Here is a 236,134-nt window from a genome sequence, read left to right on the forward strand (position 1 = left end):
GAGGCCACGCCGAATCTCAAGAGATACAAGAGCAGGAACATCTGTGTTTCTGGGGCTCGAGAAAAGAAAGGGAGCAGGGAGACCACCTGCAGGTGTGTTTGAGCATATGTACATGCAGGTGTGTATGTTTTGGAGGAGTTCCTCTCTCACCTTTCCCCAGGGAGCTAGGCTCTCATGCAGGGAAGACAGGATCTTTTATCTTGGCTGATGTCCCAATCAATCAGAGTGACAGTGATGGAGACCCCAATGGCCAGACCCTCATATAGACCCAACTCTCCCATCTGTCATTATTAACCCCTACTGAGGGAGAGTTTTGAGATTTAACCACAACTATTCAAACAACATGAGAGAAAAATAAAACCATTTCATAAAGATTATCGTATCTGCAAAGCACTTCAACAGAGAAAGATACAGCAAGGAAAATGATTTTCTATCCAGAAAGTTCACCTAAAGTTGACAAACTCTATAACTCAAAAGTTTTTTCTTTTTTCTTTCAATAATTGATTCTTATTGGTCAATCGTGGAATTCATGCTGTCAAACATGACTTCAAACACGGCGCTGAGTGCAAAAGTGCGGTCATATTTACAAAATCAAAGCGATCTGGAATTTCGAATGAGTCGAAAATTTTCTCACACGGATTTGCACGTTATGATTTATATATTTTGAATATTAGGCTGCTTAGTTTGAAGTGAGCTCTTCTTTCCCGCGAAATTTCCGCGCCTTAACTGACCATTCGGCTCAGGCCTGAGATTTCCTACACACATGTTCTAGTTTCATGTCTTGTATCTTTTGGTGAATTCTTTATTATAACATAATAAAACAATTTAGCTAACTAAAATCAGTATTTCAAGACTATTTCTTTATTTATATTAAAGTGAAAATACGAAAACAAAAAATCTGAATCATAGACTGAATCATAAGTGTGTGAATGAGTTCTCTCTGCGCGCACTCTACTTAACAACGCAGTGCCAAGCGTAAAACACATACCGCTTCTCCAGACGACTTTGGTTTTGTGGTTTTCCATTTGAAACCTCAGGAATATGTCACCCAGTGTTTCTCAACCTCTACACAATTTCCTTATCGATCCATATTTGATAATAAACAAAATGTGCGGTAATTCCCTCTAATGAAATTCCAATGTGGGTGGAGTTACCTTGCTTGACGCGATGAAAAAACAAAAGACCAACCACACACACCGCCGTGTATCATCTGAATATAACCTGATTTTCCTTAAATATATATATAATTATAGCTAATTAATAACATAGTGTTTTGTAAATGACTTGCTATCATCTCCAATCTACATTGAATTCACATGTGAATTCTGAGACAGAATTTCACAGTTCTGTCAATTGATATTTAAAGTCAGTCAAGTCAAGTCACCTTTATTTATATAGCGCTTTTACAATACAGATTGTGTCAAAGCACTTAACAGTATAAAATTGTAGGACAGAGTGTCAGTAATTTATAATGATAAGATTAAACACTCAATTTTCAATTTTAAATCAATTAGTATCATATAAAATTCTATTAAAATTAACTATCGAATCATTCATGTTCACAATCTGCAATATACTCGGTTTCTGTCAGGTTCAGGCCTTCCTAATGACCCACCAGCCACAGTTTACTCACAGCTTCTTTACTGCTATCAAAATCCACAGGCTTTCAGACCCTTTCTTTCGCCATTTCCTTGGCATGCAGTATTAGGTGAGCTGAAATCCCAATACCCCACTCTATTTCTCTTCTCCACGGGCTAATTTATTGCTCTCAGCAACTGAACTTTCACACTATTTGTCTGGCAGGCAACATCAAGTCTGCACACTGTACAGGTTATGGGTGTGTGTGGACATTCATCACACAGAATAAGGCTCATTAAACGTGGCGCGTGGTACCACAGAGAGCAATTAGCCTATAATGTAGCTTCCACCTGCCATTCTTCTATGCCATACTATAAGCAGGTAAAAATAATTGTTAACATCTAATATCAGATCAAACTGATGAAAGCATTTATTATGTATCCTATTATCTAGTGCACTTGAGTCAGTTTGGAAGGTTAACGTTCAACATGTGGCTCATGCTCGTAAATAAGATACAATGATTCATGTACCTGCATGCAGACTTGTCACATTTAAATTGAATCAATAGGCAGTGAAACCTTTCCTTCCTTTCCATTTCTTCGAGAAAACTTGGAAGTGAAAAAAAAAGTGAGAGGATTGGGGAAAATAAATTCTGAAATAGGGGAGAATTATTGCCCCCCAGAGGCCCTGCCCCCCTTCGCTTTTCTTCTGAAATCCATTTGGCCTGGTCCCCCCATTAGGCTGGCTGTCAGGCAGTGGATGCTGGGATGGGCGGCTGTGTAGAGAGAGGCAGGAATGGAATGAATTTACCCGGTCATGTAGAGCGGGTGTCAGAGACTTGGCCAGCAATCCATCAGTGGCACCAGCTTCCTGTCAGAGGGGGGAGGGCCGAGAGGAAGAGACACATTGGGTCATCGGAGCATCTTCATTCTCTAGCGGTTCCCGTGCCGTGGGGAGATGGTAAGCGAGGGGGTCTGTAGAGCAGGTTTAAGTGTGCACATTTTCACAATGTATACTTTTTTAATAGGCCTGCTGATGAGAAACTAGTGAATGAAGGTAAGACAAGAGTCCAATTAATCCCCTATGGTGGGCGCCTTTTAAGCAAGCAAGCTAACCTTCGACCCCTTTGTCTTTGCCCTCAGGGCATAACAGCTCTCGAACATACGCTCAGCCCATCTGAGGCCCGGGAAAACACACTCACCAGAATCTAATGGACTTCATTACTTTGTCTTGTTAATGCCTAGCGTTGGCATGCTATGCCTATTAACATGGTGTTTACGTCTTGTGCCGACTGTCTTCTGCATTCATTAAGGCAATGAATTCCCTGAAACAAGCTCATGACAGGTGGGTGAGCAAATACCTAAATAACTGTCCATTAGGGATCCATTTAACATGCCTAAAGTAAGGGGAAATGAGCTGAGAGTGAATTTTTCAATGCTCTTCTTTATTTAAAACTCGCTTCCTATGCAACATTGAGCAGATTTAACTGCATCATGCAAAATGTCACTCATTTTTAATGTTTTTTTTTTTTTTTTTATACTTAAGAACATCCAAATGAAGTGTTTAATAGAGCTTTAGAGAGACCAACTACTTTTACATCTGTACTTAAGTACGAGAAGATATATACTTTTTATTTTTTCTATTTTTCTTGCTTTACAGTTTCACTTCTGTAGATAAGTATTATACTTTTGATATTCAGTGCTGTAGTACTGTTTGTCCAAGCAATGGCAGACAGGCATGATTTAAACTTGCTTGAAAAGTCGTTTTTGCAATTCCATTCCAGATGAAAAGCATTCTGTTGAATGCAACACTTATTCATTTGCTGTTAGCAACATCTGTTTGGTAGATCCAACTTAATGTCTCACATGAATAAATACAAGCCACATACTGAGTTACTTAAAAAAATCTTTATTATTCATAAGGTAGGATTAACAACAAACATGCGTCTTACCACAATAGAAAATTGTAAGATATTGCACTGGTTTAACTCTAGCAGATTTTTTTCTTTGCCCATTTCTATTCACTTGTGTCTGTACAACCACATCGTCTCCTTTAGTCTTGGACAAAGCATGACACAGTACAGTGCCCTAAATCCATAACACCACTGTATCACCATTGACTCCCTTGTTACTGAGTGTCAGATCTTAAAATACACACAATATCTAGTCATTGTCCCATCTATGCATCATGTCTAAGGCAGTGGCCATTGCACACCAAATAACTTCAATTATTTTCATATTATAGACACTCAGAACACCAGACTTAAAAATATTTACACAAAAGTAAACCATCCCATCTGTGCTGCCATTTGGGTCAAACACAAACACACACAGACATTAGGAGAGGGCAGTGGTTGGACATCGAGTCTATAAGCGTGTTTATGGTAGGCAGATATAAGTAGTGCGTGTATGTGTGCTCCAAAGGTGTTTTCGTTCATAAAGAGCCAAGCTATACCACAGGTGAGAGGTGGCGGCTAAATTTGCTCTAGACGGTATGTGAGATTACATTTCACTAGTGCGTGCATGGTGGCATGTGGCTGCGGGACATTGATGGATGACCACCGCAGGCTTTCTGACACCAGACTTCACATCAACAAATAGCCCAACCATCATCATCATCCCCATCACGTACATGAGAAGGCAGTTAGCATTCACTTTTACAGCCCAAGGCAGCGCACGACTTTAGAAAAGGGAGCAGAGATTAATTTAACATTTACACACTGTTTTCCTTTTTTGTTAAGAGCACAACAGGTAGAATGTGAAGCAGGTCTTCAGAGACTACATGTAAAAAATTAGTGAAAAACTAAATACTAGGCTTATCGATTGAATGCAAGAGTTTCTTAATGTCTTTACACCCTGTAAAATCTCAAATGCAATGCAGCCAGAAAGGAAATCACTAGTGGTCTGCCATCATCTAAGCTACAATATGTGCCTGAGCACTCGCACTACACATATGACACATTATTTAGACATAATGCACTAGTGTGCCGTTTACAAATGATCTCTCAAAACACATGTAAACATTTAAGGGCAGTTTCTACAAGCCCTCCCAATTTAGTTTAAATGGAGATTCAAGTTTGGGTTTGAGAATGATAACTTTGGAGTGGGATTCAGTTGTAGGTCATCACTTGTGGACATAATGGTTAAGCGTTGTTCTTAACTATGTATTTACACCTTGACCACTGGCGTATAGGATCGATCAATGTTCTCTAGACCCAACAGGTCAAACACTCTAATAATCCTGACTGCCCACAGATGCATTTCCAACTTCATCCAAATGGCATTCTCACCACAAGTGCATTTTTCACTGATCATGGTGCCCAGGTTAATTAGGTTCGTCAGGAATTAAGCTTCAGGCTGCAATGCGATCAACAGCTCCATTCCTTAAAGAAGTGTGCAAGACATCCATTCACATTTTATATGGACAAAACATGAATAAGGTTATAGCGGAACTGTACATACCATCATCATGTGACTCGATCACAATCAGTTATAAAGACCAACTAAAAACACTTTAATTTTCTATGTGGGCAAGGTCAAAAGGAGGGCAGGAGTGTGTTGGAAAGAGCCTTTACTTTAAGGATTGACTTGCTCTTAGCAACTAGACCTTTTATACAAGTGGCAAGTGTTGGAACATTGAGAAAAAAATGGATTGGTAAACTGAGTGGAAACATAATAAAGACAACTGATTTTGATTATAAATGTAAAATGTGGTTAAAACATAAAAGTTCCACAGGTTAACCTTTAAATACATTAAGAGTGTTAACACATTATGTCAAGATAATATGACAACGTACCACAGTCTCACTTACTGGTCAAACCCCTCAAGACCCCATCTGGGATCTAACCAGATACTGTATTTATTGGTTTTCATATTATTGACACACAAAATAAAAAAGGGTTTGTGCAAATACATCTTTGCCTGGTATATGACGAAGGGCTGAATCAGACAGAGCTGATATGGCAAAGATAGGACACCAGTCAAAAACACACTCCCACTGTTTAGGGCATAAAACTAACAAATAACAGACTTTTTTAAATATGCATTATATAAGAACCCACACAAACAAACACTCAAACATGCTTCTGTACACAGGCGTACACAGGCGTACACAGGCGCACACACACGCACGCACGCACACACACACACACACACGCCACACACACACACACACACACACACCAGAAACAAGTCTGCTGAAATAAGAAAACAAAAAAGCAAACAAATATACAGAGACAACAGCTAATTGGTCCAGATATTAAAATGAGAGAAAATAAAACAGGCAAGCTGAAGAGCAAGAAATAAAATGGTCCGCTTGAAATTCTGAACAAAGACAAAACCAAACAAAATCTAGACATAATGATGTGCAAGTTACAAGTAATGTCTTTAACTAAAATGTAGCTTGACATAACTTAACTGGGATCTGAATGATGGCCAAAGATCACGTGATTTATTATACAGAGTAATTCCAAATAATTTCTAAAAACATGTTTATTTCTTATTAGAAACATTAAGTAACATGTAAAGAGGTAATTCATGCAATTAGTGGCCATCATTCTTCCCCATTATACATCCAAATTTCAGTTACCATATACAACATTAGTGATGGCTGTGCCAAAGGAAAAATCTCAGGTTGTATTTTCATAGACATACATCTCACAGCTGTCCGACACAACTGAAAGCTGACACAAGTGAAAAGTAAGAAAAAGATGGAAAATGCAGTGTGGTTTTTCTTTATATACTACAGGTGTGACGAAATCAACTTTGTATGTTTGTGAAAATTGCTCGGGATACGCTACTCTTATTGCTGCAATATGTCTTCCTCCAAAGATGAACAGGCAGAAAGAAATACAAATGAAATGCTGAGGTGTTGCTTTAAGGCACAACTATACCTACTACAAGAGAAGATTATTAAAGTAATATAAAGATAATATGAAGAGGTAATATACTGTAAGTGGACATGGTTTCTGTCTCTCAGGCCCAGACCCAAGAAATTTTCCAGGTTTTCTAGATGCTGAGAAAAATACTCAAAAAGTAGGAACAAGAAAAACAAACAATTATGAAGCCTCAGTTATTTAGTAAATAGCAGAGCATAAAACATTCTGAAATTAAGCTGTTGAGATCATCTGTAAACACCTCCATCTCTTCCTCTGTCTTATCTTTCCACAGTCTTTTCACAGGGATATTGACATTAAACAGGACAACTGCTTTGTGTTACGATGTGTATTTGTCTGTCATAGCCAAGTTAAATTAAAGCTGGAGAAAATGGGTCTTTCTGCAAGGCTGCTACGTTGTCTTGTTGGATTTGTCTCGTGAAGTAGTGGAACTAGGCTTTGCTTGGGCCTGAGATTGTGCTTCAGACCTAGGCCTTGGTGTGGTGCCACTTCTCGGAGTCCCTGGTCTATCCTGATGTTCTTCCTCAGCTTGGGAGTTTGGAGGAGTTGGCCTTTTGGAAGTCCCTGGGACCTCTAAAGATCTCTGAGAAGTTGAGGCTGGCTCAGATTTGGATGATGTTTGTTTAGAGGGAGATTCAGTCAGCCGTGGAGGCTGGGAGCCGGAAGCAGCAGATGGACTCAAGCGGTCAGGAGAATCAGGACGCTCCAGACGACATTCTTTTATCTTTGGGTGGGTGGGATCTGTCTGGGGACGCTGGTCCTTTGTCCGCTCCGAGGCCTCTTTAGTACCTGGGATGTTGAGTTTGACAGGGCCAAGCACACTCTTAGCCACAGTGGCCAGTTGAGACACAACTTTGTCCATTCCACTCTCAGAGGGAGTTGATGGAGAGGCTGCAGCAGCTGCAGTAGCAGCAGCGGCAGCTGCAGCCTGTCTGCGATTGTCAGCCTCCTTCATCTCCTTGGTGATGCCTCCAGTTGGTGTGGTAGCAACAGGGATATCCCTGGTCACTCCAGAAGCAGTGCTAGGATCCATTTTACCACTGGTTTTGGACCCGGGCTCAGAAGTTTTGGGGGTCCTCCGGGGATCCAGTGGAGGTGTGGTGGGTTTGACAAATGGGTCTTTGCTGACAGAGGTAAAGGCGCTACCATGGGTGGAAAAGGTGCTGGATAGAGGGCTGGGTTGAGGTGGAGAAGGCCTAACATTGAATTGAGAGTCCTGTGCCTTTGACTCTTTCTTGCATGACTCTTCAGCTAGTGTTGAACTGGAGCCTTGGGCCACAATAGAGGTTGTAGGATACTGTTCTGGGGGCTTGGCCGTAACTTGCATTGACAGTGAGGCTGAAGTTTGAGTCTGAGATTGAGTGGTACTTTGGCTTTGTATCTGCAGTCCTCTGCTGGGCTGAGGTAAGCCTGGGGGTGCAACCGTTGAGGGCAACAGTCCCAGTGTTGGTGGAGCTGCTGGTCCCATCCTGATTGTATGGGGAGAGGCCATTACAGTAGTAGGCCTCAAGACATGGCTTGGAGGAACATAGCTTGTCCTACGTCCATCTTGGCTATCTTCTGACCCTTCATCTGTCTCATCCTCTGAGGAGTCCACCTCATGGATGGCATCCTGCTTTTGAAGAGACTCGCGACGCTCAGCACGATCCTGGCGTATGGCAGACAGCTTGTCTTTCAGTTTACTCTTCCCAGGAACAAGTCCCAGAGTTCCAGTTCCAGACTCGGGACCTTCTTGCCTGCCCAGTTTACGAACTGAACTTTTCTGCAGGCTGCCCTTTTCTGCAGGAGACACTCTTCCTCCCATTAGAGTCTCACCGGCTGACTCCTGCAGGCTCTGTAGACTGGGGTCACGCTGCAGCATCTCTTTTTTAAAATCTGAATGTGAGGTATCAAGACTGTGTTTGCGGCTGGCACCAACTGGCAGCTTTTTATCAGCAGCAGAGGATGGAGAAGGAGAGGAGGATGAAGAAGAAAGAGAGGCTGCAAGCTTCTCAGCTGATTGGACACGTTTGAGCAGAGGAGATCGAGGAGGGTCTGCACTCTTTGGGCGGGATATCTGTCTTACTAATGGAGGTGAAGAGTGGAGTTTGACAGGGAAAGACTGGCCTATTGAAGAAGTGATGAGTGAGTGGCTTGGCAGGGGTGAAGGAGAACGCTGTGGGGAGGTGCTCTGAGGGGTGGGCGATGGTGTACGAGCCAGAGGGGATAATGGGATATTGCCTGCTGACTTCCGGCGGGGGGAGCGGTACTGGCGCTGTAGTTTGGGAGCCAGACCATGCAAGGAGCTGGGTCTGATCTGACCAGAACTGGCAGGAGAGTTTGGCACACTCGAGCTAGGTGAGCTACTTTGAGAAGAGTTTCCACCAACTGCATTAGAGAAAGAGAAAGTTTAAGGTTAAAGATTAAACCTTTAAATCAAAATATGAAGATGAATGAAATTACTTAAGACAGGATATTGATTTCATAATGGGGAACTAATTACAATATTGTATGTATGACAACATTAAAGGAAATGAGAACATGATTTGACATGAAATTACGTGCATCAGAATCATATTGGCATTAGTATGGAGCTTTACCTGAGTGGGCAGAGTCGGGTGTGGAACGACAGCCCTGTGTGGGTGAACGAGGGGACATGTGCGTGGGAGACCCTGGGACACTTTCACCTGATGAGACTGAGCGGTTCAGAGAGGACAGGCTACGACTGGTGTGGAGAAGGGTCGCCTGTTTGGTGATCTTACGAAACAGGGAGTTTCTCTTCTTACTGCAGTGGATATACAAGTATATACAAACCATAAATGGGACAGAAAATGTAAGTCTGAGGAACTGAAATGGGAAGAACTGTGTGACTTAAGTATTTGGATTTGATGGTAAACGTTAGACTTCACCTGTCTTGTCCTTCTCTGGTTTTGGTTTTTTTGTTGCGCCGGGCCATTTTGGACTTGTGGCTGGTTTTGCGTGCAGGGCCAACTTTAATAGATGTATTCTCAAAGGGCGTAGCAGAAATGGACACCTTACTGCCACTCTGCAACATAAAAATAAATTAATCTGAAAATCAATCATTTCTAAAGCAACAATGTTCATCACATTAGGGCTGCCAATGTACCTTGAGAATGAGCTCTACAACTTCTGTATGCACAAGTCCATGGACAGGCTCTCCATTAACGTGTGTGATGAGATCTCCCTCTTTCAGTCCAGCCTCATGAGCAGGTCCCCCATCCTCTACGTGCTGCAAAGCAAATGTTAGAGCACTCAAAACCACAAATTGGTGCATTCAACTACATCATGAAGAATAACAGAATCTGCCATACTTACCCAAACCATGTGGTGCACAGTATAAATGTCTGTGTCTCCCATGTAAACCCTGATGGCACGCAGGGTGAAACCGTATTTCTTGCCGGCTCGGTGGATGACTATGGCAGGTTTGACACTGGAGACAGCTGGGGACAGGTCTCGGCTGGGTGAGGAGTCACGTGATGATGGGTTAGACGAGAGAGAGTGAGGGGACATGGGACTGGCCAGAGGAGAGGCACCGTGGTGATCTGACAAGAAAAAAAGAAATTGTGCTACAGTTAAAGTGTGACAGTCCACCACATACATTTTTTCTAAAAGATAGAGACAGCCAATCCAATCAAATGACTAGCAAGACATGGTCCATGTTGGTCCTGGTACAATATTTCTATCAACAAATCATAAGGATAGCAGAAGAATTAGGATTTTTAACCTTTCGTTGTATGTCATCCTGTTGTTTAAGGACCAACAAAAGAAAAATTTTTGCATGGCAAAATCACAATGATCATTGTGACTGTTGACTTACCAGCAGGGATCATAAGTGAGAGGGTAGTCGCTGAAGCTGACTTGATAACCTTGTTAAGTGGGCGTGATGTGTGTTTCTCTGTATCTCCTGACAGCAGTCTGTGGCGAGCTCTACGAGCTGCCAAATCACTGATGGCTTTAGGAGTAGAGTTTTCAGATCCTTCAGCACTGTAGCGAGAAGCTCGATCCAACACGTCACCAGAACTACCAGCTGTAATCACACAAACGAAAAATTAGCAGAGATATGACAACAGAAAATATCAACCTATCAGAATGGCCTAATATGGTGTTATTTGAAATAATAAATCCCATTAATCTTTTCTTTTTTTTTTTTTTTCTTTTTTTTTTAAAAACACATCTCAAGTCTAGAGCCGGTCTTAAAAATATTTTGAACAATTTTCGACTAAAGCTAGAACAGATACTAGTTCCCAGAATAATTCAAGACTGACGTGTGACTGTGGATTGGCTGATCTGGCTGGAAGTGGAGCCTGGTGTGGTTGGCGATTCATCCAGCCTGAGCTCTCTCTCCACAGGGAGCTCTGGTATGGCCTGAGGCAGATCTTCCCCACGAGGGCCCCTCACTGGGGTCTTCCTGCTCCCCACACCACTATCCTCTTCGCTGGAAATGGCGAATCGAGGCATTTCGATGATGGCCGAGCAGCAGCGCCGACGTACAGTCAGAGGCGGGCTGGAGTCGCTCTCGGTGTGAGATGACTCGGAAACAGAAAGTCTCTTCCTTAGGCTACAAAAGACCAAATGTCCAGTTCATTACACCATGTTAAACAAACGGCGAATGTATTTTTTAAAAATACATGACTATGAAATCTATGATTTGTTTATCAGTATCAGGGCTTGAAAACCAAAAAAAAAAAGTCAATCGGTTCACTCAGAGCAGAATTGATATTTTAACGTTTCTGTTCCTGCGTTCCTCTGTATTATTACCGTTCCGAAACCGGTTCAAGTAGAAAAAAATAACAGCTAATAACGTTATTTTTTAAAAATGGTCTTTGCCTATAATAATAATAGCTTAATAATAATAATAATAATAAAGTATAGTGTTTTCTTTACACAAAAAGAAAAAGAAAGAAAAAAAAAAAACAGGAAGAGATGGTATCTTGGCATCTGCGCTTAGTCACAGCCAGCATCATCTTTTCTAGATTTGCCAAAATGTAGGCTACTAAACAAAAGAAAAAAATCTATTAATGCTTTAAAGACATTTAAAGCATTTTAAATGTCTTTAAATTTTTTACAGATAATTAAAAATGTTTGCTGCATTGTTAAAAAAAACGCTACTTGTATAAAATTGCGTCGCATTTTATTAGGCTATTACATTCAGAAATTGCGTAGGCTAAAATGCTGGTAAATCAAAATGTTTACAAATATTATAAACACAGTTAATAGTTTCTCTCCACAACAAATCCTCTAAACTTAAGGATATAGCCTATAGGCTATAAAAACGTCAATCCAAAAACAAATTACAAGGTGAAACTGATGCCTACCTCTCTCATTCGGCACGAATCCAAATGTTTCCATATTCGCGACGTATCTGGATGCTAAAATATTATTTATTATAGGCTTTGTACTTTCATTGACATAAAACATCATCCTTCACATCGGCTAGCCTATATCAGCACAGTGAGGCGGTGGTCACGCCGAACGCAACAGATTGGACAACGGAGCACTTTAACTTTTTATAGGTTTCTTTAACTGTATTTTATTTTGATAATGAACTGACTGCAATGTCGCAAAAATATGTTGCGCGTGAGGCGCCAGCGCGAACGCTGGTTGGTTATACAGATGCAAGATATCATTCAAAACTGTCAAGTTTTGCAAAAACAAATAAAGCTGTAAAATAAATAAAACTGTAAAGCTTTTGCAAAATAAATAAAACCAATTTCTGCCATCTCCTTTTCCTTTCCGAGAACTTTGGAACGCGTAACCGTAGGCCTAACTCAGCATTTAAGATAAACATATTTAGTGTATAGGCATATATATTCCTTTTTATGTAAGCCTATAGTTTTATTCTGTTTTCTCCGTTCACAGAAGCACTGCAGGTGCATAAGATCTGTAGAATCCATCTATCCTCGGATAAACTACGCCGGTGCATTTCCATTGTGACGAGCTCACAGCTGAGCGCGCGGGCATTTCACTTGCTGGACGCATCAGAGTCACATTTGCATAGGCCGTACTATTTGAATTCCTGATTGGTTGACAGCAAATTTCAAATATTATATGAAACTATAAAAATAACGTTATTAACTGGTTAATGGTCATTTCAAATTTTCGATTCTGTTCGGAACTATAAAATTTTATTTCATTTCTGTTTCCGGTTCTGTTCCAGTCAAAGTTTCGTTTGTTTCCGTTCCTAGAACCGGTTCAGAGCCCTGATCAGAATCATTTCAGGTTATTCACTCACATCTCAGGTGAGCCCACCAGCCAGCTCCGGTCTCGAGACTTTAGGCCACTGAGACTATCGATACGCTCTCCTCCCTCTTCACTAAGACTGCGCTTCGTGGGAGGAGGGGTGCGCTTCTCCTCATGCAAGGAAAGACGCTCCATACTACTATATACCTGAAAAAGGCAGACCGACAGGTAGAGATGGAGAGGGGAAGACAGATTAAGTTAAAAAGGCAAACAGAAGAAAAAGCAATACTGAAAAGCAGTACTTTTGCTGTTGTTAAGAGTGTTAGCATGTGTTACTACACACCTTGCTGAATCGTGGTGAACAGGAGGAGAACTGACGGATCTCCAGATGGTCATCATCATTTGTGTCGTCCTCTTCCTCCGAGTCCACGTGATGATACCGATCTGAGCGTGCTAGAGGGTTGAAGAAAGAAATTTCAAATAGTGCTTTAGAGAACCCATGTGGTGTGCATCTGTATTGCAGGTAGAGAATAAAGTGTCTTGTTATAAATTTCTCTACAATCCCTGTAGCCTGAATACGTACTGTCAAAGTAGCTAGTGTCATCTTCTGACTCCAGCTGAGGAATGAACTCTGCCTTTTGCCTCAGGAGACTGTTCCAGTCCAGATCAGTAAAGAAACGGTGCTGTTTCACCTCAAACGCACTCCCTGTGAGACAGGGAGAGAGAACATCTCTTCAAATATTTCTCAAAAGCAGAGATATAGGATAGCATTTAAAAAAAAAAAAGTCTTCTTTCTGTTCAGGTTTATTCATAAACTATTAATCTCAGCAGATCAGTCAAGTTACTCTTCTAAGATTTAACCAGGGAGGAGATCAAGAAGAAGTCAGAGTCTGTGTAAGTAAGTGCGAGTCTGCTAGAGGACCTGTTCCCAGACGCTCCAGAGGGTTTTGCCGCAGTAGTTTGGAGATGAGATCTTGAGCATCTGAAGGCAAAGCTTCATCACCTTCTGGCCAGATTATCTCATCTATTGAACCACACATACAGAATCATATTTGTGAAAGTACTCTCAACAACAACAGAATTAGGTTCACAGAGTATTTTGATTTGAGAGTTTTTTTGATATCTTAGATTACGCAAGAACAGCCTGAATTTAGGAGTGTATTAAGTTTTCAAAATTAATTACAGACCGGTAAAGCAGATTACACTGATTAGGAAAGTAAGACTAATAATGATAATTGACTTCACATACCATACAAGTCAAAAGTTTGGGCACTCATGTTTGTATAGTGTTATGCATCATGTTTCTCATGATGAAATTTTTAAGAAAATAATATTTTTTGCATTTTCTTTCCCAGATATGACACTAACCACTGATGACTTGTCCAAACAGTTCCTCAGGTGTATCCCCAAAGAAAGGAGCACATCCCACAAGAAACTCATACAAGATGACTCCCATGGCCCACCAGTCCACTGGCTTTCCATAGCCCTGCCTCAGAATGACTTCAGGTGCTATGTATTCAGGAGTACCACACACCTGATAGAGAAGAGAAAAAAAAAGCGTTTTTGAGACCCCACAATTTCCTTTTAATAAATCAATAAATAATGCAAGAGACAAAATGCTAAATCTCTGTACCTGTTTGTCCAGAAATTCTCGGGCATCTTTTTCAATGTGGCCCTCATATAGATTGGTTGTTAAGCTCATTAAACCAATCTTGGACAGGCCGAAATCTGTCAGTTTGATGTGTCCCATTGAAGTAATCAGGAGACTGTTGAAATACAGCCCATTCTTTATTCTGACATCAGTGAATATGAAAAGGCCATCCATTTATCTAAAAAGCTGTCTAAATCAAAAACAACTGATCTGTTGCAGCCTAAGAAGCATGTTTTTATATTCTTAGAAAGTGAGATGGAATTTAAAGGATAAACGAAAACCCCTTAAATCAATGACAGAATATCAAGTACAAACACTGTGGTTTGGTGTTACATGTGCTTACTTGTCAGGTTTGAGATCTCTGTGCACGATGCCGTAATTGTGAAGGTATTCCAGTGCTAGAACAGTCTCAGCAAAGTACATGCGTGCCATGTCCACAGGCAGAGCCCCAATGTGCTTCAGCAAAGTGGCACAGTCCCCACCTTCAGACACACACAAACACTTTAAACTACAGCATTACTCAGTGGTGTATCCTATAGTGAAGTCCTCCATAAACATAGTCATCCTCCACAAAGTGTGTTTCTTACCCTCCACATACTCCATAACCATGCAAAGATGTCTCCTTGTCTCGAAAGAGCAGAACATGCTGACAACAAAAGGGTTCTCTGCAAATGTCAGGATGTCTCTTTCCACAAAGGCCTGCTGGATCTGGTTTCGCAGGATCAGGTTCTGCTTGTTGATCTTCTTCATGGCAAATCGCTGACGGGTCTCCTTATGCCTCACCAAAAACACAGCCCTGAGTGGAGAGAGGCATGTATTACTACTGAGCTTTTAACGACCTTCTAACTCTATGATTATTAAAAAGTGGTAGAGAACCATTTAGATTATTACACATTTCAAAGGTCTTATGCATTTTTAGTCATTGCTGCAGTAATGAAATCCTACTGTCTTACCCATAGGCTCCATTACTGATGAGTTTAATGGTCTCGAAGTCTTCCTCACGTGGAGTTTTAGTTTTTGGTTGAGGCTGAGGCTGAAGTGGTTGTACGGTGGCTCCTCGACTCTGCATATGAACACAAGCACTTGGTCTTAGTGGAATGTTATTACACACAATCAACAGAGCCATTGAAGACTTCAATTCTTTTAAAGACTCAATTCTATTACTCACGTCTGTGGAATCTGTCTCTGTCTCTGGCGTTTCAGGGTTACCGCTGTCATAGCTGCTCAGCTGGGCCATTTCTAGAGAGCAAGAGTGATAAAATGGAAAGAAAGCGAACAGATGTCATTGGAAAAACAACATAAATGTCATTGTAGTTCCTGATTTAACACAACAAACCTAATAACAGAGTTGCTTCATACAATCCCCAAAAGCTTTTGGACACTTATGCCACATTTAAAAATGTGTCAATGTATTAGATAACAAAACATTAAACCAAGTAGCATTTATTTCTGCAGATGCCACAGTTTTTTTTTTTTGTATCTCATACAATTTTTAAGTGTAGCCTACTGTTCAAATGCTTTTGAGGCCATTGTAAGTAGCATTCTTACCCTCAAGAGGGTCCCTGGTGAGGCCCAGCTGGCTGATGATGTATCGAGGGATGTCAGACTTGATGCCCTGACCTTCTTTAGCATGACCTTCAGCAGCCTCTAACAGGTGGTAGAACTCTTCTGGATCAAACTCCTACAACACACATAGGGAGAATTAGGTTCACATGATATGAATATTAAAATCTGACATCAACTCAGTCCCACTCAATCCCCAATCATTTAATTTATTCTAGAGATGTTACTCTATAATTACATTAAGGTATTGGAAACATTAATTTATTCTAGAGATGTTACTCTATAATTACATTAAGGTATTTTTGTACATTTCTGATGCTGTCTGGAACATAGATCAAACATCCAATATTTCTGAACAAAATTTTCAAATTATGATAAACTTATTACTTGTTTCTTAAATCCTGATTTCAGACAAATATTTATAATCATTATATTCATAGGACTTCAATATTTTGTAACAGGCTAAAAGGGTCTTCACACAAAAAGTTGAAATAATTCTACAGTATTTCAACAAAATATCATTTAAAAATTAAAAACTGGAAAGAAAATAAGAGCTAGCCAACAAAAGGCCCAGCAAGGGCCAATATTACTGTCATTAATTTAATGAATAGTTTAGAATATTTTCCGTGTGCTTATTGAGGCAGGTTTGTGTCCAGGTGCCACACTGAGGTTTTTGGGATGCATTGTGCCCACATGAAGCAGAATAGTTTAACAGCTCATTGCTCTCTCAGCTGCTGGTCCTCCATCAGTGCTGAGCTGTACTGTATGTTGTCATACTACTGAATGCATCATATTACTCAAAATACACATGTGGCCACAGACATGGAGCCCTGCTGCTTTGTGTGGTAGTCAGCTTTTGTATTTACATGCGTGTCTATGTCTGGCGTGATTTATTTTTTTTAAAATACAGCAAATCTGACAAATCACTGTGCATTTTGAAGCTTTACAATGTGGCTTTGGTTCAACATGCACATTTCCTAAAGGTAAATCTAGCATTTTAATTATACGGTACTAAGCATGTGCTTCATTAAATATGGAAAAGCAGTTTGCTCTGAAGCCTCAATACAAATGATGTCCAGATTAGAGTCCTTTAAATTATCAGTGCTTACCAAACACTCCAGCAGACGGGCGGGTCGGGCGATGATTATCATCAGCTTTTTAACCAGCTGGGTGACAAATGTCACCTCCCCACTTTCTGAACGCTCATGAGCCTAGCACCAAACAGAAAAAACAATAGATTTGAAATAGCATACTAACATACTAATCACATTATTCAGTGTGTACTTTTATGAATTGAACACCTTAATGATCTACATTTGTCAAAATGAGGAATACATATTAGATACAAATTAGAGCAGACTAGGTGGAATATTATATCCTACAATGTAATGCTTATGTAATGTAATAACTTGACCTTCTGCTTTCACAGTGACAAATGAGTCGGAAGCAATACCACTGAAGATTTTTGACACTCAAAGCACTACAATAAGACATAGTTGAATGAGGTGTACAAAGAGAGTACATAAAAAGGAAGAGTGTAAAGCAGCAGAAAGGAGAGAGTTCATCAATAGGATAGAGAAGACCTGTTCAGAGTAGATTGTTAAACAGGCGGCTGACAGTAATAGAGCCATCTCTGACAGACAACACTGCCACCTCAGGGGATGTCTAATCAGCCTCTGAATAATTTATACAGGTAATGAAACCGCCAGTGAATCACACACACTCAGTATAATAAAAGGTCTCTGCACTATGAGTAAATACACTATAGACAGACAGAAGTACTAGCAGTGAGAGATATAGTATAAGGGAGGGAACTGGTTTAGCATACCTTAAACTAGATGAAATGAGATACTCTATATTAAGTTATACATAAGGTCAATAAGGTCAAGTGTAGATAAGGTCAATAGAGGATTCTCAGGATTCCTCTAGGGCCAGACGTCATGGTGACAGCCAGGTCACAGCCAGTGACCCAACCTTGAGATTGGCTCCTGTGGTTTTTAATGATGCAACCATGGGAGACTGAATGATACAGACTGGTCATTTAAAAGGTAAAACTAGCCTGACCTTAAGACAAATGTACAGTTTAATAAATAAAGCCTTTAAATGAAGATTAAGACCTTATTTGAAAGAGAACCAAGAGAAGATGAATGGAACTGTTACTAAAACATCATACAGTATGAATTAGGGGTGCATGATATACCTGTACCATATCAGTTATGAGCCAATACTAATGATTTTGTGTTTATTTATTACTATTGGTCAATATTAAATATATATATATATATATATATATATATATATATATATATATATATATATATATATATTAAATATTGGCAGTCATTTAATTGTGCACATTTTTTTCCAATATAGTGTAGAATTATAAGCACCCAGAACGTTAATAACTAAATTCTGTGTTTTAAGTATAGTCATTAACTATAACTCCGACACTTTCTACAATTTGATAAAACTAAACAATAGCTGGTATCAGGCATACAAATATTCTAGTCACAGTCCATGTTTTGAGTGGTAAATTTCACTTGTGTGTCCACAATTCTACAACATAAAACAGCAGCTATCAGACTATGACCTTGACTCAATGCAACTGTGCAAAGTAAAAACAATCAGGAACTCAACTGTTAGATCCACATGGTTTCTGACCGCGCTCTGCTCCCAGCGCTCTAAAATCTTCTGAAGAACCTCCTCTTCCTCCAGCCGCCTCTGCCACGAAACACGGGACATCCTCTCAGCGAGCGAGGAAGCGTTAAATGGAGAAGTCGGGAATGCTTTTCTGAGCGCACCTGCTGAAGATGCGGTTTATACCGCGATCCCCGTCTGGCCCACCTGTCACCATCGGCTCCCAAACTAAATCAGCCAATTAGGACGGGCTGGATGATGTCATCCCTACTCGCCTGAATGCAAAGTATGGCTGCGGTGATGGCGCGACGACTGCATGAGATCACGTTGTGCACATTTTCGATTCTGGCAGGCAACAGCTATGGGATGGTTATGGACAACCAACCAAAATAGGGGAAAACCCGACCTGATCCCTCCCTTCCATTCTCACTCCCTCCCTCCCTTTCTCTCTCTCCCGCCCCGCACCCTCCTCTTGGGTGCCTGGGATACTCATCTGTCACCAGTGGTGGTTACTGGAGTGTGAAATTAAAATCAGGAAGATGCTGCACCCCCCCTTCTAACCCTACACAACAAACACACTCTGGTACATTCCTACACACACATGATTTGTGGAATCGGAATGGGACCTCTGGGAGTCATAACGCTGCCCCTGTGGCACTGTGACTGAGCTAATCAAGACATCAGCGACCTGTATCCTGACTAATGCAGATGTGACAGGTGACCACAGACCCAACAGAAGAAAGAACGATCGTCAGGGAACTAAATTCACATGAGATAGAGCTGTTTATGACAGCCCAGCTGTCTAGAGATGACCTCTGCCCTGATGTGATGACATCACCACTTTGGCAGACATAGATTTATGTTTAGGGATCCACAAGAAAGACCTTGCTTGACAAGGAGTCAATACCCTTGCTGACAACTCCTTGCATACTTTCCACATCTTTGCATACTCACATCTTGGTGTAGCTTCTCAAGGTTCTCCTGTAGTTCGTAGAAATAGCGGGAGGTGATGAGACCCTCACGGGATTTGTCCAGGCAGTCCCGAGCCAATTCTATGACCTGGTGGTGGATGAAGCTCAGGACACCGTCAGCTAAAGGCATGACTTTGTCAGGAGCTGAGGTGGATATGAAATCAGCCAGCCGTTCCTCCATCTGAGCAGTAGCCTGTGGGACAGAAGGGTCCTGGTAAGGGCTAGGTTGAAACAAAGGCCAAGCCATGGAGAAACAGAGACATCCAGCCACCCACAATTTGTTACTGTACATTTTTTCAAAAACACTTTATTGTTAGTTTCATTTATTTATTTATTTATGTTGTTCTTGCACCAAAACAGCATACTTCTGTGTTTATAAATACCCTTTTTCTCACCCACTTTTGTTACAAATTCTTTTATTTAAAAATGAAAGAAAATAAGTCTATTTTTTAATATTATGCGTATAGGCAATGAGAAAAAAGTCTGCATTATTTATTTATTTTTTTACAGATATCAAGCAACAGACAGTGATTTATTTATTATTTCTATTATTTACTTATTGTCTATATGCATTAATGCTAATTAGTCTTGCTGTATTTATTTTATATGAATATTAATTAATATTTTTTTCTCTTTCTCTTCTGTCGCTATGTGTATCAATGCTCTGGCAATGCAACGTGAAAAAAGAGGCACTGTCTCATTGTGTGAAAATGAGACTATCCAGTATCCTAGAAAGTTCATCAGTTTTAGACCTCACCTTAGGGAAACGCTCCTTGTAGACATGGTTCATCATGACGATCTCATGGTCAAATGAAATAGGTGAGCGTCCTGGGCTGAAGAAGAGAATAAAGAAACAAAAATAAGTGGAGAAAGAAATAAAAAAAAAATGGCACTTGGCTGTTTTTCTTTTTTTAAACTAATCATATATTTTCAACACTAATGTCCCTCTGCCTTCTTGCAGATGTTGTTTGGTGGCCTATACCTGTAATCTAACATGGGTGATAAACTGGAGCACCTGTATTTTCTGACATACCCAACCTCATTCATGTCAAAGTAGCATCTTCAATCAGAGACGCTTCACAGGGAATACTGAGACGCACAGCTTGTGTAGATAAGCGAGTATGTGTGCGTTTCAGTCAGGGAACGATTACAGATGCAGCTGGGACCGCATGAGTCACTCCTGTTAGTAAAGGTAAGCTGGTCATGTGACCTTGAGGATGAGGTAATGCTATAAGTCATCAATCGAAGGCTTGTGCTCCATATTAGACCTCCTGATTGAATGAAAACATACTAACCATAACACATCTGATCAACCTCCAGGGTGCTGTTGAGAAATGTGCCAACACACACTTATTATACAAAACCATGATCCGCACTCATATGAAACAGTCTTTTCTTTTCGTTTTATTCTACATTCATCACCAGTAGGACAAAGACACAAACGTTTTGGCTCAAAGACCTTCCTCAGTGTGCTAAACAATACAAATCCTCCACCTACTTTTTAAATCACCAATTTGACGTCATCATTCATCTACCAATTTTCATTAATTAAAAGCTTACGTACTCCACTCAATATACAGCAACTTGCATTTAAATACTACACCCATTATCATAACCACCATTGCATTACAATATACCTCTTATTCGAACATAAATTACCTCAGAATTAATTTATCACTCTTGTATACTAACAGTTAAAATAAACCATCAGCAGTCTTTACTTTTAACAATGGAAAATTCAATGATTAAAATCATCAGACATGCATCGTTATTAATAATCACTTATTTTCACACTGAATGTTTGAGATCTACTCCACAAAATATTACATATTGATTTGACCAATTATAATTCATTAAAGGAAAACAGAAAGATCCAAGTTCATGCCATTTGGAGGAAGTGATTTAAGTTTATGGATCCAAAATGCTTCTCGTTTCAATAATTCTTTATTTATATTACCTCCTCTGCGTGATCCAATAACTTCCTCTGTACCTATACATTACAATTATTTGATGTCATGTCCCAGTTCATTAAAAAGTCTGGCTACTGAAGAAGTTATGTCTTGTTGTCATATACTTGACTTGTGTTCATTGAATCGTAGTTTCAACTGACGCAATGATTTTCCTATATATATTTTTTGACAGGGACATTTTAACATATATATCACATTATGAGTTAAACATGTAATACAAGAAGTAATTTTGAAGCATTTTCGTGTTATTGGACATATAAACTCTCTACACTTTATCTAATTTCTGCACAGGAAACAACCTTGTATAAAAGCAGACTTTTTCTGCCTTACTACATCCGAGATGATCAGCATATCTGATAGGTTATGTGATCTTTTAAAGGTAAACAATGGGTGATACTGAAATTTGTAGTTCAAAGATGTATCAGATGATAATATGTGCCAATGTTTATAAATGACTGATTTTATCATATTACTGTGCTCATTGTGTGTCAATGAACAATTTACTGAAAATTTTTGTTGTTTTTAATGGGTTTATCCACACACTTACACACTAAATTGGCTCATCTACAGGCATGTCAGTAACAATAAGCGACGGGGAGAAATATTCTAGTCAAATCTTCAACTTACTTGAGAGCCATTTCAATCAAAAATTACGATCTGACCACGGCTGCGGTAAAGGTTAACTCTGACAGAGATTGATTCGCAGCCGAAGGGAGCTGCATTAACAATCACACTGAGAATATTTCTTCTGCTGAGTGAGGTAGAGAGAAAAGACAAGGGAAAATTAGAAAAAAAGAAAATGCCTTAGAGCGATCCTCTACTTTTATTAAATAAGGAATTTAGTGTGTGCAAAGAATCAATGTGGACCTCCTGCGGCGCAATAACATTCTGCATTTAGACAGATGATAATTAGTGAATGTAATTATTTTTCTCCGATGGATACAGAAATGTCCTTGCAGCCCCAAAAATCATCATGTTTTTGAGAAATGACCTTGTAAAAAGATTCTCATTATAGTTTTAAGCCAAATGGATTTAATTGAAGTAGATGTTCTGTTCAGGATCATACTGGAAATAACAGAGGAAAGAACAGCTATTCATATGTGATTGCTTATGGGACAAAACAATAAAGACTGTTCACTTATTTTAGAAAGCATAAAAAGAGAAACAAAGGAATAAAAGGAGAGGAATATATTTGAACACATTCCCAACTCTAAAGTATGAAACTTTGACATACCTACATAATCTGATAATTGTGACTTTGTATTCACAATTCTGACTTTTTCTCTCGCAATTGCAAGCTTACATCTCGCAATTCTGTCTTTTTTTTCTCAGAATTACATGATACAAACTTGCAATTCTGACATTTTTTTCTCAGAATTGAGAGGTATAAACTAGCAGTTGCAAGTTATAAAGTCAGTATTGCATGATATAAACTCAAAGATAACTCACAATTCTGAGAACATAAAGAGTCTTTTTCCCCCCTCAGACTTGGACTTTATAACTGAATTACGTGGGAAAAAAAAGTTAGAACTGTGAGATATTAACTCGGAATTGCGAGAAACAAACTCGCATTTGCGAGAAAAAGGTTCATAACTCACAATTGCGAGTTTATATCATGTATTTCTGAGAAATAAGTCAGAATTGCGAGATAAAAATTTGGACTTTTTGTGTCCAAATATGCCCATGTCCTAATATACTGTAAACAAAAAGCAGTCTATAAAATGTCAAATGTAGTATGTTTGAACATTCAGCATTCCTAAAACCTGAAGCAGATAACATCCAATTTTTCATTTCAATTTTTGAAAGGTGTATGTTACATCCACCAAGGCTGCATGTCTTTGATCAAAAATAGTAAAACAAAAAAAAAGTGAAATTTTACAACAATTTATTTAAAAGCATTTATAATAGAAATCTTCTGTAGCACAGTAGTGCATTATGGCCAAAAATATTGCAGCCGTTGCAATTCTGTCAGAAAACGCAATCCTTCTCTCAGAAAATTGTTGCAGTTGCAAATGTTTTGGTACTCACATGTTTATTTTTTTGTTTGCATTGGAACAACACAAAAAAAAAAAGCAAAGAAGAAAAGTCAAATCTGATACAATTCCACACAGAACCCCGAAAATGCACTGGACAAAATTATTGGCACCCTTAACTTAATATTTGGTAGCACCCCCTTTGGAAAAAATAACTGAAATCAATTGCTTACTGTAACCATGAATGAGTTTCTTACACCTCTCTACTGGAATTTTGGACCAGTGTTCTTTTGCAAACTTCTCCAGGTCATTCAGATTTGAATTGCCTTCTCCCAACTGCTGTTTTGAGATCTCTCCACAGGTGTTCTATGGGATTCGGATCTGGACTCACTGCTGGCCATTTCAGAACTCTCCAGCGCTTTGTTTGTAACCATTTCTGAGTGCTTTTTGAAGTGTGTTTCAGGTCATTGTCCTGCTGGAAGACCCATGACCTCTGGTGGAGACGCAGCTTTCTGACACTGGTTACTACGTTGCGCCCCAAAATTCTTTGGTAATCATCAGATTTCATGATACCGTTCACACAGTATCAATAAGCACCCAGTGCCAGAAGCAGCAAAGCAACCCCAAAACATCTTTGAACCTCCACCATGTTTGACTTTAGGGACTCTTCTTTTCTTTGAAGGCCTTATTTTTATTTACTGTAAACAGTGCCATGATGTCCTTTACCAAAAAGCTCTACTTTTGTCTCGTCTGTCCACAGTACGTTCTCCCAGAAGGATTGTGTTTTTGTCACATAAGTTTTGGCAAACTCCAGTCTTGCTTTTTTATGCCTTTGTGTCAGCAGTTGTGTCCTCCTGGGTCTCCTACCATAGCGTCCCTTCCCATTCAGATGGCGATGGATAGTGCAAGCTGACACTGTTGTACCCTGTGTCTACAGATCAGCTTGAATTTGTTTAGAAGTTAATCAGGGTTCTTTACCCACCATTCGAACAATCCTTCGTTGTAATTTTTCATGAATTTTGCTCTTCCATCCACGTCCAGGGAGGTTAGCTACAGTGCCATGGGCTGTAAACCTCTTGATGATATTGCGCACAGTGAACACAGGAACATTAAGATCTCTGGAGATGGACTTGTAGCCTTGAGATTGTCCATCTCCACAGACAACTCTTTACACTTCTTTCTTTTCTCCATGCTCGGTGTGACACATAACACAAAGGTTGAGTCAACTTTTCTCCATTTTAACTGGTTGCAAGTGTGATTACTGTATTGCCCACACCTGTTACCTGCCACAGGTGTGTCTAAATATAAATTACAGGAGCATCACATGCTTGAAAAGCAATTATTTCTTACAATTTTGACAAGGTGCCAATAATTTTGTCCAGTCCATTTTTGAGTTCTGTGTGAAATTTTATCAAGTTTGTCTTTTCTTCTGTTTTTTTGTGTTGTTGCAGTGCAAACAAAAACAATAAGCACGTGAATACCAAAACATTTGCAATTGGAACAATTTTCTGAGAGAAGTGTTGCATTTTCTGACAGAATTGCAAGGGTGCTGATATTTTTGGCCATGACTGTACATACAACATACTTTATTTATTAAAGTATTTGTAAAGTATTTTGTCACAGGAAACGGCCTTACATCATCATGTTTAGGATATAATAAGGGAATAAGACTGTAACCTCCAAAAGCACCCACAACATCATAGTGTTGAAAGTGTCGAGTGTTGAGATACTATCACATGAAACAATAGGCAAACAAAGGAAGGGACTGCCAGAGAGAGAGAGAGAGGAGGGGAAGAGAGTGTGTAAATGTGTCACTGTTGACCTCTAAATCCCTCCGAGGAGCTGGAAACCAGGGAAATCAGCTAGTTAATTGGGCGTGACAGAGTGGTCTGCACTAACACAAGCACACACACAATTGGATGACATCACCAACAAAGCCACATACACCATCATAGTCATTTTATATTATGTGAAAGTGTAATCAAAATTAACGTTAATTTCAAGAAATAAAAAGCCAGCAGTAATCAAGAAAGTGTCCGATGTATTCTGTCACTGAGGTATTTATTAAAATAATATTCTAATCTCCAGCTACTGCTACAAAATCACTTGACATATGGATGATGGATGGTGACCACTGTACGTTGAGCTCATTACTCCTTGAGTGTGTGTCTTAAGAGTGAGTTAAAGATGTAGAGAGAAAGAATGATGGAGAACCATATGACCACGGCATGAAGAAGCTTCCCTGTCAATTCTCTCTGCATGTCTGCTGTCCAGGGCATGAAATTAGCATAATGCTGCTCCATTTCCTCATCTCTAATTAACCAGCTCTAGCTTTGACTGCAAATCCCCTCTACCCCCCCTCCGTCCAGTCGTTTCATCCTTCTCTCCCTTCTTTCAACAGTAGAAATGGATAATCCTGGGAAGCTGTAATCTGTAAGATGTGGCAACAGCAAACCTCTCTACCTCATCCAATATTTATGGATATAATTCTGGAGTTCTGAACCCCCTGCTGAGTATGTCTAGATACTAAAAGAGGCAAGACCAGTGTTTCCTGAATAAGTCATCTTAACTGAAAAAGAGAAAGAGCCAGAGGGGAAAGAAAGCGGGGAAGAGAGATGTGTTTACAGATAAGAAGCTCATGAAGGAGGTCTCTTTTAGAGCACTGAGGAAGAAATGATTCAGCCTGTCAGCACTGTTAGACATTTCTGTAATTTCTGCAATTATTTACTGTATATCACCCAATATAATACTGCAAATTCCCTTTACAGTTAATAACTGTTATACCCTTTGCATCATGGGAATTTTCTGTGACGTCAGACCCCACATACAGAGACTTACTGTATTTTTAAAAATTGCTGTATACTACTGTATTTGCTGTAACGGCCTCTTTGGCGCCATTCTATTGAGTTTGTTTTATTTTCCTCATTTCTTACATTTGGATTGACACGATTTGCCCTACACCGTGTCTACAACGCCACAACAGCTTGGGACTGACTGCACCGGACTTGTTACATCGCTTGTAACGATTGGAAAATCCGTTTGAACTTCGTGTCAGAAACACCGCGAGCGCTTGGAGTAAATCTGTACGTCAGAAATATACTGGGGCATCACTTTACTGTCCGCATCCACTGTAGATAGTATATATAATGGGTTCTATGTTGTTTTTTTATCGAGTTGCGCTGCGCTGTGCCACTCGCGTCCGAGGAAGACACAAGGAAGTGTGTGTGTCAGATTTTTGCACACCAGTTTAACCTAGTAACATTTACCCGTCAACATGGCGGTAACAAACTTTACCATGGTAAACTGCGTTGTCATTTTAACCCTTATGCATTCCTTATTTGGGAGTCACACTCATGGTCTTCACGGTCAAAAGTGACCGGACACTTGAAATTTAATTTTTTTTTTCTTCAGTAAAATCAATCTAATATATTTTTGTTCAATAATATTTTGTTCAATAATATTTTTTATTTTGTATTTTGAGAGAATTTTATGGTACTAAAGAATATTTATGCAATAATTATGATACATTTTCCCCATTGAAAATAGTACAAAAATAATTTTTTCAAATTTTTAAAAATTATTTTTCAATTTATGCAGTATTTCAGATGAAAATAGACACTAGGCCTTTAAAATCCAATTTTTAAATGCAGATTAGCACCTCCTGGTGTGAGCAAAGAAAGAAAAAACATGTAATTTCATGGTGTAACCACTTAATTTATAGGACTAGCCTGTATAGGACTCTATAGAGAGTCTTGTGAATTCCCTAGTTGTTTTTAGACATAATTGTTTACTTTTATTAGGTTGTGGATATAAATGTATATTTAGGCATTCTCAAAGACTACTTTTTGTCAAGGTTTATATATATATATATTTTTTGCATTATTATTATTATATAGGTTATTATATAGGTTTTTGCATTATCATTACTACAGTCAACCCTGAACACAGAAAGCATTTTGTTACACAAAACATTAAAAAAACTATAAAAATGTAACAAAAATGAAGAGGAATGCTTTATCAGAGCCTAATCCTTCAGGGTCTGATCTGATTTCAACCTCTTATTTCACTCAACTCATTTTGGCTATATGGTTACAGCCATACCAATTCATTTGAGTGTGTATAATTATGTATGTGTGTGTGTGTCTGTGAGTGTGTGTCTGTGAGTGTGTGTGAGTGGATGTATCTGTTTTTTTTCCCCGTTTCCCATTCATTTCCTATGGTCGGTCATTTTTGACCAAAGACCATGAGTGGGACTATTTTTTTTTACGACCACTTAACTTTTTCGAATCATGCCCTCAATTTATTTGTGTGTTCACATACCAAGTGCCATAAAAGTCACAGAGTTTCGTACCATTCTGGTGAAGCTACGATTTTAAAAATTCAAAATGTAAAATTCTCCAGTCAGAAATGACCGAAGGCTGCATTACGACTTGTCATCTTATTGAATTAAGTTACCGAATTAAAATTATTTGTAACGAGCAACGCGTATCTTATATTAACATTAGGTTAACTAATGTGAAATTTTGTTGAGGTGTTTGTAGTTAATGTTGGCCAGTAGCCTGAGAAAATAAAATCCTATGTTAGCTAAGTTAAACAAGTTTTATGGCTAGCTGCCTTTTCTAGTTTTAGAATTAGTTTGTTATAGGTTTTAATGGAATTTAAGATTTACTGCATTTTTTTTGTATTTGTGTTTTAAAGGCAACTGCAATGAAGCATCAAGAAAGACATGAGCAGGCCAGCCACCCTGAGACTGATAATTCATGGTAAGAGAACAACTATGGTTTTGAGAGGTTTGTGTATTCTATATGGGGTTTTCCTTTTAAAAGTGTGTCTCTTCTACTTCTTGTTTTTCAGAGAAGACATTTCTGTCACTAACAAAGTGGAGAGTGAGCAAAGGTGGTGGCCACGTTTTGGAGCAGCACCTGGGTTTTGCAGATGGCTATGTATTCTTTGGCGGTTTGTCTTTTTCCCCATTATATTTCTATTGCCTAAAGATTCTTTGTGAGGATGAATCCAGAGGACACAACATAATGCACTGCAAAACATCCTAAGACAAGAGAAATGGTGAAGATGCACTGTTCCAGCATTGGAAGACTGTATTTTTAAGTGTTATACATGCAATGCAAAGCATTTTATATTTTGTAATTATTGTGTCTGTTTTAATTGAATGCCAGTAGTACCTATGTAGAGTAAAAATAAAATTAATTCTATACAAAAAATTAATCAAATCTAATGAAACCTATATTTAAATGAATGAATTACAGTAGTATACTGATGAATTGGATTTTTTTTCTTCAGTAATGTACTGTAAAACAGTACAGTTTGCAACTGTAAATCAAATACAGTTTGCTACTCTAAAAACCCTTTGAAATTTCTAACAGTGAGGTCCTGGGCAGAAGTGTGAGTGACTCCTATACAACTCTTCTGCAGAGAAAGTTGATAGGAATAATCAAAAGAAAAAAAAAATTATTAAAAGACTTTGAAGCCTATTTTAGGACCATGCAGTTTTTATTTATGTTTTTTAATTTATTTATTTATTTTTTTTGATAGCCTGATATATTTCTTTGATATTATTTTCAAATATGCACATTTCCCCTCTACCATTTACACTAACCAAGATGAATTCAGACATTTAACTTATAAGTTTGTTTTTTAGTGGTGGTGATTCTCATTCTCTCATTATTGTAGTACAGTTTTTTGTTTTGTTTTTAAATCACAGCATTAAAGTAAGCAGAATTTAATTAAATCAGAATAAGGGCTGTGACATTTTTGCGATATTATTTTCGCAACAACTATGCACATGTTCCATCGTTATCATCAATCATGATGAATTTAACTTTTTTTTTTTTTTGGTAATTTTCATTATTCTCTGTGCCTTTTCTTATTATTGTAATGTTTTCTTTTCTTTTTTTTAATCAAAGCATTAAAGTAGTGGAAATTCTTCAGAAGTTTAGGGCCAGATGTACTAAACAAGGCAAATTAACGTGAGAGCGCAATTCCAAAACAGCGCCGGTGGGCGTGGAAATTTCTGCGGGTGATTTACTAACAAAACGCAAATAAAAGAACACAGACACATCTCATTTACATATTGACCAAAGCAATATACTAAGCGCAGCGTAAATTAGCGCAGTCAAAAATAAGCAGAGCTGATGCTCATCAGGTGCGGGTGATCTACTTATGACACAGGTGCAGATTGTTACATGTAATAATGACCAAAATGTAATGTAAAATGGCCAAAAAAATGAAGGGTTGCAAGAAGTTTTAATAGACCTGGTATTGTGTGACTCCTCCTAATTCAGGGTTCCAAGTCGTCCTTTATTTTCTGAAGCAAATTAAAAATAACGTGTTCTTCTGGCATTCCAAATAAATTAATATGTGTGGAAAAAATCCTCTCCCTTGCTTCTACCACACGTTTTCTGCTCTCTGCGGTGCCTCCTCCAAGCAACAATTGCAGCCATTTCAAGGGCAAAATAGTTTAAGACATGCTTTTTTGGAGCGTTAAATAACGGTCCAAATACCAGTAATTTGATGAGCACAAACGTTAGTAAATCGTGTTGCGTGACTCATTTTAATACTCTCCTCCCATTTTGCGTCTGAAAGGGAAATTCTTACAAATGCATATTCAATAAGGTCAGGTGCAAAAATAACTGTCCATGCCTTTTCAGCGCTAATTCACTGCACGTCTTTAGTAAACCCTGACAGTACTACTTTAACGCCAAAAGACAGTTTGCGCTGGTGCAAGCTGTTAGTAAATCTGGCCCTTAGTATTAAATCAGAGTATAGGCAGTACAATAAATACTTTCTTTTAAAAATATTTAGCAAAATTATCATTTTATAACTTGTATATAAGTATACTTGTATGTAAGTTTCTTTTAAGTTCAATAATTACAGATGCTTTGCTTTAAAGTAATGAGAACTGGTGGACTTAATTCATTAAATTCATTTCACAATTGAAAAAGAATAGATTTCTCCTGCAAACAAAAAGTTTTTTTCTTTTCTTTTTTATTTTGGGGTGAAATATGACTTGGACACATTGACAGGCAGAGAGAAGTATAAAGAAAGTGTGAAGACAGAGGAGTGAAGAGGCATCAATGTGAAGGGCACAAAGGCTGAATAACATGTCTGCTGCCTTGGAGGAATCAGGAGTCTAGAGAATGAGGTGTGGCAGTTTCCTGTCAGAGCTCAAGATTTGGCCTTTAAAAGTGAATGAGTGAGAGCCTGAGGGCCCAGCTGACATCACAAACTCACAACATCATGTTCACTTGAAGGGCAACGTTTGATTGCTACGAAATGGGAATCTGTAAGTGTTTGTACCTGAGACTGCGGGAGCGCGGCCGCATGGCTGGAGATCTTCTCCCATCCTCATCCGTGATGCTCTCCGAGCTGAAGTGTTTGGTGAGGAAATGCAGCTCATCTGCAGTGGGCTGGAAGGGCAACTGGTGCAGCTTCTCCTGAGATGAACATGATGACTGTGAGAAGCAGAGAGGGAGGGATTACAAGGATAGAAGGCATTGCATAGGCTGCCCTGACTGTCAATCAACTGCCTTTGTTGGCATAATGTTGTTGATTGTTCATTTGACTCTTGGCAGGACATTTTTCCTCAAAACATTCAGGCCAGATGGAAAAAAATACTGAGAATACAACTTAAAAATTTGCAGTAATATAGCTTTTTTAAATAAGCAAGTAAGAAAATGTTAGGTTATATTCCAACTAAGTTACTAATTATATTTTAAATAAAGGAAATGAAGCCTAATTTTAGGACCATTAAGCCTTTCTGCATTGTGACATTATTTAACTTCTTATTACTTTAACACCAAAAGAAAAAAAAAAGAATTCTCATTACTATAAAACATAATGATAATTGCCATTAAAATAATGTCACACTGTAAAAAAATCTCAATGACCCTAACAATAGGCTCTATTTCCATTATGATATAATTTCTTATTTCTGGACATTTCCTAAGAGTTTTTGTGAGAATCACCCAATTAAAAAAAATGACATTTGTTTTTAATCAGTAGATTTTTCCCCTTGTGTTTAGAGTTGAATAAAAGCTCTGCAGCCTTTAGAATAAAATTTGGCCTAAACAAGATAATGTCTTTTTATCTTTCTGCAGAGACTTTAATGGGGCTTGTGCGGTTTGAACTGATTCCCCAATGAAAGAAACAGCCAGACTGAGTTACAGTCAATTTTCGGGGACAGAACTCTTTTGAAGTGAATGCACTTGATATGAAGCCACTGGCTAAAGGGAGCTGCTTTGTACCTAGAGTTTATCCCACTGTAGAGTCAATAGGATAAACCTTCTGGGAATGTTAAGGCTTGGGATCAAATGCAATACCAAACAGACATGCATATATCTGAGGGTTGATACAACACAGAGGGACTACAGAAAGAACATGAGCATAAACACACACAGACACTCACCGAGACTGTTGAGCTGGGGGTGTTGGTTCCATAGCCAGAGGAGGGTAGAGAGGCGAGAGACCAACGACGACCATCCGTCCTAAAAGGGTGGATATCGGAAAAATGAAAATCAGTTTTTTTTTAAATTACTGCTGATATACAAAGTAATAAGGACCAGCAGAAATAAGCAGCACTAAAGAGCTTTCAGACAAGCAATGGTAAAATATCACACAATCAGAGCAAAATAAAGTACCACAGATTAAAATGTCCATATTAAGTGACATTTGAACAATAAACAATAACGATGATTATTACATTCAACTGTGCAGTCCAATAAGGCTGGCATACAAGAGCCTTAAGCATCTGCGATAATGGCTAAGCTGCCCGTACAGAAACTTACATGTACTTTATTGCAGATACACATATGAAGTCTTTTCATGCAAATAGCACAATGTGAATTCAATGGCTTTATGACTTTAATCACACAAAAGCAATACGTTCACTTATCACTCAAACACATGAACCAATGATTACTGACATTAGGAATTTAACAGACTGTCAGTCCCCCTTTACTTTGACAAAATAAAGAACTTTAATCTGTTTGACCCCTGATTGCAATGTGCATTGTGCAAAACACACACAAGACTGCAATGATTTTAATACAAAATTACAAATAAGCAAACAAGCAAATAAACACACTAGTGTTCAAAAGTTTGGTGTCAGGAAGATTTCTTGAAAGAAATTAATACTTTTATTCAGCAAGGGTGCATCAAATTGATTACAAGTGAATGTAAAGACATTTTTAATGTTACAAAAGTTTTCTATATCACATAAATGCTGTTATTTTGGAATTTTTTAACCATTAAAGAATTTAAAAAATATCTGTTTCCACATAACTACTAAGCAGCACAACTTTTCACAACACTGATAAAAATAACAAATGCTTAGTGACCAGTAAATGAGCATATCAATGAATTCTGAAGGATTATGTGACTCTAGAGACTGGAGTAAGGACTGCTGAAGACTCAGCTTTCAAAGGAATAAATTATATTTTGAAATATACTGAAATAGTAAACAGTTATTTTAAAGTCTATAATGTTACAATTAAAATAAATTTTAAAATATTACTAGTTGTACTCTATTTTTGATTAAATAAATGCAGCCTTGGTGAGCATAAGTGAGTTCTTTCAAAAACATTTAAAAATGTACCAAAACCAAACTTTCGATTAGTAATGTACATAATCATAAATCGTTCTGATGAAAAAAATATTCCACAAGAAAACCTGTATCCAAAATGTTGCCATATTTTTATAAGTATGAAGTATTTACTTTGGTGAAAAATGAAATGATTTATGCAAAGCACAGAAGTCTGTGGAATATTTTTGAAGATTAAATATCAGTTCTAAGCACACAGTCAAGCTGTTTGTATCCAGCCAGCTGAACGAGGAGGGATGATTAATAATTTATCATTCCGATACATAAATTAAGTTGTCTGAGATGTTTTTAAACAGATCTGACTGTCAGCTCTAATGAAATGGAAACATGATGGTTGGTGTAAACAGGCAAGCTGGAAGCACACACAGGAAATTATGTTGTAAAGGAAGTGGGCGAATATTACCTGTCAGCCCTGTGTCCATGGCTGTATGGAAGAGAGTAAAGCATTAAAAAGTGATGCGGTGAGGGCATCTATGTATGTGTGTGTGTGTGGGTGTGTATGCACTGTTCTAATGTATCTCTCACTATGACCTTCACAAACTAGAAGTTTCAGCTCTTACTCATGTTAATTGCAGAATTTATACACACCCGAACTGGATTCTTATTTCTAAAACCACTTGCATTATCAGAGTGCTGTACTGTGTCCATTAGGTGGCACTGTTGGTCCATGAGCATTTTGGACTGGATGACTCAATGGTCTTGCTCTATGGCTGACATTCAAAGGAATCCTTTTAATTAAGCCTGGGGTCATCAGCTCTGTGTGTTCTCTCCCAGTTGTTAAAGCATTACCATCTTTTGCTGCTCAATTACCAATTCAGATTCACTCATTAACATTCTTGGTGTCATTATTCAGAGCCACAGTGAAGGATTATGGAATATTACAAATTAATTGAAAGTAGGGTGCTTAATAACCAGCAGATGAGAAGCAAACTATGACAACAATATTTGCAAGAGGAGCGAAGAGATATTACTTGCTCAAACTTTAATTTGGAAACATTTTAAAACTAGAAAGCGCAGTATTTTATGATTAAATGTTTTGAACTATAAGATTCTGATAAAGTGTGAGAGATTGACCTTTGACCTGTGATGTCACTCACCTGCGAGCTGGCACAAAAGAGAAGTGGGCCGCAGTGTTTGGAGAGAAATTACGTGGGCTGTCCAATGGGCTGCTTCCTGAAAGAGACCAAAAATGTGACATTTAGTGAATTATTCACAACAATTCAGTTCAACTATCAACTATCAGGCCAGGCTGGTACAAATAACTGTCGATATAAGCACAGACTTCATACTTCAGGCCACCAGGAGACACATTATGCCCGTCATAAGTAAACGCAACTGCCCTAAGGTTCTTACCTCTTCTATCCTGCTGATCTTTCCCATTTATTTTATTCATCAAAGCCCCTTTAAGATAACAAAACCCTTAGAAGAGTGGGCTTCTTATGTAGGCCGCATTGAGACCAGAGGTACAGGGATAAAACACACTTTGATCACAGTCTTTTTTTATTCTCCTGCACAGCTCTCTGAGAATAGATTAGTGCTTCGAGAGAGAAGCACTTACAGTGTTTAAGTGCTTTAGACAACAGGCCTCTCCATCAAAAATGCCTCAAGTGGAGTGATATTGCATAATGAGTGTTATTTAATGATTTGCAGACCATGAGCAAAGAATCCTTTTTTGATTAACTTGAGCTCAAATTCATATTCAAGGGATTTTGCCTAGAACAGACCCTTTATCTCTATTCCACTGGTATTTAAATGGAAAGAAGATTTCATATCCTTGATCACTGTGTGGTACATTTTTACATCGTAACTTAATATGAAATGCATAAAGAGCTTAAAGATTAAAACGTACATGACTGCTATGACTAATGTTGCTAGATAAAAAAAGAAGAAAATTTGATCTAAAAAACCACTATTGCTAGTCATGTGTGAATTAAGAAGCACAGATACAGGTATCATCAATCAATCCAGTCAATCCGAGCAACGGGGCGCTCCTATCTGGACTGTGTGGTACGGCTCGGGTCACAATCCCCCATGCATTAATCATGCATTAATGCATTCGTCAAGCGGCCTATGCCAAATCTTAAATATTAATGAGAGCATAACTCTTTGTCAGGAAGTGACTGTAGGAACAGCTGCGCACAGCTGGACTGGGACACGAAGCAGTGTGGATCTGTCATGGAGATGCATTCATTTAAAGGAGAATCCCGTCACGGAGAGTGTAGGAGAAGGCACAATGGTGTGCTACACAGTGAAGCACCTGCTTATTTTTCATCACAAAGACTGTAGTGGATGAAGGGTACGCTGAAGAGATGCAGACACCCTCTCATACGATACACAGCCGAGAGAAGAAAACCAATCAGCACCCTGTTGAATTACACATGCTATGTTCACACCACAGCTGAATGTGGTACGCATGAGGTTTTTGGATGATAGTGTGAAAAATCACACAGAATGTGACATTTTCAACTTTCCTATGTGGAAATAAACTGCATACTGATTTTATTTTTTTTAAATGCGACTTCAATAAGAACACAGAGGAATTCATGCAATGTTTAGTCGTTGTAACTCACCATTCTTTATTACTACATGTTTAATTTATCCTTCCTTCACTCATAATATCAATGTATATATTGCACAATATTAAGTAATATATAGTATAGACAGTCCAATGTTCTTTGAATTTATATTAATAATAATATAATAACAGTCATATAAAATAATAACCATATCATATTAAATAATAATACGAAATGTATTAATTAAAAAAATAATAATAATTTAAAATAATAAATACCATGACCAGGCTTTGCTTTTAACCAGGTAGCAGGATATAAAAACAGTGCTGCTAACACATATATAGATATCCGGTTATGTACAGGTGCTGGTCATATAATTAGAATATCATCAGAAAGTTGATTTATTTCACTAATTCCATTCAAAAAGTGAAACTTGTATATTATATTCATTCATTACACACAGACTGATATATTTCAAATGTTTATTTCTTTTAATTTTGATGATTAGAGCTTACAGCTCATGAAAGTCAAAAATCAGTATCTCAAAATATTAGAATATTACTTAAGACCAATACAAAGAAAGGATTTTTAGAAATCTTGGCCAACTGAAAAGTATGAAAATGAAAAGTATGAGCATGTACAGCACTCAATACTTAGTTGGGGCTCCTTTTGCCTGAATTACTGCAGCAATGCAGCGTGACATGGAGTCGATCAGTCTGTGGCACTGCTCAGGTGTTATGAGAGCCCAGGTTGCTCTGATAGTGGCCTTCGGCTCATCTGCATTGTTGGGTCGGTGTCTCTCATCTTCCTCTTGACAATACCCCATAGATTCTCTATGGGGTTCAGGTCAGGTGAGTTTGCTGGCCAATCAAGCACAGTAACACTATGGTCATTGAACCAGCTTTTGGTACCTTTGGCAGTGTGGGCAGGTGCCAAGTCCTGCTGGAAAATGAAATCAGCATCTCCATAAAGCTTGTCAACAGAAGGAAGCATGAAGTGCTCTAAAATTTCCTGGTAGATGGCTGCATTGACTGTGGACATCAGAAAACACAGTGGACCAACACCAGCAGATGACATGGCAGCCCAAATCATCACAGACTGTGGAAACTTCACACTGGACTTCAAGCAACATGGATTCTGTGCCTCTCCACTCAAACTTTATTCAAACTCAAATGTAAATATTCTAATATTTTGAGATACTGATTTTTGACTTTCATGAGCTGTAAGCTCTAATCATCAAAATTAAAAGAAATAAACATTTGAAATATATCAGTCTGTGTGTAATGAATGAATATAATACACAAGTTTCACGTTTTGAATGGAATTAGTGAAATAAATCAACTTTTTGATGATATTCTAATTATATGACCAGCACCTGTATATCATAAATCAGATGTTTTCCCCCACACAGTGATTAATTTTTTTTTTTTTACACAGATGAATCTAATATGCTTACTGAAACAGCAGCATCACATCAGTAGTGAGTTCTTTTCTTGTCTTAAGTGTAATGACACCTCACAAAGCACTGCAGTATTAAATTCTTGTGCTGCTGGTGTCATAACCTGGCAAACAGCTTCCTGAAACAGACTGTAATGAGTGCAGTGTGGCAGTGCAAGCCCCCTGTTGACTGTGCTCAGTTGAGTTTGAAATAATTTAGCCTCCGCTGCTTCTGTTGGCAGCCGCATTAGAATGCTGCTAATGGCTTTGAAGTGCTTAAAATGAAGCTGCATTTGGGTTAATGTTCCATTTTAGATTTGTTCATTTATATATTGCAAGCACACAACTTCAAGTGCCCAACCTGCTTGATGCAGCATGGACAAAACAAACAGTTTTTCCAACAAATCTCATGTGGGTTATATCAGGACTGAGCACTGCAAAGTACAATTTCATTATAAAAACCCTGAATCTTTATTCTACAGTGTTAGTGTGCTAACCTACGCTCTTGGTGTCTCTTTTCACACTACATGTACTGTTTGTACTGGTGGTTTAATCCAGTAAATTCAGTGAGTAGATGGACTTGACAAGCAGACGTCAATGATCAGTACTGCAGCACATTATTTATCATTTTTAAAGCCCTGCTGAACAGTGTAAGCATGATGTGTGTGCTTTGTGTGCTCGTGACCTGAGATCAGTTCTAAACGCACATCTAGTCATCTCCTTAATCTCTCTCCACACACACACACACAGGGAGAGAGAGAGAGAGAGAGAGAGAGAGAGAGAGAAAGAGAGTATGCCTGCTGGTTTTGACAGCTGATCTCTTCATTTCTCTTTCCTGCTCAGATTTTCCACAATGTGGAAGTGACACAAGGGATACACCCACAGGAGCAGCAGCACTTTTATTAAGTGTTTTATCAACAGCTTCAGCTTTATTAAAGCATTACTGTGACAACTGAAGTGTTACATAGTGCTTTGCAAAGTATGAACCACTTTTCTTGTTTTTCTGAATGACAAATCTCTGATTTATTGTACAGTATTACTATTCTTGACATAATGAAACGGTTTTATTGTCATTAGTTTTATAATTGTAAAACATTTAAAACATATTTATAATCATAAAAGCTTAAATTATAAAATATTAAACATTAAAATAAATTTTACATTATACAACATTCCAAACAAAATACTGAAAATAGTCATTTGCTGCCTTTTTTTTTAAGTAAAGTTTTAAGTTGTAACATTTACAAAAAGGATAATTTTGCTAACAGCAGTTAATGCATCTTACAATGAACCATTTTAAAGCGTTTATAATTCTAAGCTAAATGATAATGTGAATTATCAAGAATACATTTATAAACTCACACTAATAAATTCATTGTTGTATTGTTCATTGTTAGTTAACAATAACATAATAACCAATTTATGAACTAATCTTAGCAAACTGAACTTAAGCAATGACGTCAGAATATCTGGTTTGGTGTTTGCGGTCACTGCCATGTTGAAATACTTCAAGCTCAAGTTTATTAGTAGACTGAGAGGTTCTACTGTAGCATTCCCCATATTTTGCACCATCCATTCTTCCTTCTGTTTTAATAAAATGGCTAGTGCCCAAAGCATGAAACTACCATCATCATAATTCACTGTAGATGTAGTGTTTTGTGGCCAGTGTTAGATATTAGATTTAAAGTAAATCGCATTGAATTTCAGTTAAAAAGCTATATCTTGGTTTCATTTGACCACAGAATATCTTTCCCACATCACAAGTGGGTCAATATTATAGTTTTTGGCAAAACCCTGATGTGTTTTCACATCGTTTTTCTTGACTAATGGCTTCTTTTGGCCACCCATAGATTCTTTCCTTATGAAACATTTCGTAATTTAGGCCTACTCTTCTTAGGAATGCTCTTTAAGCTATTTTCACAGCAGTTCTTTGGATATACAATCTAAATAATGATCCTTTAACTGTGGGGTTATTAATCCACATAGGCTATTGGCTATTTTAATGATCATTCAATGTTATTTTAAAGGACATGTAGAGGACAATTTACAGCAAATATGTCCCCATTAGAGCAACTGTCATTTTGTTTTCTTGCTCTCATTGACAATGCACTCACCACACATACACAACTACGAATCACTCATCTCATCTCTATGATGACTTAAAAGTATCTTCTCCTTACATAAACACTAGTCTGGTCAGTGTGTATGTATAACACATGGATTTGATTATGCCTCGTGTTTTACAGGGAAAGGTTAATAAGAAGATTTTCAAACTCAGAATGACGTATTTCAGACAAGATGGAAAGTATAAATCTGCCAATCCCTAAGGAGGCATACAGAAAAATTGTATTAGAAAATGTCAACTGTCAATCCATTCATAATGCCCATGAATTAGATGAGAAATCCCTACACCACATTAGAATTACTCTATGGCAAGCTGAGATTTGATGGTTGCTATGGAGATATAAATGTAATATTTTGTGAACAGCTGCCACACAGCTTTCCATTTTTTTGTGCGACAAGACAAACAGCATGTGTGTGTCTTACTTGTGAAGTGTTTGCAGTTTGTATGGCTCTGGTCCAGACTCTAGTAAAAAGTCTACAGTCTACATAGCCTACTAAGACAGTATCCTAAGAGAAAAGACACCTTGAAAGTGACTGAAATAACCTAAATAGGCATCAACACTTAAAGGACAACTCTGTCGATTTTCAACAAGCTTTGTATTGTTACAATATCAGTAGTATATGTAATAGATCAATCTGTACAATGTTACCTACACCCAGATATCTCAGTTTGTTTTTAGCACTTCTGCAAACAAATAAATGGAGAAAACGCAGAAAGAGTAGACACTGTTTAAAATCAAGTTTGAAGTAGCATATGTTGCTAAGCTAACAACATGATACAAGCACAAACAAACTAAACAACTAAATAAAATGTGTTTCTAATCAATATTTACTCAACTCTGACCTTCATCTTAAGTGATTTCCCCTAAGCCCATTGCAAAGAAATTTGCAATCAAAGTATCTTGTAAAGTAGCATAATGTTTCTGTCTATTCTTTGAAAGAGGTATATCTTTTACCTGGGTGTCCATGCAGAGGTGAATGGGGCCGAGGCAGAGTGGGAGAAGTGCTGGATGTCACAATCAAGCTCTTCCTGTTGCTGGTCCGACAGCTGTAGAAAAGAACCAAAAACTAAATTCAGAATGCAGATTGCATTTATGCATATTATTGACAAAATACAGAAGATGTATTGCACTATGGTGCCAAAGCTGTTATTGAAGATGGTCTTTACATTGAGCCAAATGTAAAAACAGGTCAGAGTCAAGACATTGTAATATACTGAATCTGAGAGTATGCCCATTCAGAAAGATTATAGACAGCAAAGTAGAAAGAGCTTCACCTCTCAATGGCAGTGGAGTCACATGGTCACTGCCTAATTCAGGTCACACAAACCTGTCTCATTTTATGAGGCTGAAAGTGCACAGTAATATCTGCTCTCTTTTCTTGTGGCGTAAATGCTAAAAGCCTCCAGCTCAAGCTGACAGGGAGAAAAACGGCCACCTACAGCTCAGAACTCAGCTCAAATGAACCTTGAGACCTCCAGCTAGGACAATACAGCCTCACGCTTCATTGCAGAGAGGAGAGATGACCAGCTGAGCTTTCAGAACTGCAAGACGGAGAGCAGTGTAGTGAAAAGTAAGGGATGAGTGGTTATTGAATGTGAGCAAAATATTGACATACACGCACACACAGCAGAGCAATCAGAAAGGCAAGCTGTGGCCTTTAGAAGACATCACGCCACTGCTGAATCTACAGTCTATGTCATGACAAAAGAAGTTATATTTCACCAGAGTTTTGAGTTTGCATATGAATTGACATAAAAAGCCTGTGCTCCCTGACATGATGCTAAGACAAGACATCAAAACACAAGACAATGTCTTTATTAGGCAATATTTAAAATAACTACACTCAAAAACAAACATGACCTCAACAACAAAAAAAATCTCACAAAAACTGATTTGAATCAACAGTAATAATCTTTCACTGAATAAACTCAGAATAGTCAGAATTCGTCAGAATAGTTACTGAATGCCAAATTCGGTCATGTCCAACTTGAAACAAAGCAAGAACTGTTTTGTGTAGTTAGGGTTTTGAAACTTAAATCATTATTACTAATAATGATTTTAATACTATAACAATTTTAATCAAAAATATCAAATAAAAATAAACAAAACTAATGAAAAGAACCTAAATGAAATCTTTAAAACATTACAGCATGTTACCAAAACAGTATATAGTATCCTTAAGTATTTTCATATATTTCTGGAGTTCCGGAAAAAAAAAGTCTTTAAAAATAAATGTACCGATATTCGAAGACAATAAATTTTCAAGTATATGACATAAGTGTCCAAAAACTTTTTCGGTAATGGGTATGGTGTGTATAAAAACTGAAATCTGCATCTCACACTGAAAGAAATTGAGCATTTCACGCATTTTACAGTATGTCACCACTATTCTGTGCCTTTTCCGACCATGACAATGACATTAAGTGTTTGGTAATTTTCTGGATAATTGCATGGATGCTTCTTGGTCCAAACAGTGTCGCAAAAGGAGTAACTATCACAGCAGAGACCTGCTCCACTTTCACAGTGGCAGCCATCACTCAGTGTGTAATGGAGGTTCAGAAGTGAGTAGAGTCACAGCGGGAGACATGGAGAAAAAGGGAAAGCAAGGGGTGGGAGGAAGAAAAAAAGCGAGAAACCAGGAGAAAATCGATGACTCATAAGCTAACGCTGGCACATTAATTCTTAAAAAAAAGGCCTTTCTTCTAAAGTGGCTGATAAGAAAAGATTTATTTTGTTGCTGGCTTAAAGGTGAGATTTTTGGAGAAGAATGTTAGAAGTACGAGACATCAGAAAAGCACTGTGATGTTGTCTCTGCCATGTGCATGCTGACCGCAAAATGCTTAAAAACGGTAACGGTTAAGAAATCTCACATCTCCTACTCACAGGAGAATCTATAATGCATCCATTTATTCTACAAAAAAACATCTGACGGCAGTGTGCTCTCATTCAGTCTGTTAGTGTCAAACCAATGCCAAGCAACCTGCAATATTAATAAAACTTCAATGGATTTATGCAGATATTAAAGAAGACCTGTACCATTTAATGCCCTAATAAAACAGGGCTTCTATAAAGTAGTCTTATCTAAAAGAGCGCTTACACTGACAGCGATCTGCTGTGACATCAAGTCATACATTTTCAATGAGAACCGGTGATTTCCAGAGACATCAGTGATAGCACCCACTGGCGACAAGATGAGAGTCTCAGGCAGAGAAAAAAATGTATCTCTATGCAAATGTATGTATAAATACGTTTTGTGTGTGTGTGTGTGTGTGTGTGTGTGTGTGTGTGTATATATATATATATATATATATATATATACACACACACACATACAAAGTGGGTAATGATTCAGACCCCTTAAATTTTTCAGTCTTTGTTATATTGCAGCCATTTGCTAAAATCATTTAAGTTCATTTTTTTTCCTCAATGTACACACAGCACCCCATATTGACAGAAAAACACAGAATTGTTGACATTTTTGCAGATTTATTAAAAAAGAAAAACTGAAATATCACATGGTCCTAAGTATTCAGACCCTTTGCTCAGTATTTAGTAGAAGCACCCTTTTGATCTAATACAGCCATGAGTCTTTTTGGGAAAGATGCAACAAGTTTTTCACACCTGGATTTGGGGATCCTCTGCCATTCCTCCTTGCAGATCCTCTCCAGTTCTGTCAGGTTGAATGGTAAACGTTGGTGGACAGCCATTTTTAGGTCTCTCCAGAGATGCTCAATTGGGTTTAAGTCAGGACTCTGGCTGGGCCATTCAAGAACAATCACGGAGTTGTTGTGAAGCCACTCCTTCGTTATTTTAGCTGTGTGCTTAGGGTCATTGTCTTGTTGGAAGGTAAACCTTCGGCCCAGTCTGAGGTCCTGAGCACTCTGGAGAAGGTTTTCGTCTAGGATATCCCTGTACTTGGGATGTCGCATTCATCTTTCCCTCGATTGCAACCAGTCGTCCTGTCCCTGCAGCTGAAAAACACCCCCACAGCATGATGCTGCCACCACCATGCTTCACTGTTGGGACTGTATTGGACAGGTGATGAGGAAGGGTTCTGGTCGTTCCAAACGTCTTCCATTTAAGGATTATGGAGGCCACTGTGCTCTTAGGAACCTTAAGTGCAGCAGAAATGTTTTTGTAACCTTGGCCAGATCTGTGCCTTGCCACAATTCTGTCTCTGAGCTCTTCAGGCAGTTCCTTTGACCTCACGATTCTCATTTGCTCTGACATGCACTGTGAGCTGTAAGGTCTTATATAGACAGGTGTGTGGCTTTCCTAATCAAGTCCAATCAGTATAATCAAACACAGCTGGACTCAAATGAAGGTGTAGAACCATCTCAAGGATGATCAGAAGAAATGGACAGCACCTGAGTTAAATATGAGTGTCACAGCAAAGGGTCTGAATACTTAGGACCATGTGATATTTCAGTTTTTCTTTTTTAATAAATCTGCAAAAATTCTGTCAACAATTCTGTGTTTTTCTGTCAATATGGGGTGCTGTGTGTACATTAATGAGGAAAAAAAATGAACAAATGATTTTAGCAAATGGCTGCAATATAACAAAGAGTGAAAAATTTAAGGGGGTCTGAATACTTTCCGTACCCACTGTATATATGTATATATATATATATATATATATATATGTATATATATATATATATATATATATATATATATATATATATACACACACACACACACACACACACACACAGGTGCATCTCAAATTAGAATGTTATGAAAAATTAATTTTTTCTTGTAAGTTATTTCAAAAAGTGAAACTTTCATATATTTTAGATTCATTGCATGTAAAGTAAAACATTTCAAAAGTTTTTTTTTTAATTTTGATGATTAGAGCTTACAGCTCATTAAAGTCAAAAATCAGTATTTCAAAATATTAGAATATTTACATTTGAGTTTTAATAAATTACCATCCCTACAGTATAAATTTCAGGTATCTCTTGTTCTTTGAAACCACAATAATGGAGAAGACTGCTGACTTGGCAATGATCCAGAAGACGAACATTGACGCCCTCCACAAAGAGGGTAAGTCACAGAGGGTCATTACTGAAAGGTGTGGCTGTTTACAGAGTGCTGTATCAAAGCATATTAAATGCAAAGTTGACTGGAAGGAATAATTTGGGTAGGAAAAGGTGCACAAGCAACAGGGATGACTGCAAGCTTGAGAATACAGTCAAGCAAAGCCGATTCAAACACTTGGGAGAGCTTCACAAGGAGTGAACTGAAGCTGGAGTCAGTGCATCAAGAGTCACCGTGCTCGGACGTCTTCAGGAAAAGGGCTACCAAGCCACTTCTGAAGTAGAGACAACGTCAGAAGCGTCTTACCTGGGCTGTGGAGAAAAAGAACTGGACTGTTGCTTAGTGGTCCAAAGTCCTCTTTTCAGATGAAAGTAAATTTTGCATTTCATTTGGAAATCAAGGTCCCAGAGTCTGGAGGAAGAGTGGAGAGGCACAGAATCCATGTTGCTTGAAGTCCAGTGTGAAGTTTCCACAGTCTGTGATGATTTGGGCTGCCATGTCATCTGCTGGTGTTGGTCCACTGTGTTTTCTGAAGTCCACAGTCAACACAGCCATCTACCAGGAAATGTTAGAGCACTTCATGCTTCCTTCTGCTGACAAGCTTTATGGAGATGCTAATTTCATTTTCCAGCAGGACTTGGCACCTGCCCACACTGCCAAAGGTACCAAAAGCTGGTTCAATGACCATGGTTTTGGTGTGCTTGATTGGCCAGCAAACTCACCAGACCTGACCCCCATAGAGAATCTATGGGGTATTGTCAAGTGGAAGATGAGAGACACCAGACCCAACAATGCAGATGAGCTGAAGGCCACTGTCAAGAAACCTGGGCTTCCATACCACCTCAGCAGTGCCACAGACTGATCACCTGCATGCCACGCCGGATTGAGGCAGTAATTAAAGCAAAAGGAGCCCCTACCAAGTATTGAGTACATATACAGTAAATGAACATACTTTCCAGAAGGCCAACAATTCACTAAAAATGATTTTTTTTTTTTATTGGTCTTATGAAGTATTCTAATTTGTTGAGATAGTGAATTGGTGGGTTTTTGTTAAATGTGAGCCAAAATCATCACAATTAAAAGAACCAAAGACTTAAACTACTTCAGTCTGTGTGCATTGAATTTATTTAATACACGAGTTTCACAATTTGAGTTGTGACATTCTAATTTATTGAGATGCACCTGTATATTATATATATATATATATATATATATATATATATATATATATATATATATATATATATATATATATATATATATATATATGCAGTTTCTTACAGGTACATTTTTCCATAAAAACACTTTCAATAAAGATATTTACTCAAGAATTTATTATAAACAAACAGCCACAACCTGTCAGTGCTGTCATGAAAGCTTAACACAGCTGAACACAATGTGACAATGGCCAAGAAGCTGTTCACATTGTTTAGGTGAGTGTGTGGGTGGATATTGACATGAATTAGCAATAATGAACAAAATGAAAGTGCATTTTGGAATAAATTGAGCTTGGATATGAAACTCTGGGAGGTATGGTGCTGAAAAGAGCTGCACACTCTCATTAAAACATCATTCAATCATCAGAAAATAAAAAGCAGGAAAACATGGCAGCAAAAAAGCCCCAGTACAATTTACATGCTAATAACATGAGCAGCTGTGCAGGGTTTACGCATGCGAAAAGAAAGTTTTCCCTTAATTACAGTAATTGCAGAGAGAATTGCTTCCCAGTGACTTCTAAACACCAAGAAATGTCAATTTTATTCACAAGCAAACCTGCTTGTTTTCATTTTCGTCTGTGCTCATTTTAGTTTGTTTGAGCTGATTAAGCTTCATTTAAACTAATTTAAGTGTGACTGGATTTGTTGTGGGCTGTTTTGAATGACACATTAGGTTTGATAGGATGTGTTTATGTTTGGATACAATTAACAACATGAACATGAAGTATATTTATGAATCTGGTGTCTCTAAGCTTTAGTCAACAGGTTATGTGTGTTTAACTACAAATTATGCACCTTGTTAAATAGAGACTATATGCTTGTTTTAGATTTTCATTTAGTTCACATCAGTTCACGCACATTGCGGCTATCTGAAAGTGGGCCACCTGAACTAAACAAAAGATAATCCACTCACACACTCACTTATCCTGGATTAGATTGTACACAACAGCACAAATACAAATAAAGCCTACATTTGAGAATAAACACACTTGCAGGCATACTGCATAGCCTTGAGTACAAATCCTGTGGATAAAAGATGCCATAGTGAGGTTTTTGTGAGAAACTGTCAGAGCTCTTCTACTCTATCCCTCTAAACTTGATTTTAGATAAGCCAGATAAGATGCTATAAAGGAGGATCTTCATTCATGAGAAATGAAGCAGTCTCAGCAGATAACAGAAGGAAATTGCAGTTCTCCACACTGCTGGGCAGGATAATTTGAACTGAACTGCCTTTACTTTGCTTTGTGTACTGAGCTGCAGAATAACACCGTGTCCAGATGCAACCTGACAGGTTTCCGGCAACAACAAGCAATTTTTCTATTCTTGCTGAAAGAGAAGACAGAGCGTGACGCCACACGATCACAGCCAATCAGAACTTATCTGAGGTTTAAGTTATGGGAAGCGTGATTCTGGACCAATGGAATTTCAATGTGGGTAGAACAGAAATCAAGCTGAAAAAATGTCTTGCTGGACAGATATAGGGGACAAACTTGGATTTTACACGGAATTGCACGCATTGCATTGTCGCATTGCACCTAGAGTTTCTTCACATCTGCACTTCAAAGCATTGATGATTGTGACTGAAATTCCCTGTGATATGACAGGTGTTTAAAGCCATATGTGCCTTCTAACAAAATCTAAACACACCAATGTATGTGCACAGACTGATATCCCTCAACAGATGTTAAGTAATACACGTAGAAATGCACAAACAAACATGCATAAACAGAAAAGGTATAGTTAAAATGTTATGGAAATATCATTTCTGCTGTTTAGCATATCAAATAATTATCCACCTCATGGACTGAGGAAACAGAGCGGTTTTAGGACTCACACTGCCAAATGCCATGAGCTGAATGGTGTAATTGCCATGAGCAGATGCAAGGAGCCAATTAATACTGAACACTGCAATTATGAGCAAACACCTGCTAGCCTAGCACTCCACCCCACTCAACACTGTGGACAGGTTGAAAGGGGGAAAATGAGAAAATAAACAAATGCATTGCCTCTTTTATAACAAGCTTGACCCGATTTGAGGTTTGGCAAGCATAATATAACTGAAACAATGGGAATAGGGGTTTCAAGAGATGCAAAGCAGCCTGACAGGTTCAATGCTGGCCAGAAAGCCAATTACAGCACTGATGGTTTCTGCCTCGAGCTTCCTTCCTGCAATCAAGGTACTATCAATATTGTGTCATTTTTGTTTCAAATTAGACTCATTTTCTTCTGGAAAGTCTGGAATATGGTGGTCCAAAGCTGCTACACTTATAGTTATTTTGCTGCCTGTGGCATTCCTATGTGGGTAATTAAAATGCAAACAACCATCAACCACTGTCTGAAATACAATGAATCAATGACTGAGACCTGCTCAGATGTACTTAAGAAGGCTTTCCACAGGCTGCGTGGCTATATTGAGTGCAGGGAAAGATGAAAGAGAAAAAGAGAGAAATCAATCGCACATTCCATATCATCAAGGAAGAGGACAATTTAACAGTCTGAACGATATGAAATTGGTTCTGCTGAATGTTTCATGAGAGACTCAAAGACTTTTTGCACGCGCACACAGACTGAAGTGTCATGGGGAGTGACTATAATGAGAATGCTGAAGGGAGGCTGAACGATAGAGGCAGACGTGGAGGCCACAGATGAAGAGATAGAATGAGGGAAAGAAAAGAAGAAAGCATAAAGGGAGATAAATGGTCTTTAGTTATTATTATACCCAGCAGTGGCTGTAACAGCTTCACATGGGCTTAAAAAGCTACTGTTGAGAGGCTGAGAGTCCATTCTGCTCAGCTTTACATTTACTGTACATTTTGTAACATGTTACACAGACCATATCAAGACATGATACCGCTGGGAAATTCTATAGTGGAGTCATGTGAGTTGATGAAAGTTGACAAATGAGGCGTTAGACTGCAGCTAGTCCGGCAACACCCAGGGGACAGAGGAAGAGGAGTCTAGCGAGTTATAACAGCTTCACACACACAAACACAAACACACACACAACAAACACTTTGTGCTTGTACTCTGTGAAGAACGCTTGCGTGAGAGGTCAAATACTTGTCTTAGCGGAAATATTTGTGTAAACAGTTTTTTTTTCTTAAGTGGTTGTAAATACAGGACAAAAAGGGTGTGATGTCAAAATAAAATATATTTTAAATAACAAAGAAGTTAGTTGAAAACAGTGCTGTTATTGTTAACTTAAATTAGAACTATTAAAAATATATTTAATTGAAAAAATAAAAAACAATGGCCAGTCCTATAAAAAATAAATGTTATATGAAAAACTTATGAAATGTCACTTTGGTGACTGAAATAAAATAAATTTAAGGTGAAGGGCTAATCTCACTAAAACTCAAATAAATTAAAGCAAATTAGAAATAAACAAAACAAACAAACAAAAAACTAATAAAATGACAAAAACAAACAAAATTACTAAAACTAAATTTAAAATCCATCAATCCATTTTCCAAACTTCTCTATAGGATCATTACAATTAAAATTAAATTAGAAAAAATACAAATAAAAGACAATGCAAGATATTAATAAATACTATAAACATATAAATAAGACTAAAACAATACTGATTTAAAATGTTTTAAGTTATTTGTTTACAATTATTACAATTGTATGACTAATTTATAATTATTCGCATACATTTTTGAACTATTAAAATATTTCAAATAAATATGAAATAAAGAAGCAATCAACAGCAAATTTATTTTTGTTGCAATATCTAAATTGGTATCAAGAATCATGAAATTTCATTGATATCGGTACCAGAATACTGAAATTACACCCAGGTGTGTGTCTGTGTCTGTCTGTGTCTAGGTCCAGCTCAGTCTGATGGTGTCTGCTACAAGCGATGTGTTTACAGGAGGCACAAACCCTCACTGTAAAAAACGCAACTGTACATTTTCCAGTTTACGAAACCTTTTGAGTCTCAAATACTAAAAAATGCTATTTTCTTGAAACTACATAAAAATCCTTGTCAGACCAACAAAATTACCCCAAATGTTGTCCCAACTAGTCAGTTGTCTGAACAAAGAATTTCATATTGTTGAAATATTAAGGCTTTGTGAGTTCCCAGCATGAATAAATTATGTAGTTGTTATAGGATTATTGTTTTGCTGTTCGCTGATTACATTTAAACTGTTTTGTTGTTGTTTTATCATTATTGTTAGTTATTTGTTGTACTGTGATGTAAAGGGCTCATCTTTTTAACATTTGTTGATTGCCACCGTTCTTGAGGTTAGTGTGTCCAGTTTTGAGGCCTAGAGTATGTTCAACCACTTTTGTCCATTTTCTGGATATATTAGTCTTGTAAGTTGTCTTACAAACAAAGACAATGTTGTCTACTTATTAGACTAACTTATCCATAATATTTGTCATTTGTATACAAACATACGTATACAAACAAGTTTGATAATGTGATGACTTTTTTAACATTCTTTTTTTCTTCCAAGAAACAGAAAAAAATCAATTACATCAATATTCAAGATAATAAGCAAAACTTGAAGCCTGCAGTTATAGTTTTATTTTATAACATTATATACAGTGAGGAAAATAAGTATTTGAACACCCTGCTATTTTGCAAGTTCTCCCACTTAGAAATCATGGAGGGGTCTGAAATTGTCATCGTGGGTGCATGTCCACTGTGAGAGACATAATCTATAAAAATCCAGAAATCACAATGTATGATTTTTAACTATTTATTTGTATGATACAGCTGCAAAGAAGTATTTGAACACCTGTCTATCAGCTAGAATTCTGACCCTCAAAGACCTGTTAGTCTGCCTTTAAAATGTCCACCTCCACTCCATTTATTATCTTAAATTAGATGCACCTGTTTGAGGTCGTTAGCTGCATAAAGACACCTGTCCACCCCATACAATCAGTAAGAATCCAACTACTAACATGGCCAAGACCAAAGAGCTGTCCAAAGACACTAGAGACAAAATTGTACACCTCCACAAGGCTGGAAAGGGCTACGGGAAATTGCCAAGCAGCTTGGTGAAAAAGGTCCACTGTTGGAGCAATCATTAGAAAATGGAAGAAGCTAAACATGACTGTCAATCTCCCTCGGACTGGGGCTCCATGCAAGATCTCACCTCGTGGGGTCTCAATGATCCTAAGAAAGGTGAGAAATCAGCCCAGAACTACACGGGAGGAGCTGGTCAATGACCTGAAAAGAGCTGGGACCACCGTTTCCAAGGTTACTGTTGGTAATACACTAAGGCGTCATGGTTTGAAATCATACATGGCACGGAAGGTTCCCCTGCTTAAACCAGCACATGTCCAGGCCGACTTAAGTTTGCCAATGACCATTTGGATGATCCAGAGGAGTCATGGGAGAAAGTCATGTGGTCAGATGAGACCAAAATAGAACTTTTGGTCATAATTCCACTAAACGTGTTTGGAGGAAGAAGAATGATGAGTACCATCCCAAGAACACCATCCCTACTGTGAAGCATGGGGTGGTAGCATCATGCTTTGGGGTGTTTTTCTGCACATGGGACAGGGCGACTGCACTGTATTAAGGAGAGGATGACCGGGGCCATGTATTGCGAGATTTTGGGGAACAACCTCCTTCCCTCAGTTAGAGCATTGAAGATGGGTCGAGGCTGGGTCTTCCAACATGACAATGACCGAAGCACACAGCCAGGATAACCAAGGAGTGGCTCTGTAAGAAGCATATCAAGGTTCTGGCGTGGCCTAGCCAGTCTCAGACCTAAACCCAATAGAGAATCTTTGGAGGAGCTCAAACTCCGTGTTTCTCAGCGACAGGCCAGAAACCTGACTGATCTAGAGAAGATCTGTGTGGAGGAGTGGGCCAAAATCCCTCCTGCAGTGTGTGCAAACCTGGTGAAAAACTACAGGAAAGCGTTTGACCTCTGTAATTGCAAACAAAGGCTACTGTACCAAATATTAACATTGATTTTCTCAGGTGTTCAACTACTTATTTGCAGCTGTATCATACAAATAAATAGTTAAAAAATCATACATTGTGATTTCTGGATTTTTTTTTTTAGATTATGTCTCTCACAGTGGACATGCACCTACGATGACAATTTCAGACCCCTCCATGATTTCTAAGTGGGAGAACTTGCAAAATAGCAGGGTGTTCAAATACTTATTTTCCTCACTGTAAATGCTAGCTAGAACAAAACATCTTTGTCCATAAAACTCACAGAAAAAAGTTCACAGAAGATAATTTGAGACACATTGGAAAAGCAGTCTTTTTAACTAACAAAACTGTGTTAGTTGAACAAAAAAGAGACATGTGACTTTACTCAGTGACTTGGGTTGAGTGAACAACTTGGTCCAAAGTTGAGTAAACACAAAAAAAGCTGTGCAGCAAGTTGCATTGAAATTTTAAGTTAAGTCAACTTGTCATTTTCTACAGTGCTCTCAACACAGCGTTATCTTCTCAGAAAGGGCAGCAGGTTATCATAGGGACGGGGGTCAGGGTACATGGATGCAGAAAATGAATGTACGCCACAAGATGCCAAACACTGCTATAATGACAACTGAAACAGGCCTGTTGACAGAACCTAAACTGAATTAGGAACTTGTGAATTATAATCAAATCTGGAAAAGATCACCAATACCCAGCCACAATACACTACCATTCAAAAATATGTAGCCTTTTAATGTTTTTAAAAGAAGTCTCTTACGTTCATCAATGTTGCATTTACTTGATAACTAAATAAAACTGGAACACTGTGAAATATTATTGCAAACTTAAGTCATTACTCCAGTCTTCAGTGACTCATGATCCTTCAGAAATAATTTTTTAATATTCTGATTTGGTGCTCAAGAACATTTCTTATTATTCAGTGTTGAAAACAGTTGTGCTGCTTAATATTTATTTGAAATAGAAATCAAATGCAGCGTCTTTACAGTCACTTCTGATCAAATGAATATGTCCTTTCTGAAGTATAATAAGTGTACACAGAAAGCATGTGTGTTTTTTTTTAAATAATTGATTCTCCATTAAACAAAATTTGATCATTTAGAAAAGTATCAGTGGACCTTTCCTTTACAAAACACGCAATTCAAAGTCTCATTCATACTTTCATGCATGATTCACACAAGGCTATTTCTAAATTATGACTTAAACAACATACTGTGCACTGCACCAACGTCACAGCCACGGAATGATTCAGACATTTAACATCACTGTGAGAATGACACTACAGAGATAGACATGGAGTGAAAAGAAACAGATCACTCTACAACAGTCTCAGCTCTGTTGCTATGCAAGCACTGTGCCCTCCCCTCATCTGTCTCTCCAGGCTACAGGAAGACAGGAAGAACACAAGCAGGGAAGGATGGAAAGCAATTATAGATGATCTCTGTCTAACTCAACTGCACATTTGAGCACATCTGCGTGCAAGTTTACTTCAGCATTGAAGGTCAGAGCAGAACCGTCCGCTCTCAAACATCATGTTGCTCTCCTGCATGTCTGGCCACGTCATAATTTGCGCCCCAGGCTGAAGGGCAGTCATTATTTTTACGCACACTGACTGAGAGGAAGGAACATAGTCCGATGTGCATGTGAAGGGTCTGAAATGAGCATGACCACCGAAATCCAGCAAAAAAAGAGGGAGAAAAAAAAAAAAAAAAAATAAATCACAGAGCATACCAACGTAAGTAAAACCTCAAGACAGCCTGCAGCATGCCATCAATTACAGCTCATACGACTGGGAAAAAAAACCAAGTTACCTGACTATCAAGAAAAGACAGAAAAGAAAACAGATGAAAATGGATAGCTGTACCTCTTGGATCGGCGGAGCATGCTTCTCTCCGGCAGGGAGAAATTGGAGAGAACAGTCCAGAAGGAATCAGACATGATATCGGTGCACTAACATGGCTGTCATCCAGAGATCAATTGTGATAAAGTGCCAGAGAAGGAAGAACAGCTGGCTAAATGAGCGTGTTTCCTCTCTGATAGCAAGCACTAGATGATGTTCCTACAGCTGCTGCGGTTGCCGGCAACCTGTGACACTACCAGAGCTATCGTGAGATGCTGGCATGTGCTTTTTCTCTCTCTCTTTCTCTCTCCTCTACACCCTCCCTCCTCTCTTTCTCTCTCTCTAACTCAAACACACAGCAGTGCATGTATAAAGATACAGTAATACAACCTCTAAAATAAGCATATTACTGCTAGACTGCAAGTGTCAGAGGCTGTTAGTAACACTAAAAATTTAGTGAGAAATAGTGATATGTTTTAATGCTAAATGATCTGTCAACCAGAAATGGCTGGATTTGTCAGTATTCGATATATCATCCCTGGAGAAAGTGACAGAATGACAGGAGATTAAAGTGTGTGTGCGCACACACATACATATATGCAGGATTATTTGGTCAAATGGTACAAGAGAGATTTTTCTGTGTAGTCCAAACTGTTTCATCATTAGTCCATCAGGTCAAAGGACTCAACTGAAGAAGGAGAAGAAAAAAAAAGTGAAAAATGAGGAATCGTAAGATAAGCACGGCTGGTTGAAATCATATGTGTGTCTGTGTGCATGTGTGTGAGCAGTTTTGCAGCAGGGTAGATGCAGGCAGGCATGGCAGCACTGTCACCTTGAGCTAACCGACAACATGGGCTCAGTCGCTTCAGACACACATCAAAGAACAAACAGCTAGAGAGAAAACACCTCCACATAACACCATGCACATCCACACACCAAACAAACATAACAGCAGGCAACAGTGCTGACACTGTATATATGACGGTGATTTCTCTGTGGAAGCAAGGGATTTTTTTTGCTTCTGCAAAAAAATTTTAAATGTAAAAAAATAAAAAATAAATAAAATACAACTACATTTTACAAAACAGAAGTATGAAACACTCATTTTGCTAAAACAACAGTCCAACAGTGACACCAACTGATTAAAGGTGGGGTAAGCAATTCCTGGTAGCCAATGTTGATATTTGAAATCACCAAAACAAACACGCCCCTACCCAAAAAAGGGTCTCGCCCCTATTATGATAGCGCCGCCCCACACATACGCAACTCAGGTAATGATTAGTTCTGTGAAACAAAGCAAAACCAATGTTACACCGCGTCTACACCGGACACAAGCGGCGCGACAAAATACTATAGAAGTCATTATAATCAGTGAAGCTGTCTACACTGGATGCTGTGCGGCGTGACAAATCCCCGACAGAAAACTGCTGCCGCGTTCTATTTATGACGTGCTGACACAAATTTCAAATGATTTTCAACAGTCGCTTTATTGCGTCCAGTGTAGGCAGATTTTAGCTGTTGTGGCGCGGTGCGGTGTAGACACGGTGTTACTCACCTATCGAGAATAAACAAAGCAACCTCGACTTCCGATCGCAGGCCTTCCGCTTCTTGAGTTCTCTCCAGCACTGGAAAGCTGATCCGAGATTTACACGGGTCCTACTTCTTGCCTTATCGTTCCGCAGATGTTTTCCTCTTTTGTTTTTTATCCGCCATCTCTATCTTTCTGTCGCTTGGCTCGGCTAATGTCCGACCTGTGTACTGAACGCTCTTTCCTCCACATAACGAGTAGACACGCCCCTTACTGCTGATTGGCTACAAGTTTGTTTAGGTACTCGGCCCTGACTCAGTTTCTAAAGCGTTTTTTAAAAATGACATACCCCACCTTTTATGGTTCAGAGGAAGGCAGCACCTCTTTGGCCTCCCTTGAGCTCACTGGCCAAAAATGCAGGTAACGAGAAGTGGTAATAGCTAAATATAGGTGGAGTCAAGTAAGAAGCATTCCTATAATGTTTCCATAGCGGATGGATGGATGGATAGAATGTTTATGCATTTCAAATTGGATAAAAGCTCTTTATGCTATTGGTGCCCAATATTTTACCTGATCAGAGCAATGGCAATAACTCTTTAAATAAATAAATAAATAAATACATTTTAGAATGTCTAGTTTTATTATACAACAAATCTATGCCTACGTAACAGAAATGAATAATTCAATAAAACAAATAATGGCTAATATCAGTACGAAATATCTACCAATATGTAGTTAATTCGTAAATGTAACATTTGCATTTTCAGTACTGGTGCAAAACCAGTAAACAAAAGCAGATTAATGCTCAATGAGCAGGTAATTACCAGGTTTATTGTTGTTATGTGCTTTAAAAAAAAATTAAATAAAAAATGCTTAAAGTCAGCATGATGGAAATTCTGTCTGAAAGCACCTTAATAATTTGTTTCGTTTTTATTTATTTATTTTTAAAGGGGTAGTTTACTGTTTTTTTTCTAGGCTTGATTGTGTTTATGGGGTGCAGTCTAACATGTGTTCATGCTTCGTTTTTTTTAAAACGCATTATTTTTCATATAATTTACCTTTATTCCACACCACTCTGTCCCTTCTCTGACAAATGCCTCGATTATTTCCTGTTTTTATGAAGCCCCTCCCTCAGAAAATGTAATGGGCTCTGATTGGTTAGCTGGCTCAGTGTGTTGTGATTCGCTAAACCGCCGAGCGTGTGTCTAAATGTCCCGCCCCTCAGCTCAGCGGCATGTGCTCCGGTTGTATTGTAAACAATGGCGTTGTCTAATATTGCTTATCAATTTGAGCCCGATTGAGACGCAGAGGATATTAGTGAAGAGGATCGTGCAGAACCTGTGCAAGCACGGCTCTTAATGGTATGTTTGTTTGTTTGTTTGTTGTCTCATACTTTTAGATACACTGTTATTATGCTACTGCTTATGTTAGCTTTTAATATAAGGTTTTATTCTGATTAAAGCTTTAATACAGTGCGGCAACTGCATACGCGTCCATGTATAACGCTTCTCATTGCTATGTGAAAATGTATAATTGGAACAGTTTGTTGGAGCTGATCTGACGATCTGAATGAGAGAGAGAGAGAGATAGAGAGAGAGATGCAGAGCAGGGCGACTCGAGGAACAGTATTAAGAACGGCTGTTTTAGAACATTAATTTTGAAACTTGTGAATCCATTAGAATCATTAGAAGACAGAATTGCGATTCATATATGAATAGATTTTTACGTGCACCCCTAGTGCTCTCTTCCTCTTCTCTAAAGCAGCACAGCATGGCCTCACCCCCTTCCTTTTACATGTTCCAGAGGGCGGGGTTTATCTGGGTCCGTGATGTAACAGACCCGGGAAGTAGTTCGTTGTAGTCCCTTACCAGCCGTTTTTGTAGGCATTAAACTTCCAGAATTTTAAAAGACGATATCTCTGTTTGCATTGAACTTTCAGCGCTGCAACTTTGCAGATATTGTTTATGCTCAAACAGCAACATTACACAGTTTTAATACATATTTTCTTTTTTCTCACTGTCTGACTATAAAGCAAAGTATCTGTAATGACCCATAATGAATTTACTTCCAAGATATTTTATTAATGAAACTAATGGAAGTGATTTGGCAAGCCAACAAGGTTAAAGAACCAACAGGAAATGAAACGTGCCTGTAGCAGCATACTTGTAGCAAATTAATACAGACTTAAGCATATTCTAAACCACTGACAAAATAATAGATAAATGACATGATATCTTGTTACACCCTTGATAATATTATTATTATTGTTCAAATAGCTTTATTGATCATCGTTATTAATTAAGAGACTACATGGAATATTGGTAAAATATTTCTGTTTTAAAAAATATTTTTTATACAACAGAACCATTTAAAATGCTTCCATACGCTAGATTTTAACACAGACAGTGCCGGTCTGATGTCACGCGCCACCATCATGCATATGTTATGTGCACACCACAGTCTGTCCGGGCGCTACAGTTCTGCCTTTAGCGTTCCATCAACATCACGTTATCAATTAACATTCAGAAATAAAAAAAATTTTTTTTTGACATTTGTGAATCGATTAAGAATCATCCACATCCGCATCGCAATGCATCTAAGAATCAAATTTTTCCCCCACCCCTATTTCTTGCAAGTAACTTTAAGCTTGCAATCACAATAAAAGGAAGAAAAGATCTGTCGCTACTTCCATTAAATCACAACAAAAGACTCAGAAAAGGTCATTGAAATAAAATTACTAAACCTTCAGGAACTCTTAATTATTAACCTTAGAATCTCAAATTAAGTACAGACTATATCTTTATTTTTGTTTTATTTAACGTTTTAGCTTTTTTTTTTTTTTTTTTTTTTTTTAAGGTTTTGCAACCCTAGTCTTAAATATATTTTCTAGCAATCAACATTGAATTAACCAAAATAAAAGTGAATAAGTAAAATACCTGGCTACTGTTCACCCAGAAATACTTTTTCTGTAATTATTTATTTACTTATCTGATTTGTACTCATCCATTGTGAGTTCTACACAGCGCTTTGCTTCGTACCAAGAGCTTTCTGACAAAAGAAGAGTCAAAATGACCACGTCCTGCAGTTCAGGTGAGGTTAACGGTCAACAAAGAGACCAGTCGGGCCCTTTGTTTGTGGGTAATCTGTGCTCACGTGACTGACCGAACAGGTGTTGCTTTCAACCTCCCTCCCCAGGGCTTTCAAAATCCCTGGTAGTCTTTCAGGCAGGTACTCCTCAGGTGTTTTGGTAGCCCGAAAATTAATTTAACTAGCCCAAATTAAAAAATTACTTTTTTTTTTTTTTTTTTAAATATAGAAAATCAGATAGGATTTTAAATGTCAATCAATAATATTTTCAATATACAAATCAACAAATATGAAGGAAGGAATTTTATTTCACTATTTACAGGGTATCTGCAGAATTTTTAAAAATAAATTTAAGGAAATTTATGACCCATTTTAAGAGCTGCACAAGTAAAATGAACACAGAATGAGCAGGGTTGGACAATGTCTATGGTAACATACAGTATTGAGCCATAAAATTACATGATTTACTGTTCAGATACAGGTTTTCACAAAAACAAAAATCTTATACAACAGTGTTTCAGATTTTTTGAAGGCACATTAGCTTCTTTTACAACTCTATGTGTTTGCTGCGTAAAAACATGAGTTGATATTTGCATTGATCTGACCATAAACAGCAAGAAAGGCTTATTGGAAATGCAAATTCATTCTCTGCCACGAAGTGGGGCTTTAGCAGCGCTGAAATATTGAGGTTTCCCCTTTTGAAGTTTAATCCAGTCGTATCGCGACTCTTGTCTTTCTGTCCCCAACTGTAAGACCTCTTGAAATTATAATTAAGACATTTCTTATACCATTTAACGTATTTAAAACTTTTTATGGCCTTAAGTTTGATACAACTCACTTTCAGAGTTTTTAAGGACCCGCGGGAAATCTGTATTTAAGGAGCCCGTCGGGCAGGCAGTGATACATTTTGGTAGCCCGACTGGAAAACACAATATCCCGGGACGTCGGGCTAGCGATTTTGCAAGCCTTGCTCCCATTTAGACCTGATCTGTTTTGTGCAAGTGTGTTTTGTACACCATCACAATGTCGAAAATGCCCTATACTTAGATTTTTTTCTAAGCTCTTGGGCAAATCCATGCGGTATCATGTGGGCTCAACACAATTCCTTTTTGAAAAAAAAAAGTGGAATTGGTAACAATTGTTAAGTGCTTCACAAGGGACATTGACAACCTTGCCCTATACGACACTCTCTTGTGCTTTGGGGAAGTTCTTTCGAGCCGAGTGGTGTGCGACAGTAATGGTGAACCAAAAGGCTATGATTTTGTCCATTATGCCACACTAGAGGCTGCTGAATTGGCAATTAAGAAGCTAGATGGTATGACTATCTAGTTTCTATATGCCATTACATGCCTAACAAGGAACAGAGGAGAACTGACCCCCTGACTTTTTTCCCTCCGTTTCTGTCACTGATGGAGTGTGGGTTCCTTGCCACTGTCGCCTTTTGGCTTGCTTAGTTGGGGACACTTAATATTTGGCAATATTATTTGACTGCACGGACACTATTGGATGAGATCTGAACTGAGCTGATGATATCATTGTTTCTCCAGAGCTGCTTTATAGATGAATAAAACTCATTCCATAATTGATGAACTTTACACAGTTACTAAACCAAACTGAATCAACAATAACTTGTTTCAATACTCCAACCCCCATAAAAAATTAAATAAAATCACAAAAACCAACCACAGCAGCAAGTTCACTGTAGTATGTAACCCTGTAAACACACAAATTAAAGTTTTATTTATATGTATTTAATAAGATTTTAACCTCTGACTCTTGCATTTTATAGAAACTTTCTGTGAAACTTACTGCCACATTCTTCAACAGATAGAATCAGATAAGAGATGATTATAAAAAGATGTGGTGTTTAGAGCAGTTCTTGAACTCTTTACACCATATCTACTATATGCTTGATCAGTGGATGACTATCCAGATATAATCCAGATATAGTGATCAGAACAGAGTCATTGAACCTCATAAGTCAATTGGGGTTAATTGAATTTGCTAATCTTGGGTACTCTTGGTCAGAACAAGAGTATCACAAGAGAGAAAGGGAAAGTCTAGATATAACAAAAAGAAGCTTTCATTCACATTTAGAGAGAAAAAAAAAAAATGGGGAAAAAAGAAAATTGAGTGTGTGTATGTAGAGACAGGAAAGACCCAGCGATGGAGAAAGGAAATAAGAAGGAGCCTTTGGAACAGTTCCCTGCCTCTCTCTTGGATGTCCTGTTGAGTTGAGCTCTGAAAGGTTTTAAGACTTGATTTCCTGCAGCTTCTCTGTAGGTCTAAACCTGTGGGGAACTGCAAAACACAGCCTTTCTACTCATACGATAACATCTTTTAGAAATGGGAAATGATGTCTGGTGCATCAAGTCAATACACAGGGGAAATGAGGCTTCAAGGGAAAGGAAAATCATTTTGAGCACATTTTCTATTATTGTGATCACGATCAATAGAGGATGGACAGGGCAAAGGAAGGCAAGAAAACAGTTGTGCATGAAAAAAAACAAAAAGCAGACTAATGATTTCCTCAAGCTTTACTGAATGTGAATGGAAGGTCAGAGTTTCCACAGTGATCTTGATGATCACTGTGCTCTCTAAATATCCTAAAATGTGACCTTGCAATGCAAAAAACATGCACACATTGTGTTCCTACATTGTGAACGAAGATATTCTTAACCCACAAGTTAAAAACGACAGAGAGCAGACTGTGCTCAGCAATTTGTGTCATCAAACAAGAGATCAGTGAGGGATCAAGGTGCACACACACACACACACACACACACACAGAGAGTCAATTGGGACAGAACATGGTGTTCTGACATTCCAGAGCAGCTCATTAGTGCAGAATCACTCTCATTCTGCTCCACAGGCATTAGACACACACACACACACAGGTACACACACTCATGTTAATGAGCAGGGCTTTCACAAACCATATCAAAGCTTATTGGCAAGTATATTTGCTCAATAAGGCTAGGCAATAATGCTAAAAAATACATTACTATTCAAAAGTTTAGGGTCAATAAAGGAATTCATACTTTTATTGAGCAAGGATTGTAAGTAGCTTTTACATTGTTCATTTATATTTCAATGATATTTCACAAAAAAATAAAATAAAATCCTACCCATGCTTTACTGCCAAGTAAAATAAAAACAAGCATAAGCAACAGGCCACTGAGGCAGCAGCTTCATCAATACAAGAAATGCATATGATTAATTAGTTAAATCATACTTTATTCTAGGGCTGAACCAGAATATTCGATTATTCAAATATTCGTTCGGTGGGTTGGCATTCGATTTTCAATTTTGAGATTCGAATATTCTTTTTTTTATTTAAATTTTTTTCTCGAACACCTGGCATCCCCTGAGAAACGTTCTCATTCGTGCTTGAAAATGAATCGCCCATGAGTGAACATCATGATTCAGTTCATCTGGAAGAGAAGACAAAAATGCAGAAGACCTCATCTGTGTAGGAGCACTTTAAATTGAATGAGGAGAACACAAAGGCAGTGTGCCAAATATGCGATTTGAAACTGGCCTACCACAACAGCACATCAAGTTTGAAAAATCACCTGAGTTCGGTAAGTAGTACGCCTATAGTTATATATTGTTATATATTATTAATATTGCTGGTGTAAAAAACGAGCTGCTTTTATCCGCCATGTTAATCAGTAATTTAAACAGGACTCCCTTGGGTCCGCAGCAACACACCCGCCACACATGAAGTCGACTGGATGAACCGTTCTTGACATAATAAAAATGCAAACAGGCACACAGAGATTCCTGCCTTTATTAGAGAGAAGAACATGTTCAGCCCCTCCCTCCGAAGCTTCAAATATTCGGTGTAATGTTGCAACTTTATTATTTCGGTAGCCTAATAGATTCAAAACTTTCACAAAAAATTAACTAGACAAATCCATAAAAATCTAGGTAAAAACCATAAAGTTATGTTTTCCACTCACTTATTCACTAAATTAACACAAGGAAGCTTTGAGGGTGTTTTTGGGCCCTGAAGAAGTTTTGACATGTCCTGACATTTGTGCATTTTTCGGTTTCTTATAAACATATTAATGGCCAAACGAAAAGGACGTTGAAATCAGTGCAATGTTGCTTACTTGAATATTGTCAACAAAATAATTTCAATATATCATAAATAATAAATATATCACCTGATTGTACTGCACTATATTTAAAAAAGCCAAAAACACCCAAAACCTTAAACAATTTAACAAGCAAATATCCATCCATCCATAGTAGAAGAAACTGGCCCTGACATAATAATCAGCCTACAGTTATTAAGTAAGTAGCCAATAAACATTTATCATTTTTCTGGGTTGCTCAGCAGTGGAAGTCATCATAGTTGGGTAAACTTCGAGAGCAGTGAATGAGAGAGTACCACAAATATATATTTTTTGCATTCCCATTTGCTCAAATAGCAAAGAAAAACTCCACGATAGTGTTTTCATGACTTTCAAAAAAAAAAGGAAAAAAATTGAGAGAGACAGATAACGGCAGTCAGAAAAGAGAACAATGTCAAATTTCCCGTCACCCCCATAGACGCTGCATTAGAAACACCCTCGCATTTGCATTAACTAGTTTTTTTGTTTGTTGTTTTGTTTTTTGTAATTTGATGCAGATGGGATATAATATGAAGTAAAGTGTTATAAATGTACTTACAATTAAAAAATATATATATAAATATAAAAAACCTTGAGCATTTACGATGCTGATGACCGTTGAAATGCGTCATCAGTCTTGAGAAAAGTGTCCACACAGGAAAAACTTATGCTTTAATCAAAAGAGACATAAATAGTATTCATAACATGAACAATCCCCTTGAGTAACCTGGGATTAAGTGCATTGATCAAGGGCACAGTGCTGAAGGCACAACGCAGGTACATGCATGATGCAGCATTCAGTAACCCGCCATGAGCATTTAGCCACTAAACCATATCACCCCATTAGGAAAACCGATTAGACGAAACAGGAACCGCACAATGCCTAGTTATCCAGCATGCTGTTGAAAAGGAGGTTGGATCAGGAGCAAGTGCAAGAGCACTCTAACATCATAACCTTACCTCCACAAGAAGGGGTTGGCACTGGGGGCAAGGACAGGGGCGGACGCAGGCCCCTCGGGTCCACCCGGGGACGGGAGGATGAGAGCAGAGGGGGAGGTGGTAGGGGAGAGGAGATGCTGCAGGAGGCTGCTGTTGCCATGACAACGGTACTGAGCAGTTGGCCAGATTCTTTTAAGTGAATACGGCAAGAGAGGAGAGCAAGGAGTAATGTGAGTAGTTAAAAAAAAAAAAGAAAAGCTTTGAGTGTTTGTCCTTGTGAAGGGCAAGGAAAGGTAGGACAACCTATGGCAGTTCATAAACATGACCAAGGCAAAGGCTTGATATCACACTGTCAAAGATTCTGTCTCAGTGTATGTCCAGACCTCAAACACAGTGTGAATTAAACTCTTCCTACCTCTCAGTTCCATGTCTACAGACTCCAAGAAAGCATGTGGTAAAACAAGATCCTGTTTTGAGCTGTTTGTATGACAGTCAGTTGCCCTGGTATTCCTGAGAGATGCTGCTGACAGGCTGTTTCAGCAGTTCAGTACACGCACACTCAAGCTAAAGCTGGTTGGCACTAGGATAGGATGACAGTTCTGTCAAGCAGAGAGAAAGGAGAGACACCATTCTCCTACATCAAAACTTCCACAAAATGGGACATACATAGTTGGGGGACAGGATCTTGTTTTCCATCACTGCACCCGGTAGCTGTTAGTCTGGGGTAGAAATAACACTCAACACACAGGATGTGTTCTTCCTTTTAAACAGCTAGACAGAGCAAGACTTGGGAATAACAAGGGAAAAGAAAGGGAACGGGACAAGGACATGGCCTGGCCCTGACTCGAATCTTGGTCCCCCCAAGCACAACAGGTCTTTATACATCCATACCACAGTTCTGACTGTAACTGGCAATTTGTATGGTTAATTTAAAACTTCTTCACACTATTTAGGCTTATTCACACAAGAGTGACATTACAACACAATGCAAATAACAAAAAGATTTTCCCACAACAAATCTATTTACTGTCCAAGCCATAAATCTTTGTTTGTTGGCCTAAGGAACTGTTGAATATATGAATGAAGCTAGAATACGATAAATTGGAAAACAGATTTCAGGCAAAATGCAACCCATCACTAAAATATGAACAATATGTTGTCAGTCTACTAAAATGAAATTGTTATAGTGTTATAGTGTGTTAGAGTTATAGTGGCATGACAGAGCAATACAGGAATACATCAAAATGTAAAACAATTATACAGCTAATGATACAGCTGTAAAATAATCATTCCAATTTGTTAGCAATTTTTTTTTTTTTTTTAGTTAACACATTGCTTCCTTTTGCTCTGCTTGCTGATAAGGCATTTATCATATCAATTGTAGTTTCAAACACACAAAATTTTTTGATTTTTCTGTGGAAAATGTTATATCTTGTTATATAGTTTTTATTTTTATTTTTTATTATATAACACATCTGCACCTATGCAACATACATACATAAATGTTTCAGGAATCCATATAGATGCATTGTTTTGTTTGACATCTTAGTGTGAACAGCCCTGGTTTCACAGACAGAGTTTAGCTTAAACCAGGACTAGGCATTAGTTAAATTAGGATATTTACGCAGCTTTTATAAAACTTATGTAGCATTTGGACCAATCAGACACACAATTTTTCATTAGATTTAACAAATCAATTAGTCATTAGATTAACAAATAACCACAGACCCCTCATCCAATACACATACTGGGTGCCAATATGTCTGTGAATGACTCCAGGCCCCTGGTTACCATAGTAACCAGAATACCTCAGCCAGACCAGATAAACTTTATGACCTAATGGCATTTATTTTTTTGTAGCTGAGAGTTGATCAACTGTTCAGCTCCGGTTTAGCTTTGGGTAGAACGCAGCACTTGTCATTGTCACTTTTTAGCCAGCCAATGGAGGTGGGATGGGACAATTACTACACCGACCAATCATCCTACTTGTACAACAACTGAACAACAAAAGAGAAGTTAATATTACTGGTTACTGATTTTTTATATTCAGTAACATTCTTCAAAATGATATACTAGTAATACGTTACTATTTTTTTTTTTTTTTTTTACAGTCTATGGGAAAAACGCTGTGCCACCAAAGCGTTTTCAAGCGCCACCAGCTGGCCGTTTTCAGAAGAGCTCCTGTCATTTTTCAGGTGGCTAAAAACACTTTGGTGGACACACGTTATTGAATATTTATTGTTAGCTATATGGCCTATTAGCCTTTTTTGCATTTATGCAATATACTGGAGCCAAACTTGAGAAAGTGAACCAGAATATTCTGCGTTCCTGGACACAAAATTAGCGTAGCTGTAGTCATAGGCGGGGATTATGCTAATTGCGAATGAGCGTGCATGAGCGCCCTATTTACGAATGATTGGAATTCATTAACATAACATGTTTTACTATCAAATCGTAAGTTTGTGAAGCGTTTATGAATCCAGAGGAGAGTTTTCGGGAAGGTCAGTTTTACAGGCGAATTACTCATAATTTACTCCTATATTTACGAATGTTTCATGAATGAGGCCCATTGTGTATATTATTACTGTTCTTGTATATGTTCTTTTGTGCTATATACTGTTTTATGCATGCTTATGATAGATCACTAGTTAATATCACTCACTTATACCATGTTTGGTCTCTATCAATTCGTCTTTGGATGATCTGATCTAGAGTGAATATTACATGTTGATACCCATGCAACATATTAGTGTCCTAAGAATCTTTAGTAGTTTTTGCATTAACCCCAGGCAAAATACATATGCAAATTATCATGTTCAGAGACAAAGAGTTGTGAACTTTCCCTCCAAAAGTTAAAGTCACCTTTGGCTCTTTGACTCCCCAGAGGTGTGACCTCTATATCAGATAAAGCTCTCACATCAGTGACCCGCCTGCCAGTTTTGCGGTTCTTTTAGATCCTAAGAGGATGAGGAGGATGTGAGCTCCTCAGCAACCCTTAAGTTTTGCGCCAGGCCTTGTGGCCTTGACTTTCCATTCAACCAAAGATCCTCGGATCTCTCTCTTAGCTCTTTTTCACTTTCTACCTGAGAAGAAACTCCCAATCACTATCAAGTGATGACATCTTTGGAAATCATCACTCTTCAACCCGGAAGAACGTGATCGCGAGTCCAAAACCTTCAAACCATCAAGACTTTCATCTGAGACTGCATCCGGACATTCGTCAAAGACAAAGGCAATGCAAGTATCGCACATTTAACTAAACGAAACAGTGGTTTAGTATATGCTATAGACCACGTTATAAATGGCACTGATGGTTTTTACTCAAGTGGTTAACTGACTCTTTCCATAACTGCATTCTCTGGTTTCTCTATTGGCTTCATTCATCCACTTTAGCTCCCCTTTGTATGTACGCGTGAGTGTATGTATGCATGTATGTTTGTTTGTTAGACTAGTTTGTGTTGTTAAGTGTTTAGTTAATAAAACTCTTGTGCACAAATTACATGAGTTTCTGATTCTGCCTTGCAAATTAATGTCCCTTTACGATTTTTGATCCTTACTTCATGCTCTAATGCATTAATACTTAGGAAAGTATTTTCTGTGGCCACGAGAATATCCTTTCTTAGAGTTGATATGAACTTACACTGAATGTTCGCTGGACCAACAGACTAGATTATGGCAATTTAATTCCGCTACAGTTACTACTGGCGGCTGATATAAATAATTGTAATTAATCATAATTAATTGTAATTATTTATGTACATTTCCCTTTTGAGCTAATTTGCTACAATGCCTAAGAAAAAACAAACAAACAAACAAATCTTGAGACAAAGCAATGGCACTGACATATTTTAAGATATGTCAGTGCAAGTTATTTTCAGTTGAGAAAATATGCATTTTAGTCTGAGGCTGATGATACACTGGGCAACTTTCTGAGCAATGTTGCCGAGCAACGGGCAACCATAGGGCCCATGACCGATCTAAAGTATACAGATAGAATTTGTTACCCATTCTCAACGGGAAAGTGGCCAAGCAACATTGTTCGAAAAAAAGTTGTCTGGCAAAATTGCTAAAAAAAATTGCCTCGTGTATCATCAGCCTGAGACTAACCTTAAGCCTTGTTTTTGAAACCAAGGGTTAATGTTATAAAAAACTAAATGGATAAAAACTAACCAAGTTCTAAATCCTAAGAGAAACTCAGTCTGGAATTGAAATTATACCACCATGCTAGACTAAAACTTGGTTTTCAGGCAACAGGGAGCTGTTTCAGCCAGCCAAGACACAGATGTGCTCCCAGAGTGGAGTGGGGTAAAAGAAGGGGTAAAAGAAGCTGACCTGGCAAAAGCTGGCCTTTGACATGACTGAATCATGCACAAACACACACAAACTCTGCTGAGTAAAGACTTCCCTTTGCTTGAGTCTTTCTGCTGTTCTGATGGGTTGTGTTTGGAGGCTGTAAACTGAGCTACACACTGTGGCTGTCAATCAACCAGATTAGAGCTAGAAATTCAGCCACCACTCAGAGCAAGAGGGGAAAGCAGGTATCGTGTTCCCAGACAGACTGAGAGAGGGAGAAAGAGGAAACCCAGTGCTTAACCGTCAAGGAGGTCTGTTTGTATAAAGCTAATGCTGTGGTCATGTTTAGAAACCTCAATGGATAAAGTTCATGCATTAAAAAAATGAGTGACAGTTAGCTGGACTCAAGTAAAGAATAAGGAAAGAATTAAGCTTCTGTAAACAAACACAAGCAAAATTTGTGGGCTTATACCAGGGCTGCATGATTAATCAAAATAAAATTGAAATTGGGATATGGCTTAGTGTGCATATCAAATAGCAGATGCTGCGATTTAAATAAATGAATATACTGTATGTGCTGCATGTTTTAAAGTGATGCAAGGCAATGTTTTCTTTTACATGTGAGTAGCTCATGATCCAGGGATTTCAGTGTCTCAGAGTGGCTTGGTTTGCAGTAAATTATGCTCAACATCAACTCATCTGCTCTGAGTCGCTTATTAAATGCTTTCCTTACACGTAATGAGAAGTGTTTATAAACCAGCTACTGTCAACAAAAGAAAAGCTTTAAGAGCTCCCTGCAGCTTTTTGCCAAAATTAAAAATGATGGTTTAACATTTGAAATCAGAGAAATTAAGACAGTTATAAATATTAGTACTGTATTTTCACAGATGAACTTTAAAATTAAATTATTATTATTTTATTTTAGTACTAACAAAACAATAAAAAAAAATGTAATGTTCATATTTATAAATATACATTTTGCGTACAATTCTGCCAAATTGTGCAGCCCTACAAACAAGCTTAGCAAACCTCGAGGTTGTTATTTTTTTCTTATTTTGTTATCAGAAAAAAAAAAAGAAATCGCAATTAAATTTTTTCCCTCAAATCGTGCAGCCCTACCACAAGATCTAAATCAACTCTTACTGTAAGTGCAGGTTGGGGGCTCCAAGTCTTTCCTTTCTTTTCTTCATATTCACGAGTAAAACAGCTGGATATGCAACAAAGTCTTTTACTCAGAAGTGAAACTGGAAAGCGTCTCCAGTGACAGGTTTATCACGGTTGCAAAAGCACAACATTGCATACTGTAAAAGCCTGCTACCAAACTATCAGCTCTGATTATGAAAGTTTCAGCAATTCCAGCCATATTTCCTTTATCTTCATCAGAACCATCAACTGTCAGATCACGATATGCATTCAAGTCTCAGCTTGTCCACGGCCAGAGTAAATATCCACTTCTGTGTGAACTGAGGCCATGACAGAATTTGTTGTTAAACGACAATCCTCTAAAGCTGTGTCCAGGAGCGTTCTGTCTATCTGAGGGCTGTGAAGTACCATGACACGAAAAGAGAATGTGAAGAGCGTGACAATCTAAATTAAAGACAAATTAGAAGAAGCTTCACCCTCCTCCGAACTCGACTGATAGTGTGTGTGTGTGTGTGTGTGTATATATGTTGGCAAGACAGTCAGAGACACACAAAAACACCGAGTAATGAGGGAGAGGGCATTCTCATGATATCACAAGACCCTGGGGGAGGTGCAGCTGTTACCCCTGCCTCACACCGGCCCATCTCTGTACACACAGTTCTGGGAACCAAGAGAATATCAGTGTCCTATCCACTGTTCCCAGGCGAATGCTTCTGGCTAAATGTAGCCCCAAGGAGACAATAGGCAGGATCAAAGTGCAGAGAAACACCAACAAAAGCTTTAAGCCTGACCAATTCAACATTGACACACACTGCTGCAAGAAAGCCTAATACAATTACACTGAGACAAGAGCTACAGCTCTTTGCATATATGCATAAAAGGATAGTTCAGTTATAAAAAAATAAAAAAAAAAAAATTCTGTCATGATTTACTTTTACACTAATTTCACTCCATCACAACATTATAATATACAATATGAATAACTGATATTCAATTTTACATTTACTTAAGATTACATTTCATAGTGTTGATTTTTTCATTTTTTAATTATTAATGTTAATAATAATAGTTGTTGTTTTTATTATTAATAATTTTAATATAAATAATTAATGTTTTTTTTATAGATTACTGGGCATTAGATGACATAAAACATAACCTTATGGTGCTCTTTCATGCTTTGTTGAGCTTGACAAAGTTTTCATAAACACTAACTGTGTGGACAAACGCAGTGTGAACGTTCTGTTAAACATCTCCTTTTGTGTTCCAGAGAATAAAGTCAGTCATACAAGTTTTGACTGACATAAGTGAGAGTAAATAATTACAGAATAAATCATTTAATTTCCTCTTTACAGGGTTCCCACACCAAGTGAAAAGGTGAGATGGAAAAGAAGGAGATATGAGAGGGTGAGTCACAAAGTACCAAAACCCTAAATGAATGAGGGCATGAATGAGTGTAAAATGAGATTTCTCCGACAAACAGTTTGGCTGAATAGAAGATTTGATTTTATTAAGTCCTGTAATCCCGTGGCGGGTGGAACAAACTCTGTGAATCCTCACAACAGCCTGCATTCTGCACACCCCTGCCAGTCACTCTGAGCTATACAAAGGTGACAAAACCCTAAACGTGTATAAGAAAGAACACAACAACGGTTTGCTCATACACTGCCTTTACAGTACTCAATACTACACCAAAATATTGTCTGCCATTCACTAATCACATGATGCTGATAATGTGCTTTCTTGTGATTGGCTGTTAAGAGCACATTCTTTGCTGGCACTGGGTTAAAAATAAATAGAAAGGAAGAAATAGATAGGTGTGTCAGAACAGGAACCGAAATACTCAGCTGTCGGAAAAGGCCTTCAGTAATCTGCCTGTCACTACCAGTCACCTACGACCCCTGTGACTATGGTTGGGTACCGTTCACATTTGAACCGGTACGGTACAGGTACCTGAAATTCGGTACCAGTACCCAACGGTACCTTTTTTTCCCCCGGTACTTTACTCTCTGTGTAATAACAAAAACATTTATTTCAGTTAAAAAAATAAGACCAAAACTCTCAATTTCAACATTTTGAAATTAGTAGGGCCCTACAAATTTTTTTCTTTTTTATCTTCCAGAAATTCTTGTTTTATTTTTTCTGATAATCAAATGAAGGCATGAGACATTTATTTATTTTTAATCAAATGAAAATGAAACCCTTTTATTTTTTGGCAAACAAACAGAGGTTTACTGTTAAAATTAATACATGGTAGAAAAATCGTGTGAATATTCCTTTAAAAAAAGTTTTAATAATTGTATTTTTTCTATAATTAAGTTGTTAATGTGGTTGTAATAATTATTTTTATCATTTAAAATTGTTTTATTTAAATTTGTCAGTAAATGGAATATATAAAGAGGTTCATTATACTGTACAAAAGTAATACAAGAGTAATATATTTCTGTTACATGTTAAACCACACTTTTATTTTGACAGGTTGCCGTGAAGTTTCTGTGTGTATACAGTATGATATGATGCTAGTTTTCTCAAATGAAACGGTAAAATTCTCATGAAGTGACTCTCACAGCCTGTAAGTTCATGTGTTCATGTAGTGAGATGCAGAGTCCAAAAATCACTGCGAGTTCACGTGTGCTTCAGTATTTGTGTAAACAAAACCGCATCTCTGCCATTCATACATACAGAGACTAATGGAACAAGTAGGATTCATATTTAAACCGTCTTTTTGCGTTGTAATATTCACATACACTAGTTCATATCGCGATTCAAAAGTGACAGAGCTTCTTTTATTCATCCAAAAATTTACGAATTCTGTGGCATTCTGCGCTATAGAGTAAATTCCGTTTTTATGAATGGACTCCGCCATCCTGTCCGCGTCTTCGCAGAAACCATACGGCCCTAGAAATGTAAGCACACGTCAGAACATTTCAGTTTGCACTGTGTGTTGTGTTTTACAGAGTTGCAGGGGTGACATCATGTAACAGGGTCTCTCGCTCTCTCTCGTATGCGCCCAAATGCATTCTCAGGTACTGAAATTTGGTACCAAATGATTTAATGTGAATCGATACTCGGTAATACTGATGCAATTCGGTCGGTATCCTTAAAAGTACCGAGTTCGGTACCCAACCCTACCTGTGACCCTGTCCATGTGCAGTAAACAGTGTTGACACTGTGATCTAGTAGGAATGCTAACCCTACTGATACAGCAGTGTGTGAAATATTAAACATGCGGCATTATCAGGCAATATACAGATGTAGGAAGGCTTTAAAGCTAGTCTGAAATGTATGACTGAAAATATATTGGTTTTCTCTAAAGGTTAGTTGAATTTGCTCTAGATAATCAATCATGATTCTGTAATGCTAATCTCACAATTTCAGCAGTGTTGTGTTGAACTGTACATACTTAATATTTCCTTAATATTTACCAATCAAATGGTAAATTAAAGGTAACTGCAACACAATTAATACATAACTGAATTACTCAGTCCTTTAATTCCTTTGTTACTGTATTTAGCTTTCTAGTGTTTAATTAGTGTGCGCATGCAACAATAAAAAATTTCACACAAATGTTTCCTGTATTTCCCCAACCGTACTCTTTTAAAACAGAATTATAACACACATAGTATGTCCCAAAGTGTAATTAATATAGGTGACCTTAACTAAACACCTCTTTGCTGAATGGGCATAGCATCCTCTTCACAACATTTGTAATATGATTTCCCACGGTCTAATTATTCACAATAGACCGTGCATTTCTCTATCCACAAGAAAAATAAGAAATTTGAGCACTTACAAACTGCCTCTTCTGGGAAGACTCAGCTCCTTCTGAAATAAAGAAAGAGAAGAATAAAACATGAATTGTGAATCAAATTCTAAGATGTCTGAGTCACAATTATTACACAAATAGCAGAACTTGTACACTATATCACAGAAACCTAAATTTGATGCAGACTCTAAACCATCCACCAGGTGGCACAATTCAACCACCACAATTCAACTCTGGTCACATTGCATGAGCCATATTTACATAGTTTAACTTGACTAACCTTGATTGAACAGGCTTTTCTCTTTATTACCCAGTGTTATATTCAATATGATTCAACTAATGATTAAGTGAAACAATGGCCTGTATAAAACATCACCCATACTGAAGGCAAAAAAACCCCACTAGATGGCAAAATTGAAGCAATGTTACACACAGCTAGATTTACCTTCGAGCAGTGCATGCCTACTGTTAGCTGGACTGAGAAAAGACAACTGATATCAGGTCCGGAAGACCCACGGGACAGAAAGGACAGACAGAATAAGGCCATTCCATCTGTCGTCCATAGTCAATCTCCTTTCTAGTGTAAATATCCAATGCGCAAACACTTAAATTAAAACACTATGTTTGAGAAACAGAGTGATCTATGAAGATAAAATGTTTAAATAATAATAGTGCTGTTATAGTGACTGTACTGAAGTCAATCAAATATTCACTTTTTCTCCCCATTACAACACTGATGTTAGATGCACATCCCTAAATAGAAATATGTCTGATTAAATTTAAATTGATAAATTTACAATTAGTATTGCTCCAGAGCAATTTTTTCACTCAAATTTTCTATGGAGCCCTTTTAAAATCTCATTTGATGTGTAGAGAGTTAAATCTTTCAATCAAAACAAAATCTGAGCAGCACATTAGCATTCTTGACAGATAAATAGCCAACTCAAACAATGGCTTTTAGACAAGTCATTAAATTCAATTATGGCATGTGTTTACAGGGCCCACCATCCATTAACAGTGTGGGTGTATGGGCAGAGGCCACATGCCGTACTGATCCTTACAGATTCAACTCATTCAGTTACACAAAGCAAGCGTTTGGTAGTGAGCACATTCTGTTGACACCATGTTTTCTTTCATCTGGATTGGCTGTCACTTTCAAATAGCTCAGCATTGAAATCAGAAGTGTACTGTAACAGTGAAATAGAAAAACAATCAATTGCAATTAAATTTATCATATCATCACAGCAGCACCTTAGAAGTGATTTCCATTTTGCTAATCACCATACAGAAAAAAAAAAACTGATGAATAAAACAGGGGTAGGGATATACTGGTTGTAAAAACAAACTAGTAGAAATTAGGTAGCTGGTAGAGCTTTTCAAGTGCACAGTAAGAAAAAAAAATATATGGAAAAATGGATAATGAACTGGCAAAAAAATTACAGTACCTTTCCATGAAATTTATGACCACTTCCTTCATTCCTCAAATAACAATGAGTACAATAAGTAACTCAAAACCAGTACAGAAGATTCCTTCATATTAACAAGATAGATTAGGGCTAAGCTGTATTTTTGTATTGTTTCCTTTGTGGTTATGCAAAACATGGCTAATTTATAATTTGTCTTTATAATATAACTACCTATTAAGTTAAGTTATCTATAACAGCTGTTACACATACACAATACAATACATCTTCCCAAATGTGACCCTGGACCACAAAACCAGTCATAAGTAGCACGGGTGTATTTGTAGCAATAGCCAAAAATACATTGTATGGGTCAAAATTATTGATTTTTCTTTTATGCCAAAAATCATTAGGATATTAAGTAATCAAGTAAATATCTTATGTTCCATGAAGATACTTTGTAAATTTCCTACCATAAATATCTCAAAACTTAATTTTGGATTAGTAATATGCATTGCTGAGGACTTCATTTGGACAGCTTTGAAGGCAATTTTCTCAGCATTTAGATTTTTTCCCATACATCAATGTAAAGCATATTTATTCAGCTTTCAGGTGATGTATAAATCTCAATTTCGAAAAAAATTACCTTTATGACAGGTTTTGTGGTCCAGGGTCACAAATGTGATAACTATGATTTTAATTGTGGCTGTCAATGGATTGTTAAAGACATGTTGGTTCAGAATGATTCTTGTTTCAGTCCAATCTCTGGCTGAGAGTACAACTCATTTCAAGTGCACTTAAAAAAAAAAAAAAAAAAATCCTTCAGCCTCCCACTGAAATCAGCTCTTATTACTGCAGGGATACTGGACAAAAGTGGAGAAAGAACATATTAGACAACAGAACAAATTCAACAGTGTACTGAGCAGGAGAGAAAACAGCAGGTAAAATTATGAGGACAGAGTGAGAGAGTGAGCTGTAGCTGTATTCAGAGCATGTCTGTGAGACATCTGTCTCCCCACATTGGTGGAAGACTGAGCCAGAGAACCTTCACGTCCTCCTGACCCATCTGCAGAATATTAACACAGCAACTTCTCAAAGTGCAGCCTTAGCAAAACACGAGCCTACTTTTTAATTAGCAACTCCACCGAAACCAGCCTGATGCGCCTGGAGGCTTCATATATGGCAGTTTTCCTGCTTTTCATGTCAACTTGAGATCACTTTCCCCTGTGCTGTCAGAAAAAGTGCATCTCTCCTTCTCTCTTGACCTCTGTAGCCATCTCCTCTCTCTCTCTCCATAACAAGCCTGAAGTGCTCATCAGTGCATTCCCACTGCTCTGACTGAACTCAGGTATGGATACATCAGCCTTCAAGCGCTGTAGATGGACTAAATCTTGTTAGCTTGTGTGTGTAAGATGAAGTGAGTATCTACACTCCTTGCTAAATCTGATTAGTTGTGGAGTAAAGCAGCGCTGCCTGATATCTGGATGGTATGTATGTGTGATGGTGTTCAGGGGAACTGAACCCAGCTGCGTTATGAGTGGCAGGAGGGAGAGCGTGCCATAGAAATCTTCATGCCTATTATCTGCAGCTCTGCTCTGAAGACAGAAAAAAAATAAGGCAAAGCCATACTGAGGATGTTTAAAAAAAAAAAAAAACCCAATGTAGACTTTTGAGACAGTACTTTGGAGGCTTCAGAGCACAGCCTAGGTTTTGTTCATCTCGACACTAGCGAGAAGTGCACTGTGATTGTGCAACACAACTAGATACTCTGATTATTATCATTAGAGCTGTCCTTAGATGCCTTTAGCTGTCCGATGCCCCATTCATATTTCAGTAGTTCTACTCCAGACACTTTTCCCTTATTTATCTCTAATAGCATCATTTTAAATTATTTTGAATCATTTTATTGTAAGATTGATTTACTTTTTTCTAATAAATTAATTACATGCACAACTGCAAACGTTTATATCAAAGCAAGTTTGTGATGCTTCTATAAAATTGTCATCCAATAAACAGCAACATCCATTTGGATGAACAAGGAACCGGTATAGAACACAAAGAGCTAGATAAAGCCGTTTGGACAGGACTAGTTTTCTAAATAATATCTAAGTTATAATACCTGAGGTCTGTGATTTCTTGTACCAATTCAGATGGGACTAACAATTCCATGTTTTTTACAGACAGATGTACAGATGTATTTATGTGCATCATGTATGATTTATATGTACGTTTTAATGAAATATGTATTGATATGATTGTAATTTATTATAAATAAACTTATGAAAAACTACCTTACCGAACGCTGATGCTAAAATGGCCAGTGTTAGAAGTTTCCATGATTTGGCTCTCTTTGTTAATTTACTTTTTTTTTTTTCTTTTCTTTTCAGAGACCGTTCAGAAAGAAACGTGCAGTATGTGAAAGAATGGTGCACAAACAGCAGCTCAGGTCCCAAGTGTTGGGACAGTACAGTATCAGCAGTCACAGACATTCAGATGGGATCAGATTTCCCTTCCCTAACCTGAACAACCAACAAAACAAAAACTAAAAAAAATTAAATAAAATAAAAATTTTGGAACAAAGTCATATATAAAGCAGGATAATGTATAGTGAACTGGCCATCATCATCAAAATAAAACCCTTAAATACAGACATTTGTCACAGCAAGACAACCAACCAATTCCACCCTGAAACAATGACTGAGTAACTACACTGTATCTTCTACTTTTCCCTCTGTACTTTGGGAAAAAGTAGATTATGTGTTTCAGTCTCATACAAGTATTTAATATTGAAAAAATAAATGCAATCTGAAGCGCTGAACTCTGTTCTGGCAGGCTGATTACATTAAGGCATATGGAGGGTGGGGTCTGAGGGAGACCAGGGAGCAGTTGCACAAAGCCACACATACACACAACAGCATGCTGGCCAAGGCTCTGTCATTGCCATGGGCTAAAAGGCTAGGCAATGAAATTAGCCAGAGTGACAGTTTGGAGCAGACCCCCTGCTCTCCCACAAAGGCAATCTCCCCAATGGAGCCCATTAATATTTCTTAAGTTCGTCCAGCATGACAGGAAGCCGTAGTGCAGGGAAATGTAATCAGGGAGATGGGCCGAAAGCAGCATCATGCTGTTCAAATGGACTCCTGGAGACAGTTAAAGCCATCAGGAGCTGCAGCAAGATAAGCAGTGTTTACACTGCTTTAAGAGCTTACCGGAGGTGGCAGGTTTCAGGTTTGAGGGAGTTAAACAGTATGTCGCATCAAGATGCTGTGCAATTTCGTTGTAACCTTGGGTAGAGTTGAATCTGATGGGACCGGGTTATCCTGAGCAACAGTTTTATGTTTGACTGACAGCTCTAAATCTCTCCCCGATTAGTGCTGACTTGTGGTGTCGTGCCCTCCAGCATAGATTTCAAGCTAGCAGAGCTAATTACAAAAGCCTCAGAGCTCTTGAGGCTAAGCAGCCATACATTAAGACAAAACACACACTGAACATTGGTTTAGCGTCATTAAGATTCATTACAGGCAGAGTCAGGCTCCACTCACATCAACCTGACCCAGCAAGAGCACAGTGCTCAATAATAAAGCAACAGCAGTGCTAGAAAAGTGAAACAAACCAGAGCTGCTCTGACTGCAGGTCAAAATGCAAATTGGCCCTTGTGACTCCAAACACCAGCCAAGAACAACACCACCCTCTCCTCACATTTCTGTGGATACACTTTATACATATATTAATATACAAATGTTTTAAAAGGTCCAAAAAGTGCATAAATTCTTTAATAATTTAATAAAAACATCTTGCTACATTATTTGAATAATTAGATAATAACATGAGGCAAACAATATTGCTTTGGTCTAATAAGCTAAATTAAATCTATGGTTTTCTATTTCTATTTTTAAGTTTTAAAACATAATTGTTTAAATATATACACTTTTTTAAATGTATATGTGTGAAGTTGAACTAAATTAATTGTTCACACTATCATTCAAAAGTTTGGGTTTTTTTTAATGTCTCTTATTCTCACAAGTCTGCATTTATTTGATTGAGAAAATACAGTAAAAACTGAAATACTGTGCAATAACAACAAAAATATTTTATTTTCTTTAAAAAAAATCTATTGAACAGAAGTATATAAACATTTGTTTTCTTTACAATGAAATTGTGGTAAAAAAAAGCTGGAGACTATACAGCTGTAATTTAACTCCAAGACAAATAAACCCTGGAAACAGACAAACAGAGTGGGATGAGTTATAAGCTGAAGTTTAGTAGAATAAAATGATATATGGTACAGCAGTAGTAACAGGGATGTTTGCCTTAGCGAGCCCTATTTAAAAAAAAAAACGCAGCCACGTGAACTTGATGCATAAAGAACTGATGACAGCTGTCAAAGTGCTGACTTGTCCCAAGCCATGTATAGTGTCCAAAGGCTTCCCGGATGGAAACAGACAGCTCTGGCCAAAAAGTCAGAACTCGCTGGTTCCCTCAAGACCTCACCAGGGACACTGGACAGCCTCTGACAGTGACAGGCTGTGTGCAGGACAGCACTGCAATCACGGCAGCTCTTTCGTTCTTTGAGTGAATTGCTGGCACATTTCCTCAACAAAACATTACAGATGCCGATGGATAAACTTGATGGATACCAATAATGCCCGCTTCTAAAATAGAAAATATGACATCTGTACTGTACATTAAACTGCTGCAACTTCAAACAATTAGGAGATATTTTATATTTAATGCACTGTTGTATGGAGCAGGCCAAAGAAATTTCACAGTGGGCGGTAGTAGAATGAAGCAGAACAAAATGCCCCGCTGCTGTTTGCTTGTTCAAATTAACAAGGAAGAGATAGCTTTTATGGCTTGTAGCTTTATCCAGTCACACCTGGTTAGGACATGGTGTGAGAGAGCAAGATACGAGCACACTGCCACCCCTGGACACGTTGACGCAGTCTTGGCCGATTTCATTACACAGGACTAATGAACTAATTACAGTGGGCCCAGGGGAGGCCTTGCTCCCGGTCTGAGTTTCTGGGGAAAGGACAGAGTTATGGAGCAACAGAAGCGCTGCAGAGAGGAAAACATGCCACTAAAAGCTCAGCAAATATAACCAACAGCTTTGCAGCTGTATAGTAGAGAAATTAAATGTGGAGTGCAAAATTTCTCCATTGCCAGCTATCAAATAATAGGTGTTCAAAAGCAAAACCTGCATTGCAAAATTTTCACCAGCAAATTTTTTTTTGGAGGCTTTTTGTCAGTGTCGGTGTCAGTCATACAATTTAATGCATCCTTGTTGATTAAATACATACAATATAAAGGCAATATGCATGCACAGTAGTAAACCTACATTAGTGTCCCATTGTGAACTCTTAGACAGCGACAAGCTTCCTGCCACTATACTTAAACAATAAAAGGTCAAGAGGGTGTAGTCTAGTGATTGCATGAAGCAGGTCTAAGGCTGTTTAATCATTTCATGGAGCAAATGGGGCGTAGCACTAAGCCTGTCGAGACTAATTGCTTGCAATGAACAAGTAAACGAAAGTGATGGGGTGAGAAAGAGAAAGAGAGGGAAAGGCAAATCAAAGAGTTATATGTACCAGGAGGATATTAATTAACTGGGTCATTGTAACACAGATAGAACAATATACATAAGAAGGAGAATGTGGCGCCTGTGGCAGAGCAGACATCATTATAATGAGTGATTGAAAACTGTTGGGCTGGAACAGAGGATGACGGACTATTGGAAACTGCGCCAAACAACAAAAAACCCAATGATTTTAATATGTTTAGGTTTGCATCGTACAAGTGCAGGATCATTAAGATCTCCATAAGAACATAAAAAAATATTTTTTTCAGAATATGAATGATCTTTGTCCGTGTATTACTCACCATCATAAAATATTGCAGATGGTAACCAAGGTGTTGCTATGCAGTTTCTAACATCTCAGCATTCCCATAGTCATCATTTACAACAGAATGCATGGAATAGACTGATCGCAGTTGCGTATGAGAGAACAGTGTGTTTCATTTGGGTTGTAGCTCATTCATATTAATTGAAGTTGGTGCTGGGAGTATGTAGGACAGGAAGATGGCTGAGGCGGGGCCACAGGGAAGAGGTTTAGGAGAGGGAAAGAGTGAATAAAAGAACAGGGGGAGGGCAAGCGGAAGGATGCAGAGAGAAATGCTGCGAAACACTTCTGATAGATGCAGCTGCAGATTTTAAGAGATGCCTCCATCATCATCATCATCACATACAAAGACAACTTGGCTGCCGCCAGCCGCCTGTCATACTGCGTGAGGAGGGCTAAAGCGGCACAATTAGCAGTCGTGATATATGAGGATCTCCTCGTGTTGTTGGAAAAGAGCACCAAGTAATTATCCCTACTATTGTGGTACGCTTTTGGCAGAAGAGGACGTCTAGCCCTTAATTCACTCTTTCTGTCTTCTCCTGCGCTCCCTCACTCAGATGCTAATCTAGTGATCAGTCTAGCTATTCACACTGACTATCAAACTGTGGAAATTAAAAAAAAGAACATGAAAAACCCCACTAATCCTAATTAGAATTTGCATATTCAAATTAAATCTACATTCCTCGATGAAATGTCTAAGTGGAGATAATGGAGGGTGAAGAGAAACACAATGCTGTAGTGAAGATTGGCAGGTGTGGTTTTTTTGTTTTTTTTACCTTTGAAGAATTCAAATGCAGTAATGATGTACCAGCATGTCAAGTGGGAAGCGTATTTGGCACTTCTGTTTGACATTTTTGCTTTTACCTTTATTTGAACTTTAGCGCTTTATGCTATCGGCAGCACTGTTTTCTCTACAGATCATTTTGCATTAGCGTCGAGCTAACAGTACGATGCTCGAGCTACGTTCTGTCAGATCTCTGAAAAGCTCTTCACGTGTAGCAGCAGGCTGTCTTATTGGTATATCTCGCCAGCTGCGATATTCAAAGAGAGCCCATCCATATCCTACATATAGGGTGACAGTCGTCATCCCCCCATTGCAAACGGAGGAGCTTCAAAACAACAATGTCGGCAGTATTGTTCGTTACTGTGTATTGCCTCACCACAATGGGGTTTGAACAATACAGTGCAGCACTTGGTTTGATCGTAATGATATTCAATACTGTTTTGCTCTAAGTGACAGTTACAGGAATAGAACGTCGCATTCGTGAGTTGGAAAGTATTAAAAAAATAAATAAACTTGGCCGTTTGAGGTTAACAAATGTATCAATGAAACCATAAGGCAGCAGGAAGGAATCATAAAGTGAAAAACTTTAAATGCTGACCCATTTTTGAATGACTGAAAAGTCAGTGCTGCACTCACAAACTACATTATGCATTATAGATGTAATATTTCCAGCTTCCTGCAAATTTTGCTTTGCAAAAAAAGGAATTAGTGATCAACACAAAAAATAAAAAATGTAATTACTTCTAGCAATTATAAAAAAATATTAAATGCACAAATATAAATTATATTTTTAGTAAATATGACAATTTGGGTTCAGTAAGATTTTTTTTTTTTTTGAAAGAATCAATACTTTTGTTCTGCAAGGATGCATTACATGGTTAATTGACCCAGTAATGAAAATTAGCCCTTGTTTTACTCACCCTCAAAGCATCCTGTGTGTATATGACTTTCTTCTTTGAGACGAATCCAATTGGAGTTACATTAAAACATTTGACATAAAATATAATTATTATTTACCAAAAGGTTTGGAGAACACACTGTGTAAAGGAAAAGTGTAAAGTGTACTTTAAATTATATAATGCTGCTAAACAGATCCCATGTTCCTCTAGGAGAGTAATGAAGTCATATTTGTCCCATCTTTGCTTCTGACATTCTCCCACTCTTCCTCCTGTCCCCCATGACTGCGAGTGAGTCTGACTTCATTACCAGTAGGCGAACAGACACTTCTACGGTCGTCAGTATTCGACTCCCAGGTGCCATCAAACTCCCTGACACACAAACATCTTCAGTTTACACTTCTGGCATATCCGCCACCCCCCATAAACCCTGAACACAATCTCCCCCACCCCCCACACACACAGACTCGGCACAAATGTCTGCATGCTAGAGAAAGAAGCTCATTTGTCTTGGTCAAAGAAAACAGCTACAGAATTTTTCAGAATAATAAAACAACCACTAAAACGCACCTCTCAGGAAGATAACAATGAATGCGCTCTTGTAGCAGAAAATGAACACAAAACAAGAAAATGAAATCACAGAAGGTTAAGAACATGAAAATATAATGGGAAGAGAAAACAGACTAAGAAAACAGTAGAAGATGGCAACACGCCACACCCAGATGAATAAAAGAGCCAATGTAGAGAAAGAGCCATCAAGGCATGAAGCCCATGAACATGCAGAAGAGACGCCAGATACACAGAGAGACAAAAGGAGCAATGGTGCTCATTACTAGGAGCTGAAGGAGAAACGGCTGTGTGAGGGTAGACGAAGGTCTGGCTCCCCAGGGAAGACACCACACGAGAGGCAGACGATCAAAAACCGCCCCCAACTGCGCGAACAGACAGACACGCTACCAACATACTGCTATTTTGCTGTGCATTTGATTAATGCCTACTGAGAGAGGTGCTACAGCAGAGACCACTGACTTCAAGTGCCAGACAAAAGGCAAAACGAGAAAGAAGAGAACGGAAGGAAAAAACATAAAAGTACACTGTCCTTGTTTGTCCAAATGTGTTGTTTTTGTGAAACTGTGTTTGGAAACAGTATTTAGCCTACGGCCAAGTGTGGGCAGGGGGGTGTCTAGACACTATTCTGGCATCCTACTCTATTCTTCACCCACAAACTAGTAAAAACAATCTTAATGGGCAAATTTTACTGACACTAGAAAATCAAGATCAGTGTAGAACTGATTTAGTTTCTCTAACTATATATCTGTGGCAGGCTTTTTATAAACAAGTTTTTTATTGCTGCTTGTCTGGGTCCTTGATGAAGTGTCTGAAAGAGAACAGCTTCAGTACAGCATTTTATTTAAAACCTCTCATTTAACTCTAAAGCCAACATGAAATCAGAACTGACCCCATTTACTGTACTTTCTTAACACATGCTCCTGGTCTTATTGTAAATGATTTATTAGGGCATGTCATTCCAAATTAATTTTGGGAAAAAATAAATAAATCTTTCATCAAAATGCAATGACTAGTTCTGGCTCTGAAATTACCTTCCTTTTCAGTTGATGTTGTCTCGTTCATGCAGATACAGAAAATGGTAATCAACAGCCAAATAGATAATGCATTTTGAGGCTACTATTGTACTTGATGCAAAACATGATGATAACGTAACGCTGTTAACAGTGCAATAAACATCATGGCAATAACAGCAAACAATAATATATTTGACAAAGAATAGGACATATTGAGACGCATCCTCCACAATTGACTGGAAACTTGATCAGGCTCAGGCTTGATCTGATATGGACCACGCACTTTTCACAATGCAATCAATTCCTGATTGATAAAATCAAGTCCCCCACCCCTACATTTTCTTCTTAGCGAATATCTTGTTTCACCGTAAAATGTCACATTACATAAGCACAATTGGTTACAGTTTCATGCTGACTTTGAATCTTTTCCACAGTTTGTGATCTGCGATTACGATAAAACTGGATTTTTAACCTATTTGTCATTGATTGAATGTCTTTTACTGTCTATCTTAATGGCTTATCTCAAAGACAAGGGGGACAACACTGATTAAGGCCGCTCGAAGAGCAGAATTCATTACCACTAAGTAATACTGTCTCTGCTGTGAAGCCACCAATCCAAGTCTGGGTTTGTGTATGTGTGTATTTCAATCTCTGGCAGCTGAGTCCACTCTCTTTCTGGCATTTTCCCCTTCACCCCTCCTTCTCTATTCAGTCTAAAACGATGATCTCATGCTCTCACATTGGTCTCAAAGTGAGCTTATTGCTGTGCTCTTAATGCATTTATCCAAGTCTTTGACAGGGGGCTGGCAGCATTGCCTCACTACCCCAAGTAGGAGCATGGTGAAATGTGTAATGTAGACAACAGTGCCTTCATTCACACCCCTTGCGCTTTAAAGTCCACGTTTGTTAAGCAGTCTCAACTATCTTAGGAAAAGACAAGGCTTTACTGTGCTGACAGAGCAACCAAAAGTATATAGCACAACAAATGGATAAGATGCAAACAGTATATGTTGGAAAAATGTTTATGGTCTTTTATATTTGTTCTTTTTCTTCCTTCTCTCATTTGTCTTGCCACAAGTGCACAAACATAAACACTTTCATTTCTTTTTTTTCCCTGGACGATGATAATCAGATAATCATGAAACAGTGCTATCATATTACAAAAACATGCAAAACAAGTTCCAGTGAGGAACTTATTTTCAGAGAAACAGGTACTATGAAAAAAGGTACAGTGAAAAAGATCTTACCACCTCTGTGTTTAGAGTGCACTGTACTGTTATGAGGACAGACAAAACTAGGACACAGGCATCTCTGCAGTCTGAACGACCTTACAGAGTGAGCTTACTTCAATCAATGTACAGTGTACTAGAGGAATATGACTTCCACAGTGGTGGTGTTCATTCGAGCATGTCTAATGCAAGGGCTGAAGAGGGGGTTAGGACAACGCATTGGGAAACATGGTACATCCATTCTAAACAGCTATTCTTAGAGTACACTAAGTGACTGCTGAAACTAATGGTGCCTTTATCCTTTAATTATGATATCAAGCTATTCTTTATACTAATGCTGCATTAAAAGTGAGATATTAATGAGAATGTAAATCTCAGGGGAAACTAGACTAATGCCGGTTCTAATACATTGCTGAGTCATCAGAAACTATCCCTTTAGCTTCTTAGTAAGCGGCTGTTCTGGTCAGAGTGCGGTCACGAGTTATTTAGCAGCTCAATAGCCATGAATGTTGTTTTCACAGTGACAAAATACAATGCTGCGTCAGTAATCACAAATTGTCAGTCATGCCTCCAGCTAGGAATTGACTAAGAGACATAAAGAAACAAAATGACAAGATGTTGAAATTCATGTTATGATTTTCTGAGCTGAAGGTTACAAGAGCACATCAATAAAAAGAGAGCAGTAATAATTGGGTCCAAGCAGGTTGTGAAACTGAAAAACATGACCAAATTTCAATGTGGATGCTGATGCTGTTGGGTTGGTAGTAAGCTTCAAAATTATGAATGACAAATATCCTGTGATTTAGACTTCAATGGCTTCAGAAAGCGTTCTATTACTCTAGTATGGAGATCATTCCTAGAAATTAAGGCCCCGTTTAAACTAGTACGTTTTCGTTTTAAAACGGCGTTTTAGAATGAAAACGATCAGCGTTTACACTGGCGTTTCAGAAACGATCTCCGTTTACACTACACAACCGAAAACGCATGTCACGTGACCATTCATGCAGGTACAACCATAGAGATAGGTAGATCCCTATTATTTAGATCGCGGACGCGTCTGCGTGCTTGGAGCGGTCGAATGGGGCATCTACCCATACGTCTCTATGAGTACAATACAGAGCGTTCTGTTATTGTTTACACTGTCGTCAAGGATACGCAGAGAGAATGTGAGCAGCCACGCCATCGTTTTTAAAAGTCTCCATTTTGGTCAGTTTACACTGAAACGCTACGGCAGAGTAGTGTAAATGATAGGCGTATCCGTAGCAAAAGTTATGCGTTTTAAAATGAAAACGCACTAGTATAAACGGGGCCTGAATATCACCAAGCACACAGCACAACAAAAGTGAAGATCCCTTTGTCATAGTTCTGTTGTTGTTTGTTTGTTTGTTTTTTTATACCAAAGTACAGATATAAATGTTGAGAAGTTTGAGAACTTCATAAATTATAGTAAAATGTAACATACATATTGAAATATACTAACAAATCCAGTGACAAAAATTATACTTTTAGATGGCTCTCAAAAATTCTTCTCACTACACAGCTTTGAATGAAAGCACTGCTTAAAAAGCCTAAATTTCTCTTACCTGCCCAGCCTGAGATGCAGCCTGTATCGATTCCTTGAGAATGCACAGTCTGACTCCGTACCAGCTCACTGAGCACCTGCAGGCCAATGGCCTTCTGTTCTCATCACTATCTGTTGGTTGGATCCTGGAGCAGGCCATAACCATCAGTGTCCAGCATGCACTCCAAACACCAGCCTTACACCATTGCTTTTAGAACAACTGTGCCTGACTGAGACACCTTGAAACCTTTTTGACTACTTTTAATCTGCTAAAGTAAAAGCAGATTACTTGTTTTGCTTACACTGCCCCAAAATGATAATTCCTTGCTGAATTAGAACCTTTTGCTTCAGTATTGGTAGTCTGCCAGAAAACAGATTTAAAAAAAAAAAAAACCTGAAATAAGGTGTTAAAGAGAGTGGGAACCAGGGGGCTGAGATTTAAAACAACAAAGGATTTCTGCACATGTACGCCCTTCTCTTGAAGATCAGGAAGATCTACGTTTGCTTTTTTTTTTGACACTTTTGTACTCTAATGCAATTAAAATATAAAAGTATATATATATATATATATATATATATATATATATATATATATATATATATATATATATATATGTGTGTGTGTGTGTGTGTGTGTGTGTGTGTGTGTGTGTGTGTGTGTATATATGTGTGTGTGTGTGTGTGTGTGTGTGCGCGTTTTGTGAAAAGTCAGGACATAGATTTGTATAATAACAAAGGTATGACACAGGTATTACAAGGTGAAGGTGATATCTCAGGACATTACACACACAGTATATTAGTGCTGTCAATCGATTAAACAATTTAATCGCGTTAATCAGTTAATCATGATTAATCATGATTAACTGCAAATTTAAAATACTAGGATTTACATGTAAATGTGTTGAAAAAGAAATGCATGACAAACTAGTTTAAGGAAACAGAACCTTTCACACCTCCGCCAGGTATGAGACATAATCCTTATTATTCTTTTGTTTTTATTCAGCCATTATCAGCCTTTAAACTGGCAATAAAATGTTTACCAAGCCACATCGCTTCAATCCCAGTATACATTTACCCAACTATTATCAAAAGTATTTCTAAATAAATACAACAAAACATTTCTTGCGACCTTACATGAAGTATTATGACAAAATGCATTATAAAGAAGAATTGGACCTGTTCTGCAGGTGCATTAGAGCTAATATTAGCATCATGCTTCATAAGACAATTTATGAGATTAATAGTACACTTTTACTCGGAACTCACTTCAAACCACCGTCGAGTGTAGTGTTGTCACGGTACCAAAATTTCAGTATTCGGTACAGATACCAGTCAAAATCCACGGTTCTCGGTACCAATTTCGGTACCACATGCTAATTAAAAAACACACTATTTTTAATAATGAAGTCAAACAAAAATAAAAATTTGCAAAAATCAATGCCATTCTTTATACTTTATTTAAATTGTGTTTCAAGTTTTTCCGCAAGTAATAAAAGTATGAAAAACAGTAAACAAGTTTCACCCAAATTTAATTTGTCTTTTAATTAATTAAATTTAAACACATTGTATTGTTTTGGTAAATAAATGGGAATTTACTATTAAAATTAAAATATGAAAGAAATATTGTGTGACTTCTTTAAAAAATAAAAAAAATTTAAAAATTAAAAATTAAAATTATATATAAAATTATATTTCTGGCACAATGTCTTTAAGATAAACTTTTATTTTGACGGGTTGCCGTGAATACCATTACATTTCTGTGTGTAGCTATATGATACGACGCTGGTTTTACTCAATGAAACGGTAAAATGCTCGCGAGGGGACTCACAGAGCAGTTCTGTAGATGTTGTTTATGTATATGTCCTCATTGAGACGGCAGATGATGAATCACCGCGAGCGTCAGGCGTGCTTCAGTGTATGTAGTAAAAAAAAGAAAAAACCGCACGTCTCTGCCATTCATTCAATCACACAGAGACTCGCAGAACATGCGGGATTCATATTTGAATCGACTTTTGCGGCTTAATATTTACAGATACTAGTCCACGTCGCGATTTGATTTAAGTGCAATGACCTACTTTTGATTAATTCATCCAAACTTTGACAAATTCCGTGACATTCCGTGCTAAACTGTAAATTCCGTTTTTATAACTGGATTCCAAGATTCTGTCTGCGTTTTCTGCATCGCGGAAATCATAGGGCCGTACGCGTCAAGAATCGGGTTGACCGGGTACTCGGTACCACCGGTACTTAAAAAAAACCTGGTACCGTGACGTTTTCACTTTTTTAGTACCGACTTGGTACCAAAGTACCGGGTCTTTTGACAACACTAGTCGAGTGTTTGTAATAACTTCCTTTTGCGATCACATATGGAATTTGGACGTTTACTGTTGTTAAAATATGCTATTTATGACCTTTTATATCGCTGCACAAATTAGCATTTCAGATGTACACATTCAACTCAAGAAAATCACATACAGACCATATCTATCGTAATCGACAGCGGCTGTTGTCATGTTTATTTCTGCTGTGTTAACATGTATGCTCTGGCTGAAACTCACGTTGTTTGTGATGTTACAACCGCCTCTCCGTTCTTAAGTTGCCAGGTATACATTCCAAGTATAATACACATTAGTAAAAGGATCTATTTTAATATTTATTTGTCTATATACACTTTGGGTGGCCGCGGTACATTATAAAAGTAGCCCAAAAAACCACAACCCATCGCTCTGTACTTTTTCCCGCAACTGTATTTTCAAAATAGCCCAATTGTGCCACAAACCTGGCAACACTGGTTCGCTGTACCCTCCTCACACAATGATAGATAACCTTCTGCGCTGCAATGATGGGAAGAAGTTGGGGTCAAACCATATCAAGCGATTAATTATATATATATATATATATATATATATATATATATATATATATATATATATATATATATATATATATATATATATATATATATATATATATATATATATATATATATATATATATTAGTTGAAAGTTGATCCAGTTGAAAGAAGGAGAGACAAGCTGTTTATCGGGTCCAGCAGTTGAAAATGAATAAGCATAAAGTGGGTCACTGCACCAGACTGTTGCGGTTAATAAAAAGCAATAGGAGTCCAAATATGTGCCATTACAACCTCAACTACCTCCTAAAGATCTCATCCCCCCCAAAGCTGCACCCTCTCCATCACCTCCTCCCTTTCTTTTCCGATTCAATATAGCCTGCAGGTACAATCTCCTGATGTCTGAAATCCTCGCCTACAAACGCACCAGAGCATAAGAACAATTTAACACTCTAACCTGTCAGGAAATAAGAGAAACACAAAGATGAAGCAGCACCTCTACGCTCCACTCCTCCACAGCTCATCTGCACCTGAAGACCAAAAGCCCCAACACCAACACCTCTATCTGTAGCTCATCAACACAAACAATAGAGCTGGAGAACCGAGAACTGCATTCCCAGTGCTAACGTCTCAATAAAAGGTACAGTTTAGGGTTGCTGCGATAGACGGTGTCGATGGTTTTACCGGTGTGAAGCCACAACACCGGTTATGTCACTTGCCAACCGCAGCACCGTCCCCCACCGTCATTTAGATTTTTTTTTATAGTAATAATAATAATTTAGTTCAGTTAGAGAACAGACACTACAATTAAAAACTGAACGCGGCTGCTCAATGCAGCAAGCCGAACGACAGCAGCATCGCAGAACAGATTTCATTTGTCACGTGAGGAGAATGAGTCGAGCTGACTAATTTTCTGAAAAAGTTGCTAAAGGAAGGTCGATTTGTTGCTAAAAGTTGCTAAAATTACATTATGATGTCATTGCACGATGACATCATTGCGTAATCACGATGCAAAATTTTGTCACAACATCAAATCTCAGCAAAAAACTATATTTTATATTATATTTTATAATTATATAATTATATTATATTTGATAATTATATTTAAAATTGTATATTATATTTTATTTACATTCATTTAGATTTGTTTGTAAAATAATATGCATAATATTATGTGAGACAGACAAGGCGATGACAGAAAACGACCATCGAACAGTTTCAAAACGATATGTAAAAGTGCCTGTTTTAAAAATATTTTGGATTTTGAAAATGTCTTCTGTCTAAGGTGATATAGGAAGTTTTTTTTTTTTAGACATTTGTTTCTTATTTGTCAGGTTGCACAGTGTTTGCTGATTTTTATTTATTTAAACAATGCAGTGTCTCCAAGCTTTCTTATTAATTTTGCTAATAAACATACGCTTCCTACTTGGTTCCACAGTGTTTACTGATCTTCAGTTTTGTATACCTAAACTTTGTGCAAGTTATTTGTTATATTATATTAGGCATACTGTATAGCATGGTGTATTTTTATTCGTTTTGTTAATAAAAGTTCAATGTTCTACGTTTTTTATTTGTACTTGTTGCTTTAATTCAATTGCCGCTAATTTATAAGTGAAAGTACAATGCACACAGTGCTTTTAAGCTATTTAAAAGCGAAGTAAAGTGAAGAAAAGCCAGGAAAAGAGGGAAAACTCAAACAAACTAAAAACAAACAACTGGTTAACACCGAATTGCTGCTAATTTGAAAGTTAAAATAAAAGCGCACAGTGCTTTTACAAGCTATTTAAAACGGAAGGAAAGTGAGGAAAATAGGGAAAACTACACACACACCCCCCCCACCCCACGGTGATACCGGTATTACCGGTGTTGTCACACGTTGATTAGCCGGTGGGAAAATTTCCTCACCGTCACACCTTTAGTACAGTTCACTGATTAACTGCCTGATATTGCAGGGTGTGAATTAGATAATAGACCTATCTTAACAACACATTTCAAGCAATATAGGGGCATCTATTAGTGTGTTATGTCACATCAGAGCATGTACCATGCAAACTGAAGTCCTATGAATACTTTCACCTGTGTAATCATGAGGAAAAATCAATCCTAACATCACCACAGATAAGAGCGAGGAGCAAAAACAGCTTAATCAGCTTCCACCTCTCACAAAAAAAAAAAAAAAAAAGATTATTTATTTCACTTTGACTTCAAATGAAATTCCACTTCTAATCCTTGGAACTGTGAGATGAGCTGGATGGACATGTTCATATTTTCTAAAAAAGTATTTCCAAAGAAGGAATAAAAGAGCACAAAACCTGAAATGATGTAACAGAACAAACCACTTAACCTTTGAAAATTACTGAAGTATTAAGCTTTCATGTTTTTAAATAAGGATTTAAGGCTGCAAAGTTTTTAAAGCTTATATCATGTTTTTATTTATTTATTTACTTTCAGGTTAACTTTAATGCTATTTCTTGCTAGTCAAGGTTTCTGGCAACAAAAAACATCATTTAGTTTTACATTTCCATTTTAGAATGTAAAATTGAATAAACTTTTACCCAACAGAGTTTATACATTTTAGGGCTGGATCATCAACTACCTCAAGATACACTACACATTGTGATACGCATTTATCAAATACATTGTGTGTAGAGAGCTTAAAATCCATGCCAATGCACTACAAAGCCAATGTTTATCAAACATGAATTGTGTTTGAAGCACTAAAATTATAATAACTGAACACCCGTGACTCCATATTCAAAATTAAAGTGCCAAGTTGCTACATTGTTAAGCAAACAGCCTACACCTAAGCTACATTACTTGTCAGAAACAGTTTATTCTGATTCATTAACAAATTAAAAACTTTGATTAGGGCCATCGCGCCATGCCTTAGTGCCTAACGAACAATTTAAAGCTGTGACGAAAGAGCGTTTGATTGTCAGGGGCATGTGGATGACCACTGACATTGAGAAAAAAGCATTAAACAGGCCTGGGCCTCAGGAGACCACTCAGCAGCATTACAGAGATTTAGTCTCCCCCTCAGCCTTTAACCTCTTCACATAAACACTGCCAAATGTGGCTTTCCAGGGCGCTGCGTCTCGCACTGGCCAGCAATATTGGGCTTGGTCCCCATGTGACTAACTGCCCAGACCACTTTAGAGCATTAAGGGGATGCATGGCTTAAAGCCATAATGACCTATTCATCAGCAATCAGTCAATATGTTCATAAAAAATATGGATCTCAAAAGACCCCAAGTGAATATGTGCATAAGCTACCATTCAAAAGTTTGGGGTAAGAAAATTTATTTTTTTAATGAAAATTAATACTTCTATTTAGCATGGATGCATTAAATTGATCAAAACTGACAGTAAAGACCTTTACACTGTTACAAAAAAATATCTAAAAATATATTTTACTGTATATATAATTATAAAAATATATTTAGATCTTATTTGAAATTGTAATAAAATTTCATAATATTACTGTTTTTATTGTAATTTTTAAATAAATGAGCAGAGCCTTGGTGAGCATAAGAGACTTCTTTCAAAAACATCTTATTGATTCCAAAATTTTTGTACAGAAGTATATGTGTTTATAGTGGTTTTGTTCAGATTCTGCTGACAGACTCGGAGTGATTGTAGAAACAGGATATGAAGTTAAATGAGATGTTACAGTAGATAGCAGACTAAGGCCGCTGCTTCATCTCACTGTCCGGTTCTGGCAGACAGAAAGCCCTACGGTGGATTTACAGAGACAAAACCTCCCCACTGCACAGCTGAGTGAACAGACACAACACAGAGTTCAGCTCAACCACATCCATCCCCACAGCCAACAGGCAAAAACACAGACACCCTAGCACAAAAGACAGCACTGAGAACCACAAAGTGCCTTAAAACCCCCACTATTACCCAGAATGGAAACTAACTGCGCCCGTGCTGCTCTTCATGCTTGTAACACAAAAGTACGCACACCATCAGGAACAACACACCTCCTGGATACAATATCATCTCAACAGCAAAATGCCTTTCCAGTGAATGACACTTCAGTGCAATCCTGCACCGCTCCATTTCACATGAGCCTTTTAAATATTATCTGAATTACAGCAGGACATTGTCAATTTTCTTTTCATCTTGTTTACCAACATCTTATCTTCCCACTAAAAACCCAGCAGACAAGGAGCTAAATTACACAATCCAATAGCTTCTGAATTCTGCACTGCATTGTGTAGATAACACTGCAGTTCAATTAGAGTTGATACTGAATATATGAAAAACAACCTTATATGTCTCTTGACAGTGTACTTGACATCAAGGGGCGATGTTCTCAAATTTAACAGAGCAGTCGTCATCTACTCAGGTTAACTAGTGAATTGACAGTGAATGCAGTTACACAACACACTCTCGGACTGTTATAATATTACAGAAAAAAACAAGACTGAAGAGTGGAAAGAGGTGGGCGTGCAAAAAGCCAAGAATATATTTGTTGATGTGTGCGATTACACTCCCTAGTTTAGCATCTGTGTCAGGTGATTAAGTGTTCATTTGTGTCTATATATATACACTCAAGCATGTTTGTGTTGTGTCAGGCAAGTCAAAGCCAGAATGCCTCACACTGTTCTTGTCACACAGGGTGGGGGGAGGTATGTACTGTACATGATAACTGCCCCGACAAAGAACTGAATTTGGCCCCATGAAGAGGGGGATTTGAGGTTTACTACAGTAGTTATGGTTTCTGCTCCTCATTTCTAGCAGTCTAAATCACTTTATCTGTTCACATTCTAACTTAGTCTGATTCAATCTTTGTACAGCTGTCCAAACAAAAAGTTTGTACCGATTTAAAACACTGAGTCATGATGATGACTATTGACACAGTTCCTGTAATTCAAATAGGAAAGCTAGTAAGCAAATCATTCAAAGAATGAGAGACAGACAAGCAGATACGAGAAGGAAAAAAGGCTGAATTTAGCCCTGAATTCATTTGAAATCCCCCTCCCACCACCACCACTACAGCAATCTGTTATCACTGAGACACATTAGAAAGGTTCACAGTGCTTGACAAAACTGGATAATTTGATCCCAAGGCAGAGTTTTCTTGCTTTCTGCAGTGCTTAAAATTTATGAATGTGCTGACACATCACAGCAACAGTGAAGACTAAGAAAGGATGCAAATTGAAAGGATGAAATGTGACTAGTCGGACAGTTTAAACTGAAGCAAAACCTTTTGATTATGTTAGATGTATCATTCATCCTTACCTGAAGACCTCTCCTCCTTAATATGCTGGAGTCATCCATTTTATTGTCTTGTATCTGATCCCGACTTTAGTGAAGTTGTCCTACTTTCCTAATCAAGGATAAAGTTTTCTACCCAAGATTTATCAGAATTCCATGAGGCATAAATGATCTGTCAGAGACCCGGCTTTGGGTATCAGTGCTGATGTCATGCTCATCCACAGCAAAAAACAGATGCGATCATCCTATAAGATTAGCAAATGACTACTGAACAATTTTTCCCGCATGCTACAACAGTCTTGTTTATAACTTTTCTCACCTAAAAGTGACAGGCACTCATGAAAACAACAATGTCTTAGTATAGGTTTTTAACAGGTATTCCAAAAACTGAAAAGCATACAGTTCAACATGAGAACACTGAGTACGTCAATTGACAGCAAGAGAGCATTTCAGCACATGGCTCACATTCTTGTTCCCCGTTCACTGTTTGCTTCAGGCGGTTCAGAGAAAGGATAGCTTTCAGAACAGTGCCTCTGTATCTCTCGGTATCTTCGCTTCCTTGGATTGAGGAATGGCTGGAAAATATGCACCTCCCTGAAACTCTTCCTTCATTCATCCATTCAGCTCAGGCGACCTCCACTATCATCAAAACATCTTTTCACCCCAGGCTTAAGGAATCACAACCAAGTTCTTTTCCTGTGCCTCTCTTTTACCTCACTCCGACCCACTCGGTCTCCAGAGATTCCCAGATATCTTCATTTCTATGGAAACTACAGCCTCTGCATAAACGGATGGACAGTCAATGATAAAAATGGCACCTCAGGGGATGAAAATAGAAAAATATTCAGGCCAGCGCAGTCCTCCAGAGTTGCAGAATCAGTCTAAGGCGCAATGGACTGCATTAAACTGACCAAGTAAAGTTTAACCCCCCAGTGCATCCATTTACCAAGTAGGTTAATTCAAGTAATCAAGTAAGTTGTTTATCACTTGCTTCAGGCCGAGAGTGGCTAAAAGTGGAAGGGCGGAAGCAAGCAGAGAATGTTTTCAGCCTACACTCTTGAGATAATCTAGAAACAGTCAGTAGCAGCAGCAGGAGAACACAGGCACTGGCTGCCCACTGACAGCACAAGGCAAACAACAACTCCAGTCAGAGCCGCATGGCTGGATTCCATTCCCCTCGGCCGAGAGGCCTCCGTCTCTCATTCGCCAGGAAGGCAGGCGAACGACAAAAGCCGTGCTGGCAGAGCTGTCTTTTCAGTGGCAGGTGCAAACAGACGCTGCACTCACGCTGATTGCTTGTCTGCTTTTTCTTCGCATATCTCCCCTGCTTTATTCAGCTTCCTCAGCTCAGCCTGATGAACTGGACTACAGCCAAGATTGGTCTCCCGAAAATGGTTAAGATCTGGGGACAAGATGAAAATTCCATGCAGGAAGAGTGTCACTCAGAATCTCCTCATCTTCTCCCCTGTCAAAGCGCTTGAAGCAGTCCGCTGTTTGTGAATGGGCTGCAACAGCAGAGTCACAATTCAGCTACATTCAATCTTGTCATTTAAATCTTCCGCTTGTACTGCCTTCTATCAGTGCACATGCAGGTGGTAAAGGAATAAAATAGCTGTATTTCTTTTCTTTGCTTGTGCTGTACATAGAAGCCTTCTCTATCTTCCGTTTCTCGCTCTCTTGTTCCTTGTAAGCTCTCCTCCTCCTCTTCCCAGCGCCTCACTGCTGAATGCTGCTTTATCTGTCCTATCAGCCAGCAACACATCCAGCCAGCCAATCAGACGCACACAGACTCAGAGCTATTTGCATAATATGAATGGGGGAGCAAAAAAGCCCCACCCCTTCACTCCCTTCTGTGCCATTCTGCTCACAACGCTCTACTTTACCCCAAAACATTAAAAAATACACATGCACACAAAAATACACATTTTCTCTTCTCACTATTCAATCATACTGCTGCAACCAGCACAAAATGTCCTATTCTTTATGCCTCTCCTTCCTGTCCAAATATGGCGTCTGTGTTTTGTACAAGGAAAATAAGTGAGCCTAATACCAGCATATTCAGTAATGACAGTCTAATGAGATTGTGCAGGGCTTTTCTTCAGTACAGTGATGCATTAGCAGGGGCTCTGTTCACCTCAAGGGACTGCAAGAACAAAAGCAAGAGGAATTATCGTCCATAGGCAGAACACTGCCATTGCCACTGCCATACATACAGTATATATATATACACGTGTATTAATCACCCACCTCTCCTCTCTCTCTCCCTGCCTCCGACATCATAGAAGAAACAGAACAGGCAAGATAACAAACATGGGCAGAGAAGAAAATGCATGTGTAGCGGAGAGAGAGAGAGACGCATGGAGAGAGAAGCTCTTTCCTCCCACACACACAGTGAAGAGCGGACAGAGAGTCATTATATGATCAGGTGAGTACCAGAGGAAAAGCAAATTATGTGTTTGGATTTGTGTGTGCCTTTGTAGTAAGATCACACGCAAAACCATAGTAACTTTAAGCGTGTAGGGTCAGAGTTTAGTGGAACGGACACTGTGAAAACACAATAGACAAACTAAACTTGGTCCTGGAGGGCCGGTGTCCTGCAGAGTTTAGCTCCAACTCTAATCAAACACACCTGAACCAGCTAATCAAGGTCTTTCTTGGTATACTTCAAACTTCAAGGCAGGTGTGTTGAGGCAAGTTGGAAATAAACTCTGCAGGACACCGGCCCTCCAGGACCAAGTGTGGTGACCCCTGTACTAAACTCTTCAGTCACAAGTAGTTTTGTTAAAAAAATAAATAAAGGAATTACTAGCTTTGTAATTTGTAATGGCCAGTTTTGTAATTACTAGGACTGTCAATTTTGTATGATTCATTCTAAACAAAAAAATGAAAAATAAAATGAATGCACTTAATCATGTTCAGTGACCTATACATAAATTTATAAAAGACATTGAGGGCAGCAACAGAATCTCTGGATATAGGGCTGTGCGATATGACGATATATATCGGATGGACGAAATAAAAAGTCTATCGTTTCATATGTTCTATCGTTTATTTCGTGGTGTCGCAAAATACATTGTTTACGGTAATACTTTTTAATCATTTGGATGAGTGCGATCTTTACACACCACCACGGGTCACGAAGGGGAGACAGAACCAGGTGGAGAATGACCAGAACAAAACAAGGAGCTCGTTCCTAAACAAGGTTCTACATCTGTAGCATGGACACACGTTTTTAAGCACTGCAGTTTTAAAACAACCGATTTTAAGCCGTTGAAACACAAACAATAGAGCTATATGCGTGCGCCGTCTCCGTTTCTATGTGAGAGCCGCTTTATTGACTTTGAACGATTACATAAACTTATATGCGTCAGAATCCCCGTCTTGGCAAGTACCCTCATAAAGACAGCGATTTAGGTCTTAAGAGAGAGGAAACAGCTAAAAGAGAAAACGCATATGTAACAGTATATTGGATCCAGACTTCAGTCTTAAAGGGGATGCTGTCCAATATTCGTTCTGTCTGCCATTCATATTAATCATAGCACATTGCTAGAAAATCTCTCACTGCTCTTGACTAAATCACTTTTGTAACTTTAATAAGAAGAAATAATAATAAAAAATTATGATAGATAAATATTATATATATAGAATCTATACATAATACACGTGTTAATTATATCTATCATAGATAGATAGATAGATATAATTAACACAGTGAAGACTAATTAATTTACACAATGTATGTAGCGTTTCTTATTGTAGTTTTTTGTCCTATTGCTTGCAATTAGTTTCTTATACTTATTTCATCACCGACTGTTTATTTATTTTCAGTGAGCTTGAGTTTTTTGTTTGTTTATTTTTGTCTATTTTTAGCTTGTATTAGTTTGATATTGACATTGGTGACAAGGATTATGAAAATTCTATGGTATCAAAGATTTTAATATCATAAAAACCTTTTTAAAAGAAAAAAAATTACTATATCGTTATCGTGATATAAAATTTGTCATATCGTGATATAAGATTTTGGTCATATCGCCCACCCCTATCTGGATATATTTTCCACAGAAAGATAACTGCATTTCTGACATATTTACTTAATAATTGATCACACATTGCATTTTGTTCTTTTTCAAACCCAAATTTTGTCTGTCCTTGGGATTCCACAATCAAATTTCCATGATGAAACACATGCAAAATATCATGTGATAAACATTTTTTCCACAGTATATTTTCATTGCACTTATGTTGATATACATGGATGTAAACACATGTTCTGGACCAAGCGAGAACCCAAATACAATTACCCAAAAGCAAATATTGAAAATACCAACACATATATATATAAATTAGTGCTGTCAATCGATTAAAAAATTTAAATCACAGTCATGGACTGTGATTAATCATGATTAATCACAAATTTAAAATACTAGGATTTACCTGTAAATGTGTTGAAATAAAGAAATGCATGACAAACTAGTTTAACCTTTTGAGCGGTACGGTCCCACATATGGGATTTTCATTTCCGTGCCACTGGGAGTACGGTCCCACATATGGGATTTAGAACGCTCGGTGACGTCGCATAACTGCCAAATTCAAACTGCGTTTTCGCGCTTTGTCTGACACTGAGATGCACTTGTCATATAATAGCATCTATGCAGTGTTTTTAACCGTATAATGTTTATTTTATGCTTTATACACATAAGTACTAGTAAAACAATACATTTAGAGTTCGTAAAATACACTCAGATGTTTATGGAAGCAGCAATAACAATCCATTCAAATATAATTTTCAGACGTGTTTTATTAATATCAAATACACAGTGTAAGTAACTATAAAGTTCACTCTATTCTTCTCCCATTTCACCCACCACTTACTTGCATGTATTTCGAGAACTTGATGAATTTACGTGATGTAAATCCGACTGACAGGACTCTCTGAACTGCAGCGAACAAACATGGGCGCCCATCTCACATTACAGATCACGATCAAGATCATTTAGAACTGTTTTAAACGATAAAACACACTCATTTGCACATATTTGTGAATCGGAATATCAGATATTTGATTATATGGTAAGCAAGTTTATGAATATTTTGAATAACAAAGGAAAAACAAAATAAAAGCGATCCATCTGTCATACAGTGTTATTGTGGCCGCGGTGTGTCACGTGACAATCATGACGCGTTGCCATGGAAACATTAAGGGGAAACGTTCTAAAATAACGGTCGCCTAAAAAAAACTCACTCTGGGGGGACCGCTGGAATATTTTAAACTCACCACTGAAAAGGTTAAGGAAACAGAACCTTTCACATTTCCCCAGGTATGAGACATAATCCTTATTATTGTTTTATTTTTATTCAGCCATTATCAGCCTTTAAACTGGCAATAAAACGTTTACCAACCACATCGCTTCAATCCCAGTATAGATTTACCCAACTATTATCAAAAGTATTTCTAAATAAATACAACAAAACATTTTCTTGCGACCTTACATGAAGTATTATGACAAAATGCATTATGAAGAAGAATTGGACCTGTTCTGCAGGTGCATTAGAGCTAATATTAGCATCATGCTTCATAAGACAATTTATGAGATTAATAGTACACTTTTACTCAGAACTCACTTCAAACCACCATCGAGTGTTTGTAATAATTTCCTTTTACAATCACATGTGGAATTTGGTCGTTTACTGTTGTTAAAATATGCTATTTATAACCTTTTATATCGCTGAACAAATGAGCATTTCAGATGTACACATTCATTTCAAGAAAATCACATACAAATATCCTATCGTAATCGTGTGTTTATTATCTTACATAATCTATAGTGGCTGTTGTCATGTTTATTTCTGCTGTGTAAAAGCCTTAACATGTATGCTCTGGCTGAAACTCACATTGTTTGTGATGTTACAACCGCCTCTCCGTTCTTAAGTTGCCAGGTATACATTCCAAGTATAATACACATTAGTAAAAGGATCTATTTTAATATGTATGTGTCTATATACAGGTGCTGGTCATATAATTACAATATCATCAGAAAGTTGATTTATTTCACTAATTCCATTCAAAAAGTGAAACTTGTATATTATATTCATTCATTACACACAGACTGATATATTTCAAATGTTTATTTCTTTTAATTTTGATGATTAGAGCTTACAGCTCATGAAAGTCAAAAATCAGTATCTCAAAATATTAGAATATTACTTAAGACCAATACAAAGAAAGGATTTTTAGAAATCTTGGCCAACTGAAAAGTATGAAAATGAAAAGTATGAGCATGTACAGCACTCAATACTTAGTTGGGGCTCCTTTTGCCTGAATTACTGCAGCAATGCGGCGTGGCATGGAGTCGATCAGTCTGTGGCACTGCTCAGGTGTTATGAGAGCCCAGGTTGCTCTGATAGTGGCCTTCAGCTCATCTGCATTGTTGGGTCGGTGTCTCTCATCTTCCCCTTAACAATACCCCATAGATTCTCTATGGGGTTCAGGTCAGGCGAGTTTGCTGGCCAATCAAGCACAGTAACACTATGGTCATTGAACCAGCTTTTGGTACCTTTGGCAGTGTGGGGAGGTGCCAAGTCCTGCTGGAAAATGAAATCAGCATCTCCATAAAGCTTGTCAACAGAAGGAAGCATGAAGTGCTCTAAAATTTCCTGGTAGATGGCTGCGTTGACTGTGGACATCAGAAAACACAGTGGACCAACACCAGCAGATGACATGGCAGCCCAAATCATCACTGACTGTGGAAACTTCACACTGGACTTCAAGCAACATGGATTCTGTGCCTCTCCACTCTTCCTTCAGACTCTGGGACCTTGATTTCCAAATGAAATGTAAAATTTACTTTCATCTGAAAAGAGGACTTTGGACCACTGAGCAACAGTCCAGTTCTTTTTCTCCACAGCCCAGTTAAGATGCTTCTGACATTGTCTCTGGTTCAGAAGTGGCTTGGTAGCCCTTTTCCTGAAGACGTCTGAGCGTGGTGACTCTTGATGCACTGACTCCAGCTTCAGTTCTCTCCTTGTGAAGCTCTCCCAAGTGTTTGAATCGGCTTTGCCTGACTGTATTCTCAAGCTTGCGGTCATCCCTGTTGCTTGTGCACCTTTTCCTACCCAAATTCTTCCTTCCAGTCAACTTTGCACTTAATATGCTTTTATATAGCACTCTGTAAACAGCCACACCTTTCAGTAATGACCTTCTGTGACTTACCCTCTTTGTGGAGGGTGTCAATGTTCGTCTTATGGATCATTGCCAAGTCAGCAGTCTTCCCCATTATTGTGGTTTCAAAAGAACAAGAGATACCCAGAATTTATACTGTAGGGATGGTCATTTATTCAAACTCAAATGTAAATATTCTAATATTTTGAGATACTGATACTGAGATACTGGGTTCAGCAAAGGACCTCGAGGCGGGAATCGAACTCGGGTTGCTGTGAGCGCAGTTGCGCTACATGTCGATGCATTAATTACGAGAATGGTGATTCACAAAATAACTCCATGACTGACTGTTTATTAACAAATAATTCTATATCTCTGAAAGAACTATTCCCATTCGTACCTCCAATTGTCTATGTAGAAATTCCTAAATATAAACTCCAAAAATCTGCATGCAGCTTTAAATAAACTGTCCAGCTAAACAAGCAATATAAAGCAGCCAATGTGACCTCATTGCACCCTTTACACACACTCTTACATACAGTCTCTAATTAATCACATCTAAGTTCAAGGGTCAGTGGTGAAGTCAAGGACCAGAGAGGAAACATAGCCCATTGCTACAAGTCTTATCAATGACAACTGTTCTTTGAAAAAAGAGGCGCTATCTCATGTGTAGTTATCCAGTAACTGAAATTTTGCCAGTTTGCCAAAGGTGTGAGAATGAGGCATCTGCTATAGGAGGCAGCCTACATTCCTTATAAACATCTTCAGGAATGTTTGAAGGATAGTGTGAAACATTGGGTCAAGTATTTTTAGCCAATGTTAGCATAGTACAAACTGATTTATGTATCTATTTAAAAATAACATTAATAGAAATGATGATGTACTGGGTAGTGTAAGTCAATCCTGTAAACATTTTATGGAGATCCTTTACAAGCCATTTAACTGTTATACATACGCTCTATATGAAGACTGCTTAAAAATAGCTAGGTTTCCATGCAGGAATAATGCTTAAAATATGTTGGATGAAAATGCCATTATTTTTTTCATTTATATTTAAACTACTCTCTTTTAAATTTTTGATTCAAATGTATTTTTAAAGAAATGTATTGAGTATGAAGACTGCAATGTGAATGCATTTACCAAATAAATTCCTAAACTAAGACGAAAAACAATATTTCAGCTAAATAATTTGCTCACAGAAAAAAGAAACCCTTTTCCAACCGATTTCCCTGAGAAGTGAAGTGGAATTGAAATTGTGCTTTATTCACAAATCGTTTTCCAATATTTAGAAATTTGTTACATAAATTGAATTTGCAGCAATATATCAATGACTTCACAATGTAAAAGAATGATTTTTGAGTTTGTAAAAACAAATTATTGGAGTACATTTTACAAGAAAATATAAATTCAGCTTTTCTACTCCAAAATTTCATAGTTAAATTAATGCGTTACTGACAATAGTTTCAACACTAAAAATGAGAGGGTGGATGTAGGTCACATGATTATGACTGCTTGTAATTTGAGTGTGTCCCACAATTAGGGTAAAATAAAGGACTTAAACCACATTTCACTTAGTTCAACACTGAGGAAGAAGAGCCATATTGCCTTGTTAGAGTCGGGAAGGAGGATTCAAATTAATTGTATGCTGTAAATATACATTACTAATGAACCCGCTTTATTGCAACATCCTGTAAGGCTTCAAATAACTGTATTACAGTTACAACTGAGTCTGGCATTTACACTCGATGAACTGCACCTGGGAGGCCCTTCATGCAATGAAAAGCTGACGCATGACAAATACTCAGACTTCATGTAATAAGATAGTCCTGACCTAGCACACACTCCACAGACACTGCTCCTGTTTCAAACGAGACATGGACCCCACAAATCACATTCTGCGCTTTGGTCCTGAGGGACACAGCAGAAAATCTTATTGATCTATGCATGATTCTAGAAAAACAGACAGCACGTTCATTATTATTGATCTGAAGGGATCATGAGACTGACTAATGGTATGAATTCTTAAGGTTGCACGCTTAGGGCACAAGTATATGACACACTGCAAAACATCAGCATCAATATCTGAAGCTACAGGTGTGTTCAAAATAGCATACTACCATAAAAGCCCATTCTCATCAAGATGCATACACACAAAATAAACAAAGCAATCATAGCATTTTCTTCTGCCACACTTTAAATTACATGTGAACGAGTCAGGGTGTTTGTGAACTACATTTCTCATTGAGTCATGAAGTGATGTTCCTGTGCCATTCGCTGGGCACGTAATGAGGGAGTCAGAGAGGGCTAAAAGCAAACCTGACAGCAGAAATGGATGCCATTAATCTAGTGCACCATTAAAAATCTGTGATAGATACTGCAAACAAAAACATTTAGACCTACCCGAGGGAAAGAGGAAAGCAAAAATTAATTTGATGCAACATCTAGCTACAGGAAAACATTTCTGTAAAATCAAATCTTATTCCAGAGCCGCCAGGGTTATAATTGGGTGTGCCTATTGAGAACTAAACCATAAATTAATGATGAAAACACAGACATGAACTTGAAGGCTCTTCATTAGCATTTAGTAAATTAAGACAGGTTTCAAATATTCATTTAAAGACATACAAAATTACAAACAGGTCGTTGGCTTCATTTAAAAGCAAACAGGTGAATGAGAACTTGAGCTGTAGGTAAAATGCACAAAGGAAAGTGAAATCAGTTGCTATTAAATCTACACAACCAATGCACTGAATCACACATATTTGAATGTCAAAGATGTTCGAACAAAACCAGATGTCATCTGATGCCACTTAAGCAGTTTCCTCAATGGCAAGGGGCCATTGAGGGCAGGTTCTGATTAGAGAGCTGATCAGAATGCAGTAGAGGGTGTTATCGAGGGCTCAAAAGAGAGGGTCATGCCTCAAAGTATCTGTGGAGAGCAGGCACAGGCTGCTTCCAAGAAACAGCATCGTCAGGGGCACATAATAATGAAGTGCTGAGCAAGCTTCAGGCCAAAAAACTCCACACAAGCCATCTTTTTAACTTGGTGAGCTACGTTTTGCGAATCGTGCATGAGTGTGTGCTTAACATGAGTGTTTATGAAGAACTGGTAGAATATGTTGAAAATTGTATTCCTGCATTAAATCCTGAAACTAATGAAATACCCAAAATACCCCTTATAGAAACATTTCCTATAAACCTACTTGAAAAAAAAAAAAAAAAGTAAGATTTAAAATGACAACCTCCAGTGATTCATGGTCCACAGAAAATTCAGAATATGCTGAATTAGATTTTTTTTGCCTACCGTTTTAGAAATACTGCATATTTGTACAAAGTTCAAAAGTTTGTGGTCAGTATTTTTTTATAATGTTCGTTACAAAAAATGATTATTTCAAATAAATGTGTTTCTTTTAACCTTCTTATCAAAGAATTCTAAAACAAATGCACTAAATTAGACTGATTTCTAATAAGTAATTTGATCTTGAAGACTGGAGTAATAGCTGCTAAAAATTCAGCTTAGCCGTCACATAAGTACATTACATTTTAAAATAGTTAATAAAAAATTAAAGCAGTCGTTTTAAATTGCAATAATCTTTCACAATAGTTATATTTTTGATCAAATAAATGCAGGCTTGGTGGGCATAAGAGACTTCTCTCAAATAGTGTAGCAGGGAAGAAGCAATATTCAGATGCTGGGCTGTTTTAAAGCTCATATTACACACTTCATATTTAATAACCTCCTTCCTTTATGTGCACAACTAAACAAACAGGCTTCCTCTAGTTCCACAATGATGCAAGCATTTTCAAGAATCATCAAAATAGGAGGCTCCTGTGATAAACATTTTTTTATTTTTACTTCATCTCATCACTACTGAAAGTCTAGTCATTCAACTCAAAAGTTGTCAGCCCGCTCCCTCAGGCAAGCAGGAAAAAGTATGGCCGTGGTTATTAAAAAAATGCAATAAATCATTGACAAAAGATAGCTTGTTGGTAAAACAGACAAGAAAAGAAAGATTGAAAGGCTGACAGAAAGGCTGGCGACCACACAACACACATAAGTGTTTCAACTTTTTTTTTTATAATAATAATAATAATAATAATAATAATAATGATAATGTGAAGACATTTCTGGAGTGTTGCCAGTAAAAGCACCATCAAACAGCACAAAAAACGTTTAGGTTTAGCCTACTTTTCCACGACTATTTACAAATGATGATTCTGTTTCTACAAAGCTTTGTCATACAGGGAGAGTTTAACATGTTTATGAGATAAAAGCCTGGAGCAGAGCTCTCTTTTCTTTAAAAGAACCCATTGAGCTAGAAAAGTTGATTTAGAAACAAACAGATAGAAAAAAAAACATCTGCTGAGAAAAGCAAATGAATAACCACATTTTTTAGCTGCATATTAATTTACATTAAAAATAATTATGAAGAACTTGTAGTGATTTCTCTGGACGATCAACCACATGGAATTATTATAACATCTGATGGGTTCAGACTGAGGTTAAAAGAAAAGTGAGTTGATCTGCAAAGTTTATATATGCTCAGGGAGTGCATAATGCAAGTTTTCAGTCAGTTGCATCATTTTTCCTATCTTGTACCTATTGAAAAACATGATCGTTTTACTGCACTCAAATCCGCATTGGGAGTCGTATCACAAGCTAAGCACTTTCTTCAAGGATGTTCTTGGGTTTGGTAAGCATCCAGTCAGACCATCAATACCAGACTTCATCCACCATCAGAAAGGCTCATCTATCACTGCTCATGAAATAAAGACAACTTATTCACCTGCTGACTACCAAATGCATGGGGGTAGTGGGAATAATATAGCAGCTGCCATTTGATAGTGATAAATCGAGTTTGCTACCTTGAGTGACTGATCCTACCCAGCACTGCTGTCAAAGGTGTTAAGAATACATTACGTTTAAGCAGTGCAAGCCACAGAAGTAGTGACAGATTTTACAAATAGCTAAATATTTAATAAATAACAGTTTTTGCTGTCTATACTGCTTTTAACTGAAATGCTCCAATCGCTGGATTAACACTTAAATACTTCATTAACACCTTTAAATGCTTAAATAGTAAAACAAAGAATAATAATAATTAATAAATATAATGTCATAATTTACTCACCCTCATGTCATTCTTTCTTCTGCAGAACAGAAAATATGATATTTTGAAGAATGCTGTTAACCAAATGCTGTTTTTGGTTATCACTGACTTCCATTGTATAGACAAAAAAAAACACAGAGACATTTCTCTATATGTCCTCTTTTATGTTCCATAGAATAAAGTCGTACAGGTTTGGAACACCACGAGTTTGAGTAAATGAAGATAGAATTTCCATTTTTGAAAGAATTATTTCTTTAAATAATCAAGACTGGTATCGCCTATTTCATATGACAAGAAACTGGTCATCAAATTTAGCTGTAAAAATCTAATTTACTTCATCCTATATAAAATATGTATAAAAAGATAATTTCAGGCTGAAAAAAAACATGATTTTATCTGTATATTTTGCGATAATGAACAGTCGGCTGTATATTATCCTGATTAACAGTTATATAACAAAAATAAGAACAACAAATGTATATGAAAAATTTAAGTTTCATTAATATACAATTATACAAATATGTAAATGAAACACACTTACAAAAACATAGCAGTGTAGTAGTTCACCAGGAACAATGGTCAAATATAAAATTTATATTTTTTTCCAAGTTTAAGTTTACACCTTGATATTTGTTTTACTCTTTTTACAAATAACTATATGGTACTCACCTCAAGTAAACTCCACAGCTGAGCTCTCAAGTTAAGCAAAAGCACAAGACTGTGTGTACCCTCAGAGCTTAAAAATCATCTCTCAACTGGAGAGTTCAGTGTCTCAGGGTGCTAGCCAGATAGAGGAATGAGAACGAACACCTCTAAATGAATGTCTGGAGGGCTGAAAACCTCGCTGGCAGAAAACTGCATCCACATTAAATTTGTAGCAGAGGAGAAAATGCAATAATTATTAATGGCTTAGGGCGTGAGTCAATAGCAGCCTGTAGGACACTGATGGATTGGCAGAGAACAGTTTATCTAATGACATTTTTTTAAATAAAAAAAGAAATAAAAAAACACATATATTATATCATATCATATCATATCATATTATATTAGGCCTATATATACATATATATTTACATTTAGTCATTTAGCAGACGCTTTTATCCCAAACAAATGAGGACAATGGAAGCAATCAAAATCAACAAAAGAGCAATGATACGCAAGTGCTATAACAAGTCTCAGTTAGCTTAACGCAGTACACGTAGCAAGGATGTTGTTTTTTTGTTGTTGTTTTTTTTTTTAATTATATAATAAATACAAAGAAAACATATAGAACAGAAAAAGAATAGAGCAAGCTAGTGTTAGAGGCCTTTTTTGCTTTTGTTAATTGTATAATAAATAAAAAGAAACCCGATAGAATACAAAAAGATTAGAAAAGCTAGTGTTAGTTTATATATATGTAACGGTATGAAAATAACGGTAATGGGATGTAACGGTATGAAAATTTCTTATCACGATTATAGTGACCAAAATTATCACGGTTATCAGTATTATCACGGTATTGTTAAAATGTGCTGGAGATGTTCAAAAAGTACCGACACATAAATCACTTCATTAAATCAACAAACAACAAATAAAGTTACTTTTTGTTTGCATAATAACTAAAACAATAACATTACCAATGATGTTCGGATTTTAAATGACAACTTGACTGACAATAGTTTAATAGCATGTTAAAATATCTAATATAAATGTTCAAATAAAGCTTTGAAAAAGTTTCATAAAAAGGTAAACCTCACATTTCAGCCTTTAAATAAAGAAAAGGGTTAAGTCAAAATGATAATTGATTAATAAATTATATATATTTTATCTGCTCCATAAACAATTCTAGACAACTTATCTGAATTGTTTAAATGTGTAGAATCCACATAAGCTTGTTTTTCTTCAACCGGTCAAAGTTTACAGCAGGGCATGCAAATTCGGTCCGTTTTTGGCCAGACAGAAACTGCACACAGGCTGAATGTAAATATAAGTCTCTGTAAATCCACTTTCTGACACTAGGTGGTGCTTTATATGGAAAAGCTGAGTTACAGCTGTTTCTCATAAACTCCATGCACGAAGCAGTACTGCGATTAAGAATACTTCCTTTAGGTATTACATGGAGCGAAGATGAAAACAAAATGCCATCGAATCGTTTCTGAAGACAGTCAGAACCTTGAGAGGTATATTCACATAATTCATTCATTCATATATTCATTTGTATAATTCCCTTAGCACTCTTTTAAAACATCCCAGCTTTTCCGCCCTGTTTTCACTCAAAAACAAAACTACTCTGCATGCTGTGCGCATGTGAGACTGTTACTTAAAACTGTGCTTTATGCTGGACAGTAGGTATTTATGTATCGTGAGTAGTTCAAATCTCGGTAATCAAATACGGTTGTGTTCTGTGTACACAAAAGGCCTCTCAAATATTGTTCACAAATCTGTCCAAATCTGTGTTAGTGAGCACTTCTCCTTTGCCAAAAAAGTCTTCGATCTTTGAGTTCAGCTCATGAAAAATGGGGGCAAAAACAAAAGGGTTGTGTTTATAATTTTGTTCAGTGTATATACTAGGGCTGGGCAGTATATCGAGTTTGTATGATATATCGATAATATCTTTATAAGCGATACGGTATGAAGCATCTGAAAAAAATATCTAGGGAGGACACAGACTGAACTGCTGCGGAGAAAGCACATAATACAATTTGTTCTAAACATGTGACAAGCTTTATATGAAGGGCTTTAAAAAAAACTCGTAAGATATAGTAGCCTATAGTTTATAGTTTGTATAAACAGAAACTATAAACTGACAGAAAGGCTGCGTGTGCCGCTGACAGAGACGTGCTGTTTAATGTGTCTGAGATGTGCTGTTTTCCTTAATGCATAACTTACATTTCACAGGTATATTCTCCATCTGTAAATGTTAGAAAGCCATGGAAATATTTCAATTTTGCTGTCAGAAGTGCATGAGCTTCTGCGATTCTCCACTAAACTTCACAGACTTCATTTAGAACGAGTGCCACCGCACAGAGAGCGCAATGAAATATGAGCGCAATAACTCTGACTAAAATATACATTTTGCTGAAATATTTGTAGTTGGACAATAAATGTGACTTATGTATAATTTTAAACCTACAAGTAAGTGTATCTGTATGATAGCACTAACTTTAAAGTTGCATGGGGTAAACAAAATAGCCTTTTTACTCAATTAGTCTGTGCTTTATTATTTTCATTTTAGTTTAGTAAATTTAACTTCTGCTTTAAAAGCATTATTTTTGTTTTTAGATTGCAATGTTACAATATTAGAATGTAAAGGGTAACCCTTTTTTGCACATAATATATGCCTACATGCTTACATTCACTTTATTTGTTTAATCCAAATACAGAATACCAAGATAGCCTATATACTATACACATAAATCAGCCATATTATATATATATATATATATATATATATATATATATATATATATAGCCACACACACACACACACACACACACGATAATAGGATCTCAGAGGATGAAAAGATCAATAAAGCTCAAATATCCACGCTGGGAAGTCTGTGATGGGTCAAGATCACAGGGAAGGGAAGAAAGGAGGAGTGAGGTAATACATCAGATGTACAAATAATACAGAGACTACAAAGGAATCAATAGAGTATAGATTATTCTCTAGGCATCAATTCTATACACAGACTAAAAATAAGAAAAGAATGAAATGCCAAACAGCCAACTCAACTGAACTCAAAAAATCTATTAAGTTTAATTGCTGTATTACTGTAGGTGGGCATGAATAAAAAACAAATCACATCAAATTATTTGTCAAGATTAATAGATGTTGTAAGGGAAAGGCCCTGGGAAAGAATCTGCTGAAAAAGTCAGACATTTCTATCAAGGTAAAAATGCCTCATGAGATATTTCAGTCAAAAAGTTCTGCATTTATGGGAAGCTGGTGGGGGTTCACCATTACTGTGATAAATGAGATGGCTTTTAGCACAAGAACTATACTGACAGACAACCAATAGATGTGAATCAAGACAAAGTGTGATGTCATTTTATTGGATGCGTAATAGCTCTCTCTTAATTAAAACTCATCTAAGTATAAATCACATCTATAGATAAATCACAGGGCAAACTAAAACTCCCACATATGCGACGTTAATGTAGAAGCAACAAGCATTTTCACAGCTACTGAGGTTTTTGCTGTGCAAAAACATTAAGTTAAATGTTCTTGACCCAGCAGTCAGGCAACATAAAATATGTTCTATTAAAATCACAAAAACATAATCAAAAAATTACTGATTAGCTTCTGAATATACTGCAGCCTGGTGATAGACGGTCTCTTTCATCCTCCTGCCTCATTATAGAAGATGGAGCAACACAACCAACTCTGTCATTATGACATATTCCCCCTCTTTTTATGGTTCTCCAGAGAAAAGCTTCAGAGATGCTTTTATTCCTTACTGCAACATTTTCAATGTAGCACTTTTTCTACAGCTGAAAAGCCTAATAGCAGAATTATGTTTGTGCATAAGCGTCTGTAGGGATGTAAATGAAAAAGTGGAGCTTGTTTGCCTCCATGTCTGTTATTTCTTGGTTAGACATTGAGCTTATAAATGGTGCAAAATCTTGGCTTTGAAAGTGTGAGACTCAGACACAGCACTGGACCGTTAATTGACCAGACTTTCCATGATGCGACTCTACCATTGCACCAACCGCAGATTTGCTTCCATACAACTAAATTAAACCAGCAGTGAGTAACATGGGACTGACATAAAATGCAATGGCTTTGTTTATTGTGCAGATTACAAATATCAAACAATTTGTCTCAATGGGGTGAGCTTATTTACACAGTCTTACAGTGACATTCAATGAGACCCAGGGCTGGCGGCTGTATTGACAGATCGTCCGAAGCTACAAGCGGGTTAATTAAAAGGGAGACATCAGTTCCTCCCTGGCTGATCCAGACTTGACTCAATCAATCGCTGTACAAACTCAATAGCTGTTTTCTGGCCCATCACATCCTGTTTGAGAGCATCTGATCAAATAGGAAAGAAGCTGGACACTGTCTCAGTATATTTAAGTCCATATTTGGATCTACGCTCCAAAAAACATAATGAATAATGAATGAGGGTGTCTCAGCTGAAATAAGGAAACAACAGGGTCAGCGGTATGATGAGAAACCTTGGTTTTTCTCTTCAATAAGAATCAGAAAAGCATAGCAAATATTTTATAAAAATTATATTATCAGAACCATTATATTTATCATACAGTGAACACAAAGTGTACATTTTGGATAAATCCAACTTGTATTTGTTGAATGTCAAAGCAAGTCTGTCCCCATGTTTTCTCATTTACTGTGCAATAGTCACAAAAAAGAAGATCCATTTTGATGCAACTACCTAGAACTATGTAAATGCAGATGCTGTTATAAAGTCAAGGCTGGATGCGGCCAGACACGCAGAGGATTCAATCAGTTTAAATAAATAAATAAGTCTCAACCCTCAAATATTGCAACTGATTGTAACTGAGAGTGACACAAAGAGCAACAGAGAAAAAAAATGGAAATGTGAATCAATTCACAAAGAGACAACATTCATAACAGCCCTGACAGTTTCCACGGCAACCTCACGTGGCTTTTATCCATGGCAGTGTTGGCTGAAGAAACAGATCTGATCTATGAGTGAAATGGCATTCAGGTAGAGTTGACCTCAAATAAGCACCTGATGCCAGAGCACACAGACAGACACCAACAAAGATAAATGAAATGCAAGAGAAAGAGAAAGTGCATGTGCTGTCACATATAAGTCAGACTGAAATAATCAAAATCATTTAAGCAACTAAGAAGGAATAGCATGATATAGAGACCTTTTAATAACGGTCAAGATTTCATTTGAAAATGCCAAGATTAAACTTACAAAACACTTCTGCGTCCACAGTAAAAAGTCTTTCAGGGAAAATATAAAAAAATGCAATTTATTCAAATTATAAATACAAATTGGATCTACTGGAAATACACTGAATGACCAAATTGACATTAAATAGTTTCATTCATTACCTGCAGATTTATTGAATATTTACATCATAAATTCATGTAAATGCCACTTCGTGCATCGCAGTCAGGGAGAAGGCTACTAACAGTAGGAAGGGAATTTTTTTTTTTTCTCTCGCAACTTGTTATTGACTTAATAGCAGTTTGCTGTGCAATATGTGCCGATCGGGTGCAGTCGGGTCTGTGTCTTCCCGGCCGGGTTCGGGTCCAACTTTCGAATAATGGTCGGGTCCGGGTAGAACATTTAAGGCATTTCTCAGGTCTGCACGGGTTCGGGTCCCACTTTCAAATAAAATACGGGTCCGGTTCGGTTCGGTGCAGCACATTTACGGGTCTCTTTGGGTGAAGAGTTTTTGGACCCATGAAGACCTCTAGTCCCTGGCTCCCCACACTTTTACGCGATGCATGGATGCGGCTCTCTCCCCTCTGCGACAGATGGGAATCCGCATCCTCAACTACCTCGACGACTGGCTCATTCTGGCCCAGTCAGAGACAGTTTCAACGTCGCACAAGACCCTCCTCCTCAGCCACTTAGATTGCCTGGGGCTCAGGGTCAACTTTACCAAGAGCATACTGTCACCCAGCCAACGAGTGTCGTTCCTGGGAACAGTTATTGACTGCTTCACATGCGGCCCATCCAGTTCTGGCTGAAGTTCCATCTGCGGCTTGGCATCACGGTCACCATCGCATAACGGTGACTCGGGCCTGCGTATCAGCCCTGACCCGTTGGAGGGACCCCCTCTGGCTGAAGCAAGGTGTGATCTTAGACACAGCGCACAGTAGGAAGGTTGTCACGACAGATGCTTCCAACAAGGGTTGGGGAGCACTGTGCGAGGGCAAACCGACCTTCGGTCTTTGGTCTGAAGAGGAGTCCGATCTGCACATCAACTGCCTAGAGATGCTAGCAGTGTGCCGTGCCTGTCAATTCTTCCTGCCAGACATAAGAGGACACCATGTGCTAATACGCTCAGACAGCAGGTCCGTGGTGTCATACATAAATAACCAGGGCGGCCTCGTCTCGAAGCGCCTCTGCACGATGTCAAAGGACCTTCTTGTTTGGGCTCAGACCAATCTGCACTCACTGAAGGCGACGCATGTGCCGGGCAATATGAACCAAGGAGCGGACATGTTGTCTCCTCAGAAGAATGGACGCTCCACCCGCTCATGGTTCAAAAAATCTGGGAAGTCTTTGGCAGAGCTCGAGTAGACCTCTTCGCCTCCGAAGACAACTCTCATTGCCCAATTTATTTCACAAAGAGCACGGCCACCCGCCCTATGCATTCCCTCCTATCGCTCTGCTACCGCAGGTACTCAGATGAGTCAGGGAACAACGGCACAGGCCGTTCTAATAGTCCCCCTCTGGAGGAACCAGCTGTAGGTGGGTGTCGTAGTTATTTCAGCTGCTCGAAGCAGCCCCGTGGCCCATTCCCTTGAGACGGGACCTCCTCTCTCAAGCAAACGGCACGCTGTGGCATCCACGGCCCGAGTTATGGGCCCTACATGTGGCCCTACATCTTAAACACTATGGCAGAAGCTAGAGGCCCGTCTACAGGTCGCCTCTACGCTCTGAAATGGTCTATTTTCTCGGCTTGTTGCCAAGACCGTGACTTAGATCCGGATACCTCTGATGTATCAGTGGATCTTTCGTTTCTGCAGGAGATGCTGGATAAACCGCATTCCTCATCCACCATCAAAGTTTACACAGCAGCCATAGCGGCCTTCCATGTCCCTATTGCTGGCCGATCGGTGGGCAGGAATAGTGCAGTGGTCCAGTTTATACGAGGCGCCAGGAGAATTAACCCCCCGCGTTCTCGTACAGTTCCACCTTGGGACTTACCAACCGTACTAAGGGCCTTGAAAGGCCCCCCGTTTGAACCACTGCAATCCACAAGCCTCAGATCACTCTTGTTTAAAACCACCCGGCTGTTAGCGCTGGCGTTGGTTAAGCGAGTAGGAGACCTACAGGCCCTTTCCATCAACCCTGCTTGCCTGGAATTCGGGCCTAACGACTCCAAGGTCGTCCTGAAACCAAGGCTGGGTTATGTACCTAAGGTGCTCTCCACTCCGTTCAGAGCCCAGGTCATAGCGTTTTCCGCGCTTTCCCCTTCGACGGATGACCAGAAATTGTCCCTGCTCTGCCCCGTCAGGGCCCTGAGGGTATACATCGAGCGTTCCGCCTCATACAGGAGATCGGAAAAGCTTTTTGTCAGCTTCGGTAACTGCACTAAAGGTCGCCCTGTTACTAAGCAAAGAATTTCCAGGTGGTTAGTGGATGCTATCACCCTAGCATATTCCTCCTTGGGCTTGCAATGCCCCATTGGAGTCAGACCCCATTCCACCAGAGGCATCGCCTCTTCCTGGGCATGGTCCAGCGGGGTGTCCATTTCAGAAATTTGTGAGGCGGCCAGCTGGTCCTCGCCATCCACATTTGTAAGGTTTTACAACCTGGACATCCCCGCCTTGCAGGCCAGAGTCCTTTCTGCTTAGTTCACCACCTCCGGCCAGTTAAGCAGTCTTATGGGTTCACTTGACCAACATTGTTCAAGTCACTCCTTCACTTGGACTGTCCATATTATATAGACACCAAGTATCAACTATACTGGACGACACCCAGGCCACGGATGACCCTGATGGCTCAGACTGTGCTTGGTGTATTTTATTTACTCCCCTGGGTATTACTCCCATGTGAGTCATGGTTTTGAGTCGTTCCCCGTCATAGTGGTTGTACTGGTTCCCATACAGCGTCTTACAGTCGCAGTACGAGTGGAATATCGAAAGGGAACGTACTCTGTTACTATCGTAACCTCGGTTCCCTGAGATATGGGAACGAGTACAGCGTTCCTGGCCATGCTATGAGCTGCACGCCTCAGTCGCTACATTCAAAGAAATCTGAGATGTGGCGGCGAAGGCTCCGTCCATTTTGGCGGGCTATGGCGGGCTGCATAGCCATAGGCTCGCTCAGCGCCACCGCAGAGCCATTGGTTCCATTTTATAGCACTGCATGAACCAATGGACGTGCAGTTTCACTGCGTAATTGAAAAGGCTTCAGTTGAAGAGGAAAAAAGGAGTTTTTCCTCATACAGCGTCTTACAGATGCAGTACTCGTTCCCATATCTCACGGAACCGAGGTTACGATAGTAACAGTAAGTTTTCGTGCATGTCTCTTTAAATGCAAATGAGCTGCTGCTCCCCACCCCCTTTTCCAGAATAGGGCTGTGCCTTTACAGCTCATTCCTCAAATAATCTGCCAAAAAAACATTTGTTTGGTTTTGATTATGGATGTCAATCACGCTGAAATCATGCGTTTTAAACCATATTAGTTTAAACTTCTGATATACGGTTTTCTGAGCACACACACAGAAAGCGGCTGTCACACAGCATGAGTTCTAAACTAATCTTTTTCATGTCTTTTTGCGCTTAAACTGTCAAATACACAAAAGTTTGTTAAAAACACACAAGTTACAAAAACAATCAGTTATGTCTGTGAAGGTAAGCAGCGTAATATACAGAAAATAAATAAATCCACTGCTCTCTTGTCTCTTCTGAGGCTGGGACTGTAAATAGTGTTCTGTGCTCATCAGTGCAGCCAAAGACAGAACACTTAGCATGCTTTCCTCGAATTTCTGCCACATTGTTAGAACTGGTACACCGTTGTCGTATGTTACAATTATGAAAACGTTTTTTATAAATTTCTGACAGTACAATACTGGATAGTGATGTAATCTGCAGAATGTACACATAAATTATGAGACTACAGTGTTTTACATACATTGATTTATTTGTGGCGCCCACCACAATATCAAAACTGACCACCACAAATAGATTTTCCAAAAGGCTTTGACTACGTTGAATAAAAACATGAGCACTGCACGTTTCAAAATCAAAACGCGGTGCGGGTGTTTTTATCTCACTGTATTTCTGAAGGAAACCGACTGTCTTCAGAAAAATGTGGATGTCATTTTCATTTCATCTTGCATGTAATGTCTGATAAAGCAGCATTTGTGAGCAGAGTGCTACTTTGTGTACAGCGTTACCGGGTAAACCTCAATCTCCACTCCAACAGCGCCTCCTGCTGGCAGAGAATGAATTTGCATATATGCCGCCACAAATCGTGATTTAGCAAAAAAAAAAAAAAAACAATAACGTTATCATGCGTGCAAGATTCTCCTGTTTAATATTCTCGGGGTCTGAATCAGGCTCAAACTGATATGGCAATAATGACGCCATCCGGAAATTGCTGCTTTGGCAAGGGGCATGGCCACTGATCTATAATAGAGAATATATATAGATCAGTAGGTGTGGCAGTACTGAAACACCGTCTAAACTGTTCGCCAATCACAACACACTGGGACAGCTAACCAATCACAACACATTTTGTTTTTTTTCATCAAACCCGGAACTAATCGAGCCGTTTGCGCCAGGCTGGGGAGAAAGGCATTGTAATGTAAATTGTGTGAAAAATAATGTGTTTTTTCGAACCACCAAGCATGAGAGCATGTTCTAGTACACCCCCAAAACAAAATCAAGACTTTGTAAGAGAGCATAATAGGACCCTGTTAAGGGGTGGTAATATTATAAGATCCCCTTTCTACATCATGGGGGGAGCGAAATCTGAGCAGCTCGTTTTTTCACAAGCTTGTAGAGAAAGGCTTATCAAACTAAATTTACTGGGTTGTTCTTTTTAAGGTTTTATGGGTTGGTAAATGCACCGGGGACCCGTTTTTAGCCCTTAAACATGGAAAAAGTCAGATTCTACTAAAACAGCTGTATTAAGATTCAAAGTCTCAGCTACCTGCTAAATTACACTATTTAAACACAAGGTCTGCACAAAAAGGTGAAACATAAATACTGTGTCAATAAACAACAATAAAGATGCAGACGAACAGAAATGCCAGTGGGTTCAGACATGTACAGCGATATCATTCACACAGTCAAAGGTTAACACAACCCAGTCAAGCCAAAGCCTCAGGCACAGACAGTCATCGGCCAACATCATCTGCTTTATGCAGGAAAACCACCTCTAAGGCAAAGAGCCTGTTTAACAAATGCTAATAGATTTATACATATTTACAAGACAGCTGCATACTTTGAAAGCAGACACACAGACCATATAGTCAAGCCCTTCATCACAAGAACGTGAACTGTGTACACAGTATGAAGCATTGTACATGTAGTAAATACACAGATCCTTGAACAGATGGGTTGTGAGATCAGCAGGTGAGCTGAACCAGACATCGGTGCTTGCCTTAAGGCAGAAATACAGTCCACCACTGACAGCAATTAAACAACCTCCCTGAACACCCAGCTAATGCATTTCAAATCAAGCTCTCACAAAAACCATATCAAGCATGCTATTAGAGCTCATAAACACATTATACAACACTTATTTTAATTGAACTAGACGCTAATTGAGCCTCATACTCTAAATGCATGAATTCAAAATAACAAGGTTGCAATATGGGTAAAAACAATGAGAACTGTATGACAACAATACTAGAGAGAGGGAAAGAACATACTATGACAGTCTGGCTCATAGCACTTGTTAAGCCTCTTGAGAGGAACAATAGCTATTTCCATCTCAAACTAATTTCAAAACTGACAAAACAAGATACCCCAGACTCAACGCCTTGTCAGAGGAGAGAGATGAAGAGTGTATGATATTTAGGCTGGTGTGGGACTGTATCCTTATTTTGACTGTTATATATATATTATGCATATGTATACTGTGCAAATGTTTGTGGTTGGTAACAGTTTTGAAATGTTTTAAAATAAATCTCTTATGCTTAACAAAGCTGCATTTATTTGATTAAAAATACAGCAAAATCTGTAATATTGTGAAATATTATCACAATTTAAAATAACTATTTTCTATTTGAATGTTATTCCAGTCTTCAATGTCACATGATCTTTCAGAAATCATTATAATTTGGTGATTTTGTTCTCAAGAAACATTATCAATGCTGAAAAAAGCTGTATTGCTTAATATTTTTGGGAAACTAATTATTTAATTAATAGAAAGTTCAAAAGAAAAGCATTTATTTAAAAATTGAAATCTTTTGTAACGATGCATTTAATTTGTACTATCACTATTTATTACCTATTTATTAATTTATTCAAACAAAAGAAAATCTTCCTGAACCCGTGTGTGTGTGTATACATACATTTTACATTATATTTATTAATTTATAATTTAAAAAAAAAAAAAAAAAAAAAAACTTAACCAGTGTTGCCAAGTAGGGCTGGTAGTTGTCTCTGCATATTAAGCTGGAAATTAAAAAAAAAGTATTTCAAAAACTATTACACACTTCACCTTTTGAAATTTGTGAAAAGTGTAAAAACTACATACCACTGGGATTTCAGTGTGAACAAAGGTTGAATTTTATGCCTTATTATTTGTACCTGTCAATCTCAGAGTCTGTCAGTAACACTCATGCAGTGGCATAAGGACCAAAGAGCATGAAATTCAATCCCCATATTTTTAATTAAGGCACCTGCAGAAAATATGAAGCCAAATTCCCAGCACAAAGGATGAAAGTCTCTTGTACTCTTGCTTAGCTTCAAAACACAAAGAGGAAAGGGTTTCCTTTAGGAGCATGACTCGTTTAAGCCCTCCACCAGCACTGGTGCTCATAGTCCTTGAGGAACAGACATAGGAATAAGCAAAACAGGAACAAGAGAGCTTGCAAAAACAAAGCGAAAAACCTCCTCAGCCAATTATTTTTGGAAAATGAGTTGCCGGAAGCCAAGAGTAATGTTGTGCTGTGTTTATTGACTCTGTGCTCCAAATGTGCACTGATCTCAAGCAGACACGTTTAATTTTTCATATGTATCGTAATTGCTATCTGGACTCAGTCAACCAGAATCTCACCATGGGGAGGAAGATAGACAAAAGGGCTGTATGAGTCCTGTGGAGACCTGGGTAATTAACTAAATTTGGATCAGCTCCTTTGAAAGGAACAGCCAGTGTCGACAGTCTCAATTATGCACCTTAAAATGAATTCAACAAAATAACTCATAATAGACATACAGTATAAGCTTGCATTTGAAAGCTCAGATATTAATGACTAACAGAGTATTCAGAACCGGTTCATAATTACGAGGCCAAGCGGTCATTTCAGCTCTAGAACTTGTCATATTCTGACCAATTAAAGTTTGAATCCAGCCCCTGTGTGAGGTTTAAAAGGTCACAGCTTTGACAAATGAGGATAAGAACATGTTAGAAAGAAAAAAAATACAGCAAGAGGACAGCAAGTGGGCAAAATGAAGAGAAGGTAAGAACTAAAGCTCATTTTTTGAAAAAGGGGCCGTTGCATGTGCATTTTCAAAACATCAGCTTAAAAGGTCTGTTATTTTGCCTTTTAAACATGCTGAGACGACTTTATGAGAACACCATGCCAAAAAAGGGCAAAGCCTTTTTGAGAGACGCAGAAATGAAACATCAATAATAAATCAGATTGTATGTTACATCAAAAAGGGTTTCTACTTTAAAGAGTTGAATCAAGAACTCCAAGGACAAAAACTACAGCAGCTGTGGTATTCCTAAAAAAGCAATTGGCATGATGAAAATAACAGTACATCATGGAACTAGCAACACAATGGGTTTGATTCCCAGGAAATGCATGAACTGCATGAACTGTTGGTACTTGCAATGCAATAGCATCTGCATAACTGTTTCTGAAGAAGAAAATTACAATGAAAATGCTACATTGCTCTATTTTTCCAGTACATAAATAACAATTGGTTAGGAAAATTGTGCCAGTTTAGGACACACTCTCTCCTGTGAGGCTCTTACATAAGACCGATAGCACACATTTGGGATTTTTGACTGTATTATCTCTTTGAGGGCCACGCTGCAACGCTGTTCTAGCCTAAATGCATTCTGCAGGATATAGGCTAAGTGTAACTATCCTCAGTTTCTGACTCCAAGCACAACCAGGTACATCCAGTCTACTTTCAGAGATGAATTATGAGCGTGTCCTGCTGGCTCGACAGGTGAAGTTATCAAGGGCAAGTAAAAAGAAAAGTATCACTGTGTTTAGAATGTATGTTTTCTCTTCTTGTTTCTCTCTCTTCACTGGCTATTGAATGTGTAACCTTGAAGAGAAAGCGTGAGTCAGCTTCACTCCCTGCAGTGACAAGGACGATGGGAACTTTGCAGTTTCTATGTTTCCCTTTCGGATTTTCTGGATTTTAGAAGTAGCACTGAAATACAAAATGACTGAAATCACTTTGTTTGTTAATGTTGTATATGTTTTAAGATTTATATGACATCTACCAGTGTGAATTAGTGATCAACCAATATAGTTATTTATTTATTTTATTTACTTTTTTTTTTTTTTTTTGATGGATGATAATTATTTTTGGATAAGAACACATGCACAAAAAATACAAAGATACATTTATGTCATTAAATAGATATTTATTTTACACAATGTATTAAAATTTATTAAATGAAATTATTTGGAAACAATTTCATTATCTGGTAGGTCTGCGCACAGTGGTAATCATTTTCTCAAATAAAGGGCAGGGAACACTAATTTAAAAAATAGTACACAGTGAATATGACATAGCAGCAAACTGGATATAGTGCAGGATAATAGCTTGTAGTTGTGCTCAGGCACTGTCAAAAACGTCCTACAATATGCTTTATAATGTGGATACAGCGTCAACTGTAATAAATTGTCAATGTTAATAATTATTAGTCCTGTATTACGAATGTACATGATTCTAAACATTCTTCAAAAGGAGCACTATTCATTTCTTGATGGATAAGACTTTTAATAAGGAAATAATAACTGTGACTATTACATTATGCAGTACTTTCTCATTAACTGTTAAACTTTTTATGAAAGCCCAACTGTTATGTAAAGATTGACTGATTAATGTTTAAAGAGGCTAATATAATCTGAGTTTTTCAAAAAGCAAAAAAAAAAAAAAAAAATTTGCATGATGCTTATCTAAATGACAGTTGAACTGTCAATGCTAGCTCTTGTATTAAACTTTGTGTTCTTTCTGTCTGCAAGATTTAGATCTTTTTAAAGAAACGTTAAAAAGTGCTTTTTCCCTCCAGGTAAACTGCTAAATTTTGTTTTATTATTTTGCGTCATAGATCACGATCAGGATCTAGGCCAGATGCAAGGAACATCAGATTAAAAGCCTGAAGACAAGAAACAAAAGGTGCAAAGCAAAAAGCAAAAACAACTGTCATACCCAGATAAAGAAAACAAGCAGAGCGGGTAAATACTGCAGAAACAAAGCTAAGAGCACAGAAACAAAAAAGACAGATCCCAGCAGCCTCTACCGCTGCCATGAGTGTCGTCACCTCGGGTTGGTTGGCAGCACAGTGGAGGGTCTCTTTCAAGTAATTATTCATAATTGCCTTTTGAATATTTAATCATGTACATAGCCACTCACATAGCCACTCACTTCGGCTGTTTGTGACCTCGATGATGGGAGATGAGCGAACATACTAGTCTGGTGTTTTTCTTTGTCTTCTTTGTGTCCGTTAAAGCCTATTGCCTCTGGGTAACATTTTTCAAAAATGAATCGATCAAGAAAGAGGTATAGGCTAGAGCAAAAAATGTTAAAGGATGGAAACAGATTTCACTCTCCCATTAAAAGATTACGTGACAAAGGATTGACTGTGTATTCATGAGAGCCGCAGCTACTTATGCGGGTCTCCAACTGCCTATAAAAGCTCCATTAACCACACTAAAGACCAGATTCCCTGGGAGGGGAAAACAAATCACCATTTAAAATATACAACCACTGCACAATTTAAGTCTGGTATCCTCTGTACAAAAGGCACTTCAACTAGGAATCTGCTTCTTTATCTGTTCTTCTTTAGCTGATAAAATACAGTTTTAGATTTCCATAGCAGACCAGCTGTTAAATCTTAATATAATATTTGAACATCAGGCTAGAACTTCAATAACATACACAAAAAATAAGAAACAGGAATGAATAAGAATATCGCCTACAGTGCTAGAACAACCTTGCCTTTTCCCCCTGCCTATATGCAAATATTATGCAAATATCACAGTATGTTAATGCCACTGTTGACTTATTCCAGCCTCACTGCCATCTCAATTCAGACTGAGCACCAAAGGACGAAAACAAAATAACCTTTTTCTTCCCTGAAGGTGTGCCATTAAAAGATCTGAACAGGCAACAGTGACCTGTGTATAACCAAAAGACAATTTCCTGCTATCATAAAAATATAAGAAAGAAACAACTTACACAATTATACACATTGCACATAATTATACACGCTGCTATGTAACAAATGGCTCAGGTCCTCCCTTCAATGTAAATCCAATTGTTTCATTGTTTTACCGTGTCCTAGATGCAAGTCTGATCAATTATATAGGTAACAAGTACTTATGGTGTTTGCTCAAATCGCTTAGCTCAATGAGTAATGCTATTTCCAGCACCCTGTCTGCTCCTTGTGGGTAACTTGTTGGCAGAACAATAAATCTTATGAAAACCAATCAGATGAATCACTTTGCATAATCAGTTATGGTTCACGTCACAAAAATCACATACCCAAAAAAAATAAAAAAAATTTGCTTGCACAAAACACAAACACACACCCCACTCCATGCTTGTAGTTGGAAGGTAAACACCATCTGCCTGTCCTGCATGGTTCCCTTTAAGTCACTCCATTCCCTCTACTATGTCTCTCCCACGTCTCATACAATAAAGCAGCACAGAAGCAGCACCCCCGGCCCTCACAGCCTGGATCTGAGGATTATGAACTACATCACCACAGGATAAACCAACACCAGGTCATTTCCTTTACCACATTATTAGGTCTATGAATGAGAAGAAAAATAACATACTTGCAAAGCTCGGTGGCATTAACCATAATTGTGTCAACCAGAAAATATTTATATCCTGTTAAAAATGTTGGATATCAGTGGGCAGAATTGAAAATCCAGGGCAAGACTTGTCCCAAACAAGTCAAGATGAGGACCTGACCTAGTTGATGTCCATCAAGTAAATCCAAATAAAAAGAGAAAATAATCAAATGATATCAAGCAACTTTCATCTTTAATGTATTTAAGTCACTGGATTGCCCATTAGATCATTTATAAAAATTACCACCAGAAAATTATTTTTCATTCAATTTTCCAGCCAAAATAGGTATTTTTGATGTATACCATTACAGTAATATAAAATATTGATACTGTGATACAAGATTTCATACTGTCTCTGATGTCAATATTTTTTAAACTGTACTTCTATTGTCAATTCCATTCACATTCAATATGTCTACAACACATAATTTCCTAATAACCAGTATGTGGATCTACAAAGAGTGAGACAAAAATATGATTTTGTAAATACAGAAAAAGAAGAGGCAGCAGCGGCAGCTCAGCAGGTTATATTTTCACTAGCATTTTTTTTTCTGGAAGCTGCTTTATATAGTATTGCAATCTATTTGAAAAATGATTTGTCAAATAGATTGCACACATATTAAAATGAATAATTTCCTTTTAAAAACTTGATATACTGCTGCATCATGATGGATATCATATTTATGATGCCGCTTACTTGATGCGCACAGGAATTTATCATCCAAAGGCTATGTGTCATATAAAACAGTGATGAATTCAAATCAACAGGCCTTTAAATTACAGTTGAAATATGCTGATGCAGTCATTTTAATGGCACAAACTAACTTTATATTATCCTGCATACAGGCACACAGTATAAAAGGAGTAGTCTTGCAAGTTGCAGCTTTAAATAACTGTGGACTATTACATCTTAATATCAGCATGCTACTGTTTGCTGGCATATAATGCCTAATAAGCAGCAATTAGTGTGTTCATGGCTTCTCTTTCAACAGACAAGGCCTTTTAAATAGGGTCTGCTGAAGAACTGGCATATTAATAACTACTTTATTAGGACAGTGCGCTACACTGCAGTGCTGAGTACATTATTCATCCATAAACATAAGGGCTGAGATAATCACACAGCCCATGTGTAGCACTTTATCCATTCAAAGTTTGTACAGTTTAGTTTTACATCAGTGGGCAATGCTGGATGTGGGCAATGCTGCCATCTCATGGTTATAAACAACCATGAACATCACAGAACTCTGTATTATGTACAAGGCTTTCTTTATGTTCAGCATGCAAACAAGAGCAGTGTAAAGCAAATCCATGCAAACACACTGTGACTTGCAATTTTTCAGACAGTAGTGAACTTAAGGATCTGAAAATAGAAAACTCGGTATAGGGAATCACGAATGCTTTACCTCCATTTGCTACTGTTTACAGAACAAATCTCAAACTTGATTAGTATTAATAGTCCATTTCTATCTAGTAATCTTACTATACAGTCATTAAAAAGGTCCAGCATGCCACAAAAGACTACATCCAAAAAATTTTAATTGGGAATTGTTCAAGTAGATCAATAAGAAAAAAAAAAAAAAGATTACACATACACACTTATTACTAATATTATGCAATTATATACATAATTATAATTATAAATAATTATGTAATTACATATATGTTGATTCATTTATATTACATAACCAAAACTTAATCATTGGGCTTCCTTTTTGCTGTTTCCCCTTTTTCAATGGTGTAGTACTAGGCTTAGACAGCAGATGTAGCTATGGCACCAGGCTTTATATTGCACAACAAAATGATTGCAAACGCATCTTCTGCACATATAGCAGGTACAAGACCTCATCAGATAAAGATATATTGCTGTAATTGACACATATACTTTCTTCATTCTAAACCTCCATAAACTCACACAGACCAGCCACACCTAACACTAAACTGCCTTTGCATTTACTGAGATATACAATGAAAGTAAAAAATAAATAAATACAGAATTTCTGCGACGTGATCGGACGCAGAGGTACTTGACAAGGAGTAAATTTGCATCTGTGAGCTACTGTATCCTATTCATTCATCAGCATGTCGTGTCAGTGCCAGTTTTTTAAAATTCACCCCTTTGATTTCAACCTTTTGCCACCATTGTTATTTTAGTAAAATTGATTACTATACTATAACTGAATTATTTTTATTTTTATGTTTTCATTTTTATTTAAAGTATTTTTTGTTGTGTGTTTTTAAATGTCTATATAGCTTTTATTCATCTTTATTTAAGTTTAGTTATTTTAGTTTATTCTAGTTATAAGTTCCTTGGCAAATATGGAAAAAAAATGAGTTTTTTTATTTTATTTAATTTCAGTTAACATTTATTTCAAGTAACAAAAATGTTTTTACAGTTTTAGTTTTTGTTGCTTGCCACATGGGCCAATGAAGAAAATCTGAAAAAGAGATACCACATGTACCACATTTGTCATCACATGGAGATTTTTACACTGATGGTCAGACTATCATTCTTACAAATTTGATTTATACCAAGTATTATGTTGCAGTTCCTTAACACTTTTACTTGCATTTGTTAGATTTTCACTTGCATTTTGGGTCATTTTGGACCCCGTGTTTGATGGAAACAGATAAGAGTGGGTTCGTGCGCATGTGTGGTGCACATGCACTCACCAGACCCGCAGTGAGAGAGGGGGCAGACTGGCCAAAGGATTGACTTCTCATGCGGACCAAGTTATTGGGTTCTCCTGAATGCTGCTGCCAGGCCAGCTGACTCACTCCACCGTGCATGCTGCTGGACAGAGGCAGAAGCTGCTTTCCTGCGGCACACCAAGGAAACAGAATTAGGACATAGTCATTTCTTGTTTTGTATATGTATCTGTATTCTGTGGTCAAAACCAAATCAAAGCCAAGCCACAGATTCTCTCTGACAGCTTTTATATAATGTGAACCAAATTCTGCAGTCTTTGTAAATCACTTCTTGAATGAAAGCAAATTTGTGACATTAAAAATTGCACAGAACGTAAAATACTCTTAGGTAAAATACACATGGTATGCTCAAATCATGTTGCATAACGTGATCATCAGGTTTTACACAAATTTCAGAAGTTTTTAAAAGCAAAAGGGGCAGGGGGATTTCTCACCGGTGAGGATGCCGGCCATACTGCTGCGTCGGGCTCTGGTGTCATCCTGACTAAGCTGCCGCTGCAGTTTGGTCTTTCCTGCAGCAGGAGACAGGTCGGGGTTACTCAGCTTCCTGAACAGCAGGGGAGGCGGCGCCGGCAGCTCCTGCTGAAACACAGAGATTAGGAGTTTTTTCTTCTTTTCAATGACAAACAAACGCACATAACTGTATTAACACATGCCACATAAGGGACTACTAAACCTTGAAATAAGACACCGATGTACAGTTGTATAACACTAGGTAAGTTCACAGAGTCAACTCAAAAGCAATAAAATTGATTTAGAAAATGTTTGCAGTGGCTCCATCCACACTGTAGCATTGCATCACACACAGAGAGTCACACCTGAATAATCAATCTGAAAATAGCTGTTTCCATCCACCTATTTTTATGTGCATTTTGGAATAACGCATAATAAAAAAAAAACTCTGGATGGAAACGCCAAGATGCGCATAAATTCTGAAAATGCGTATAAAACACTTATACGCACAATTGAATAGGATAAAGTTTTTATCTGATAAGAAAAAATGTGCATAAACTACGATGGAAACACATTTACCGAATAAATTTCACCTCGACTCATGTGACTTTGCATGATGGGACTGGATGACTTGACTAACCAGCGGACCGATCTCGTTTCACAGCATCTGAAATGTTGTTTTGGTCATTCTGAAATGCCTGAGCAAAGTCTGTCATCAAAGTAAGTCTGTATAATTGTCTTTCACGACTGCATCCCCAAACAGCAGAAATGCACCACCGAAAACAATTACATTTATTGTGTTTCGTCTGCTCGCTCTGAGGCGCAAGTAAATCATCATAAATGAAAATGATTAGATTAAGTGGCTTCTCCTCTTCTACTTTTCTTAGTGATATTTAGTGCCAGTTTATCAGGAAGTGACGATTTTGTTCTCTTTGCAAATGTTTTATGCGATATTCCAGTTTTGAGCACAAGTTAAATACGGATCTTTGGATGGAAACATAGCTAATAATGACTTGCTGCCAAGATTTGAGCTGGGGGGCATATTCTATTATTCGCAATTCTTCAGCGATTCTGAAATTCAGAATTCATTTAGTTAGAAGTACAACTAGATTGCTTATCCATTTGAGACAGACAAATTAGCAACTTGTGACATGCAAACAAGAGTCATCCAGGTGTGAATGTTGCTAAGTTTATTCAATTTATGGGTATTCTACACATTTAAGCATAATCAAGCTAAATGCAAAGGAAATAAACTAGGTGGTTTCATTTTTAAAAGCCAACACGATAATAAAAGAAAATACAACAATGTTTTGCCTTTGCACAGCAGAACAATCAATAAGAAAAAGCATGTTTGTCAAAAAAAAAAAAAAAAAAATCATGAGGAGTCTATAAATTCCCTTCCAAAGCCAAGACGCCTGCAACGGTTATTCTGTTGGCCTGTATTTTGCTATCAGTACATTAACAAGCCACAAAAAGACAACAGCAACATGAAGCTATCAGTAGCACAAAAATTATGACAGGAAAACAGAACAATCAAATTTAAGAGGTAAGAAATATAAACTCAATATGCCAGCCAAATAAATTTCTTTAAAGACGCCTGCGGATTCATTCATACTCCCTGTGTTCTTCGTCAGGATGGGAAACAGACGTTGCCATGGAAATCTGGCAGGAACTCTGCGCTGGTCACATCCTCTCTGTGGTGTCACGAAATTCCAGAAACATCTGGAAGGCCTGTTTGTATCAAGCACGCAGCGCTCATAAAACCACACCACGAGGCCTCAAAAGTAAAAATCCTCAAAGCAAACAAACGTCAGTGTTGTCACTAGCTCACACACACACAGAGTGAAACAACAAACCAAATGCAATCCTAACAGTGACCACTGGAGACACAAGAAAAAAAAAATGACCCTGAAAGAAAACAAAGGGTTGTAAACAAGTTTCACAATCACACTCAAATTCATTCACTACCGTTCAAAAATTGCTGTTTTATTTAAATACTTTTATTCCGCTAGTACGCTTTGATCAAAAGTGACAGTAAAGGCAATTATAATGTTAAATATTTCTATTTAAATTATATGCTGTCCTTTTGCACTTCGTATTCATCAGTGAATGCATCACAGTTTCCACAAAAATTTTCACCATTGATAATATTAAGAAAGCATTAAATCAGCATATTAGAACAACTTCTGAAAAATCACGTGAAACTTCAGACTGAAGTAATGGCTGCTATTGCCATTACAGGAATAAAATACATTTCACAAAAAGCAACATAGTACATTAAGGAACACATTTTTTACTACACACCACAAACATAATACTTTGCATCCCTTACCTTGCGCATGTTTGATTGCTCTTGCTTTGTTTTTAATTTATTGACACAAAGGTTCAGACAGGTCATTCAGTGGCACCAATTACCACTTACGCTATTCCTAAGATTGCTACATCTATCATATGCTCTTAGCTCCTAAAGTGCAGCTAAATTTACAGCCAACACCATCCATTTTCTCCAACCGGCTATAGCCCAGGTGAGCAAGTGCACACTCCATCAATGACAGGCTGGAAGATGCAGCCGTTGTTAAGTCCTGCCTGAGAGGACAGCATCGTGTTGCATGGGGGGCTGGGTGATCATGACATCAGAGTCCTGAGGCTAATCAGCTGAAGATCAGGGACACAGGTTTCTCACGTGTGTTCACAAGTCTGGGAGGGACACTCTCACCTGCCTTGGGATATGCATTGCAGGCTTAAATTTTAACTCTGTTTAGATGGCACAAGCAGCAGTTGGGTCAATGGATCATTACTATGTTTGGAAAGAATGGAAGAAAGTGAAATAACTAGTATTATAACTGACAGCTGTAAGAAAAAAAAAAAAAAAAACTCTCAAGCATGTTTGCACATGGCTAATAATAACTACTGTGTAGAAAGCAGAAAGTGCACTTAAAAGGTATCATTCACACAAAAACGACAAGTCACCACTGTGTTGTTCAAAAACCATATGACTTTCTTGTTATTCTCTGAAAATCTTCCCCCTCCAGTGCAGCTCTCAACTATAATTTGCTTCTGCGCAGGGTTAAAAATCTAAACCATAAAAATCACTTTCATTACTTGACAAACAATAACTGGAATAAAATATAAAAAAACCTTAAACATTTAATTTTAGCTAAAGCTACAGTGCTAAAATAAATAAAACTAAAACTAAAAAAAAAAAAAGACGTAAAAAGACATGGTAAAAAAACATGGTTCTGCAACAATATAAAAGTTGAGTAAATTAATATAGTTGTCATTTTTTGGACCCTTTAAAAGCTCTGTTTGCACCAGAATCACTGGTTCCGTAAGTCATTCTTTGACAGAGCATGAAAGAGAAAACTACACAGTTAACTCATGACCTCAGAATCTAGAGGCCTTAATGACTCTCCAGTGAACACTGTATGTTTATACCCAGCTCATGTTGCACACTTGTAGCAGGGCTAATTTCACTTCCCCAGATGTTTTTCCAGAGGTCTCCTCTAATCAGTCTCTCCAGCCCACTCTCACATCTCTCCATTTAGACCCAATCAGACTGACTGATAGCAGCTCACTGCTCATGACTAAGAATGGATCAACAGTCTAGTGAAGAAAGTTCACTGATCACTGGTAAAAGACGAGGGAAATGCATTGGCTAATCACTGGAGATGACTGATTGGGTTTGACCTTATTTACAATTTTTTTTTTTTTTTTACTGAATGAACTCATGCAAGGGAGGATATGACATGGGAGGATCAGCAAGATAAAAACTTCTTGCCGTCATCGCAGCGCAGAAGGTTATCTATCATTGTGTGATGAGGGTACAGCGAACCAGTATTGCCAGGGTAACGGCACAAGTAGGGCTGTCGCGATAACCGCAATATTGCAATACCGCGCTATTGACGAGCATAACCGCAGAGGAATGCAACAACCGCAGCAACCGCGATATTTCAGTGTTTTCTTTTTCATAAGGTTACGCCCTTCTTGTTTTAAACTTTGTGCATGTGTACTGAATATTACTAATGATAACAATGTGTATCATTGCCTTTAAAAGGGGCGCTCAAAGTTAAAATGATTTAAACAGCGTGTTTCATTACAAATCTCTGAATGAATCAGCGCTTTTGAACGTTTGAACGGTTTAAAGGCTCACTCAAAGACAGTCCCTTGCCGCCACACAATGAAGCTGCACTGACTGACAGCCGTCTAGAACACGCAGGTGAAATATCAACCGAAAAAGTATCGTCAGTCAGATTCGAGGATCTGAACTAATTGATATATAATTGATATATAATGTATATATATATAATGATATTGATATATAATGTATATATATATATATATATATATATATATATATATATATATATATATATATATATATATATATATATATATAGGCTAACAATATACTAATGATTTTATTGTCAGGTTTAAGTTTTGTTATGTGGACCGTTATTTTGTCATCTCTTCTGTTTACTTCACTTCCTGTTTCAACGCGATTTAGTTTCGGTTTTATTGGTTTCTGAATATGACCTCCTTACATCGTAACACATACACACACAGATTATATATATATATATATATATATATATATATATATATATATATATATATATATATATATATATATATATATATATATATATATATATATATATATATATATATATATATATATATATATATATATATAATACCGCTATTGAGCCACTCAAAATTACCGCAAGGGAAATTCCTTAACCGCGACAGCCCTAGGCACAAGTGGGCTATTTTGCAAATAAAGTCGCGGGAAAAATTACAGAGCTGTGGGTTGCGGTTTATTGGGCTACTTTTATAATGTACCACGGCCGCCCAAGGTGTATATAGACAAATAAAAATGAAAATAGATCCTTTTACTAATGTTTATTATACTTGGAATGTATGCCTGGCAACTTAAGAACGGAGAGGCGGTTGTAACATCACAAACAACGTGAGTTTCAGCCAGAGCATATGTTAAGGCTTTTACACAGCAGAAATAAACATGGCAACAGCCACTATAGATTATATAAGACAATAAACACACGATTACGATAGGATATTTGTATGTGATTTTCTTGAATTGAATGTGTACATCTGAAATGCTAATTTGTACAGTGATATAAAAGGCTATAAATAGCATATTTTAACAACAGTAAACGACTAAATTCCACACGTGATCGCAAAAGGAAGTTATTACAAACACTCGATGGTGATTTGAAGTGAGTTCTGAGTAAAAGTGTACTATTAATCTCATAAATTGTAGCATGATGCTAATGTTAGCTCTAATGCACCTGCAGAACAGGTCCAATTCTTCTTTATAATGCATTTTGTCATAATACTTCACGTAAGGTCGCAAGAAAATGTTTTGTTGTATTTATTTAGAAATACTTTTGATAATAGTTGGGTAAATGTATACTGGGATTGAAGCGATGTGGCTTGGTAAACATTTTATTGCCACTATAAAGGCTGATAATGGCTGAATAAGAACAAAAGAATAATGATAAAAGAATAATAAGGATTATGTATCATACCTGGCGGAAGTGTGAAAGGTTCTGTTTCCTTAAACTAGTTTGTCATGCATTTCTTTATTTCAACACATTTACAGGTAAATCCTAGTATTTTAAATTTGTGATTAATCACATATTTATGTATTTATTTATTTATTAGGGATGCATCGATCCGATACTCAGGATCGGTATCGGCTCCAATACAGTCGTTTTCTGCGGATCGGGTATCAATCAGATGAGACCGATCCAAAACCGATATTGTGCGTATACTATTCTGTGTTATTGTTGAGCCCTACGAAAGGCACAAAAACATTATAAAGCACCATAAAGTTTTCATGCACTATATTTCAAGTGTTCTAAAGCTGTTCCATAGTTTAATCTGAGGTACAGATGAATATTTAAGTCGTTAAATTCAAATTCAGGTAAACTCTTCTCTCCGCTGCGTCTGTTCGTCATCCTCCATTCAGCATTCAAACTGCGTGTCACGTTCGGTTACTACAGTCAAACTCTCTTCAAGAGCGCACAGTAACTGAGGTTTAAAACTGTTAAAAGAAAAGGCTTAATAAACTAACGCACAGATTTAATACACTATGCATCAATATATCTTCTCTTTGTACTTTGAACTTTTCTGTGCGGACTCTGAGGGCTGCGCAGCCTGCACGCTGTGACTCCGTGCTGCTTCAAGCGCATCATTCTGCGCTCAGGATGTGCATAAGCGCTTTGTGCCAATCTGTATTGGAGCCTTTTGTATTATAATACTTTTGCGCAATGAAAGATTATTAATAGTCTTTCTTGTTCTGTCCTATCTATCATATGTTGCTGCCTTCATTACTGTGCTATAGATTTATTTTTATATAAATGTATTTGCTTGTTTTTTCATGAATGTATTTTACAACAATACAAAGAGCAATGTGTACCATTTTACCAGATGTAGTCCTACACATTCACTTTTATTTGTAAATAAAAAGTTTTATAAAATTACTGTGCACCCATGATTTTTCTAGAGTATCTTTTGCTGCTAAATTATCCACTAACCTAGTTTATGATAGTATTTTTGTCATAGATTATGATTATATATTTTCTCATTTATTATTTTTAATTAAAATGAAGTTATCTATATGCAGTAGATTGTGTTTAACACACACACATATATACATATATACATATATACATATAGAGTGGGTACGGAAAGTATTCAGACCCCCTTAAATTTTTCAATCTTTGTTATATTGCAGCCATTTGCTAAAATCATTTAAGTTCCTTTTTTTTTCCTCATTAATGTACACACAGCACCCCATCTTAACAGAAAAATACAGAATTGTTGACATTTTTGCAGATTTATTAAAAAAGAAAAACTGAAATATCACATGGTCCTAAGTATTCAGACCCTTTGCTGTGACACTCATATATTTAACTCAGGTGCTGTCCATTTCTTCTGCTCATCCTTGAGATGGTTCTACACCTTCATTTGAGTCCAGCTGTGTTTGATTATACTGATTGGACTTGATTAGGAAAGCCACACACCTGTCTATATAAGACCTTACAGCTCACAGTGCATGTCAGAGCAAATGAGAATCATGAGGTCAAAGGAACTGCCTGAAGAGCTCAGAGACCACAGAGAATTGTGGCAAGGCACAGATCTGACCAAGGTTACAAAAAAATTTCTGCTGCACTTAAGGTTCCTAAGAGCACAGTGGCCTCCATAATCCTTAAATGGAAGACGTTTGGGACGACCAGAACCCTTCCTAGAGCTGGCCGTCCGGCCAAACTGAGCTATCGGGGGAGAAGAGCCTTGGTGAGAGAGGTAAAGAAGAACCCAAAGATCACTGTGGCTGAGCTCCAGAGATGGGAGAAAGTTGTAGAAAGTCAACCATTACTGCAGCCCTCCACCAGTCGGGGCTTTATGGCAGAGTGGCCCGATGGAAGCCTCTCCTCAGTGCAAGACACATGAAAGCCCGCATGGAGTTTGCTAAAAAACACCTGAATAAGATTCTCTGGTCTGATGAGACCAAGATAGAACTTTTTGGCCTTAATTCTAAGCGGTATGTGTGGAGAAAACCAGGCACTGCTCATCACCTGTCCAATACAGTCCCAACAGTGAAGCATGGTGGTGGCAGCATCATGCTGTGGGGGTGTTTTTCAGCTGCAGAGACAGGACGACTGGTTGCAATCGAGGGAAAGATGAATGCGGCCAAGTACAGGGATATCCTGGACGAAAACCTTCTCCAGAGTGCTCAGGACCTCAGACTGGGCCGAAGCTTTACCTTCCAACAAGACAATGACCCTAAGCACACAGCTAAAATAACGAAGGAGTGGCTTCACAACAACTCTGTGACTGTTTTTGAATGGCCCAGCCAGAGTCCTGACTTAAACCCAATTGAGCATCTCTGGAGAGACCTAAAAATGGCTGTCCACCAACGTTTACCATCCAACCTGACAGAACTGGAGAGGATCTGCAAGGAGGAATGGCAGAGGATCCCCAAATCCAGGTGTGAAAAACTTGTTGCATCTTTCCCAAAAAGACTCATGGCTGTATTAGATCAAAAGGGTGCTTCTACTAAATACTGAGCAAAGGGTCTGAATACTTAGGACCATGTGATATTTCAGTTTTTCTTTTTTAATAAATCTGCAAAAATAATAATAATAATAATAATAATAATAATAAGTTTTATTTATATAGCGCCTTTCCAGAGCTCAAGGACACTTTACAATAAACATCAGAAATGGGAGGAAAACATCGAACAATAAACAGAAAGAAAACAACATCAGAAATCCAAAGAGTAATATACAACATAAAACAAAGTAAACAGAGGTTAACTAAGAAAGATAACATTCTGAAAAAATGTCAACAATTCTGTGTTTTTCTGTCAATATGGGGTGCTGTGTGTACATTAATGAGGAAAAAAAATATGAACTTAAATGATTTTAGCAAATGGCTGCAATATAACAAAGAGTGAAAAATTTAAGGGGGTCTGAATACTTTCTGTACCCACTGTATATCAGGGCTTGACATTAAGCATTCTCATGTGGTTGTCCTTCGGACAAGTAAATTTGTCATTTACTTGTCCGGGTATAAAAGTTAGTTGCCTGGAGAGAAAAAATTAAGTTAAATTGAGTTATAAATATAATTATTTATTGTAGTTATACAAAACATTTAGTTTATTTAGATTTTTCTTTTAAATGAAATAATGAACAAAATAATTAAGTGTGATAATACTATTATATTTTAAAATAAAAAGTTAGAATTAAATACAAATACAATTATTTTATAGTAAACTTAAAAATAAAATGCTAATATTCACTTATATATATATATAACTAATTAAAACTTTTAAATTTAAGTTTGAAAATGATGAAAATTATATATATTCATATGAATATATATAATTTTCATCATTTTCAAACTTAAATTTAAAAAGTTTTAATTAGTTAAATTTAATCAGTCAATTAGTATAATAAGACATTTGGGCTGTTACCAAACAAATGAAATCAGTATCAACAAAATTCATCTTTGCAATGCAGAAGAAACAGAAGCTGCATCTGAAGTGGGATATATTTACCCACTGTTTAATGCAGCTCTGAGGGACATGGAATGCTTTAACCTGAAGTTACAAATAATGTTTTGATACATAAAACGTTGAATACTGATACTGTAAATGTGAAATTAAAACCACCAGTAGGTGGCATCGAGTCACTGTTAAGAAGTGAGTCATTGCGACTGAACCAAAACATTTAAACGGTTGATTCATTCAGGCACAAAACACCGTCATGTTGCTCAGAGACGCAAAACAGCACTGCGGCTGTGTTTGGAGTTATTTTTGTTGGTGAATAGAGCAAAAACAGGCAATATGGTGTCTAAAACGTAAGTCCCTTAATGTTAACTTCTTGTTTATTGAACTGTTATCACATTTGTAATCATGATGATTTTTGAAGCAAAAAAAAAAAAAAAACGGCGTTCGATCTTCGTGTGATATTAACTATATGAAATTATATAAATGCATACATTTTCCTCCCCCATGTCTTGAATTTTCTGATCATTCTTCATGAATTGTAATTGTAATACTGAATCATGCAGTGATGTGATGGATAAGAGTTGTCACTGTGCAACCACATAAGGTCAGTGCTCAGCACTGTAGAACCACAGAAGGGAAAAAAAAGTGTGTGAGCTGCAGCCTGCATATGATACAAAATGTGTTACAAGTAGCACACAGTATTTATTGCACAAAGCAACATTTAACACTCTGACTTAAATAAAAACACTGTGAAAGACGTACAGAGCTAAATTCCTGCTAACTGAAAGGTTGATTTGACAGTGAGAGCAGGAGAGTGAGTTATTTCTTATAGCCCCCAAGCCTGATGAGGAAACAAAACACAGCCAAACAAGCCAACCGCAAACCTAACAGAACTAATCGGTTAGATCCTGTGATGTCACACTCCAGTGCCATGCCACCAGCAGCAGGACCTTTACCCCGGAGAAGCTGGGATTATAGAGCAGTGAGGACTCCAAGTGTAATGTTGCCATGCTTTTGTTGGTTTACAGAAAACCCTGAGCTAACTCACAGACAAAGCAGTGCAACACAGGCAACGTTAACACAAGAGTAACTCAATCAGGAGCAAGAATATCCACAGAGTGAATGCTTAAAATCAGATCTCAGAGATATCCATTCAACACCTATGTTTGCAGACTCGGTTTAAAATAATTGATTGTGTTAGGCTGCTCACAGAAGCATGACTGCTGACAAGCAAAGCTGAGGTGTTGACTTGGGGGATGGAGGTGGGGGGGAGCACCTGCATGCCAGTCTTGCAGTAATCCTACTTAATAGTCATCTTAATAGACTTAATAGACGTCACAGCATTTTTTTATTAAGACACTAGATTAATTAAAATCCCCGGCAAGGACACAAAACAAAATAAAATGAAAAAAACAAAAGCCACGTCTTATCAAGGGGCCCATTTCTTATGTCTAAAAGCAGTTTTGGCCTTTGATGCAGATATATCTACTGTAAGAGTATAGATGTAGGCCTAGTCATACCAGCCAGCCCTTACTCACATTATTGCTCGAAGTTGTCATGTCTGACTTTCTAACCAAACAAAGTGCCACAAGGGAAGTTAACCTACAAATGGCTTATCCATAATTGTAACTGTCCATGAAACTGGAATAGGGGGAAGTATTTTAGCACAGAAAACAAACGCCATTCAAACCATTAACAAATAAAACTAAGCTTGCATGATGCCTTATTCACCTGCTAAGATTATTCTAGTAGCAAACTTTTGTTTCCAACCAAACAATAAAAGAAATGGTGAAAAATAAAAAAGTTAAAGTTGAACCCTGCCTTAAAGTTTTTTGCTTCATACTGCTTCATAGATTTCAATAGAATATAGATTAGGCAACTGTAGGCAACTACAACTACTAATGAACCTGTTTAAAACATATGCCTCCATTTATGTCAGGTGTCACTGTGCAGCTCACTGGGTTCATAGCATCAGTGTTTTTGAGTTCAACATTGACTCATAAACTGTAATGAAATACAGGTCTGCATCTGTAATCCATCACTTCTAGCAGGGCATTTTTAAATCTAAACATTTGTGTCTAAGTGTGATTCACTCTTGCTTCAAGACAATCCAGGCTTTTTCTTTCCACCCACTCTGCTATCTAACTCCTGGTCCCACCCTGTGGGGAAAACACTGTTCTTATGAATACCAATGACAAAACAGACTGCAACCAGCTCTGCACTATACTCAGACACACAGGTGCCAACTTTCTGTACAACATCTCTTTGAACAATCAGAAAATAGGACAGACAACAACAAATAGATGAGCAATGGCCAAGGAGCTATCACGAGTCTGGCTGTACTCCCCAAATTTATGGCAATTAACCTTTAAGAATAACTAAAAAAAGATAAATGATTTCCCTCATACAACTGGAATAGTCCAACAACCTCCTGCTACATCCACCAGTCAGAACAGCATCCGCTGTGGTACACAAAACGGCTCATAAAACCAGTCAATCCCTCAGGAATACCAACATAAACACTCTCACTCTGCCGGGCAACCTGCCATGCTGTGGTATAAGAGCTACTGGCCTTTCTGTTTGCCCAAGCAGGTGAGGTGTGCTATATACCAGATCAGAGTCCACAACCACAGCCTAAACACCACAAATAGAAGATAGATGCTATTTATTTTCTATATGATGTCAGTAGCAACTCATGCCAAGCAGAAGAGATTTTATTGTAGATAAGACTTCTACAAATTTTATGTTTATTTTTGTCCCAATCAACTGCTTCTTCCCACTTAGTTCCTACTTACATATCCATTTATATCTATTACTCAGACCCTCTTCCTATTATAGCACAACCCATTGCTTTTATATATATATATATATATATATATATATATATATATATATATATATATATATATATATATATATATATATATATATATATATATATATATATATATATATATATATATAAAATACACACACACATTGTCTAAAAAAAAAATTTAAGTACAACCCATAAGACACACCGTGAAATAAACATTTAGCATGGTTATTTGAAAATTTGGATTTCTGAGTCAACGCCTTTCAAGACATGAGTAAAATGGGCGAGTAAAAAAAGGGCCATTTATTTTCCAGAGGGTGGAAAATGGTCACATAAAACTAAATTACAAATATTTTTGGTGCAAGAACCTTATAAGAGGTTATAAGAGGACCTTAAATGAAAACTAAAATAATAAAACGTCTTTGTGATACTACCTGATTAATTTTTCGACTCGGCAGAAATATAAAACTGTATAAATGCAGCACGTCCTCTACAGTCAAAGATGATCGAGAACAATCAAAACTGCCATGGTGCTGAAAATTAAACCTTTGTGGAAGAAACTAAACCCAGGAAAAGTACATTCTGAAAAAAGATGAAACTTATGCAAACAAATATGGCTTCAGCCAGTTACTCTACTTTCTAATCTCTCTTTCTTCACTTATCCAGAGACAAAATTGAAAAGAAGGGAAGAAAAAAAAAAAAAAAATTTACTCTGATGGCTTGGACAATCCTTAATCATCTCCAGCAGACCTGAGTACGTAATCCTCTAATCCTCAATCTAATCCTCTCTGCTTCAACTTCCCAATGAGATGTGACTTATCGACGTTTGCGTGTGTCCATGCTTAGCGTGTAATGCCTACTGTACATGTGCACACAGCCAGAAACACAATGTCCCATTAGTCAGTTTGTAGCCTGTGTGCTGATGTCTTCCAGATGTGCTCAAGGTATCCAGGGTTTGCTGAATGAAAGAGTGGATGTTTGTGCACTAACTCCATGGGAACGACAGGATGATGTTCTCATACGCTGGGGCTGAGCCAGGGTGTCGGCCCGACTAGCCAGCTGGGATGGCCTTGAAAAGTCATTCAAGAAAAGCTTGACACTAGCATTAACGGGGATATGTGAGAAACAGCGAGGTCAAACTGTACTTGAAAGTGGCAATGTCTTTGACAGCTGTGCTGTACAACATACACTATTGTTCAAAAGTTTGGGGTCAATAAGTTTTTGTTTTTTTGAGAAGAAACTAAACATTAATAGTCAGTAGACCTGGGTAGATTACTAAAGAAATTGTAGTACGTTACTGATTCCAATTACATGAAAAAATTGTAGTTAGTACAATTAATGTAATCGATTACATTACACATTTTACGTAATGTAATCAGACATTTTTGATTACTTTTAGATTACTTTTAAGTCGTTTATCACATAATAAATTATAATTATAATAATAATATAAAAATACAGGGTAAGAAAATATTCCGTTCGTTGCAATTACCAACATGAAGTGCATTAAACATTACATTACGCCAAGGTTTCCCAAACTGGAGTTTGTAAATTAATTGATTACGGATACACACTTTGTATATCCATTCATAAAAGAATGAAAAAAAAAAAAAAACATTTTTCACAAAAATATAAAGTAGCACCCGTTTCTAACATTGATAATAATAAGAAAAGTTTCTTGAACACCAAATCAGCAAATTAGAACTATTTAAACTATTTGAATTTTTTCAACAATATTTTTACTGTATTTTGAATAAATAAATGCAGCCTTTTTGGGCATGAGAGACTTACTTCTTACAAAAGGCAGTGTCCTACGGAGCCCTTTAAGGGACATGGTGGTGGTAAAAATTCGGGGTGAGTGGAAAAAATCTTTTTCAAATGCTTTGTGTTCTCTCGCAAAGATATTTGAGTTCCCTCGCAAAACTATTTGAGTTCGGACAAATTCTTCCTGTTTACTTTACAGCTTGCAGTGTTTACAGCTCATATGTTCACAATGGAGAAGTTCATAGTGTATTATTTTGAACTTGGACTCAAATAAATTAATAAGTCAGTGCTTAGTTCAAGGCACGGTTTTGGAAACATAATAAAATGCTTAATGTGGCTTAATGTTTTAAAACAGTGACATTGGAGGACCAAATTCAATAATAATGAGCTGCTAAAATTATTAGGCTAATATTAATAACCCTATTAATAATATTACTAAGCAGAATAGCCCAGAATATGAACGCAACACCCTGCACGTAAGCTTTTTCTCCCCCATAAACCGCTTAAAGTAGGCTAATGACTGAAAACGGTGATTTAAAAACACCAAATCCGTTGCATTCATATTCTGGGCTATTCTGCTTTATTAATAGTAATATTATTAATAAGGCTATTAATATAAGCCTAATAATTTTATTAGTTATCAAATTTGGTCCTCCAATGTCACTGTTTTAATACATTAAACCACATTAAAGCGTTTTAGAATGTCCCAAAACCGTGCCTTCAACTAACCACTGACTGTATTTCTTTATTCTCGAGTCCAAGTTCAAAATAAAAACTTTATAAACCGCTCCATTGTGAACATATGAGCTGTATGAACCTTTTATTAGCCTACCTTAAGCGTTTTCTATGGGGAAGAAAAGGCTTAACGTGCAGGGCATTTTCTGTTTTATTAATAGTAATATTATTTATAAGGTTATTAATGTTAGCCTAATAATTTTTATCAGGATTTATTATTATCGAATTTAGTCCTCCAATGTCACTGTTTTAAAACATTAAGCCACATTAAGCGTTTTAGAATGTCCCAAAACCGTGCCTTGAAATAAGCACTGACTGTATTTCTTTATACTCGAGTCCAAGTTCAAAATAAAACTCTATGAACTGCTCCATTGTGAACATACTAGCGGTAACCACTGCAAGCTGTAAAGTAAACAGGAAGAATTTGTCTGAATTCAAATGGTTTTGCAAGAGAACACAAAAGTTTTGCGAGAGAACGCAAATATCTTTGCTAGAGAACGCTAAGGTTTTGCGAGGGAACGCAAGAGTTTTGCGAGAGAACGCTAAAGTTTTGCGAAGGAACGCAAAGTTTCTCGAGGGAATGCAAAAGTTTTACGAGAGAACGCAAAAATCTTTGCTAGAGAACGCTAAAGTTTTGCGAAGGAACGCAAAGTTTCTCGAGGGAATGCAAAAGTTTTACGAGAGAACGCAAAAATCTTTGCTAGAGAACGCTAAAGTTTTGCGAAGGAACGCAAAGTTTCTCAAGAGAACGCAAAACATTTGAAAAATATTTTTTCCTCCCACCCTGAATTTTTTCCACTCACCCCGAATTTTTCCCACCACCGTATCCCTTAAAGGGCTCTGGAGTGTCCATAAAACCATTACAATAAACTCCTCAAAAAGAAAAATGTTTCATTTGCTTATCTTTTTTTCTGTAGTTCATATGACTGTTAAGGTCACCGAGTAACTCTGGACACTTTGCACTAGAGTAATTTGGCACAGTTAGTCTTTTGTGGGAAATGTGCACAAACTAACATAAAGTCTTCAAAAATTCCCCTTAGTTTCTGGTTTCATAATTTCACAATATGATGCCTGCATGCAATTGTGCAAAATGAAACCACTGAATGTGAAAACATCTGGAGTATTACTGATAAGTTTTCTCACTTCTATCTACTGTTTCCATTTTAACAAAATGTATATGGTTGCACCCACAACTTTTATGCATCTGTTACTTCACTTCCTAGTGATAAATGTGCAGTTATTATATTAGCTTGGCACACATAATACTCAATAATGCTCTCTCAAGAGGCCATGTAGCTAATGAAAAGATATTTTAAGTGTAGTTGGAAGAAAATGCGTTTTATAACTAAATGATTAAATTCAATGCAGCTCTAGAATTCAGTCTATGGTATATTTGACTTTTGTCTTCTGTTGTTTCTCTCACAATTTAGCTCTAAATTCCTTTTCTGAATAAAACTGTTTGTCAAAGAATGCCAACTGTACAAAAATCTGTCAACCATGACTGCATCGCCCAGGGCTTCACCTCTGAACTGTGAAAGAACTCTCATCAGAGCTTAAACTGCCAGGCACATGAGTAATGGTGCAGCAGTGCTTCTGCCGGGTTATGTAATTGTGTGTTACACATTGTAACATGACTCTGCCAGTTCTCCAGTTGAACCCCACCACCCTCTAACTTTCAAAGCCAAGACAAACCAATATTGCTGCGTGCTATGAAGAAGTGAGAAGACAGACATTGAGCCAAGACCTGAATGTGAACTGTGAAAGATTGGAATTCGGACTTATTCAAAACAAAACCAGGCTTATTATCAGGCCACTGCCTTGTAACACAGGCCAAGTTTCTTTGGTCCAGTTCTCAATGAGAGGAGGTCTTGAATGATGGAAGTTTATGGAACCTTTACTGATTATTACATAAATGTGTGTTTGTCTCACAAAACTTCACAGAACAACCAAACAAAAGGAAAAATGTTTATAAGTGTTTTCTTGCCACAGTAAGTAAAAGAACACAGATGGTGTAAATTAAAGTAGCCAAACTTGACAATTTATACTGCATGAGCCAGTGTTAAAGCATAAAATGTTACATTTTTAAGAATATCTTATATTTATAATAAAATATATTTGCATATCCCTACATGTTCAATGTGTTAAATTAAAGCTGCTTACTGTTTCAAAGAAAAAGGATTACTCTTCTGAGACAAGTCTTGACAGATGAGGAAATTAAAGATGAGAATAGCGATTGAGAATGTTGTATCAAGACACAAAAGTCAGATTTAGAATAGAATCCTTCCAAATAGACTTGATATTCCCAAGCAATAAGCCAAAGCTTTACTGCACACATGTATGTCTGTAAAATCTGATTAAAGGAGATGATTACATAGAAACAAATTCAAGATGTCTCTGTAGGGCCGAGATCTGAGGTAATACCATGCACAGGCGCTGAGGGAATCTGCTGACTTTTTTTTTAAGCATTTTTAGCACTGATTTCTGCAGAATAGATTTATATATGGTCAAATATGTGAAATGGAGCTGAAAGTACTACTAACTTATTAATAGCTGGAAACATCATCAAATTAGACACAATATTTATTGAACAAGCACTTAAGGAATTTTAGGAACACTGTCTGTTTCCAACTCTATGGCAAACTACGGCATTCTGTCCATGTGGGCCAGTCCATGCGCAGAACTGCTGCACCCATGTTTTGAAAGGAGACAATCCTATCATTAGAAGCTCTACAGATGAATAAGTGGAGTTCCAGGATTAAGCTGGGACATTGCAATGCTTTGTACAACATTACAGGGATATGATATCCCGGAAGGCAAGCCTCAAGTTTAGCCGCATCACCCACATCTGAAACTCTCTGAGGAGTGAAACACAACTGAGGAAGATGGCCTTTGAGCTCAGAGGTCATTTAAAAGGGATTAATAAAGATCCGGCCACACATACAAGGGACAGGAACTGATCTTTTGGGGCAGAAAAGAGAGAAAAGCATGATGGCAACTGGCATTCATTTTCTCCCCCACACATTCATATATTTGCTTATTATTTATGCAATTAGAAGTAGTTATTAATAATCTGAATTATTTATATACAAAAATTATATAATTTGATTTGATCAATAAATAATAACAGCAACAACAATATTATTATTATTTAGTACTGTCAATCGATTAAAAAATTCAAATCGCGTTAATCACAGTCATGGACTGTGATTAATCATGATTAATTGCAAATTTAAAATAATAGGATTTACCTGTAAATGTGTTGAAAAAGAAATGCATGACAAACTAGTTTAAGGAAACAGAACCTTTCACACCTCCGCCAGGTATGAGACATAATCCTTATTATTCTTTTGTTTTTATTCAGCCATTATCAGCCTTTATACTGGCAATAAAACGTTTACCAAGCCACATCGCTTCAATCCCAGTATACATTTACCAAACTATTATCAAAAGTATTTCTAAATAAATACAACAAAACATTTCTTACAACCTTATGTGAAGTATTATGACAAAATGCATTGTAAAGAAGAATTGGACCTGTTCTGCAGGTGCATTAGAGCTAAAATTAACATCATCCAACATAAGACAATTTATGAGATTAATAGTACACTTTTACTCAGAACTAGAGGTCGACCGATAGTGGATTTTACTGATACCGATAGCTCAGAGTACTGCACGCGGGCGGGTACCCGCAGGTACCCGACGGGTGAACCGCAAAAATTGACGTAACGGGTGGAATAATATTGACGTGTCGGGTGCGGTGCGGGTGCGGGTCGGACTGGTGACAGGCACGGGCGGGTTGCGGGTACAATTACAACCAAGACTATTTCGACTTAATCCAGTACACGCTGATAGGCAGCTCCTTTCAAATTGTCCCGTGCTTGTGTTCGCGAGCTCTGTCTGAAGACCTGCTTCTACAGCGGGATTTGCAAACACTGCGCACTGTAGCCAATCGACAGCTGTATTGACATTGATTGACAGCTGTAGGTCTAGTGATTATATTAAAGGCAGCGCTCTTTGCTCGCTTTTCTGTAGTTAATCTATTCACAGTTTGAATAAAAGCTATAGTCCGCAATAGTTTTTTATTGTTTACACGTTGAATGGTGCTTTCTCTCTCTCTGTTAACTTGTTGGGCTGCGTGTGTTAAATGTTATTATTAAATTTATTATTATTTATTATTAAAATATTAACGCATTAACTCAGAATGACTTGTTAATTGCTTGTTACATTAAAAATAAAATAAAGTTTTTTTTGTCTGCCTTATGTAGATTTAATGCGGGTGCGGTTCGGGTCGCGGTTTTTATGTCAAACGGGTCGGGTCGGGTCCGGAATTAAATTAGTGTTGCTGTCGGATAACGGGTGGGGTATTCGGTTAACTACTGCGGGTGCGGGGCGGGTGCGGGCTTATCAAACAGGACCCGTGCAGGACTCTGCGATAGCTAGGTTGGACCAGACTGGCCGATACCGATTAATCAACCGATAGTTTTCAAAATGGATACTGAAAGAGAGCTAGTGCTTTACTATTTAAAAAAAAAAAGCAGCAACAGTACTGAACCATACTTTGTAAATGAATAAAAATATTAATATTATTTACTATATTGATCATTAAAGTTATTTCATAGTTTGCTAATGTTAAAAGAAGAAACTTTAAAATGTAAAAATGTAGCCTATTAGTAGCTAATAGTGAATGTTGAAATGAAAACACTAACAAGGAACAATACTTCTACAGTTTTCCTTAATGCTACGAATAGATTCTTATTGTTAAGTGTTACCATTTAATTTCAACAGTCATGCTTAAAGATCGCCATCTTTAAATATCTACACAAGGCCATAGCATTAAAATTACATGCATATGGATATTGTATGTGTACTCACACACTTTATTTGCTTCTATTTTTTAACACTTGATAATTATCTAATCAACAAAAAAAAACAAAAAAAAAGTTAGTCACACACCGGGCAAATACGCAGTGCTGCGTCTAGGAGAACTCAGAGGTATCACACACACACACACACACACACCAGACGCTTTGCGTTCAAATCAAGTGGCGGTATAAAACAATTTATTTAATCACCAAACGGACATAAGTTTGCTTCAAGAATGAACAATGTGGCATAAATGAGTTTGAAGTTCGGTGTTTAAAAAAAACAGAGCAAGCAGAAAGAGAACGCGCGATCTGTATTACAGCTCTCTATATGAAGTATACAGACTTTATTAGAGCCACAGAAAGACAAACGTTTTGCTGAAAAATGCAATTTGGTCGTTTACTGTTGTTAAAATATGCTATTTATAGCCTTTTATATCGCTGCACAAATGAGCATTTCAGATGTACACATTTCTCAAGAAAATCACATACAAACCATATCTATCGTAATCGCGTGTTTATTATCTTATATAATCTATAGTGGCTGTTGTCATGTTTATTTCTGCTGTGTAAAAGCCTTAACATGTATGCTCTGGTTGGAACTCACGTTGTTTGTGATGTTACAACCGCCTCTCCGTTCTTAAGTTACCAGGTGCAGTACATTATAAAAGTAGCCTAAAAAAAACACAACCCACAGCTCTGTAATTTTTTCCCGCGACTGTATTTTCAACATAGCCCAATTGTGCTGCGACCCTGGCAACACTGGTTCGCTGTACCCTTATCACACAATGATAGATGACCTTCCGCACTGCAATGACGGCAAGAAGTTGGGGTCAAACCTTATCAAACGATTAATTTGCGTTAAAAAAAATATTAACACGTTAAAATTTTTAGATTAATCGCATGCATTAACGTTGACAGCCCTATTATTATTATTATTTATGAATTTATCACTCTCTGCCTATTGCATGAAGGGCATGCCTCACATTTCAAAATCCAATGCTTTAGGTGAAACTCTAATCTGACTCTTGCAGCTGAAAGGGAGCACCAACAAGACCAACAAGCCCCTGCCCATTCTGCCCCAAATACAACGCTGTAAGGCACAGCCTATGGGACCTGCAGGGGGAGATAAGGTCACAGTCAGAAAACCCTCTGACATGGTACATGCCGACTATATTATCCATAATATTGACAGATGGGCTAATTCATGTTACCTGCAAACTTAAAAAGGGAGAAAAGTTCATGCTAAACCATAAACATCCTCTGCAATGGATTCTGTTTTTTTTCATAAATACCTTCATAGTTCAAATGATCAATGTTTCTGCCAAATGCACACTCTGACCCTGACCTATACAGGGTTAAGTACAACAAAATGTCACAAGCCAGCAGTCCTGGAGAAAAGAACAAAACTAGATTGCTCATTAGCCCTTAGTAGAATTTACAGAGTAAATAAAGGAACAGAGTAGAATATAAGATATATAACATAAGGTGTGGGGGGGGGCACCCCCCTAATATAATGGCAGGGGAAACACTGGATTAGTAGAAATATAAACCGATCATCTGTTTAATTTCAATTTCATACATGCAATCAATGAACATCCAATGTTCCTTTAATTCGGCCAATGTTAAGAGCAACTGAAGGCATATCTTCAGTTTGGTATTTTTGGTAACAAATCTAGATCAAGTGACTATTAACAAATAGTTTTCAATTAAAATGAAATCTAATATTGGTTGGAAGAATTTTAATACAGTTACTGAGACGGTACACGATAAAGCAATAAACGGCATCAAAAAACTTGTCAGTAGTATTAAATAAAGTGTAGTTCTTACCATCTTTCTTTGGCTGGGATAGATAGCGTGCATCTTTGGTGAGAAAATAACACAACAACAATCCCACAACCCGTTCTACTCCTCAGATAATATCAGTACTGGACGATGCTACTTTAGGACATTCGGCGCCTGGAATTGGCACAAAGCACAGATTGACTCATCTTTCTAAAAAATATGCAATCCACAGTCCAGTGTACTGTTAAAAGTATGGGAAAACAATGAGTATTTATTTATACAGCTAGCTGGAGAGGTCAGCAGTTTCACACCAATCAAAACACTTAGCCCAGAGCATCACTCCCCAACATGTGATGAGACTCCACAAGCCCAACACAGGTCATTACCAGAAGTAAAAAAAACCTTTGGATGGCTCGCTCCCCACTGTGCTTGACAGCAATGCCCTTTCACTGAGCTAATCAAGGGAAAAGTTCAAAGGTCTGAGCCATAAGCACAGCATCGCTGTCTACAATGACTAACGGATTCATTACAGTGGGAACTAGACACAAGAGAACTCTTCCAAACACTGGACAATGGTCCAAGAATGCAGTTTGTTAGGGTAACAGCATTTGGGTTTGCAGGAGCTCAATCTGCCTTGATCAGTACTTGATTTTCAACATTAGTCTGCATAAGAAATATATAATTGTAGTTAATTTGGTTTTTGGTTAATTTGCTATGTAAAGTTTGAAATGTCTTTTAACAGTAAAGGTGTCAGTGTGTTTGTCTAGTCCACTGTTAATCATATAAAGCCAAGCAAACAATTAATACAGACAACTGCATGTTTCCATTCATACTCAAATGCTGTAATTGCTTTGTTTTCCATAGAGCTGAATTTTAAAAGGACTAAATTAGACGACTGACAGATGCGAAGAAAAGGTCTCCCTCTGAAGGATTTTGCTACACGTCTATCAGAATCTTTGACAATAGCTGCGGCATCTTTTTTCATTAACCTCAAATAGTCTGAGGTTCTCAGCTAAGCGATCATCAGCTGGAGGTGGAATCAGAAATGAGATGGCTCTGCAGCTCTGCCAGCTGAACCCCATTAATACTGTGACAAATATCAGCATATCAAACTGTCTTTAAATGCCTCAAAATGTGTGAAACACATTCACTAGGGAAGGCACTATAAAAAATAAATAAATAAACCCTGACTTTTTAACATATTTTGTGCTATACCGTAGCAAACTTTTGGATGTACAAATGTTTAATAACATTTCTAAATTTAAAATTCCTAAAGATTCTAATTTTAGAGTAGGTGATGTAAAAAAACAACAACCAAAAAAAAAAAAAAAACTGAAAACAAGCAGACATAATGCTGGCACTATATGAATGTTTGAAATATTCCAAATGGTTGAAATATAATGTGCAAGCAATAATCACTGTACTATAAATGCAAAACAATTTCAAAAACAAATGAATTAGATTTATCTTGAAACTGGATTTTTTTAAAAAGAGAGAACCATAATTGTTCTCTAAGAGATTAATTTAACAGTGCTCTATATGGTGTGATGGTGTCTGCAAAATGTGAGCAGGAAAAAAGACAGTTTTGTTTTGATTCCCCCACCCCACCCCATCTCGGTCTACCGACGGGATTAAAAAAGAAGAGCAACTTCAAAACCTCCACAGTAATTAGAGGGCCATGGAGCGTGACACTCCAGACTCTCACACAATCTAGCACCTCGTTGGAAGACCCAGCCATTAAATTGGATTTTACTTTGCATAAACTGATTAACATAAATAGCACATGATCATTTTCTATTCAGATCTATTTCCACATAAATTATGCCCACTGGTAATAAAAACCTCATCTTTACCATCTCATCAGGAGGAGCAACTATATAATCCTCACACCATAAACTGGAGCTATGAACTTGTGAATATGTTTGCATGTTTTTATTCTATGTAGCAAAGCCTCTTCCATTTAATGATTCAGTGCTAAATCTCACACCCATCATTTCTCTCTTCTTGCCTCCAGATATTAAATTTGAGGTGAACACACACAGCAGGTAGGAGAGCTAATAAGCCAGAAGAAATTTAGATTCTTACGGCATTCATTACTCTGCATAGCTGAAGTATTGGGTGGGGTTCTATGGGTAGAAAGAAAGAAAGAAAGAAAGAAAGAAAGAAAGAAAGAAGAAAGAAAGAAAGAAAGAAAGAAAGAAAGAAAGAAAGAAAGAAAGAAAGAAAGAAAGAAAGAAAGAAAGAAAGAAAGAAAGAAAGAAGAAGAAAGAAAGAAAGAAAGAAAGAAAGAAAGAAAGAAAGAAAGAAAGAAAGAAAGAAAGAAAGAAAGAAAGAAAGAAAGAAAGAAAGAAAGAAAGAAAGAGACAGAAAGAAAGACCTAAATGTATATAAAAAAAATTTTAATCATGTAATACGAGTTCTAAATAACCATTTAACAATGAGTTCAACACAACTTGTCTAGCAAAAGAGCGGATTTAAAATGCAGTAGGATTGCAGTGCATTATTAAAGTGAATTTTAACAGACATGCTGACTAGGCCCTGCTGGTAATAATTTGTTTGGGCAATATTCTCAAACTACTACCGCAGTGCATTTTTATCATTCAGCAATAATCAAATCCAATCCAATAAAATTTTACGTCCATTGTCCTAAATCACCAAACACAGTGTGTAATGACTTTTTCAAGCACCAATTTTTAACGAACACTTCAGCAGTTCATGTCCAATGGCTGCAGCCAAAGCCCATGAAAATGAGTTATTTGGCAACTGGTCCTAAGTTAGTCAAGCCTGCTCTGTTTTAATTCTTGATCTTTTAGTGCAGCTGATTAATAAAAAGATCAATTTCTGCTACACAGTGAGTGTCACTGAACACTTAATGAATGAGCCTTTGAGATGAAGCCTCTGAAAAGAGCAATGTCACTGGTGATGATGCTAATCTACACATTTACAGTTACTCAAAATAACATACAGTACTTGATCCTTTTAGTTTATTCCCTGTGGTCATCAAAGACTACTGAGTTTAGAGTCAGTTAAGATTGATGTACACAGGGGAATGTTTTCCATGTAAATGTGTGTGGTTCCCAGTTCTCAAACAGAATGTTAATCTGATTTGTACACAAACATCAAACTATCCAAATCCATCTGTGCGGCCGAAGTGTGTGAGAATAGGGGTGTGTGAGCCTGTGTGCTTGTTTACATACAGAATTCAAACAGGAGGAGGCTATTAGTCTAACTTCTACATAAACTAACATTGTCAATGAAGCATACAGTAAATGACAATACAGCTCGAAATGTGAGTTTGGCGGCACCCTGTATTGTTTTAACCCCAAAACTTGGCAAAAATCCCAGATTTTGACGTGGAGCAAAATGCAGCCCATTTTGTAAAAAGTGACAACATTCAGACCTCTTAGAGAAAGTTTTATTTTTAAATTTAACCAAATGTGTATTTTAGTTCTATCGAAGTTACCTTAAGATATTAACACAAAATGATTTATGATTTTTATTTAAAATATTAATACATTTACCTCATTTAAAATTATTAGTTTCATTCTGCTATCATCTATAATTTATAGTGGGTGGAAAAAAGATACATTGTCAATGCAATAAAAAAATAATGATAAAAAAAGACAGTTTTAATCATTTTATTTACAACAATGCCAGAGCAAAAGCCAAAATGTTGTCTCTGAATGCTGATAGGTCTGCTTCATTTATTCCCAATTATAGAAATCAGTATAAAAAAAATTATGAAATTGGAATCATTGTGTTTTGCATTTGTAGGGAAATATAGATGAGATGAATTGTGCAACGAGTGTTATGATGAAAGCATCGGAGAAATACAATAACTATCCCCATTCATTTTTTAATTTCTCTCCCCTGGTTTAAACTTTAAGGCTGTTTTTGTGTTGCAGTGTTCAGGAACTCTTTGCGCAGTGCAGAGTCGGTTGGTCAGCTTATTGTTTTTCTGCATCATTACATTCTGCCTGTGGACAGCATCAATTCCAGCCTTGCCAGAAACACTCTATAATGCAGGGTCACAATCAATACAGATTTGCACACATAAACATACACACGTGCCCACAACCATGAATGTTGGGACATATATATCCTGCCGGGTCAATTGTAACATTGTTGAGAACTGAGGCACTAATTTTTAAATCAACAAGAAATGATAAAACAAATTCAGTAAAGATAAAAGACTTCAGCCGTATGTCTCTCTCGAAACTGTCTAGATTTAATAAATGAAGATTATAGCACTCATCGGTGTCTATAAACACTGCCTCAAAATATCAGGATACTGAGGTTTAAAATACGATACTCTGATAACATTTTAGTAATATTCATTCTGTATGTAAACCTGCATCTCGAAAGAATTAGAGCCTTCAGTCTACCTGTGTTTGCCTTATTATAACATGGATTAAGCAATGCCAAGGGTTGTAATCTAGAGGAATTTTAATTTATTACACACACTGTGCAAACTCAGGGATAAAGGAAGCTGTCGTGTCGCTGTGCCTCTGAGTGGTTTTCATCTGTGCCACCAGCTCAAACAATGTGTGCTCAGCCATAATAATGATGGTGCTGGAAAGATTTCAATTTTGATAAATGACTGATAACAGAAGGGAGAAGCTTCCTAGGTAGGGCCAAGTAAGAGAAGAGCAGGAACAAAATAAAGGAAAAGCAGAGGGAATTAAAGTAAAATGGGGGGGGGGGGGGGGGGATTAAACAAATTAACACGCAGAAAGATTTTTTTGAGTGCTTTATATATATATATGTTATTATTATTATTATTATTATTATTTGGAGGATGTCTCCATACTTCTAAGAAGTCTTTGCATGGCATTACTTTGGCATTGTGTTGAAAGGGAAGATGGAGGATAGGTTAGTTTGCCTCGGGAAACACAAAAGACTCTGGCTACCTATTAGCAGATTACCTTTGACCTGAAGTCTAAAAGAAGCATTAAGACAAATCCTTATAACACCAATTAACTGAGCACTTTCCAGTCAACAGACAAAATTGTTGCTGCGGTTTTAAAGTGACAGTTTACAATCTACTGAAATTTAAGTAACATGACAACACTACGCAGTTGTGTGAATTGTCACTTTCCTGTTGTTGTTCAGCAGGAAAGCAAAGAATGCCAGAATGTTTTTTACTACTGATGGTCCTTTTGACCTATTAAGGAGGTGAAAAGTATCAATGAACTAGAGACACTCAAAAATCCTAACTTCTTTGAATTACAGTGGTTTCCTTATGACAAGGAAAAATCTGATTCTACTTACTCAATTGCTCTTTGCCCTTTACACAACAAAATATTGAACCACTCCCCTCTCTAGTGACTGGTAGAACAGTCAAAGTGCTTTCCAGTGCATTAAAACAGCTTTTTTTCTGACATGTTCCCTAGTATATACACAGGCTCCTGCTTCATTCTTTTTCCTCTTCTGACCTACCTCATGTTACAATGCTATTCTCCAGTAATCCCAGCCTTGTGCATTGATATGTCCTCAGGTCGGCCTGTCAGTAACACCACCAACATCAATTCACAACCAGACAGCACCGCCACGAGCAAAAACAATGCATGCTTCACTATTTTATGCTATGGCTAGAAAAAAGACAGTTGGGTTCTTTTGTTTATTGATCACATTCAACATCTTAAACATCTGCACAGAACAGAGAGGTGTTTAGTGATGTGTTATGGACTGGTCGGTGGTACTAAAGCTGTGCCATAAAATTTCAGGGCTCATAAATGCATCAGTAATTTCCTGTCATTTATGACTGCAGAGTGCGGTCAGTGGCATGTATACTATAAAACCTGGCATTCGCCATTGTTTTCATGCCTAATTTGCACATCTGATAAAGGACTCAAAGAGAATACAACAAACATCTAACCATACAAAAAAAAAAATAAATAACTGAAAAATCATCTGATCTTCAGAGATAATTTACCTCCCTTTGAAGACACTCTCAGTTTATCAGTGCCATGCAGGAGACCGAACTCCATTACAACTAGGGAAGAAATTATATTGCAATTTTTGTTAATGCTATAATTGTTTTCGAAATTAAGTTGCCTTTCAACCATCTCCAAAAAAAGAACAGATCAGAAGTCATTCAGTTTATTTGAAAGTAGTACAGGAGCTAAGTGGAGTTCTGGTAACATGCATATGCAGAAGAGTGCAATTTTGGCTTCATATGTGTTGAAATATGACACTTTGTGGCCAGACCATATGCAACTGCAGGATTGGACGAGTTATATTCTAATCAAAACTATAAAAGTAGTGAAAATTTTTTGAAAATGCCTTTTTTTTTTAAAGTATGTCTTCTAAACTATGTGTGTAAAATGGATGATTATTAACAAAATTAACAAATGAATATTAACAAATTTTCTTTCAGCCATATTGGATGTGACTTATTCGTGTATATAATCTTGCATTCGTTATTCATTCAACCGTGGTGAATAAGAGGAGGGTAACTGTCAAGTTATGAGAGTGCACAAGCATATTGATGGCCTCAAATTATGTCAATAGAGCTATACTAAAGACCACAGTCTCCTATTTTAATTTCATGCAGTCTTTAAATGATCCAATTTGGTTGAGCAGAGACCAACGAACACCTCTAAAATAAAGGCTGAGCACAGCAGAGTGAGACGAACTGAAACACCCCTGCTGCGTGACTAACTGCATGCAGCGGAGGGACAATGATCTCACTTTCTTCTCAGAGTCAGCATCTTCCTGCATTACCCAGCCTCATGCGTGTCTCCATCTCTTTCAATAAAAACGACAATTTATCAATACTTCTAAAATCAATGTAGCAGTTTTTGATCACATTAGTAAATACACACTGAACACAAACATGGTTTGTTTGTCAAATAAAATATTTAGGTCTGAATGTCACAGTGTCATTTATATGGAATGTGGAAGTGAGGAAATCAGATCCATTTGTTCATACAGTGCAGTAAATATCCAAAATATTTTTTTACCACCACGAACAAAAGAGTTCGTGGAGGTCTTTGACGTATTTTTCGTTTAATGATGCGCCAAATGTTCTCTATAGGTGAAAGATCTGGACTGCAGGCAGGTCAATTCAGCTCCCGGACTCTTCTACTACAAAGCCATGCTGTTGTAATAGCTGCTTTATGTGGTTTTGCATTGTCCTGCTGAAATACATGTAGACTGGAGGGGAGCATATGTTGCTCTGAAAACTTTATATACCTTTCAGCATTCATAGTGCCTTCCAAAACATGCAAGCTGTCCATACCATATGCACTCATGCATCCCCATACCATCGGAGATGCTGGCTTTTGAACTGAACACTGATGACACGCTAGAAGGTCTCCCTCCTCTTTAGCATGGAGGACACGGCGTCCGTGATTTCCAACAAGAATGTCAACTTTGAGGGCTCGAAGGCCCGAAGACCACGGGCATGTTATGCACTGTAGATGATGAGATTTGCAAAGCCTTTGCAATTTGACGTATTCCACAATCTTTCACAGATTGGAGAGCCTCTGCCCATCTTTACTTCTGAGAGACTCTGCCTCTCTAAGACATCCCTTATATAGCATGTAACAGACCTGATGTCAATTAACTTAATTAGTTGCTAGATGTTCTCCCAGCTGAACCTTTTCAAAATGTCCTGCCTTTTCAACCCTTTGTTGCCCCCGTGCCAACTTTTTTGAGACCTGTAACAGGCATCAAATTTGAAATGAGCTCATTTAGTGGATAAGTGTGTAAAATTTCTCTGTTTAAACATTTGTTATGTTCTCTATGTTCTATTGTGAATAAAATATTGGCTCATGTGATTTGAAAGTCTTTTTGTTTTCATTTTATTAAAATTTTAAAAACGTCCCAACATTTCCGGAATTCGAGTTGTAGCTCTAGTCTAGATGAAACCCTTCACTGACTCATTAAATACACAGAAGCAATTTCCCAGTTATAGATTCACCCTATCATAAAGGCTATGAGTTAAAGGATAATCCAAATGCTCTCTAATGAACTAAGACAGAAGTATTCAAGGCTATGTCACTTAAGGGCACTCTCCATAACGTTAAATGATGAGCACACTACCGTAAAACACTGCAAACTAATTGGTGAGTATATCTGGCGCATCCTCTAGTGATGCAGATGCAACACCGGACAGACAGAAAGCTCTCAACAGCAATGTAAACAGGCTCACAGTACAGCACGTGCTTATTTTAGCCAACATTTTAGTTAAGTGTTAAGCATAGAGCTTACATGCCAAACGGGAATTAGTCTTCAGTAACATCAACAACATGTTGTAACCCATTTTCCATTATCCAACCAAGTCCGGTTATGTCAGTTCATTTCTCAAATGATAAAAAAATATTTATGCAAGTAAATGCAAGGATGAAAAGCTGATTTGGGCTGGGAATTGCTTATGTAACTGCTTTTATGCACCAGTCCAAGCCATCTGTGCTGGTCAAAGAACTTTTACAATAAAGTGGTTCAACCACTACCGGGGAGAGGAACTCCTAAAACAAAGCTGAATCCCACAGATGTTTAGCTCACCACCGAAAGGTTATAAGAGGGAAAAAACTGTGCCTGTGAAGAAACATGAGCCAAACCTCTTAAGCTGTGCATTCCAATTCTGAATTATAGTAAAATAGGATTGGATAAAATGCTTTACTGCACATGGAGAGTATTCAAAAGAGAGAATCAAGAGGGTGCAGTGGAGTTCATGGCAATACCAATCACTTGAACAGTGGACCCTCTTTGTTAAAACTAAATTCATTAACTATAATCACAATTTAAAATCCATGTCCAGACTTCTATAAACCTAAAGCCTGGATTGTTTTTTTTCTTTCTTTTTTTTCTTTTTCCTCTCTTTCTCAATAGGAGGAGATTTTCTGTTTCATTTTAATTTTCTGGCATGTTGGAAATCAATTGTTACTGCAGGATGATTAATGCATCAGTAAAAACATTTTCCCCAAAAAATCTTACACTCTTAAACATAAAGGTTCTTTAATGGCATTGATGGTTCCATAAAGAACTTTTCACTGTACAAAATGTTCTTTAAAAAAAATGTATTAAAAAAATATTTAAATGTTCTGCACACTAATAAAAGAATGGTTCTTTTAAGAACGGCTGACTGAAAGGTTCTCTGGGGAACGCAAAAATGGTTCTTCTATGGCATTGCCGCAAAACCCCCATTTTGGAACCTCAATTTAAAAAAAAATAAACTATAAGTAAAAATACTGGTCAGTTTTATTGTACTCTACATGCATCTTGTCTTCCAAGTTGCAACCTAATACCACTTGCACTTTTAGAAGCCATGCAACACTGTTCATTAAAAAAAAATAATACACGGAAACACAGGATTTTTACTTTGCACAAAAGTCCAAAAAAAGATGATCACTGCACTCTGCCAACTGGGTCAGGTTAGAAAGAAACCTGATGGCTCACCTGAAATGCACCACTCCACTGATGATCTCATCTTTTAAAACACTGAGCAGCATTAACTGAATCATTGACTTCCTCTTACTACAATGTGACTGGAATGGCAAAAAACGAGCAAAAATACCAGAGTGAACACAAGGTTGACCTTTTGATAACTCAAAAACAAAAAATGCTTGACATTTAGTCATTTAGCAGACGCTTTTATCCAAAGCGACTTACAAATGATGACAATATAAGCAATCGAAACCAACAAAAAAACAATAATATGCAAGTGCTATGACATGTCTGTTAGCCTAATGCAGTACACATAGCAAGGGTTTTATATATATATATATATATATCAAAAAGAAAACAAGTAAAGAGAATAGAAAATAATAGAGAAGACTAGTGTTAGAGGCCCTTTTTTTAAGAAAGAGCAGTTAGAAAACGAATAGAGAATGCAAGTGTTAGAGGGTCAAGTCAACAAATAGATAAAACAGAATTAGAATAGAGAGTGCTAGAGGGTCAAACCAGACTGCTGCTCAGAAAAGGCAAGAATGAGAGCAGCCAGTGCTATGTTATGATCTCACTGCTTCTCACTTTAGTCTAGTCTGTACTTATTGGAACAATCTTGGAACAATGTATTGCATCACATCTCATTTTACAGCCTCACTAGGATGAATCACTTACATTATATTACTGCTCATTATATTACACAAACACTTTAGATAAAAGCATCTACCAAATTAACAAATATAATTTAACTTAATTATTAGATCTACAAAAAGGAGAAAACAGTCAACTATTTTTTTTAAATGAATAAAAATTTAAACAGAATTTTATTTATTTTTTGCACTGGTGGCTCAAACTAGGAAACACTTGTCCATTTGTCCTTGTTTCAAAGTAGAAGTACTCTCTGTTTATTTCCTCCCAATGCCTCTACCCTCACCTGATGAATGATAACAGAACATCAATTGTCAAAAACAAGGAGCCAATAAAACTCTTGCAAAACAAATATAATGTGGGTAATAAACTTGAGCAAGTCCCATAAACTTAATCAAACAAGTGTACAAAGCTAATTATACACAATACAAAAACACACAAAACTCTGATGTACTGGGGTGTGTATTGTTTGTTAATAATATTTCAGTCCAGTCTGGAAAATAATGTAAATAAACAAACCAGTCTTAAATAATTTAAACAAAATTAAAAGGATATCTTTAGGCTAGTCATCATCATCAATCAACTAAGCACACACAAGCAGAAAAAACAAAAAAAAAACAATTGTATATATATCTCTTTACACTCTTGCTCTGGATGTCTCTTCTGTCTTCACATTACCACTTGATAATGGTTCTTCGCAAGAAAAGTTTCAATGTAATAATGTGCTTGATCTATAAACACAGATCCATCATGGATGGACTGCATCCATGCACTGCGCTCATCCTGCAGGGCAGCTGCGTCACATGCACCAGGTCTGCATTCGTATTGTGGTATGTTTACCGTGCATATTAAAATAACCATGCAAAGTATCACTGTTAAAACGGATCAACTTTCCAGTGAAAGATCACTCACCTCGTCTTTTCCTTCAGTGTTGCTCTCCCGCTGCTCAGAGGTGCAGAGTTTCCTTTTGTTTTTGCTCTCATTTCTCTTCATTCTGATGGATGGAGGTTGAGTAATACTCTACAATAGTAATATATCGGTGTCAGAATCCGGTGGTCAGTGAATTTATTTGGTGAAACAAGCCTTGCTCTGATACATGGTGAGCAAACCTCTCCTCAACTTCGGTCCACAAACACAAAGACAGAATCAATGGTGAGAGCAGGTTCGACACCGTGGCTTCTGTGTTGCTGTCTCGACCTTAAGTTACAACCCGTGTTGCCATGACAGCCCGTCAGTTTTCAGTCAATAACGTTACTATTTTGTCTTCAGTTTTACGTAAACTCTGCGGTTTTAGCGCGGCAAATCAACCGGCGGAACTCGCTAGCTCGCTAGCTGTTTGCTGATAAAGTTTGACAACATCCGCAAAATAAACGCCTTTCAGGTTTACAAAAATGAAGTGTCTGTTTAAAAACAACGTGTAAATATACTCGCCGGGCTCGCGTCTGTCAATGTGAGATTATAACGACAGGTCACCATTACGATGAATAACGCGGCGTTACCAACGTGTTTGCCGCAGTTTCAAGTCAGCCAGCGGATTGTGTCTTCTCTGTAAACTAATACTTTAGCATTCCGGAGTTATCTCGGCCATAACAAAAACAAAAGCCTTAGAAAACGCGATTTGTTCATCCAGTCAACTGCCTGACTGACGAGATACTTTGCCGCGGAGCCACTGCACAGCGCGAGCTCAACTGTTCATCATGTCTCGCGCGCGAGCTCTGTTGTGACACGGATCATTCTATCATGCGGGACACGAGGCTCCGCTTTGCTCCTCCAGTCTCAGTCTTCTCCAAACGTCAACCCGGCCGGTGAAGGGATACGGCTCGGTGGCGAAAAGAAGTGCTAATCAGAGCCGGTCCATGTCGTTGGTTTTCTTGTTGGAGGAAATCTAACAGCTTCCTGAAGCTCGGATCAAGTGAGTGTGCTGATCTGAGTTCAGTCTGTTCGAGCAGAGTCCAAGTATATACACTGGAGCGCTGATCTGAGTTCAGTTTGTATGTCTCGCATTGCATATACACTAGAGGGCTGATCTGGGAACGTTGTTTCCTCCAATGGTTTAGAAGGGTTAAGCTAACAGCACGGTTTTCGGGCTTTGTTTTTGCTGCCATCTGCAGACGAAAGTATGTCTTGTTTGACAACCATTACTGCATTTTCCTTCTGTATAAACATTATAGACTGAAAGATAAAACAGTACAAGGTAAACAAATTAACTGAAAGTCTTTTATTGATATATACTGAGAAAAAAAAGATGTCTCAGCACATCTGAGTAGCAGGTTTAATTTCTTTTTATTATTTATTCTTCATTAAATTATACCCAATGACAAGTTCTCCACGTTATAGAATGAGTTTGTCAAATGACGGGGAATAATTTGCAAGTTAATGTAGGGAGTATTTGATTCTGAATAGTTTAGGCTATAAAATATATGGGTTTTAGGTTTGTATCAGATAAATGATGTAGGAGGTCATAGCATGAAACAAAAAAGGCATGAAAGACACAATAAATTGGAATAGAATGTAGAAAAAGTCTATATATTTTGATGGATCTTAATTTAAAGTAGTGCTGTCAAATGATTAATCGCATCCAAAATAAAAGTTTTTGTTTACATAATATATGTATGTGTACTGTGTGTATTTATTATGTATATATAATATACACACATACAGTATATATTTCTTAAATATTTACATGCATATACTTTTATATATTTTATTATACATAAATATATTTAATATATAAACATTTTTCTTAAATATATACATGCATGTGTATTTATATATACATAAGAATCATTTGACAGCGCTAATTTAAAGTGAAGTTTTATACTAAAGTTTAATCATTGCCATCATGTAATGTAGAATAATGAGCAAAGGTATTAAAATGAAAACTCAGTACTATATGGATTTCATGTTTTTCCTTAAAATATAAACAAGACAACTGAGAAATAATTAGAAATTTTGAGAACTGAAAGTTTACTTGTTCAATACAATACAGATTTTACTTTTAAACATTTGAACATTTTTAGCACCATGGTCTATTTTCTATTTTACTTCAAACAATCTAACTTGATACAGTATGTGAATACATATTAAAAGTGAGGAAAACTATTTTATCTGTAAGGCCAATAACCTCCAGCAACAGGAAACAAAATTGATATTTTATTAAAAAAAAGGAAGCAAATGTCATCAGAATTTAAAACTAGCCAGAATCACTTTTAGATATGTAGAATATGGTGAAATATTATCAACGATGACACTTTTAACTTATTTCATATTAATGAATTGACAATATAAATACACATAGTTCATTTATCGGTGAAATACTTCTTCTCAGGATAATACTGTTTAATTACAATAGTGCCTATCAAAGAGAAAAAGGCTACAACTGTGAGGATAGTCCTCAGGGCTTTAAACCAGCTGGGATATGTGGGCAGGAGGGACAGGTCATAATGCAATGCTATCCCAAGCCCCATTATCACAAGCACAGCAGATTGTGTAATGTCATGGCAAAAAAGCAGTGCTGTCCAAGCAATCAGAGAGGGAACCACACTGTTGGCTAAATTGAGCCAGTCAGGTTTTGCTGGACTCCCAGCAGGCAAGGCGAAACCCCAGCGTACCCCACCAAGAAAGGAAACAATGGATGCTCCGTATGCAACTTGAGCAAATGCAACTTCAGGAAGATACAGCTCTGTGACAGCCATAAGTAGAGGAGCGGAAACAAAAGGTATGAGACCAGATAATCCGAGATAGAGGGCAGGCTTTGGAGCTTTCTTCAAGTCTCTCATGTCATAACGAATCAAATCAAGTTCTTTTGATGGACTCTCTTCCTGAAGACGTTTCTTCAGTCTATGTGCAGACCAGTGAAATGACTGGGCTCCCAGAACAGAACCAGCAACATGTCTTGGGGGCAGCTGTCCATATAAACCTCTAGTAAACAGTGTTGAACAGTGAGTGGTCCGCTGCCCTAAACAGGCAAACTTGCTGGACACCTGCAGGAGGCCACTCCACTGCATTCTCTGTTATTAGGGAGGAAAGAAATGACAGTTAAAACAATTACGTATTGATGAGAATTCCCATAAACAATGGAAAATACATCACGTGTTGGAGGTCTATAACAGAAAGCACTGTTATTCATAAGATAAAAAAAATAGAAAGTGCAACAAACTATGACTGAGAACAACAAAAGCTGATGGGTTCAAATCAAAGTCCCTTTCTTTGGTTAAATGTTTCACTCACCCCAAAGTTACTAAGGATGTGACGTCCGATTATACTTGCCAACATTTTACCTGCAATTCAAATAATAATAAAGTCAGTCATTGCAGTGCTATCTGAATCAGATCCGTTTAAAGTTAAGCAGCAGAACTGAATTATATATTACAAAAGCTAACATGCTAACTGTGCACCCAGCATAAGCAGTGCTTATCTGTCAGAAACAGATTCGACAGTAAACGGTCTAAGAAATAATGAAACATACCTTGATTTCATATCATATTGTCGTAAAATAAAACGAGGAGTTTTTATTTGTCAGCAGAAGGTCATTACAAGGCATGTGGCGATGCGAAGGCAGACACAACATAACACGAAAAAGCCCAGAAAGTTCCTATAAAAGTCCTACGGAAGTGTCCAGGGTCATGTATTTAAATTTAGATTATAAACAATTTAGCATACCAGTAATTATAAAAAAGCTACACTAGGCGTTTATGGATAGGATGGAGTCTCATGGGAATGGAATGTTGCAAAATAACAGCAGTTTAAAGCTATACTTTAAAATGTTTTAATTTTTTAAATGTCAAATATTATTTGTGGTCTGACTGAAAAATAATACAGAAACATAAAATGTATTTATTTTATTTATTTATTTAAATCCATTCTATTGCTATTTAAATTCAAGTCTATTATGCAAATGTAATCTATCAGATAATTATGTTAAATGTGATACAAATAACAATTAACAATAATTATTGCTAGCAAAATTTTCTTGTTAAAGGTCTGATGAAGCAGGTTCACATCTCTGGAACACTGATATGTGTTGGTCCTGTTCTAAGTGGTCACTCAAGGGCATCGGTTTTGTTAAATTTTAACAAAGTGATATATTTTTTAAATATGTGTGGGTGATTATTGACTGAATGACACATCATAGTGTTTGTGCAAAATGGGAGTTTACTGTTTCAGTGATACCTGATATTGTATTGTAAATTTAAATTGCATAACTTCCCACAGGAAAGACGCAATTCGTCTGTTTGCTTTGCACACATTATGTTCACATAGATGTGTGTGCATTTTTCGGAAAGTCTATTAGGTTTATACACACACATCTGGTTATTTTTGCGTTACTTCACGTCTACCAAGAAATTACATCATTCCATTTCTGGTAGCAGAGCCAAATTTGCATTATCTGAGGGCACGCAGTCTGCCATGTTGTTCACATAATATTTTGTAAAAAATTAACTCAATATATTTCACAAATAGTGCAAAAAGAGTGAAAACAACTTTAAAAGTCCACACTCTGTGTGCGTCGAGGTCGAGCCCTCTCGTGAATAAATCCTCTAGCTGGCTTGAGCTGGGGGAATGTTGTGACGCGGCGAGCGCGCTGTGCTCTGCGATCGATTAGCTCGTCTGTGCAGAAGTAGACAGGAACAAGCTAGATGGATTGGCAAAGTCGGAACGAGTGTGATTAAAAAACACAAACAAAATACAGAATCAGAAATACGACAACCTCCAAGCTGTCAAATTGACTTGACAAGCGGTGCATCATTGTCTTCGATTAATTTATTGGGATAGACAAGGGATCAAAAGGTAGGTGTACATCGAAATGTTTATTTGGTGGTTTGGTGTCGAGAGGGAGCCATTTTACAACACTTTATTTCTGCTCGGAATGCTAGCTTAGCCTAGCTCGCGCCGTGGCTAAAACAACACGCATTCCCTCACGACACAAGCCCGATTCGTTATAATTCACCCCTAACGTTATGTATCCGTCTAATAATGCCTAAAAGTTTATTTGCTCTAAAAGTTTAAATTTAAACACTCGGCGTGGACTAAAAGGTTTCTGCACACATTGAATGGCCTACTATGCTAACTGAGCCGTGCTAGCGAGTGTTCAGCAAGTAGAAAGACAAATAAGTATTTACTCATAGTTCGTTTTAGTTTGTTAGTAATTTTAACTCCTGTATGCTCCCGAATGTGTGGCTGAGCATATTAAACATTAGTTTGCAGTTATCACGAATATATTTTAAAGTCTATTTTAGTTTATATTTTGTAGGTAACTCTTTTGCTAGTTATACGCCTGCTTTTAGTTTTCCTTAAGTTTACTTTCTACTTCAACTGTTTTGCATTATACAAATAACTTGTTTATCTTACTGTAACGTTAGCTAGACGATTCACGGCCGTGGACAGATAAATGTCATATAAAATCCACTGACAAAGTAATGAGTAGTCATGTTAAAAGTCTACTAAACTCAAAAATGACTTCTTTGTTTTTGTCATAATTTACTCACTATCATTTTGTTCCAAACCTATATGATTTACTTTATTTTGAGCAATAGGAAAAGAGATGTTTTGCAGAATGTTAGTGAATGACATTATCAGACGTTATTGACTTTCACTCTTTTTCCATGCAGTGAAAGTCAAATGATAAGACTAGATGTTATTCTGCCTGTTTTCTCCATTTGTGTTCCTCTGAGAGGATAAAAATATACAGATTTTAAATATGGGAAAATTAGTAAATGATGGCAAGAATGTTATTTTATTTAGTTTATGAAGTTCAATATTGAATATTTTTATTGTAATAAAGTATCAGTTTAAAATGTGTAACCTGTGAAGGCAGCTTATTGTGCTGACAAACTTAAGTTTTTATGTTTTGGTAGTTTTTAGGAGCCAGCATTTGGGCACTGGCAGATCACTTTTTTTTTTTTAAATAGACAAAGTGCTTTGTGCCTGTTGTTAAGCGCAAATATATTTCCAAATATAGTCTCTCTGTTTGAGGTAATAGAAACTGCATATGCTATTTGTATCTAAGATAACATCAAGAAAAACATAACTTTTAGACTCATAGCATGTCACCTTGCAGAACACGCAATTGTGAGAAGAAATTAACTTTTTCCAAAGTATTGACTGCTGGGTGATTAATCAAATATTTGTTGTTTTACAGAGTTGGTCTGCAGATTATTTGTGAAGATCTGGAGGAAGAACGAACTGTTGGATTTGTGACTGCAGGATTTTAAGAGACCTGAGATCTCCTAACATGCAATAATACAATCTGGAGTACACCTGTTGTTTCACATTGAATGTTCAAGGGTTGCTTGCACCTGGACGCTTGCGTTTTTGTTTCACTGAATTACCAATGCACGGTACACCGTGTTTAACAGGAATCTGTGCACTTTGGCTTCAAGTTACTCTCCTGTGGAAGCTTCTTCGAATTTGATGAACTGGAAGGTTGGAAGTGTTGTTAGAAGTCAAATCATAATTACTTTAAATTTTTTCGGTAGCCTAACGTGATATTGGTTCACCATCCATTTATCAACCATATGGGGCGAGAATTAAAGATGTCAAGTTTTCATGGTTTGGTTCACTGAATCATCCAAAGTATGAGCTGTTGAAAGCAAAAGCAATTCTCATGACTTTATAACGTAAAGCACTTCTAGCTATTGTGATGTGACAAATCAGCCCCCCTCCCCTTTTCGCCCTGACGTAGCACCTTCGCTGTTTTGATGAGGTGAACATATTCAGATCACCACTTTGTGCAAAACAGCTTTGTGTGGTACAAACCCACTCTCCGTTTTTTATTGCTGTGTGTGTCTTCAGCCGAAAATGAGTTTGTAAAGGAGCTTCTGAGTGTCAGAGCAGGCACGACGTGCTGCTACCACAAGCATCCAGAATAAGAGACTGGACAATCCAAGACTCAAACAGAGTTTCTTTTCAGAACCCCTTGGATTTGCTTCATTTGTATCCAGACAACCTGAATGCACGCAGCCATTGTCGGTGAACTAAGGGTGTCGTGGAGAGTCACTCTGGCATTACTGATCAAACACATCCTCTATTCTTCCGCATCTACACGCCACTGATCAAGAACAACACGTCTCCATCTCTTCCATCACCTTATAATTTTACCTTGGGCTGCACAAGTTTCACTTCCATCTCCTCCTTTGCACCATCCTGGAAACTGGAGTTTGTCTGTGACAGGAGTTGCGGTTGTCCCGAGGCTTCAAAGCCTGTGAAAGAGCGTTGGTTGGGCCCTCTACACAGATACAGCCAAGGACAGGGCCATCGAACTACAGAGCCTTTGTCTCTGGGGTAAGAAGCCACAACATTTAGCTGGAACTTTCCTTGGTATTGATTATTTTGTACTTTGAATGAGTTAACACTTATGTAATGGAATGTGAGATTTGTCGTTAAGTAGAATGAATTGTTTTAAAGTTAGTTCTTGTTGAGTCTAAGTAAATACAGACAATCATATCTAGGCCAAGAAAGCCATAAAACAGAAGTTAGTGGTTTTTGTTTTAATGTTTAGCCTAAAAACTTATAGCTTATATTTACAAAAGACATGACTTATTTTATCGTAAAATTGGCAGGAAATGAAAATCTGTGTTGAAAATGCAGGTCATAGAGCTTCTTGTTGTGTTTTAACTTCATAATATTTAAATCACTTTGTCATAACTTGATTTTCTGGTGAAAATGACAGACCTTTCTCTGGGAACATGCTGGACTTCTCTAATTATTTAGTCTGTTTAAACTCCATCCCTCCACAATCAAGTGGTTTTCTGATTGGTTCAAATGTGTGGACCAGCTCCTTCATTCTGTATAGAGAACGATGGACAACGTTTTTTTTGTAATATCTTTCAAGCTGTAGGGCTTATTTTATGCATGGTATTCCAAAAATGTATTAGTAGATTCTCTAATATGCAGATACAACTGTAAGTAAGCAAGCAATTTGTAGGTTGATATCCACAAAAAGGGTAAGCCCTGGCCCTGCAGTGCTTTCAAAACACTTCTCACTTTCATTGAGTATCCTGATCAGCCTGACTCGGCAACATTGGCTCAACCAATGATATGAGTTTCAGGGCAAGATTTGTTTCCTGACCTTTGTCTGATGTGGGAATATTGAAAAAATTCTTGAACACAGTCATTCTTTTTGAATTTGGTGCTGGAGAAATGGCATTTTTTCATTTTTAAAGTCAGCTTTAAATCAAAAAAATTTTATGGAATACTGCAGCATTTTTAATATATGATTGTTCCATGTACATCTTTATTTAAAAAAAAAAATCTTTAATCAAAAACATTATTATCTCCTCCACTTCGCAACCGTATCAAGGATGATGACGTGTACATTCACTCAGCAAATGGGCAATAAAGTTATCCAATAGCTAGACAAGTTTCAAAACTTTTCCTCTACCAACTTGCCACTCCAGTGTTTCGCATACATTGATTTATTTGTGGCAGCCCACCACAATATCAACACTGACTGTCACAAATAGATTTTCCAAAAGGCTTTAACTTTGCTGAATAAACATGAGCACTGCACATTTCAAAATCAAAACATGGTGCAGATGATTTACATGAATGGATTTTTGAAGGGAACCGACTGTTTTCAGAAGAGTTTCAATATTTTCATTTCATCTTTCAGTAAGATCGTCTGCTGCTTTCGTTATGTTTACATTTTTTTTATAGAGTGTAAGTCTGTGGGAAACACTGCACTCACATTCACAATCACAGAAATTAGCAAACAACAATGATCCAATCAAATTGTCCTGCTCTTTTTTTTTTTTTTTTTTTTTTTTTGTATTTGTCACAGTAGGAAAGAAAAGATAATTGCAGTTTCTGTTTCTTGCTGACTTTAAATAGGTTTGCATTAATGTGACGTACTTGTACTTGTATTAGTAGACTGTAATGATGTGATGTTTGTTGCTTGCATTATTAGTTCAGGCCATGAGGTTTGATGCCTCCATCCACTGACGGGAGACACTGGACCTAAATGGCGCAGCATGACTTTGTTCCTGCCTGGCTTAACTTCTCCACGCCTCAGCCCGCCAAGGTATTGTAATGGATTGTTGACTTTGTATTGACTTTGTGCTTTTTTTTTTTTGCTTTTTTATGTTTTTATTCAGGACAGTATGACTCAACGGCCACTCTTAGTTCTCTTGAGCCTAATCATTGTTTTCTAAAATAAGCTTTTTAAAGCTGAAGCTGTCTGTTTAATTTGTGTCTGTGATTTTTAGTCCCCTGCTGCCCCCCTTGAGAAGCATGGAGAGCACTTTCCCCGCGGAGACAGCCGGCCGGGAGTAAACCGCCGCAGGCACAATTCTTCCGATGGCTTTTTCAACAATGACCCACTAAGAGCACCTGGAGGTACAGGAATATGCATCTAACCTCCTTTGCATGCAGAGTTAATCTGTTTCGTCTTGCCCTTTGTAATAGTTGTTCCTTTTCTCTTCAGGTGATGGGTGGCAGCAGCCATCTCTGTTGAGGCATGACTCTGTAGACTCTGGTGTTGCGAAGGGGAGTCAGGGGGGATTGGGAGGTGGACCAGGGTGGAAGGAGACCCCCAGCTGGCATGGGGCACAGAGGGGCCAGGAAGGTCCTCACCACCACCATGCTCGGCATATCAAACGTGGTGGAGGCGAAAGGGACAGACAAGGGGTTCATCGACAGCGTAATGGAAACTTTCATCCACGCAAAGGTGGCCCATATCAGGACAGATATTCTGATGAGGAGCGCAATGATGACAAGCTCAAGTTTGTTGATGAGGATTTTGTAAGTACTCTTTTCCTCTTGTGTTTGTTTACTTGTGTAGTGTGGTCACACCCTGCCAGGCATGAATTAACTGGTTGTGTCATTAGAGAGGTTCAGATCTGTCATACTTTTCATGCCATTCATGAACCAACTGCATAGTTAGTATGCATTCATGCTTTCTGATTTCATGTGAATTTCAGCCCTCCTTGAACCCAGAGACAACTGGAAAGCCAGCCAGTCAGCCTCGTGCTGTCGGGACTCCGGCAGGAGTATGGGGTAAAGTTGCTTTCATTAATTAATCACCTTCTTCCAGCTGCATAAAAAGTAAAATATTATGTTGCATTTATTGGCTTGTTCTGTAAGGTTTTTTGCAACTTGTGTTATAGAGAACCCCCCTAGTGCTAAGCAGGCTATGTCTAAGATGCTGGTCATTAAGAAAGTGTCTAAGGAGGATCCCAGTGCTGCATTTTCTGCTGGTTTTGCCAGTGCTGGCTCTCTGCCTGCCAATGGTTCTAAAGTCTCCATCCCTGGACCCAGCGTCTACAAGAATCTGGTCCCCAAACCTGCCACTGCCCCCACCAAGGTACTAAGGCAGTGGATCTGAAAATAGCACTTATGTGAAGTTTGGGATTTGTTATACAAGCTTATTAGATCACATCACTTACAGTGAATACTCGGCTTTTTAAGATTCTTTATTATTATAATTGGACAATTGTCATTTTCCATTTATGAATAAAACCTTTGCCTTCCTTTTTATAGACTGGGCCATGGAAACCCAATGGAAGGGAAACTAAAGTGGGTTTGCATTTCTCTGGACGGGATTCGGCCTTCACCAGCCCAGTTTCTGTGACCAAACCTCTGACACCTGTCAGTGCACCTGCCCATGGCACTTCTAAAGAGGTAAAATAACAAAGTCAAGCACGGAGACTGATTTACTTTTTTATTTTATTTTATTTATTTTTTTGGTCTTATTGGTCTTGATTTGAAAAGTCAGAAAAAAATATTAATATTATATATTAATTCTACAATAAATAAACCTTCGGTCACACTACAACTTTTGCCTTATTAAACACTTAATTTGCTGCTTATTAATAGTTAGTAAGGTATGAGGTAGGATTAAGGGATTTAAAATATGGTCATGCAGAATAGGACAGTAATATGTGCTTTATATAGTAGGGGGGGGGGGGAAATTTGATCCCCTGCTGATTTTGTACGTTTGCCCACTCACAAAGAAATGATCAGTCTATAATTTTAATGGTAGATTTATTTTAACAGTGAGAGACAGAATAACAACAAAAAAATCCAGAAAAACGCATTTAAAAAAAGTTATAAATTGATTTACATTATGAGTCAAATAAGTATTTGACCCCTTCGCAAAACATGACATAGTACTTGTTGGCAATCAGAGAGGTCAGACGTTTCTTGTTGTTGGCCACCAGGTTTGCACACATCTCAGGAGGGATTTTGTCCCACTCCTCTTTGCAGATCCTCTCCAAGTCATTAAGGTTTCGAGGCTGACCTTTGGCAACTCGAACCTTCAGCTACCTCCACAGGTCTTCTATGGGATTAAGGTCTGGAGACTGGCTATAGGCCACTCCAGGACCTTAATGTGCTTCTTCTTGAGCCACTCCTTTGTTTCCTTGGCCGTGTGTTTTGGGTCATTGTCATGCTGGAATACCCATCCGCGACCCATTTTCAATTCCCTGGCCCTGACGGTACATGGCCCCGTCCATCGTCCCTTTGATGCGGTGCAGTTGTCCTGTCCCCTTAGCAGAAAAACACCCCCAAAGCATAATGGTTCCACCTCCATTTTTGACGGTGGGGATGGTGTTCTTGGGGTCATAGGCAGCATTCCTCCTCCTCCAAACACGGCGAGTTGAGTTGATGCCAAAGAGCTGGATTTTGATCTCATCTGACCACAACACTTTCACCCAGTTCTCCTCTGAATCATTCAGATGTTCATAGGCCTGTCTGAAGTTTGCCAGTACATGTGCTTTCTTGAGCAATAATAATAATAATTATTATTATTATTATTATTATCAGGCTAGTAATACTATCTAATTAATATTAGGGCTTATTTGTCGCATTATATTTCTTTTTCCGCGTTTTTACAGTGTTGCACATTATTATAACCAATCACACGATTATGCTGAGTTTATGAATGCAATGGCCAATCAGAGGCGTTCAGATGAGCCATCGCTGGAACAGCGGTGTTTCGTTGTTCAGCGCGCGCTGACTGAATTCTGACTCGCAAGTTCTCTCATAAACAACAAAGTGCAGATGTATGTGCGATGTAAGTATAAGAGATTTATTCATCATACAGTGTAGATTCACTGATTATAACGGGAGTGTTTTTAAAGTGCATAAACTTGCGCTAGGCCGAGCTTGTGATGATGTTCTTTGGTAATGTAATGTTCTTTGCTTGTTTTCTGTAGCAGCTTTTTGAATAACTGAGGAAATATAAGCATTATAATTAGTAACTTATGATGTTTCTATTAATTTATCATCATGTTAAATACAAATTCAGTCATATTAGAAAGATTAGGCAGCTTTTAGCCTTACGCTGGAGTTGGTTCACTTTCCGGCAGTGAAACTAAGTAAATAAATAATTAAATAAATTATTAGTACTAGTTAATAGTGAGAATTTGTCCTTAAAATTACGTGTTACCAGACCTTCTAAATTCCTTTTAATCTTGCCAGTAAGGACCTAGTATCCAACATTCCCAGAAAATATGATTGTTGTTGGCTTCATTTCAAAGCAAATACTTTCATAGTATCATTGTGTAATTCACCCATTTACAAAACACACCAACAGATGAAATGTTTTCTCTGCACTTCAGTATTCTGTTATTCATCAAACAAATGTTATCATGTTTATCTGCAGGATAACATAAATAATCAACACAGCTGCTTACCCAGCATTTTCTTATGTGGATCTCTCTCTCTCTCTCTCAAATTCAAATTCAAATTCAAAATTGCTTTATTGGCGTGACTAAAAAAATACAGTATTGCCAAAGCTTGACACATATGTGGAGAAATATAATAACAATGAAAAGATCAAAATAATAGAATAACAACATTATAACAATATAAACTTAAATAAACAGTGTAACAAATAAGAACCTGTGTGAACATTTCATACCACAGTGTTTAACATCTCTCTCTCTCTCTCTCTCTCTCTCTCTCTCTCCATAGCCGCCCTCCAGCACTACCCCTCCCATAGACATCACCCCCTCACGGCTAAAGCTGATGCGGCGCAGCACAGACCGTAAGAGTGAGTTCCTGCGTGGGCTAAAGGATGAGAGAAATGGGGATGTGAGTGACTGCCACAGCCCAGGAGCTCCAGCAGAGGTGCAGAGGAATTCATTTATAATCTGTTGTATTTTAGCTTAATTATTTTGCCATTATTTGCTCAATTTAAGATTATCTAGAATTAGCTTATTAACAGATTTAGAAATTTCCTGCTTATACCAGTTCCAAATCCACCTACAGTGTTGTCAATAAATTTTTATTTTGGGGTTAAAAAGTCAAATTATGTAATGTATAAAAAAAAATCTGTTTTGTTTGTCAGCATTATATTAGCCATCAGCAACCAGATTTTCAAAACAGATTTATTGTTTATTTCCATGATTTCAGTAAGTTTAGCAAGCAATTAACAGATTTGTTCAACCTTAAATTCAAGTTTGCTGAGGTTTCATTTGTGGTTTATCTTTGTGTGTAGAGAGGGAAGTACCCCAGAACCAAAAGAGTTTGGAGAGAGTCATGAGAACGGCATCTCCCACTCTCTCAGTGACTCAGACCCAGAGCACTTGTCCAGCTCTCTGGAGGCGGAACACAGGTCAGAGCGACCACATACAAACACTTCAACACATTCTCCTCCATCAGACACGCATAAGCTCACTTCCAAATTCTAGTGAGCAGCCTACATGAGCAAATGCCTTCTATTAACTTAATGGTGTAGTCTACCCAAACACGAAAAATCTGTTGTCGTTTACTCATATTCATGTTATGCACAAAAAATGTTTTAAAGAATCTTGGTAACTAATAAAGTTTAGGTTCCCATTGACTTGTATGGACAAAAAAATGTAATGAATGGGAACCGAAACACAGCAGAAAAACTAAACGCACAAAGACTTGAAAGGACATGAGGTTAAGTAAATGATGACAGAATTATTAATTTGAGGTGGACTATCCTTTTAAGTGGTGTATCATGGGTGACTGATTTGGATTGTTGTACATGGGCAGCAAGGTCATGTATTATATAAATAGCACTTCTTGAGTTCATAAGTTGCCTAATAGCATGTTTCTTAACTTGCACTGGAATATTCTAAGAATAAAGATACATTGTATTAATTAAACATTTTATTAATTTCATTTTGCTTTTTGCTTGTGGAATAAATTAAGTTTATGTATCTTAATACTTTTTAATTTTTTTTTTAAGTTTAATTTAATTTAAATTTGCTTATTTGCAAGCAAATTTATCTCGGTTCAACCACCACATTAAATTAATTTTTTCACTGAGCTTCATGACATTGCATTTCAAATTAATTTCATCATGAAGGATATAATTTTGCCAAAACCAGTTATCTTTTATATATAACTGGCACACTTATCTTGTAATGCTACCTTCATAGGCAGCACACTAGGTTTTTGAACAGAGCCACACATTGATATGCTCACATCACAACAACATAGAAAATATCCACAATCCACATACTCACACGTGGATCCTCTGTGACAGGTTGCTGAAGGCAATGGGATGGCAAGAATACCCAGAAAATGATGATAACTTCCAGCCCCTCACTGAGGATGAACTCAGAGAGTTTCAAGCTAAAACTGAACAGGTATGGGAAATGTATACATTGTTGTTTAATGTTTATTCTTGGTTTAAAGTGAAGTGCATCCTGCACATTTATAGTTCGTTCCCTTTGTACCTGACTATGTGTGTTTGCTCTCAGATGAAGAAGATTGGTCTGGGACGTAACGGTGTGCTCTTGAAGCCACGTAGTGTGACCCTGCTAACCTGGAGGACCCCTAACCCTGGCCTGGAAGAGGGCTCTGAGTCTGAGACGAGCAGTAGCAGCCAGACCTCCGATGATGATGATACCTAATGTGGCTTTAAACACCCCTCCCACATTTCCCTTTCTGTCTTTCACTTAATCTGTCTCCTCCATCACACCCATTTGTTTCAAACTAAAAGAAGAAGAGAGAAAAGATTCTTTTCATGGACAAGGAACATCGGTCATATCCCAGACGGAGAGAAAAAGAATTCACTTGTCAGCTCGTAGGCAGTGTCTTTTTGTTTGTTTTTGTTTTTTGTTTTTTTGTTTTCTCCCCTATCTCTCCTTGTCTGCATTTTGTTCTTTATCCTGAACTAGAAATGTCAAAGAAAGCCACACACACCCTCCACCAGATCTTTTTTGTTTTTGCTTGGGAAAAAAGACTAATTCATAATAATAACACCACCAATTATAACCGTGATTTAACGTGAAATATGGCATCATCTGAATGTTCTATAAAATGGCTTTGACACCTTTCTAAATTTTTTTTATTTTTTTTCCTTTTCGCGAAAACAATTCGTAGCATTAGTGTTAAGATGAAACAATCATTGTGAGCCGCTGACTGCGACGTTGCTCCCAGTCCCTCATAGAAATGAACTCAAGCCAGTCGTCCCTGCAGCAAGGAAGAACTAAAGCAACACTGAATGGACTGTCACATGCAATCTGGCAGCTAGAACATCAGTCCATTTCTGGCTCCAGTTCCAGCAAACTGCTCATTTTCACGCTTTTCATTCTGCAGAACCATACTAATATACCTGATTTCATATGTCTGCCAAGTGCACATGTGAGAAAACCTTAAAGGATGTTTTAAAGTTAGATTTGAAACCTAGCTTGCGGAAGAGTTTGTCAGGAACTGGTTTTTGAATAAAAGTAACGTTTGGATGGAAGGATCAATGTTTTATGTTGCGTTCTGGGAAGCTAGGCGAACATACAGATGTTCAGTTCACTGAGGTTGGGTTCTGTTTAGGAAAAATTGAAGTTCAAAAATCATAAACAGGCTGTTTTCTTTCTTGCCCGTATATGGTGTAAACCAGTTTTTTCCCCCTTTACCTAAAAGCTGTTTGATTTAAACCATATTAAGATGCTGAACATTTCAGAGTTACTCTATAGAAAGCATTTTCATGCTTACAGAAATAATGCTGTGGCAATCATTTTCAATAGCTTTACATTCATTGCATGTAGATTGATAAGGGGTGTTCATTAAACACACAAAAGGTCTGATGAACTTATTCCCTCACAAAACCCTAATAAAATCTACCCAATGGAATAGAAAGCATTAAACATTATTGGGCTTATGTAATGTTTACAATGCAGGAATTGATCTGAGCTTTCTATGATTTGTAATGACTGTGAACTTTGAGCGATTCAGAAAGATGGCTTGCACGCTTTGTTCTGCTTTGTTGTTCTTTAAACAGTTCATTTGAGGTTCATTTTGGGCGCCGAGTTCTATCCCTGCTGCTGGCAGTGAAGTAGAGATCCATCTTTAAAAGTTCTTTATTTCATGAGGGACTGCTGGTGTAAATTGTGCATCTCCTTTTTTGTACCTTGTTTTTGCTGATAGGGTATAAAAATTGCTTTATCACAGATTTAAGTTTCTTTTTTAATTTTGGTACAGCTGTAAAAATTCCCACATAGTTTTTTTTTTCTTCTTTTGTTTGCATTATATTGTTTCTGCAGCCTTGATATTCAGGGTGGATTGTAAAAAATATAAGAATAAAAAATTGTGAGTTTTGGAAGATTAAGATTATTTTGATAACGTTATTTACAGATTTGAGAAGATAAAAGGTGTCATGTATGGGTTTATCTGTATGAGACGAAGCAGACATAAACTACTGCATAATAATGAAAAGATCGGAGAAAAAAATTGTAATAAATATTTTGCATCAGTTTGCCAAACATGTCCAGCCTTTCGTTTTCTGCTGAAACACTTGGGGAAACATTCTTCATGTTTTAGGAGGGCAAATGGTAATGTTCAAAATATGCATGCAAAGGATAAAAATAATAAGCATTTAAACATTGAAGGGTTGGATTCTTGTTGCTCTAAGCTCATCCGTTCTTCACCACTCCCCTTTTTCCAAGGTGATTGTAACCAACAAACAAAACTTCAGTCAACAAATGCACTACATAAAAGTTAAGGCAGACATTCTAACAAACAGTATATTCCTATTTCTTTAAGAATCAGCCCAAGTTAAAGTTTAAATAGGAAAAAAAAAATTAAATTCTACAGAGTAATTGCTGGAGACATGGAAGGTTTGGGGGAGTTAATTTGTCGAAATTGTAAGATGGCATTCCATTCTACTGCACTCTTGGATAAACATAAGGCCAAATTCTGCATTGGCACAGACCTAAAAGACCCAGTGGCTCTATGGAGACAAAGGGGATTCACGCAAACGAAGAAAACAGCTGTGAAGATGGTGCATCCTACAAGGTCAAGGACACCTGATTTCATTGGTGTAAGTAGTTGAGTGCTATTTAATTATTCCAAAAAACTCCAGCTGAACAATGTTTTAATGAAATATATTGTGTATTATAAAAATATAATTTGACTGAACAGTTCTGTTTGTCTTATACATTACCATTCAAAAGTTTGGAGTCGGTAAGATATTTCTGAAATAATTAATATTTTTATTTATAGAAAGGATGAATTTTATCAAAAGTGAAAGTTTTTTACAAAAAGTTCTATTTAAAATAACTGTTTGAATTTCTATTCATCAAAGAATCCTGAAAAAAATGTATTATGGTTTCCACACAAAAAAATATAAAATAAAAAAATTAAGCAGCACAACTGTGTTTCAACACTGATAATATTAAGAAATGTTTAAGAAATATTAAACATTAACAAATATCAGCATATTAGAAAGAGTTCTGAATGATCATGTGGCACTAAAGACTGGAGTAATGGCTGCTGAAAATTCAGCTTTGCCATCACAGGAATAAATTATATAGATTCAAACATTCATTTTAAATTGTAATATTTTACAATTTTATTTATTTGCGACCCTGGACCACAAAACCAGTCATAAGTATATTTGTAGCAATAGCCCACAATATGGGTCAAAATTATTTTATACCAAAAATCATTAGGATATTAAGTAAAGATCAGGTTCCATAAAGATATTTTGTAAATTTCCTACTGTAAATATATCAAAACTTAATTTTTGATTAGTATGGTAATATGCATTGCTAAGAACTTCATTTGGACAACTTTAAAGGCGATTTTCTCAATATTTTTCTTTTTTTTTTTGCACCCTCAGATTCCAGATTTTCAAATAGTTGTATCTCGGCCAAATATTGTCCTATTCTAACAAACTATACATCAATGGAAAGCTTATTTATTCACCTTTCAGTTGATTTAAAAAAACTGACCCTTATGACTGGTTTTGTGGTCCACGGTCACATTTATTTGATCAAATATTGATGTTTGGTTCAAGACGGGGGGGGGGGAAAGCATACCTACCCAAAATGTTTGATTGGTAATCAAATTAATACTGTAAGTGTAAGTAAAAATGTTTCCATTGGCCAGCTGAAGGAAAAGAGAGATCATCAAGTGGATGAGAAAAAGAGTGCACAGGACAATGTGTCAGAGAATACTGCTCTAAACAAACTCACTGAGGAGGTACAAGACCACATACAAAGATAATAAATCTAGTTCAGTGTTTTTTATGCTGCATCTGATTATCTTCTATTATAGTTTCAAAAACTCAGGATGTCGTTTGAACAAAACCTGCCCAGAAGACAGACAGAGGTTGGTTTGATATAGGCCAGTTCTAAAAATCTGTTTATGATGTGAATATTGTGTTTGCACCTGTGGTATTATGTGTTTTGGACATTGGGTAAGTGTTCTTCAGGTGTCTGAGGAGCAGACCTCACTCCAGCAGAGAGCTGATGAGCAAAGGGCTCTTCATGAGCAGAGACTGGCTGAGATCAGAGCACACAACAATCGGCTGGAGAAGCAGAGAGAGGGTAAGCTGTTATAGAAAAACACTAGTGCATCATTTTCAATTAAGCTCATTATGCAAAAATGTGAAACTATTATTTAAATGTGTATTTAGGATACTTAAAATGCTAGAAATTAATTTAGCTAAATTCTATTCCAAAAATGTTTTCAATGTCATTTCCACAAAAGATTGTTATTAAACAAATCATCATTTGAGAAACAAATAACAGAATTCACTTAGCAACTGCAAACTCGAGTAGTGATTTTTAAACATCTCAAGTAAATGTGTTCATGTGATTTTCTTCTAAACAATTTTTTAATGATGTGTTTATTCCAGAAATAGAAGAGCGGCTTGCCAAGCTGGCAGGACGGGAGAGGACGGCTCATCTTGAAGAAGTGCTGCAAGAACTGAGGTATCAGGAGCAGAGAAACGAGGAGGTTCTGCATCAGCTCAGCTCTCACATCAACTCAGTGAAAGGGTAAAAGAGAGTGGAGGGAACCAGGAAGTGTGCAGAGAAGCTACACTCTCAGAAATAAAAGTACAAAAGCTGTCACTGGGGCGGTACCTTTTCAAAAGGTACATGTTTGTACCTAAAGGGTCCATTTTGGTACCTTAAAGGTACATATTAGTACTTAAAGTGTACATATTTGAACCTAATAGGTACAAAAGTGTACCTTTTGAAAAGGCACTGCCCCAGTGACAGCTTTTGTACCTTTATTTCTGAGAGTGTATAAATCACTTGATGCATGTGTACTGTACTGATGTTGTAGGCCCAGTCCAAATGAAGTCCCCGCTAACCCACCAGAGGAAAGGAAGACTCAACATGTTGCTTTTGACTTGATCTCTTCTGTGGATGGACCTCTCTCTGCTCAGATAAGGTTGGTCTTTTAACTTACGTTTTATGGCAGAATGATCAAAGATGTGAGGCAAAAAATAAAAATCAACAACAATTATACATTAAAGGAAGTATGCAAATGCAATATGAAGTCTTGGGAAGACCAGTTAAGAACTGCCTAGAATCCACCTAATAACCCCAAAACAACTGCCTAGGAGTGATGCATTTGTTTTTGAAACAGAGCTTTGCGTCTGGCATACATGCAGTCTGGTGGTTCTGATCCAGAGGTTCTGGCCAATATGCATGACCTTCAAGCAGAGGCTCTTACACTGGAGCAGGCAAAACATAGAGCTGAAGGCAAGACAAAAGGAAGAAGTGAGTTGTACCATCATTGAACTGTGGCGGCAAATAGTATTTGGACACTTAAAATGCCATTCAAAAGTTTGGGGTCAGTAAGACTGATTGATTGATTGATTGATTGATTGATTGATTGATTGATTGATTGATTGATTGATTGATTGATTGATTGAATAATTGATTGATTGATTGATTGACTGACTGATTGATTGACTGATTTTGATATGTATTTATTTAGTAATAATACTTTTCTCAGCAAGGGTTTAAATTGATCAAAATAAAAAGATTTAAGTTGGTACAAAAAATGTTTCAAATAAATGCTTTCCATTCATCAAAGAATCCTGAAAAAAGCAGCACAACAATATTTCCTGAGCACCAAATCAGCATATAATTATAATTTTTGAAAGATCATGTGACACTGAAGACTGTAATGCCTGCTGAGAATTCAGCATTGCATCACTGGAATAAATTACATTTTTAAATATATTTATTAAATAGAAAACATTATATTAAAATGTAATAATATTACTGTATTTATTTTACTGTATGTTTTAAAATAATATTGCTGTTTTTACTGTGTTTGATCAAATAAATGTATCCTTGGTAGACATTGACTTCTTTCAAAAATATCAAAATTCTTACCCCAAACTTTTGTCACTACTTACGTTGTTTGTCAACTTGAAAATGTCAAAATAGTCTTCATTTTGAACTATGTGTTATATTTTATAAAACTAATCCTATGACATTCATACATTTTGAATTATTGTGTCTGAATAATTTTGGGGTCATTGTACACTATTCTTTCAAGCCCCACGATCATATCTTGTTTATGTCCCACCAGGGATGAAGTCTCCTCACAGAGTGCTGGACCCTGATGTTCTTGCTGTGGAGCAGGAGAACCAAAGGCTTGAGGAGGAAATCTTCAGAATCCAGCTGGCCAGGGAGAAGAACAAAGGAGAGCACGGTATCACTGTTCCTCTCAGATCTGACATCTTGAGTATGACAAAGTGATGTTCAACATTTGATAGAAAATGTGTGTTCTGTCTCTAATTTGCATGCTTATACTATTCACTAAAGGTATATGGGCATCATATTTGATGTTATTATAGAATATTTCTATATATATTGAATATTTGAATGAATGTTTTCTGGATCAGGGCTCATTGATATCCAGAAAGACCACATCCATGAAATGGCTAGCCTCCAAGCTGAGATTGCCTTTTTAAGGAGAGAAATAGAGAGACCACCACGCCATCCTCGAGCTCCTCTGCCTGTTTTTCCTGGATCTTCTATGGCCATAACACACTCTGCTCTGCCACTGGTGAGCCAAATCTTCAGTCATCTTAATTAATACTGACATAAAATCTGTTTTTGAGAATGCACAAAATTCTCTTTGAGTGACAGTGATAGTGAGAATGATAGAGAACGAAGAATGATATGGTGTATATGTATTTACCAATATTGCAGGATCAGAGTTCCCATGTAACTGAACTGATGGCAGCTCTCAGCCCCGCTCCTTATGATCCTGTGTAAGACACATTTTCACCTCGTCCTCTATTGATTCATTTTTCTTTTTCTCATATAGTCCCATAGATGCACGCACGTCACACTAAATATATGACAATATGACTCAAGTTCAGGTGTTGTCTGAATGTGTGTGTACAGGGCTGGCTTTGTGATCTTCTATGACCTGGTGATGGGTGTTGAAGATACTTTGAGATCAGTGCGTTTATTGGCAGGGTTATATTTTAATGGACAGAAGTTGGGACAGACCACCCCAATACCTCCTGTGCAGTGCCAGCCTGCAGGACCATTACTGTCCACCAAGAGTCCTGGAAACTATGCCATGCTGGCTGTTAAGCAACCTGTTCCAAGGTAGTTTGGTTCAGAGATAAATATGGACACATAGAGATGATATGTGTTCACGCTATTGAATTTGTGCTTTATTTCAGAGTACAGTCATCTCCACATCTCTCTTTGGTCATAGAGATTCAGACATCTAAAGGTCTTGATTTGTTCAACCATGAAACTGAGGACTTGGTGACTTGTGGCTGGGCTAAGCTTGATCTCTTTGACCAGCACAACCAGGTTCACAGTGGTCACTGGAGGCTTCCCTTCCGCTCTCTCCCAGTTCAAGCATCCTTAAGTCCAGGTCAACTGAATTCTGTGCCACAAGTACGTTCATCAAATACTAAAATCTAAAACTCAACTAGGTTAAATGTCCTACAGGAGTTATAATTTAATTCAATCTGACTAAATACTATTATTTTTTCTTTCTAAGCTGGGTAACATGGAACTTTGTCTTCGGGTAGCAAATGCTCGTGATGGAGATGTACAGACCCTTGAAAAGATTGACCCCAACTCCTACCAGTACAAGTACATATCCATGGTATGCAAAATATTTGTCTTATGCTTTTTCATAGCAAAGTTTGCAAAGCATTTAATAAGCTTACAGCATCAAATGGGTCTTGTTTAGGTGGTCTCAAACACAATCCTGGCAAACCAAGAACCATGTAATTCATTGCAACCCTCATCCAATCCATTGCCTTCATCACTGCCACAGACGGATCATGTGGAAGAGACCAGTTAGAGGAAAATTGCATAACTTACCATACAAATAGTCTGTTGTAAATTTAAACAATTTTCAGTGACTACAAACAGATTTGTTTTGTTTTACATCTGTTATGAACTATTTTAACATACTGATAAATTACTTGTCTTTTACGTTGTGTACAAGCTTTCTTGGCTTCCCATTGTTTTAGCAACAATTTTATGAGAAAGCTTTATTACAAAAAAAAAAAAAAAAAAACCTTACAGCTAATATTATAGCCATTGTCATCATATTAGAGTTCACAAGTTTCTGCCCATTGAATTTCCATGATTCCACTGGAGCGCTTGCTATATTTGGAGCATAGCATTATTAAAACAGAGGTAATATTGAAAACCACATTCACATATGCAAATATCCTTTATTGAAAGTTTACTACAATTATACAAAAATTGGACAGACAAAGAAAACGGGTTATTTACAAAAACAAAGAGACAAAAGTTGTTCATGGAGAGTATATGAGGCAGGCATGCTCTGCTGGTTGGAAGGTAAGTGATCAATCAGATGATGTCCATCACGCTGACGTCTCCACAGAGGAAGAACTGGCTGGCTGCAAGAGAAGATTAAGATTTTAAGCAAAGAAACAAGTTGTTCAAATTAAGTCTAAGCACTAAACTAATGCTAGACAAGTGATAAAACTCCAGAAGCAATTCCATTAGCACAGCCAGTCAACTAATATTCAGATAAAGCAAACTTTCTCCAAGACAGGATTTTTCCAGTATGTGTAAAAACGCATCCAGCCGAATCAGTCCTCTCAAGTTTAGTTTTGGACCCTTTTATTCAAACAAGGTTATGCCGCCAATGTTTTAGAATCCAATGAACCTCACAATTCTCAATATCACAAAAACAAACACTAGACTAATAAATTCAAACATTAAAAGAAAAGTCAGTAACAAGATTACGTTCAGATGAATAAAAGCAAATATAAAATTAAATTGAACACTTCAAGTTTCAGATAGGTCTAACAGTAGTATTCAAATCATAGAAATGGGATACGACAGAAACTAAAAGTCAAATAAAACACTGCATAATCTTCACGGTATGATAAACACTCATGTCTAACACTACAGGAAGTTATTCAGTCAAGAGCAGTGAGTGGCTTTTTCACCTTTGGTATCAAAATGAACAGCAGGTATTTTAGGCCACTGTCACTTTATGATCCAGTGTATAAATTAAATATACTGGCATTCCCCCGTTTACATCCAGTTAAAACCTAACTGACGGTTTACGTAAATACTTGCCAAAACAGACATTGACAATTTGGTTTAAATTTGCACAAGATACAAAAGAACTTGCATGCTTTGTGTGCGCACACAAGAGCCAAACAGTGCTCATGTACAGAGCTACTTTACAGCTTCTTGTTTGAATATTAAAACTGACTTAACATGTGAAAGTGACTTGAGATGACGCTGCAGTGACAATTCTGTCAACTGTACCAAGCATCTTGCCCTGGGTATGCTGGCCCTGGGCTATCGAACAGGCCTAATTGTTGAGCCCTGTGACTGTATTTAAAAGGAAACAGCAAGTCTATCAACTCGCCTCCTGCTCCATTTTCTCCTGGAGTCCATTGCCGATGTGGGCAGAGTCACCGCTGCCATTAACTGAGGTCTCCTGTTTAGTCTTTTTAGCATCACTGTCCTTTTTTGGACTCTCCTCGTCTGGTTTCCTCTGTGCAGGAATAAAGCAGGACAGAACACTTACTTATTTTTTGCGCTAAACACCGATTCTCTACATGCTACTCAAGCACACATGGCCACTTCAACAACACCACGCCACAACTGCAACATGCCAAGCCACAATAATGAAGCACAAACACCACAGAAGCACCAAGCAACAAACTTAATCTAGTTGGCAAATTCAGCTCATGACCCAGCATGCATAATTAACCTCAACTAAAGGGAAGGTAGCAATGCAGATGTCCTTTTATGGGCAGACTACCCTCATTCACTCCAGTTGTAGTGTACATGCTAGTTTCCCTCCCAACCTCAGGTCTACTGCAAAGGTTAAAATTACACTTCAGTGGATAAACTCACCTTTTTGCGAACAAGGTGTGAAATGTCAGATGCAGATTTTGAGGAAGATGCACCATCAGCCGGCCTCACAGGAATCTGAAACAAAAGCAGGCATTTTAGGGTGGCATAATGCATTATAGGCTTAAAGTACCCTTAAAGAGGAGAAATACCCCTTAGAGCTTAGTTTGAGATATTCAAAATGAGGGTGGCCACACTTCAGGAAGAGTTATGGCCCGTTCAAGAAGTCGTAACAAAATATCACCCATCCCTAATGTTAAATTAAGATTAAGCATGCACACCTGACTAGCAGTAGATGAGGATGGGCCGCCATTTTCAGCTGGGAATGCAGATGAAGTGGATGCTCCTGCCTGTAACAAACAAATTCCAAACTATTCATCAGTGCCTCTTTAACTAGCGGCGCAGCATCCTGATTGACCCACATGCCCACCTTTTTTTTTGTACTAAAGAGCAGTACCATATTCATATGTATAATATAAGCCGATATCAGATTTGTCATCAGCCACTGCAAAGCACTAAACAATGCATTACATGCTTCATGCATTTTTATTATTGCCCTAATGCAACTCACAAGAGTCTGATGGATGGCCTCAGATGCTGCAGCAGCCGTCCTCTGGCTCTCCTTGGCATCTTCAATCTTCTCAGTGATTTCTGGCAGTAACTGTTTCAACTCCTCAAGCTCGCCCTTCTCCTCCTTTGCTGCCTCTGCACCTTCCGCCTTGTCTATTACTTCCTGAAGCATAGCTGGAGGAAGAGTGATGTGGAAATCAATTGAGAGTACCATGCTTGCTCATGGCAACTAGTGTTATCAGCAAGCAAATCCCCCCACCCCACCCACCAAGCATGAGGACTGGCAAAACCCTCTGTGAAAAAGTTCCTACCAAGACGGCTCTCGATGACTTTGATAGAGTTGGAGAAGTGCTCAATGGCTTGGCTGTACTGGGCTGTGTAGCTGTAAGTTGTGCCCAGCTGGTAATGAGTCTCAGCCAGAAGACGACTATGAGAAGGAAGGCGTTTCAGCTGCAAGGTTAAACACTCATTGAAGTCCTCTAGGGCCTGGCTGTAGTTACCTACATAAAACAAAACGGAGAGACTAGTTAATGAAGAGTGAAGAATGACTAATGAAGGGTAACTTCAATTTTACAGCAACTTGCGAAACCCAAAAAGGTCCTTAAAATTAAGTCTTAGGTTTCATCTACTCCCGATTCATACACACCTGATTCAGCTCCAACTTCTCCAAGTTTAAGGTAAATCTGTGCCGCCATTAGCTGATCTTCTTTGCTGTCTTTTCTTCAAACCAAATAAAAGATCATGTGTCTTTTGAAATGAAGCTCGCACAAATGCAGAATTAAAATAAGTCTAAAAAAGGTACGTAATGAAGGCATACCTTTTATAAATCACCTTTGCAACCTCAAGCATCTCCCAGGCCAACTGCAGGTTTCCAACTTCATCCTCCTCACTCTCCTAAAAGGAACAAGGACACAATGATAAACCAGTAAAATCTATGAAGACAGGGACACAATTTTTCTCCCTCTTTTTTTTTTTTTTTTACAATGGATTACAAACCTTATCTTTTGTTTCACCCTCTGCATCCGCATCTTCATCCTCATCATCCTCATCATCATCATCCTCATCTAAAACATACAAGAAGTTAACTCACTGACATTGACCTAATGTGAAAACCCATCACCTTGGACACCCTTAGTGACACCGCAGCTTAAAAGCTAAATACTCAATGGATCCACCAGTGTTTAGAAGATTCACCAGGTGAAGTCTAGCAAAAGGCATTTAATACGCAAATCTTGTGCTCCCCAGACTCCATGCTTCACTACCTCCTCCATCCTCTTCCATTGGTTCTTCATTCTCTTCATTTCCATGTTTCTCCTCAACCTTTTCATCTTGTTCAGCCTTTTCAATTGCTCTATTTGACACGGTGACATCTTCCTTTTTAGAAGCACTTTCATCCACACCTTCTGACTTCTCAGCATCTTTTTCAGCAGGTTTCTCATTTTCAGCAGGTTTTGCCTCGTGTTCAGCTGGTTTCTCAGTTTTAGGTGATGCTGCACCCCCTTCATTTGGCGATTCAACCTTCTCCTGCTTCTTTACTTCCTCTTGGTTCTTCTGCTCGCCTTCCCCCACCTCTTTTTCGACCTCTGACTGAGTTTTGTCCTCTGACATGGCATCATAAACCTGTGCTCGAAGCTCATCTCTGGTTTTCTCTGCATCATAGTACAAACGGAGGGATATTTCTAGGTTACGGTTAGGCTGATGATACACGGGGCAACTTTGAACAATTTTGCTGGGCAACTTTTGAGCAATGTTGCTGGGGCAGTTTCCTCACTGAGAATCGGTAACAAACTTCTATCTGGATACGTTAGAGCGGTCATGGGCCCCATGTCTCACCTGGTTGCCCATTAACGCCAACATTAACCAAAGTCGCCCTGCAAAATTTCTCAAGCTGTCCCATGTATCGTCAGCCTTAGAGTCCCTCTTAATCAGAATCAAGTTATGTGTTGTCAATATGTACTGGTTTGTGCAGAACACCGACAACTGTCAATTTGGTGACTCTTTGGAAACAGCTTTTTTGCAAATGTGATGTCAAGCCCTGAGCATACATGAAAAGCACAAAATTAATTTTAACTGACAAACAAAACTTAACAAACCATCCAAGTTGTCTGCGCTTTCAATCTTAGAGTCATTCTGTTTCTCGCCCTCTTCAGAGGATTCTTCTGGGACTCCCTCTAAAGCATTACCAAGCACTGTATTCTCCATCCTAAATTAGGATTCAAAACAACAAAAGTTAAATAAACTGATACTTTTCTTTATATAAATGTAATGCCTTCAATTCTAATTAATCCAGATACCTGGCAAGCTCCAGAAGGGCTTTCCCACACAAGAAAAAAGCTTCACCACATTCATCAGCAGTGTCTCCATACTTTTCAGCTCTTAAGGGGGAAATGGGTTACACATTATGCAAATATAGAGCTTAATATTAAAAAGTGTACCCACTCAAACAATGTACCACAAATTCCCTTTGCATAATTCATATGCACTACAATATTCCTTCACTACTCACAGCATGGCACAAGCCTCCTGGAACACACTGACCGCAGACACAACATCACCCATCACCAAGTGCCGGTTGCCTGTGCCAATCAGCTTCTTTGCTTCCTCAGAAACATCGACGGAGCTGCAAAAGTAAACGAAAATGTGAGTGTAACGAAACCCAACTCATTTTAGTGAATTGAGCGGTTTTAATAAGACGAAGTCCAGATAACACCTCACCTGTCTGCAGCGCTTGACGAGGAAGGTTTCTCCTCCATACTGCAAAAATAAACAATACAAAAATAGTCATACATTATTAAAAAGCCTTGCTTCGTCAGAAGAATACGTCCAATGAGAGCAAAATGTCACTAAAGTTTGCTTCAGAAGCTCACTGCGAAGGACCGAAGTTAGCACGATGCTACCATGTTATTTCTTGACCGTGTGTCAACATTACACGCGTTTATGGCTAACATCTAACGTCACAGTTTAATGTCAGTAGAATACTCAAAGTGGGCAATTTAAAGTGATATTTGTGTCGTTACCGCCACCTTTCAAACTTAACGCTCGACTTCGGCGCGTGTGCAGTCATTTCAATGCAGCGCCAAGCTCACCGACGGGCCATTCATGACTGCGTGTCAACAGAGCGGGAATTTCCTCATTCAGGATATATTAGAAACAAGCTAGCCGTTCATATTAAACCCTCTCCCGCCAAATGAGAGCAACCAAACACAACACGTCAACGGGAATCAACGGTGATGCCATCCCGTCGCATGCGACGATGTCCGGGCGCGGGAGAAAAGCGAATAGAAGCACGAGGGCGACACATTTTTCCTGACAAGGACGGAGCTGCTGGAGCTTTGTTATCAAACCAGCCTAAACCTTTCACACTGACTTCCTCTAACTTCTGCTTACTTCCCTGGAGCGCGCTTAACTTAAAAATGGTATTTTTACCTTTCGGCAGTCGAAGCAGCTGCTGTTTCCTCGGGCATTTTAATGCGTTAAATAAACTAAGCTGTAGTGTGCTGTTGGATGATGTGAGTACAGATGGCAGGTTTGTGAAGCTGTTCCTGAATTAGTCTTTGTTGGCGCCTTTAAATACGGATACAAGCCGTACTTCCGCTGAACTACGACCCTGTCACAAAAACGCGGGAGAATAAATTTAAAGGGCAAGTAACCATATTACGCTTTTGCTAAAACCATATGAACTATAAGATTGTAATATGTCTAACTGGACAAGATGAATGGAAAGTCTATTTTATCTAGATTTTGTGAGACTATTGTGAAATGTTATTTATTTTTTAAATATTTATATTAAATTATTTTTATAAAATTAAAACCTTATTCACTTTCTTATTTAAAACATGTTCCTGGTGTTATTGTAAATAAAATATAATAAATTATATTCTATAATAAAATTAATGATTATAATAGTTACTATTATTATATTAATATATAAAAACTCTCTTTATCAGATTACCTTTCCAAGAGGGAGGGTAATAGAAATAGTTAAATATTCAGGCATTTTTACAATTAAATATTTTGCCAATATATTTTAAATGATATATATATATATATATAGAATTACAGTAATTAGAGTCTGATTTATTGACAAAAAAAATATGTCAAAATAACCTTAAGGGTCTTAAAAACATGCTTTATTTTCAAAATGTAAATTTGTTTTTTAAAAGTGATAATCCAGGCATATTCTTGATAAGTTTCATAAAATTCACTCTTAAACATTGTGAATGCATTTAAAATCAGCCCTTGTTCATCAAGTTTCATTCCACACGAAAAAAATAAAATAATCGAGCACACATTTCAATATGTAACAAAAATGTTTTATTATGTTTAGAAGTATACAGAGAAGCGAATGGGCATTGGTTCCAAGGCACAGAATCACGCAGAAGTGTGTATTAATAGGGGTCATTAAAAGGGTAGTGAGGATGTCCTGCATCTCGGGGGACAGACTTCCCATCAACCTACAAAAACAGATGCAAATAGATATTGTATGTAATCGCAAACTACTTTTGGAATGCATTTGATTTGCAGAGTCTTCACAATCAGCACACTTAAAAACAGAAGCTTCAACATTATATTTCATTTTAAAGTAACCTCTTTGTTAATGGCCATGTAAACTTTGGTGCTGTTGTATGATGAGGCTTACAGTAATGGTTGGCACAATGTAACGCCAGCCTCTGTGCAATGCTGTCACTTGATTCATTTCCTCAGGTTCAAGAGTGAAATCAAACACCTGTAAATGAGCAGAGCAAATGTATTGCATGGTTACAATACATGGTCATAAACACTCTAGAACATGAAAGAGTAAAGAAAAACGTGCAGAAACCTGGATATTCTCTTTGATCCGAGACTGTGTAATGCTCTTTGGGATAGTCACTACTCCTCGTTGAGTTTGCCACCTGACAAAATATCAATGAAGAAATACTATGTAACAACCAGTGAAGAAACCATGCACAACTAGTGCAAAAGCCTGAATTTACCTGATGATAATTTGTGCAGGAGTCTTGTTGTATTTCTTGGCTAGTGCAGCAATGGCTGGTTCCTCCAACAGCACAGGTTCCTCTGGATGCTTCCAGGCTCGGTCAGGAGATCCCAGCGGACTGTAGGCGGTCATCACCAAACCGCGATCCCGGCAGTGAGCCAACAGCTCAACCTGTGCAAGGTATGGATGGGACTCCACCTGCAAAACACTATTGTTACTCTACAAACTGATATAATGGACCACATAAATTGTAACATCAAATTTTCTTCTGACCTGCAAAACAGTTGGTTTGACGCTTGCAACTGACAAGACGTCATCAATCTGCCTGCTATTGAAGTTCGAGAGCCCGATGGCCCTGACAAGGCCCTTTCCCACAAGTTTTTCCATAGCAGCCCATGTCAGCTTGTAGTCTATGTTGTCATACAGCAAGGTTCCATCCTCCTTCCTGGGAAAAGAGGTATCACCTCGTCTGGACAAAAATAAGAAGATTAAACACTTTACTGGTATCTGAAAAAAGGCCGAGCACATTAAAGGGATAGTCTGTCCTCTTTATTCACCCTCATTTCATTCCAACCTGTATGACTTTTTTCTTCGGTGGGAGATATTTTGACAAATGTTGTTAGTAACCAAACCATTTCAGTTCCCATTGACTTCCATTATTTTATTTTTTTTTACCATACAATGGAAGTCAATGGGAACTAAAACTGTTTAGTACCAACAGTCTTCAAAATTCTTCAAAAGATGACAGAATTTTCATTTTTGGGTGGACTATCCCTACTAATGAGCACTTCATAATTAATTCCCCAAAGGAGATAAAGAAAACATCATGTTTATATTAGCAATAAAGAAGATAACCTAGATAAGACTATTATAACAATGGACTATTACAGAGTCTTGCACCCTTTAATCTCTATTTTTAGATTTTAAAACTTAAGTTAGTTCTGAGAAAATTAATTCAAAGTAATTCATACATAGTACTTTGTCTATGTGTGTGTGTGTATAGAATTAATACATACACTATATTGCCAAAAGTATTGGGTCACCCCCTTCTAATGAACAGGTTTGACTACTTTAGTAATTTCCATGAGTACAAATCTTAATGTTTAAGCATATAACGATATCCTAGGGAATTGTGTGCTTCTAATTTTAAAGCAACAGTTTGGACAGGACCCTTTTCTATTCTAACATGACAATGCCTCTGTGTATAAGGCAAGGTTCAAAAAGAAATGATTGATTTAGTCAGTGTGGAAGAACTTGACTGGTCTGCAGAAAGCCAAGTCCTAATCCAAGCTGAACACCTCTGGTGTGACTTTAAATGCAGATCTTGAGCCAAAAACTCTTTACCAAACACCAATGATTTGTACATACACTATATGGACAAACGTATTGGGACACCCCCTTCTTTAGAACAGAAAAAGGCACTTCCAAAACTGTGGCAACAAAGATGGAAACATAATTAATTTATTTAAAAATTGTATTTCCATCTCTGTTGCAACAGTTTTGGAAGTGTCTAAAATGACTGTACCCATATGTACAAATCATTGGTGTTTGGTAAAGAGTTTTTGGCTCAAGATCTGCATTTAAAGTCACACCAGAGGTGTTCAGCTTGGATTAGGACTTGGCTTTCTGCAGACCAGTCAAGTTCTTCCACACTGACTCAATCAATCATTTCTTTTTGAACCTTGCCTGATACACAGAGGCATTGTCATGTTAGAATAGAAAAGGGTCCTGTCCAAACTGTTGCTTTAAAATTAGAAGCACACAATTCCCTAGAATATCATTATATGCTTAAACATTAAGATGTGTACTCATGGAAATCACTTAAGTAGTCAAACCTGTTCATTAGAAGGGGGTGACCCAATACTTTTGGCAATATAGTGTATATCTATTCATTATGAGAAGAGCTGAAGGCTTACTGGAAGGCATATGGCCAATGGATGAGGTAAAGGTCTAGGTACTCCAGCTTCAAATCTTTCAAAGTCTTTAAAAGAGATGGTTCCACATCATCTGGGTGATGTTTTGTATTCCACAGTTTGGAGGTCACAAATACATCCTCTCGCCTTATGCCCTGAAAAAAGACAACAGTTGTAAAGCACACGTCCATTGTATATTTCAGTGTGTGAGTATGCGTTTAATGTTTGTAATCTACTTGGTTGACCTACTTTTTCAGGTCCCATCATTTCCTGAAATGCTTCACCGATCTCTGGCTCATTCCCATAAATGGGAGCACAGTCAATGTGCCGATAGCCAGATTGCAGTGCCCAAATAATTGCCTGTTTTACCTGCAATTAATAACATATTTATACAAAATGCTTTTTGGAGTTCTACACAATAATTAAAGCAAAAGATTATTGCAGAAAATGTCGGATAGTATACTGAAGAACTGCAGATCCTAGTAAACCTGCTGTCATACTCAATACAGCATATTCAGATTCAAATTCGGTCATAATTACAGTTGGGATGATGCACAGAAATCTTACCTGTCCTGGTTCACTCTTCCACGTCCCAAGTCCCACAAGGGGCATCTTTCGCCCAGTGCTGAGAACAGCAAAGTCATTCATACTCATCCTGTGTGCCTTCAGAGAAAAGAAAACAAAGAACACAATTTGAACAGTGTTCATACATGGAAGAGATTTTAGGATATTAAATCTATGATTTAATCCCTGTCCTAGTAAATCAATCTAAACCCTAAACACTCACAGAAAGGTTGCAGGAGGCGCAGTGAATGCAAACTGTTCAGTGCTTAAATTCAGGAGCAGAATGGAAGGAAGTGTAACCTGCTGACTTATCAGCTGACTTCCACAGCAGCTCTAGCAGGACGTAAATATTGTAAAACATCCTGGGCTGCATTTTTTGGGACAGCATAACCTTTGGTTTAGCAAACATTATAAAATTAATAATTAAATTAGTTTGAAACACACAGTCTTTGTATTTTAATAAGGGAGTTTAAATCAAGTCGAAATCACCTCCATGCATTTCAGGCACACCCCCAGTCATTATTCTAGATCAGCTTGCTCTAAATTGTCTAGTTAGTGCCGTGAATCACACAGACAGCTGGATAACATACCATTCGACAGTAAAACTTGTGAGAATGAATGACAAGTCGCAGAGCGCGTTGAATATGCTGCATTTCTCCCTGTAAAATCAGGTCAACTAGTGTCCCATGTGGCGCATCATAACAAGGAATATTTTTCCTAGGTCAGGAATAGTGTTATATTATTTGTTCTGATACTTACAGTGTATTAATAGGTCAAGGAACGTCTCCGCTATATTAACTATCCAGGTTGATTAAAAATTATTTGAATATTTTCTCATAACGTTGACGTATCTACTTCCTGTTCGCTGTTCTCTTAAAAACAGCTGTCAAAATAAAAGTCTCCATAATATTAACATTACAGCAATTTCCTCACCTCCAGACTCTTTCCTAGAATAAAAATTTAAAATTGATATTCGCTATTTGCCAAATTAAAAACATGTAATTTTAGTCACAGATCATATTAAAATTGTATGATCAATCTGAAACTCATTCAAGTGTTCTTTAATGTCCACCATCCTTTGTACACTTCTACATGTCTTTTCTTTTGAAATTTAAAAGTAAAAGAGAAAGTTAGCGATGCTTTGTTTTGCTTATTACCCTACCATTTATTGAAAATAAATATTCCAGCTCTCCCTCTCCTATAGATTTAATACTTGAACCAATGTGTATTGGGAAAGGGATGATTTCAGTTTTTTATGACAAAATATGTTCTTTGCATATAAGCTCACTGACATCCATAAAAACTCAATGGGAGGAAGACTTATTAGAAGACATCTCAGACGAACTGTGGGAAAGCGTTTTATACAGGGTGCATTCCTCATCTGTGTGTGCCAAACACAGTTGGATCCAATGCAAAATACTTCATACGCATTGGACTAAAGCAGGGGTGTCAAACTCAGTTCCTGGAGGGCCACAGCCCTGCACAGTTTAGATGCAACCCTAATTAAACACACCTGATCCAGCCAATCAAGTCATTAAGGCTTATTTGAAAACTACATGGTATGTGAGTTGGAGCAGGGTTGGAACTAAACTCTGCAGGGCTGCGGCCCTCCAGGAACTGAGTTCGACACCCCTGGACTAAGGTCAAACTTCCTAAAATTTACTCTGATGTTTCTCCTATCTGTGACCGTTGTCGTCAGGCTACTGCAACCCTGGCACATATGTTTTGGTTCTGCCGAACTCTATATGGATATTGGTCGGAAATATTTGAGATAATGTCAATTCTAAAATATTTGATATTTTGTAGTTTGTGGAAAATCCTATAAAATAAAATAAATTAATCTCTCATGAAATTAAGTGCAGTTTGGCCAACTTTACCCCAGAGCACTAAAACAGTATGAGTGTTTATGTCCAGTCTTCTCTTGGCTTTAGTTGTTTAACTTAAATTCTGTCGTAGAATCAAACAGAATTCAGAGACTGAAATCATACCAAAATAACAGCAAAGGAAATTTTCTCGTAGACTGTTTCAATCATTGTCTTTATAAGAGGAAAAATGGAAAGTACAATACATCAAATGTTTATTTTACACAGTACAGTTAATTCAGGATGGAAATTTCTGGTTGTAAATTTCAATTAAAAGTATAAAACAGCATCAAAAACCTATGAAGACTAAACTGGGCTTGGGCAGTTTACACAGAATAAGATCAAGCTTTTTATGACAGAAATTGCACTGTCTCTCCATATGTTACAGAGAACAAAAATATCTATATATATATATAAAAAAAAAAATTCACACAGAAAACTGAGATCACTCGTTTCCTCTTCGACTTCTCTTGTGACTCTTCTTTGACCGACTGGAACACAAAGAGACAATTGCACCATGAAACAATAGGGGAAAAACAAAGAATTATTTAAATTAATTTGATATAAGTATTACCTTTCTGGGGACTTGGAGTGACTGCGATGCCGGTGACTTCTGTGGTGACCTGGAAGAAAATATGCCAATATTTCTTAATTATCAGTTTTGCTAATTACAATAATTATTTTAAATAACAAATTGTAGTGACTTATTTTCTTTGAGTACTTCAAAACAGCCTTGCTGTACCTGGAGATTTGGAGCGATGCCTTCTGTCCCTGGATCTGCTGCGGTGCCTGCGGGGACTTTTGCTGCGATGACGGTCCCGATCTCGATCACGTCTGGGTGATGGACTGAATGAACAGAGGAATCAGACAATGTATTACACTGTATAATCTCCTAAAATAATATGCCCCACTAATAATGTATCTAAGACCCTAATAATGTGCCTAAAACAATTTCATTATATACCTTCGTCTTTTAGGAGACCTGCTCCGTCTAAAATGAGAAAAAGAAAAACAACAACAAAGAGAATCAAAAGATTAATTATTAATCTGTTAAACCAGAAACATGAAATAATATAATCTTCATGGATGACTAGCACCATCACTGACCTTCTGGGTGAGCGGCTGCGCCTGTAGCGTGGAGAAGGAGACCTGCGTGGCCGGTCAATGTCTCTATAACTTCTTCTGTGTGTCTCTGGTGTCTGCACTCTCTCTGGCTGGAGTACATATGGAGAGGTTGTGTTTAACAATCACAAATAATTATATATAACTATTAATAATAATTTTAGCTTAGATAGATTGTCAGACATTGTGAGTTCACTTTTACCTTCTCTTCTTCCTCATCCTCCTCATCACTGGTTTCCACCTCATCCAGATCTTCTTCCAGAGCACTAATGCGAGCATCAAGCAGCTCAGCTTCCTCCAAAACCTGTCTCTTCTGTGAAAAAAACAAAAATAAATGAATGTGGACATTATTAATGGCTCAATACAATTCATATTACATCAAAGGACAACACAAATGCATTCAATTTATGTAAAAAAATTATGCATGTATATTTATATATACAGTGCCCTCCAAAAGTATTGGAACAGTAAAGACAAAATTGCTCTGTTGGCTGTGGAGTCAAGACATTTGCAAATATGATTAAAAGATGGAACATGAGACAAAACTACAGAATGTCACATTTTATTATTAGGCGTTTCAACACATACATGTTTTACCAAATAAAAAGAACAGCACTTTTAGAGTTCATCCCACTCATTGATGTGAGCATAAGTATTGAGACAGTTTAACATTAAAAGATTAAAAGCTATTATTTAGTTGAAGATCCCTTGTGCACAATCACAGCAGTAAGTCTGTGACCCATAGACATCACCAGACTCTTGGTCTCATCCTTTGAAATATTTTTCCCAGCCTTTAATGCAGCCAATTCCAATTGTTGCTTGTTTTGGGGAGTTTCTGCCTTTACTCTCCTCTTCAGCTGGTGAAATTCATGTTCAATCGGATTTAAATCTGGAGATTGACTTGGGCAATCTTAGACTTTCCATATCTTTGCCCTTATAAACTCCTTGACTGAACTGGCAGGGTGTTTTGGGTCATTGTCCTGATGCAATATGAAGCACTTCCCAATGAATTTGGTGGCATTTTCTTGAATATTGGTAGGCAAGATGGTTTTGTACCCTTCCTAATTCATTCTGCTACTGTCATCATACATTAAGTCATCAGTAAAGTTGAGTGGGTCTGTTCCAGAGGCAGCCATGCATGCCCATGCCATGACACCACCTCCAGCATGCTTTACAGATGAGGCTGTATGCTTGGGATCATTGCAGTTCCCTTTTTTTCTCCACATTTTTGCTTTCCCATCACTTAGATAAAGGTTCATCATTGTCTCATCGGTCCATAAACACAGTTCCAAAACTCTTCTGGCTCACCTTTGTGCTTTTTTGCAAACTCTAATCTCGCCTCTCTATTTTTGGAGCTGGTCAGAGGTTTGTATCTTGCTGTGTAGCATCTGTAATTCTGTGTCAAAGTCTCCTGAGGACAGTAGATTGTCAGAGCATCACCCCAGCTTTCTGGACGTTGTTGGTGATTTTACAGACACGTCTCTTAGGATTCATTTTCACAGCTTTTGAGATTCGTCTGTCATCGACTACTGTTGTTTTCTCAGCCGATCAGGTTGTGGTTGGTTGCTGGTGTCGCTGGTGGTTTCCAAACTCTTGATTTCTCCATGCCCTTTGTTTTTGCTAGAGCTCTAACTGACTTCCTCTTTTCTTTTAGCATCCAAATTGCTTGCTTTTCTCTCAAAGTCAGCTCTCTCATCTTCATCCTGGTTTGTGTCATCATCGAATGCAAGATTCAGAATGCAGAAGTAATGGATAAAACTGATACGACACATTCCCTGCTTTTAATATCTGAAGAATAAATGCAACAGGACACAGCTGATCACTTAGAAAGACCTGCGAGGCAACTGTTCCAATACTCATGCTCACATCAGATAGAGGAATGAAACTCTAAAAGGGCTGAACTTCTTAGCTGGTAAAACATCTGTGTGTTGAATCACCCAATAATAAAATGTGACATTCTGTAGTTTTGTCTCACATTCATCTTTTAATCATATTTGTAAATGTCTTGACTCCACAGCCAACAGAACAATTTCGTCTTTACTGTTCCAGTACTTTCGGAGGGCACTGTATGTATGCATGCATGCATGCATGTATATATATATATACACACACTACACATAAGTAGTCCAACCAACCTGAAGTCTAGGGAGGATGATGTCACACACTCGCTCTGCATGAAGCAGCTCATCTATAAACTCGTCAACATGCATCAACTCAAACTCTGTGTAAAAAAAGAAACGTTATATGCAAATGTCTTTTTCAGCAAGAATAAATTATGTCATGCCACATACCCACTAAATATTCAAGAAAAATGCCCACCTCCATTTCTGTTCTGGCTTTTAATTTTTCTGTAGTCATTGTATAATGGTTCTAAATACTTGTAGCAATCCACAGAAGTTCCGGTCAGGCGCATATACATCGCTCCAAGCAATCGGACATACCTGGAGAGGGAAAAAGCAGATCAGTAATGAAACACACAGCACAGTGTAAACAGGAAAATGACAAACTGTATACAGATAGAGCATTATTTGCATACTAACTTGAAGTCTTCATTCTTGATGAATTCCACAATAATGTCCTTTTCAGGCTGGATCTGCAGCATCTTTAGGGTCAGACATAAGAATGGAGTAGGCTTGATGTTTCCTCCATATACACCACCAACAAACTTCAGTTCCATTGCTTTGTCCACCACAAGTTCAGCTTGAGTTTACAGAGGGAACAATATTAGTGACATTTAAAATGCTTGGCACATTAATTCCACAACTCCATGCATGCATATGTAGAAATTTAAGGTAAATGTATTATAACAGACCATAACTCTGTCAAGCCTACAGCATCATATTTGATACATGACTTTCTGAAGTCTCTAAATTTCAACATGCACAAACAAACCTTTGCAGAAAAACCTGTTGTACATGTCTTCTGCCATCTGATTGATGTTACATACTTTTTAGGGCCTTCTTTGTATAATTCTAAAAATGTCCACCTTTTGCTGTGGAATTTTTAATGATTTTTAAAAGTAAATGTAGGAATAACTTCAATATTTAACGAACTGCAACAACCATACTTTATTATCAATACATACATTTTTAAGAAAAATCATTTTAAAATGCAAGCATCAAATATGATACAACAGGCTTTTTGAGGAATTACTCAAACACCATTGCAATACATTATGTTTTGACCTCCAAAATTAAAATTAAACAAATACTAGCATGAGCTTCATATTCTCCTATATGAAGCTATAAATAAAGGCCTAATAACAAATAATACAAACATAAAACTATTTAATAATTTTTTTAAGGTTAAATAAACCGTTCCATTTTAATACACATAATATTCGAAGTTATTCACTTCTACTAACGTTACTGTATGAAGTCACATTAACGTTACTAACGCTGCCAGCAGTAAACAATGAACAATAGAAGGTCAACTTTAAATTATAATGAAATAAAATTAGGTAGTCAATAATTAGAATTAACGTTACTTCGAGGTCATTTCTGAGTAAGGTAAATAGACAACTAGCGTTGTTTTTAATGCCACATTCACAATTTCAGTATGTAATCCAGCACACTTCTCTCACCTGTAAGTCCAAAACATTCCTCTTTCCAGTACTTGGACTCATAAATACGTGTTCGTATAATCTTTTCGACAAGATACTGAGGATTTGTTCCATGTATACTATTGGCATCTTTTACCGTTCTATTAGCCATGGCTCAAAATTGTAAATGAACGAACGGGTAATCGGAACGCTAATATGCCATAGAGAAATATCGAAGAATGACTTCCGGGGGAAAACGTGCGTCACATCCGTAAGGTCAAGCTGTATTGTCCAATCAAAAACACCTCATACGTCATCTGCGCGCGAAAGATTTGTGTGGGTTGTATGATTGTGCTCTGTAACTACTTTGTAAGATGCGTTCAACTTCATATATACATTAATTTATATTTCTGAGCTTTTAAGTGAGACGGAGACGGAATACTGTTGCTTATTAATTTGTTTAATAAGGAGATTTGATACGGTTGTAGAAATTATCGGCTGGTGAGTAAGAAAGAGAGGTGCTGGGGATTTAAAGTTGTGTGCTACATAGTGAATTTTGATGTTTGATACCTTATAAAGACGTGTTTTTTATTATTAATTTATTCTTAGCTCTCCCTGATATATTTTTACCTTTTCTGAAAAAACTAAATAAATAATGCTATTTAAAAGCTAACGTTACCTTCGTTTTATTCCTCGTCGCAGTTTAAACCAGATGGCCAACTAAACAAATTCGTAGTTTTGCAAGTACAAGTTTAAAGTTATTTTCTTAATGTCAGGTATTTAAGAGTTAATATATCACTTTAAATTATTGCATTTAATATAATAATAAAAGTTCCAAATTCTACAATTTTTTTATTTGTTTACACACACACACACACACACACACACATATATATATATATATATATTATACACACACATATCTTTAAAAAAAAAAAAATTGATATCTTTTTCCCTTGTTTCCATTGTTACTGGTTTCACTATTAATTACATAATATTAAATACATAATTGATGCTGTGCTTTACAGACCTCGTATCAGACCTGCACAATGAGCCGCTATATCACAAGACTGAGAATGAGAAGAACCTACAAATGGAATGGGAGACCAATTAGTGAAGACAGGAAGCTGAAAAGGCAATACTTTGAGTAAGTACACTTACCAAATTAAATCGAATCACAAGTCAGTGATTTGAACAAATATAACTTGTAATTTGATTCTGAGGCTTTGTGAGTGAGAGCAGTCTATATAAAATGTTTTTTTCTAAATTAGATGTCATCTCCTAATCCAGTAGTAATGGAAATTCAAATGGTCAAAAAATGTTTTAACCCAAAATTTAACAGCAATAATGCTTTGATTGATCCTCACATAGATCCATGTCCATTTCTGTGGAGGGAAAGACAGAAGATGCAACTGTGTCTTTAGGCCAGTACATTTTGATTGAGGGCGATGACGATGACAATCCCTTTGTGGCACAACTTTGCAAACTATATACTGATGGTAGGAATGTGCCCCGTTTTTATGCAAAATGTGTATATTTGCATGCATTCTGAGTCGGACAGTAACCTGTGTTGGTTTATGTAACATTTGTACCCAGATTCAGGAAAGAAGAAGACTGCAGTAGTGCAGTGGTTTGTGCGGATGTGTGAAGTACCTCAGAATAAACGCAAACTCTTAGGCAGAGATCCCCATCCACAAGAGATATTTTTCTACCAGGACCACTCTTGTGATAATGAGGTGGATGGAGAGACCATTCTTGGAGCAGTACAGGTAAGCTAGCATGGTATGGTTGTAGGATTTAAATTATGAAGGGATTGCTCATATTTGTAGACGATGAATGTGCATCACACTACGATCAAGAAACTATATGATTTTTTTTTAAATAACATTAATAATAATAATAAATTATTATTGTTATTTCCATTATATCCAAAAATAATTCATAACTTTGATTCTAGATTGAGTATGTCCCAGCTGAGGATTCTTTCCCAGAGGTCAAGAGCAAAGACGTACTATTTGTCAAACTCTTGTGGGATACCAAATCCTTCAGAGCGTTGGAGCCTGAGCTGGTGCAGCCTCCTCAGAAGAGCCCTAAATCTCCCGCACCATCTTCACGGGGCCCTCAGACTCGTGCTCTTCCAACCCCAGACCCCTTGGTAATGAAACGGGCCATGTCATGCACTCTCACCCGTGGCAGCATGAGCACCGGCAAAATGAACTCCAGTGAAGCGGAGTCTCTTCACTCTGCCTCCAAACTCTCTGCAGCTAAAGCTCTTAGTGCAAAGAGGAGAAGCCGAGCTTCCTCTGGGCCACATGTTCGCAAGAAGCTGGACTTGTGCAGTGAGTGGCATCCATCTGCATATATTTTGCTTTTAAAGGAATAGTTCACTCAAAAATTAAAATTTGTGGGTAATTAACTACATCCAAGATGTAGATGAGTTTGTTTCTTCATCAGAAGAGATTTGGAGAAATTTAATGGCATCTCCTGCCCACCTGTGGATCCTCTGCAGTGGATGGGTGCCGCCAGAATAAAAACCAAAAAAAAATACCTGATAAAAACACCACAATAATCCACAAGTAATTCACAAAACTCCAATGTATTGTGAATTGAAAAACAAAGTGTTTGTAATAAACAAATGACCGCAATTTAACCAAAATAACAATCCATAATCTATAATAGCACTTCCTCCAGTAAAAGTCCATCACCTGATGTCCTCTCACATCAAAATCCACCAACATATTTGTTAAGAACTGTTTTAGACAGTTTTTGCTTATAAACGGTGATTGATCTGTGCATATTTCTCTCCTGATTTAGACGAGACAACTTATTTTTTCCTTGAGAAAGAAATGTTATGGATAAAGAGCTCGTATTTTATCCTGAAGCAACAGTTTGAAGTTAAAATGTCTTAATGATGGATTTGTTTATTACAAACATGCTTTTTGCTTCAAAAGACATTAATTGATAGACTAGAGTTATGTGGATTACTTTGTGAGCAAGTGTTATTTTGTGTGAACTAAAGAGCAACTGTTCTTTATGGGGGAACTATTCCTTTAATGGTTTCAAAAGCACCAAACTGAACTGACCTGTGTTTCTCTTACATTATGGTAGGTCCAACTAAAAACATGTCCCGAGATGATGTTCTGGGGGAGATTCTTGATGAGCACACAGAGAGAACGCTGACGTCTAAGTTGAACACATCTCCAACGGGTCGCATCTCCATTTCTATTAGACTAACTCCACTAAATCTTAATGAGGAGGAGCGTGTCTCTCCTCTGTCCTCACACAGCCCAGATAAGCCCAAACTGACTGCACATCACAAAGACGATGCAACCAGGTACATCTATTTGCATTGGAAATTATGTATTGTTCGTTATGGTCTTATATATGGCTTAGTACTTCTACTTAGAACTGTGCTGATCGTTTTAGTTAGAAATAAGCAAACCTGTTTTGTTCTTCACACGTTGAAGACTTAATATCCTATGGCCCGGTTTCATAGACAGGACATAGACTAAGCCAGGATTAGGACATTTTAAGTAATTTTTATAAACGTGCTTTAGAAAAAACATTATTGGTGTGCATCTTGAGACAAAACAAAGGCACTGATATATTTTAAGATCAGTCAATGCAAGTTTCTTTCATTTGAAACACCTCAGATTTACATTTTAGTCTAGGACTAGGCTTAAGACTTGTCTGTGAAACTGGGGTGGATCTATATAAAACTAAACTATAAGTAGAGTCTAGTTATAAAAGTTCTGCTGCCCTCCTAGTGTCTTTCTTGGGGTGCAGCCAGTTGGGGATGATGATCCAGAGCCACTAATTAGCACAAGCAGAACTCCCCGGAAGAGAGAGTCAACCCCTAGGAGAGCAGGTCTAAGAGGCCTGAAGTGAGTCATGTTCCTCTATTGCTCCACAGAGGGGATACAGACTCATTTTTTTTTCTGGATGGGCTTTGGCTATCTTTATTAAACCCAAAGGTTTAATGTGGCTTTCACACTTAATGCATTGTTTGAGCACACAACTACTTTCATCCAGACCAGTGCACTGGTGGCCCCTGCTTCACTTTCTTTATGCATTGATATGTTTAACTTGAGTATGAAACGACCCATGGACTAACCTAAATGTGTTTTTTCAAACAAGGGCAAGAACTCCATCCAAGAGAAAGATTCAGCTGCACTCAGAGAACCAGCACTGGCTGCTTTGTAAGTGTTGCAATTGCCTATTGCAATTAAAAACAATGTTGTGAAGTTTTGTGTACAGGTTTTAGAAACTGAAAAACATTGTAATCAGTTGACCAGTGGGGGGCAGCATATAATTTAAGATTGTGTTGTCATACAGTAATTTAATGGCACTCATCCATGACCAGTTCTTGAGGCAAGCAGACAAATTTCTGAACAGCCGTGTTTAAAAATAATTTCGGAATGCACATGATGTTTTATTTTAATTATATCTGTTACACTGTAAGGTGCATTTAAACTTGATTGGTTAGGGGCATGTAATTGTAACTTGAAATGATATTAAAATACGTGACATGTTTGGAGAAAAACTGAGACTTTTAGCTGCATCACTGATAATTGAAAAAACTAGTTATTTTATTAATTATATTCAGCAGGCATGCACATGTTCTTGGGAAAACATGACTTTTGCCTTGTAACCTGTAGTAGTGAGTAAGAGGCATGTACTGTGCAGTATGTAAAACGCTGACATGCTTTGGCATTTTAAGTTCCTATGGCACCATTTGGACAGTTTGAACTTATTTTCTAATCTATAAATTCAGTTATCCAGACTAAGTTGAAGTTATTGCATTTACCTCTTATATGATCTCGCAATGGTGTGAGAGTAATAGATTGTAGTTAAACCTGGCATGCATGCATACTACTTGTCATAGTGTTTTTTTTTTCTCTTTTTTTCTTCATATTCCTGTTAACAAACTGATAGAGCTGAAGAGGAGCATGAAGATTCACCCATCCAGACTGCTGCCACTCCTCGCTCTAAAAGGAAATCTGCCCAACTTGTGTCCTCACGCATCAGAAAGCAGCTGTAGGTCCCACTAAGGCTGTGAATCTGTGAATTAAAATGCACATACACACACATACACATACACATACACACACACACACACAAATATGCATACTTACTTGGGGCTGTTCACACAGGATGCTTCCATTCAAGCTGCATTGTCTAACTCGATGTTGTTTTGCATTTGATTAATCTACTTTTAATTAAATGATCCGTGTTATTATCTGTTTTTACAGAAATTTATTAGGCAGCAAGGTTGACCTGCTGTCAGATGGTGAGGATGGTGATGATGATGACTCCTTCATACCTACTAAAACTGATCTGCAGAGTAGCAGCGATGAGGAAGAGGAGGCAAAGATTGACAGCGAAGATGAGCTTATAGTAAAGAAGCATAGAGGATCCCGAACACCCCGGTCTACAGAGAAAACCCGTGCCTCTTCTAGAACCCCACGGAAAACGCCCAGCAAGAAGGTTCAAAGAAGTTGATTTTTGCCATGTCTTCCTGCTAGCAGTTAATGTGCCTTCACAAAACCAAATCTGTATTTCAGTTGAAGATAACACTGGATGTGGCAATTAATTTATCTTTTAATTTTAACTCCAGACTGCTCCAGCCACCCCACGTACACCACGTCATGCCACTCCCAGCATACCCAGCAGGAGTGCACCGGCCAGGAAGCCAGGGAATGTTCTGGAAGAAGCACGGGCACGGTAAGCAACTCCACAGACTATAGTCCCATAAAGTTGTTTGTTTAACCAGCAAAACTATACATGAACATTGTTTAAATGTTTGGAGTCAATATGATTTTTATTTATTTATTTTTATAAAAGGTTTAATATTTAATTGACAGTAAAGACTTTATTGCAGATAAATGCTGTTGTTTTGAACTTTCATAAAAGAATCCTGAAAAAAATGTTTCTACAAAAATATTAAGCAGTACAGCTGTTTTCAACATTGATGATGATAAGAAATACGAAATGTTTCTTAATCACCAATTCAGAGTATTAAAGTGCTTTCTAAAACATCATGTGACACTGAAGACTTAGCTGCTGAAAATTGAGTTTTGTCATCAGAGGAGTAAATGGAATTTTAGAATATATTTCAGAATATTACAGTTTTACTATATTTTTTTTCTTTAAAAAAATGAAATGTTTTATTTTTGCAACAGGTTACATGTGTCCTCTGTTCCTGAGTCTTTGCCATGTCGAGAACAAGAGTTCCAGGACATCTACAACTTTGTGGAGAGTAAAGTCATTGATGGCACTGGAGGGTAAGATTCAGATTTAACATCCATCTTTTTTTTTTTTTTCATAAAGGTCATAAAAGGTTTTTTGTTTGTTTTTGTTTTTAACAAAAAAAAAAGGTCATAAAGTTAATGTTTCTTCTGCAGGTGTATGTATATCTCAGGTGTTCCTGGTACTGGTAAAACTGCAACAGTACATGAGGTGATCCGGTCCCTTCAGCAGTCTGCTGAACAAGATGAGATCCCTCACTTCCACTTCATCGAGATCAATGGCATGAAAATGACAGACCCACACCAGGCTTATGTACAAATACTGCAGGTCTGTATGCTGCCGCCTCCCCTATAATTTTGACATAATTTCCTCCTTTTTTTATAGTCTTATGTAGTATTTTCTATGAATTTATACTCTGATTCTGCTCTGGTAGAAACTGACTGATCAAAAAGCAACACCTGATCATGCAGCTGCACTACTGGAGAAACGCTTCAGCGCTCCTGCGCCCAAAAAAGAGACAACTGTGCTTCTAGTAGATGAGGTGAGACATTTGTTACTAGTGACACTAATAACGTCACCTATGTTGCATGTTTCTAGTTAATTTTTTTATTGTGATTAGCTGATCCAAATCGGTCTAGATTAGTCAGGTTCTCAACCTGTTTGACTCCTGTTGGCCAACACAATATTCAAAGCCCCCCATCCCATAATTGCTATGACATTTTCAGTATTCCTTCTGTAATTATAAAGCTGCTTTGTTTATAAGTGGATTAAATTCATTTCATGATTTCAGAAGTTTCAAGAACTGTATGCTCTTCAATAAAAACAATAGTTATTGAGGGAAAATAAGAAATTGGATTTATTAATGTAATTATTTTTAAATCGTTCTGCAGATCCCAAAAACCAGCTTGACCTTAAGCTCATATGAACTGTTTTTTTTTTTTTTCAAAATACTGCTGGAAAATCTTTTTGTCATTCAGATATTGGTCTTTACCATGATATCTTTTTTTAAAGTTTCTTTTATTCTGCTAATTTCCTGTCAATCATTGGGTTATTTGTACTTTAAATATTTTATCTGGGCAATCCTCTCCAATCTGAAAGAATAGCCTATCTCTTTTTATGCCTCATCTCTTTTTATTTATTTATTTAATTTATTTTTTTTCAGCTTGACCTCTTGTGGACCCGTAAACAAAATGTGATGTATAACTTGTTTGATTGGCCAACAAGGCGCAATGCTCGTCTGGTGGTTCTTACCATTGCAAACACTATGGATTTGCCTGAGAGGATCATGATTAACCGTGTTGCCAGTCGACTGGTAAAACCATTTTACAACATAAAGATGCCATTCAGTTATGACTGAAAATACTTTGGTTGCTGCAAATAATGGAAATAAAACATAAATGTCATTTGTTTATCTTCAGGGACTAACAAGAATGTCATTCCAGCCATATACCTTTAAACAGCTACAACAGATCATCACATCGAGACTGAACAGAGTGAAGGCTTTTGAGGAAGATGCTCTTCAGCTAGTCTCAAGAAAGGTGTGAAACCATGTTGTCTTGGGCATTGTGGGTTACCTCTAGTTGTCTCTGTACTGATTTTGGGCTACAGGATGTTATTCATTTAAATGTACATGTGGTCATCTCATGTTATTATGATGCATCAGTAAGAGATTGTGGTCTTGTAGGTGGCAGCGCTTTCAGGTGATGCACGACGTTGCCTTGATATCTGCAGACGGGCCACAGAGATTTGTGAGCACTCTGGAAGTCAGAAGAATGGCAGTGGATTGGTGGGGATGAGTCATGTGATGGAAGCTTTGGATGAGATGTTCTCCTCTTCCTACATTGCAGCTATCAGGTGAAAAGATAGTTCATAGTTCTTTCACTTTTCACCAGCTATATGCTCATTGTTCCTTAAGGTAATAAAAAAACGAAATCTAATAATTCGGCTCCAATCAGACTTCCATTCTTTTTAATGTTGTTATTGTAGGTGTGCTTCTGTTCAGGAGCAGCTTTTCCTGAGGGCTGTTATTGCAGAGTTTCGTCGACTGGGTCTAGAAGAGGCCACTTTCCAACAAGTAGTTAACTTATTTATAAAAACCCTCATTCTAATCATGATCGATATTATACTACATAAAATTTCAGGAATTGTATAACCTAAAAGAATGAATGTATGTTTATTTTCTTCTCCACAGGTGTTTGTTCAGCACCAGGCTCTGTGTCGTGTTGAGGGTTTGCAGCCGGTGAGTGTGTCTGAAGGACTGGCCGTCTGTCAGAGACTGGGTTCCTGTCGCCTGCTTCTCCTTGAGGGAAGCCGCCTGGACTTGTTTCTCCGTATCCGACTCAATGTTAGTCAGGACGATGTGCTTTATGCATTGAAGGCTGACTAAAACGCAGACGCTCCAGCTGGCATCCTGTGTGGATCCCCACTGGGTCTGTCCACTTTTTGGACAGTCAATGAGCAGATTTTACCTGGAGCTTCACAGTTAAAACCTTATAAATGGAATGTGAGATATTGTCGTTATTAAGCTTTTAATGCTTAAAATTATATGTGTAGTTCTATAAATAAGTTTTAATTGTACATTTTGTGTATTCTAGCCACATTTGTGCTTTAGATCATGTCTTTCAGTTCACTCTTTAATGTATTTAGAATATTTTCACAAAGGCTTTATTCTAAAGTAGTTTTTATGTATTTTAGTGTGGAAAGGCAGGACTCACACATTTGTTGTTTATCATTTAATGACTCTGTCAAGGTAAAATGTACAATTTTTCATAATATGCACCAAAATGTTGGATATTTTTCAGATTTTACTTGTGATGTCTTGATACAATAAAGCTATTAACTGATCAGACCTGATCATGAGACATAAATTGCTTCTTAATCAGTGTTACAGACAGCATATTACAAATATAACAAGCACAATTGCTAAAGATTGATTAAAACAAATATAGCCAAAATGTATAACATAGTTCACTTTAAGGAATATTCAGGGTTAAATCACACACTTAAGCACTATCCAAAATACCAATAACATCCTTAATAACAAAAAAAAAAAAAAAGTGTAGTTTTTTTTTTTAGGTATAGCAATAACACTTACCCATCATGTTAACATCAGACTGATGTGATAAATGTTTCACCAACATTGTCTGTGCAAAGTGCAACCCTTAACTTTACCATATAAACCTGTTAACATTTGTATGATATCAATTTAAACACCAAGATAAAAAAACAAGAATGATAAACACAACCAAGATGTACTCCCACAACTTTAAAGCTAAAATTTCAAATATTTCACTGAAGAATCTAAAAGCTAGTAAATAAGCTAGTCAAAGAATACAAATGTCACATTTTTGTTCTTGAAGCCACAAAATACCCCACAGACATCCATTAATGTACATGTTTGAGTTTGCAAACTGATAAGCAAGTTGAACTTTGACAACATGCCATTGATGGTTGTTTTCTATTTGTAAACTAAAATTTAGGTAAGTGATCCACATTCGCTTTCATATTATCTTCGAAGGTCTTTTGCAAGCCAGTGGTCTGACATTTGGCATGTCTAGATATTCTTGAATGTTTTGGTTTGTGGTGTGATGAAACTTAAGCGCAGTTCCTTCTTACTGATGATTAAGGTTTATGCATTGAACAATCTCCACTTAACTTGTCTGTTCCTTAAGGTCTCACATGCTGCTTCTCTCATTCCACAGAAACTTTGAATTTGTGAGTAAGGTTTCATACAAAACTTTATATATACATGCTTATGAGCTTAATTTATGACAAATTGAACCTCACTCTCCACTTGCTTCATACGCGATTGCTGTGATCTCCATATTGGTATACTGGCGACAGGCTGAGTGATGCTCTTCAAGATCAGACTGTTCTGCCAGAAGGAGATAGGAATGGTTGAGAATATTTGTGCTGCATTCTGGGAAGGTGGTAGAACAGGTACTGGGGCAACAGTTTAGTTTTTCATTAGCCAGATGAGATAAAGCAGCATCCCCATACACATAGTCATTCCCTGTAAAGCATGGGATCATATCGTTGTTCAAAATGACATAATCTTGAGCCATCTCCAAATCCTCTCTGAAATTCTCCTTATGTTTTACATCAGCTAAGAAGCCACGATCATGGAGAGAAAGACAGGTGGACTTCTTACAGAATTTTACTGAAGTTTCTTTCTCGGGCAGAATCTCCAGTACTGACGTAGCAGTGTCATCGTCACATTGCTTGATGTTGAATGTTGGCTCCTGAATTGAAGACAGTATAATGACTAACATGAGAAACACCCTAAAAAATAATTTTGTTTAAATTCTAAATAAATCATAATGCTTTAATTTGCAATTTTTTTTTATTTTTAAATTGCCACAGAAACATTTTATACTTTTTAAAAAAATAATAGGTTAATTAATTCTATTTTTAAAAAAGTTTTCTCTAATTCAAAATTATCAAAGCAGATATTAATTACCCAATGTGATCCACTGATATCAGTCAGAAAGCTTTCCAGCACCTTGTTAAGGTTTGGGACTGATGGCCACAAGGACTTTTTAAACTTCCTAATAGAGTGAAAACAGGACATATTTTACATTTCTTTGTATTCTTTCTGTGTGTTTTAAGTCACAGAACATAGGTTCAATGCATAGTGTATTCTAGAGTAATTAGGAGAGAATTACATTACCGGAAGTATCTGGAGAAGAAAGAGATCATTGCAGAAGCAATGATAAGCAGAGCCACTGGTATACAGACAATGAAGATCCACTCTGTGATAATAAATGAAATGGTTTAAGTTTCAGAGTTGTTAAGCATTGTTCATGATTCAGAGTCAGAAATTTCTACCTTTGCCTAAAGGTAAGAGGGCGGAGAGAGGTTTTGACCAGTCACTCCAGTCTCCACTGTACACCGATCCATTGGGTTGGGCTCGAATCTGGATAGTGTATTGACTCCCTCTGTGTACATCCAAGCAAGTGCTGGTCTTGGAGCTGGATGTTGTAAAATCCTACCAGAGAATTTAGTTTCAACATGTGTTATTTATTTATTTAACAGGGACAATGCAGAATAACATTACAGATGCTCAACATACAGGCTTCTAGCCAGTGGCTAATTTGCAGCCCCAGTCCCTGGTTAGGCTTTTGAAATACAATAAAAAAAAAATTAAAAAACACATCTGAATGAAGAAAGTCATTAAATAACTGATATAAATGTGTTCATATCCCTCTGTCCACTATCAATGAACACTGAACTATTTATATGCACTGAATTTCTCATTTCACTTGATTGAAATTCACCTTCCACTCACTCTCTCCTTCCCGCTGGTATCGGATCTGGTACTTTAGATACTGCGAGATCTTCAAAAAGGGTGGATCCCATATCAAACAAAGCCGTCCTTCCTCAGGCTGTGACTTCAGACCTTCTGGAGGCCTTGTCTGGACTGTCAAAAACAGCATAGAGACAAACCAAAAGGCTTTCAACTGTTGTTGTCATTATGATATAATGATGTCATTAACAATTTAAGAAGAATTAGTAACTAAAATGAACATTTTGAGTGCATTTTTGTAATATTATATTACCCTTACAAAAAGAGCTGTGGTACAGTGCTGGTAGGCCTTTTAGATATCATGGAACTCTGAGATAAAGGAGACCTAGGATGGTTGCAACACTTTTTGCTGTGTCTGCAACTGTGTGGTTTTTTGAGCCATGTGTCTGAAATTTTTATATCATTGTCTCACATCTACCACAAGTTATGCTGAAAAATACAACTTATTCCTAACTGTGTAGATAAACTTATTCCTAAATGTGTAGGTAAATCAAATACATGCTACTGTACATAACAAATAAACAAATAGGAGACTTTTTATATTAAAACTGCAATCAAATAAGACGGAAGACGAAAAATAAAATTTGAATAGAAAGTCTCCCCTACCATCATGCATTCACATGGTACTAAATTGTTACAATATTCAAGTACCATTATATTTACATGGTACTTTGCTCAGTTTATAGGGTGTTTTATTTGGACAACATATGGTGGCTAACATGGCTTTCAGCCATTACTTATTTTTTACTTACTGCTGCTGTTCATACTGAAAGTTTCTGCATAAAACCTTCGACCAAATGGATGCAATCCAACGTGGAGGTAAAACTGATAGATACTGGACTCTTGCCCATACAAGACACATTGATGGACAGTGTCGTTGTCTCTGGAACACAACTTCCAACTATCCCACAGACTTCTGAAACACCAGACAAGAAAATAACAAAATGTTTGCAAAGGTTTGCAGTTAACAAACCAAGCTAACTGCTGTGCTGGGATTTCTATAAGACGTAACAAAACATGACACCTGTTTATTTGTCTGTAGTGGAAGCTGTATCTGCAGTCATCATAAATGTCTCCTCTCCATTGGCATAATACTTGATGCAGATCTGGAGTGTGGCACCGCAACTTTATGTCACCTGAAAATTAGCCAGATACTGAACCTTCATATTTAATGGTATTTAATTATTTGTAGATTACATTTATTAGATTGCACTGTTTGTAACAGGTTTGAAAAATGTCAAATACATGTTTGGACTGAGTTTGCAATTTTGACCAACAGCTGCTAATATGGTGATGTGGTGTTATGAGTGTTTCGAAGCAATGAATCATTTTGCAACGAAAATGGTCCAATTGATTCAGACTTTAGAAAAACTTTGCTTCTTGCATCACTATTAATGAGGGAGACGTTTGTTTTTAAAGTTTGTCACATTAGTTTTGCTTGTCAAGAAGTAGAAATTAAACTAGATATCCACAAGCAAAACTGTATTTTACACTTTGTCTGAATTGTGCCTGTGAAATGTTGGATGGACAGAAAATCTTATGACGGAGTCAAAGATTATTCTTTGTTTTCTGTAAAACCTTTGCAAAGACTGCCACACCATTTAGACACCAACATGATTTTTCGGCGTCGGTGTATTATTATGGTATAATTCCCCTAAATGCTGCGTTAAAAACCAACTGGTTCCTTTGTTAGTCAGGCATTTTTCCTTTCTGGGCAGTTTTGGCACGAATAAGCTAACAACAAATTATATTACAACATATAATATTAAAGTTTAGTATTACATACTATACAACAGTTCTTTCTGGCTCTCAAAACTGGCTGAGAGGAGTGCTATATTCTAGTGATAACAGATCTCCAACCGTTTCACCATTTATATCACTCCGCTTGCAGTATTTCTCACAGCGAGTGTCATGGAGGATGCCCAAAAGAGACTGTTTTTATAGGAGTGAGTCAGCAGTAAAGACTTTTATATTGAAAGAGACTGAAACAGGGTGTCAGGGTTTGGGTAGAGGGATGAGGTGAGGACTCACTGATGCAGGAGAATGGGCTTTTATTGGCAAAAATAAACAAAACAAACAAACTAAAACTACCCCGTAGGGGGAAAAACAGGACAGCTGGCAACAAGGCTTGGCAGGGCAAGACACGACACAACCAGGGTTGATACGATGACGAACTGGCACAGGATTGCAAACACAAGGAGAATAAATAGGGAGCAAATGAGGAGGGTAACGAGGGAAACACAGGTGGGGCAAATTAACCAATAATCAGGTAACAAAATAGGTGGGGTCAAGACAACTGACACGAGAGCACATGGCACACAGGCAACAAAGACAAAAGCTATGTGCTCACACAAAACAAAAACAGAAGCACATGACCAGCAAAACAAATCACCAGCCATGTGCAAAACAGGACATGAACACGCAGCTAATGACATGACAACATGAAAGCACACATCCAATGAAAAACACAAGCTGAGTGCCACACAGCACAAGACATAACAATGCATGCAGCCGGTAAAAACATGAACTGCGTGCAACAACACAAGACGACAAGAAAAGCACGCAACCGAACACGAACCGCATGTTACACAAAACACAACACACATGCACAGAAGAGTGCACGGCTGAGCGAACCTGAGACCGCACGCTCACACAAGACAGAACATGGAGCGCAAGTGTCCGAGAACTCGAAGCTGCGCGCTCACATGAAAACAGGACATGACACTCCCTGTCATTGGAAATCACACCTAACAGATGAAAGGATAGTAAGACAAAGATATTGCTTTCCTCAGCGGACATTCAGACTAATGTTTTATTGTGAATATGAGATTGAGCTGAAGAATGAATGCTGTATCAGATGCAGGCAATCACACTCACTCAATCCATCTCTCTCTCATAATACTCTACTCTACATAATACAATGAGATTTTAATACAGTAACACAATAACTTTTCAATGAAGCAACTCAATATTCCTTTCTTACTTGTTTCTTATGTATTTACGCACTCGTGCCGTCGAATTGTTGTATAAATGCAATATCACAAATGAGCAATATCACACAACCAGCCGTGCGATATGGCTGTATATCGGCACGCTATGATTACCTACGGCCGAATCAAAGCTGTGCCAATATACAGCCATACCACACTGCTACTCGTGTGATATTGCTAATTTATTATCAGCTATAGTAAACATAACATTTTAATATATTGTATCAAGACTAGTGCTGTCAAATGATTAATCGCGATTAATCACATCCAAAATAAAAGTTTTTGTTTACATAATATACTGTATGTATGTGTGCTGTGTATATTTATTATGTATATAATTATATAAATACACACACATGCATGTATATATATATATATATATATATATATATATATACATACAGTATATATATATATATATATATATATATATATATATATATGTGTGTGTGTGTGTGTGTGTGTGTGTAAAAATGTTATGTTTATATATTAAATATATTTATTTATTTATAATATAAATTATATGAATATAAATATAGACGTAAATACACGTAAATATTTTCAAAATATATACTGTATGTGTGTGTATTTATATATTCATAATAAATATACACAGAACACACATATATTATGCAAACAAAAACTTTCATTCGCAAATCATTTAATTAATCATTTCACAGCACTGATCAAGTGACTGATCACTGATAATGTTTTAGTAATGAGTTCTAACTTTTAAAACCTTTAGCATAAAGAGGGATTGAGGCAACATTGCTTTGTCCTCTTGTGGAACACTTCCTCAAAATGTTTTCTACTTAATTTTCTCACAATTTCCAAACAGTGTGCTGTGACAAAGGTTGTGTTGATGCTAAATGAGGAAACGATCCTGCGTTTCATTAAATCCAGACTTGAGACTTGAGGCTAATTGTAAATATGGCAGAGATCACACAGTTTCAAGGGTACAAATAAAGGTTGGTGTCGCTCACACCACACTCTTTTCAGCTCTAACCTGCTGTTTGTGGCACCATAGCTGTTACAGGACTTGACCAGTCACTCCAAAAAGCACGTCCGGGCTTGACTCTCATTTGCACTGTGCAGTTCTCTCCTGCGACCAGAGACACAAGCTTATGGGAGCGTTTTGACACCTATGAAGAGTGAGTGTAGACTTCATTTAGTAAATGAACTGCTTCTGTATGTACTATTCATACAGTAATATTATGATAAGGGTATGTGTCAGACTCACCGGTTTAACTGTGCTTGATGTGTTTTTGGATCTGTAATGAATTTCATACTGCATGTTCATTGGAAATTGTTTTATTTCTTTCCATTCAACTAACATTTGGCGCACGTCGCCAGTTGGACGAAGGGAAATATTTGTTGGAGGATACAGAAAAACTTGGAGAAAGACAAACAGATATATTTCATTTTAATTCAGAAACTATCAAGAATGAAAACTTCAAAGTAAATCGTTGTTGTTCTCCTGTTGTACTTACGCTGATCCTCCACACTGACTGTGCGATTGTAGATGGTTGTGTTGGTGTCCCTGTCTATCACTCTTAGGTGCATCTTGACATACATAAAGACGTCACTTGATGGGAATGTGCAAATATGCAGGACCTTGTTCTCCTCATAAGTTTGTTGTTTCACATCACATCTTTTTTCTTCTGGTGATCTGTATGATAGAAACATGTTTGCTTGAAGCAGGTCCTCAACCACCATGGGTGATACATCCCCGCATCTCATAATTTCACAGATTTTTTAAAAATCAATTCTTCAGTGACCTAACAGACTCAACTTTACAATAAATGATCCATTCATTTGAATTTAAGCTTAATATGCAGTAGAAGATGAAAGTACTTAAAAAGTCCTTATTCATACATTTCGTAGAAAAAATAATAGGACTTTCCAGCAGGTGCTTCCCAAAAGCAAGTGAAGGCTTCTAGATCCCTGGTGAAACATTTTGGGTCCTTATCCATAGCCAAGAGAGAAAAATCTGAGAAAGAAAAAAATATTCCATGTAGCTACAGTACTAATAAAATGCACAGTTTCACTGCATCTAGCATTCACTGAAGATTTTACACTTTGCTCTACTAAATGCACCTTCAACATTCATATCTTGAATTAACACTTCTTTTCACTACTAAACCACAACTAGAACAACTATATCAACACTTCAGCAGAATTAACTTAACATAAAATTTATAAGTGCACAATCAACTAAAATAAAAACGGACTAACTCTTGTGTCTTACCTTGCTTTGATAAGTGAGGCTCTAAATGCCCCTGCTTGATCAGACAGGAAAGAAGTATCCACCAGGTGAGTGCTGAATCCATCATGTACACAGGGCATCCATACATATGACTTTTTAAATCTCTAGATATGTTAGTGTTCAGTACTTTATGTTTTTAGAAGAGGGCGGGGAGGTTGATAGGTGGTCATCAGACGGGGCCCAATGCAATAGGAAGTGGTTGCACTGGGGATTGAGGCAGGCACCCGGACTGACAAAGTGCCTCCTTCACACGCACATGTATACAAGCGCTGACACAAAACAAAAAATAAATAAAATCCTCTGTGTTAAAAAAAAAAAAAATTGCATTATATTATATATTACATAATAAAATGTGTAGAAGTATATGGTCCAGCTGAAGAGGTCGCACTTCATATTTAACACCCCAGCTCTGACAAATTATAATTTTGAGTTCCTTTTTTGGTACTGTCTTTCAAACCATGAGAAGTGCAGTATTAAAATTTCTGTCTAGAGTGTGGTTATGATAAACACACCCACGTAATTGGGTAAAATGTGAACATACTGATGCTTTTGACTCCTTTTGACTATATATATATATTTGTATGTTAAAGGCAGCTTGGTTCATCAACCAACAAAAGAAAGTAGCTAGATATATAATATTAAATGCAGTACTTGACTGTGGAGTTTAAGGGTGGGGGGTCTGATGTGTGTGTGTGTGTGTGTGTGTGAGTTGGAGGAAACTGAGTTGCCATACCCTGACTGACAGCTCCTGGTCCTGTGGCAGAATAGGAGGAAATACCCTTGACAGATCAGCAAGCTGCAGCAGGGAAGAGGCCTGACCTCAACCCCACTACTTAAAGGAGCGAAAGAAAGAGTGAGTACTTTCTGTTCCATAGCATAATCTACGGTTGTCTCCAAATGCCTCTGAGATGAGTCCTGTCACCACATCGATGCTTTATTTATCAAAGTAAAGACATTCTTTTTACGTACTTAAAATGATTACAGGATGGCTATAGTGTGTCATACATATGTCATACGTAAAAAAAAACATTAAAAAGATCTTAAGTGGCTTTTTACGGTCTGATGAGCAACATAAACATTATGTACAGAACTCACTTAAGCTAAACAAACGAGTTTCAATAAGAACAATACATCGTTTCTCAAGTGCTACATTGAATAATACTGGCGTTTTTGTCCACGGAATTAACTGTGTTTGATGAATGTACGTTTCAACAACCTCACACAATGATTCTCCCAATAAAAGATGGAAAAGAAGTTCAGTGCATGGTCCAGATCCCCACAGACCCAGTGTGCTACATCTGTAGCTTGTATTGTAGGTTCCATTTCCTCTTGAGTAATCCAACATGTCCTGAGATATGAATCCTTCCAGAATCTAGAGTCACAGCTCATAAGAGTGTCCTTTCACAGTCTGTTCTCTATAGCCATGTGGTTTTGGTGGAGTGTCTCTTTGAACAATGGAACCTGACCACAGGGGAGTGACAGTAGCGCGAAGCCCTACTGTGATGAGCCTCCCTTGGGTTATGAACCCTTCTTGGGTCTGGGGGGGCTGGTAGTCAGGCCTCTTCAGCTGTAGCATCTATTCCAGCATAAGTGAAGTTCTCAAAGAGAGCCATGTTGACATAGGCCTGGATGAAAGATGAGAATTAGAGGTTGGTTGATGGCTACGTGCAGATAGAACTGCTACGTTTCTGCTATTTCCATAAAGTGCACACTTTTACATAGCATATTAGAATGATTTCTGAAGAATCATGTGACACTGAAGACTGGGGTAATGGCTGTTCAGCTTTGCCATCACAGGAATTAATTATATTTTAAACTATATTAAAATAGAGAACAGTTCTTTTAAACTGTAATAATATTTTACAGTATCACTGTTTTTACTGTATTTTTCATCAAATCAAATTGAGACCACCTAGCAACCACCTATAACCACATAGCAATTCCCCTGGTAAAAAGCCACAAAACCTCCGCATGGTGGTCTGAGTTTTACTCTGTCTGTTTTTTTCCTTACCTTCCGTGCCTCTTGCATCCTATTGAGCTGGACAGATATTTGCGAAAATGGCGGTCGCTCATAGGGTCTATCTCGCCAGCACTGCCTCATAAGTTCATACCTATATGAATTATTAATTATTAATACAACTGCAGTCAATCAATATGGAAAATGACTACAAGAACGCATGAGTGTCTGTGCTTACACTTCGTCATCACAGTTCCTGGGCTGCTCCATTCTGTAGCCCTGAGGAAGCTTCTCATAGAGCTCAGCACAGGTCATCCCACAGTAAGGAGTCCCACCTTGAGGAGAACAGATTCATAGCGTTCATCTGGCTGAAACATATTTATAATGCAGTAGAGAACAATTTATTAAAATAGTTATGAACAAACTTACCTAAACTTACAATTTCCCACAGAAGAACTCCAAAAGACCACCTGAAAGACCAAGGCAGATATTTTAATGAAAGAATAATCTGGTTTAAGAAGAAAAAGATGTGTAAACAATCTGTAAAATCTCTCTGATGGCGGAAAAACTGAATGGAACAGACATCGGAGGTCTCGCAATAGTTTATTGTTAAAAGTTTAGCTATTTTTAAACTTGATGCAACGTCTTAAAAGAAACGGTGTTCATGGTGCAAGACTCAATGCAATGACTAACATCTATTTAGCACGTTTACACACTGTTTTTAACTTTAAAACAGCTAAAAAACACAAGAACACATTGAACCTGAACTGCACTACCTTTCAAAAATTTTGAAGAATATTTTTGAAAGTCTCTTATGCTCATCAAGGCTGCATTTATTTGATGAAAAATACATTAAGAACAGTAATATTGTAAACTATTATTGCAATTATTACAAACTCTTTTCTATTTTAATATATTTTAGTATTTAATATACAGTATTTATAGATATGATGGCAACACTCCAGTCTTCAATATCACATTTCAGAAAATATTCTAACAGGCTGATTGGTGCTCAAGTAGCATTGAGTAACATTTTTTACTATTATCATGGTTGAAAACAGTTAATATTTTTGTGTAAACAGTGATACATTTTTTTTTTCAGGATACTTTGATGAGTAGTTTCGACAGCATTTGAAATATTTAAACTTTAAAAAAAATTTAAGCATCCTTGCTGAAAAGTTTTTAATGCATCCTAGCTGAAAAGTATTTAATTTATTTGAAAGAAAAAAAAAATACTGACCCCAAATGGTAGTGTAAAATTAGAGCAGTTATGGGGGATGAACTGCAGTTACTGTAGATTGCTATATGTTAAAGCTAACGCTAATTTTTGAGTGTGACAATCAAACTCAGGCTTCGTAGGAAATCAATAACAGGCTGATTTAATGGAGAAAACTATGCTTGTATGTCATGATGGTCATGTTGTTTTCGAAAATGTTCAGTTCACAATGTTCTTAAATGGGTAAAAATAGGTCGTTTTGACAGAGGCACTGTGGTCTTGTGGAACTTGCTACTCTAAATTTGAGCTTCCTGGTTTATGTTATCAGTTCCTTCCTGCTTATTTATCAGTTGTTCATTAAAAATCGAGAGGGATTAAGACATGTTGTTTTGGATTTAAACTTAGGGATGCCAAAGCATTTGGTGTTTTCAGATATTTAATGGAAAATGAATTCTTTTATCTCACATTTTCTTAGAAAATAAAGTGTCAGGCAATAACATTTAATATTCAGGTAATAAGGCATGAGATGTTCAAAGTGATGTTCACATGTGCCAAAACCCCAAAATACGTACACATCACTCTTTGTGGTGTAGACACTGTAGTTTAGTGACTCGATGGCCATCCATCGCACAGGCAGTCTTCCCTGAGAAAGATAGAGAGAGAGAAACATTCAACACTCAATAGGCTGAGTAAGTAAAGGCAAATGAGTTTTATCATCTCATATCAGCTCATAGATATGGTACTCACCATGGTCTTTTTTACATACACTTCCTCACCACGTGAGAGGCCAAAATCTGCGATTTTAGCAACTAGGTTATCTCCCACGAGTACATTTCTGGCTGCCAAATCTCTGTGGATGAACTGTTTGCACAAACAGGATAACCAGGCACAGAGTTAAGCCATTTATATTAATCAAATTAATGTGGCATAAAATCTACAATGGCCCCATTAAAATGAAAAAATAAATATAAATGTAAAAATATTTAATTAACTAAAATAATTATTAATAATAATTAATAATTTAGAAAATTGTAGAAATTAAAGGCTAATAATTAAACAATTTGCATCAATGCAAATAATAAATACAATAAAATTACTGGGCCAATATGGCAATTAATGGAACGTTCCACCCAAAAATGAAAATTTGCTGAAAATGTGAAAATCAGTGGTTTGGACTCATTCTGATTGTACCCATTCACTGCAGATGATCCATTGGAGAGGAAGTGATGTAACGCTAAATTTCTCCAAATCTGTTCCCATGAAGAAACAAGCTCATCTACATTATGGATGGCTTGAGGGTGAGTACATTTTAAGTAAATTTTTGAGTGAACCGTATCCTTTAATTTTGCACATCCATCCATGGATTCTTATATATATATACACCTCCATAATCTGAAAAACTTTATACCTGTTTGTCACTAAGGTAATGCATGCCAGTTGCTACATCAGCAGCAAACTGCAAGAGCTGCTGGGAGGTGAGTGTGGAGGCAGTTCCGTGCTCCTTGGCAAAAGCAGGATCGGTCTCTAGGACACGACTCTTTCTTAGGAAGTCCAAAAGATTTCCGTAAGGTGCATATTCAATGGCAATGTAAAGGTAACCTGTGGATAACAGATGCTGTCACATATCTGCACTATTTAATAGATAAAAATTCATATGGCATCCATGCCAAATAAATGACTTTGACAATAGTGATTTGAAGCCTTATTAACATTACTATTACACTTCTTGATTTACATTCATCTCTGTGAGGCACATTATATTATCTGACCTTATATCTAGGTAAAGCCAATAGGTGGCGCGCTCACCTCTGTTTTCACAGGCACCGATTAGATTAATTATGTTTGGATGCTGTCCCAATTTACACAGCACTTCTAATTCACCGGCAAAGTCTCGATGGTCATTCTCTGAGGCGAACTCTGCAGGTGCACACAACGGACACACACAATCACAATCATGTAAAAACAGACCTTGGCTAACAATGCTGTGTTGGCTTGTGTTCTTACCCTTGAGCATTTTGATCGCAGCACTAATTTTTATGCCATCTTTTTTGACCATGGCCTTGATGACCTGACCAAAGTTCCCTTCGCCAATGACATCCTCAAACTTAATGTCCTCCCACTCCAGTATGGGATAGGTGAGGGGCTCCGGGGAAGGCTTTGGTCGCCGGGTCAGTGTGAGAGTCCCCGAGTTGAACTGTAAGATAGTCTCTTCTCCCTGAGAATGCATGTGTTTACATTTATTGAAGAGTAATATATTTAGGGCTATAGTACTTATAGTTGAGTCCACTGACATGAACTATATGGTTATATATTATTGATTAAAATAAGATTAAAATGGTTATATACTGTATAACTGTTCAAAAGTTTGGGATCTTTTAAGATTTTTCTCAACAAAGACTGCATTTATATGGTTTATATAATTGATTAAAATATGATTAAAATTTTTAAACACTGTATAACGGTTCAAAAGTTTGGGATCTACGATTGGTTGTCAACAAAAACTGCATTTATTTGATTTATTTGAAAAAAGATTCAATTTGCAGTTTGCAATTTAAGATAACTGTTTTGTATTGTAATATATTTTAAATTTTAATTTATTCCTGTGATGGCAAAACTGAATTTTCAGCAGCCATTACTTCATTCTTCAGTGTCACATGATCCTTCAGAAATCATTCTAGTATGCTGATTTGGTGCTCAATAATTATTATTATCAATATTGAAAATTGTAATCAGTGCTGCTTAATATTTTTTAGAAACCGTGCTTATATTTTTTCCAAGATTCTTTGATGAATAGAAAGTTCAAAGAAGAGCATTAAATTTATTTATTTTTTGTTACAATGTAAAAGTCTTTACTGTCAGTTTTTTTGATCAATTGAATACATCCTTATTGAATAAAATATTCATTTCTTTCAGTAAAAATATTGCTGACCCCAAACTTTTAAATGGTAGTGGTAATCATAAAATTCATCATGTTATATAATGAATCATATATAAAAAATATATTGATGAAGTAGATGTAACTATCCCACTATGTTGAAGAATTAAAATATAAAGTTTATATATAAAGTAGATTTTGTGTTCAAAACTGTCCAAAATATTTTTGCTGCCACTGCACATACACAAGCATTAGAGTAAAAATAAAGTAATAAAGTAAAGTGTCCACTCACCGATCCAGACTGATAGGTGAACGTCCGCTTTCGTTTAAGGACAGATTTACGAATGTAGAAGAGAATCAAAAGGGCCAGAAGGATGGTCACACAGGTCACAGCCACTGACCCAACCACAGCCCAAAGAAGCTGATGATCCTCAGCCACTGGTCGTCCAACTTGCTGAGTGGTGGGAATATAGTTGGAGAATCCTGCTTGATATGAAAAACAGCAAGTGCCTTGATATTTTGGCTTTACAGTATGTCTTTCTCACATTTATTCACTCTGGTCACTTACCATCTCCACGTGTCCTGGCTTCTACAAACTTGCTCCACTCCCCTGGCACCTTGGAGAAAGCCCTCACCCTGAACTGGTATAATGTGCTCCCATTGAGGGATGTCACATCCTTCGTGGTTTTGTTGCCATCGTCTGTGTCCACCCAAGGATGAAAGCTGCTCTGGCCCACTGGCTGGTATTCAATGCTGTACTTCACAATGCCTCCATTGGGGTCCTCAGGCGGCTTCCAGTGAAGCCTGACTGCATTGATGGACAGAGCATCTGCCTGGACGTTCCTTGGAGAAGAAGGACCTGGAGAGAGATCATACGCAATTTTGCCACATCAATTTCATTTCACACTCTCGTGAGTTATTCCTTTGCACCACATCCTGTCTAACATCTAACATTCATGTGCTATTTTATAGTCAGACACCTACTTGCGCCTACTTGGGGACATGCATGGTTTCTGTTTACCCTGCTTATAGATGTGAATATGGTGGGGCTTTGAAGGGGGCCCATGGCTGCCACAGTTTATCAGCCGGACGACAACTTGGTAGTCCCTGTGATACTCCAGATTGTAGAGCTTGATGGAGAGCACATTAAGCAAGGTGGTTTCCTCATGCAGCTTCTCTCCATGTGGTCCATTGAGCTGTACTAAAAAGCCAGTGGCTTCGCGTGACGTGCCAATCAGGGACCACCTGATGGTGGCATTACGGCCCTCCAATGAGCAGGAATCAATCTCCGGCCTGGCCGTGGGCTCTAGCGACACAGAATACGCAATCAGATGCTGTCTGCTGGAGCTGAGCTACGTAAAAGCTATACTGCTCTCAGAGCCAGTCTTTCAGGGTCAAATATTGACTGAAAATCAACAGTCAAAATATTGTTTATCTATAGACTTGTTTCCAGTCCAGTTTTTGACAATCCATGTCAACCCCATCCAAATCTCCATCTTCAGCTCAAAGAACCCCACTCTTCTCCTCATAAAATGAGGAAATATGCCCCCACTTTTATTTAATCTGTTGAGATGTCACTCAATCTCATCTCAACACATTTACTGAACGTTTATGGAACACAAATCTAATCTTTTCATCTGAACTTCAGCGTTGGATTTGTTCTAAACAGTTTTGATTTGAAATATTTTTTTTTATGGATATTGGATATCCATGAATTTATTTTAGGTCAGATATTAAAATTCTGCTTTTTAATGATGGACTTGTGGACACAGACTCAGCATTGTTATTGTTAACTAAAACTATTAAAATAGTTTTTGCTAATTGAAATGAAGCTGATATATAATATATAAATACGAAAAGTTTAAAGACATAAAATTACTAAAAGTAAAACTGAATTAAAAATGAATTAAAGCTATATAGAAATATATAAAAACTATTAAAAACAACAAAATCGCAATTACTAAATTAAATTAATTTAAAATGAAAACTGAAAATATAAAAACAAAATTCAACATATTAATAAATACTATGATATAAATAACACCAAAATAGGGTAGACAGTGGGGTAGGATGATACACCAAGGAAGTAGGACAGTGCCATGTTATTGCTAATGTTTTAATTATTTATAAATATTACAATTCCATTAATTAGATTTAGTTATCACATATTTAACATTTGTGACCCTGGACCACAAAACCAGTCTTAAGTCGCTGGGGTATATTTTTAGCAATAGCCAAAAATACATTGTATAGGTCAAAATTATCCATTTTTCTTTTATGCGAAAATCAATATATCAAAACTTAATTTTTGATCGGTAGTTTGCATAGCTAAGAACTTCATTTAGACAGCTTTAAAGGTGATTTTCTCAGTATTTTCAGATTTTCAAATAGTTGTATCTCGGCCAAATATTGTCCGATCCTAACAAACCATACATCAATGGAAAGCTTATTTATTCAGCTTTCAGATTATGTAGAAGAAACTGACACTTATGACTGGTTTTGTGGTCCAGGGTCACATTTATCAGATGTATTTTACACTTAGAATTAGGATAAGTTTACTGAAGGTTTTTTTTGCCACAGGTAGGGGGCCATCTTACCACAATAATGGGTACACCCTATACATTGTATTCCTGTACATGCTAAACTCAAATCTAAATATGTTCTTAAATGAAGCATTTACCCCCATCTTTTCCAAAAGCCAAGACATTTTTAATTCTAGTTTGATTGATTCCCACCTGGGCAGTCAGTCTCCATGATTGCTTCTGGACCCAAAGGACCTTCTCCTCCGTCCCCTGGGCGAGTGAGTTGTACACGGACATGGTATCTGGTTGAGGGCTTCAAATTCGGTAATGTGATTTGATCACTGCTATACACTAAAAAAAGATGATGTGTGTATGACTTTTATAGTATATTGATATGATTCTACACATTGGCATGAACATAATGCAGGAATTCCTAAAACCAGAAATGATTTTGGCAAAGTTACCTATAATGGAGGACCATGAGTCTTCTGTATCCACTGGCTTGTAAAGTAGCTTAGTGGAAATAATGGGACTGTCACCCGCATAAGTGTCCATTGGCTTTACAACCAGTTGTTTGCTACTCCTCGACAGCAGTTTAGGAGCAGTGGTTGGGTAGGGTGGCTCTAGTTCACAACAAAGTGCAAATTTAAGGGTCTTTCACTTAGTAAGAACATTGCTAGAATGAATCCATTTTAAAATGAATCTCACCTTTCACAGTTAAGGTAAACTTGAAGGAATCCTGCCCACCATTGGTGGAGACTCGACATTCCCACAAACCATTATGCTCTGTAGACAGCCTTGGGATCTCAAAGTGAGCTGTGCTTTTTTTGGAGTCCATGGTAGTGTGGGATGCCTGAGAAATCAACAGCAGACAATCACAAAGACTGTCACATTAAAAAGATAGACACATTACTTTCTAACTTTTCATTTTACTAACATCCCTTTTTCAACTTCATATGCAACTTCTTATACTTTTGACTCTTTCACCTTAAGAACGGTGCATTCCAGCTTGCGTAGATCAATACTCATATGACTAGGCAGTGGATGGCCTGTTGCAGAACATGTGATCTTGTGGCTGGAGTTCAAGTTTCCCTCCAGGTTACTGGCCATGTCCAAAATCTCCGGTGCACGATCTGAGAGAGGGATAAGGTTAGACAAACGGCGCCAAGAGGAACAAACGTTATAGATTTTAGAGCAGATGGAAAAGTAATTTTGAAGGCTGACCTGATTTCTCACAGTGTTGCCCTCTCCAGCCTGTAGGACATTGGCAGCCACTGAATCGATTGCATTTGCCTTTGTTCTTGCAGTTGCAACTTAAAAGACAGTCAGCGCCGTACATTCCTTCAAGACAGGCTAAAAAAATAACATTGACAATTCTATGTTTTTATTGTATATATCAGCATAAAAATAAGCATTTTAAAAGGATTCAGTAAGTTGTTTGTTTGAGTCTGAACTCAAAAAAATTAAGTGTAAGTGTTTGGAAATGTTTGTGAAACTATTCTAACAATTGCTACCTTATTTCTTATTTCTTAATTCTTCATTTTCTTTTTTCTTAAATTCTTACTTAATATATCATATTATCTTACTTCATATAGCAACTTTATTTCTCATAGATTTCACAATTGCAGCTTTATTTTTCACAATTGAACTTTCTGTTCAACTTTGTATTTCACAATGTGACTGCATCACACAATTTAACTTTATATCACTCTATTTCAGCTTTATTTCTCATAATTGTGGCTATTTGCAATTTTGTATTTCACAGCATGACTTCTTTTTTTGCTGTTTTTTTTAAACATTATCTCACAATTACGTGTTTTATTTACTCCGAGGTGGAAACTGGTTTCCACAAAGACTAAAACAAATGGACCGAGCAGTAAGAAATGTTTATCTTGGTCTGAATTTTTACTGGCAGATTCCAGCAGCACCTGTTTAAACTTTAATTCTGAACTGAATCCTTTCTGCTGGGTCCAGATGATACTCTGCATGGAGAGAACAGTTATGAAAGGGATGTTATGTTAAACTCACGTTTATGACAGCGATCTCCATGCCAGCCGCTGGCACAAGAGCAGCCGTAAGGATCCATGAGACAGAAACTCTCGCCCTTGCATCCATTCTCCAATTTACAGGATTCCTGGCAGTTCCTACCAAACATTCCTTCACGACAGGCTGCAAAAAATGATTTGTATGTTTAAGTCCTTAAATTCATTGTCTCTACAGATGCAAATGATCAGTTTCATATAAATGGTTTTCATTTACCTGTCTCACAGCGCATTCCCATAAACCCCGGTGGGCAAACACAATCTCCATCTTTGTCATGGCACACGCCTCCATTCAAGCATTCGGGACAGTCTTTGTCACAGTCGGAGCCCCATTTATTCTTTGGACATACTAGAAAATAAATCAAGCACTAGAATAGAAAATCCAAAGTTCTGAATATATTTAAATTGGTTATATGATACTGATTATGTTACCACGAACGATGAGGCGGATCCAGGCACTATAAAGAGCACTGTCCCCAACATAGCTGACACTGTAAATTCCTGTATGGCTTTCATCAACTTTCATCAGATCCAGAACTGCTGTGCGGTTTTGAACATCAGCAATAGGAGTCATGTAGTAGTAGTTACCTAAAACAAATCAGAATATTCTTGCTTATAAATTGCTCATTCATTTACTGATTTTTGCTTATCCATTTACTGATCATCTTGTTGGAAACATCCTGCTGGAACCTCTGTTTTGGAATTTAGTTTTTTTCATTTTTGTCTTTTTTTTGGTATGTATATTATTTTAAAATATATTTTCATGAATCTCATATTCTAATGCATAAAATGTTCAATACATGCTCTTTTGACATGCATCTTGCTAAATCATAAAGAATTAGATTAAAGATATACTGACCATTGAATTTCCAAGTAATGTCTCGTCTTTCTGTCCCGACAACATCCATGATTAGTTTCACTTCTTCTCCTCTACTGGCCGTCAGAGTGACTCTCACTGGTTTAAAGTGACCTTAAAAGACATAATAATAATAGTATTCTGGTATAACATCACATTTATGAAATCTTTTCTTCAGTCTGATTAGTTTGACAAATATATTCAGGTTATTAATATATTTTAGATGAGATATTTTAGATATTGAATACAATGTTTTTATCAAACTGTTTTAAAGATTTCACTCAAACATGAAAATTCTGTCATTATTTACTAACCCTCATGTCATTCCAAACTTGTATGACTTACTTTCTTCTGAAGAACACAAAAAGATAGTTTTAAAAATGTCATAAGGGTTGTTGCTGTTGTTGTTTTTTCTCAGTGTTGTTTTGAATCCCATTGACTGGATTCCCATTGAATCCCATTGTAAGAGCAGAAACAGCTGAAACATTCTTCAAAATATCTTCTTTTGTGTTTTTTTGAATCACACAGGTTTGTAACGTGAGGGCTAGTAAATGATGACAGAATTTATATTTTGGGTGAACTATACGTTATCCCCCCCCTGCTCATGTCATCTTACCTCTGCTGTAGTTGTTGATGAGTGTAATGCTGCCAGGTTGGTCAGAGCCCCTTTTTGAATGACAGTAGAAAATCCCACTGTGGTCAAAGCCTGTAAATCCAGTAGCCACCACTTCTTTAGTCTGTGGCCTCTGCACATTAAAATGTGGCGAATCTGCACGAAGGACAATGCTGTTGTCCTTTGTGATGCTCAGCTGAATCCCGTCTGTATCACGCTCTCCAGAAATGCAGGAGAGGCGGAAATGATGAGCAGATGCGGCCCCGTTAGAGGTCATTGTGAGATCCATGACTGCATCTGAGAGAGGACACATTTCATACAGATTAATGCAATGCAGTTTACTAAAATTGGACAACTATTGGAAAACAATTGCTAGAGAGAAAGAGAGAGAGAGAGAGAGAGAGAGAGAGAAGGTCAGTTAGTAAGTTAATATTCTCATAACTTAAGGGTGAAACTGTGAATTTATTCAATACGGTTTCCTGTTTATTTACATTGATCACAAAATAACAACAACAATGGAGCCACTAGAGGAGCATCCGCATTCCTGCTTTCACACATTTCCCCTGGCTTTCTGCCACTGTGTGCCCTTCTCAACACAAGAACAATATCAGGAAACAAAGAGGATCCAAAGCCATCATTCCACCATGAATACCATTAGATCCCATGTGCAAAATAATGAAAAATGTGTGTGTGTGTGTGTGTGTGTGCGTGCGTTGTAGGCTATATTGTGAGGATAAAACTGAGAAAAATATTTGTGTGTGTGTGTGTGTGTGTGTTATAGAGTATTGTGAGCAAAGAATTGACAAATGTCATTCTAATATAGACCAAAATATTGTAGCAATAGAATATTTGAAACCAACATACAAAATTAGCTACTTCTAGATGATTCACATTCTTCTGAATCAAAAACAGACATTTCATATGAGTGAGATGGCCTTTGCGACAACTAACCCAATTCCCATATCAATTGTACTCTCCCAATCGATCAATCAATTAATAATTATTCTGAAATCAAGTCAAAAGACAAACGACACTTTTTCTAGTGGGAAACTAACATCTGGTAGGCCTACTTACCAGATATGTCCACGAGGCACAAGAGGCAGATTAAATGAAGCATGACTGTAATCTTATGTTCACTCTCAGATAATCCGTTAGAAATGATCCAAATACGGGATTTGTCATTCCAGTGGGGTTTTCCAGCTCGCCAGAAGTTGCCGCGCGTAATTGCGCATTTCTACAATCACTGTGAATGAATGTACGCGCACGGATTCACTCTGCGCGTGAAATCTGTGCTGTTGACACGCAGAAAACTCAACTCTTCTGCTTACTCCACACTCATACTTTGGGTGGGAAAGGAAGGAAGAGGCGTAGGGAATGAGAGAGAGAGAGAGAGAGAGAGAGAGAGAGAGGGGGATCAAACAGTTTGTACTATTTTCACTGAAATTTCAGTTACACAAAACTGGATGTGTCTGATCTGATGATTTACAGTAAAGTCAGTTTATCAAGATCAGGGTTGTTCTATAATTATATATCTGCAAAACGTTTACTCTTACATTGTTATGTGTATTAAGTATAAAAATATATTTGTCCAATTGTATTAAGCATAACAATTTATTTATTTAAACTTTTAAACATTCTTAAAACAAGACTCAACTGAAAAGTTAAATTGTACAAGAAGTAGACGAAAATGTCCTTAAATCAAACAATGAAATTTATTAAAATGACCATGAACAACAAAATGCTAAATTAGGACAACATATAGACTGCATAGGAAAATTGCATATAACAACAGAAGCATAAAGATTTGATTTTATTATATTTATTTATCTTCTATTTCATAGCATTTTTCCATTTTATTCAGAACAGTTTTACAGTGCATTTATTATTATATTATATTAAAGAAGGTTATTATCCCACATAGTGTCAAGAGTTTGCAGTGTGTTAAGTGCACATATAGCTACCTTTAAAACAACAACAACAAAAACTGGTTATTAAGGCAGGAAAGTGCACCCAAAATACTGTTTCATGTCAGCATGCTCAGAGGTTAAATGTGGACTGATTTACTGAGTCAGGTGATCTCACATTATGTGAAAAATTCAGATGTTTCCTGTCAAATGTTCTTTTTCGGGCAGCTAAAGATGCATGGACACAGTCTGGATTTATAGTGTTTTAATATCCCCATCACTCAAGGCACCAAAATGTCATAAAGAACAGAGATTACTGTCATACTCATGGTCATATTTGCCTACTGGATGAATAAGCTCCACAGTGCTGTAGGCATCTTTTAACCACTTACATCAGTCAGAGCCAGGAAACAAGAAACAATCCCTGACTGTATGTTTAGACTAAATGGTCAGTCATCTCTAGTTTAATTGCTGAAGAAAAGCCCACCGCCGCACGTCTACAGACCCATTTACACCCCCTTTGCACACTTCACTAATTTGTAGATGGATGGTTTTTGAAATGAGCACATATATGTTTTCTGTCTGTTTCTTGATAACATCATACAATCAAAGCTGACTCAGACTGACATTGTTCTGACTTTCCTGTTTTCCACTCCAAGAGCAAGGGACAGATAAAAAGTCACTTCTTTTTTGCACACAGATAATAAAACAGAGTTTAGTAGTAGATTTTTTTTAGACTAGAAATATCTAACATTTTGCTGTTTTTAGAAGTGCTGTCTCAGGTGAAGGTCTTCTTACTTTTGTGTGCATTGTCACCTTTGGTACTGCTCAGACACAAATAGCAGTTCATCTTCACAGGTCACACCTACATCCTGCCCATTTGGTCACATAAGTGAAACACAAGTGTAAACACATTACATTTATCATCGCATTTTAAATATTTACAGTTACTGCAAAGAAAAACATTATGGCTAAGACCAAGAGTCTTTGGATGCACTGTAGTAATTATTATTATCTATTTGATAAAATGTGAAAAATATGTATCATGGTTTCCATAAAATATTAAGTATCATAGCTTAATAATAATATTTCTATAATAATAATAGTAATAATATTTCTAGCGCACAAAATCAAGCATATTAGAATGATATCTGAAGGATCATGTGACACTGAAGACTGGAGTAATAGCTGCTGAGAATTCAGCTTCGCCTTCACAGGAATAAGTTACAATTTGAACACATTAAAATAAAAAACTGTTGTTTTTAAATTGTAATTATATTTCACAATATACTGTTGTTGTTGTTTTTTTTCTCAAATAAATTCAGCTTTTTCAGCATAAGATACCTCTTTCAAAATTTTTAAAAACCAACCCCACACATATTTTTTCAGAAATAAGCAATAAATCAGCTGCAAGATAACCATTGTTCAAAATTGCTAAATTCAATATAGACTCAAGCTAAATATGTTTTTATACAGTATGCCAGTTGTATGCATGAAATACTTTTGCCAAAATGTTGTAGTACCAGTATTCATTTTCTAGTGATAAAAGAACCATATGCAAAAATATGATTTGCATTGTAGCTTTTTTTAGTTTCTGTATATCCTAACATGTCTTGGGTAGAATGTGTTTGTGTTTTTGTATTGGGCGTATGTGTATTTGTGTATATACAAAAACTGGCTGATAAAGCGTTGAAAGTGTTTGGATGAGGAAGCTGCACGGGAAAGTAGTAGACACTGTGTCAACATATTCTGTGGATGCGTGGAGCCAGGGTGGGAAAAACACTCACAAGAACAAGGTACTTAGAGGGACTAGATTTAACCACCGAACTCCCCCCAGACTGCCGCCTATTGTCCCAGTCACCTTTTGTAGTCCCTCGGTAATTGCTTTACCTCCTCTTTATTATGAAAGTGATGATGACTGCTGATTATTTTCTCTTGTCGGCAGACAAAGATTTTCCTTTGTGAGTTCAAGAGACAATGCACACACTGGCGGCCGGTACACATGCAAAGGGAATCAAAAGGCTTTGTGTAACTTCAGTGTTTATTATTTGATTTTTTGCTCATGCTCAAGTGATTAGTATTACCTTGCCACAACTTTATTACCTAGTTACCTACAGAATACAATAAGGATTCATTATCTTTAAATAGTGTTTTTTTCTCCACCACAAGGGCCTGGCTAATTTGTTCTTGGTAGTTGCTAGGTGGTTTCTATTCCAAGTCAAAAGACCCCCAAGTAAGAGTAATAACAACAACATGCTTCTGTTCCTGCACTGCTAATAATAAGTCACTTCATAAAATTCTGGTGTTATATTTATTTGTAAAGTAAAAAATAATAATAAGTACTATTTACATGAAGATAGATAGATAGATAGATAGATGCATAAATAGTAGTTACATCACACAAAAATGAACTATATAGTAAAAATTAAAATGTTACTATAAATGGGGTCATTAAAAAATAAAATAAATAAATAAAATAAAATAAAATAAAATAAAATAAAATAAAATAAAATAAAATAAAATAAAATAAAATAAAATAAAATAAAATAAAATAAAATAAAATAAAATAAAATAAAATAAAATAAAATAAAATAAAATAATAAATACATGCGTACATACATATTAGTCACATCACTTAAATAAACAACAACAACAATAATAATAATAACAATAATAATAATTATTATTATTGTTAAAATAAAACTTAGAAAAAAAAACTTACAAATAAAACTTTTATTCAGAAAGGATGCATTAAATTGAAGAAAATTACAGTAAAGACTTTTACATTTAGTGAGTAAAATTGTGGGAATCTCAAAAATAGGAATAATTAAATCATAAATACAATACAACTATTTGTACTAATATTTATTACTATTTATATAAACTAAAATAAATGTTTCAATTTAATTTAGAATGACAAACAAACAAACAAACAAATAAATAAATAAATACCAACATAACATTTTAAAATTAATTAAAAAGAAACGTTATTCATGCATGAAATACATTCACTACCATTCAAAAGTTTGGGATCAGTTCAGCAAGGGTTCAGCAAGGATACATTAAATTGACCAAAAGTGACAGCAAAGACTTTTACATCGTTTAATCAAGACAAATTGTGGGAATCTCATACATAAGCATGATTAAATCATGAATACAGCTATAATTGTTATTGACTAGGGAAGGGACAACTGTGAGTGTTACTAGATGCATTGTGGCTATGTGAGAAAGTTTGTATTAAATTCCCATTTCCACCCATTGTGATGAGAGCTGGCAGGCCTCCACACGCACTGACTCACTCCTTGAGCGCCGGTGTTTTGAATGTAGAAGTGTGAGAGTGTGAGCTGGTCTCATGGGCATGCAGCCCTGCTGAGGAAGCTCACCATGGGACCCATACCGCTATAGGTGCTCCATTATACCCTTAGGTTACTGCCGGAATTCCTCTCACGATAGCGGGGCTTAAATTACGGCATCAGCCATAAAACCTCTCCTTCAAAATCTGTCATCTCTTCCCACACGTCTTGAAATGATGTTTGTTGAAAACTCATACAAGTTCAGCCCGATGGAACAATCATGTAAAAATTTCCATCTGTCATGGATGAGTTCTCCGTTCATATCCGTGAAATAATAAACACGGAGGTTTGAGGGAAAAGTAGATGTCTTTGTGTTTTTACCTAGTCAGCCAGATGTAGAGTGACAGAGATAAGAGGATCTTTAACAGATAGGGTCAAGGATAGGAAAGCTGAAATAGGAGGATGTGGAGAGTGTAAGTACAAGTGAAAGAGAGAGAGAGTAAAAAACAAAGGACAAAGGAAGGGAAAAAGAGGTGAGAGGGCACGTCCGCTCCTCAGCTTTTGTCTCAAGAGTGTGCGTCTGCAGCCAGAGACATCTTCACTCTGCCCACTCTTACACTCTCAGTTCATATTTCCTTTCATATTTCTACACAAGCTATACAAATGCTTTTGGCATATTGTGGGCCAAAGCGCCCTAATCATTGAGCATCCAGCTCAACCCTTCTCTAATTCTACTTTTCTGGACTTGTCTTGTTTGAGAAGAGTCTGCATGGAATATTTACACTTAATATTTACGTAATATTTAAATAAATTAAAAAGAAATGCTTACCACACAACACTTAAATAATCGAATTTATCTTAGATCATATCAGCATAAAATGTTAAAAGCATAAAAGAAACAATAAAATTTATGCAAATATACATATTACCGTTCAAAAGTTTGGCGTCAGTAAGATTTGAAAAAAATCTTTAAGAAATTAATATTTTTATTCTGTAAGGATGTATTAGATTGACGGATACAGAAATGTATAATATGACATATTGTAACGGGGCTGACGAGACGTGAGACTTGCGGATCCATGTGCAAGCTTTTATTAAAAGGCATGGTCATAAATACAGGCAGGGTCGAGCAATGGCAAACAGGTCTATCATAGGCAAGGCAAAGAGTAATCCAAAACGTGCCTGGGTCGGTCGACAGCAAACAGTATCCAAAGGGGCTTGACGAGAGAGGTTATCTGAAAACGAAGCAATAGTCCAGGCAGGGGAAAGCACAAGCCAAAACAGGCAGGGCAAGACTAGGAAAACTATCAGGGGCTCAGAGATGGCCTCCTCGGCCGGTTCAGAACCAGACGAACGTTCATAAGTGGCCTCTGTAGCCACGACAGGATGGGACGAGGATTCACAGATGGCCTCCTTAGCCATGACAGAGAGTTCAGGGACAGCCCTTTTGGCTGCGACGGGACGAGGATATGCAGACAGCCTCCATAGCCGTTACAGGGCAGGACGAGAGTTCATTGACGGATACCGCTGACACCTCTGGAGGTTCTGCGGCGGTTGCCGCCACCTCTGGAGGTTCTACAGTGGTAAACACAGGACACAGGGAGAGTTCAGTAATGGTCTCTTCGGCCGCAACACAACAGGCTGAGAGTACATTGCTGGGCGCCACCACCATACGAGGAGCTGAAGTGAGCACCGCCGCTTCGGGAGGTTCTGCAGCATGTACTGCCACCTCTGGAGAAACTGCAGCGGGCACCATCACTTCGGGGAACACAGCAGCGAGCGCCACTACCTCAGGAGGTTCTGCAGCGTCAGCCGCCACCTCTAGAGACATCATAGTGGACGCCGCCACCTCTGGGAGTTCTGTGGTGGTGTACGCAGCCCAAACACACCAAAATGCAATCCCCATCATGGGAAGCACTTCAGTCAGGGGAATCAGTTCAGGAACAGGAGGGCTAGAATGAGTGGGCTTGGGGATACCAGCTGCACGTGCAGACACCAGCGGTGAATCCCTCACACTGGATACCAGACTAGGATAATGGAAGACTGACCTTGATGATTTGGGTGTGTCAGCCAAATCATCTGACGTGACTCTGGAAGGTCAGCGGAGACGTGCTGTGGTGATTCTGGACGAACAGCTGTGACGTGCTGCTGGGACTCTGGACGAACAGCTGTGACCTGACTCGATTCATGACGACCAACTGCGACTTGACTTAGCGCATGAAGATCAGCTGTGACTTGGCTTGACTCGTGAAGATCAGCGGTGACCTGGTTTGACTCGTGAAGATCAGCTGTGACTTGACTTGGCTCTTTAAGATCACCGGTGACTTGACTTGGCTCTTTAAGATCACCTGTGACTTGACTTGGCTCATGAATGGCAGCAAAGACATGACGGGGTGTTGTTGTGGCCACCATTTTGTGAACGGGCTCCGGTGTCGCTGCCATTTCATGAGCGCACGCTGGTACGTCTGCCATTTCAGTCACAGACGCGGCATCGCGTTCCTCTTCCGCGACACCCACAGTAAACAAAGAGCCAGCGCATAGCAAAGCATAGTCCAAAAAATCAGTCAAACTACAATTAAACTTCCCTTCCGGTAAACATGACTTGATTGGCTCACTTAATCCAAAACGGAAAATGTCTTTTAATGCCACCTCATCAAAAGGAATCCTATACGCCAGCTCACAGAATTGAATGACGTACTCTTCAATAGATGAACTACCTTGTCGCAGATCGAGCAGCTGGTCGAATGGATCCATACCTGGCCAGGGTTCTTTAGAAAAGCCGCTGGATCGTTGTGTGGCAGAGTATTCTGTAACGGGGCTGACGAGACGTGAGACTTGCGGATCCATGTGCAAGCTTTTATTAAAAGGCATGGTCATAAATACAGGCAGGGTCGAGCAATGGCAAACAGGTCTATCATAGGCAAGGCAAAGAGTAATCCAAAACGGGCCTGGGCCGATCGACAGCAAACAGTATCCAAAGGGGCTTGACGAGAGAGGTTATCTGAAAACGAAGCAATAGTCCAGGCAGGGGAAAGCACAATCCAAAACAGGCAGGGGAAAACACAATCCAAAACAGGCATGGGAAAACACAATCCAAAACAGGCAGGGGAAAACACAATCCAAAACAGGCAGGGCAAGACTAGGAAAACTATCAGGGGCTCTGTAGAGTAGCTACGGCTAGGGGAGCGATAAACGCATACAATACTCGGCAGTGAGGGAAAGAAAGTCCAAGGTTAAAATAAGGCATGTAATCAGTGTGTGCGTATGATCAGGTGTGTGTGTGATTAGTACAATCAGCTGTGTGTGCAATCAGTGCAATGAATGATGGGAAATGGAGTCCAGTGTTATGTATGGTGTGAGAGTCAATGTGGTGAGTGAGTGACCTCTGGTGATGAATGAACGGAAGTGCAGGGACAGGATTCGTGACACATATATTGCTCTGTATAAGGTGATATTGCTATATAGTTAAAAGGTGATATGTTGCTCTGGGTAGATGAAAACAGTTTATAACTTATATGAAATCCCCATAGTAAAATTAGTATATGCACATATGTTAATAATGTCTATGATGATTTTTATATTGTATTATAGAATACTGTATATTTTATTTATATATGCAACTTTATTAAAACACACACACACACATATATATATATATACATACAAAAATCTGTATGTTTTCGTAATGAATTTTTAAAATACATGATCTTTTAATACATGAATTTTTAAAATACATGATTACTTATATAATATCAACATATTGACAGGTTTTAGGATGGATATTATTATGTACATCACATATGTGTCCAAAAATTACACATATTTGAATGGGCTAGATATATGTTAATATATGAAACTGCATATGACGATATATAATATATATGGAAATTTAATATATGTGCATATTTTACATCTGCATATGGGAAAAGTGACAGTAAAGGCTTTTACATTGTTACAAAATGTTTCAAATAAATGCTGTTATTTTGACATTTTGATTAATCAAAGAATCATGAAAAAGAATCCTTGACAACAGTTTGCAGCATTGGTAATAATAAGAAAAATCAGCACATTAAAATGATTTGGGATCATGTGACAATGAAGACTGAAGTAATGGCTGCTGAAAATACTTTGCCATCACAGAATAAATTATATTAAACAATATTCAAATACAAATATTACATTTTAAAAAGTTTTTACTATATTTTTGATCAAATAAATGCAGCCTTGGCAAGCATTTGTTTAAAAAATCTTACCTCAAACCTTTGATTGGTAGTATAAGTTTATCAACAATCCATTTGCATAAACCGTGAATTTGAACTCATAATTCGCACTTTATGACTCTGGCTGTTCATTTACAGTATTGCTTACACGTTTACCATTGTGGTTTTGAAATGTTAATATATAGGGCCTTATCTAAGAACAATAAACATCAGTCTAGCCTCTCATTTCCATGTTGGCTCAGGGTGTGGTAGAACAGTGGAAATCCATGTTCCGCACGCAGCAGGGCATCTCGCCATGGGTCCCGCTCTCTGCCAGCTCTACCACTGCCATTCACATCCATGTATAACATAGGATGGAGAGGCCGCGGGGGTCAGCGAGGGGTCACTACACAGACTGAATTTGGAGAGCACGATGGAGAGGATGGACGAAAGAAGCGGTGCTTCCTACAGATCTGCTGCTGTTAGATCTGTTACATCTGTTTGTGTCATTTCTGACTATGTATAAATGAATGATTTAGACTGCTGCTGGCACACACTTAAAGCAAAAGACCAAGGAGACGGCCAAAATATGACTCTATTATGTTCAACATCAACAAATGGATATGACCCCAGTAGAAAATTATGTGAGTGTACAAGTTGTGATTTTGGAAATGTTTGGTTGATAGGTGAACACGTCTGACCCATTTTCCTCAATCAGTAAAGAATGCCGCGCCATTAATTCAGATCAAATGTGAGGAAGTTCTAATCATAACAGGACTGAGTAGTGTAGTTTTGTAGAGACCCCTGGATGACTTATAATTCCACAACTGTTTTTAAATACACACACACACACACACACACACATACATAATTCCACAACTGTTTTTAAACACACACACACACACACACACACACACACAGAATAATGTTTCTATATGAGCATGGTCATTCCTGTTATAAAAA

General features: G+C 37.5%; 10 protein-coding genes across 30 annotated transcripts; 3 read left to right on the forward strand and 7 right to left on the reverse strand.

Moving 5' to 3' along the window:
* Positions 1-6,051: 6,051 nt before the first annotated feature.
* Positions 6,052-158,769, reverse strand: mast2 (microtubule associated serine/threonine kinase 2). 10 transcript variants are annotated; one of them, XM_058778095.1, is made up of 31 exons: positions 157,900-158,769; positions 157,703-157,810; positions 125,733-125,877; positions 125,263-125,408; positions 72,029-72,060; positions 40,068-40,159; positions 34,132-34,207; positions 33,438-33,458; positions 31,841-31,919; positions 30,733-30,887; positions 20,233-20,308; positions 19,459-19,668; positions 16,977-17,078; positions 15,853-15,985; positions 15,473-15,543; positions 15,258-15,367; positions 14,892-15,100; positions 14,648-14,786; positions 14,287-14,419; positions 14,022-14,187; positions 13,576-13,677; positions 13,237-13,359; positions 12,997-13,106; positions 12,706-12,860; positions 10,739-11,031; positions 10,291-10,500; positions 9,789-10,015; positions 9,580-9,702; positions 9,362-9,498; positions 9,053-9,237; positions 6,052-8,840 (listed from the first exon to the last, which is right to left on the reverse strand). In XM_058778095.1, the coding sequence occupies exons 2-31, from the start codon at positions 157,781-157,783 to the stop codon at positions 6,865-6,867; spliced, it is 5,817 nt and encodes a 1,938-aa protein (XP_058634078.1). In that variant the 5' UTR covers positions 157,784-157,810; positions 157,900-158,769; the 3' UTR covers positions 6,052-6,864. The 10 variants fall into 10 exon arrangements, with proteins under 10 accessions (XP_058634078.1, XP_058634076.1, XP_058634077.1 ...); XM_058778093.1 differs by having other exon boundaries at positions 125,733-125,880; XM_058778094.1 differs by having other exon boundaries at positions 157,703-158,769.
* Positions 158,770-159,411: 642 nt separating this feature from the next.
* On the reverse strand, positions 159,412-161,395 carry tmem69 (transmembrane protein 69). Its single transcript, XM_058778107.1, has 3 exons — positions 161,259-161,395; positions 161,021-161,070; positions 159,412-160,800 (listed from the first exon to the last, which is right to left on the reverse strand). The coding sequence occupies exons 2-3, from the start codon at positions 161,063-161,065 to the stop codon at positions 160,090-160,092; spliced, it is 756 nt and encodes a 251-aa protein (XP_058634090.1). The 5' UTR covers positions 161,066-161,070; positions 161,259-161,395; the 3' UTR covers positions 159,412-160,089.
* Positions 161,396-162,181: 786 nt separating this feature from the next.
* On the forward strand, positions 162,182-174,424 carry gpbp1l1 (GC-rich promoter binding protein 1-like 1). The gene is made up of 12 exons (XM_058778109.1): positions 162,182-162,580; positions 163,932-165,073; positions 166,698-166,811; positions 166,996-167,125; positions 167,214-167,530; positions 167,710-167,785; positions 167,896-168,092; positions 168,269-168,409; positions 170,705-170,862; positions 171,231-171,347; positions 172,251-172,353; positions 172,468-174,424. The coding sequence occupies exons 3-12, from the start codon at positions 166,752-166,754 to the stop codon at positions 172,618-172,620; spliced, it is 1,452 nt and encodes a 483-aa protein (XP_058634092.1). The 5' UTR covers positions 162,182-162,580; positions 163,932-165,073; positions 166,698-166,751; the 3' UTR covers positions 172,621-174,424.
* A 180-nt stretch (positions 174,425-174,604) lies between these two features.
* Positions 174,605-180,423, forward strand: ccdc17 (coiled-coil domain containing 17). Its single transcript, XM_058778108.1, has 14 exons — positions 174,605-175,022; positions 176,093-176,185; positions 176,261-176,314; positions 176,418-176,532; positions 176,844-176,985; positions 177,278-177,385; positions 177,584-177,717; positions 178,541-178,663; positions 178,857-179,020; positions 179,167-179,228; positions 179,365-179,574; positions 179,652-179,874; positions 179,981-180,088; positions 180,176-180,423. Exons 1-14 carry the CDS (start codon positions 174,813-174,815, stop codon positions 180,287-180,289), a joined length of 1,860 nt encoding a protein of 619 aa, XP_058634091.1. The 5' UTR covers positions 174,605-174,812; the 3' UTR covers positions 180,290-180,423.
* Positions 180,424-180,649: 226 nt separating this feature from the next.
* On the reverse strand, positions 180,650-186,491 carry nasp (nuclear autoantigenic sperm protein (histone-binding)). 6 transcript variants are annotated; one of them, XM_058780235.1, is made up of 15 exons: positions 186,334-186,491; positions 185,623-185,661; positions 185,414-185,527; positions 185,202-185,282; positions 185,001-185,110; positions 184,170-184,556; positions 183,904-183,971; positions 183,725-183,801; positions 183,554-183,627; positions 183,219-183,407; positions 182,909-183,081; positions 182,619-182,687; positions 182,341-182,415; positions 181,847-181,975; positions 180,650-180,857 (listed from the first exon to the last, which is right to left on the reverse strand). In XM_058780235.1, exons 1-15 carry the CDS (start codon positions 186,369-186,371, stop codon positions 180,822-180,824), a joined length of 1,659 nt encoding a protein of 552 aa, XP_058636218.1. In that variant the 5' UTR covers positions 186,372-186,491; the 3' UTR covers positions 180,650-180,821. The 6 variants fall into 6 exon arrangements, with proteins under 6 accessions (XP_058636218.1, XP_058636215.1, XP_058636213.1 ...); XM_058780232.1 differs by having other exon boundaries at positions 184,167-184,556; XM_058780230.1 differs by lacking the exon at positions 186,334-186,491 and adding an exon at positions 185,931-186,194 and having other exon boundaries at positions 184,167-184,556.
* A 713-nt stretch (positions 186,492-187,204) lies between these two features.
* Positions 187,205-191,274, reverse strand: akr1a1b (aldo-keto reductase family 1, member A1b (aldehyde reductase)). Of its 3 annotated transcripts, none has more exons than XM_058778983.1 (9): positions 191,119-191,274; positions 190,363-190,458; positions 190,045-190,164; positions 189,799-189,950; positions 188,156-188,351; positions 187,881-188,080; positions 187,727-187,799; positions 187,547-187,633; positions 187,205-187,361 (listed from the first exon to the last, which is right to left on the reverse strand). In XM_058778983.1, exons 2-9 carry the CDS (start codon positions 190,447-190,449, stop codon positions 187,296-187,298), a joined length of 981 nt encoding a protein of 326 aa, XP_058634966.1. In that variant the 5' UTR covers positions 190,450-190,458; positions 191,119-191,274; the 3' UTR covers positions 187,205-187,295. The 3 variants fall into 3 exon arrangements, with proteins under 3 accessions (XP_058634966.1, XP_058634965.1, XP_058634967.1); XM_058778982.1 differs by lacking the exon at positions 191,119-191,274 and adding an exon at positions 190,950-191,099; XM_058778984.1 differs by lacking the exon at positions 191,119-191,274 and adding an exon at positions 190,583-190,734.
* A 1,250-nt stretch (positions 191,275-192,524) lies between these two features.
* On the reverse strand, positions 192,525-197,132 carry prpf38a (pre-mRNA processing factor 38A). The gene is made up of 10 exons (XM_058778557.1): positions 196,927-197,132; positions 195,884-196,043; positions 195,663-195,784; positions 195,479-195,564; positions 193,546-193,656; positions 193,329-193,435; positions 193,186-193,212; positions 192,964-193,067; positions 192,796-192,844; positions 192,525-192,712 (listed from the first exon to the last, which is right to left on the reverse strand). Exons 1-10 carry the CDS (start codon positions 197,054-197,056, stop codon positions 192,667-192,669), a joined length of 942 nt encoding a protein of 313 aa, XP_058634540.1. The 5' UTR covers positions 197,057-197,132; the 3' UTR covers positions 192,525-192,666.
* Positions 197,133-197,183: 51 nt separating this feature from the next.
* On the forward strand, positions 197,184-205,519 carry orc1 (origin recognition complex, subunit 1). The gene is given in 20 exon segments (XM_058778554.1): positions 197,184-197,385; positions 197,913-198,031; positions 198,256-198,383; positions 198,481-198,653; positions 198,842-199,223; positions 199,993-200,218; positions 200,652-200,768; positions 201,022-201,038; positions 201,041-201,083; positions 201,820-201,921; positions 202,137-202,371; positions 202,502-202,608; positions 203,067-203,168; positions 203,289-203,460; positions 203,567-203,674; positions 204,296-204,445; positions 204,552-204,671; positions 204,818-204,987; positions 205,120-205,207; positions 205,325-205,519. Coding segments are annotated over 19 exon segments (2,733 nt in total). The 5' UTR covers positions 197,184-197,385; positions 197,913-197,933.
* A 1,390-nt stretch (positions 205,520-206,909) lies between these two features.
* On the reverse strand, positions 206,910-213,918 carry mpl (MPL proto-oncogene, thrombopoietin receptor). Of its 2 annotated transcripts, XM_058778556.1 has the most exons (13): positions 213,677-213,918; positions 213,304-213,418; positions 212,919-213,097; positions 212,669-212,820; positions 212,435-212,570; positions 209,463-209,574; positions 209,191-209,354; positions 208,410-208,552; positions 207,961-208,120; positions 207,803-207,884; positions 207,593-207,680; positions 207,284-207,374; positions 206,910-207,145 (listed from the first exon to the last, which is right to left on the reverse strand). In XM_058778556.1, exons 1-13 carry the CDS (start codon positions 213,780-213,782, stop codon positions 206,916-206,918), a joined length of 1,758 nt encoding a protein of 585 aa, XP_058634539.1. In that variant the 5' UTR covers positions 213,783-213,918; the 3' UTR covers positions 206,910-206,915. The 2 variants fall into 2 exon arrangements, with proteins under 2 accessions (XP_058634539.1, XP_058634538.1); XM_058778555.1 differs by having other exon boundaries at positions 206,910-207,374; positions 213,677-213,904.
* Positions 213,919-214,603: 685 nt separating this feature from the next.
* Positions 214,604-227,097, reverse strand: tie1 (tyrosine kinase with immunoglobulin-like and EGF-like domains 1). Of its 4 annotated transcripts, none has more exons than XM_058778551.1 (23): positions 226,850-227,097; positions 225,779-226,072; positions 225,166-225,276; positions 224,739-224,894; positions 224,524-224,655; positions 224,293-224,433; positions 223,489-223,617; positions 223,252-223,397; positions 222,973-223,117; positions 222,729-222,887; positions 222,478-222,615; positions 220,764-221,048; positions 220,311-220,601; positions 220,035-220,225; positions 218,872-219,082; positions 218,674-218,784; positions 218,276-218,466; positions 217,615-217,728; positions 217,440-217,510; positions 216,081-216,121; positions 215,890-215,986; positions 215,706-215,805; positions 214,604-215,319 (listed from the first exon to the last, which is right to left on the reverse strand). In XM_058778551.1, exons 1-23 carry the CDS (start codon positions 226,890-226,892, stop codon positions 215,248-215,250), a joined length of 3,369 nt encoding a protein of 1,122 aa, XP_058634534.1. In that variant the 5' UTR covers positions 226,893-227,097; the 3' UTR covers positions 214,604-215,247. The 4 variants fall into 4 exon arrangements, with proteins under 4 accessions (XP_058634534.1, XP_058634531.1, XP_058634536.1 ...); XM_058778548.1 differs by having other exon boundaries at positions 220,035-220,228; XM_058778553.1 differs by lacking the exon at positions 220,764-221,048.
* Positions 227,098-236,134: the final 9,037 nt, after the last annotated feature.

Source organism: Onychostoma macrolepis, chromosome 06 (assembly GCF_012432095.1).
Source record: "Onychostoma macrolepis isolate SWU-2019 chromosome 06, ASM1243209v1, whole genome shotgun sequence".
In the NCBI taxonomy this organism is placed as follows: Eukaryota; Metazoa; Chordata; class Actinopteri; order Cypriniformes; family Cyprinidae; genus Onychostoma; species Onychostoma macrolepis.

Excerpts from the sequence above, each read along its gene's own strand:
- mast2 (XM_058778093.1), bottom strand. The coding sequence starts at position 157,783 with ATGAAGAGAAATGAGAGCAAAAACAAAAGGAAACTCTGCACCTCTGAG. Across the intron at positions 19,669-20,232 it reads ACAAGGAGCGTTTCCCTAAG|GCTACTGCTCAGATGGAGGA; the intron begins GTGAGGTCTAAA and ends TCTGTCCCACAG. Across the intron at positions 8,841-9,052 it reads ACCCGACTCTGCCCACTCAG|TTGGTGGAAACTCTTCTCAA; the intron begins GTAAAGCTCCAT and ends TCTCTAATGCAG.
- tmem69 (XM_058778107.1), bottom strand. The coding sequence starts at position 161,065 with ATGTTGGCAAGTATAATCGGACGTCACATCCTTAGTAACTTTGGG. Across the intron at positions 160,801-161,020 it reads ACATCCTTAGTAACTTTGGG|AGAATGCAGTGGAGTGGCCT; the intron begins GTGAGTGAAACA and ends CCCTAATAACAG.
- gpbp1l1 (XM_058778109.1), top strand. The coding sequence starts at position 166,752 with ATGGCGCAGCATGACTTTGTTCCTGCCTGGCTTAACTTCTCCACGCCT. Across the intron at positions 166,812-166,995 it reads CCACGCCTCAGCCCGCCAAG|TCCCCTGCTGCCCCCCTTGA; the intron begins GTATTGTAATGG and ends TGTGATTTTTAG. Across the intron at positions 171,348-172,250 it reads TCTCTGGAGGCGGAACACAG|GTTGCTGAAGGCAATGGGAT; the intron begins GTCAGAGCGACC and ends CCTCTGTGACAG.
- ccdc17 (XM_058778108.1), top strand. The coding sequence starts at position 174,813 with ATGGAAGGTTTGGGGGAGTTAATTTGTCGAAATTGTAAGATGGCATTC. Across the intron at positions 176,533-176,843 it reads GCTGGAGAAGCAGAGAGAGG|AAATAGAAGAGCGGCTTGCC; the intron begins GTAAGCTGTTAT and ends TGTTTATTCCAG. Across the intron at positions 178,664-178,856 it reads GAAGAACAAAGGAGAGCACG|GGCTCATTGATATCCAGAAA; the intron begins GTATCACTGTTC and ends TTTCTGGATCAG.
- nasp (XM_058780230.1), bottom strand. The coding sequence starts at position 185,971 with ATGACTGCACACGCGCCGAAGTCGAGCGTTAAGTTTGAAAG. Across the intron at positions 183,628-183,724 it reads GCAAAGGTGATTTATAAAAG|AAAAGACAGCAAAGAAGATC; the intron begins GTATGCCTTCAT and ends TTTGGTTTGAAG. Across the intron at positions 182,416-182,618 it reads CCTCATCTACTGCTAGTCAG|ATTCCTGTGAGGCCGGCTGA; the intron begins GTGTGCATGCTT and ends CTTTTGTTTCAG.
- akr1a1b (XM_058778982.1), bottom strand. The coding sequence starts at position 191,012 with ATGCAGCATATTCAACGCGCTCTGCGACTTGTCATTCATTCTCACAAG. Across the intron at positions 188,352-189,798 it reads CATTGGCCATATGCCTTCCA|ACGAGGTGATACCTCTTTTC; the intron begins GTAAGCCTTCAG and ends ATTTTTGTCCAG. Across the intron at positions 188,081-188,155 it reads TCAAACCAACTGTTTTGCAG|GTGGAGTCCCATCCATACCT; the intron begins GTCAGAAGAAAA and ends AGTGTTTTGCAG.
- prpf38a (XM_058778557.1), bottom strand. The coding sequence starts at position 197,056 with ATGGCTAATAGAACGGTAAAAGATGCCAATAGTATACATGGAACAAAT. Across the intron at positions 195,785-195,883 it reads ATCAAGAATGAAGACTTCAA|GTATGTCCGATTGCTTGGAG; the intron begins GTTAGTATGCAA and ends TTCCCTCTCCAG. Across the intron at positions 195,565-195,662 it reads AAGCCAGAACAGAAATGGAG|AGTTTGAGTTGATGCATGTT; the intron begins GTGGGCATTTTT and ends TTTTTTACACAG.
- mpl (XM_058778555.1), bottom strand. The coding sequence starts at position 213,782 with ATGTATGGATGCCCTGTGTACATGATGGATTCAGCACTCACCTGGTGG. Across the intron at positions 212,821-212,918 it reads AGTCAGTGTGGAGGATCAGC|TTTTTCTGTATCCTCCAACA; the intron begins GTAAGTACAACA and ends TCTTTCTCCAAG. Across the intron at positions 209,575-212,434 it reads TATGGTGCCACAAACAGCAG|GTGACATAAAGTTGCGGTGC; the intron begins GTTAGAGCTGAA and ends GCTAATTTTCAG.
- tie1 (XM_058778548.1), bottom strand. The coding sequence starts at position 226,892 with ATGCTTCATTTAATCTGCCTCTTGTGCCTCGTGGACATATCTG. Across the intron at positions 225,277-225,778 it reads CATCAACAACTACAGCAGAG|GTCACTTTAAACCAGTGAGA; the intron begins GTAAGATGACAT and ends ATGTCTTTTAAG. Across the intron at positions 222,616-222,728 it reads CTCATGGTCCTCCATTATAG|TGTATAGCAGTGATCAAATC; the intron begins GTAACTTTGCCA and ends ATCTTTTTTTAG.